This window comes from Aptenodytes patagonicus, chromosome 2 (assembly GCF_965638725.1).
Source record: "Aptenodytes patagonicus chromosome 2, bAptPat1.pri.cur, whole genome shotgun sequence".
Classification (NCBI taxonomy): Eukaryota; Metazoa; Chordata; class Aves; order Sphenisciformes; family Spheniscidae; genus Aptenodytes; species Aptenodytes patagonicus.
The window spans coordinates 170,751,955-171,040,312 of record NC_134950.1 but is presented as its reverse complement, the minus strand read 5'-3'; the positions used below and the strand labels follow the sequence as shown (position 1 = coordinate 171,040,312).

The 288,358-nt window shown below is 47.1% G+C and overlaps 1 protein-coding gene and 1 long non-coding RNA gene across 2 annotated transcripts; one reads left to right on the top strand and one right to left on the bottom strand.

Annotated features, from left to right (window-relative positions):
• Positions 1–133,575: 133,575 nt before the first annotated feature.
• PTH1R (parathyroid hormone 1 receptor) lies at positions 133,576–268,742 on the bottom strand. The gene is made up of 13 exons (XM_076332093.1): positions 268,599–268,742; positions 201,196–201,301; positions 180,577–180,687; positions 178,914–179,032; positions 167,855–167,949; positions 164,679–164,865; positions 161,496–161,649; positions 155,142–155,202; positions 153,244–153,310; positions 149,576–149,670; positions 146,692–146,833; positions 145,375–145,416; positions 133,576–144,348 (listed from the first exon to the last, which is right to left on the bottom strand). Exons 1-13 carry the CDS (start codon positions 268,671–268,673, stop codon positions 143,986–143,988), a joined length of 1,617 nt encoding a protein of 538 aa, XP_076188208.1. The 5' UTR covers positions 268,674–268,742; the 3' UTR covers positions 133,576–143,985.
• Positions 268,743–278,149: 9,407 nt separating this feature from the next.
• On the top strand, positions 278,150–282,974 carry LOC143157555 (uncharacterized). The gene is made up of 3 exons (XR_012994823.1): positions 278,150–278,724; positions 280,144–280,330; positions 281,226–282,974. It is a non-coding gene; the product is annotated as an uncharacterized LOC143157555 (long non-coding RNA).
• Positions 282,975–288,358: the final 5,384 nt, after the last annotated feature.

The following is a 288,358-nucleotide window of genomic DNA, read 5'->3' as shown; positions in this document are numbered from 1 at the left end:
GGTTGGTGGAGGTTCTGAGGGGAGGGGGGGGAATGCCCACAAAAGTTTTATGGCTGAAATATAAATCCCCGTCAATCTGCCGTGAGTGCGGCGATGCTGCGCGTCCCGAGAAGCAGCGGGTTGTGCCGGGGCTGTGCCGGTGGATCCGGGGCCGGCTGAGCTCGTGGATATATTGCAACCCATCAGCCCTGCGCTGGACTGATAAAAAGACCCTTGAGGGGTCAGGAGAGGAGCTGCCAAGTGCCCGTAATTGTATTTCTGTAACATGCAGAAACCTGGAGGGAGAGGGAAGGGCTGTTCTGCCAGGCGCTGTGCGTGCCGATGGTGAGACACCTCGCCGGGGACACACAGTCTGTCCAAACAGGGCTGGTAAGGCGCAGGAAAGGGAGAATAAAACCATGCAGTAGGATCAGTAGGATCAGGTCTTCATCCCACATGAAGACATCCCAGAAAAAAACCCAATAAAATAGTCCTGCTTCCAGACGCTTTTCAGTGCACTGAGGTCCCACCAGCCTTGATCGTCACTTGAGCATCCCCTGCATTAGGGCGCAACTGGATCTGTGGGGATAGCGGACCCTGATAAACCACCGAGGGATGAAAAGGCTGAATCTTGGTTTTTTCCAGGCTCAGAGCCCACTGTGGGCGCTTTGCCGCTTGAATCCTTCTGCTGTGCCCATGGGGTTAAGGAAACTTGTCCAACCTCATGCCTCCGTCCCAAGGGAAAGGCAATGTTTGGGTATATTTTTATGAAATTTGATCTCAGTGGTGGGTTACGAAACTCCTGGAGTCCTGGGGTAGGGCAAACTTTGGGGCACAACAGACATTTCCCTTGATTCTTAAAAGCAGAGACCAGGCAAGCAATAAATATACCTGGTGCTTCGCACTTTCTCTTGCCCTCCGATTCACTCGCTTGCTGTACTTTGACTTTCAGTCTCTGAAGCACACCAGCTCCTCTTGGATTTCTCTTCTTCCTAATGTCTTGATAACATGTATACATATATACGTACCTACATATATATAAATACAGTGCATTCAGTAATAATCCAAATGCCTTTGGCTCCTGATAGTGCGCTGGCTCTAGTTGAAAGGAGGTGTTTGACATGGAAATGAAGCCTCCTGTCCTGTCCCTGTGAAATATCCCATTGATATTTCCTTGCAGGTGTCGAAAGGAGCTGACAAAGGACTGAGATAGAGGGCTCCTAAGCGAGGAGCCTTAGAGGATGCATTTTTTTCTGACGCTGTGCCTTCTTAGAATCATAGACTCACAGAATGGTTTGGGTTAGAAGGGACCTTTAAACATCATCTAGTCCAACTCCCCTTCCGTGAGCAGGGACATCTTCAATAGACCAGGTTGCTCAGAGCCCCGTCCAACCTGACTTTGAATGTTTCCAGGGATGGGGCATCTACAACCTCTCTCCTAGGAGCCTCACATGCTTTTGATGGCCTCCTCTTTGGCTGAGCTGGCTCTTTCATCTTGCATGCCCCGTGGTTCCCTTAGCCCTCCTCTTCCTCCAGACCTGGGTCGGTTCTTGCTCTTGCTTGAATAGCTGCCTCCTCCACCTGGTCTCCACCAGATCTCGCCCCCTTGCCCTTGCCATTGAATCTCCACTCTGTTCTCCTCCTCCGCTCTGTGACCTGCGGTCTGATGCAGAGCCTGTCTGCGCAGGGATGCTCGGGAAAGCTGCTGCAAATTCACGGGAGGCATGGAAGTAAAGCGAATTATTTAAGTTACATCAGATCAGCCTGGATGGTCCTGTTTAGAGTCAAAGCCCCTTTAATCCGGTTTAGCTTAATTTTGCATTAGAAGTTAATTGGATTCAAATTGCTTTTGATTCTCAGCAAATGCTCTTTCAAAGGCTGAGTGCCCCATAGCCAATCTGCTGTAGGAACTCACTTGCTTGGGTATCTCTGGGCAATGAGACCCACATCCAACATCTTTCCTACCAAACTACACAGTCGTCCCTGCCATGAGTCCGTGGGGTTTCTGCAGTGATGGAGAAGACCCAAGAGTGCTCCTGTGGCCCACCTGTGAGGCCACAGGCCAGTGGCCCCAGAAGAAACAAGAAGGTCTCTGTCCTAGCCACTTCTTTCCTGGATTTTCCAAATGAATAAAACTATTAGTGGTTGGGTTCAATTCAGGAGGCTTTCTGAGCTCCCAAAAGCTTCCAAAGGATGACTGACACCACTCCATGAGACAGAGATGAAGACGAGGTGATTTCTGCTCACTGCTTACCAGAACAAGCCCTGAACATGATTTTTGGTTGCCTCAGTCTTTATGAGAAGGACGCTTCTAAAGGACGTACAAGACTTTCAAAGGACACCATCCTAGGATGATTTTTCTATGCCAGGAGTAGCAGATATCAATGAACCTCTAAGATACCTTTATATTTGGGACAACTTGTTATAATCCCAGGAGTAGAAAAATCTGTGTTGTCCCAGATTTCTGCTTGGAAAGATGACTGAAACCAGAAAATGAAATTGTGATGTCCATAAAACAGGGGACGGTGAAAGAGTCCCCCAATGACCACTTGTGAATTTTAAATTCCTCAGCTCGGTGCTGTTTGGGTACCTCTCAGGTTGGGTTTTCAGCACTCACCACATAGCTGGGAGATGGGCAAATGGGGGCTTGGGGAGCAGATCATCAGGGTTTGTCTCCTGAGAGCTGAACACCTGCATTTAACCAAGGGCTGCAGCTGGCTGACTGTAACCAGACACATTCATGAGAATCATAATTACTGTTGTTTCAAAGATGGAAAGATTAAAGCTTTCAGCCAAGATGATAACGCTCAGGAGTCAAGGGGTATTTATACCCAGTGATGGGAGAGGCCATAAAAATTATGGTCCATACCTCTAGCTCTTTCCATGCGGATACGCAGGGCACTTGGAAAACATTAGCTGGCCAACATTAAAACCAGAAGACTCACAAATGCAAAGTGAAGTATCTGTGCTCCTTTATAGTCAGTGGAGTCAAGGACAGGCGGATTGAGAGAGACGTGGAACTTTTCATCTGGGATTCAGTATTGCGCTGTTTTACCAAGCCCATAAGACAACCAACCCGCAAAATGTTTAATTTCAGATCAACTTGAAACATCTCACTCAACCTGAAAAAAAAGCAACCCCAAAACATTTTGTTCTGTTTCAGGATTAGTTCATTGTTTATAAACTACAGCTCTCTTAAAAAAAGTCTAAATAAATACCATTTCAGAAATAGAAAGTAGAAAATGCTGTTTCAAAATTCTTTAAGCAAAAATTTGCCTTTTAGAAATAAGATATTTTGACATTTTCAGGGTTCTGCACAGTTTTTTAAGCTAAATCACTCAACAAATTCAAGCCAGTCCGCCAGAGTTTCCCCATTTTGGACAAATTTAGGACCCTCTGGAAAATATCACCCAGGTCTTTTTGAAAGGAGCCTGGGAAGGCTGCAAAAGGGCCTGGGAAGGCTACTTCATTGTAGACTGGTCTTGCCATCCGTGGGGTAATGGTTCCCACAGCCATGCCAAGGGAGACTCCCACCCATGCTTTCTGTTGTAGCCCAGCAGAAGAAACTAGGTAGCCCAGCAGAAGAATCTAGATAGCCCAACGCAGCGAACCAGCTCTCTTTGGGGTCAAGCATCAGTTCCCTGTGTCTGGTTTAGAGGAAAAACCTCCTGTACCCATGCAAGCGTGGCCAGCTCCTCCTCAGGCATGCTCTACTCATGTCCTGCATCAGAAATCAAGCCTGGTCCTGGGATCTGCAGAAGGTGTGGGAGAAAGCCAGATGCTTTTCTGAGTCCTTATGGTCCCATTGCCCTGTTACACCTTCTCTGGAAAGGCTCGCACAGATATAAGGCTGAGATTTTCTGCGGGATACATGAAAGCCACCTGAAACCAAGAGAGGGCAGCAAGCAACCTCTCCCTGCCAGCAAAGGAGAGAAGCCTCCTGGTACTTATCGGGCTGGCTCTGTGCTCCTTGCAATCAGGTATCCTCCCTCGGGAGAGGGATTTGCGTGCAGTGAGTGGTTTCATGTTTGGAGAGAGTGACGTTTGCTATTAGGGAGAAGGAGACCGTCTGAAAGGTGCATCATGTTCATTTGTACAGCCAGGAGCTGGCACCCAGGAGATAATGCTGTTTTGTTTCTGGCTGGGTTTTTTTTTTTTCCGATCTCCCTCGTCACGTTGGAGAGCAGCTGATGGAGAGAAGGGTCCCAGCAAACGGAGCTGCTGGAGGAGCTGGTTTCTTGTGTTACTCCCAGTTTCAGGGCCAGGATGGGCTGTGGGGTGACAGCAGCCAGAACCCAGCGCCGCTCTCTGATGGTGCGAGCCATGCAGAGTGAGGCAGGTGGGGATGGTGGGGAAAAACCCAAGAGAAAGTGGTTAAAGCCTTTGTTGGTTTTGCAGCCAGCTCTTGGGTACGTATAGGCAGCTCATCAAGGCTGTGGGTGATCGGGTCAAGCTGTGTCCAGGTCAGTGATGGACCTGTTGATCATAGGATGCTGCAGGTATTTATTCATACCCTCTGCAGCGCACCCCAAATATGTTTTTACCAAGTCTTTTCATTATCTGGGCTATTCCTTTACCCTAGAAAATGATGAGTGGGTTGCAAATGCAATTTCTGAATGGTGCCGTATCGTCCACAGATTTGGAGGCTGATGTTGTCTGGGCAGTAGGGAGGTGTCATTGGTTCACACTTAATACCAGAAACAGGATTTTCTCAAAGCCACTCGGCTGTACTCCACTGTGCAAAGCTTCTGCGAACGCTCCTACGTGCCCCAAACCTCAGCAGCAAGAGCACGGGGATCTGAGCCAGAGGGATGGGGAGGACAAACATGGTCTGGACATGTGCTGGGGATGGAATGGCAGGGTGGAGAGCAGGAATCTGGTCGGGTGGTTACGTGCACCAGTTCTTCCCTTTTTCGGATGCTTCCCACATAGAATCATAGAATCATTGAGGTTGGAAAAGACCTCTAAGATCATCGAGTCCAACCATCAACCCAACACCACCATGCCCACTAAACCATGTCCCTAAGTGCCTCATCTACACGTCTTTTAAATACCTCCAGGGATGGGGACTCCACCACTTCCCTGGGCAGCCTGTTCCAATGTTTCACCACTCTTTCAGTAAAGACATTTTTCCTCACGTCCAATCTAAACCTCCCCTGGCACAACTTGAGGCCGTTTCCTCTCGTCCCATCGCTTGTTCCTTGGGAGAAGAGACCGACCCCCACCTCGCTACAACCTCCTTTCAGGTGGTTGTAGAGAGCGATGAGGTCTCCCCTCAGCCTCCTCTTCTCCAGGCTAAACAGTCCCAGTTCCCTCAGCCGCTCCTCATCAGACTTGTTCTCCAGACCCCTCACCAGCCTCGTTGCCCTTCTCTGGACACGCTCCAGCACCTCGACGTCCTTCTTGTCGTGAGGGGCCCAAAACTGAACACAGTGTTCGAGGTGCGGCCTCACCAGGGCCGAGTACAGGGGCACGATCACTTCCCTGCTCCTGCTGGCCACACTATTGCTGATACAGGCCAGGATGCCATTGGCCTTCTTGGCCGCCTGGGCACACTGCCGGCTCATCTTCAGCCGGCTGTCGACCAACACCCCCAAAACACCCCACGCGGCGTGGGAATGGGAACGCACGACCGAATGCACTCTGGGTGGTTTGTCTGAATCATGTGGCTGACTCTGGGCCATCACTTTTGGGTGGCTTGTCTGGCGCCATGAGGCTAATCAATACGGGGCCGGCATGCATTGGCAGGGGGAGAAGGGGGTTTCTGGCCACCATGAGAAAATGACCCCATTCAGCACCCATCGGTGATGCAGTGGTCTGCTCCCCTCCCTCCCCTCCTCTTTGCGCTTGTATCTCAGTTCAAGTATGGGAAAAATGTTCTCCAGATGCAAGTGATGCAAAGGAGGAGGAAAGGGGATTAAATTGCATTCAAACCAGAGTTTCAAAGTGCAGTGAAACAGGACTGCAGCCGGGACTCGGGATGAAAGAGAAGGTAAGGGGTGAGTGTGTCTCTGTGTTGTCAATGCTACGGTAGAGGGATTTCCCAGGAAAACCTTGTTATTGGCTAAAATATGCAGGCTGAAAATGCCTGCAGAGGCGGAGGAGGAATGGTCTGAGCACAGATGGTGTGAGACAGCGTGGCTGGGGGGGCTGGATGCTGCCATAGGCACCAGCACTGTGCCCAGCATGGTGACCTCCCCCTCCCACCTGAGCTCCTCGGGCGCAAATGTAACGAGAGCGACAGGTCAGAGCTGCTCGGGCGGGTGCATTGGCTGGGAGCTGAGGTTTCCAGAAGTGACTGATAATTGGATGTCCCACTCCCGCAGGTGACCGCAGTCGGAGGCATTAAGCGGACATTAGGAGCGTCACGGTGAGAGACAGCCTAATAATGACTTTGCAGACAGCAGCGGCACGGCCTCCGGCCGCACGCTGCCTCGCTGTACGGATCTGCCATCTCCAAGGTGTGGGTGAAAAACAGCAGCAGCAAATGTCCATCCTTATTATCTTAACGTGCTGGAAAGGAGTAGCTTGCGCGTGAGGATGTCGCTGCGTGCAGGACAGAAGAGAAGCATCGTTGCTGCTCAGGCTGACCCTGCGTCAAACAGAACTGGAAAACAGGTTTTAAGGATGTATATTCCTGACTCTAATAATCCCCTCAGTAGAGCTCCGGTCTCCAAAATGCCTCACTTTTTATCGTCCCACGTTACAAGATTATCACAATCGAAAGGAGCATTACTAAAGGCTGGATTTCTTCTTTCGCTTTGCTCTGCTGCTCAAACTACCACAACATCTTGTTAGACTGAAATGTTGTGGGCAATAGTTCAACGCTGAATTCTACCTTTGGGCATTTGGCAAATAAATCCCTTATTCCTCTTGGAGTAGAAATATATTTTCCAGGAATGCAGAAGAGCTTGATTAAAACAGAAACCTGAGAACCCTTCACACAGAGTCTAGGTCTGGTGCTGCCACTTAAAAAGTGTGAGGTCTTGTGTCTGGAGACCTCCGAAGTTTCAGATACTGTCTTCCGTGGCAAGTGGTCCCGCGGAGGGGGAAAACCAGAAGGAACCAGACCCATCGCATGCACAAACCGGCTACAGCTCTGGGCATTGCCAGGGTTTTTCCATTCTCCAGATCGGCTCAGGGCTTTCAACATGAAGCACTTTGATTTACCTGGGATGAGAGAGGAAAAAACATCGTGGATCTGACCCGTGTTTTCAGGCTTCTGTCTCTGACAGGGTGTGAAGCACTGGAAGAAAAAGCAGCAAAATAATTTGCATCTTGGATTAAATCTCATCGTGGCTTCCAAAAGTCAAAGGCTGATGCAAGCTCTGAAGCACAAAGTGTTATATCTCTTCCAGCATGCTCGCCATTAATTGGTGTGCCTCTCAGTCTAGTACGGAAAAAATAAATAAATATGGTTCTTCTGAAGGAAATGGCTTGTGTAAATCTTGTGTGACAGTCTGGGTGCAACCCACATCACCTCTCTGGAGATGTCCACAGGCAGATACCTCCAGCTGAGCTGTCACCCTGCGCTCTGTTTATACTCCACAAAGAAAAACAAGCAATTTGAGGGTGTGATTCATCCGACCTATTTTAGACATCAGTTTAAAGAGGGATGAGTTATTTCAGGAATCCTGCTGACTCTACTCTCTTTGTCTCTGTTGGCTGCAGAGAAGGCCCAGAGTACTGACAGGTGTTGGAGATGTCTACCAATGCTAAATCCCATCTTATTCATCAAAATGAGCCTAGGTTGGGCCAGAACAGCAGCTAGCGTGAAGCAAAGTGAGGGCAGATGACCTGTGTGGACGATCTCCTTCTCTTTCAGCAGCAGAGGACTGTAAAGGAGGACGCTGATATGAAACCCATGACAGCCTTAAGGGCGTCCCTCCACTCACAGGGCAAAACTGTTGCCAGACCAGATTTGGCTTGTCTGTGCCTACCTGTTTCCAGTCCTGACGTTGCTTGAACGTCCCTACAGTCCAATGCTTGCAGCTGAGTCCAGCTGTGCAGAACTGGTCACTGCAGTGCTCCAGGTCTTTGTCCGTTTTCTGTCCCTCTGGTACGTGTTGCAGCCCTATGGGGTCATGTCACAGTGAGAATTTTGCTGCAGGAAATGGGAGGAAGATCTTCTTTTTGCCGGTGTGTTGCAATCATCCCGCCATAACAGGACCCTGACAGCAAGTGAGTCTTGGCAAAACTGCTGAAAACACAAGGGATGAAGGCATTGGCATGACCTTTTTATTAAATGGAGTTCCAAATATAGCTTTTCGTTTTATGAGACAGCCACTCAACATTTCTGCAAAGGCTCTGATCTACCCGCCCTGAACTTCAGTGCTACTATACCAATATCATTTGGTATGAGAATATGGGAAAAGTTAGACAAGAAATCATGGATTGAATTGCAGCCAGGCAATTTAAGCCACACTTCAGAGATGGGGTTCAGTTGCCGCAGCACGTATGTCCAGAGACATGCTGGAGCATCTCCCCCAGCCTCCAGCTCCCTGTTCAGAAAGCAGTAGGTCTCCTGTGTCATATCAGCTATCTTTGTCGTGATGCTTGGGTACCAGAGGGTCTCAAGGGGCACAAGAAACCTATGTTACAGCAACTGGTTTGCACCTTTATTGACAATTAGCTGAAGAGCTCTTCAGATGCCAGAAGAATCCTTCCTGAAGAACTTCAGAGGAGTGAATGGCCTGGTCCAGTCAGGTGCCCAAATATCCCTGGAGGGCATGAGTGCAACCCTGTGATGGATGAGAACGAAGCAGAACACCACTGAGGGACACAGCACAACACTTCAGTGGCCTCAGCGGTTCAGGCTGGGGTGCCCCACGAATCAGTAACCCACCACTGGCAGTGGGAACAAAAGTAAGAAGCTGGAGGAGTACAGGGTTCCCAGACTACCCCACCAGCAGTGAGGTGAGATAGGGGTCTCAGGGCTGTGAGATGCATCAGACCACCATGTTCAACAGCCATGGATGGATCCGTCCTTTGTCTGCACCGTGGAGAACTACCGCATGAAACGACAACGTTTCTGGAGACCATCAGTCCATGAGCGAAGAGAAAGGTTTAGGTTTGCTAACGCTGTAGTCTGCAGTATGAACATGCTCAGTGTAATCTTGCAGCTCCCAAAGGTATTTGCTTGCACATTTTATTTAGCCAGAGAGTGGGACAAATACCAGTTTAGTCCATCTTTTCCCTCATTGTATACATCACGTTCTTGTGGAAATCCTCTCAGGTTTTTAGAGCACTAAGAAATGTGTTAGGAGGTGCAACTAAACCCCTGAAACACCTCAGCGATGTTTTGACATCAATTTAATTTTAATGACCCTTTTGCAAGGGACTAGAGGCTTAGATTACTTATTTCGTTCTACTCCTTTGTCAGTGAGGAGTCCGTGCAAACCTGCTGTATATTTAAATGGCTGAATCCCATTTCTGCCTGTGTCAGGATAAGTCCAGGTGGAACTATTTTGTATTTTATGTTGGGATAAGCAAGGGCAAAATAGATGTGGTTAAGCACTCATCTCCAAAGTCAGAACTTCACTGTCATTCACGTTGAAGCTGGCAGGTTGGCAGGACCTCCATTGTGCTACAAGGCACCAAAAATTGGTCCCAGATGTCACAACTGCCAGCGTGTCTCTGACACGTAACTGAGATATCTGCAAATTGAAGAATGCACGTGCTGGTATGTGACTACTGAGGCAGGGATGGGACCAAAATAATCTGACCTTCCCTTGTGCTTGCAATGGACTGTTGACTCCAAGATAGAGCTGGCGGCTCCTCTTTCTATTTGGAGTGGGTCTTTATGACAGATGAGTTTGGAGTTGGAAAATGCAAGAAAATACTCCCTCTATCCTGTCACGTGGTGGTTTTAAATAGCTCCTGTAAGGTATTTTGCTCTCTCTAATCTAGTCAGTGGGAATGAAAGACTGTGGCTACTCTTGGTAGATGGGAAGTTGCAGCAACACCCAGAGAGGTTTTCCTTTTCAATCCACGGGCTCGCTCCAAGCTTGCTAAAGTTGTTCATAGGAGTTTTTATGTGGCTTTTACTGCCTTTTGGATCAGGTCCTAAATCATGCACTGAACTATACATTGGAAACCACATCCACCAAATAATATCCTTCAAGTAGCAGAGAAGATTGTAGATTAAGTTTCACTTGGAAAAGCAGAAAAGGCAAAGCAAAGCTCGAGCACAAACCCTTGCCAGGACTGGCTCCCTGTGCTAAAACCCAGTTATGCTTCAGGACAAAAGGATGTTGAGCTCAGAGCATTGTGACAGCTCTACTTAGCAAGTGAGAAGACGACAAAGTGCACTAATAGTGCAACTGGTAAAATAAGCCCGCTGGCTTGAGCTGAAACACCAGTGTGACTCAGTGTGTCATTAAAGTACTGTGGGAAACCCAAAAGCCAGCATTTTGGCACGGTGCTGCATGCCTTGCACAGTATGTTATTATTTTTAGAATAATGGTATAATATCTAATGATGTATTATGTTATATGATATTATTGTAAGGAGATACATATACCTCATTAGAATTACAGCTGGCAGTAGGGGTCTCCAAACAAGATGGGGGCTGTTGTTACTATAACACAACAGCCTAAAGTGAGATACAATCTGAGCAGGAAAAGGGGAGTAAAGGCTGGGAACGAAACGGAAGCAGGGAGAGGTGACCTGAGCTTTTGTGAGCATGCAACAGGCAAGTCTTAGAAGCCCTGGATCTCTCAGAGCATTACCCTGGCTTCTGGACCAGATTTCTTGCTTGGTTTATATTATTATCCTTAAATCCACAAGTGGCCAAATTGTCTATGCTCTGGGGTCATTCCCCCCCCCCCCAATTCCTTCTTAAACCCAGGACCCAGGACCAGTAGGACATGCTGGTTTCAGCACAGAGGTGCTCACCACACCAAGCCAGGGTCCTCTCAGCCTGCCCCGTCTGCTGCCTCGACAATGTACATGTTACAGACATTGAAAATTAGATGAGCTCAGACCCATAACTTTTAACCATCTCTGGCAGTAACTGCTCCCTCCTTCCCAGCAGTAACTCGCCCAAATCCATGTGTTTCAGAGAAAAGTTGGCTCTGCAGGATTGACAGATAGGAAAGCTTGGTAGTGCTGAGACATGTTTAGGCACCTGGACACGTACAGCAGAGCAGTCCTCCCATGCGCTGTGTCTTCGTGCTCTTGCTCAGTCTGGGGGCTGAGGCAGCTCCAAGTTGTTGGGGCTGGCGGTAATTCATGCAAATTCCTAGAGGGCTAACTAACTCTGGATGTCACTTCTTAGGCTTCCTGGGGACAACTGCATGTATCTTAGCTAGGATCCTGCCCTGATCATCATCAATACCAACTAGCCATCATCAATACCAGCTATTCAGAAAGCATAGCAGCATGGGCACTGGTTTTCTGCTGCTGTTTATCTCACCATGTTCAGCTTTGGCAGGAAAGGAAGGCAAAAATGTCTCTTTTCAGCCTTATCAGCAGCTGTACTACCATTATTTAGATCTATGGCCTGTGATACCGTCACTCAGATATTTAATTTACTTGTAGAGCAACAGCAGTGCTCCTGGACTGAGCTGCAGTGGCCCGTTATGGTCTGTTAGGTGGGAGCCCTCTTCCTGTTCATCGCCACGGATCGCTACATGGGCTGGGATCCTCCACTGCTCACCGGCAGGTCTGATCACTGTGCAGAGGAGGGAGCTGAGAGTGAAGAAGCTGGTGGGCTCTTCACGGCTGGTGGGGAAGGAGGTCTTTGCAGAAGACATCCAGAGGACAAGTGGCAGCTGGGTGGATGGAGTTCTTCTTTCTTAGGCCATTCTTTAACATGGCTCAGTTTATTGACTCTGAAAAGTTTGTGTACAAGCAGCGAGTTTCATCAAATACTCATTTTAAGTCAGTGATTACCAATAATTAAAAAATTTAATCTTTTAAATCAGCCCTACTTAAGTCTCTGAATACACAGCTGGTTTTGCAAGTGATCTAACCACTGTCAAGAGGTCTGGGAGAGGAGGCAACGATGCTTCACACCTCCGCTGTCCTGGCTTCAAACGTCTGTGTGTGGGTGATGTGTGGAGCAGTCCTGTGCTCTGCAATTGGAGCTGGGCTTATTTCACAGGTCATCTTCTTTTCAAGCATAAATAGGACACGTTTTTTTCAGTTCTGTGACATTTGTTGTTGTCTGTAACACATGGGACCACTTGTGAGTATTATCAGGAGGGTTTCAGTTGCTGGAGTCAATCCATCAAATTATTGTCAAGTTAACTTCTCTGCTTGGTTCTTATGAAATTTTGTTTGATCACTCCGTTTTGATGCCTCCAGATAAGTCTGTTTCAGGTCTGAACTGCTTTAGGAACTGCGGAGAGTTGCCTGCACAAGTGTTCTCCTTTACACCAATCGAGACGTCTTCACAGGCAATGTGGAGGGAGCGTTGTTTCACACTAAGGCAGGCGTTTAAAATAAGTCATGTGAAACATACCATAGCAGAATCTGTCTTTTTTTCCAGTGACTATATAAAGGGAGTCACAAAACAGTGCAGACCCAGAGGTCTGCCCTATAGAAGTCTAAATTTGGACAGGAATATCCCGTTCGGTATGTGTGGAAGAATAACTCTCCCATCGCAGATCACTACAGATGCTGCACAGACTAAAATGCATACTGCAAACAATAGGTGAATAGAGATACACTAAATATTTGGAAGCTTGTAAGAGAATATATTTCACACCTCTCTCCTAACGTTACTCATGCCAAGCTTTGAGAGCTCTGTATTGAGAAACCACAGAAAAATTGGAGAGTGTTGAACAGTTGTGTCAATAAACATGAATCCTCTACAGTACCTACCCCAAATCCTATTAGCGTGACTTAAAATGTTTTGAATTTTACCGACTGCAAAGTCAAGTTTCCTTCCTTGTCTTCAGATGAGACTTTGTCTGCACGCAGGATTGGGCAAGGCATGGCAACCTGCACTCACCAGGGCAGGCTTGAGACAAATCTGGCGATGCAGCAGACCAGAGGACTAATTGTCCTGTTTTGAGTCCCACTCCTAATTTTAACCAAGAACAGTCTTGGGGTCTCTCTGTAATCCATGGAGAGGTTCCCCTTGTAAGAATTTCATACCTTCATTGGGCTGGATCATCTTTTGAACGTGTCTGTCTCTATTGACTAGATGGCGAGACACCTGGCTATAGCTGGTTCTTCACTTTGCCCCAGCCATTTTAGGTGGTCAGGCAGTAATAATAAGCAAGACCCCAGACCATTCCAGTCATGTAGGATACATGAATTTATTTCCACATTAAATAAAACCAAGTAATGAAATAATATATGTCACACAGGGAATGAGCAGTTTCTTGTTCACGACCTCACTGGCCAGGCTCCAGCTGCAAGACAAGGAGGACCATTGTAACTGACTTAAAGGTTATTCAGTCTCCAGTTCCCACCTTGCTTGTTCTCAGCTTCTCTTTTTATTGCTTTTTTTGCTTCCAGATCGCAATATTAACATCCAATTGACTCTATTTAAAATGTCCTCATTGCTGGAGAAGCCAATAGAAAGTGTTTTTTGTTCATTTCTTCTTTCCTGAGAGATTCTGCACAGGCGATGCCTGTCTCTTGGTCACTGTGGTGTCACCCGTGGCTTTGTTTTACACTGATGTAAAATCACAGACTAACTGGGGTTGGAAGGCACCTCTGGATGTCATTGGATCCATCTCCCTACTTGTTGTCTCACACTTCTTTGCTTACAGTATCCCCTCCACAGTAATTAGGGGGCTGACTGAATTTGCATCTCTTTGTAGGGTTATGTGAGGGCTAAGAAAGAGGGAGACAGTGCAGAATATGACTTGCCCATTGAAGCAAAACAAACTCCGTATACACAAGATGATATGACCTTGGCTATACCCAGGCTCAAAGAAATTATGTCTTTATATTAGCAACATAAGGTATGAATGAAAAGGGAAGTTGAAACACCGAGTAGCCAAGTCTGGTCTATGTGTTCTCTGCTCTCCAACCTGTTAGCAAAGCCAACACGTCAAGGAGGTTTGCCTGAAATTTCTGGAGAGCTGGCTGCACCTGGGGGTCTCTGGCATTAGCAAAATTGCTGCTCCATCCTCCTTGTGAAGCGGCTTTCTGTGCAGATTCCCCACTAGCCCTGGCACATGGTGGGAAAGGACCTGCATACATACATGCATGTTTATGTGTGCATGTGCACACACACACACACAAACACAGACTGATGGATGACGTTAAGTGCATAAGCTTCCTGAAAGCAGAGGACCTGCTTCGGATCTCATTTATATTGCTGTAAATCAGGAATAATTCCCCTGAAATCGGTAGCGCTGCGCCACTCTCAGAAAAACCAAAATCAGGGCTCCTTGCCTGCATTTGTGTGGAGGGTTTCTCCAGCCAGCCTCCTTCAATGCCCTCTTGTCCACTTATCATTTCAATTTATCCCCCAAATCCTCATTTCCTTATACTCCTTTCCCTTCGGGCAACCCGTCACTCCCATAGGCAGGGTCTGCTACAAGCTCTGCAGCAAGAGCTGAAGGATTAACCCACTCCGGGTTGGACACCGGACAAAGAGTCCACACAAGCTCCAGGAGAGCCTGGGACAGAGATAGAGGATTAAAAGCATTCCCCAGCTCTCTTTGACACCAGGAGGGTCTTCTCTGTCGAAGAGACTTTCCCTGTGGCTTCTAGCACACATATAATTTTTGACGAACGAGGCCCCAGGGCACAGGCTGCAGACGGAGGGCTGTTTTGATTGTAACAGGCTTTGATTCAGAGGAGCCAGAAATTATTTATTTTCGTTCCGCTTCCCTCCTCCCCTTCATTCCAAGTTGGGATTGAGAAACTCTGTTTGCAAGGCTCGGGGGCTCCAGCCGCCTCGCTACCTGCATCGCTGATGGCCTCGGACGAGCAGCGAGGTCCTGGTGGAGCCGGGCACCAAACGCTTGGACTGCAAATGCTCTGAAATTTGCCCCCTCTCCCGTTCCCCTGCAATTTGTGCAGGCAGGCAGGAAAGGGCAGCCCTGGTGAGCTGGTGTTTTTGCAAGAAATTTCCTTTCCAGGAGTGATTCCCTTTGCATTCCTTGCAGGAAGGACATACAAAAGGAGTTGCACACGGTCCCTCTCTCCTTGCCATAAGTCGGTGGAAGATGAGCAAAGCTCTTGCCCCTTTCTCAGCATCCAGAGATTTTTGGCCAAATCAGGCAGGGGAAATTCCCCAGTGGTTTCATGGCTGGAGGGACTGTCTGCAGCATCCCAGCTCTTGGGCTTGGATGGCGTTCATTTGAGTCACAGCGCTGTGACCTCTCTCTTGCTGGAGGACCCCTGGCTTTGCTCCAGGTTGGCTGGCTAATGGGATCCTTCCATGAGGTTCTGTATAATTAGGTCCAATTTAAATTTGGTCTCTGTCTGCTATTGGGAACTACTGAAGACAAGACACTCGGCTCGACAGGCTTTTGGAGCTATGCAGTATGACTGCTCGTCATTTTAATACTCTGAAAAGTTTGTGGGTGGATCCAAAGGTTATTGAAAGCACTTTTAGGTCAATGGTTAGAAACCACTACCCAATTAAACCGTTAAATCATCTGATTACCTCAGGCCGTACTTCTAATGGCAGTTAGACAAGAAACTTGGCCCTGGGTTTGTGCTATGGTATTAACAGTAATATTTCTCGCCTGCTCAGAGATGCACAGATGACATATGGTGCAGCTAGGTCAGTCCTTTGCTTCTCAGGTGCAACAGATATACATCTGTACTGGAAAAGTCACTCGGCAGCCGCTGCTTAGCTATAGTAAGTGGTTTATGTGTGTGACCATCATCTGAGCTTCTGCTGTTTATGGCTGTTGATCGCTCAAGCTGCTCGATGAGCTTTTGTCTCTGCTTCTTCCAGTTCTGTGCCTGGACCTGAAAGGCTAATCCAATAACTGGTTTGACTCCATTTTGGCTTAGCAAAACTCTGTCTCGTAATTCTGTCTTTCATTACAGTTGATAGCTGACGACAGACCTTTGGGATCTCACAGAGGGGATTTCAGGCAGGCTCAAAAGCTGTGGGGTTTGTTGGTGCAGGAGATGGCTCCTGTAGTGAGATTCTTTACCCAGAAAACTCCATCAAAAAGGACATTCCTGCTCCTGTGACTCATTGCATCAAACTCATCCCTCCTTGAGTGAAGACACAGTGACATGCAATTGGCCTGAGATCAGCCAGGAAACCTCTGGGAGAGCTGGGATCTGGGCTAGCACCCTGGACTATCTCTCCCTTGTAATCCAAATTGCCAGTGCTCCAGACTTGTACACAGAGAAAGACAAGACGGGGAGGAATGGGCACCTTCCATCCAACCCAGTGCAAACCAGTTTACAGGTTGCCCAGAGGGGTGGTGGCTGCCCCATCCCTGGAAACATTCCAGGTCAGGTTGGACGGGGCTCTGAGCAACCTGGTCTAGTGGAAGATGTCCCTGCCCACGGCAGGGGGGTTGGACTAGATGGCCTTTAGAGGTCCCTTCCAACCCAAACTATTCTATGATTCTATGAAACCAGTTTCCTTCCCAGGTGAGATTTGCTGCACAAGGGCCAAAGCCCAGTCTCTTCTCGCATGGAGATGACATTTTTCATACGTGGGTCGCGGCAGAGTTATTGAGGAAGTTACTTTGCAGTGCCCTTACTGCAGAGGTATCTAAATTTTCCTTTTCTGTGCTGGAATATGAAAGAATAGGGACAAGCTTTCAGGGTGGTCAACAAGAAGAGAACTACTGGGTTTACACCAGATAAGTCAGAGGAAATTGCTGGAGTGGGCCAGTTACACTGAGGAAAAGGTGGGCTCTGTCTCCTGAACAGGTCAACAGTCTGGGATGATGATCTCCAGATTTAAACCATAATGCAATGAATTTTTTGTCAGTCGTTGGTCCTGATTTGGCCCTGGAAAGTGCTGTCATTTGGGGAGATGTGTGGGAATCTCCCCTATGTGTAGAGATCTGTTTAGTTATCTGTTTGTGTTTCTGTGAAGCTAGTCTCCGCCTCCCCTCACGCTCCCTTTATTTTTATTCAGTGAAGAGGAACAGGGTCTTTAAAGAGCTATTCACTTGACCTTACTTGGGCCTTAGTTTAGGTAAGATGAGGTGCGCTGGGGACTTCCTAATCAGTGAACAACCTGCTCAGGTAAGACATCTACCTTTTACCTGAGGAACCCCATCCCCTCTCCAGGCTCATCCAGGCTCTTATGCCTGGTGTTCTCCTGCAAAATCCAGAGAGCAGAAAGCAGGGAGGGCTGGATGCACGCAGCGTCACTGCTCCTCCATGTTACTTGCCTTCACTGCTGCCCAGGGCTTTGCTGTCCTCCAGGGCTGCAGCTGGGACCCCGCCACCTCCTTGACTTGACGCTCCCGGCTAGGTGGAGCTCTGGAAAACTTCTGGATGTGAACCTGGGGGTTCAGATCACTCAAAAGGTTGGACAGAAGAAGGAAGGGGGTGTCTGGGCATAACATGGTTTGTTTGCCCAAGTCTGATTTCCTGGATTGATTTTCTCATCCAAAAAAACAAACACATGAGAAAAAGCTGTTCCTGCTCGCTACTAAATTTCTGGCTACTTTTTACGTGACCGCAGCATAATGAGGGTGACCAGGGCTGTTTTTGACTGCTGGCCCATATTTTTGGAACATCAGAACTGAAGCTCTGGACCTCCATTTTAATTGGCCTTCAGCAGGCAGCGACGAGCATTTCATCCCAACACTGGGACAAGTGTCTGCATGGATATTGCCAATTATACACAAACACTGGATATTTTCTATCAAAACATATTTTGATGAAACACTGTTTTCACCAAATCCCCTTGCCTTTCCAAATCACCTCTGGGAAGCAAAGTGATACATTTTTGGGTCAATCTGCATTGATGCTTCTTGGAGCTGTCACTTCCATGGCTCATCCCCTGTTCTCTTGGATGGTCCCTGACTAGACTATGTCATCCATGATGCACTGCGGTCTCTTCTCTGGCTGAGACACCATAATTCATGACTGGAATGACAATGACAAAAAGCCAAGCCAACCCAATCTGAACTCCCTTGTCCTTGAGGAAGAAGACAGCCCCCAGGATTTGTGAAGTACAAGACCTGTCCTTTACACCAGGAATTCAGGCTGATCCAGATAATTACGGTTTTCCCCTTAAAACAACACTGCTCAGATGTCTCAGCAGAGGTTTTTGACCTCTTCAGGAATGGAAAACTCCAACATTTCAACTCTTCCTCCTGCTGAGACAGGAACGAACAGCGTAAGAACTGAATTTGGCCATTCTGATTTCCACGGCCGTCACTCAACAGCTCAGAGAGATCAGTCTGGGAGGCACCATGCAACCGTCCCAAGCCCCAGTTTGCCAGCTGGGTAAGGACTTGGAGGGGATCCTGGGAAAGCAGCTTTGGATCTGCATCCTTCAGGGTCTGTGCTGAGACAGCGCGCACTGAAACCTCTCAGCAACTCATCACCACGTCACCCTCATCCTCGGTATTAAGGGACTGAGGCGTAGGTGATGATGCGCAGCGTTACTACCTCCCACACCTCCCATCAGCTATACACTCATAAAAACAGTAAAATCTCATTGGCGAGTGCTTTTTTCACTTTGCAGTGGGCTTCATTCCGGCACATTGTAAATGTCTCTAATTTTGAGATCCTTTCAAATTTGGTCAGTATTCAGACTTTGTATGATGTTTTCATGATTGGCAGTGATTTTTAATGGTAACTTAACAAGGTTACAAAGGAAAACAAAACCCCATCTGAATTTTGATGACTGGAAAAGGAAGAATATATTTATTTAGCTGTCAGGACAGTGGTTTTTTTGCTACCCCTCACCTCACCGGATCTCAGAACTCATCGATGAAAAAATATTGTGGATTCATTTCTCTTTCCATTGAGACTGTGGCTGGCGTTCTTGAATGATTTATCTGCCCAGTTTTATAGATCATGTGTTGTGAGTTAATTTGGGATTGTGACAGCTACTTAAAAATCATCCATTTGGAAAAAATTACTTGCTGTCAGATGAATAAAAATAAGATGATCTCTGTTTCTTGTATACATTCAGGATGACAAGGACTCTTGTAAGTGTCAGATGTTTTTTTCTGGTTCTGATCCAGCTGTTGGGTCATTTTTCTTATATTTCATTGGTGGAGACTCAAATGCCATAAAGAAGAAGTGTTTAACTGATGGTGTTGAGTTGGATGCCTTGCATTTACGTGAGTGACAGTGGGATGGTCCATGTAGGGAGGCGTGGGTTGCCGTCACTGCTTGTCTGCAGGATCACTGCTAGTCCAGCCCAGCTCTGCAGGTGTCTCTTGGCCATATGAGGATTTTGATATGGAGCTGAGGAGGTGGCCACTCATGGTACAAGCTCTGAGCTCTTCCACAGGGCTACTGTGCTGAGAGCAGACCTACTGATAGTAAAACAGTATGAGCTGCCTTTGCACCCTGGCTTGCGTGATGTAGCCTGTGCTCAGCTGTGGACCATGGTTTTGCCTTTGTCATCTCTCAGAGCCTCTTCCCCATCATAGCGAGAGCTGCAGCCAGTGCCACCACTGGAGGACCAGTCCACTCAGACATCTCTCCATGGGCCTTCTGAGACAGAGCACACCCTGGTCTGCTAATGAAAACACTGAGATATTACAGTTCCGGTGACTTTGTGAGGTTTCTCTTTGTTTCTCCCAGTCTGTCGGTTTCCTCTTTGTGATACGCACCATTTTTTGCTGGTTGCTTTCATGCCTTGGCTGTTCTTTAAATTTCCCCTGCAGCCTGTTTTCATGTGATACCTTGTCTGCTTTCTGTTGACGTTGCTTGGCTAACATGGACGCTCCAGAATAGTCCTTTGGCTTGAATGAATACTCTGGATATGCCATTTAAATATTCTGCTTATGTATTTATTTGTCTGTTAGCTTTCTTTTCGTTCAGGGCTCTGCAAATCTTCAACGACAGTAGGTTTGGCTGTACTTTAACAACCTCCACCCAGGGGCTAAAGGAATGCTTTTTGTTACTATTATTTTTTATTGCTAACTTCTTTCCAACTTTCTTTTTTCCTTTGGGACTCTCTGAGGATGAGGATCATCTTGGATTCCTCTGCTCCTCTTGCTCAGACTTTGCTCCTTTCAATCAGTGACTTTGGGTGCTGCAAATCTGGAGGACCAACCATGAAGCTGACGCGGTCTGAGTCCCGGCTGCCTCACAGCCCCATGGGGAGTACCATGAAGGCCGGAGGGTGTGCGTGGCTCACATCTGGGCAGGACATCACTGTGTGATCACCTCTGGCTTTGAGCAGGACACCAAGGCAGGAATCATCAGTTTTGGGGCAATATGTTGAATGCTACTGCATACAACATGTCTGCATCAAAACGTGGTCTGTGGACAGGAGACCTCTGATTACGGCTATAGTAATGCTTATGGGCCATGCCCAATATTCACACCTTGCCTCTGAACACGAGGTGGGAGCTATGTCTCTCACCTTTTGGTTTTGAGCTCTTTAGGTCCTTGTTAATGCAACAACTGTGTGTTCTCAGCCTACGTCTGTGCTGTGGGAAGGACGGTCCAGATGCACATTCCTGCTGTATCTCGTCTCTGTCAGGACAGGAGATTCCCCAGACACCTTGTTCTCCATGAGCTTGTTTGGACAATTTGGGAACTACCTCTGTGGGGCTCAGGCTCTGAGTCGTCCCGTCAGCATCTTTTCAGATCCTGCTGAGCCATCATTCTTGGTCCCCTGAGTTGTGAAGCACTAGAAAGCAGAAATGCCAGATGAGGTGATGCGTGATTTATTAGATACAACACTACAATACCATGTAAGCCATAAAGTTCAGGGGAATTTTGGAGTTCATATACATATCAACACCGTGGAGCAAGGAGTCTCACCAGGCAGATTCATGGTAGGAAAAAAAGATGTGTGGACATCTTGATACCAGCAAAGTGTCAGCAATTTGGAAGGAAACCATGGAAAAAGCACTGGAGAAATTGCCGAAAGGACTCCCTCGGTCCTCAGGAAAAATGAAAATAACAAAGCCTGTTCAGTTTATTAAACAACACTGTGGATGCTTTCCTGCAATTTTTCATAGCCATATGAAATATATTAAGAGGAAAATATATGTCAAGAAATTTGGTAATCAGTATCAAGTAGCAGATGACATTTCAATTTCTGATCTCACTTTCATGAGCATGCGACTAATAAAAATAGCCCAGATATCTGGCATGGAACATGCCAGCACATGCAAATTAGTTCTCAAGTGATATTGGAAACATGTCTGCTTGTCTGAAACAGATCATTTAAGTTGCTCATAAACCTTAAGCAAGGTATGAGCAGTACCTGGATCTTATGAGAAGCCTCCGGTCCAGCATTGACAGAACAGACTTTAAACAACCAGACCTCATTCTGAATGTCATCATTTTATATGATATTATGTTCTGGAAATAGGAAAATTTTCCATGGTTAGATAATCTCTCTCCCTGCTCCAATGTGGGCTGGATCCCGAAAGCAAGGTCACTAAGGTTTGGTTGGAAATCTGTCTGAAATAGCCCAAGCGATCCAGCTTTTATCTCCTGCTCCTACGTTGGTCTTTGGGCAAGAGGGATAACATCTGGGCTCCGTGCTGGGTCAAATTCCCAGCGGGTGCTGACTGATGGGACTCGAGTAACTCTGCTGGAGCTAAAAATTACAGCACATGGCAGGCAATATGGCCCCGTGCTTTTACTGAGCTCCCCCCTTGGTTTTATTTCTGGTTATTTCTGGATGTTTTCAGAATCCCAGTGTATGGGTGGAGATCCAGTTTCTTTCTAGTTCACATTTTGAGCAATCTGAAAAAATTCATGGCACCATTCATGACAGTATGAAGTCGCAGCTTTCCTTGCAATGAGGGACTTCAAGTCTACCACTCAGAACTCCATCCTAAAGGAGTTTTCCTGTCCTAAAAATAGTGAAGCACTGTGATAGATGGCTTATTCTGGAAGAGACAAAGAGCAGTCACTCTTTCTGCACCACTGTGATTCTGTAGACATCTTTATGTCTCCCTCAAATCATCACTTTCATGGGCTGAAGAGTGCCAGCCTGTGCAACCGTTCCCCACCTGGGGTCTGCTTCACACCACTGACCATCCTTGTGGCCCTGCTCTGAACTTCAGAGCCTGGCTCTTCTAAAACCAGGATTTGGTACTTGCAGAATAGGTGAAAGCAGGACAAATTTTGCTGTTCTCACAACAAAATCTGGAGAATGTGATTTGATTTAGCTAGTGGCATGGTGATAATAGATAATTGCAGCTGACGAAGCATGTCTCAGACCAGTGAGAAGAAATGGAAGGGAAAACCATACTGCTGCCTGGTGTTATACGGGAGTATTTGCTGAAAACTTCCTCCATGCTTTCTTTTTGCTGTTACTCCTCTAAATCCATGCCTGGATTTCAAACCAAGGGGTCAGAGGATAGAAAACAATATCTTTTTGCATCACCAGTTTTGTTCCAACATTTCTAGAGTCTTCGAAGCTACTCCAGAAAGGACTGGATGTAGGATGTCTTCATGCCTATGGGTTTTGCAATCCAAGTTCCCTTGAATTTTTTCGGCAACATCCCTTATGGACACCACCTTGTTATGCCGGCTAATAGGGATTTTGCTGTGGGTGGCAGATGCTGCTGCTGCACTTGAAGGTGCAAATATTCTGTCTATATGAGAAGCACCTCCTAAGAAGGGAAGGCTGCTTTCAGACTTCATGTATGTCATGAAAAATGGCTTGAGCACCTCACTGACAGATAACTCATGTCTGCAAATGTGTTGCACAGGCTTTTAAGCTTGAGTGAGGAAACGGAGGGATGAGGTGGTGATGTGGTCCACAGGCTGGGAGGGGCACTGGGAAGAGGAGCCAGGTCTCTGAGGCCCCAGGCTCAGGCTTGCTGGGACAGGCTGTCTTTCTCAGCTTAAGGTTGTGCTGCCTCCTACGATTCCTGTAACTACTGGACTGAGACCACCAACGTTTTTCAGGATCAGTTCTCTGCTGTGAGCTGAATTTGAACCTTTGCTCATGACAGAAACCATCAGACACCCCAGCACTCAGACCATGAAGGCAGCAGAGTTGCAGAGTGATTATTACCACTCAGGTGGCTCTCAGAAACATTTTGGAAATAGGGACCGGCACCCAAAACTCTTCTCAGACAAGTGTTGTAACCAGGAGGTTTGTGTTCACACTCTTTGTTCCCTTGGGTTCTTTGTTGCATGAAGGCACCATTTCAGCACACAGGGGTAGAAACTTCTCCTAATTTGCTCCTCTGTGACCTCTTGCAAAGTGGGCTGGACTGAGGATAAAATTTAGATTATTTAGACCTTAACTTTAGGCAGCTTTAGTTGAGGGGTGACAGATTTTACCTCTCTCAAGCCTTGGATGTGTTGCCCAGCCCTGGGTCTCCAGGGTGCCCTTGTTGCTATACTTGTAGTGCTAATAATATTTGCATGTCTGAAAATGTAACTGAGACATTTAGGGGGATGCCTCGTGCATTCCTGCCCTGTGCCACAGAGGCGCTTTCAGCTATTCAAGCAGAAACATAAGCCTCACTATTGTGGACTACGGGGCGTGCACTGGCGTTTTTGCTCAGCTATGTTATTGGCCATTAAATTCTCCGCTCCCTTTCTAAATCTGGCCACAGGACTCGACTTTGCAGACTTTGGCAGGGGTGAATTCCACAGGATGTGGGTCCGTTTCCTCTAATTCTTTTAAATATGTCCACTAGTTAACTTTTACTGACTGTTTTCCTGTTCTTATTTCAGGGAGCGGGGGTGAAGCATGGGGGGATGGAGCAGCTCACACCGTGGCACTGTCGGTCCCTCCTGCTGCAGCTGGATGTTCACCTCCTGGTTTTCCTATGACTGGTAGCCACTTAACGGAGGTGCCCAAGTCAGAAACCTCCTTAACCCAGGCTCCTTCTGCCGTCGTGACCGAGGATCCAGCTCCTCCAAAAAGGGTGATTCCCCTTATCCTAAGGTCTGATTCACCCCCAGGTGTGTGCCTCTCTGCATAGACCATAGGGACGTACTGGAGTGGGCTGAGGCTTTGGTGTCCTTTGCTCTCCTCCTCCCTTGAGCCGGTCCCTGCCCAGCACTGGGTTTTATGCATTCCCAGTTCAGGACCATGTTTTTCTCTGCAACTCTTCGATTTCGTGCCCCAGGGTTGGGGACGCGGGGGGAAGATGCCACGATGGGCAGAGCTGGAGAACTGTCACTTCTTCCAGCCCTTTGCCTGGTGCTGGATCCGGGTCTGGGTCTGCCCTTCCCGTGGGGCTGACCCTGCTGTGGGGCGGGCAGGGGAAGAGGAGAGGAATCCCCCGGCACAGGGGCTCCTTTCCTATCCCTGCAGAGACCTGAAGCTGGCTATGTCCCAGCCTTAACGCTCCAAATAGGTATTTTGTTTTAGTGGGGGTGGATGGTTATAGGTCTTCCTGGGGTCCTTAAAAACACGCAGGTGGGATGGGGCTCAACTCTCACTGAGCGCAGCAGATCTAAACTATTTCTTGTATTTCAGATATTAATGAGAATTGAGGCCATTATGGTAGATTTCTTACTTCCTTTTTTCCCTCTCATCTACACTATTGCAACTTGCCCTATATTCCCCCAAATTGCCATTTGCCATCTCACTAGCCCTAAGTGAGAAAGAAAATTTTGTATTTATTGGGTATTTAAACATTTTTACCACTGGTTTGTATTCCAAAGTGGAACATTTCTTACGGGAAAGAAATTACAAAATGCTGATCTCCAAGAGTATCTAAGTATTTCATTTTGATAATGCTGACCTTGTCTGTTGTGATAATGTTGAATTGCTTCACTTTGGCAATACAGAATGGTTTTGTTTTGAAAATGCCGCAACGATATAATTTGTGATAAAGTGAAATATGAGAAATGTAGCGTGATTTTGAAAGAAGCAGCTTGTAAAATCCAAGCCAAAGCTGAGCGAATCACAATGATAAAGGGGATAGATGCATTTTCTTTATCAAAAGGAAGTATTTAAACATCATTGAAACATAATGGGAAAATAGAAGCAAACTGTTTCAGCATTTTCTCAGTGATATTTTCCAGCATTCCTGCAACATGTTGTGATTTCAATAAAACTGCTGCTCCAGCTGTAAAACTGTTATCTAAAACTTCCTTACTGCTCAGATCTAACATTTTTCTCGGGGAGGGTGGCCCACTGTAGGAATGTCCCATAATTCATTTAAGTCAGGATTTCATCTTCCTTTCGCTGTCTAAAACATAGATTTCTTTTCCAAAGGAATGGTCTGGGCACCTTCGAGCATCACGGGAAAGAGGCAGGGTCTTCCATTGATTCATCTCATCCTAAGATGGTGTTTGAATATCTGGGATGAATCACCTGATACAGGATCCTTCTTTTCTACAGCTGCCTCAGTTTGCTTGGGTGACCGTGTCTTACCGACGTTAGTGGATTAGGTCACCTGAAGATGATCATGTTTTTTGGACTGGACCAGAGTGATTCTTTCCTCTGACCTTTGAACAACAGCAGGACACAACAAGGCTGCAGCAGGACCAACACCTCCCAACTGAACTACAGCACAGCTAGGAAACGCACATCTGAACCCACCAACAGTCTCCCTGGGATGGATTATACATGATGTCCCACTGGGTACCGTCCCACAGATTGAATACTTTCACCAGTAGGATTTGGTGTTGAATGAAGGAGTCACTGGGTGGAAGCCTGTAACTTCCATGAGCTCAGACTGGACTATCTTGCCCCCTTCCAGTAATCCGTGAACTTCACTGAGGGATCTACTTCCATGAGCTTCAGAGGAACCTGAGCAAACTGGTTGGAGTAAGAAATACTCAGGGTTTCTTCGCCAAGCACAGGGCAGTCTTGGGATGTGACATAGGTATTGAGGTGTTACCATAATAGAAGAAGATAACAACAGTGGCCCATAAAGACTTTGGAAGAACATCAACATGATATGCTCCGTAGTTGAAACAGTAAAACTCTGTGATGTTTTCTTTTTTTCTTCTTCTTGCAAGAAAAAAATCCCTTGAACACCGGTTCCCCATCAGTGGAATATCTTTAGCAATGGCAGTACTACGAATTAACAGCCTTCATAAAATTCATAGGTTGGAAAGGGACTGAAGGAAAAACACTCTGCAAAGGTTACTGGGCCACAGCCCTGGGGCAACTGAAAGCTAAATTAAAAGGGGAAAAAAAATGAATATCCCATACTAAACCAAAAACCAAAACCCTAATGAAAACACTAAAAGCAATGATTAATATGACAACTGGGCAGCTTTCCCTGAAGACATGAATTCCCATCAAGGTAATCAAATTTGTCTTAAAAATGATAAATAGTGCTACCACTAACCTAAAAATGTACCTTGATCCTACCAAGCTCAATCTCTTCAAACACTAGCTGCTTCATTTGAAAAAAAAAAGTATTTAAATAAACAAATAATGTAAAACAAAACCCACAGTCCCAACACGGATTTTTTCAAAGTTACCTCAGTCTTTTTTGGCTGTTCAGTCCACTCCCTGGTGTCCAGGTGTAAACAATTCCCAAAAAGAGACGTCTGTATCCCTGAATTCCAGAAAAGGTAGCGCTTTGTCTTTCTTTCCCAAAAAGGCTGTCTTTATGCTGAGTTTCTCAACCAAACCGGGGATGTTTAGGCCTTTTGATTATTTTTCCCCTCCACTTTTTTTTTTTTCCTAAACATTCCCCTCTACTTCCATTGGTGGCCCTTTATTTCTTAATTATATTCTTCTTCCTCTTGCACAAGGCTATCTCATCTTCTTTTCCACTGCCTGCTCCCCACAGATCCCACACTCCTTGGCAAACCTTTGTGCTTCATACCAATGCTCGCTGCCCGCCCTGGCCCCTTGGAGATGGACGGAGTCTACCACGGCTTTCCAGGCCAGGATGAAAAGGGATATTTATGGGCACGGTCATGCAAGACGGGTCTAACACCACGTACGTCCTTGATGAGAAAGCCATGCTCTGAGCTTTCGGTCATCAGTCCTTTCTCTTGCTCTTCATTTTGAATCTTCTTCCCTGCAGCTCCCTCCTTGTAACAGCTTGTGGCTTTTGGAGGAGCAAGGTGGGGCTGGGTGAAGACTATGGAGAAAAAGAGCACTTACCTGGACCTCCTGGCTACCCAGGAAGTCAAGTGGATGGCTTCATCTTTGCTATGACTTTGCGCTGGTTGACCAGTTGAGAGCAAGGCCAGGCAACGCTACCTTGAATCGGAATCAGTTGTATTTTCAAGCCTTTAGTGGTGATTTTCAAGCCTTTTCTTTCTGTGTTTCTCCCTTTTCCTCTTTGTTTCTCTCTCAGCCGGGAGCCCTAATCCTGACACTACTGAGCTTCCTGTTTTTGTTGTTGTAAAGTGCTGCAAAGGAGACAGCTGGGCATAGAGGCTTTCAAGCATAGTTTCTCACCAGTCCTCTCTTTTAATTAGCTAGACAGCTACTTAAACCTTCCCTACGCTTGAGAAACACCTTTATAACGGAGATGACAGTAATTTACCCTTCCCGGGCAGGATACGGTGGCTTTGGCACTAAAGAAAATCGGTCCCAGATGAATCAGGCTGCAATCTGTCAATTCGAAATAGAAGTGGCTTTTGTGTTTTTTTTACTTCTGCATTTCATCACTGATTCTCAGAGGCAAAACTAAATGCGTTGTCCCTCATTATCCCAATGAGCTCCCGATCGTTTCAAAATTTGTATGTGGCATGTTTTCCCTTTTCTTGCTAAAAATGAATAATAGTTTGTCATTTAAAATCTGTCATGGTAGCAGCAGGGAACAAGTGAGTAGGTGCCATCCTTCAGCCTCAGCCCCGGGGCTCTTAATGAGGGTCTGATGCCAGCGAGAGAAATTTTCATGCATTTTAAGCAGAGTGCTGCTGGGATTAAACAACAGAGAAAGGCAGGTCTAGCTGACTGAGAATTGTCCTTGGGACACTGGATTCAGAAGAGACTGCCCAAGATTTTGGACCTCTTTGTGCCATTCTCTCATTTTCTTTGCTTTTGAGGCAAGCAGAAATGTTATGGCATTAGTTTTTCTTGTATTCATCCTCCCTGCAAGGATTTGCAGATCTGCTTTATTGCTCACCTTTGAAGCTTTTAAATATCTCCTCCAACTGCAAGGTCTACAAAGGGCTGAAAATTTGCTGGCTAGGCAGCTTAAACAGCCGTCATTTGGCTGCCATCTTCTCTCAAACTGGGACAAGGATAATATTTAAAGAGGTGGAGCTGCGGTCCATGGCTGGTGCTTCAGATTGCTATGATACTAGTATTCCTATGTATGGTAAAATCTTCATTACTGAGCTTTGCATACCAGTAAATCTTCCTACTGTGGCTTCGACATTAACAGGAAAAAATCATTTTGGTTGATATCGGTAGTGTCCTCCTGGAAAAGGAAAACATTTAGCTCTTCCTGTATTTGGTCTTTTCCTGCAGTGGCCACCTTCTAAAAGAAAGTACAATAGATATGGGCTTCTTGGAAGTAAGTAGGCACCTATAAACGCTGGCAGATGAGAGGCACATGAGATGCACCGGGGGAGCGCATCCACAGTTTGGTAGGATGAACTGGATTTCTACAGAGCCCCTGCCCCAACGGAGACAAAGGGCCATGAATAATGATAAAAAAGCGGCTGGCAGCAATGCCGTGCCACCTTCCTGAGAAGGCATAGACAGACACCAAAAGCTCTTTTTTTGCCAGTGTTGTTGGATTCCCAAGAGGAGTTTCGTCGATGGAGCTATTTGAGGTGTACTAGTCCTTCCACATCTTGCCAAACAAGGCAACTTGTGTCTCTGGGGCACAAGCCTGGCTGTAGTAACTCCCAGATGTCCTGCCAGTCTGCAAAGTGAGAGATGAGCATTGGTATGATTTTGAGAAGTTTCATGCAGAAAAAAAGTGTGTTTGAAACCTCGTGTTCACTGGAGTGTATCCTTAAGATTTAGGATTGGAGACTGATGAATTCCTGCCTCAAAAGTTTTTTTGATCCCTGGTTGATCTCAAGCTGGATTCAACTGACTAAACAGAGGTGTCTACATCATACACAGTAGCTTCTGAACCAGTTAACCTGGGCTGCCCTTGTCAATGAGTCCGGCTGACATCACCAGTGGAGCTTAGGCTACAACCCATCTCACCCTGAAGTGGATGTCCAAGACCAGCCAGCTGAATCACGCCCCGGCCTGTTTCTCACCTGTAAGGGGGTCTGGGATGACCATCTCAGCTTGAAGACTTTTCTAGATGTCAGGAGTAAAGAGCAATGAGTCACACCTCATCTCTGCAGCCAGAGACAACAATAAATGTTTTTTTCTCACTTGCAAAACTTGTATCTCTCTGAATCCTGTTGTCCGTGTCTGACATCTAGACTTCCATCATCTTTTCCAGTGTCCCACTTCTCCCCTGATGAGCGTAGCTCCAGCTGCACTGTGGCAGTGCATTACATTTCATTGAGCACAGGTGGTAGTACATCCCAGTGCAATCAGTAGAGCATTTTTATAGGTGCAATAACATTTAAAAGGTTTTACTTTGAACTATGTCCCATATTCAGGGAGAAGAGACATATGCAGGTAGTAATAATGTTGTCCGGAGCCACAAATGGTTTCAAAAGAAGCTCTGACCCGAATGATTGAGTGTCCTTGGCCACTTATTGCAGAAACGAGAGCAAATAAATAAGATTTTGGAGTGATGGGTGACTAAGGGTAAGGCTGTGAAGGATATGGTTTGTAATAAGCCCTGAATGTGATGGACTAGCAACCCCCCAAGGTGAATGAACTGCCAATTGCCTGCCTGTTAACACTCATTTCCACCCCGCACTGCTTGCTATCCTTTTTCCTCTTGTTTTCCAAGTGATTAAAATAATTAGGTCAAACATGGAGCTATTGTTTATCACCTGTTTTTCATTTAGACTCTGCCTTCTTTGTCAGACCTGATAAAGGGATTATGTGCTTGGAGGCTTTTTATATCATCAAGTCTAATAAAGAAATTACCTCTCCCAGTAAGTAGTAGATCTGTAAATATACGTGACCTTGTTAACCATGGTGGGATCTATTGGGATCTTCAAGTATTCACTGGAGGCATATGTGGATTTAGTTTTAAGATCAGGGAGGCACCATAGAGACAACAGATAAGCAACCTGTTGGCAAACACGGTAGGATTCATGAAGAGCCACAGCCCACCCTCCTGCGTAGAAAGCTGCTACTGCTAGGTGTCTACCAAACTTAGAGGACTTGTTTCAGCAAAGCTGGGATTCAGGGAGGTGGAAGGAAAAAATCCCTTTGTATTTCACCCTACACTTTTCTATATATCAGTCAAGCAGTGGAACAGGTTGCCAAGAGAAGTTCTGCAGTCTCCATCCCCGGAGGTTTTCAAGACCCAGCTGTACAAAGCTGTGAATAACCCAGTCTGATCTCAGAGCTGACCTTGCTTTGAGCAGGAGATTGGACTGGAGACCTCCTGAAGACCCTTCCAACCTGAGTTATTCTGTGATGCTATGATATCCAACTCCATAACTTGGAGGTAGGCCACAGCGTATCTCCAGAAAAAAAGCATCTGGTCCTGATTTAGAGAATGTAAGCAAGGCCATGTTTTGGGTAGCAGCTGAACGCATCCATAACTAATCTCCCATCATATGACAAGGACCATATGTCATGCCATGTGGCAGTAACTGAATGGGAGTGAGGGGGATTATTACATCCTCTTTCATCTCCAAGATAAATCTTCTCGGTGGAGAATCTGTATTTCCTTAGTGAAGTTGTTCCATTGATTGAATTATGCTTGCCATTAAAAGAATAATTCTGTGCATAATTACTACTTTGGAGCTTTCTGGTTTTCACGCCCGTTAGGGGTTTGTTCTGTCATTGCCTCTTACACGAAAGAGTCTCTGAAATATCAGATACGTTCTGTCATTGTATATCTGTCTCAGCGAGGACAGGATCATCTTTTAACCTTCTCTACCATGTTCGAACTCCTCAATGTGCTCAGCTTGGGTCTTGGCGGGTATCCAAAATGCAATAGGACAAGGAAGGCTGTCCCTTGTTGCAAAGCCCCAATAGGTCAAAGTGGTCTGTAATGATTCACAAATGATTCAAGCAAGCCAGCGCCCAGTGCTAAGTGTTCCTCGCATGATTCATAGGTTTACCTTCAAAAAAAGGAAAGAGAACGCAATATGATTGCAGCTTCTAGTTATGATTTCAGAGCAAAGACAGCTGACACAAGACCAAGGTGAGCTTCTCTCTTAGCCAGAGGGCACATAACTCAGAGAAAAACCTCGGTATTGTGGGAGTCATAGAGATGAGTTACCATGTTATAGAGCTGAGGAAGCAAAAGATGGAAGAAGTTTAATGAAGAACATATATTTGCCTGTGCTCCTCTGCAATAATCTCTTCTCTCTCAGATAGAACAGGCTGAAATTATAACACATGCTGAACCATTTCCACCACTGTCAGTCCCTCTGGTCGATGGAGAGACCAAGAGAGATGGGGACCTTGAATTACTACCTGGAGATGACTACACAGGGAGCGGAAAAAGACTCCAAAGTTAGGTCTTCATGTAGCTGGATGAAGTCATGCCCTAGGTCTACAAGTCCCTTTGCATACCATGGCCTTGAGAACAGGATTCAGCAAAATTCACAGGTCCATTTAGGCATTGATAGCTTTTTGACAGCTAAAGGTGAGCCAGAACTCATTACTCCCCTACAGGCTCTGGGCAGAAATGGGTACTTCCAGAAAGCAGTTCACTCCATAGTAGGATACGTATCTAAGATAGGTCAGACCAGTTTGTCTTCGGAGACATCAGTGGCTATAAAGAGTTCCCATCTTGCTCAGATGTCAATACCAAACTTCTAGACACACAGTGTTTGGAGCAGATGAACGCTACCTCAGACTTGCTTGAAATAAGTGGGAGGTGATGTCCCCAAGACTTCATTGACTCTGAGGTAGGTGACTAATTACTTACGTGAATCCAACTCCCCCCTTTACACTGTGTAATAACTAGTTGACTCTGTGTCATGATGCCAAGACATCTTCCCGGGGAGGGACTCTGATGCTTGCTCTTTCCCCAGAAAATCCCTTTTGAGAAGCTCACATGTTCCACCCTGCCTTGGCTGTGCACATGATGGACCATTGCCTGGCTTAAACAGATACCTGGGGTGGTGAAGGGTTTTGGGAAGACTGCTTCTAAACATCTACCTCTTTAAACTGCTCACTGGCTGCCTTTTTTTTTTTTTAAGTCCTGTGCTGTGCCCTGCCCTGCAGTTCCTGCCCTTGGGTGTGCTTGGACAATGTAGTAAGGAGCTAGGAGTGCCCCTGGTCTGGGAGACCATGAGACCAGGGCTGCTCAGTGTATGATGTGGTATCAATGTGCTCACAGCCTCTAGGGCTACCATGAGATGAGAAGGTGGCAAAATCCAGCTCCTGTTTGCAGAGGTGCAAACAACCGTACATGACAAGAGCATTGCAAGCTACGGCCTTTTTCGCACCAGGACTCCTCCTTCCATCTTTGGAGACCTCTGTCTATGGGCTTGCTCTGATCATCTTCCATCTGCAGTTTTTCTGTCTGGTAACAACAGGAACAATTTGCCTCTCCTTCCTCATTGTCAAAATCACCAAAATGATCTTCCCACTTACTGTCAGTCTCTTTGTATTTCACCCTACACTTTTCTATATATCAGTCAAGCAGTGGAACAGGTTGCCAAGAGAAGTTCTGCAGTCTCCATCCCCGGAGGTTTTCAAGACCCAGCTGTACAAAGCTGTGAATAACCCAGTCTGATCTCAGAGCTGACCTTGCTTTGAGCAGGAGATTGGACTGGAGACCTCCTGAAGACCCTTCCAACCTGAGTTATTCTGTGATGCTATGATATCCAACTCCATAACTTGGAGCTAGGCCACAGCGTATGATGTGGTATCAATGGGGGCTGCCCCCTACTCAACCACGCTCCACCGAAGCTCAGGGAAAGTTTCCTGTCCACCTCACCAGGTTCAGGATTGGGCCCTTCTGGCCAAGTCATGAGTGCTTTTTCCTGCTCCAGCACTCCCAAGGTGCTTCAACGGTTAAGCCAGCAGGACTGGGTTGCCACTGTACTGGGAAGAGGGCATCAATTTTCCTGCCTGTAAAGTGCTATGGCATGGCGTGAATGTGTTTGTAACATGAGCCAGAAAAACAGTCCGTGGATGCTATTGAAGATAGCCCCAACAGTGAACCCAGGGCTGCGCTCACCGCTGAATATGATCCTCTGCTAAGCACAAAATGCACACGTGTCCTTGTTATTCCTTCTCAAGCAACACCCCCACCACCTCCCCGAACCCCTCCAGGAGCCAAGGTCTTGTGATGCTCTGCGTATAAAGAAACCACAGTCCGAGGTTGCTGCGTACCCCCAAAAATCTTAAAAATGCAGAGATGGCTTTGACAGACCTCCTGCCTGAATACCTGACTGCTATTTAGAGTGCACGGCTTGTAAATAACTGCACCGGGAGAGGGGTTGTTTACTGCAGCCTTGTCTCTGTGACTGATGCTGACTTCCATGTCAAAAAAACCCCCAAGGAGATTTCAGCTTCCCCCCGCTTCGTAGTGATTTGGGTATATTTTGGGACAGACTGCTTTGACGACAGATGATGGTTGAGATGCGACAGGCACCCTAAGACCGCTTCGCCCTAATAGGAGATTTCAGCTTGTTTTCATCGGTCGCAAACGTCAGTGGTTTTATATCGCTCTCACTTTACCCAGGGGAGCTGGACCGAGTCAGAGCATCGTGTGAGGGTTTGCTTGGTTTCTCGAAGCACCCACCGTGCACAAACTCCAGCCCTGCCCAGGCTGACCGACTACAAAGGGTCACCCCCGTCTCCCCCCCAGCATCTTTCCTCTCCCATGAATGCCTGCAAGAAGCAATCAGATTTAAGGAGAACAGGGCCAACCCTGGGGATAACCATCCTTCATGAGCTGGCTTTGGTGTGACCAACCTGCCCGACGCTGACATTTTAATTAAAGTGTTTTTTGCTCTTTTACACATTTTTCTCTGATAAGCCTGGTACTCCCCGCTAAAACCTCTCACAGCCCCTCACGCGGTTTGTCCTAAATACTCTAATCTCTGGGGCTCCTTTCTATCTTCCACAGACCTGACTTCCCTCTCCACATTATTTCTGTGCAGCAATGACACTCTTATCTAACTAGGACATCTACTTAGCAATTTCCTCCCTTTGCTGTTCGCTTTTGGCTCTCCATGGCTTTTACGAGGTCGGTGGTTTATCTATCAAGTTGCATGCACAAACCTGTTTTACCCCAGATCCGAGGATGCTGGGTCCTACGGCTGCGTTTGCAAGCTCTGGGCAGCAAGAGGAGGGATTCACCCAGGGTAGCAAGGGAGCAACCATATATCAGGCAGGGAGCAGGCAGGCTGGGAGGGGACGAGGGCTGCGCTGGCTGGGCATCCCAGGCATGGCAGATGCGGGCTGTGGTGGTCCTAGGAAAGGGTTGGCAATGCTGACACCTCCTCTGGCGTGGGGATCCCTGTGGTGAAGCTGTCAGTCTCTAGACCTCCTCTTGTGGCAAGTTGCTCTATATGTTGGTACCCACCGGAGGCAGATTTTTTGGGTGGGCTGGGCATCCTGCCGCATGCAGGCATCCCTCTGTCTCCCCATCCCTCCCATGGCCGTGGATTTGGCCCTGCCACCCTGTCATGTGCCGTGGCTCCAGCAAAAGACCTACACGGTGGTGCTCTGGAAAGAGCGTGGGACCAGAAATACAGGTATCTGCTAGAGCAGGATGATGAAGGCATCCCCATGCAATCCTGCACGAGCTGTCCCAGACTTTTCTCTTCACTTACCCAACTCTGTGTTGGCATCCCAGACAAATTTGCTCCCTGCTGGCACTGGAAATCTCGCTTTATCTTACCTGCAGAGGTTTCTGTATGACATCTCCTGCACAGCCATTTGCTGCTGTCTTTTTGTTTTTCTTTTCAAAGAAAATAACTCCACCAACAGCAAACCCGAAACTGCCTGTATTGTTGTGGGCCTGAATTGCATGTTCAAAATCCCTGTTTTCTGATGTTTAATTGGAGCTGAACCCTACTGCAGACATCCCCCCTGGGGGGGGCTGCAATTTTCTTTCTGCTGACCACTTGTTTTCAGAAGTGTTGCAGGAACCCAATATCTTTGAGAGCTTCAGCCCTGTTCTTGAACGCAGCTGGAACTGGCCAGTGGGTAGCACAGACAGAAATACACATGATGAAATAAGGTTCTTTTTCTTAAAAGCCAGCCAAAAACATCCCTCTGAGGTGCACTGTTACAGCCTATATTGTTCCATCAGGCCCCATAACTTCAACATTTGGAGACGGGAAGCTAAATTTAGGCGTGTTACTATTTCTATTTTAATATCCTGGAATTGGCTCAGAGTCCGACACTGGCTTTTACATTCTTCTTCGCCAAGTTCCTCCCACTCAGGAGTCCTGCCTTGATGGTGGCTCCGCTTATCACACGCCTGCCAGCCCCCCCCCAGTCTGATACGGTTGGGAGGTTTGATCAAGTTTCATCATGGTGATGAAAATCAAAAGTGAAACTGGTGTATGATGTTCAGCAGGGGATGATTTTAATGTGTCAAGGCCCAGATTTGTGGCTTCAGATCCTCCAATTTAAGTTGTCAAAGTGGGGTTGTACTCACTGCAGGTGCCCTCCATGGGCAATGGAGAAGGTGGTTCACCTCCTGCTTTTGCTTGTGGCTCTGTCCTGACTCTCGCAGGCAGCGAGCATGAGTAGTGCCTTAGACTGGTGCCTTGGGAAGGTGCTTGAAGGGACTTGGAATAATTTTGACCCCACGTGGCAAAAAGAAGCACTGACCTGGCTGCTGTGACGGGGTTTGCAGCTGACATGGCAGGGGTGCAAGTGGAGCTGGGCTTCTGGACCATGCCTTGGAAACGTGCCTGCTTGCAGGCTGGGCTGAGCACTGCAACGGCCAGTGCTGCAGCCATCACCTCTTTCCTAGGCTGGTGCTCCTTCCTTGCATGGGACCAAAGTGGCTGGGGGACAGCAGATATGGCTCATCAGCCCCTGGGAGGAGGGGTTAGGGACTGGGAGCTGGGACACAGGGCTGTGCAGCATGTGTGTGTGCTGCGGCTGCAGTGGCATGGGCGTGAAATGAATTTCCCTTTGCCAGGACACGATGGACTTACTGCTTTGAGCTAATGCCACCTTCACCTCCAAGCCCTGCAAGACCTAACCTGGACAGATAAAGGACACACTGACTGAGGCTTGTGGCCCTGCTGCTTTAGAAACAGCCGTAATAACCATGGCCACAGCATTTCCTGACTTTTCAGTGCTTAGCCAAAGAAACTTGCTTTTCACACAGGGTATCTTTTTTAAAACCTCTATCTATAATATCCGAAGGAGACTGTCGGTATGTAGTGGCTCCTAATAAAACAAGAGTTAGCACACTGTGGCATGGAGGAATTACACCACAGACAACACCACCCTGCACTTAGAATAAGAAATGACTGGTGTTTCTCATTTTAAGAGTGTCATGGAAAGCAAACACATTTATTTTTATCCCCCCCTGCAGTTGGAGTAATATCCCTGTTGTTTTTCGGTGCACATCGCTATCAGGAGCGAGGACAGAACTGCCTTTTTCCAAGCCATCCCTGACTTCCCAGCTAACTCCATCCACCCCACGGTGGAATGTCGCTGTGTGTCTTTGATCAGTAGCTATGTCCTCCTGGTCGCTCCTACCCAGGCTCCTCTCTCATTGGTCTCCACCATTGCAGCCCTCCTGACCTTTGTTTGATGGTCCTGTTTGTTCCTGCTTTGGTCTCCAGGTGCCAGGGCTGCAGCAGAGCATTTGTTGGTGGTGGGATTTTTCCACTGAGAAAGGGAGCTGGGTGCTGATGCTGTCAGGACAGTTCAGAGTCCTGACTCATGCAGTTGCACTTAAAAAGTAATTGAAATGAACTGTTTTCTTGCTTTGTGGCCTATGAGATAAGTATTGATTCCCTTTTGTTCTTGGCCTTTTTCTTCCCAGATCAAGGTTGAAATTAGTTTCTGGAAAGGTTTGGCTTTATTGAAGATCGTTCTGTTTTAGGATGAAGGTATGTGTTGATTGAGTTGTAACAAGCCTATTTTATGCTTTCTTATGGCCCTTCCTGTTGAAGATCTCAAAACACTTCACATGAAACGAAAGGACCTTATCCTCTTCTTCAAAGCTGTCCAAGTTTGGCCTAAACTAGGGAAATGTCGCCCTGTCTGCAAAAGGCTTCTCCTCTTCTTGCTGGAGAGACAGAAGAGTCCACCTCAGGTACAGGACCTTGGCTTGCAGAGGCGGGGGCTGTATCTTGGGGTGTCTCAGGGACCACGAAATGAAGCTGGTGTGTCTATCTGGTACCGCTGGGCATGTGTCTCTGTGGTGGGCTGAGGAGCAGAGACATGAGCAGAGACAGTTGTAGTGTGGCAAAGCTCTGGAAGAAAAAAAAGCTCAAGCACCCTGGCAGGAGGAGGGACAAAGCCATCCCACGTCTCCTTGAGGTGGGTCCTAGCCCATCTGGAGGATCCATCCTGATCAGTCTGATATTGCCCCTGACCAGCCACCCCATTTGGAGGAGTACCTGAGCTCCAGGCAGCATCGCATGCCTGCCTGTGAGACAGCACAACCATCTAATTACTCATAATTACTAATTATTAACGGTGTCAGGTTGTGCCTCATGCATTGTTGACAACCTTCACTAGCTTCTGTGTAACTTCATTTTGTGGCAAGTCAAGAAGTTATTTCCATTACGTATCTCAGCTTATTTTCATAGGTGATTTTATAGAGTTCATTTAAAAATAGACTGAGTTTTAAAATACTTTTTTCTAAGAAATTCTGTTTCTTGGTTTTCCCTTTTCTCAGTTTCATCAGACATAAAGAATATCCCATGTCTAGCGGCAAGTAAAACAAAAAGAGAAACAGAGGAAAGCAAAAAGAGGGATGCAATTAAAAAAAAAAATCACTGTTTTGTCATTCCTTCACCTCATAAAGTCTTGAATCGCTACAGGAAATATAAACAGAGCAAAAATAAAGGAAAGTAGCAGTAAAAGCACAGTGAGCAAAGACAGCTTTTGGTGGACTGGCACGTGTTTTAAATGGACCATATATTGTTGCCAAAGAGTTTCATATGCAGAGGGACGGCTCATGCACTGGGAGGATTTTAATGGAGAAAACCAAAATCCCCCCCCTCCAAACTTTGAGAGAGTCACATTTTGCTATTCCTTAATTGAGATATAACGCTTGCTGTGAGTCCTACCAGCAAGGGAGTTGTTTTAGGCTGAATTCCGTTTTTCTTTAGGAAAAAAAAGAAAAAATGATGGGCGTCGGAACAGAGGCTGTTCTGCAAATACCTTGTAGCCTCAGAGAAAACAGGACCAGAAGAGACCTTCAGCAATTGTGTGAGCCAACTTCTGACCTCAAGGCAGGGCGAGAGCTCTGTGAACCACTCCTGAAAGATGTCTCTTTAGCATGTTCTTGAGACCTCCAGCAATGATGTCATTAACTCTATAGGCCACCGACAATTTCAGCTCTATTTTTATTAAATATAGAAACTTGGTAAGGCTGTTCAGGTCTTTATGGAAAGAACCAGATGTTACGGTTATTTGCATCCTTTGAAACGTTAGCTGTATGTTTACTTGCAATATTTTTAGTATTTGTCTCACCTATCAGAGAAAACCTTTCTGTTCAGATACATTTCACATTTGTAATCGGTGCCTCAGCTGAAATCAGCCATAAAAAATGACCCAAACCGCTGACATACAAATGAAGGAGGAAGGGATTAGGATGTGGGTTAGTGAGACACAGAAAGACTTTGTGTGTGGTTTAAAGACCTCAAAATGAATGAGTCCTGCTCTGTTAAGTCTTTGGGCCAGCCCCTGAGCCTCTTCTCCAGGCAAGGCAAGGAAATGGCTCCTCTGTAGGTTTTAGAGGGCCATTTGCTTGTCCTGGGCACCTTTCATTCATTTGGTCATTGACGGGAACATCCTGTGTGCTCAGAAATAGCTGAGATTGGGGTACTGGCTGAAACAACGTGTGTGCTTTGACTCTTCCCCTCCAGAGGCACCCAAAGATGTGCTTATGCAGAAACCCTGCTTGCGCAGAATTTAATTTTATAGCCAGCCCCCAAGGTCCCTCATGGAGACTCTGGCACAGCTGGGAACCGAGCACTGACATCCAGGTCTCAAATCTGCAATGCAGCAGAAGTTTCTCTGCAGAAGATCCTTCCAGCCTTCAAAAGTGTTTGGCACCTGGAGGTGGTGAGAGTGTAGCCTCTGGATTGCTGAGGAAGGCATCACTGCAGAGCACACCATCTTTCCCGCAGAGCCTGCCTCTCAGTCCTAATTATCTTTTGGACGGTGACATGAGCCAGTGGTGGGCCAGGGGACGTCTCTTCTTCGAAGAAAGTGTTCAAAACGAGCTCCCAACCATGTATGAGATCTCACAGAAGTCCGCAGCAATCCTAATCTAAGCATGCTTGTGTAATTTCCCAGTTCAATGCTTTTTTTTTCCACCTAAGATTCCTCCTTGGCCTGTTTAAAGGACGTTTTCCTCAACTTCAGAGGCTAAGCAAGCTGCAATACTTTCATTTACTTCTTAGAGGCTGTGAAAGGGAAAGTTTCAAGAAATATAAACAAAGGATTAACACCGCTAAAACTGAAGAAACACCTTGTTATTGTTGATGCCTGACCACCTTTGGCTTGCACCAGGTCTTTGGTGCCTTGGCACAAATTTTGCTGAAGTTTTATTCCTGCATCTTTCTTCCCAGCCCTTTTTTCCTATGTTGTTCAACATTCAGCTCCGATGACCTTCTTCAGTGTGGACTGTTCATCCTCTTGGCTTAGCGAGGGTCCAAGGTCTGACTCAATCCTTTTTCTTTCCCTGCTCAGCATGTTATAGCTGTGCATGCTCATCTTGTTTGCATTTTTTTTGGAAAAGGCCCCAGTGGGAAGCTTGAGTCTTGTGGCACATGGCAGGCATTTCACTCTGCAATTATCTATCGACGCTGCTAATCTGCTTCGAGTGGAGCTGGCCGTGCTCAAAACGTGCTTGTGGCTTTCCTCATCTTTGGCTCTTTGCTGTGGTTTCGGCCCTTTCTGAATCCCCCAGTGTTCAGGAAGAGCCAGAGCAGTTCTCACACTCTGTTTTCTCTCCTCCTTTACTTTTTCCCTGGCATTCTCCAGGTTTTCACTTGCAGCCCATGTTGTTTTTTAAATGCACGTTGAAAACCTTATGTTCCCCAGGTTTTTTCACATTGGAAGATGTGAAAGGAAGATTAGTCTCTATATTAAATCTGTTTTCCCTTCTTTCTCTCCTTCCCCTCTCCTTTACCTCTTCCCGCAGGTCCGTTGTTTCCAGACTTCTCTGCTCCTGTCAATGTCCCAACAGCTTTCAGCTATTCATGCGTGTCAGATATACGTCAGGGTGTTTGGGTCTCATCACCAGAAGGAACTTTCCAGTGGAGGCATAAACCCCTTTAGGAAACCTGCCTTTATGAAATACTGTATATAAAGCACCGCCTGAGGGAGAGCAGTTACAGAGCAGAGAGGCAGCACAGGCTTTGCTCTCTGTAATAATTTGCGTTTTTGCAAAGAGAGCATAAAACGCACCATGCTAGCGATGAGAAAAAATTCTCATCCTCTTTGCGCAAACAGAAAACAGCAGATAATCAAGACTTTGTATCTGTTGACTTTGGTTAGTAAGATCATAAATAACCCATAGGATGATCCGGACTGCTGCAGAATATGAGCTGGAGATGTCATCCAGTGAGTCCGACACCAGACTATATAATGCGGGGACCGTTGGTTTCAAGGACCTAATTCTCATTTCTTTCCCAGTAGCAATATTTAAAAAAGGACTCCGAGGAAATGAAAAGTGACACCCAAAGCCCATATTTCTAGGGATAACCTACCCCATTTCCAGAGGATTATTTGCCATCACTATGAAAAATCTGCACCGAGTACCTACTTTGAACGTGTCTAAACTCATCTTCCACTTTCACACACCGTTGGAGCTCGCTTCTGCCTTTTTATTGTAAGTCTTTCTCCTGTTGCAGATTTGTGTAAACTATGACTGAACTGCTTCTCCAGGAGTCTTGCCCATGTCAGGAGAAGTATGTGACCCGAGAGAGCTCTTTTATTTTCAGCATGGTGTGATCCTCCACAGCGTTTTGCATCATCTTTTGTCTCAACTTCCATCATGCCATGCATGATTGATTTGTCTGCTTTCTACTAGGCTTTGCTCAGTTATTTGTTATCTCTATTTGGGCACCATTGTGTTCAAATCAATGAAGTCATCTGCTCAATTTCAATGGCCATAAAAAATAAAGTAGGAGCTGGCAGAGGGTTATTTTGAGATCAAACACATTTGTGCTTGCTTGGCTGGTGGCCAGGAGACCATAAATGTAAAATGGGACAGTATAGTCTTCCCTTGACTATTGCACTCTGGTTTTATGTTCAAAACAACACAGCAGAAATAGAAAAGTCTAGACTTGAAGCTAAAGAAATGCTACAGCATTTCTGGAGCAAGGGACTTCAGAAATGATCCTAATCGGTCTCCAACAGCTTCCCATAGTTGAGTCTCTGTTGAACTTCCCTGGAATTATACTTGAATTACAGCAACAAGAGAGGATGATGAGGCCCAGTAACTGGACGTGAGACTGACGTGTTAACCAACAGCCCCAGCCCAGTGTAGCTACAGACTGAGTCTGCTCTGGGTTATGCTGTTTTGCAGAACTGCACCCTTGGCTGGTTGACAACAAAAGCAAAGGCAAGTGGCTCGTATCTGTAGTGCTTGGACCAAGTAGGATGTTCCTGCATCCCCATCTTCCTTCCATGGGTCCAGCTTCTTATAGAATCCTAGAAGGTTTGGGGTGGAAGGGACCTCTCAAGGTCATCTAGTCCAACCCCCCTGCCGTGGGCAGGGACATCTTCAACTAGATCAGGTTGCTCAGAGCCCCGTCCAGCCTGGCCTGGAACGTTTCCAGGGATGGGACATCCACCACCTCTCTGGGCAACCTGTGCCAGTGTCTCACCACCCTCAGCGTAAAAAATTTCTTCCTTATATCTAGTCTGATATCTCCTCTTATGTCCTGATTCATTAAAGGTTTCCCCAACTTTGATATTGGACTGGTGAAGGAGTTGGTAATCCTCACGTACTCAACCTCAGACACACAGCCTTTCAATGCAAAATTGGGGTCTTTGTGGATAGTGCTTTCCAAAACATGTCTGCTTTTCACTGTGAGAAGTCCAATTTGCGAGAAAAAAACCAAACGTCTTCCTTTTGATATGTTTCTCAGATGATTCACTGAATTGTTAGTGTGGTTTCTGTTGTTGCTACCCTTCCTTGTGGATAGGTTTCTCTGGTGAGGCTGCATCTCCCAGGGCTTTTCCTTGAGCTCAGAGAGCAGGAAACAGGTGTCTCTGCAAAAAGTTTTCTCTGGACATATTCTCCATATTCTCTGGACGTATTCTCGAGGGCTGTCTTGTGCCAATGAGATGAAAAGTGTAGTGTGCCAAAATTTATGTGCGGGCATATGTTTGTGTGAGTGTGTGCATATATGTGTACACGCACGTGCATGTGTCGATGCCTGGGGTGCTGCCTATGCCATGGCACAGGTCTTGCCCATGCTGGTAGACTCCCTCATAGGCTCCCCTCCCAAAACACACACCCAGCTAAGGTTGTCTAGTTCATACTGTCTACTGGGAACAGTTTCTGCTCCTGAACAGCGCGTTTCCTAGGAGGGCCCTTATTAGCATGACCATGGAGCTTGTTAGCAATTAAATGGTCTGGATGGCTATGTGATACAAGTCCTTTGCAGACCTCAATGTGACAGAGAGTGCTGTGTTTAAACCCGATTAGGAGGGGAGTGGACTTGCTCCTACCAAGGGAGCAGTTTCTGAGGAAGGGAACAGCAATTACAGGCAGCAAAGCTCGTCGAAAGTGGCTTTTAATGATCACTTCAGGACCTGCCTGTGATTTCAGACACAGCAGGTTCTGCTGAACCGGACAAAGCAAATCCAGTACAGCCCTGGTGTGGAGTTATATGCCACTCTAAAGAAAAGGTGAACAAAGTTAGCCCCAGGCTGACACCTTTAAAAAGAATTTTTTTTGCCTTTGGAGGGAGATTCTTGTTGCATTCATCTTTTTCCTCTTTTAACAGCCATAGATGAGAAGGAAACAGGATTTCTGATAATGACACTGAACAAAGTTTCAGGTGATGGGGATTCAATTTGTGATCATTACCCACCTGGGAAACAGCTTAATCCCTCTCTGGACTTTAATTCCAAAACCTGTATAGAGAGGACAAATATTCTTCCTTTGCTTTCCTTGCATCAGACCTCAAATGCCTGTGGGCTAATGCAATGTGCTCCCCTTTTCCTTCCATCTCCACATCTCGCTGTGGCACTCTGGGTGCTCCCACAGTATCAACTGTAATTTCAATAAGGCCAACCAGCTGTTCCTGAAGGAGAGGACACTCCTGAAACCCCCCAGAGCTCCCAGCCTTCGTCAAGTCCTATAGCTCCTGGGAACATCTTTCTGGGCCTCTTCTCTCCCCTGTCCTGTGCTAATTGCACACTCATGTTCACTGGCTTTCCAAAGGCGTGGGATGGTCAAGTGTTGCAGAAATTCTTGCCAGAAAAATGAAGCCTTTTCCTACAGAAGGACTTTGTCTGCCCCAAAATGACTGGCTCATTCTGTGGCTTGAGGAACCACGCTTCTCCTTGGATTTGACTTTACCTTGGAAATGTTCATCCCTGAAGATAGGGGAACAGAATGTGTTCCTGCTGCCAACAGAATCAGACCCCTGCTGCCAGGAGCAAAAGGTTGCAGGAATGGTTTGCGAAGAGCCTGTGTAATTGTCTGCAGTCCTGGGTAAGATGAGACAGGCACTGTTTCAAATGGGGCTTGTTGCTTCAATGCAGGTTAACCTTCCCACCTTCTTCAGCCCAGATTGGCATAAAGGCTCCTTGATGCGAGTAAAAGCAGATGTACATATAGCCCAAATATCATAAACATACTCCTCAGGGATATGTCATCCCAGAGGTTACAGAGGCGCCTTGTCAGGATGCCGACAGCTCAAGAACAGCTACGGCCAAGAACAGCACATGTTTAGTCCTAGGTGCAGACAGGATCATGCTTTCATTTAAGTCCTTCCCCCTCTCTCCTTGTCTTTCAGGACTTCTGAGAAGCAGTCCTCACCCAAAGGCTGCCATCCTGCCCTGGGAATCCCTTCCAGCTCCTCCCATGGGGCTTGGGCTGAGCTGCATGGGGTGATGGACCAGCCGCTGGGTTATTCCACCTTTCCCCTCCTGCCTTCAGACTCTGCAGGCTCAGCAAAGGGAGCGATGGAAAATGCTAGATTCAGATTTTGGATGGTTCAGACCATCCACGGCATAACCCCGCTTTGCCCTCTGGAGTGATCTCATGGCACTGCAGGCTTTGGCATCCACATGCCAACCCCCTGTGGCCTGCTCTTCCGTGGTTCTCCAGCAAGGAGCAGCCTCCAACTGAGATGTTGGGTTATGTCCGTGACTGAGATGCAACAGAGAGAGGACTCAACAGAAGTGGTGAGAGACCCCGGAGAAAGAACCAACTGGCTGTTCTCCACGGGTGGGATTTATCTCCATTAACTGCAGCTGCCTAAATATGAGGCAAGCAGTCAACAGCAGCCTTTAGGCTCCCTCTAAAGTCAATAGGGAGAGATCAGGGACTGCAGAGGGTGGCTTGTTCTGCCCTGGTTGGTGTGCAGTAAAGATGGCCTGGATTGCCTTCTGAAGGCGATTTCTCATTCTTGGAGAGGTGTTAGATAATAAGCTTAGACAAGATGCTACCTTTTGATGGCTAAAACTGCCCAGGATGAATCCTGTTCTTTCTAGATCCAGCCTCCATTTGTGGATGCCAACGTTAATTTTCTTCCTACTACCAGTTTTATCCTTGTTAGTAGCACTGACCTGGTACTGGGGACAGGACTGGAGATATCTCCCAAAATTCACCTCTTTGGTGGCAACATATCATAACCTTTCTCCCCCCTCTGCTTTTGCAAAACATGGTAATATTTCAAACTTTTAATTTTTTTTTTTTCTCTAACTGGAGGTTTCCCACTGCAAACAGCCTAGACAGAAAACTCAAAACACAGCACAATGCGCCATGAGCAAAGTCTTTCTTCGGCGTTTGTTGACTTCTTTGGCTCTAGACTCTGTAAGAAGCCCTGGGGAATTCACTAGGACTATTCACATAATGAAGTGTAAAACCTTTTGGGAGCAGCAGCTTCTAGCAAATACTTGTAAACTATACAAAACCGAGGCTCAAGAATTGGAACTTGCCCATCGATGCTGTTTAATAGTTAGCATGCTAATTTAATTTAATTTAACTATTAAATTTTAGGGACATGGTTTAGTGGGCATGGTGGTGTTGGGTTGACGGTTGGACTCGATGATCTTGGAGGTCTTTTCCAACCTCAATGATTCTATGATTCTATGCTCTGCAGCACAGCTTTGACCCATGCCAACTTGTGATCTCCTAGACATGTCCCATCAGTTGCCTGCATATGGAGAAGGATGTAGCACGTACCGAGAACATCCTCTCCTGTGCTATGTAGAGAAAGCCAAAGTTTTTTTTGGGAAAAGAGAGTTTGGCTGTACCGATGTCTGCCATACTGCATCACTTGCCGACACCCGTCTATATTGCTAAACTGCCACAGCAGCATCTGGTTTGGTTTTGGCTCAGGTCAGGTACAGTTTTCCCAGGCAACTCCCAGACATGGTTTGGAGGTTCATGTGGGTGAAGAACAACTTTCCAGTGGGCAGTCAGTATGCGGCCACCAGGCTCTGGGCATGAAAATAGAGTAATAATGGGGGTGCAGGATGTGTTGTACCAGCTGACGGCTGTGATGGAGGGCACACAGGACCAAAGATTGCCCCGGTACATCTCATTCACTAGTGCAGACATGGCCACGGGCAGCTTGACCTCCTAGTTCAGGCTGAGTAGAGCCAGAGGTTTCCAAACTGCTGGTGGTATGTGAAGCACTTCCAAGTGCAAGGAGGAAAATCCAGTGGTGAATGTAATTTTTGCTTTCCAAGCACATGGGTTCATGCCCAGTGCAGTGTGTCTGGTGGGCCTTCAGTTCAGAGCCCATACGTGACTTCTTTGACTAATTGGGTGCATCGATACAGTTCAGGAGCATCCAAAAGAGCAGCAACGCAGTGACAGTAAGCCTGGAAATAACTTTCCACTGCTGCTTTCCCAACCTCTTTGAATGGATATCCTTCACATTTGAGCAACTTTATAAGCTAAATATTCACACCTCATTGATTGCTGCCTGGATGTTTATAGGACCTGGGCGAAGCTGCCGTAATGGAGGGAAGGATAAGAGAGCAAAGGAATAACAGCAGATGCCTCAGTGAGGTTTCATGTGCAGACTTGGACTCAGTGAATTGTCTGCCTCTGTCTCAGCCAGGAAAGTGGTTGTTCAAAATGACATCATGGGATACCCTGTTAATTTTGTCTCTGTGCGTGCTTCTAGGTCAGATTTCACTTTGCAAATCTCTCAGCTGTTTTTTTTTAAACCTGCCCAAGAAACATGCACTTAGAGTGACACTAGCTTGTTTATCTCCTCCCGCCCTGTGCCACTGCACCTGTATCTCATGGGAAATTCCCTAGAAAGAGTCTGGTGTTGCTTCTTCCCCCCCTTCATGCCATCAGTCATGGTAGGATTATAATGTCCCCAATACCATACCCATGCACAGAGAGCAAGAGACTGCAGTGAAGAAAGGCCAGACATAGTTCAGCTCTCTCTCATTACCTCTGGATATACAGGTCTCCACTGGCACAGCTTGCCTGACCATGGGAAAATCCCCAGCGAGCTTCATCTCACTGAAATTGAAACATTTATAAGGCAGATGTCTGCACTGGGGCTTGTCAGCTTGCGTCCCCTCCACCGCCTGGACCGGGGCTTGTTTCACCCTAGAGCAGAAATGTAAAATGGGTTGGGCAGATTGCATCTCAGCAGTGCCAGTGCCTCTACAAGGAAATGCTGGGGTGTGTTGCTGCAATGTGGATGACTGCAGTGATGAGAGCTGAATCCTATTTGCTCCTCTTTTCCCCCTCCCACCCTTTATCTGCTCTGTTTATTCAAGACGTCCCAGAAAGGACAGGTTTTCTAGGGTATAATCCTCCTCCGAAGCATCTTTTTCCCATGGCTTGTCTTGCAGCAAACCAGTGGGTAGATAATGGTTGCTCCTAGAGAAGTGCATTGTGTCTCTTTACCCCCCCACTGGCTCTGGAGGGACCCCCTCAACTAACAACGATGGGGTTTGTCATAGAGAGGGCTCACAAAGGGTAAGGGGAACTCCACCCTCATGACGATTTGCTTTCCTAGCTTGAGAAAGGGTAGAATGAGCACACAATGCTTCTTTAGGGAAAGATCCTACAGCGATAAAGACCAATAAAAATAATAAAAATAAACAACCACCCCCCCGTAAAATTCCCCGGACCCAGCTTTCAGAGAGATGTAGAACAGACCCTACAAAAAAAATATCATCAAGGTTTCCAGAAGATGCTGTTGGCTTCTCTGTAGCTCCCAAGGCATAAATTGTCATTGAGCTCTATTAAATGGCTCATATCTGTAAACAAGGTTTGCTACATAAAGTCCCTGTGTAAGGACATGATTGCCTTCCAAGAGCAGGTGAACATGCCGACCACCTCTCCTCCCCGCAAAACAGGCTTTGTGTTATTTTGATTATTTTATTACTATCCATAGGATTTCCTCTCTGAAATTCAGTTAGAGAAGTAGGACTTGGGAATGCAGAAGGAACTGGAATACAACAGTGCTACGTCTGTATATGTATTTGGGGGAAAAGCCTCAGCTGTGGGACATTGCTGGGACCTCATTTAGTCCCCTTCTGCACATACAGCGATATCAATTTGCAGTAATGTAGGATGCTCCTCTATTGATCTATTAATTTTGGTGAGAAATGTTGCACGATGTACAAAAGCCACAGCTCTGATCTGGCTGTTGGAGGATTTCTGTGCAGCAACGGGAATGTTGCTAGGACTCGTAGGTGGTATTTTTGTTTCCTCTCGCCTGGCAGTGACTGCAGTTCTGCCCAGCCGACGAAGGCATGTTCCCTTCGACAACATTTGTCTGCTTAAGCAATTGCTTTTATCTGTACATCTCCTGTGGTCTTCACCCCATTTCAAAACTCTTCTGGAAATACATCTTTTCCCCTTTCCGGGATTCCCAAATTCCAATGTCCTGTTTCACTTAGTCATACACTTCCATGTCTGACGGAGTATCTGGGCAGCTCATCCTACCTAACAAAATGTGTAGTTTCAGTTGACAGCTACGCCTAAGTTAGTTGACAGATGAAGGGATGATTGCCTCCTTCTGTTTCCAGTTGTGTACTTCCCAGCCCACGTGCTGGAGCTAACATTAGCATGTCCATGGGCTGAATCGGTTCATCTGGTTGACTTGGTGGACAACTTTTCTTTCTCTTTTTTCTTCAATTTTCTTCCAAATCAGCTAGCTGAGCTGACTCATTTTTGATTGCATGATTGTTAGATCCAGCTTAAGGAATTGATGGGAGAAGGGGAAGGTGGAAAGAGGGACCATGCCTTTGGTTTCAGTGCATTGTTAGATTTGGCTGGGCTGTGTTGTGAAATCTCATCCTTTGCCACTTAGGCTGGAAAGACTTATCCTTGAGAAGTTCCTATTGTCTCTGGAGCTGCTTCTGGTTGTCTTCCACATGTAGGCTGATGAACATCTCTGCTGCTTATCAAGCAACTTTTGATGGCTGGGCGTATAGAGCACTTTTTCAGCCTGGTCAGCCACCTTTTTCAGCCTTAATAGTCGTTGCCTACTCAACTGTGCTTGGTAAATCTGATTGATGAGTGGTCTGGACATCCACAGAGGAGCAGAGAGCCAGCACCAGTCACCAATAATCTCCAGCTGGTCCCTCGCCACTCAGGACCCTATGGAGAGGTCCATCAACTTTTCATTTCTGAACTGGGTAGATCCAATTTAGGAGTGCAAGTGGAATGCCCGTGGGCATCTTCCTTTATGAGAAACTGCAGGTGCTCCTTGGAAGCCAATGGACTTGTACTGGGTTTTGGCAGATGATGAACTAGCTCCAGGTTTATGGGGATGCTCTTCAAAATATTTCCACAATTTGAAGAAGTGTCTTTTTGTGACAGGTAAATTTGGGTGCCGCTCCACAGCCCCAGAAAAGCTTTACAAAGATTATATAGAGTTTGCTGAGTTCTCCTGGGAAAGTTTCTAGAGCCAGTTTCAAATACCTGCTTTTTTGGGTTTGGACACATGTAACGAAGTTATTGCTGGTTGATAAATTAACGCACGTCTAGTGATCCATGACCACTGCTTGTATTAATTCTGCTAATCCATGGCTTTACCTTTATGAAAACTTGGTGCCAAACAGCAGAGCTGTTGGAATGGTGCAAAAGCAGAATTACAAATATATAATCCTGATGAACTGACTCAGACACATTATAAGGTGATTTGCTCTTTGTGGCTTGCAAATATTTACAGGATTGCTGATACTTGTGAAAATGTTTGTCAACCCTGTAAAGACAGTATTTAGTCATGGACATCTGTGTGTGTGTTTGCTTAATTTTGCATTTACATGAAGCTGTCTCTAGACACTTCACCAATACTCCTCAGTGGATTATTAGTTGTACACGCAGTAGTGTACTGAACCCAGTTTTAAATGGGGATTAAGTTAAAAGGAAACTAAAACTCTTAGCTGCATTTCTGACTGTGGTAAAGTGGTTTGGGATGAGCTCTGCCCACCATAAATTTGCACAAGATCTGCCTGTTATTATAACTGATGAGCAATTGGAGCCTGTAATTCTTAGCCTTCAAATAAACTGTCACGGTGAATTGAGATATGAAAGATTGCAACTTGCATTTCAGATTCCCTTAACAACACTGTGCCATTTTAGACTTTATTGATAATAACGTTATTGTTCCCATTACCTTTCCAAATGGCATTATTTGAACCCGCTCTTGTTCTCTATTACCTCCAGTCCCATTAAATGAGGAAGACGCATTAAACACACCAATCGATGTTTCCCTGACGTTAGCACAACTCCCGCTGGTGGAATTGCTCCCGTCCATTCCCCTCTTTCTCCCACTAGCATCGCAACAATTCAATTCTCCTTACTATAATCAGAAACAGGCTCATACTGAGGAGCACATGAAAATGATTCTGGGTATTAGATGCAATTTAGGAGATGCTGTGTAGCCTTGTTGTCAAGTCAAGGCAAAGGTACTTCTCTTCTGGCAGCCTCCAGGACTTCTGATGGAGTTTGCAGAGCAGCCGGTGTAAATCTGCCTCACCCTTCACCATGTGTTTGCACGTTCATTTTCTTTTCCTGTGTAAAACATTTCTTTTCTGCCCTTGTATCTCATCCTCTTTTCCACGCACACCCTGCAAAAGTCAGAAATAATTCAGAGTCAAAATACGTGGTTCATCCACCACTTGAACTGTCAAAGTCATACCCCGTAAATGCTGCTTAACAGCCCAACCTCTAAGTGGAGAGACTCAGAGGTGAATCATCATACACTCATCCCATGATTGCTACACTTTAATAACACTAATTCATGATCAATGGTAATAAGAAAAGCAATTGTAAACATATGAACATTACCTCCTAATAAGTGTCATTCATTTCTCTTAAAAGATCATCATAAACATCTGTCCTCAACTGGTTGAGTCACCATCTAGAGGTACCAACATCGCTTCACTGAGTCTGGAGGTCTGAACAAGATGCCTGCTCTCTAACTATCCGGGTCTCACAAGAGTTGTCTAACACACACAGGCAAATAGTGCTTTTATCTGTTGGTCTCCGTCCAGGACTAGAATCATAGAACCATAGAATCATTGAGGTTGGAAAAGACCTCTAAGATCATCGAGTCCAACTGTGAACCCAACACCACCATGCCCACTAAACCATGTCCCTCAGCGCCGCATCTACACGTCTTTTAAATACCTCCGGGGATGGGGACTCCACCACTTCCCTGGGCAGCCTGGTCCAATGTTTCACCACTCTTTCAGTAAAGAAGTTTTTCCTCACGTCCAATCTAAACCTCCCCTGGCACAACTTGAGGCCGTTTCCTCTCGTTCTGTCGCTTGTTACTTGGGAGAAGAGACCGACCCCCACCTCGCTACAACCTCCTTTCAGGTGGTTGTAGAGAGCGATGAGGTCTCCCCTCAGCCTCCTTTTCTCCAGGCTAAACAACCCCAGTTCCCTCAGCCGCTCCTCATCAGACTTGTTCTCCAGACCCCTCACCAGCCTCGTTGCCCTTCTCTGGACACGCTCCAGCACCTCGACGTCCTTCTTGGAGTGAGGGGCCCAAAACTGAACACAGTATTCGAGGTGCGGCCTCACCAGGGCTGAGTACAGGGGCACGATCACTTCCCTACTCCTGCTGGCCACACTATTGCTGATACAGGCCAGGATGCCCTTGGCCTTCTTGGCCGCCTGGGCACACTGCCGGCTCATGTTCAGCCGGCTGTCGACCAGCACCCCCAGGTCCTTTTCCGACAGGCAGCTTTCCAGCCACTCTTCCCCCAGCCTGTAGCGCTGCATGGGGTTGTTGTGGCCGAAGTGCAGGACCCGGCACTTGGCCTTGTTGAACCTCATACAGTTGGCCTCGGCCCATCGATCCAGCCTGTCCAGGTCCCTCTGCAGAGCCTTCCTACCCTACCCTACTACTGCGAGAGACTGAAGGACTGGCTGAGACTATATTCCCCACTGTTAGTTAATTACTTAAATAAATTAAAAATTAATCCAAAATTAGGGAAGAAGGATACAGGCTCAAATGTCCCATTTGCTTTCATGCTGGAGTCTGTTCATTTGCTCTACATGTTGTTTCCTTGGAGAAGTAATCACTGAAATGGGGCTGGAGGATCCTTGAGAAATTGGGTCATCCATCCATGGTCCCAAGGCAGGACCAGCTCCACCTAAATTATTTCTGACAGAAGTTAAACCAAGGCATTGTTAAAAACATTCAATAAATGAAACTGTGGAGGACTTAAGCACCAATACTGTGCTTGCCTGTGTTCTGATGCCTGATAGTACCATTGTCATCTTTGTCATATTTTTCAGAAGCTTCCAAAACTTCCTGAGATCTAACCAATGCAGCAGCATTGGACACTCTCTTGGGTTGTGTTGGTAGCCACTGCACATGGGTTTTGTGCATATGTGCACACACTTAGTTTCATCTCCTTTTTTCTCTTTCTCCCTTTTTGGAGTATTTTGAGATCTATCCATTGTTTACCACACTGTGATGCTGCCCAATTTACAGGAACGAGGAAGCCCGTGTGAAGATGTTTCTTGAAAGTTGTAATTACTTCAGCATCTAGTTCTTAGTTTTCCAGGAATCTCTCTCCAGGGCTTTCTCTCACATCTTTGCCTCCACGTTTTCTAGTGGACACTTATTTGTCTAAAACTTGTCATTTAAGTCCATATCAAATTCTTTTTTTAAATCAAAATGCAACTTGTCCTATGCAGTTCTCGTATGCTTTATTCCTTGAATTTCTGTCTAAGTTTCAAGTTAATCTCCTTTGCTTGGGTTCAGTAAAAGTGTCAAATGCTTCAATGTCATCTATTTCTGGAAATAAATATGGTTTTTTTATCACTCTCCTTGGCTACAAAATGGAGGCTTCTGCTCCAGAAGGAAGGCTGCACTCATGAACAATGTTCACAAAGTAAAATTAAATTCATAATTTGACACAGACATTTTCCCTAAAACCACTGCAGTGATGACAGAAATATTAGCCACTCAGCTGCTAACTAACAAAATCTGCTCTAAGAAAGATAAGCTTATTTCCTGAAGCAGTTTGAAAGGAATGACTTTTTTCATATAATTTAACATTTTTTTTCATGAAATCATTTGGGCTTTCTTAAAGCGTGCTCATGAATTTTAGAAGAGAATTTAACCCCAAGTCTCCCCTTCCTCCAAATGTGTTTGGAGAAAAATGTTTTCATTTTCTTACACTGGCAGAAGACAGGGAAAGTGTTTGTCCAGCAGAACAACAATTGCTGCTTTTGCTTTACAATCTTTTTGTTGGAAAACCTGGAATTTCCTTTAAAAGGGAAAATGTTTGTTAAAAAGTTCATTTTAATAATAATCATTAAAAAAATCAGCAGAAACAACTATGCAGCTCTTGAGAAGAAAAACCCTGGCAGCAGAGAGCCTATCTTTGAAGTCAGTGATATGAAATGTTGGCTTGAGGGATCCTCCATGAACCTGTATTCTTCTTCCAGGCTTTCATTCCTCCTGCTCTTTGCTCTGCCTTGCAAATCTCAGCCCTTTGGCTGTGCTGATGTGCTGGTGGGACCACATGGTTCGTTACCTCAGGGTGAAGTGACGGACCGGTCCCTGACCTGGTTTACAGCTTGGCTGTGTGAACACAGCTGAGGGGCGTGGTGCTCTCTGTCTTGGGTTTGCTCCCTTCATCTGCTGCTGCTCCTAAATTACTGCCAAATGACTGTCGTTTACTGCCATGGCATGATGGATGTATGGCCAGGATCTCCAGAGGCTGCTTTCCATCACCAGTATTGGCCACACATGGCCAATATCACGGCCACGGTCCTTCATACTGTGGCATGAAGAAGAAGTGCCTTGCCTGACATGGACTTCCATGGACTCCCATGCTCTGTGAAAGGCTTGTGGAAGGGAGGAATGGGCTAAAGCTTCTTGGACAGCTTCCTTTTCCCAGGCCATGGTTGGGGCAGAAGAGTGCAGGAACCTTTCTAATAAGTTTTTTCTGCTGGAGGATGCAAAATGTGGAATCCTAATATTTGAGCCCAGAGCTTCAACGAACAGTCGCACAAAGAGCTTCAACTCCTCCGTAACCCCTCCCTGTGCCATAAGCCTGTCTGGTCTCAGATATCACCAGTGTAGGCACCACCGAAGCTGCTCAGAGTAATTATTAGTGTCTTCATCAGGGAGAAGCTTCTTTGTAGCACCAGGCAACATGTCTGCATCACATTGACTTTAAAGTCTCAGAAAAAAACCCAGATAAATGAAATGTCACGTCAGTTTGGATATCAACAGCCCCGATTAGTCAAAGGGGGCACTGAAGCTGGGGGATGTCCACTCTTCAAACAAGCAGGGAGGAAAAAGAAAAACAATCTAGTGGTGAAGTCTTCAGGTGTTGTTTGCCAGGATAGTGAAAGGTGACTACGTTACAGAAGCTGAAGGCAGGTAGTGACACCGCCACACTGCTTTGGTGCCTCATTATTGTTATTAACGTAACTCTTTTTCCGGAGCATGCAGTTAGCTTAGGAGAAAGTAGCCAAATATCACTAAGAATGACGGCTTGATCAGATGCAGAAATGCTGCTGAAATGGAAATGATCAGTGCTTAGAATTATAGAATCATAGAATCGTTTAGGTTGGAAAAGACCCTTAAGATCATCGAGTCCAACCGTTAACCCAGCACTGCCAAGTCCACCACTAAACCATGTCCCTAAGCACCACGTCTACACGTCTTCTAAATACCTCCAGGGATGGGGACTCCACCACTTCCCTGGGCAGCCTGTTCCAAGGCTTGACAACCTTCTTGGTGAAGACATTTTTCCTCATGTCCAATCTAAACCTCCCCTGGCACAACTTGAGGCCATTTCCTCTCGTCCTATTGCTTGTTCCTTGGGAGAAGAGACCGACCCCCACCTCGCTACAACCTCCTTTCAGGTGGTTGTAGAGAGCGATGAGGTCTCCCCTCAGCCTCCTTTTCTCCAGGCTGAACAACCCCAGTTCCCTCAGCCGCTCCTCATCAGACTTGTGCTCCAGACCCTTCTCCCTTGACAAAGGAGACCAAGTTCAGTGGCCAGAAGGATAATTTCCTTTTTACAATTATTCAAGTTCCTGAACTCTTTAAAGCAGATGGGCTAATTATGGATGAGGGTGGGATTTGCATATCAGGGTTTGCTGGATGATCTTAGGGCAATCTCTTTCTCACTCAAAAAATGCACTCTGGTGGTGATTCATGGGTTTGAGTCAAATAGTGACCTGTTTCTGGGGAGGAAAAAAATACAAAATAAACCAGCAACAACAAAAATCAGGAAAGTCTTTCCTGGCAGGCAGTGTAAAGGTCTGTCTGTGGTTACTCATGACTTAATTCCTTGTCCTGTGGAGAGGGCTCAATCCTGTTAGGCTCTGAGCTGAGTAACTTCCTATTACTTTTGTGGTAATGTCGTAAAAAGCCTTACTTCTCTGGTCTGTGAGCTGGCAGGGGATGGGGGGGTGTCAGTGTGTGGTATGTCCATGTTCTTAAGGATGCTTTCCAGGGGGAAAGTTAGGGAGTTTATCAGATTAAAATCAGTTCATATAATCGAATTACCTTGAGTCTACGGTGTGCCAAGTGCATCGGGGGTCTGGCTGGTGGGTTGGTAGAGCAGGTCCATCTCCCCTCACATTAGCATGTTTTTTGAAGACGCTATAGCTTCGAGAATAGCAATCCTCAGGGACCCTGCTCAGATGCTGGATTATTATTATAGCTATGGGAAATTATAGAGTATTATAGTCTGGCAAAACCTGAAAGGACTTGGTCTGTGTCTTAACGGGAAGTGGGCTTGGACTGGTCTCCAGGTTATTTTGGACGCGTGGTGGTTTGATACAGGCAGTTGCAAAGATTACATCAATGCTGGGTTTTGAGAGCAAGCAGATTGAGGCAGATTTTGCCGCATTTAAACTTGGAATCCATTGGGCTGATTCACACAGGCCAGCCAATCTTTTTTTTTCTTTGTTCTTTGACTGCGTTTTCTTCTCCTATCAATCACTGAGTCAATTAATCTGTCACGGGGAGATTTCCCTGACTGTGTCAGACAAGCGATAGTCTTTGTCAAAGCTCTTCCATGGTTCAGCACGAAAATCTGTGGAAAATGTGTGGTGCTGCTAACAATGAGAAGAGCAAAACATGCATCCTCCTGAAAGCCAAACTCTAGTAGGGAGCTATGGGGTTTTAAAAGCCCCTCATACTTCCCAAATAGGTTTTGTTTCCTCCCTCTCTCTCCCTGCTGCTATTCTTTGAACAGTAGACTAAATGCAGTCCTGTTCTGGCCTGTGGATCTAAGGAGGTGGTGGAGGTTTTTCTTTTTTCTTTTTTTCTTTTTTCTTTTTTCTTTTTTCTTTTTTCTTTTTTCTTTTTTCTTTTTTCTTTTTTCTTTTTTCTTTTTTCTTTTTTCTTTTTTCTTTTTTCTTTTTTCTTTTTTCTTTTTTCTTTTTTCTTTTTTCTTTTTTCTTTTTTCTTTTTTCTTTTTTCGTCTTTTTTCTTTTGTCTTTTTTGTTTTTGTTTTTCTTTTTTCTTTTTTCTTCTTTCTTCTTTCTTCTTTCTTTTTTCTTCTTTCTTCTTTCTTTTTTCTATATTCCATGCAGAAATCTCAAATATCTCCCACAAATGGCAATGTTGAAAAAAGACGTAGCTGTGACACCCATCAGCTGTCTGTAACAGCTGAGCTCTTTCCCATTTCCCCAGCTAAAGCCTGGGTGTGCAGTCTGAGCAGGTTCACCCTCCAGCCAATGCCAGAAGAGGCACCTCTCTATTTCAGGGAGCTGAAAGGGTTTGCACCAAGTCAGGCCAAATGCTCCCTTGGCCCAAATCTCCTACGGCCTGGTCAGCAGCAGATGCCATGGGAAGATCAGAGATCAGAGCAGATGCTTGGGAAGCATCTCAGAGCCTCTCCTCCCAGCAGTCTGCAGCTCATGGCATCCCTGAGCTGTCATTTATCTTTGGGTTTGTCCCTGCTTGCACAAGGTGCCAGATGCCATTGAGATGACTTATCTCCTGGGAAGACCTCTCCTGACTGTGGAGGGGGCTGACATGGGTAGCTTAGCTGAGATGCCCAAGATGAGACCCTTCCCACCGAACGTTAGACTCCGCAGGCACTTGCTTTAGGTTTTAGCACGAGATGAACTGTCTGAAAAGTGCTTCTGCTATCTACTGACCAAAAAGAGAGGTTTAAACAAGGTCAGCTGGAAGCGTCTACATTTTGAAAATCTCCCCTTGACTGCAGTGGTTTCACCCTTAATATTTAGATAACTGAAGTTGCCTAGCCTCAGCCAAAGGAGAAAGAAAGGAATGAAACCACTTAAGCGTGTGGTGACCTCAGCAGACATGTATCTGACTCTTTAGGTACCTATAATTGAAAAATGAGTGCTCAAAGGCTTGTCTGAAGCCATGTGGGCAAGCTCTGGCAGAATAGGGAACCAGACCAATAGTTCAGGTGCGAATCTTTTGACTGAGCCAACTGAAGGCAGGGGAACATAAAAAAGCAAATGGAAGAAGAGGAACCATGATTAGTCTTTATGAGAGACGACCTGCCCGAAACATCCTATTAGTGCTTATTCAGGAGTTGCTAATCAGTGTCTGTAACTGTACTGAATTTAACGTAGCTTGTTTGGTTAATGCTTCCTGGTCGGATTTGGATAATTGCAAATGAGCAGGTGCAAGACCATACGTGACATAACTGGAAGGTCCATGCCAATGCCTGCGGTACTCGTTCATCCCTGTCCCTCTTTTTAAGGCGCAGTATTTTGAGTGGGACAACTCTGATACCATCTGTGTGAGTGACCCTGCCAATTGCCTTTGCCAAACACAAAGAAATTGGTGGAACAGGGAGAAACACAGTTCTGGGCCCTTTGCATTTGATCTCAGATGCTGCTTGCATCCAAAACCGACAATAAAGGCGAGGAATTTGAATCTGATAATAGATGCAGGCTGCAAGAGAGCAGCAGAGTCCTTCAACCACAGCAGATTTTCATTTCTGAAAAGACGTCTGTGTTGGATGTGATGTACCCTGGTTCTAACACAAAAAATTTGGAGGCAAGATGTGTTCCCTACTTGGTGTTCTACGACTTGCAAAGATGAGAAGTGGTGAGTGTGTGTGAGTGATAACTGAGGCTGGCGATTGCCTCCTGCGTGACAGACTCCACGTACTGTTGGAAGGGGACCTCATGGGTGGTGCCCGGGACTGCTCTGCTTTCCCCGTCTCGACACCCCCTCCTCCTCTCAAATGCCAGATGGGAGGAATGTCTGCACCACAAAGTAAATAGCAGGCTGGAGAGTGAGTATAGGCTTGCCGAGTCCGGCAGTCTATATGCTTTCTGCCTGCACTGCTGGCCCTGTGGATCACACACAATGAGTGGGATTCATCCTCACTAAAGCTGGATGTTGACAAGACAAATGCCTCTGCCTGAGCGAGCCACCCTGGAATCCCTTTACTGACATTTAATTGATATATTTAATGAAGCCAATGGTGTGATTTCTTTCAACCCAGCACAGGTGCTTCGAGTAGGACCTATGAATTAAACCCTAATATTTCCTGCTTTTCTCCATGGGAGCCATGCACTTAGCATCTACCCTGGAGACATCTGGAGCTGAATCCATCCTGGGGTGTCCATGATGGGCTCAGGTCATGGACTAGGATGTGGCAGGGTGAGTTTCTCTTGCAACTGACTCATCCTGGCTGCACTGAGCTTTTTCGGAGGACATTTGGCAAGGTGATGAGTGAGTTCTTGCTCCCTCCCTACCAGAGGGTTCAAGCTAACCCTGTGCCTGACAATGAGCACCTGTATAAACAACACGGATAATGGGTGAGCTCAAATCTGGACTCAATTTGTTATTTAGAGAGCTCCCGGAAGGACATACAGTTTACTGAATAGGCTTCCAAGTAGGCTGGTCTAAATGACCTTGAAGGACTAGTTTGATAGTGAAGGAAAGCTGGAATGCCTATCCTAGTTGTAGTATCTTTCAAGAATATGGTGTTGACAGAGAAGGAAGGTGCTGGGAAGGCTGGAGCATCATCCCCAGACAAATTAATCACCAGGAGAGCTCCAATGAGTCAACGATACTTGACCTGAGCTTGTTCTCCTGCTCCACTTGGACCTTCACAAGTTGCAATCAACTCTCACAACGCTTCAGAGAAAGGCTGTATGGATCACCAGAGCTTCCTCCTCTCTGTCCTGTGTCTCTGCCACCGGTCCCTGCCTCCCAGCTGGCATAAGTCACAGCCAGGAAAAAGCATGCTGTAGGATGGGTTTCCGAAAAGACGAGCCTCACAGCTTCTTGACGCAGCTGGGCCATTGCGAGCAGATGTTGTGAGAAGAGGAGCACTGGCATAACAATTAGTTCTGCGGGGCACACTACAGGCTGTATATATTAAGAGCAGACCTGCTTGGAAGGCTTTTAAACAGAAATGAAACATTCCTCCTTGGCAAGATGCTCAGCGGAAAATTTCAACTTGTCAGTTAGACCCTCTCCTTTCCCCCCTCCCCTGGTCTCTTTTTTCCTCTGCTTTTGGCTAAAAAATTTTTTTGGTTTCCAGCTGCACCGATGAGAAGATTTCACTTGTGAAGTTTTTGGTGGAAAAGAAACAAAAGCCAATTTTGACTGAAATGGGTATGTTCCATGGGATTTTTCACCAAAGTGGAGAGAAGCACTCACAGGCAGGAAAGCTTTTCAGACTTTTGTCTAATAAAAGAAATCAGCTTGCTGCTTAAAGCTTGCCACGCACTGTATTTCTGGATCATCACGGCTGGAACAACACAGCTAATAAAAATATCAACAGCAAATTTGTGCCTGCTTTTAATTAAAAATGGGATTTTCATAAGCAATCACTACTGATTGAATTCTGCTTCAGCAAAGTCAACCACTTGCCCTGGAGGGCAGAGGAGCGACTATTTCCAAACTGTGTGGTCTTGGGCAAACTGCTTTCCCACTCTGTGCCTCATTGCACGGTCTCTCACATGCTACATGTTTTCCTCCAGGCCACTCTGTGGACCAAACCTCTACAGAGCTAATGGTTATTATTAACATAAGGCTGCTCTGCTCGCCTGTGTCGTGAAACCCTCAGCGCTGTTCAACATGACAGCCACTGTCCCAAAATAAATGCAGTTGTTTTTAAACGTAGCTGTATTTTTACCCACATATTTCTGAGTCATTTGGGGTCAGAGTATTGATTCCATTTGTCACCCAGCTTTATCTTGGCCAGAAAATGTGTTTGCAAATAAATAATCAGCAAGAAGGAATTCATGGGATGTGATGTCATTACTCTGCTTTCCTGCGGGACCAAAGCATCTTGTGCGTTGTAATAATACAGTTCCTCCTCTCTTTTTCTTTCATCTGGCTCCCTGGTATTGCTTTTGAGTTAATATCTCAGTGTTTCACAATGGGTATGCTAATCTCTCCCCCTCTTTTCTCTTCACCTCCTTCCAGAAGAAAACAAAGCAGAGCACAGTCTAAATGCTTAAACCTGGGATGAGCAGAAGGGTTGCAGCGAGTGCAGGAAGCCCATACATACCCCTGGGCTGCCTGGAGAGTCCCAGCCCAGAGGGAAAACGTCCAGCAGAGAAGCCTGCGAGCTTTGCTGGAGATGGGGAGATGGTGCCCACAACCAGGATTGCAACCCAGATGTAGGTTCTTTTGTTAACTCCTGTGTCTTTATTTCTCTAGCTGGTGTTGACATTTATCTGTCCCGATGGGCGGCTTCACTACATGAATGGGTTCGTTACACTCTCCTTGAACCATGTGGTTAGTGTTTGCTTTACAAACACCATTGACTTTACAGACACAGGCTGGAATTGCATTGCTATATCCAGCTAGGAACCCATCTCCAGAGCTCCTCTGGACTTGCGTTTTTCTTTTTTTTTTTTGGGGTGGTGGTGCAATGTGCCTGGAAGGAGGCTGTCAAGGTCTTGCTTGGATCCAGAAAAGGGTATTCCCCCAAGCCTGAATAACTAGGGAGGTTTATTCCCTGTGATGAAGGATGTTTTATCATATCTTGAGCTGACACAACTTAGCAGTCAGTTGCCCTCTGAATGTACTCTCAACCACTGTGTGAACCGACTGCTCTGCTCTCCTAAGGGCTGCTCTGACCTCGGCTCGTCTGGTGGGTGTGTAATGGGTGGGCCACACCCAGAGCCAGGAGAGGTGAGGATGTCATGGCAGGACAGAAACCCGGCACCAGACCCCTTTGTGTAACCTCTTCCAGAATTAGCAGATTGCTGTGCGTACACATGGAGTGAAATGGAGATCAGCCAACATTACGGGCTTTATTTCTCTCCTCACCTACGCTCCTCTCCCTCATCACACACCTCCGGGGAGAAGACCTTTCTGCTGCCCTCTGATAAAGAAGGATGCCAGACTGTGGTGCTTGACACAATTTTTCTCATGAGCTCAGCTCATGGGCTTCATTACATCATGTGGATGTACTGGATGAAGGGCAGCTTGGTGCACTTGAATCCCAGCGGTGGGAAGAAAGGAGGCAGCTGTAGCTCCTGAAATCTGGTTCAGCCAAGCCATATCTTCCTTGCTAGTGGAGTGGGGGAACATCAAAGGTGTCACTGTCATCGCTGGCAGCAGCTGCCTTTGCGGGGACACTGGACATGCCGCTAGCTGTGTGTTTCCAAGATAATACCAGGTCATAATGCTCTCCCTGCTGAAGGCATTGCAAAAGGAAACAGGTACATGATTGAGGCATTGCACCGTCTGCTGAAGTGTGAAGCATGTGAGAGGCGAGCAATCCAAGCCAGGGCCATGCTGATAAATACAGCATTCCTATCCCCACCCTTCCTTGTAAAGCAAAAAATAAAAGTTTAATAGCAAACAGACAATCAAGCTGTCCTCAGCTTTCTGGTTACGAGGTGTCTCTTGTTCCAGATGGCTCACATGATTGCCAGGAAATGTATTGTTAAACTTGCTAAAAATGGGGGAATCGTTGCAAGGTGTAGCATTTTGCTTGGTTTTAGGTTTTATTTCCAAGACTCTTGGGGAAGGGAGAAATCTTCTGCTAGAAGGTGGGGACCTAGAATTCCCAGGACTAGACAAGGGGGTGTGGAGAGCTGGAGTGTGACAGGAGGTTTAAGACTTTCTTGACCAAAGGCTGGATCCTGGTTGCTGCTGGAGCATCCCTTTCAGGTATGCAATGTGGGTAGCTGTGTGTTCATTGCAAGATGCTCTCAGCAGCAGAGAAACACGCAAAAAACCAAAGACCCCCGGAGCATTCATACGTTGAACCCATGGAGAGTGAGAAAAATCCAGTTCCCATGAACTGAAACAGATGCCTTCACTGAGCTATTGTTTCCATGTGATAGAGAACATCGCTTTTCGTGTCAGAAAGGCTCGTTCCCTCCCAACACGTGTGACGTCTTAGTGCGCGCTGCCCCGACTCTTTCATGATGAAGGGTCTGTTTTTCCAGGCTGAGATCTCACAGCCCTGCCTTCCTTTGACCTTTTGTTCTCCAAAAAGATGACTATTCGCTTGTTTGGGTCTGCTTAGAAGACCACATGGTCTCTTCCGGTTGGAGTCATTCAATGTATTGTAGCTGTAAAAATATTTATCACCCTTGCAGCCCATGGCTGGAAGGAAATCCCCCCGCCAAGAGGCTGAATTTCTTTCAAGTAGTGATCTAAGCTTTCTGATGACCTCCATCACGTCCTGTTGTAGGGAAGACACCTCCCTAAAGGTCACCAGCTCCCACCGATGTCAAAAAAGGAGTGGAACCACCTGAATCTTCCTGCCTTGGCCATCTGGAGAAATGGTGCTGTGAAGTGTATGGGGCCAAACCCCAAATCCTAATGACATGGCACAAGGCCGTGGTCTGAAGAGAGGCAGAACGGCCATTTGAAGGCAGAACGCCTTTGGAGCATGTGTGGTGACAGGCAGGAAAATGAGTCAACTCCACCAAGAGGGGACAGAAACAACCTATGACCTTTGAGAGAACATTTCTCGCTCAAGAATGTGTGGACTCTGACCTCTGTCCTGAGCCTTGATGTAAAACATCTTCTCATGAAGAATCTGGACACAAAGCTTTGCAATCTGCCATGTAATCTCCTTCCTCCTCCATCGAATGCTCTTTGCTCCATGCGCGATGAATTCCTTGTGTCTTCCTTCCTCAAGGAAGACAGTCAGCTGCCACCTCTCCCCATCACGATCCCTGCCCTTCTTCTTAGCAGGTACTATCTTTTCTGTCAGATGGTCTAAAGGATCCATAGCTCATTAAGCCGATGTGTCAACTTGAATTTAGCTGTGACATTTGCTACTTTTCCAGATCTAAAAAAGGCTTCTTGTATCTGTAAATTCACCTTTTTTTCCCCAGCTATGTCATTAGGTCTAATAAGATATATAATATTTACCTACTAAGCTGTCCTTGCCTATGTAATGAAAGGCAGGCAGTCCGGCTTGTGTTCCAGCCTTGTATCTCCTGCACAATAAAGGGAGAATTTTATAACTAAGATGATGCGTTGGCATTGCCCTTCCAGATGGACAGGTCACAACGTTCACCCATGTTTCTGCTCTGTGTATAGGGGAGGATACTCCCTTTCCCTCTTGTCTTCACTGCATAGACTCTTTTGAGCAAGAACTGCTGCCTGAGGTATCTTTGATAGCATGTCCAGCTCTGGGCAAGGGGTTGGATTAGATGACCTCCACGGCTCCTTTCAAATTTAAGTTATTCTGCGATTCTAGGCTGCATATTGACATCTCTTAATGCAATGAGGCTCTGGTCTTACTATGGGCTGAGGCAATATAAAACAAGGATATGATGAAACCATGCCCTAAACTAATATTAATGTGTGTGTACATTTATGTATGTGTATATGCTTGTTATACTTAATCGGCTTATGAATTTAAGCTCCGAGGTTCATTTTAAGGAAGTCTTTATAGGTCTCTGTTGGGGATCAGAACAGGGAGGTGGGAGATGGAAGGACTTACTGTGCATACCCAAAGGTCAGGAAAGCCATGGATTCAGGTACTACTTGCCCTGTAGACACCTGGAACACATTGCACACTAGGCATTTGGGCAGGGAAGGGGCTGTTACCCCATCACCTCTGCCTTGTTTGTTGCAGGAGATGGAAGGGGTGGATGGACAAGGCAAAAGCTTGCTGAAAGAGGAGAGATGATCCTGCGTTATGCTGAATATTCCCACATCTGTGCCCTCTAACCATAGACAGTTTTTAAATGCACACTGAGTTCTGCCTGATCCTTTCACCTGATTTTAAGCACTTCGCCGTTGGCAGCTAAGAAATCCAAACGCCTGATCTGAAATAACAGGGGCTGGTTTGCAAAAGTGCCGAGGGCTCACAGCTGCAGCTGGTGGGTGCTGTGCCTTGAACGACAAAAAGCACTACACAGAGCTAAGCGCTCTAAAATAAAAGACCCTGGAGGAGGATATTCGTCTTCCCTAAGCTGGACATCTGAGTCTGAGCTGGGCCCGCTCTGACCATGTTGTTGGAGAAAATAGGCATGTCCTGAGGTCTTTCTTGTCATCATAGGAAATATTTCTCATGGAAATGGTATGATGGTCCTCTGGAATAGCTGACTGATTGCAGAGGGAGTCTGTAAGCACTGATTTGACAGCTAATTTTAAGGCATTTAGATTTCAGAGAGAGAAATCCCTACTGAAGCACCTGTAGATTTCCCTTTCTCATCTGCTGCAAGCTAGCAGATACTCTCAGGTTTACCGTATTGACATTGGTTTTGCAGGATGCTGCAGTGGCATCCTTTCTGCTCCTGAGCGTTGCGATGTCAGATTCCTGTTTTGAAAGTGCCCAGGCATCAGTGTAACAAGTGCTGCGGGCATGCCAGGAAAAACAAACTATTCAATCTTCAGGGTAGGGATGGGTCAGTGACAAAAATATGGGTCACGACAGCCAACGAGGAGAAGAAAGCACACTTTTGACAGTTTCTTCTCTAGCAAGCCCCTCCATCCTATGCAAAAAATACGTGATGAGCCCCAAATGTTGGGCCAGAGGAGCATACAATCGTCTTATTCAGTTAAGCTGTGATGCATACTCGTGCAGAAGATAGATGTTGGCAATTAAAACCACATGTCTTCGGGTTGTAAATAGCAAATTGGTTGGAAAACTGCAGTCTGTGTGGGTGTGTGTGAGTGAATGGAAGATGGGACATGGGACTCACGCTGGATAAATAAAAATTCTGAAAATTTTTCAGCCATTTCAAACAGAAAATGTCAGGAAGAAGCAATGCTTCTGTTTCAAAGCCGAATCTAGACATCATTCTGAGAGGATTTGATAACTCTGCAATATGTTCATTTTTGTTCCAAGCTGATCCCAAATGAAGTTGTTAAGACTTTTATTTTTAATCTCATTAATCAATTCCATTTCAAGGGACTGATTCCAGTCCCTTCCCCCAGTCGAACAAATAATCTGTTTTCATTTGAAGCTAATCTTTTTTTTAGCTTTGGCAAGCAAACCAAAAAAATAATAATCCCTATTTGACCAGCATTATTGCGCAGCGACCTTAGTTCTGGCATTTCTTAAATTTTAAGTGTTTGATCCTGCAGCCCTGATGTTTTTTTTTGAAGGGAGGTGTTTTAATGCAATTAGAATGGCTTATGGGTTTCCACAACAAGCCTTTGTCCCACAAGACCAACCTGTGACTCTGCCCAGCCCTGTTTCATAAAACGAAACCAGGAAGCCTCCCAAACATGGTGTTTATCCTAAGATTTATGTAACAAATTAATTTCCCTTTGAGCTCTGGCAAAAGATTTGTGAGCCTGCGAAAGTGTTTATGAAATCCAGCCGGTTTAACTTCCCCTGCTTGGAGCTGCGCTCGCTCTTGTGACAGAATTAATCAAGGAGGTATGGCAATTCAAAGAGCAGAAGGGCAGAGCCCAGAGCAGTGCCAATGGAAAGCATGTGAGGCTTTGTGAAAATAATTAACTTCTTGTAAAGGAGTATGTCATCGTTTTGCCATGTGGGGATTGAAACCGACTCCCTTCCCTATATCCTCCATAAAAAAAAGAAAGAAAAAGCCTCTCTGTTACCCACTTGGATGAAAACAAAACTGGATGGGGCTCATTATTTTGGCTAGCAGCAGGTGAACCTGATGCCTCCTCTCTGAGCTGCCCCTTCCCCAGTAGCCTCCCCCAGGTCCTCGGAGATCGGAGTTGCTTTCAAGTGGAACCTGGGCCAAAACCCGAGCGGTCCAGGGCCAATTTGTTCAGTTCCACATTAATCTGGTCAAGTCCTGGGCAGGACTGGGTTGCACTTCAAAAAAACCTGGGCTGGCTCTAGAGTGAATCCAGGATGAATTTCTGAGCAGGCATGACATGGAGGCAGGCCAAGTTTCACATTAACCTGGGCTGATTTTTATCACTCTGGTCAATCACGGGCATTTTTCTCTCCCCTTTTCCTTTTTTTTCACCTTTTAATTTTGCTTTTATTCTGAATTTAGATACTCAGAGCAACACCCTGTCTGCCAATAGCAATGAGGGTCAGAGCTCTCTCACCTCTGCTTCCCCCTCAGAGAAGGAAGTAAAATGATAATTTCTAGCTTTGGCTACAGGCTTGTTTCTCATGCTGGAATATACCTGGTTTTACAGAGGGCATGCAGACAGTGAACACAGAGCAATGCCATGGACAAGGAAAACCTTCTGACTGAACCCTGCAGAGACTGGTGTTCACACTAGAACAACTAAAGAGCCAGGCTATATTTGAATCTTCTATCATAGCATCCTTATTCATGGGTTTTAGCTATTTTCTGAAATGGTGTGGAGAGTCAGGACCCAGCAGATGTGGATAGGAGGTGACCAGAATTGTCCCTGGCTCCCCTCACCTCAGACACAGTCCATGTTGTCAGACAAAGTTGGGTGGCTATAGGTGGTCTCTTTGTGGTCCCCAGAGCTACTGCTGGCTGTGAGATACTCTGTACAGTGCTGCCCATGGACCATGAAAGGTCTCTCCGCTGGAGTCTTCTGGCTCACCTATATTTCCTTTGCCCTCCTCATTCTCAGGGTTTTCAGTACCAGGACTCTTCACGAGGAAGGAAGGGGAGTGCCTTTTGTGACACTTGGGATTTGGAACTCCAAAGTGAAGGTACATGTGCGGTGTCACCTGTGTGTGTCACTAACAGGCCAAGCTCCAGAGGCAAGGCTTGCTTTCAGCAGAAGCACTGCCTTATGTTTTTAAAGCTCCATATGCACTTATCATACCCCCGCTCTTATTTCTAGTAAAATGACTGACCTTTTTTCTTCCACGTGCCCAAACCACTGAACCGTATCACGTGGTGAGACTGCTTTGTGTTGATGCTATTAGCATATGCAATGTTACTTCCCTATGCTGAGACCTGCAGTTGCCCCTCTTGGAGTCACAGAGGAATTCAGAATAAAGTGATTATTGCTGGAGTTTCAAATAACCCTTTTCGAGACGGTTGTTCCTCTCTGGGCTAATTAGTTCCACAAGTGCAATAAATTGGACAAGGGCTGCATAGAGAGAGCTGAAGGAAAGCCAAGGCTTGCAAGCTAAAAGTCAGCCTCTAGCTCCAATTTCTACTCCAGGTTGGAGCTTTCAGAGGAAATTTTAATTGATCATGTTTCACCTTCCTTCTCTGAGTCCCCCTTTCCTTCCTGTTCCAACTTTCTCTCCTTTCTTTTCCCATTATCAATTTTTTTTTCCAGAACTATTTTCCTTGCTTCCTGAGAAACCAAGTTCATGACCATCTTTCTGCACCTAACTTCACACTTTATGTGAATTAAGGTCCAGCATACAAAGATCAGCATGATTTCCTCTGCAGGCTGGATTTGATTTTTACTGTTGCAGTAGCTGAGAAAGGTGATAGCGTAAGGGTGGGGGAACACTAGCCCTCTCTGAAACACATGTTGAAATTGTCTTCCCCTGATTCTAAATTGTTAAAACCCTAAATTCAGGCTTGAGTGCCTGCTCAGCCTGACTCTAAAACCTTTCAGCTCCATTAGAGCCAGCCTAGAGAGGTAAAGACTATTTTGGGTCTACCTGTAATGCAGATTTTTTTTTCCCCTGGAGGCTGGAGGAGTCAGGCAGAAGTTTCCCGGCAGTTGTATGGTTTTACTGTTGTTACCAGCCCAGACACCCACCTGAGTAGGAACCCACAGCAGTGGGTCCGTACGCTCCCCACGTCAAAATCAAGACTAGTCTTAACAGGCAAAGTAAACACAGATTTCATCTCCCTTTTCCTGTATTCTTAATGTATAAAATGGAAGGGATGTTACTGCCTTTCCACCAGTTGGATGGAGATTGTCTCTCCCTATTAGACCTGTGGGGGGAAATTCCAGACAGAATTTTACATCAGAAGCTGCAAGGTGGTTGAAATGTGTCTAAGGAAAGGGTCAGGATGTGGAGGAATTTGCCCAAAGGCAAAGCTTCATTGAAACATCTCTTTAATTTGTCAGCATCTCTTCTCTTTCCAGGACTGAAAACAAATTTGGTTGGCCTGACTCAGGCTATGTTTTGGTTTTTGTTAAAGCTTTCAGTGTATTGACCATTTCGTCTGACACGGGGAGCCCAGGACCCCACTGCTGGTGCTCCTGTCCCTACCGGATTTTAGGAATATTGGCAGTCTCATTGTACTGGGCAGTTTAAGCCTTACTATAACATATAAATAAACAAGGTGTTAATGTAAAGGTGCAAGATGGAAAGGGCCATTTAACTCACTAAGTGGGGATGTACTGAACTCTGTGCACATTTGCTGTGAGCCGAGATCTTTTAAACACTTCCCTCGAACAGGCTGTGCTGATGAATCAACCTTGGAAGGACGTTGTCCATCTGTACATCCTCTCCAGGTTTTTATCCTCCCACAATGGGAGAGAATAGATACTTGAGTCCCTTTTCCAAAGCCACCACTTGCTTAGAGAGAAGGACGTGAATAAACCCAGGCTGTTAGTCTTGACGTTTAATAGTAGTATATGATGTGGGAACATCAGTTTTTCTAACTGCATAACTCACACCGTCACTCCCCGCGTGCTTGTCAGCCCTTCAAGCACCTGAGATGAGATGGACAAGGCGAGAAATGAAGCGTGACAGGAACCTGAATACTCCTAATTTTAGTCTTGAACTTCAGACACGAGATCAGCTGAAATAAAACACCATCATGCAGGACTTAGGGGAAACACCTTTCTGCAGCAGGAGATGGAAAAAAGGCAGGACGCCCCAGGTCATCTAAAATAGTACTAGACCTTTCCTATAGCCACCCCAAGAGACCCTTGCCTACAGCCACCCAGGTTATCATGCTTTCTGCTTTGCTCCATACAGTAACACTCGCCCCCTCTCCCCAGGGAGAGGAGGAACCCCTTGGAGGTTGCACTGTGTGACTCAGGGAGTATGGGGAAGAGATTGCCCAGGGAAGCTGAGTAGGGAAAAGAGGTGTTGGGGGCGCAGAGATGTGCATTGACTACGGAGGAGAAGTGCCTGGGAAGTGCCAGTAGGAACTAGAAGAGAGTAGGCTGAAATGCCTTAACGAACTGGGAAAAAAGTGAATAAGGAAAAGGAAAGGAGAGGAGAGAAAGCAGGGAAACCTGGAAAAGCAATTAGAATAAGGAGAAATCTTGTAGAACGGGCGGAAGGGACTGAGAGAGCAGAAAGGAGGGAGGGAAGAGCCAAAACACATGGCATTGATACCGTCTCTCTGTGATTGCATTACCCTATCTGTAACAGGACAAGTTCCTCTAGCTTCAGGGAGGAAGGGCAGATAGCTGCCTTGACATGCTAGATTAAAAATGTTGCTGCTCTGGATGCCATAGATAGCTGTTTAATTAATTAGAGGGGAAGAAAACAATTTGAGAGCTCATCAGAATGCCCCAAGGGCGTCTCCAGCAGCAGGAGTGCCGGGATCTCCACTATCAGCTACCAGCAGACAGGGACAGGCTGATGGCAGCCCTCCAGACGTCTTCCTTGGCCACAGCAGTCAGTCTGGGTTTGCTAGTCTCGACGCTCATCCCCACCCCTTCAGCACCTTCAGCACTGGCACCGGACGGGAGCTGGGACAGAGCCAAACACTTCTTTTTTTGTCATTTTGGTGCATTAAATGAGAGCACAGGTCTGCCGATGACCCCCAAGTTGTCTAAAAACAGGACTTAGAGACAGTGGGCAGAATTGTACTACCGTTTAGTTCTTTGCTATGGATTTAATGCACTGGAAAGGACACTCTGGGATATTTTTCCTTATGTTCTTTTTCCCTAGTAGAAACCTCTCACTTTGAGCTCTGGATGAGCGCGTCATCACCTCCTTGCCAGGAACCTGCTAGATAATTAAACTAAATCTTTCTAAGAGGTGCTGACTCAGCAGCCCCATGCTCTAACAGAGCAGTGCTTCACACTTTTCCTAAATGTCTCTGGCACGAGGAGTCGCGGTGGTTGAATTCAGTTCTGCGTCAGTGAGGGAAAGATCACTTTGCTTTTCAAACCTCAGCGTCTCCACCTATAAATGAAGACATAAGAAAGGCAGGTGAAGAGTTAATTGCATTCAGAGCTAATGGTGCAAAATTCATTACTCTTAATTCTAACCTTTTGCTTGCACAGTGGATCATGCAAAAAACCATCAAACCCCGCAGCTGAAGTTTGACTACTAGCTGCAGAAGGTATTTGTGTCAGCTTACAATATTCTTTAATACATCATTGTACTAATGAGTAAATATTTTTTACCTATCTATTTTTTCTCTAGGCAGTGATTCTGCCATGGGATATAAATTCACAGTCCAAACAGCTAATATGGGGGATATCTTAAGTGACAAATCCAATACAGAGTCAAGTTATTTTTAATAAAGGAGGCAATAAAAGCCAAATAACGCCAGAAATAAAGGTGCATTATTTATCCTGGTCCGTTTAGAGAGTGGGCAGCAGCTGTTTTCATGGATTATTTCTCTCCAATGACCTGTTGAACACGGGTGATGGAGAGGGACAATGGGATAGTCAGGAGATTTCCATAAAGTGCCTCCCCGGTCTGCATCACCGAGTGGGGAAGCTGCAAAACGCGTCCTCGCTGCTGTGATTGCTGACCGTGGGCAGAGCGAGAGCGGGGACGTTCAGGGTGGAAATTAGATTGAAATGGCTCTGCAGCTCTTTACTCTGCTGCCTCTATTGCAAACGTGGGTCCTTGTTTCCCATCTCCTGGGGCTTCTTCCCTGCTGTTTTTGAAGGGCATGTTGAAGGGGGAAGCTCCGGTGCAGCCTAAGTTGCTGTTTGTCTCTCCAAAGCTGTGCCTGTGGTGGTAAAAACCCATGGGCTCCACTCCTGACCTGTGATTATCCATACTACTAAACTGTTAATATTCTTCTTACCAAAAAACCCCTGGTATGGTTTTATTGGTATGGTTTTATTGTTTTATTTAGCTATCATTTTAACAGACAATTCCAGGCATAATTTGGGGTCTCAGGGTGGCCAGTTAAGCAGTACAGAGGTGTGTGAGAGAGCATTCAAGCCTGTGCCTTGCTTTGCTATTACAGACACAGCCAGAGTGCATGTAACTCTGAGGAACCGGGCTGTAGCTGCATTTTCTGCTCTGGCCCTTCCTCTGTCTATGTGAAGGGCATTAAGAGCCCGATCCAGCAACCATGTGAGAGGTGTGGGGTGACCAAGATCAACTTGGAGAAACATTCAGACACTGAGGTCTCATGGAAGTTGTGTTCTTCCAGTTTTATGTCTGTTTTGGTTTGGAAAATGTGTCGAAAAAGCTAATACTGGGAGGGAGAATGGACCTGTCATGTACAATCCTTGAGCTTGCTCCTTCACGGTCACGCCTGGGAGCAACTTATCCCCTGCTTTCTCCTCTGTCCAGAATAGCATCTCTGTTGTGGTCTCAGCCCGTTGAGAGGCTGAGCACTGAATCCAGCCCGTTTCTGCCTTGACAACTTCATCATTTTACAGCCCCATGAAGTTGTGACTGCCTGGATGGCATAAATTCCTCCATCCTGTTGACCATGGAAAAGAGCAAACCCAAAGCACAAACTCGCATGGAGAGAGGATGAGGGGATTCCCTGGTCCTCTGTATGTCAAAAATGAAGAATCGATAGGCCTCCTTGTGCCAGTTCTGTATGTCATGATCCCTCCCAAGGAGTCTCCTTGCCCACGGATGCAGGCAACCTGTGGGTTGGAGAAGTTATTTTGGCAGCAGGGTTAGCTCCTGAGAGTGCTGCTGGTGCGCAGGGGAAAGATGAGGAGTGTGCTCCTGATCCCATGCAAGATCTCACCCAATGCTTTGTGCAACAGCATTAACCCTTCATGGTCACCCCGTGAGGGCCCAGCTCCCCGAGCAGGGCTTTTGTCTGCTCAGCTCCCAGTTCACTACAATGGGAAATCAGGCCCTTCTCTTCCTGACATTAACGGGTGCAAGGATGCTGGATAGGGAAAAAGTGCACAGAATGGTAAGTGTGTAGGAGAAGGGGTGTTATGTAGCAAGATATTAAAACTGTGTTGCTTCCCGTGGGTATTTTTAAAATGAGCTTTTTTTCATTTGCTTTTTAAGTTCCATTTTGTCTGAGTGGACACGGAGAATGTGCCCTAGAGATACGTACCTATCCATTATCAACCTTTATTGTCTCCTGTGATTGCAATGACATTGGGACCAAAGAATTACAGGAAAAAGTGCTGATTTCTGGGTCTATCCGGAACAGCCTGGATGTGTACTGTAGGGGGACTAACGTACTTTTATTCAAACTTGATTGATCTCTATTTTTTTTGACTGCCGTATTACTATAATTGCCTGTAGAGAATGAAGTCAGTGCTTGGAACGGGAGAAGCCATTTCTCAGAGGGTCCCAAGCCCGAAAGAAATTTGTTCATTTTATGAATGAGTGAAAATGTTCAGTGGTTTCCCCATCAAGACTGATTTTGAAAGATTTTTGGCTCTGCGTGGATGAATGCAGCAACTTCAAGTCAGGCTCTGCTCAATGCATTCACTCTTTGCCCCGTCACTTTCTTTCAAGCAAAACATTTTTTTAGAACAGCTGTTCCATATTACAGATGTTGCCTGGCCAGGTCTTCATCTATATGCAGAGCCCAGGCTGTTCTCTGAGAACTCATGTATCTCTGAAGTAACGTTACTGACTTTCATCCGGGTTGAATATGGTTCAGTGTGAATATAACTGATTTGTCCTGGTTTCGGCAGGGATAGAGTTAATTTCCTTTCTAGTAGCTGGTACAGTGTTTTGGATTTAGGATGAGAACAAAGTTGATAACACACCGGTGTTTTAGTTGTTGCTAGGTAATGCTTACACTAGCCAAGGACTTTTCAGCTTCCCATGCTCTACTGACTGAGGAGGCTGGAGGTGCACAAGAAGCTGGGAGGGGGCACAGCCAAACTGGCCAAAGGGACATTCCATACCATGTGACGTCATGCTCAGTACATAAACTGGGAAAAGCTGGCCGGGGGGGCCGCTGCTCGGGGACTGGCTGGGCATCGGTCAGCGGGTGGTGAGCAATTGTGCTGTGCATCACTTGTTTTGTGTATTATTATTATTATTATTATCATATTATTATTATCATTTTATTTCAATTATTAAACTGTTTTTATCTCAACCCACGAGTCTTTCTAACTTGTGCTCTTCCAATTCTCTCCCCCATCCCACCGGGTGGGGGGGAGTGAGCGAGCGGCTGCGTGGTGCTTAATTGCTGACTGAGATTAAACCACGACAGTCCTTTTTGGCGCCCAACGTGGGGCCACCATGGAGAAGGGTATCCAGTTTCTGAGAGAATTAGCTGTGCTGGAGGTGATTTATGATGACCTGAACAATGAACAACTATCCAAAGATCCAGACGAAGTCAAGTGCACACGACCCATGTGGCGGAAGTTTATAAGGAGCGCACCATCGTCATACGCCAATTCATTGGCAGTGATAACCTGGAAAGATGGAGAGGAACAAACAGTGGATGAATTGGCTGGTCAACTCCGGCAATACGAGGAAAGTCTTTCTTCCTCCATCGTCTCGGCTGTGGAGAAACTGTCCGAAAAACTGTCCCGGGAGATCCAGCAACTCAGAGAGGATAGGTCCTACTCCTCACCTGTACGGACCAGTATCTCGGCTATTAGAAGTAAGCGTTCTTTTGCTCAAGAGAGAGAATATAAAGGATACACACCACGGGGCACCCTATGGTTTTACCTGCGTGACCACGGAGAGGACATGAGGAAGTGGGATGGGAAACCTACTGCAGCCCTAGGGGCACGGGTACTGAATTACAAGGGAAAACAATCACAGAAAGAGGTTCTTCCAGGAAAATTGCTGCTCCAGTTTCCAGCGGGCAGTTCCCCAGAGAGAGTAGAAGGGCTGATCTTACTCTTGATCTTAATAAAGAAACTTCTGACTCATACGTACAAGAAATGAGAAACGAGTACTGTGATGAGGATTAGAGGGGCCCTGCCTCCAGCCAGGGGGAGGAAAGGGACAACCGGGTTTACTGGACTGTGTGGATTCGGTGGCCTGGCACATCAGACCCACAGAAGTATAAGGCTCTGGTAGACACCGGTGCACAGTGTACCCTAATGCCATCAAGATATATAGGAACAGAACCCATCTATATTTCTGGGGTGACGGGGGGATCCCAACAGCTATCTGTATTGGAAGCCGAAGTGAGTCTAACTGGGAATGGGTGGCAAAAGCACCCCATTGTGACTGGCCCAGATGCTCCGTGCATCCTTGGCATAGACTACCTCAGGAGAGGGTATTTCAAGGACCCAAAAGGGTACAGGTGGGCTTTTGGTATAGCTGCCTTGGAGACGGAAGAAATTAAGCAGCTGTCCACCTTGCCTGGTCTCTCGGAGGACCCTTCTGTTGTGGGGTTGCTGAAGGTCGAAGACCAACAAGTGCCAATCGCTACCACCACAGTGCACCGGCGGCAATATCGCACCAACCGAGACTCCCTGATTCCCATTCATGAGCTGATTCGTCGACTGGAGAGCCAAGGAGTGATCAGCAAGACCCACTCACCCTTTAACAGTCCCATATGGCCAGTGCGGAAGTCTAATGGAGAGTGGAGACTAACAGTAGACTATCGTGGCCTAAATGAAGTCACGCCACCGCTGAGTGCTGCTGTGCCAGACATGCTAGAACTTCAATATGAATTGGAATCAAAGGCAGCCAAGTGGTATGCCACAATTGATATTGCTAATGCATTTTTCTCAATCCCTTTGGCAGCAGAGTGCAGGCCACAGTTTGCTTTCACTTGGAGGGGCGTTCAGTACACCTGGAACCGACTGCCCCAGGGGTGGAAACACAGCCCTACCATTTGCCATGGACTGATCCAGACTGCATTAGAACAGGGTGGAGCTCCAGAACACCTGCAATACATTGATGATATCATCGTGTGGGGCAACACAGCAGAAGAAGTTTTTGAAAAAGGGAAGGAAATAGTCCAAATCCTGCTGAAGGCCGGTTTTGCCATAAAACAAAGTAAGGTCAAGGGACCTGCACAGGAGATCCAGTTTTTAGGAATAAAATGGCAAGATGGACGTCGTCAGATCCCAATAGATGTGATCAACAAAATAACAGCCATGTCTCCACCAACTAGCAAAAAAGAAACACAAGCTTTCTTAGGCGTGGTGGGTTTTTGGAGAATGCACATTCCAAATTACAGTCTGATTGTAAACCCTCTCTATCAAGTGACCCGGAAGAAGAACGATTTCAAATGGGGCCCTGAGCAACGACAAGCTTTTGAACAAATTAAACGGGAGATAGTTCATGCAGTAGCCCTGGGGCCAGTCCGGGCAGGGCAAGATGTAAAAAATGTGCTCTATACCGCAGCCGGGGAGAATGGCCCTACCTGGAGCCTCTGGCAGAAAGCACCAGGGGAGACTCGAGGTCGACCCCTAGGGTTTTGGAGTCGGGGATACAGAGGATCCGAGGCCCGCTATACTCCAACTGAAAAAGAGATATTAGCAGCATATGAAGGGGTTCGAGCTGCTTCAGAAGTGATCGGCACTGAAGCACAGCTCCTCCTGGCACCCCGACTGCCGGTGCTGGGCTGGATGTTCAGAGGGAGGGTCCCCTGTACACATCATGCAACTGATGCTACATGGAGTAAGTGGGTCGCACTAATCACACAACGGGCTCGAATAGGAAACCCCAGTCGCCCAGGAATTCTGGAAGTGATCATGGATTGGCCAGAGGGCAAAGATTTTGGAATATTGCCAGAGGAGGAGGTAACGCGTGCTGAAGAGGCCCCAATGTATAATGAACTACCAGAAAATGAGAAGCAATATGCCCTGTTCACTGATGGGTCCTGTCGTCTTGTGGGAAAACATCGGAGGTGGAAAGCTGCTGTATGGAGTCCTATGCGACAAGTTGTAGAAACGGCTGAAGGAGAAGGTGAATCAAGCCAATTTGCAGAAGTAAAGGCCATCCAGCTGGCTTTAGACATTGCTGATCGAGAAAAGTGGCCAGTGCTCTATCTCTATACTGACTCATGGATGGTGGCAAATGCCCTGTGGGGGTGGTTGCAGCAATGGAAGCAGAGCAACTGGCAGCGCAGAGGCAAACCCATCTGGGCTGCCGCATTGTGGCAAGATATTGCTGCCCGGGTGGAGAACCTGGTTGTAAAAGTCCGTCACGTAGATGCTCACGTACCCAAGAGTCGGGCCACTGAAGAACATCAAAACAACCAGCAGGTGGATCAGGCTGCTAAGATTGAAGTGGCTCAGGTGGATCTGGACTGGCAACATAAAGGTGAATTATTTCTAGCTCGGTGGGCCCATGACACCTCAGGTCACCAAGGAAGAGATGCAACATACAGATGGGCTCGTGATCGAGGGGTGGACTTGACCATGGACACTATTGCACAGGTTATCCATGAATGCGAAACATGTGCTGCAATCAAGCAAGCCAAACGGTTAAAGCCTTTTTGGTATGGAGGACGATGGTTGAAATATAAATATGGGGAGGCCTGGCAGATCGATTATATCACACTCCCACAAACCCGCCAAGGCAAGCGCCACGTGCTTACAATGGTGGAGGCAACCACCGGATGGCTGGAAGCATATCCCGTGCCCCATGCCACCGCCCGGAACACTATCCTGGGCCTTGAAAAGCAAGTCCTATGGCGACATGGCACCCCAGAAAGAATTGAGTCAGACAATGGGACTCATTTCCGAAACAACCTCATAGACACCTGGGCCAAAGAGCACGGCATTGAGTGGGTGTATCACATCCCCTATCATGCACCAGCTTCTGGGAAAATTGAACGATACAATGGACTGTTAAAGACTACGCTGAGAGCAATGGGTGGTGGGACGTTCAAACATTGGGATACACATTTAGCAAAGGCCACCTGGTTAGTCAACACTCGGGGATCTGCCAATCGAGCAGGCCCTGCCCAGTCAGAACTTTTACGTACTGTAGATGGGAATAAAGTCCCTGTAGTGCACATAAAAAATATGCTGGGGAAGACAGTCTGGGTTATTCCTGCCTCGGGCAGAGGCAGACCCATCCGTGGGATTGCTTTTGCTCAAGGACCTGGGTGCACTTGGTGGATAATGCGGAAGGATGGGGAAGTCCGATGTGTGCCTCAAGGGGATTTGATTTTGGGTGAGAATAGCCAATGATCTGAATTATGTGATGTTAAGTACTAATTATAGTTATAATAGTTATACTAATAATACACAGATATACTAATAATACTAATAATATTATATGCCATACTAATGTTATTATAATAAGAATCACCCAGATTAATGAAGAATAACTTCAGTGAAACCAAGCAAAGCACAGTGATGATGGTACCAGAACTGACTTCAACCTGAAACAATCCAACACCACATACCATCTCCATTTTTCCTGCCCTGAAAGATTATTATGACAGATGGAGCCTGAAGTCATGGACTAAATGAACTCACCGAACATTTTAGAGGGATGGCCCACAGATGAAGGGAATGATATCTGTGTATGTGTGTATATATATATATAAAAAGGGGTGGTGATTAATGAAAATGTACTGGAAAATGTGAGACTTGAGCATGATGCAAATGGTATAGAATAAGGGGTGGATATTGTCCTGGTTTCGGCAGGGATAGAGTTAATTTCCTTTCTAGTAGCTGGTACAGTGTTTTGGATTTAGGATGAGAACAAAGTTGATAACACACCGGTGTTTTAGTTGTTGCTAGGTAATGCTTACACTAGCCAAGGACTTTTCAGCTTCCCATGCTCTACTGACTGAGGAGGCTGGAGGTGCACAAGAAGCTGGGAGGGGGCACAGCCAAACTGGCCAAAGGGACATTCCATACCATGTGACGTCATGCTCAGTACATAAACTGGGAAAAGCTGGCCGGGGGGGCCGCTGCTCGGGGACTGGCTGGGCATCGGTCAGCGGGTGGTGAGCAATTGTGCTGTGCATCACTTGTTTTGTGTATTATTATTATTATTATTATCATATTATTATTATCATTTTATTTCAATTATTAAACTGTTTTTATCTCAACCCACGAGTCTTTCTAACTTGTGCTCTTCCAATTCTCTCCCCCATCCCACCGGGTGGGGGGGAGTGAGCGAGCGGCTGCGTGGTGCTTAATTGCTGACTGAGATTAAACCACGACATGATTGTATAACTATATCGCACCAGGTTCTGACATCCTTCCTCCAGAACCAGCTGCACTAACTTCAGTGGGCCATCACAGGGAAAAAGACACTATTCCCTATGAAGCAACGTGTTAAAGGCTGAATTTTTTCTTCTAAGTTTCTGATTAAATGGAGGTCACGACGTGGTAGGAGACACTCTCAAAATGCAGCAGTCTCAACTTGGGGCAATAAAAAGCTGAAATACAAATATTTTTCTGTAGTTTCTTTACAATACTGGCAGGGCAGAGCCTTAACTGGTTGCTAAGGCTTAATGGACCGCTATTACAATCTCATCAGAGTCTAAATATTAATGCTCGCTTATTGCAAGAGCAGGGTTGATGGGAGGGGGCCAATAACGCCAGTCAAAACAGGTCAAATGCTGAATAATTCTCATGAAGTGGCAATAAAAAAGCACTCTGTGGATGAGAGTCCTGTTCTCATAAATTATTTTATGAATAACAGATGAACTGGTAGAGATTTTGATGTGCTGTCTGACAGTTTGTCAATGGGGAAAGAGATTAAATCTTCCAAATAAATAGTCTGTCTTTGCTTGGTTGGGTATATATATCTATTTCAGATAAAGGATCATTTGTAATGGTTGATATTTATTACAGACACTGTGACCAGACCTTTATTTGCATGCAGAGCCTAGCACTTGTGTCATCTTTGAAGAGCTCTGGGAAGATGATGGGAGCTGATGACAGCAGCCATCAAGTAATTCAAGGATCCTACAAACTGTGATTAAACCAGTGATTATTGTAACAAATCTGTGGTCACCTTGGACCTTGCAGCTGTCATTGTGCTGCTCGTCTCGATGCACCAAAGTAACCACGGCGGGGAATGGAGAGCTGAACTCAGTGCTTAGAGAATTATAATTGACTATGGCTTGATATGGGGGATTTTCTCTGCTATCCCCAACGCCCAAAGACTTTGATGCAAAACTGAGTCCTTCTCCAGCCCTGCAGCAGAGGATGTGGCACAAGAGAGCACCCGAAAGCTATTGCAGAATTTAAGCCCACCGCCAAACCCCCTCACTTTCCCCAATATGTTCTTAGTGGCTTAGGTGTCCCTACTCTATTGGCTCCTTCACTATTAATTAATATATCTGTAATCATGGGAAAAGAGAAATTGCTATGAAAATGCAAAATAATAGGATGAGAAACTGGGGCAGAATAAAAAAAGAAATTTATATCACCGTCCCTTCCTTTGGAAGAACCTTTCCTATTTTCTTCTCTTAGTATTTCTATTTCTCTTAGTATTCCTATTTACTTCTCTTAGTATTTCTCATTCCTTCTTTCGTGGCCATCTAAAGGGCTAACCAAATGTTCTAGTCTCTCTTTAGAGGCGGTGAGAGAACACATCCCCATAGTTCCCGTGTCGGGCTCCAGGCCCATTGCATGTCCCAAGTGCTCTGCTTGCACAGGGGTAGTTTTCTTTAACATTTACAAAGGGTGCCCCTTAGTTTGGCTATCTGTAGAAGGGGACGAAGGACCAGGTGATGGGAGCCAGATGAGCCCATGCAGGCTTCAGGCTCAGAGCCAGGGGAGGCAGTTTCTCTATGTTGCTTTGGTTAAAATGCACTTTTTTTATTCTGCGCTAGAAAAACTAGCTGAGGGAAGAAGTTAGCCTCTGTGCCTGGTGCTTGTTTATTAGTAGCAAACCCACTCCCGGCTCACAAAGCAACAGCTTCCCTAACACAGTTGCTTGAATCTGCCTATTGCTCCCCTGAAAAGATAAAATACGAGGCTTTGCAACCAGCACTCCTTCTGCAGCACAGCGTGGAGGAGAAGCTGCATCGCAGTCGGGAGTGCGTGTGTGTGCGTGTGCATGTCTGGAAGTGGTTTTACCTAAAGGTGAAGACCTCTCTGAGCTCAGTTTCTGGTGAAGTGACTCCAGTCACAGCTGTCTAAGCCTTCTTCTGGATGCACCCAGGGACATAGAATCATAGAATCATTGAGGTTGGAAAAGACCTCTAAGATCATCGAGTCCAACCGTCGACCCAACACCACCATGCCCACTAAACCATGTCCCTCAGCGCCTCATCTACATGTCTTTTAAATACCTCCAGGGATGGGGACTCAACCACTTCCCTGGGCAAATCCTTCTGGATGCCTCTCCTAGAATGTCACCTGCTTTTGCCAATAGCAGGGGAACGATGGGAGGGAAACCTCCATCTCAGCAAAGCAAAAAGCAAGGACCTCTTCCTGCTCTTTCTCTTGCATCGCCTTAAATGTTGTGCGAGCTCATGTCCCCAACTGTCCCTTTGTCCGGCAGCCTCCTCCAGACAGCTGTCCTGCAAGCTCAGTCCCTGGTTTTGCTGGTGCATGCGTATAACTTCCCTGACCCAGCAGAACTTCTCCAGATTTACACCGGTCAGGCAGGAGGGGAAACAGCCCCCCTGAACCCAGCAAGGAACTGGCTCAGGAGAACAGATTTACTGCAAAAGCTGCTGCTTGTGATACTTCCAACCTGCTGAGAGAATTAGCACTTCGATCTCCCACAGGCAGACACCTGCGCTTGGAAGGACTTTTTAGGTTGACTTCACCCTGCAGTCATTATAATGGCCCACACTGACAAGGGTGGATCGCGGTCATCAGCTGCGTGAGGTTCAGAAGTGCTTTTGAGGCTGCCTTCACGTGGACCACAAAGTCTTCTGCCTTAACGCTCCTCTCCAGGGGTGACGCTGATCCGGGCTGAGTGCCGGTGCTGCCGTATGGAGGGACAGCCCCGATTTTGTGAGCCACATTGGCCAGCGGTGATGCAGAAAGGTCTAAAACATTCCACCCTTGTGTAAGATGTGCTGGTCTCACTTTGTTTTTAAATGGGCTGCTGCAGATCTTTTCTTGCTGCCAAGTGCCTTATTTACAAGATAAAAAATTAAATGCGTAAGAAAGCTCCTAGCCTTAAAACAGCTTGAAACAAAATAAATTATTACTGTTGTGGATTCCTCAGGAGAGGAGGGAGACTCAACAGGGAGGCGATGGGAAAACACTCCCAAAGTCCGATGATGAAAGGGAAGAAGTGGGTTATTTTCTTTCTGAAGTCAGCAGATGCTGAAATAAATAAATCATTGGCCTCTGCCATTTTCCTAGTCCTGTGGTCTAATCAGAAAAACTATTCTCTCTCAGCTGGGCTAATGTGTTTGGCTGTCTCTGTTCTTCAGGTGATGGGGTGAGGTGACATGGTGTTTTCTGCACACTGGGTCACTGAGGGGACTGGGACCATGGTTTTCTAGTGGAGGTATGGAGCCTGCAGCAATGAAAATCCCTGCCCTGAGCATGGCACCCAAGGCTGAAATAGCTGGTTAACAGAATTACTTTTCCTCCTGCCTGTTGGCCCCCCGTCTCTGGTTTCTCCAATGCCCTATATATCACTACCATTCTGGAAAATGTGGGGTAAGATTATTTATTTGGGTTACTGTAATTTTAGTCCATTTCCATCTTGGGGCAAGTGAACACTTAAAATGCAAAACTACCCAGAGGATACGGAATATATGGCAATTCATGGAATCCACAGTGCTGCAAAGTTGTGAAACATCCTGCTCCAGGAAAGATCCCAAAGAAGAGAAAACTTGAAGCAGGAGTAAAAGCTGAAGGGCTGGTTTGTATAGAAAGGATGACATGGGAATGAGACATGGAAATGGTCTTCAAACACCTAGGAGGCAGCTGCAGAGATGGAAGGAATTATTACTCATGTCTCCTGGTAAGTGATGGTCCAAGCTGCAGTGGAGAAGGGATCAGGCAGCCTCTAGGAAACACTTCACAGCAATAAATAGGTGAAACCTTAAACTGACTAGCTGGGGAAAGAGAGAAACATCCATCACTGGAGGGTTTCATGACCATGTTAGACAGATGAGAGAGGAATATAAGGTAGAAGGTGGATTATATGTCCTCAATTACCGCTATGAGATGTCCTGCCACTGCTACTGTGCACGGTTCTGGTCTCTACAGGTGGACCAGAGTATACATACATACAGTGGAGCAAGAAGAAGAACAAAGAAGAGAGCTACAGTGATCAAGAGGACGGTTGCATTTTTCCATGAAGAGAGACTAAAATACTCAATCTGGAGAGGAGAAGAGTTTCCAGCATCATGAAGGCAGTGGCTAAGGTGAAAGCAGAACAGTTCAGGAGCACTTAAGTCTTATCATCCCACTTCTTCTCTTTCTTTTTTTTCCTCCCCTGTGCAACAGTTTGCCACATTAAATCTGTTGTAGCCTGAGATTATTTTCCTTTGGCAGGAGAGAGTAATATGTACTTCTGCTTTTAATTGTTTTCTGCCTCCTGAGAAGCCTGCTCTGTTTTATGGTGGTACAGCAGCCTCTACCGTGGAGCTGACATTTGAGAAGTTTCGGAGGTTTGGTTTTCTTTAAAATTTTTGTTACAAGGAACAAAAATCTCTTGCACATTCCTGGCAACAGGCTTTTCTGTCTTAGCACCAGGTATGCCAGCCATTGACTTGAGCCATGATAAAATGCCAGATGCACCAGGCTACACGACCTGCTTGCTCTGCTTGAGAACCCCTCAGGTTGCAAACGTTTTCATCTGGAAAAGGGGCTCATATTGTCCTAAATTCAGAATTTCTGGTGACAGAAACAAAAAAACCAAACAAGCATTTTAACCCTCCCCTTCTCCTATCCTTTCCCTATGACAATCCTGAAAAAACCATTTTCTTCATCCTAAAATGAATCATGACATTTGGGATCATTGTAAACCAAAAGTAGATTTCTGTGGAGGTTTGCAAAGAAGGTGCTGATTGGGGTGGAGAAAATCTGAATACCAATCCAGTCACCATCTACCCATCGCTTCTGGAAACTAAACCTGTCCTGAGCCAGTAGCTGTGTGCTGTGTAGGATGATACAGAAATTAACGGCAAAAGGGGTTCTCCTTAAGGACTTGGTTTGAGAAGTGGGAGTTGGTATTTGTTGGAGTAAAGGAAGACGTGCAATAGAGACCTTTCCATCAGTGATGATGAGCCCTGCTCCCTTTCTAATTACCAGAGTTTGAGTCTCTAGGATCACAGAGTGGAGAATATGATTTGTCTCATCCTAGTGTCAAAGTCTGGAAATAGGACTAATTAATCGCACTCTAAAAGTGCCTATTTCCCTCCCCTGACTTTAGGGTGAGGCCAGCTTGACTGTCAGAGAGAAAGATGTTACCCATAGACATGCAGGGCTTGATTCTGTCACCAAAACAAGGCATCTAGAGCCATTCGAGGTATCCAAGTACCTTCTCCCTCCTGACCTTCAGCTGTGGCTCCGAAAGGGCAATGGTCTCCTTTGGTCTTAAGCCGTATCTACAGTCCCATGTAGACGTTACAAACACCCCAACATGTCACAACTGGCACTATATGCCTATTTAGACAACTACGTCTTTCCTTAAAGGCAGACAAGGCAAGTCCCACTTTCTAAGTCTTTCAGGGTAAGGGGTGATGTTCTGGGTGAGTAGCAGCCCCTGCCTTCTGGATGGGTAGCATCCTCTGGGTGAGGGGAGTCTTGTGTGGCCACCCAGGACACACAGGCGTGATGCTCCACCAACAGCAAGTGTGGTCCTTACCAGATATTTGCTCACCCCTTTGGTCGTAGCAGAAACTCCTGCCTGGAGAATGGGTGCTGGGATTGCCACAAGCAGGGACAGGTAGAAGTAGGTTGTGTCTATTGTGGGAACTCCACAGAAGTCCACCTAGGGTTGAAGAAGTACTTCCAAGTCAGGCACAGATTGTTGGTCATTCAATGGAAATGGAGAGATGAAACAGAGCAGACTGCCTTGGGGGAAGATCGTACAGGGATGAGATATCCCAACATCACTGCTGTATCTGTGGGCTTGGCGGAAGATTAGAGAAGCTGCTAGCAGCCCGTCTATTTTCCTGGTGCATAGCATGTTATGTGTTTTCACTGGCAGTTAGCATATGCTGATGATTTAGCAGAATATATTAATGAACATCTGAGGTTGTGGCTGTGCAGTCTTTGATAGGGACTCTTTGAGCCTCCTACACTAGGCAACACAGAGCTTCCCACTTTTCTTGCTTTCCCTGGCTTAAAAACTGGTCGCTTCCCCAGGATCCTGTATCTTCTCCCTTCCCATGCCTCGGGATGCAGTCTGGGATCTCAGAACAAAGCTCACCAGCCCAAAAGTCACGGTGTCCCTCCTAGGGTGCTGCAAAAACCCAGGCCACTGTCCTGTTGGGTGGTAGGCTTCCAGTCCCTGCTCTCGTGTCTGGGATGGAGTCCAAGCCCTGGAGGGGGATGCCTGTTTTTGAGTGAATCCCTTTGAGACCATGTAGTTCTCCCTTCCATCTTCCCCTCCCCCCCCCCCCCCCGCCTCGGTTTCAATTATTTCTCTTTGACAGAGAGAACAATATTCATATGGGCATAGGCAACTGATAGCTTGCAGAGCTGAAGGGAAATTAGCAGAGTCTTAAAATCCACATGGGTGGCTTTCAGTCAGAGCGAAATGAAAGAGGAGGGTATTGAGTGATCTCCCCTCTCTCTCCGATGACAGGCTATACATTGTTCGTTGTCACATGTTGTGATGCTAAAGACAAATAAGTAAAATAAATGTCAAGGCAGAAGGAGGCTGCGAGGGCAAAGCTGGGTTCCTCTTGCTTCACAACCTTGTTTCGGAGGCAGCCTGGGAGTGACAGCTCACCGGAGGGAAGACATGAGGCACAGAGTGCAGGGTGAACAAATAGCTCCAGATAGTAGCGTGATGAGCATCACAGGGCACAGGATGGATGCAGCCGGATGGGTTGAAAGAGGCTTTAGTGACTGCTGATGCTGTTCCTCTTGCAAGTGTCTCATGAGCTCTGTGGCATGGGCTTAGCTGGCCTTTAGGCACGGGGTACGGGGCAGGTACATCAAGAGAGAGGTCCAGTTTGGACCAGCACGTAGCTGGCAGCGTGAACAGGCACATAACAGGCAAAATACAGAATAGGATGTGATGTTCCTAGTGTGGAGGGTTCCCAGGGCCACCCTACTGCAGAAAAAGAGCTGAGTCCCGGGAAACTGAACATCAGGCGAGTCCAAATTCCTCACTATTTCAGACAAGGAACGTCAGAGTGGAGAGGAACACACATCAAAACCCCGGTGTGACAGTACGCTGTGAGTGGTCTGGCTTGTGGTTAGCTCTGATGTGGCTGCAGCTTCTCCGATGTGGCTGCAGCTTCTCCGATGTGGCTGCAGCTTCTCCAATGTGGCTGCAGCTTACCCGTTGCCTGTGCAGAAGCCAGGTAGCGCGGCACAGCACTGGAGCAGGAGGGTATTCCAGCACCCTGGCTCTGCATGATCTGTTAACTTTGCCACCGGCAAGTCCCTGCAATAACCTCTTCATCTCTACAGGGAGATGGTTTATCACTCAGTGAGATGAGATGGTGACGCAGCTGGCTATGGAAGCCCCACCTCATGTGCAGACCTTGTGGGACGTTGCTGAGGTTTGAGACAGCTCCAGGGACAGACTGTGAAGGGGAGGGTGAAGAGCTGCAATCCAAGGTGTGCGTCACAGTTTTTCATTCACTTCAAGCTCCTTATCCCACTGCCCGTGAGAAACGTGCCTGCTTTCCCTGGGATGCTGGCTGCTGAGTGCGGCGTGTTGGTCCTTCCCCTCCTCCGTGAAGGAGGCGTGTGAGTTGCACCACTGTCTTTTTCTGAACCTAATCAGTACCACTGTTGTAATAAATCCCATCCACCCAGGACATAAATTCAGCTGGCATGTGTATTCACCACAGAGGCTTCAACAGCTCCCTGCAGGGTCTGTGCTTTCCCGAAGCTTGGCAGCTTTTCCTCCTATCGGTTACTGTGTCCTATAGGAGGGACCACCCAGAAACTCTCCTGCTATTGTTCCACTCAGGGGCAGAGCGACGGCGTGCGAGATGCTGATTCTGCAGGTAGATGCCACCCTGGCTGATCGATCTGACTATTAAAGATTTCACAGCCAGCCCCATAAACAGCTGATGAGCTGACCCAGTGGCTGCCGAGCAATTTCAGTCATTGGTCTCTTACTGATGCTGCAGTAGAAGCAAGGCATTAGGAAAATGTCCTTGCTTTGAAGCTCCCTATGTGCTTAGAATTAAGCCTGTGCTTGAGTGGAAGATAATCACTGGGACAGGAGGGACCTCAGGAGCGTGTCTACTTTCTCCTCCTGCAGGAGAGACCAGTGTGGTTGCACTTGCCCATTGCCTGCTTCAGAAAGGTCACGAATCCTGGCCATTTGGGACAGAAATGTCACCTCTAATGTTTGAACAAAAGGAGGAATTCTCCAGGGCAGGCACTAAGGCTCTGTCTCCTCATATACTAGCCCTTGTAAGGGAACGTGGCACTGGCCCTTCAGGTGTGCTACTCTTGCATGGGGGAGAGAAAGGGGAAAGGGAGGTCAGGAGATATTGGGAGAGGCGACTGGATGGAGGTTGCTCCAGGACAGCATTCACAAAACAAGGGCATAGGGACCACGGAATAATTCAGGTGGGAAAGGACTTCAGAAAGGAGGTCTCCAGTCCAACCTCCTGCTCAACACAGGGTCAGCTCTGAGGTCAGACCAGGTTGCTCAGGGCTTTGTCCAGCTGGGTCTTGAAAACCTTCAGGGATGGAGACTGCACGACCGCTCTGGGCACGCTTTTCCAACGCCTCACTGTCTTAATGGTCAAAACCACACCACTGAAAGGAAAGACATCACTGACAGGGGAGGGTAGTTGAGCTGGAATTCACAATTCTTAATATTTTAACTGAAGGGGAGAAAAGTACTCACATTACCCTAAGGAAGAATAGAGCTCCACGGGGTAAAGTGGACTTGCTCTTCTGAAGATGTGAGCCTGGTTGCACCATCTGACACTGTGTTACTATAAATATGTTTTCATTACCCCTCACAGAAGGAAATTCCCAAACTGAAAGGAACTGCAGTTAAAGCCAGCTAATGCGTTGTCTGCAGTGGCTGATAAAGCAGCCAGCTCAAGCCTGGAAAGGAATAATCCTGGGACAGTAAAGAGTGACAAATGCAATTCGACATAATAAAAATGCAGTCAGGAGACTGGCTATCCCAAATTTGCAACTCCAGCTGCAATTTTAAGATATCTGATTTGCCATCTGCAGCAGGCAGAGAGGTTTCCACAAGACTTCCACGCTGCCATCTCACAGAAGCATCACAGAGGAGCCAGCGGAAGAGAAAAATGATTCCCAGCTCCCTCTGTTGCTGATGACAGTGCTCGGAGATTTTGTCTCTGACTTGGAGCAGAACATGTGACTCTTTTTTCCCCATGACTATGACAGTTTAATTGGAGCTGCATGAAATTGTTTTCCTTTCACAGTAAATAACATCAAATTTGACTATGCCCTCCCCGGTTCTGTGTCGAAACTCTCAGTGACTGCTTTTATTAGGGGTATGCATCATCTGAGCAACAGTGGAAGCAGTAGACCAATTTCTGTGCTTAGTCACAGTGGCGTGAAAGTAGATAAATCTCTAACTGAGTGAACGTCGCCTATTCTAAAGAAATTAAAGTCAATGCAGAAGTCGGGGAGGACTCTGGGTGCAAACCATTGCAAGTCAGAAGTCACCAGGACTTATCTGACCTGTAGCACATTTAACAATAGGGAACAGGGGTAAACAGACTACAGAGATTAGCAGCCACGTAGGGTGGGTTTCAGCTCCTGCTTCAGACACCACATGGAGCCAACCTCCCATTGCTAGTAGACAAGAGGTGTCTTGCTAGCGGAGCTTCAGGGCTCACTTCTGTTGTCCACACAAGGGCAACAGGAGGCAATTTCAGCTGCCCTGAGGTATCTTAGACATCCATATGGGCCCAGCAAATACGGCACGGGACTTATGAGAGATCTGTGCCCTTTTATACAGGTGGCTGGAGGACAAAGAAGACACACTAAGGTATGTCAGATGGCACTAGATGTACATCTGGTAAACGCAGTCAGTTTGACATGCTGTAGAGCAACCGCAAGGCTGCCGTACATTTGATTTTGGAAAGCAATCATGTTTTACATCCTGTACGCCAGGCCCAGTACCCAGGGAGCTGGGCACCCCAGCACATCCTTTGCAAGGGCATCTGAGATATAGGTTTCAAAGAAAAGAAGAGGACAAGCATAAGTACATTTAGAGGAGCACAAACAGGTTGGCTCAGGTTTCTGGTTTACAATAGCCAGTTGGGAAGGTGAGGAGAGAGAGAAAATCTCCTTGTTAGATCAAGAGTCACACAGTATTTTTCCTGGGAGACACACAGATGTGACTGGTAGTAAGCAGGGCTTGTTTTGAGGTCTGGATCTCTGCATTCATCTTCTGGGTCTGTAAGAGCCCACCCACTGCGGTGCTGAGTCAGTACGCACATGTGTGTGAGTGTAGGTTGATGCAAAGAAAGGAGAGGCTGGCCCACACTCACACCAAAGCATTAGCAGCTCATCCAGTAAGATTTGGGAATCCCAACCTCTGAGCCAGATTTGCTGTAGGAGAAGGATGTTTTTTCTTTCTGGTAAAAATACTTTTTCTGTAATGATGAATTCTTGTTTGTGAGAGGAGAAAAATAGCTTGTTAAACACCAAAACCATTAGCTCAATTTTCTCATCTTGCTCGAGCAGTTGAGTTTTAGTGATTCCTTTAAGTTTAAAATGAGTCCTTTTTTCAATAATCAAGCTCTGGCAGAAGAGAAGTCCTCAGTCACAGACCCAGCTTGCCGATTGGGTTCTGGAAACCTCCCAACAGCTCCTCGGGGGCTGCTGAACATCTTTGTGCGTGGAGACATCCTAACCTTTGCATGTGTATAGAAATGCAGTGAAAAACATCTCTATCTCACTTCATAGAATCATAGAATCATAGAATCATTGAGGTTGGAAAAGACCTCTAAGATCATCGAGTCCAACCGTCGACCCAACACCACCATGCCCACTAAACCATGTCCCTAAGTGCCTCATCTACTTGTCTTTTAAATACCTCCAGGGATGGGGACTCCACCACTTCCCTGGGCAGCCTGGTCCAATGTTTCACCACTCTTTCAGTAAAGACATTTTTCCTCATGTCCAATCTAAACCTCCCCTGGCACAACTTGAGGCTGTTTCCTCTCGTCCTGTCGCTTGTTCCTTGGGAGAAGAGACCGACCCCCACCTCGCTACAACCTCCTTTCAGGTGGTTGTAGAGAGCGATGAGGTCTCCCCTCAGCCTCCTCTTCTCCAGGCTAAACAACCCCAGTTCCCTCAGCCGCTCCTCATCACACTTGTTCTCCAGACCCCTCACCAGCCTCGTTGCCCTTCTCTGGACACGCTCCAGCACCTCAACGTCCTTCTTGTCGTGAGGGGCCCAAAACTGAACACAGTATTTGAGGTGCGGCCTCACCAGGGCCGAGTACAGGGGCACGATCACTTCCCTACTCCTGCTGGCCACACTTTTTCTGATACAGGCCAGGATGCCATTGGCCTTCTTGGCCACCTGGGCACACTGCCGGCTCATGTTCAGCCGGCTGTCGACCAGCACCCCCAGGTCCTTTTCCACCGGGCAGCTTTCCAGCCACTCTTCCCCCAGCCTGTAGCGCTGCATGGGGTTGTTGTGGCCAAAGTGCAGGACCCGGCACTTGGCCTTGTTGAACCTCATACAGTTGGCCTCGGCCCATCGATCCAGCCTGTCCAGGTCCCTCTGCAGAGCCTTCCTACCCTCGAGCAGATCAATGCTCCCGCCCAACTTGGTGTCATCTGCAAACTGACTGAGGGTGCACTCGATCCCCTCATCCAGATCATCGATAAAGATATTGAACAAGACCGGCCCCAGTACTGAGCCCTGGGGAACACCGCTCGTGACCGGCCGCCAACTGGATGTAACTCCATTCACCACAACTCTCTGGGCCCGGCCGTCCAGCCAGTTTTTGACCCAGCGCAGAGTCCACCTGCCTAAGCCTGTCATGCCTCCATATTAGGGCAACGTAGAGTGAGAAGCAGAACCAGGAACATTGCAATTAGAGATAATTAGCTGAAGCAGCAGCGTGTTCCTGGGTGGCAGCAGATAATGAATTTTGACTGCAAAGATGTCTTTTTCTTTGAAGGGTTTTGGGGTGGCAAGTGTGGAGGCCGTGCCTAAAAGTTTGTCTCTGCTGAGGTTCACTGCGGAAGCTCTGTCCTGTCGCAAGCTGGTGTCTCGCTGTGCTGCCCTGGGGCGGACGTGCTGCTGACTTGCTCCTCCGAGGCTCCTCTGCTTTCAGAAAGGACTTTTCTGAACACCTTGTTGTCCCATGCATTTCAGTTGTGTCTGTGTACACATGGGCATGCCAGGCTCTTTCCCCACTGGCAGGCAGACCGAGAATAAATTCAGGAGTGACAATTTACTGCTTGCTGGCAGCATGGGGACCTCTGCAATGCATGGACAAACAGAATGGTGGGACCTGCTCCAGAAGCTTTCTGCTGAGTTGTGCAGTTTGGTGACCAGAGCCATGGGAATTTCCAAAGCCATGTGAATAACCAAGGTGGGAATGAAGCAATCAGACTTGAAAGGGATGGTAGGAGCTCCGCCCAAGGGAACATCGCCATAATGCAGCTCATATACCCAAAATCTCCTTAGCTGTGTTACTAATTACATCCTGGGTTATTAAATTATATCTCCACTCTGGGGAAAAGGGAGGGGGAAGAAAACAAACAAAAGAATTCAGTGAAGGCTTGGTACTTAAATCTAGATACTTTAAATCTGTGTCCCATCTGTTGTGGAGACTTAGAGTGCTGCCTCTTTCAACCACAAGCGTTTGGTGCAGCACTGGCTGAGAACAACCCTCCAGCGTGTGTTGCGTGAACGTGTAGGGACAAAGTCAGAAAGCAGGACAGCTCACGAAGTCAAAGGACATGTGTCACCCCCAAAGGGATACCACAAACATATGCACTTTCATAGCTGCTTTTATGGTTCTGTATGTTCTGCCATAATAAAGTGAAGATCTGAGAGACAGCTGGTTCTTCATCCAGTGCTGCAGATGAGGGATTGATGGATGTTGCTGAGAAGGCTGAAGTGCCCTTTTTTTGTGCAGTCTGTCCTAAAAATGTCAGCTGTGACCAGAGAGCAGTGTTAACGCCAGGGTTAAGGGGGTGAGATCTCGGTCTAGAATAGGGAAGGAGCCAGTTTCAACACTCAAACGCATGAGAGAATTTCAAATTGGCTGCCCTCACTTCATCCTTGAATATTTTAAGAGACAGACAGTGGAATTGCAGAGCTTGTAATGACTATTCTAGTGAGCACATGGAAGATGGATGAGGTACTTGAAGACAGGAAAAGGTGTAATGCAGTACTTTTCTTTAAAAAGGAGAGACAGATGAATGAAGGAATTATTGATGAGTCAATTTAACTAAAATTTCTGAGAAACAAACTGGAATAAGTAATTATATTATTTGTAATACCAAAATTCACAGACTGGGTGCCAGGTAAGCTGGAAAACAGATTTATTGAAAAGGACAAGGGGGTCAGCAGTGCCCTTGGGGCAAAGAAGTTTAACCCCATACTGTGCTGCACCAGCAAGACTGCATCCAGCAACTGCAGGGAAGTGATCTTTCCTCTGTTTGGCACTCGTGAGACCACATCTGGAGCACTGCCCAGTTTGGGGCTCCCCAGTACAAGAAAAGACATGGATGTACTGGAGGGAGCTCAGTGAAGGGCTACCAGGATGGTTGGAGGGCTGGTGCACTGCATATATGAGGAGAGGCTGAGGGACCTGGGTTTGTTCTGCGTGGAGAAGAGAAGACAGAGGATAGAGATGCTTGTGTCCTAACAATTACTTGACGGTGTGGAGATAGAGCCAGACTCTTCTGGGAAGGATATAGTAGATGGACAAGGAGCCACGGACTCAAGTTGCAAGAAAGAAAATTCACATTAGATATTGGGAAAATATTTTACACCACAATAGTAGTCAAATACTGGAGCAGGCACCTGGAGAGTATTCTGGGATCTCCTTCCTTGAAGGTATTCAACACTCAGCTTCGAAGTCCTGAGCAACCTGCTCTATTCTGGGCAGAGGTTGGACCAGAGGCATCCACAGATCCAGCCTGCATTACTCTACGAATCTAAGAAGTTCATGTCCCCACAGCACTGGATAGTTAGGCTTTGTTAAGCAACAATAAGCTATTAAGTCACTGCATTTGGAGAAGCTAGTCGACTCTGCTGAGAGCAGTGGAGTTTTCACAGCAAATCTCAAAGTATAGCACAGATGCAAAATAAGGTGCAGCAGACATTTCAGCTGACCTGTTTCAAGCTTCTCACAGCAACTGCTGGACTGCAGATAAATGGCTTATAAGTGCCACAGTCCTGATTTTGTTCGGTGGAAATTGCAGCTCAAGGCTAGAGACATGTAGCAACCTAGGATTAGCAAGGAATACGTGTTCTGGCTATAGACAGTTAATAAGGCAGTTGACCATAAGGCTCTGGGCTTCCATGCTGAAAAGAAGGAGTTTGATTCTTCATGTTTCTATTTGCATCTATCTTAGTTTATTTTATTATTGAGCTAGCTCCACTGGGTGCCAATTTTCTTACAAAAAGACTTGGGGGTACTGGTGGATGAAAAGCTGACACGAGCCGGCAATGGGCGCTCGCAGCCCAGAAAACCAACCGTATCGTAGGCTGCATCCAAAGCAGCGTGGCCAGCAGGTCGAGGGAGGGGATTCTGCCCCTCTGCTCTGCTCTGGTGAGACCCCCCCTGCAGTGCTGCGTCCAGCTCTGGGGCCCTCAGCATAAGAAAGACACGGACCTGCTGGAGCGGGTCCAGAGAGGGCCACGAAAATGATCAGGGGGATGGAACACCTCTGCTATGAGGACAGGCTGAGAGAGTTGGGGTTGTTCAGCCTGGAGAAGAGAAGGCTTCAGGGAGACCTTATTGTGGCCTTTCAGTACTTAAAGGGGGCTTATAAGAAAGATGGGGACAGACTTTTTAGTAGGGCCTGTTGTGATAGGACAAGGGGGAATGGTTTTAAACTAAAAGAGGGGAGATTCAGACTAGATATAAGGAAGAAATTTTTCACGCTGAGGGTGGTGAAGCACTGGCACAGGTTGCCCAGAGAGGTGGTGGATGCCCCATCCCTGGAAACATTCCAGGTCAGGTTGGACGGGGCTCTGAGCAACCTGATCTAGTGGAAGATGTCCCTGCCCACGGCAGGGGGGTTGGACTAGACGACCTTTAGAGGTCCCTTCCAACCCAAACCATTCTGTGATTCTATGATTCTATAATATCTTCCTTCCCATGAAACAAGACAGCCTCATCCCCACTCTCAGCTGGGGACAGTCTTTGGCCTGTGCAATCTTGTGCTCGATAACTTGGGCAAAAACTGTGCCAGGGTCTGTGATAAGACTTAAACAGGACAGTTGTAGGACAGTCCTTGAACCAGTGCTCTGCCCACTTTGGACGACTGATGTCCTTGAGCGAGTTGTGTCACTGCAAGACAGCTAGGTGGGAATTCCCGAGGCCCAGTTTCACATCTGCAAGTAGCCTATTTTTGTGTGGATTTGGTAAATTTAGTGAACTGACAGGCATCAGGAAAAACATTAAGAAGAGGTAAAGTAGGGCTCAGGAATAATTTACAGGCAAATTTCGCTGCCCTTCCTGCCTGTAAATAATTTTCTTGCAAGTCTTTGTTTTATTCAGCCAATTTGGCTGGTAATTGCTTGCGTGTAGATCTTTTTCACTGGAGCATGAAGAGAATTCAGTAGCAGCCACTCAGTTTGAGCTGTACTTGTAAGAAATACTGGTCAGCAAAATTTGGGCGACACAGCTCTTCCTCCAGCTTTGCTGATACATCAGTTTTGACTGATTTTCCTGCAAAGTAAGTTTGCTGATGAATGGGCTGGCTTTGCTGTTTGTCTTTGCACCCGCCATCCTCAGAGTCTGTAGGGCTGCTGACTATATAGAGTCCTCTGGAAGCGGGTTTTAATTTTGCAGAAAATTTCTAGATTTGGAGATTTTTATCCAAGAAAAGTGCTGGAATTCGGCAATACTGGAGTTTTCTGGAAAGCAGAATGATGGCTGGATTTTTTATCCCCACTTACATCTGTGTCCCTCTGCTTGTTTTCTGTCACACGGGGAAATCGGTTGAGTGTTGTGCTCTACGCCACCTCCCTTTGCAGAAGATGATGACTCCCAAATGAAAAAATGTGATCTTTCTCAGTGGCTGCAGTGGTGATGCCACTATCCTATACATCAAGATGCATCTAAGTGTTATACAGACAGGGTAAACCTCCCGGTGCTGGGCTTGCACATTTATGTATGGGGGCAGACAGCAGACCTTTGGAGCAAATCTTGATCATTGCAGGGGACCTCCCTCTCTCCAGACTTCAGCTCCCTGGAGGACTTATGTGGGGTTGAAAGTTTAATAGGAATTTTGCCGTTGCTGGGGAAAATGGCTTTTTCTGTCTCTTCCTGACATCACGGAGTACCTCTGAAGATCTCCTAGACTTGTTCTCCTTGGCAGAAGGGAAGAGGGAAGGGGAAGATACAAGACGGAGTCTTGCCCGTCAGTGTGTGGGAGTGGGCACCAGCTCAGCACCAGTGAAGGTATAGAAAGATTTTAATGACACCTTCCTCCCAGCTAAAAGGTTCCTAGATGACCCCCCTCATCCCATTACTCTCGACTGTCCTTTTGTAAATCCATTGCAGCACAGTTTTAGCACTGAGGAGGAAGATTTACCTAGAGTGAAAAACCCCTCTCTCCTGCAACTGATTAGAAAATTGATATCAAATCCAGGAGAAGGTCCCAGGCCAGGCTTTTATTTGATGTATTCCTGCCTGTTGCTTGTTGCGGAATGACTCTGTCACCCAGTGGGAATCCATGAGGGAAATGTTGGATACATGAGATATCTGGAGATGTTGGAGCCTTTCCCAGTTTTGGTCACTCCATAGAGCAATGAAAATAAGAATTTGCTTCATCTTCAAATGCATTGGAGGAATCTCATCTTAAAAGCACCCTATTGCTGCAAGACCGACTGGGATGACCTTGAATCTAGATGTTTCCTGTGGAAGATCTAGAAGGGTCTAGAGAGCAAGTCTGATGAGGAGCGGCTGAGGGAACTGGGGTTGTTTAGCCTGGAGAAAAGGAGGCTGAGGGGAGACCTCATCGCTCTCTACAACCACCTGAAAGGAGGTTGTAGCGAGGTGGGGGTCGGTCTCTTCTCCCAAGGAACAAGCGATAGGACGAGAGGAAACGGTCTCAAGTTGTGCCAGGGGAGGTTTAGATTGGACGTGAGGAAAAATGTCTTTACTGAAAGAGTGGTGAAACATTGGACCAGGCTGCCCAGGGAAGTGGTTGAGTCCCCATCCCTGGAGGTATTTAAGACGTGTAGATGAGGCACTTAGGGACATGGTTTAGTGGTGGACTTGGCAGTGCTGGGTTAATGGTTGGACTCGATGATCTTAAAGGTCTTTTCTAACCTAAACGATTCTATGATTCTATGATAAAGGTGAGACAAACCCTACTCTAACAAGCTTTCAGGCTGGAAGAGGCCATCCTGAACCCCCAGTGTGACTGCACGGGCTTGAGGTACTTGCTCAGAAAGATGGGTAGGAAAGAGGAGGCAACAGAGGCAGGGGTTTGAGGTAGTGTAAATGTAGGAGTGTGTGATAGATGGGAAGGATGATGGCGCTGGAAGGATCTGTGGGAGGAGGAACAAGTGAGCTAGCTGACTGAGAACAGCATCACTGGCCCTGCAGTGCCTGTCACAGGTCCCTACCACCAGCAAGATGGACCCACTGGTCCCAGGCTCCTCTCACCCAGGAATCTGTCCTCCAGCTCCATCCTGGTACAGCCACATCCTGAGAAAGCCTCATGTCACGGGCTCCCCTAATGGCTGCAGCAACCTTGCAGCCAGCTATGGATACAGCCAGAAAACAGCTGCTTTTCTTTATCTTTTGTCTCCGTACAGGTGAGACTGTGGAGCAGGTGGCCTTCTGTAATTATAACAGATCACAGATCACAGTGCAAGGACACACCTTGCACTGAGGTGTAATTGTTAGCATTGGCTGGACTCTAGGAAAGGAAATTGCATTCTGACCAGCTGATTTGCAAATTTGCCCTCCTTCTGTGCCGCTAATTTACAGATTTGTTTTCTTCATCAGAAGAACATGCATTAACCAGTAGTGTTTTGGGAGGACAGCAGAAAGTCCATGCCCCTCCAGTTTCTGAAAGTGTTTTGTTTCATCGTACAAGGTAACTGGACAAAAAATGAAACCCCATGCAATGGAAGGGTCCCAGGCTACTGCCTGATCCTCAGTACTGGGCTGGAAACATCATGATCTAAAGCTGTTGAACTGTAAATTTGACCATTGTTGCCTTTGAATGAAGATGGTTTTGCTCATTTTGGGAGATATGGGAGTCTGGTGTGGTTAGTTTTCCTTCTGAAAATGCTAGTTGCTTTCCCTGGCCAGCTGGACACAGCACCAAAGGCAACGTCCCAGGAGGGCACGTGATTCTTTCCAGACCACTGAAACTTTGGCCCTTCAGTGGTAAAGTTTCTTCCCCATGGGTAAAACTGGAAGCTGCACTTGCTGTAATGATATCTGTTATCCCAGTGCCCTTATTTCTCCCACTCTGGCAGTAAAACCCTCTTCATCATTTATCTTGCCCTTCATCCCCCTGGTCAGTGTCCCATCTTTTCTCCTCTTGTCCCAGTTTTTGTACCACTCAGGTCCCCTCTGGGCTACCAGCTCTTCTCTTGCAGAACATACCCGGGTGTGCGGCAGCCCCCAGAAATGTTTAGGGGTGGGACAGTGTTCACAAAGAGATTTTTATTAAAGAGAATGAAATTCAGGTCAATGCAAGGTGGAAGTGGACACTGGGTAGCATTTGCTGATGATGTGTTTGGCAAATAGCCAGGGCTCCTTGGCAAAGAGGGGGCTGTGGAGAGCTCTAGTCTAGGTGGCTCAAAGTGGTTGGTCTTTGGCATGGCAATGCCAAGCGCATGGGGCAGTGAGGAAATGTAGACCTGCTGCTTTAGAGACTGCTGAACTAGCCTTGTAGAGAGCTGTTGGCATGAGGTGACCCTCCAGACTGCTGACAAACCAGACAGCTAGAAATACGCTGTTTTAGGGGAACCAGTGGGATCTCAAGGCTAGGATGAGTTTTGCAGAGCTGGATGTCTTGGCTCGTGTGGGAGATAAGTATTTTATTTAACTGAACTCTTCCACACCTCAGTTTCCTTTTCTGTAAATGGTCCAAAGAAAAATAAGCCCTGGAGGTTGGGGTACAAACCAGGACTTGAAAGATGTCTACCACCCTGGCTTGACTCAGCAGTAATCCCACCTGCAGGAGCCTGTAACCATAAGCATAGGTGAGTCTAGGTTACTGTGGGACCACGGGCGTGCACAACAGGGAGGGGGCTTCTACTTTCAATCACACTTCAGGAACTGACCCCTCATTCACCTCATTTCCCTAAGCCCTTGGGCATGCAGAGAGCTGAAGCAAGCTCAGCACCTTCTCCTGGGTCCATGCAGGTGCACTCAGGCTTCTGCCAGATGGCATACGTGAAAGGGGGCTTGCGTGGTCTCAGCCCCAGGCCGGCTGCATGCATCTCAGGAAAAGCAAAACGTTTTCCTGCAGGATGGCCTGCCTACTCCAGAAGCAGCCTGCAACAGGGCCTTTGTCAACACAGCACAGAGGCAATGTCCTTTAATTGTGTGGGGTCTGCCACTGAGTGAAAGTGAGTAGGTTAGAAGCTCCCTGGCTTCCTTGGCTTGAGTGTAGGAGCTTACCATGGAGACACCTCTATCTGCGTCCATCATCCTAGGCTTCCCTATAGACCATGGTCACCAGGGTCAATCCAGTTTGTGGATGCAATTCATCTTACCATAAAGCTGATGACCATCATTTGTTGAAGAACTCCGACAGCACTTGCTTCTTTCCATCAGTTATAAAGGGAACCTACGTGATGAGTTCAGCTGGAGACTGCTGTGCTGGTTGCATTTAGGCAGCTGATAAATCCCAACATTTATGGCTCAATTTCCTGTCCCTGTAAGTGGGATAATGGCATTTCCTCATTTCATCTGAGTGTGCGCGCGCGCGCTTGTGCAGGGCAGGGGGGTGACAGGCACAGAAGCTGGTGGAAGATCACAAGGTCCTCCCCGGATTAGAAAGTCCAGATGAACAGCTGAAATAGAAGATCTGCCTCCAAATAGCATGAGAAATGTAATTGCTGTTTCTTATAAGCTTACAGTTCCTTGGCCTCGGGGTCCAAGGCCTTGTGCTATTGATGACAGTGAGTGCATTTAAGGACAATCAAAAAGGGTTTCTTTTTTTCCCCCTTGCCAGGCTTTTGAAGGCTTCAGCTTTCAAACAAAAGGAGAAAATTACAATTTTAACATGTGCCAGGGACCCTTGAGGGAGGTCATGTTCTCTTAATATTTCACATATCCCTCTTTTTTTTTTTTGCTATGAAAGAGTTGGGCACAATCCTGCCCATGTCTGCTGACTGGGAGGAGGAGACAGGGACCTTCAGCCTTGGTCCCATCAAGCATAGGCGGAAGGTGGCTCTGAACCATATATTGTGTCTCCAACCAACTGCCTAACACCAACATGACTGCCATCCTGAACTGCTTTAAAAAGTGATGCTGTCATCTGTTTTATTGCCTTTTCTCTCCTTTCCTCACTCAAGAAGCCATGGCAGTCCAGGCTGCAGACCTGCAAATCAGCATCTTTGAATAGTCCCAGGAAGGAGAATGACAAGCATTTTCTTTCACTGGCAAACTGGATTTCTAAGCAGAGACCACTCAGCATACCAGGCTGTAAATTAAGCATTTACCAGGGCACAAGCAAAAAGAAAATGAATAATAAAATATGAAAAGTGCCAGCATTTATTTTTCTTCATTTCAACAACCTGCTCTGATATTCTCCCCAGGAACAGTTTGGCTTTGTCCCCCGAGGCCGGCACAGGGCTGGTATGGGGAGGGGAGAGGAAATGCCGTGGTTGTGAACCCCAAGGGGGTCATAAAGAAAGTTACGGTATTTGCTTGTGGAGCAGACGCCGGTTTTCTTCTTCAGCCCTCACCTCACCGAAGGATGGAGCTGCCTCAAAGAATAGGAAATCTGTCAGGGAGGTGCACCGGGTTGGGGTGACCTTCACGTGTGTGTGGCCCAGCATGAATGAGTTATGTGGCCCATCACTGAAGGTGGGGTTTTGCCACCACAAAAGGGTTTCTTGTGCTCGGGGATGATGTGTTGGCAATGCATGGAAAGTTTCAGTCTGCTAAAGTTGAAAATCTTCCGCTTCCACCTTGTTTCGGGTGTTTTGTCCTGTAAAAGCTATATCCGCTTTGAAACAGCAGTTAAAACAAACGTGCACATTAATGCAGTGGAATACTTCCAGCGTATTCCCCTTCTCGCAGTGAATTGTTGACTTTTTCTTCCCTCTTTGAGCCAACAACAGAAAATAAAATCTTGCAATTTTTCTCCAGGATAAGGGTGAGGGATATCATGCAGCTCTTCTCTGTTAGGACATGGTCAGATGTCCTTTTGTCAGTCTAGCTAGAACAGCTCAATGCCTGGCTGCATCTCCTCACGGTTACTGCCCTGGAGCTGAGCAGCATTTGTGGGCCAAGTGATCGCTCTTCACACCTTCGGTGCAGTCAGCCAGCTTAGCTTAAATGCCCACAAAGGTGGTTTCAGCCAACATGTCTGACTTGGAACCTTAAGCGGTGCACAAAACACCTCCTGGAAGTACCTCTCCATCGTTGCTGGCTCTGCAGGAAGCCTAAAGGTCTGGCTTTGACCTGGGTGAGATTCATCTCCAGTTGCAGAGAGCTGATTTTAGATGTCAGCAGCAAAAGCGCCTACTTGTGCATGGGATAGAAGCAACAATTAGTGACAATATCAGTGATATTAGTGCCAGTTAATGATTCAGCTCCTAAGCACTGATGGCTAATGTCATCTGAGACGCTTTAGGGTCCTGTGTCACCCCCTGGCAGACAGAGAGGACCAAGGCACGAGACACTTCTGCCTAGATAAACTGGCCTTTGCTTTTCATTGACTGGAAAAGGAATTTAGATTATCAGGGTGTAATTCAGCTGCCAAAACACAGTTTCTCAGTGCCATTTGAAACTCTCTCAGGTAATGTAACACCTGTGGGCACCTCCATGTAGTCTCTAAGCTGAGAGATTTGAAATGGTGAACTGAATGTCAGCCCGTGAGCCTCTCTTTTAGAAAGTTTGAATTAGTTAAAATAAATCCAATGCTCAGTGTCTAGCCCCCAGTTACAGAAGAGACCTATGGCCAACTTTGCAAAATTTAGGTAACACAGCATCAATGGGTGCCACAGAGCAACCGCGTGTGAGGACAGCTCTCCGAGTGGTGAGTTATCTACAGCCCTGAGAGGACACTGCATCCCCATGAAATGGATGGGGGGTTTTAACAGGATGAATGAAGTTGCTCAAATGGGAACTTGGCCAGGAGAGTGGGGTGAACACCTCTTCTCCTACAAAAAAAGTGGCAGGGGATTTCCATTGTGGTCAGGCCCTCCGTTTTTCACATGGCATTTGAAAAATGTGGGAGAAGAAAAAAAAAAGGATACCTTCTGTAGAAATGCATGCAAGCAAACATCTTGGCTTGGTTCATCTGTGAGCTGGAAAGTGCCAAGCTGGTAGATAGCTGGTTTTCCAGTATGATTTTTCTCTCATGCTCCGTTAACGCTATCTTGTTGATCCTTGGCTTTATACCATATCTTCGTGATTCTTGGCTTTATGCTCACCCTCTGATTTTTGATCTGAGGGTCTTCCACACAACATTAACAGTCAGAAGGGAATTCCCAGGAGACTGGATGGTATCTGAGAACATTGCTCCTGATGTGATAGAAAACTACGTGTATGGGCGTTGCTCCAGACACGCTTTACCTTGGGCTTAAAAAGTTTCCACACATCTGCTGCTTTGAAATGACCTCCACCATGGATGCCCCCTTCTCCTGGCATGTATGGAGAAGACAGGGTAATTTCTCACTCTTTCTGCGAGAGAGGACCTGCATTGAATTGCTTTGCATCTGCTAAAGGGGGAGATCACTGCTGAGGCAGATACTGTGGAACAGCTTGCATTTGGTAACCAAAGATATTTGGTAACTGTAGATTTCTTTGATTCTCTCTGCGAGTTTGCCCTGTGCCTGAATTCCTTGTCCTGCAAGTGTTTTGCACCCATTTCATCAAATTAATCTTCAAAATTCTCCTTTTCTTTGATCCAGTAGACAGGCAGCAGCTGGGTTGCTGGCATATGAGACTAAACACTGCCTTTGATGCTGACTGATAACTTCTTGTAGTTTCTTTAATGCATCTGCCTTTTGCAAAGCCCGTCCTTCTGATCTGTGTTTGCACCCTGCCAAGCTCAGTGGAAGTTCAGTTCACTAAAAGTCTATTAAAAACTTCCTTGGCCTGTGTCCTTCACGCTTTCACACAGCTATTTTTCGGTCCGTTCACTGGGCGTTTGATTTCCGTTAGTCCCTTCACAGATGTGGAGCACCTCGTGTGTACACAGGCTCACCAGCCCTTGCATGGAAAGGTTTTCAGGATCCAAGCTGAAGTGTTAATGATGCTATAGGAGACGATCAGCACTTTTCTGGAGTGTGCTGGAAGGGGAGAGACCGTTGCTTCCCAGCGAGCAAATGTGCTAGCTCACTTGCTAGACCTGGAAAGGGGAAAACTGGAGTTGCTGGGACTCTAACTAGCACGCTGGACTTCCATTTACATCCCCAGCAGCAAGATGAGGTGTGAAGTTGGATTCTATGGATAATTTAGTGGTTGGCAAAGGCTGGAGGTCGTAATTGGTACCATTTGTGCTAATTTTGTCAGCATTTTTCCCCCTGCCCGATTGGATTGTGTCAGCTTTTTAAATTTTTTGTTTTGTTTTGTTTTTTCAGTTTAGGGGAAGAGTGCGGTTTCACATTCTTGTTAAAGACCAGGGCTGTGATTTATTCTGGGTGGAGGCTGGGGGGGGAGAGCACAGGGAAGGAGGTTATAATTGGACTTGGGTTTCATATTAGGTTTAAAAAAATAAATAAACTGGCCGGAACAGCAGTAGAGCCAAGTAATTCTATTTCATTTCCATGAAATTTAGTAAGATGAGGGGAAAAAAAAGCTCAATTTCACAGAACTGTGGCAATTCCTTCTTTCCACCTCAGGTTTTCCTCTCTTCTCTTCAGTTTGTGTCTACTGAGAAGAGGCACACGTAGCCTTCAGCTTCCCTGGGTTCCAGCTTTAAAAACTATAAACTTTATATAGCATTGAAGGGTATGTGGGAGTAGTAATGGGTCTTTTTCTGCTAGGTCAGGGTTCAAATCCTCCCTTCCAACACCACTAGCAAAAATCCTCCAGGCCTACAAAGGCTCTTGCTTGCAGGAACAACCTCCAGAGGTCAGGAGGTGATCATCTCACCAGGTTTACTTGATGTGTCTTGGAACAATAAAGAAAGGGTCCTTTTATCCGCTGGATACCTTGGCATTTGGTAGGAAAAGGACTGGATGCTGGCAGTTTGCTTTTTCTTCAAAAGCTGCCCCAAGGGAATGAGTTTTGATCAGCGTGAACTGACTTGCAAACCTGGAGTGGAAGGTGGATGGTTCTTCAGCTGGCACAACACGAAGGCTTTCAAAGGCGTGAGGTTGCAAAGACCTTAGCAGATCTGCTGTGCCCTCCAGCTGCCTCAGGGACACAGCCCACGTAAGCCAAGGTGTTGGTGGAACTTGATCACTGGGGATCAGTTTGATCTCATCTCAGTCTAGACATTTCCACCTGAGCTTGTCAACCTGGACTCCTTCTATAGGCAACAAAGAAATAGAGAAACTCTTAGGACACCATACATTTGACCTGTTTTCAGTATCTTCTTTGGGTGAGATGAATCACACCCATGGCTGAGTAAACATCCCTTCAGTGGAAAGGGGAGCCCAAGGCAACCAGGTCTCATAGAGATGTCTACATTTGATCAGGTGAGCCCTGCCTTCCCCATTGGGACAGTGCTTTTCTTGGCAAAAGGGTAGGAAGAAAACCCCTCCAAAACAAGTGGTAGAGCAGTTTTCTGCCTAGAAAGCAATTTGTACTCTTCTAATGGTGCTCCCAAGCTGCAGAAGAGGTAAGATTACCTTGCATTTTGATTTTCTTCACTGTGCCCTCTTTTTCTCTTCAGATATCTTCTCTTCTTTGGAGAAGCATTGGCTTAACGAAGCAGGCATTCACTGGGAACTTGCTCAGAGCATGCACAGAACGTCCTGCAGGTCTCCAAAGTGATGCACTTACTGTGCACACAGATATTTCCATCTGGGGACCTTCAAAAGGGAACGCAGCAGCCTTTAGGACTAAGCTGTTCTTCATGCTGGACCAGTCTGGAAGTACCGCCAGCCAGTGAACGCTGGTGTGAGTGAAGACCTAAATTCAGTTGATATTGCAGTTCACTGACTCTGGGGGCAAAGATTCATCTTCAAGCTTCCATTCTGGGGGGACTGGAGGGCTAACGATATGAGATACACACGCTCTGCAGTACTTCCCATCAGTACACATCTTACTTCGGACTGTCAACTCTTTGATCCAACAGCTTCCTTGAGTATGTTACTCCTTATGTCATCGCTTGCATGATTTCATTGCAGTAAAATGATTTATCAGTCTCTGGTTTCCATAGCTCCACCTTGCAGATAGACTTTAAAGGCTAACTGCTGTTGTCACTTGGTCATTTTTCTTCTCTTTCCTCCTCAATGCTTAAATCATGAGCTGCTACAGGTAAACACAATGAATAGTCCTAGGGAGGTGGTGCAGCATGAGACTCCCAGGTTAGAAATGACTTGCAGAGGATCCAGCTCAGATTTCCCTCTGAAATGGGGCCTGAGGCACCAACCTGAGTCTGCAGAGAAGCTGAAACAAAAGGTCCAAGAGGAGACAGCTGACCTGTTTGTATTCCTGGAATTCTTCTTCATTGGGAAAATTGGGGCATGTGACCGTGAATATCTGTGTATGACATCCTTGGTCTGGGGTGGGGGCATCCTCCCTTGGCTGTGGCAGACCCCAGGTTGTCTCAAGGGTGGATGGAGCTCCAGGTTACCGCACCAAGGAGAGGTGTGCTGCCAGCCCTAAGGCAGAAGCAGATCTGAGGTGGCAACTGAGATGGGCTGAAAGCCCTGAATGGCTCCACTCTGCTGCAGGCCAGGCTGTCTGGACGGAGCTGGGGACACAGCGAGGCCATTGCAATTAGATCCTGGACAGCACTGAAGGTCACTTCATTTAATTTTATTTTTTGGAGAGAAAAACACTACACTTCTTTCGACAGATTTTACATAGATATAGTTACCAATCCACAAACATACCTATAAAATTGGGCCTTTTAGGTGAAATCACTGCATAAACAGAAGTGTTTATAGAGAAATTAACCTGGCTGAACTGCTGCCTGTCTGGGTCAGGAGCCCACATCTACCTCCCCCACCAGTGCACGTCACCTCGTGAGCACCGAGTACTGGCTGCTCTGGCTTTCCCCATCAGCTCGCGCTGCTCAGCACAGGGCAGTTAACATGGGACAAGGGGCGTTTTCGGAGGGGATGGATGGTGGAAGAGAGTAGAGATGCAGGTAAATCTTCATCCATCTTCCTCAGTTACTGGATACTCAGGATCCTGGGGCAGAAGGCAGTTAAAAAGGGAATGGATAGAAAACCATCACGAATGGGGGCTACCCTGTCTAAAAGGAGATGGTCTAGGTGTTTTGTTTCTTTCCCAGGGACTCATGGATGATCTTGAATTTGAGGGTCATAAGGAAATGTGAGCAAAGAGCTGCGAACTCACAGGATTCACACCATTCGCAGTCATGAAGTGTGATGATTAATTAATCATTATTTCCTGGCACTCCTTGGTGGGCAGAGAATGCTGCCCAGAAGGGAGCTTTCTGGGATGGTGGTCAAGAAAGTAAAGATCTCTAAGGATGGGAAGAAGCCGTCTTCCCCTCTGCCTTCCAGGGGCAGAAGGAGACCATGCCTTCTCTTGTGTCCCTCCTGTAGGAGGGAGCATGGTAGAGGGAGGCTGCGGTCTTTGCCATGCCACCTGCCCAGAGCAGCTGGAGCTCTTCTCAAGCCTTGAGCTTTGGGCTCCTTCTCAGGTGGACATGCTTTGAACCTGACCTGCAGCGGGGCTGGCATAGTCACAGGGCTTGGTGGATGCTTGAATCCCCTTTTTCCTTGCAGAGTAGACAGAGCCTTATTTTGGTTCTTGAATACACTTTCTGAAGGCTCAATATCTCACTAGCTGAAATGTAGACCGCAGGTGGGCTTTGTCCTCAGAGTAACCGCCAGTTTAGGGACCAGGGCCAGTGTGGGTATGGCCTGGGAAGAGCCACCTCCTTCTTAACTAAGAAGGGAAGAGGAGAGTATGTCCTGGTCCCAGCCTGGGCAGGACCAGCTTTTGAGGATCCTCTGTAGGTGCCTTTGAGCAGTCAGGACTTCTGCCTCACACTGCAGCTGCTGCCCCAAGATGTTCATTGCTCTTTTGGACAGAAGACACTTACCCACTTAACAACCACCACACGATTGGGTCCCATCCCTTCTTCTCCCTCCACTCCTCTGGTCACTAATGATAAATCACATTGCTTCAAACTGGCTGTGCACAGAAGATGCTGCCCTATTGTCCGAGGACAAAGATCCAGCTGTAATTTGAATGATGCAGTCTGAAGCTGACCCACTTCCAGGCTTATACCAAAAGACCTGGACTTGTCCTCCCCAGGCACTGTTCTTGCCCCTGTGTCTGGAAGATTTGGGTGAATCAGTGGGTGAATCACTTCAGCAACTAGCTCTGCTGAGAAAGGGAGGTTTCACACCCCCCCACTTAGTTTTCTGTCAGACCAGCAACTGATGCGATGCAACCTAAAGCTACCGCAAATGCCAGAGCTGAAGCAACCGAGAGGCTGGGAGAATATGGCAGTGGCTGGAGAAAGGGCAGAGGTACCAGGACTGTGGTTTTGGCAGCAGAAGGGTCTCTGATGGACTGGAGCACACCATGACACCCCATCCTCACCCTAGGGGACAAACAGCATCTGTCAGACTGCACCACCGTGCCTTGGTTTTCCTTGGCAGCCTCTCTTCTACGGATTGAGGAAATGTGAAGTTAGATGTTGAGATTTACTGCTTGTTTCCAGACGGCACAACTCCATGGTGCTAGGTGTTTTGGGAGAACAGTCGTGCCTGTGGGAATTGATTTGTTATGCAGATAAGAAAGAAATTCACAGCGATTCATCCAAACCCTCGCAGAATTTTTTTCATTCTTGACTTTTCCAGTACTGCTCAGCCCCTTTTCCAACAGGAATGTGAATGCCCATGCTTCACTTCCCCAGGAATGTGAACTCCGATGCTTCACTTCCCAAAGAAGATTTAAACTGACATTTGAACAATTCTCAAAGCTGAAGGAGGGAGGGTGTTTTCTCTCTTGGAGGGAACAGAAAATGTACCGAGGGGGTGCAGGTTATGAGAAAGTCCCTTGGAGAGAGGGTTAGCAGTGGAAGAGGAGATGTCCTGCACCTGCAAGACATTTTCTTGTGCTCATCTCAGGACATGGCCATGTTCCAGTCCCCACTTGGCCAAGCTGTAGGTGGGTGACCACCGAGGATGGGCATGGGTGAGGATGCAGGTAGGGAGGACGTGGGTTGGGGGTTAAGACAGAGGAGACAGGGTCTGTGTGTATCGACATCCAGGCATGTTTAGTGTGACCAGGGAAGGGCTGAGCCCAGAGGCAATGCTCTGTGGGCATTAAGGTATGACATGTAAGCAAGGGCTAACGCTTCAAGCTGGTGATTTTGGGTTTTTGTGTTTTTTCCTTACCCCCTCTTTTTTTAGTTCCTGAAAGCTGTTTCCCACTTTTCCTGGCCTGTGGACCCATGTCCTGAGAGTTTGCTTGGAGTTCGCCGAAATCAAAGGGTGACTTTTGCTTTGCTGGCAGCAAGGACCGGATCAGACCTTCGGGGGCTTCTCTCTGCTGCCCACACCAAGCCTCTAAAAAGGGATTTTCTGACTGTTTGCCTCAGCCTTTTTATTGTGCTTGGCCAGTACCACAGGTGAACATGGGTTATTTTTGTGCTCTCTCCTTCACCCACAAGCCCCACGTACACACCCCTTTGCCCCCTTATTCTTCATGTGCATGCATCGGAGCCCACATATGACATCACGGTGACTGCAAGAGAAAAACCCCCGAGACGAGTGTGTGCGCAGCGTTAGCCAGGCTGCTGTTTGCGCTGTGCGTGAAGAATTTAACAGATCTCTCGAGTTTAAATCAGAAAAACAAGCATGTTTGTTTATATTTTTTATTTATTTATATATTTATATTCTGCTGGGGAGGGCAGGGGGTGGGGAGTTGGGAGGGAACTAACGGCCTTTTGAAATCCCACCCCCTGAAAAAACAGCCTCAAAATGCACTCAAAATAGTAAAACGGACAAACAAACAAAGGGTTCACCGTAAACAGCTCGAAAGTGGAGGGAGATGAAGTTACATCCCCACTCCTGGTTTGTTATCGTAGGGTTTTTTATAAGAACGGGACACCCAGACCCTGAAATGACCAGATAAGCTTTCAGAGGGAGACCTGACAGGGGCGTGTCTGTGTGAGACATATATGCGGACCTATATGTGTACATGTACACACTATTTACAGGTATGTGTTTGCAAGCAGATGTGTGTGCACATACGTCTGCGTGCCTGCTAGACCTAGCAGTATGTCTTAAAAAGGGTATGATTGAAAAATGGTCTAATTTGCTCCTGCAAAATTCCCACCCTTAAAAGCTAAGCGGCAGGACTTGTTTTGCTTGCACAAGCTGTATGCAGAAGCACTTGTCCAGAGTGCCGGTGGGGGAGTAGGAGGTGTCTAACCCTGCCGAGTTTGTCACCGCTGGGCGTATGGCCAAGGACTGCATGGGGCTGCCCAAACCTGGCCTTCAACCCGAGGATGGGTGCACCCAGCCCGGAGTCCCCTGAACTGGGAATAACCCAGAAGGGTCTATCCTGACACGGTGTGTCGGTGCGCGGGGCTGGAGGAGCAGCAGGAGCAGGAAGCATAGAGCAATCTGGATGAGAGGAGGCCACCTTAACCCAAGTCTGGGAGTCGTGGCCCCAAGCTCTGACACCTACTTCTCCCAGGAGAAGGGCCTCTTTGGGATCTGCTACGGCATGGGAGGTGGGAGTCAGGGACCTTGCCTTTGATACATGGGACTCAGTTTCTCCCTCTGCAGATCCCTTTCTTGGCAGGTGGATAGGAAGCAACGGTGCTTGGCACCCAGACTGCCACCGAGAGCCACCAGCATGGAGAAGGACTCGTTTCACTGCTACGAGACATCACTCCCGACCAGAGAGGAGTGGAAACTGGGAAGGATATGGGCTGAGGGGAGGCAATTCCTGCGTGGAAAAGTGCAAAAAGGGAGTAACAGCAAGATGAGGCAGGTCAGTGAGTGAGGACTTTGCAGGTGGGACAGCTGAAGAACACAGGGATCAGGTAGCCTGTCTTAGATCACTTAAACCACCTGGCGAGACTGGGGAAGGACTGAGAACAGCCCCTCAGTGCGACTGCCAACACAGGGACCTTTGTTTCTTCCCTTTGCTGGAAGACAGTCCTGGCCAGGAAGAAGGAGCAGATTTCAACACAAGTGCATTTAACTATTCAGTTAGTTTACCGAGGCTTGTGACACAACCTCTGTCCCTAAACACTTTTTTTTTTTAAACAAGATGATAGGTTTTGCAAACGTGTTTTGGAAAAAAACACGTTCCTGTGTGAACAGGAGTGAATTTAGGACTGTAGCAGACAGCGTTAGGCAGGAGGTAAGACCAGACATCTTCTGGCTCTGTAATCTATACAGCTACATCCTACGTCTCGGGCCAGTGCTTTGACCACAAACCCATCCTTTCTCTTTTACACTGGAGCAGCACTTTGTGTTTGAACGTCCATAGAAAACTGGACTTTCAGATTATGCTCAGCATGGGTTTAGAGAAAGACCCAATAAGCCCCATCCTAGTTACACCGTCCAACTGCCTTCTCCCATCGATTTGATTTCCGAATGGAGGTTTTGCACTGCAGTGCCCTTACAAAATATTTGTGGAGGGTCTTTGGGCCAGCAGGATCTGCTTTACTGTGCTTGCTCACAGTGGTGCCTATGTCCAATAAAAAGGCAGTGGATGGGCGGCAGGAAGGAAGGCTGCCTGGAAGTCTTCCTGGGACCCTGGTCACTGATTTCTTGAGAAGGGTTCTCTGGGACAGCTGTACACAGGGAGTGGTTTTACAATGTGGACACAAACTAAAAGTTTGTGAAACTTGGAAGGCATTTAATGGCCAAGACATAACTCAGCCCCAGGAGAGTCTGCAATGTACTAAAGATGCTCTTGTAAAAGAACCCCAACTGAACCAGAAGGATTTTGACAACTGCTGGGGCCCCTTCGGCTTGTGTGTAGTGGTGAGGATGAGTATGGATGTTAGTCTACCGAGTGACCCCTCTGTAGCTGCTCATTCACAAATTCAAATTCCTGTGGGAATCAAGGCACATCCCACTGCATTCCCAACACAGTATTATTAAGGTATAAAAAGTGATCGAATAACAAGATGTAACTAGGACCAAACTAAGGAACCAAGGCTGTTAAACTCGGCACAGGGGCTGGTTAATTCAGCTGCAGCCGATGCCAAGTTAGATGCCAAGGTCAGAGATGTGATCCCCGTTATGAACGGTGGTGAAAGATCGCTGAACATTGTCCTTATCTTCCAAGGCCTGAAAGCTGCTGAAAGTAGCAGCTGGAACATTAAATTAATGACAGGGATAGCCTTAGGCCAAGTTCTTTGGATTTCACCCCTTTCTTTCTCTTGGATGTCTCCCTTTTTGTAACCAGGAGCACAGCCCTCTACTTTGCCCATGTAAAACTCGTTGTTTCCATCTTGTGGTTGCCCAATGCACGGACCAAATTTGGCGAATCTGAACTGCACCTCCCTTTCACAGAGCTGCCAAGTCCTCAGCACTACAGAAACAACATTTGAGGCTCCAGAAGCCCAAACAAATTTGGGAAGTGGAGGAGTCTGTTTCACAGTCATTTACAAGGATTACCAAAGAGATTAGTTATGTCAAATACTAGGAAAAAGAGAGAAGGTCTCCCAGGAAGCATTAAACAGTGCCTCTCTGACAAGAAACAGATAGGAGGGAGCCAACTGATTGCTGAAGGAAAGCCCTGTATTGTGACACTGTGTTATATGGGAAATCAATCTCAAATGATCTAATGGTCCCTTGTTGCCTTAGAACAAAAAAGGTCTGTTAATTTGTTCCAGTTAGTTGTTCATGCAGGAGACATTGTGGAGGAAAATGATCCAGGAGAAAGGAAGGACTGCTAAAAAGTGTTTGCTTCCTGCAGGGTAAGCAGTTTTAAAAGAGGGGCTTGGAGGAAGTCCTAGCACGGACAAACCCCTGCACCCTCACAAACGAGGACTTTTTACTACTGCAAGTTCTCCTGTTGGATCTCACCTAAACAGGCATGCCCCCTCAAATCTAGAGGGAGCTCAAGGTAAGTTGCTGAGGCCCTTTGGATATCCATGGGTGGGCACTTCAACGTAGCTGAGGGAAGATGGTTTGTACATCTGGACTCTGATCAGGACCTATGAGTAATATCTGCCAGTGGATGTTGCGGAAAAAGCTTCAGGGCACATCCTTGGTTTGGCAGTTCAATGGAGATGGTCTTTTGGTACCAGCAGGTCTAGGCAGCACCTGAAACAAGATGTGAAAATGCTCCCTGAGCGCTATGGGCTTGATCAAGGACTCTTCCTGATGCTTTAGACCATGGTGTCGCTGTGCAGATCTGCTCCTCTCTACCACAGCTCTGACTCAGTGACAGCTCCTCACCATGACTTGGACCCCTTGCTGCTGGCATGAGGGCTTGGTGATCCCATACCGAGCAGCCAGCTGCGTTGTAGACTAAAGAGAGGACGTAGAGCTTGTTGCCTATATCTGAAGCAATGGTCTGGCTGTGAAATGGGAGAGAGACAAAAGACAGGTCTGGGACTGTCATACACAAAGTGTCAGAGACGGCATGTCTGCAAAGTGCTTGCAGAAATCATGATACGCTAAGTTAAATGTCCCAAACTCCTCTGCTTTGCAGCAAAGCACGTGCTGATCACAGCATGTGCTGAGTTGAATTGGGGCCCAGTGCCTAAAACCACAAGACCTCTGTGGGAAAGTTTATTAGCTCTTCCTGCCTCTGCTGCCTTTTAATTCCTCACAGCTGACTTCCAACTCGTGCTAACATCTCCCCAGCCACAGCGCCCATCCCCGGTGAATTCGAAGACAATGCTGCTCTTAAGGAGCAGAAGGGGTAATTATGGGATTAACAACTGACCTTCTCTCATGTGTTTTTATGTGCTTGTGTGCCTCCAAGGACAGGATTTGTACTTTTTGTCCTGTTCAGAAAAACACGCTTGACCGTATTTTATTTTTTTTTATTGAGTGGTATAGGTTTGGCCAAGAGAAAAACATGAAGCAGAGTGTCACTGAAGCTGTAAACAGGGGAGGAGCAGATGTTTCTTCCCTTCTGCGGAGAATGTGAGGCAAAGGAGAGAGAATGAAAAGGGGAGAGAGCCAGAGCTGCCCGGGAGGGAGGAATGAAGTGTGGTGTGATCCAGTTTGGAAGGAGCTGAGAAGATCTTGCCTGCTTAAATTAAAATACAGCTTGATAGATCTTGAGTGTGCCTGTTTTCTGTGTGAGGCCCCTGGAAACCCTGCGGGCAGGATAGAGACCTGGCAAATCTAGTTAGGCAGAAAAAGGGAAAGAAAGCCAGGAAAGAATACTTTCCCCAAAATGAAGATTCCTGGGCACTGGGTGACTTGACCTTCACAACCCAACCAGTGCACCCACCGTCAGTGGTCCATGCTTGGCTCTGTAAAGGTAGGTGTGGGATGAGATGCCTGTGAATGGCAGGGCTGAGGGAGTAGCTGAGGCACTACTGGGAAGCCCTGTTTGGATGTGCTTGTTGGCATTTTCCACCCAATTCTAGGTGGTGAGCCATGAAGAAATATCACCTGGTCTGAGCTGCCCGACAGCCATTTAAGTGTGGTTGGAGTCCTTCTGCTGGGCCATAGCTCAGGCTTGGCATGGTGAGACTACCTCTGTGTTTTGTGTGATGATGGTGGGACATAAAAGACTGAGGTGAACGTAGTTCTGTCTGATCCTCAGAGGCAATCCACATAATTTAGTAATTGGTGGACTGCATCCGTCTGTTGAAGACATGTCTTGTATGAGAAAGAAGTGTTTGGGACTCCTGTGTCTTGTCCTCGCTGTCTTCTGTGGTCAAGGAAGATGCCTTTGAAGTGGGAATGGTGCACAGAGATGACAATATAAGATCTGGTAAAAGAGGAGAGGTCAAAACTGAGGAAGACATCAGTTTTGAGTAGCAAAACCAGTGCAGAGTGGGGATATAACTGCTGTGGTTTTTAATACAAAGGTCAGTGAGAAAGAAGAGTTATTTAAGCTCAAGGACAATGTCAAAACAAGGGCAAATGAAGATAAACTGAGCACAGATCAATTCAGAGGGGAAATCAGAAAGTCTCTAAAAGGTAGAAAATGGATGTTTTGGAACAGGTTCAGTGAGAAGCAACCAAGGACGGATTGTGGCCACTTTTCACGTGGAGCTCAATCGTTTTTGGAAAGGATGGTGGGTACTTTTGCTTGTGACAGGAGGGACTGGACCTTGTAGGCTGGTTGGTCCTTCCTTTCCTTACTGTTGGGAAAACAATGTGTAGGAGATTGAAAAGTCCCTTTGACTAAGACAGGCATAAATATAATCCTCACCATAAACACTAGCAAAGAGCTAAAGAACTCAGGAACCCCAAGGTAAAAGGCCTCTAGAAACTGACTGAATTCAAAAAAGACACCCCTTAAACACGAACAGAAGGAGTTTGAATACGTCATTAGTATAAACAAGGTGCAGAGAAGGCTAAAGTTTCCCAGCTCATTTATTCCAGCAAGTCCATCTGAAAGCAAGAGTTGTATTTCCCCGAGTACAATTTCCTTTTACATTATTGGTCAGTATTTCACAGCCTGTCACTTCATTTTGCTCCCCCACCCAAAGCCTTTCAGTAGCAGGTGAGATGACAATGACATGGCTGTAGAAATGCCTTTTTATTCCTCCAGTCCAGGCTGGACTCCTCTCTCAGCGGAACGGCACCCGGACAGACAGGTAGAACTTTCCTGGAGACAAACCAGACCAGGAATGCCAGGTTCCCACCCTGAATTACTCTCTGAAGATGTTTGGACAGCAAGTGCAGGGGAATTCATGGGGTAAATTAGACACCACTTTGTGTGGGTGCCACCACACCAAACTGGTGTGGGTGCCACCACAACCTGGAGTGTCTCCAGCAACGGATGGGTGAGGTTTAGTCATGGAAATGTGCTGCTTATACGCCCATCACCTGGACTTCTTTCTGTGGCCTCAAGGAGGACCTTTTTTGTCTTACGAGTGCCATGACTAAAGAACAACAAATCTTAAATCAGTGGAAAGGTTAAAGGAGATCTTGTAATGTCTTTGTAATGGTCTGGATGCTCAGATGCAGATATATGACTCAGCACACTCATTTAATATTAACAGACAGATGCTTTAGCTGTTACAGCTCATTGCAAGAGGGGACTTTATCTGGTAATCCAATAATCTTAGTTATATTATTCTCATAATAAACAATGAGGCAAACTCAAGGGAGGCAAAGGCTAAACACAGAAGTCCATAGAGCCTCTGATCTGTTATGTATCAGATGATTTTAAATCATGCTATCATACTGGTACTGGATTCTCAGCCCAGTATAAACCAGTGCAGCTTTACTAAAGTCAAGGTAACCTGGTCAATTTTTCCTGCTCTGAGTATCTAGTCTGAAGTGATTAATGCTGTTTAACTTGCAATACTCATTTTAACCGTGTGAATCATGAAAGCTGTGATTCCAGTAAAAGGCTAGGTCCGCCTCGCATCTAATCAAGTAATTGTATGTAATTGCAGATAATCAGAAGTCTTAGATCTAGAATGCATAGCAGCAAATCAGCTTGCATTTAAAAAAGGCTCCCAGTTAAATGAGTGGTGAATGCAAGTGTGTTTTTCTTTTTCTTTTTTAAAATCTTTTTGTGGGGCTAATTGCAAGAAAGGAGCTCATTCTTACATGAGACTGTTTTGTATATTAAGGATTGCTTTTAACTAATCTGAAAGCCTCCATTCTCCATCACAAAAACTTCTGCATGTGCATTCTTTTCTAGAGCAGATATGGCGTGCCACAGTTGTGAATTTTCTTAGTCCACATTCACACGCAAACATAAACAAACTGAATTAGAAAGAGGGACTTTCATTTCAAAGCAGTGCTACGAATACACAAAATACGGCAATCACAATAACGGCAGTGCTGGAAACTAGTGGTTATTGTGGAAATGGCAACATATTTTGAACAAAGTTTTCTCTCTTACTCTGAAGCCCTGAAGGAGAGAAGACACAGGTTGCTTTTCACTTTACGGCATCTGAGATGAAGTTGCCTGAGGCTGGACACAGCACCCTCAGGGAAAAGCTACAATAACTTGCCTCCACTAGATTTTTACATCAAATAGGTTCCCTTCAATTTCACAAGGTACATTTGTACCCTGAAGATACAACAGGAATCTAAGAAAACAAGGTGGTAATTTTTTTTTTTTTCTTTTGTACAGGAGCAACGTTTCCACCATGTAGCTGTACTGCTATAGCCGAAAGCTTCTTGCACAGAGAGGCTCCGTCAAATCTGAAGTGACATCACTGATGTAACTTGTGGCAGAAACACAGAGTTTCTGGGGGATGAAGGTTCAGGTGACTACTGACCTATAAAGCCCTCTCCTGGATTCCTATGCCTGCAGGAGTTTAGCCAGGATGTCACTTGAACCTGCAGCCAAAGCATCTCAGGTCACAGCAGTATCTTTGTTTTAGCCATCAGAGAAGCTTATATTAAGGCGTCAGACTGGAAATGGAGCGGTGGGGCACAGACCCATTGATCTCTTGCAAAGACATGGCAACAGAGACTTTGTTCAAAATCAGAGCAAGTGATACCTTTTAACGTTGGTTTCCCGCTAAAAAATTGATTTCTGCACCTCCCTTTCTTCCAAGTGCTCCCTTGCACTTTATGAATGCAAACATTTCACTTTTTTTTTCAAATTTCCCTTCAAAATCATATTTTCTAGGTTAATTCTCGTGGTCCTCAGCTGGGCGTCTCACTCCACCCCAAAAGCTGATGCTCTCCTGCTCCCTTCTGGCAGGATGAATAAAGTCACCTAGTCCCAACGAGCAAGAGGATTTAATGGTCATTGTCTCTCAGTCCCTTGAAGCTCCCTCCCTCTGATCATGGTGCTGTCTTCCAAGGCGCTTTGCTGTGCTGAGGATGGTCTCCACAGCCCCATCGACCACCTCTGTCTTCCTTTGTTCCCTTGACAAAACCTCACTTGCTTTCTTCAACTCTCCAAGAATCAACTCAGTCTGTCCCATTCCAGATAACTAAATTATTCCTGTTACGGTTAAGGAACTGGTGGGACAGCAGTATTTTCGCTAACCAGGTATGCTGGGACACTGTGGGATGCCCCTTCCTCTCTCCCTGCTTCTCACCACTTCCCACCACCCCAGCTAGCGCTCCAAGTCCAAGAGCTGGAGATCCTGAAAGCAGGGACATTCACCCACAGTTGTCCTGGATGCTCTGCACGGCACAAAACACACGTCTGGAGTTTTTCAGCTGAGCCCGGCTCTACTGGGCAAGGCTGGACACGCTGCTTCTTGAAGCTAGTGGAAAGGCTCTCCCCAAAGGCAACTTACGGACTGTTCCCAGATGAGAGGGAAACCCACCAGATGAACACCCTGGAGCTCAGCAGGGATTCCAGCACCAGCTCTGCATGATGTCATTTTCTAGCCATTGATCAGGTAATGATGTGCCCTGGTACACATGGACATGCTCCAGTACCACAGCTTCCTCCTGAGATGAAGTCAGCTAGCTTGTTTTCCATACAAGCAGAACACCTTATCCTGAGTGAATTTCACTTCGGCTGCAGAAGTTTTCTTGAAATGTTAAATTGATTTGAAATAAAGGCTGACACTTCTCTTGAATGATCTGAGATGCAGGATAACCGTCAAAAAAAAAAAACCCAAACCAACGCCTGATTGCCTTGAGCTGGTAGGACGCTCAGGTAATGGAGGCTCTTTTAGAGACATAGCAGCTTTTTGAAAACTGGCAGCAATTTTGGGTGTGAAATACGGTGTTTCACAGTGCATAGCAACATAACACAATAGTGTCAAACAGGAACTGAGAGCAACTAATATAACTTCTTCACCTTTGAGGTTATTTTAGGCTGTCATTAACAAAGTTAGAATAAAGACAGGACAGTGAATTTTGCAACAAAAGAAAAAAGAAGTAGCAGTAGAACTTTTAATAGCCAGAAACTCTGTTTTATAACTACACCAAAAGAAAGATCCATTCACTTTCATATCTTTTGTTCCATTCCATGATTATTAATCCAGGGGGGATTTAAAGGAAAGGGATTATACTCACTGGATTAGTAACACTATGCTTCCCAAATTGGAACCCATAAATCCAGGTGGATGCTTACAGCATCATCAAAGCAGAGGAAAATCATCCGTGAAGGTGAGATTTGCAAGTGAAAATGGCAATCTGAGTGAGGCGATGAATCTGGAGGTGAAATTACAAACGGTTGCCGCACAGTTCCCTCCGTCTACGTGCCCTCGTACCCTGCTGTGGGTGAACATTGGGTTGGAGGTAGACTACGGAATGCAACCAGCCAGCCCATATTTTGGGGGTTTGAATGGCTTCTGGAGAAATGCAAGAGACTTGTCTGTATGTGGTTTCTTCTTATGTGGGAAGTTCTGGGCAGGTTACATTCCCTGGATGGAAATGGAGCAGAATCAAGTTCTGCAGCAAACAGGCATGAAATCTGCTTTCCTCGGTATTCAGCTTTTTCTTTCACTGAGGGTCTCAGCTTGGTGCATGCTTTTGTCGCTATAATTAACTCGGTGAGTACATTAGATCCCTGCTTTTCATTTTTATTCATTCTCTTTTGTTTCGATGCGCTTTTTCACTGAGAAAGAGGCATTAATTCCTGGCTGCTGGTCTTACATCTAATGACTCACACTTGTCACTTTGGGGTTCTTCTTGCTGGGGGTGTAACAGATGTTTTCAGGAAGCACTGCTGCTTTACCAAACTTCGGCAACGTGTCAAGAAGGGAGAGCTGACTGTCAGGAAAGAAGCACATCAACTGCTGACGGGCATTATACTTGAGTTCAGGCCGAGCGTCTGAGTCCACTTAGTCTTCTGATTAAACAAGAGAACGTGCCTGTGGGGCTTCAGGCAATTTCTCACCATGGAAGGGGCCTGGGAAAGCATAATTTACTAGGAGAGGAAATGCATATATTTGCAAAGAGCCAAGAGTCGTTATTGTAGGGGCTTATCAATAGGGTGGAAAATGGAAGGCTGGTGGTTATAATACCCACATTCCTATCGTTGTGTTGTCACCAGTGCGTTAGGCTGTTGGAGCTCAGCATCTCTGGGCAAAGTGGCGTCTTTCTTCTCTGGGCTCGTACAGTGTCTAGTACAGCATGTGTGGGAGAACGTGAAGGATCCAGGCTATGCCTGGGGCTCCAGGACAAAAAGAAGAACAATTGTTCAATTAAAAAGATAGCACTTTCATGCCTTGAAGAACAAACAGTATGTAGAGAGCAGATGGGCTCAGGCAGAAGGGCTATCTTGGAGCTGATCGATATAAGAACATTGATATATATGATATACTAATGGAGATACGATGGAGAGGGGTGGAGACGACAGATGTGCCTGGGACCTACCCCCTGGCTGTAAGGAAGGTAGGATGACTTCCTCCTGTCTGGCTCCGTGTCCTGGTTTCAGCAGGGATAGAGTTAATTTCCTTCCTAGCAGCTGGTACAGTGCTGTGTTTTGGATTTAGGGTGAGAACAATGTTGATAACACACCGATGTTTTAGTTGTTGCTGGGTAGTGTTTACACTAGTCAAGGGCTTTTCAGCTTCCCATGCTCTACCAACTGAGAAGGCTGGAGGTGCACAAGAAGCTGGGAGGGGGCACAGCCAGGACAGCTGACCCCAACTGACCAAAGGGACATTCCATACCATGGGACGTCATGCTCAGTATATAAAGCTGGGGGAAGAAGAAGGAAGGGGGGGACGTTTGGAGTGATGGCGTTTGTCTTCCCAAGTCACCGTTACACGTGATGGAGCCCTGCTTTCCTGGGGATGGCTGAACACCTGCCTGCCCATGGGAAGGAGTGAAGGAATTCCTTGTTTTGCTTTGCTTGCGTGTGTGGCTTTTGCTTTACCTATTAAACTGCCTTTATCTCAACCCATGAGTTTTCTCACTTTTACCCTTCCAATTCTCTCCCCCATCCCACCGGGGGGGAGTGAGCGAGCGGCTGCGTGGTGCTTAGTTGCCGGCTGAGGTTAAACCACGACACTCCATGTGCAGGGGAGAATTCAACCCCAGGGTAAATCCCAGGGTCTCAGTGGGAGACTGACCGTACTTAACAACCAGACCTCTTTTCCTTTGCCTCCTGAAGGATGAAGAAGTTCTGTCAGGCAAGGTGAAGTTAGGGACACGAACCTGTGATCTCTCCTCCTGCAGAGTAATGCAAAATGCATGAGGTTTAGACAAAGGAAAGTTAATCTGCTTACATCTATGAGAGCTAGTCCCTGGTTTCCCTTGCAATAGCATCCCCCCGGTGTTCAGCAGGGCTTGCTAAATGATACAAACAAATTGGCCATTAATTGGCTCTTCATTTGCTCTGAATGTTTTTCTCTATTCTTTATCTGAAAACTCCCCAACTACAGAGTCATGTAATTAATGCTGCTTCTTTTTTTTGGCCAAGATATGTTTTATAATGAAAGAGCATTAGAATTTCCCCCTTTGGGGAAAAAGAAGAGTGTTATTCCTGGCTGTGATAAGCTGAGATATTCTTAAGCTTCCTGCATGAGTCCTTAAGCTATTCTGCTCTTCCGTAGCACTTTCCATTACCTGTTTGCAGGGTGCTTTGCGGCAGACATCAGACTTACCGCCTTAAAGAGTGGCTGCAAGTTACACAAGGGAAGATGTCGTGAGTCCTAACCTGCTGCTTTGGTCAGCACAGACAGAATTGCACTCCTGGCTGATTTGGCTGCATTTAATGCTCATTAAACCCCTCAGAACAGGGTCCTGAGCACTGTCCCACCATCATCTATATTATGCAAATATTGGCATGATCTGGCATGGTTTTGGCCCAGGCCAGCTAGCACTGTCCTGGACCACGCAAAGACGCTGCTCTGGGCATAGTTCTTCCAGGGCAATCTGGCCAGGTCTGCATTGGTTTGACTCCACAGTCCTCCAACACTACCCCAGAAGTCTCTGGAGTCTCCGATGCTTGTGCACCACAGGGCACAGGTTGCTCCATGTGCAGCCGTGGTGTCCACCAAACTTTCCTTGCAGGGCTTTGAATCTGAGCTTCTTTAGAAAACGAGTGTTGTGTGTTTGTTTTACAGCTCAAGGCTGGAGGCTATGCGAGGATTACCTACCTCCCCAGTTTGCATCTAGAAAGACAAGGCAGAAGTGGGACATCTGCAAGAAAAGGCCTTTCCTTCTAGTGATGGTTGCAGCCAGGAGAGAGGAAGGCATTTGTAAATGAATGTGGAGCTATGACAGACGTAGAGCTTGGGGCTGGGTAGCCCCAGGGTGATAGTAAAGGCTTTGCAGGCAGGGTATAAACCATGCTGGGCATTGCTAATGTATGGGCAACTGCTCACTCAGGTGCCAGCAGAATGCTGGGCTTGATCCAATCCTCAGGAGTGCTCCTCTGACCTTGGTGTGCTTTTCCCCACCACAGGGGAGAAACAGAGTCATGCCTCTGGCAAGACTGGTGACCTCCTTCAGAGAAAATCCACTGAGAGCTCAGCTGAGGGACACCTGGATGTCCTGCTGGGGTTCATCCGTCCTGGACAAATCCACACCAACAGCACACACTTGGGTCCTGGTCTCTCAGCTTTGGTTGTTTGCTTGGTGATGGCACCTAGGCAGCTTCCAGACTTAGAGGGAGGTTGAGTCGAAATAAGACAGGGGAACAAAGACTCTTTAACCTCTGTCACATAGAGATTAGACCCAGGACATTTTCCAGGGTTCAGTTCCCGGCTGAGAAGAGATAATAAACTAAACTTGGATTCAGTCAGATTCACCTGTTTAAGCTAGCCTGGCGTGTCCTGATGGAAACAAGAGTAGTTGGTGCTCATGCAAGCAGCTTGGCAGGTTGACGTATGTGAGAAGAAAGAGGACTTGGGGGAATGTCATCAGTAAAAACTTTTTCTGGGGAAATTTCAACAGTGCAAAGTAAGCAATAATTTCTATAGGCTTTCATACGTATTTAGGTCTTTAACTGCTTTCAGGTTTTTGGAAATCTCCCCTATGGAACGGGCTTGATATAAACATGGCAAGGACAGAGAAATGCACTCATTAGCAAAAGCACAAAGAAAGGTATACAGAGGGAGCTGTTTAGAAAGATATTTGGCTATACAAAGCATTGAGAATGATGACAAAACCATTTCACTTTGCTGCAGAGAGCAATCTCTCGGCATCTGCTTAAATCTGGATGGTGGACAAGTGTCTTTTGGCCTGTGAAAGGCTAATGAGGCTGAAGATGTATGTAAATATATACTATTTACCAAGGAGGCGGACGTTAGTTGAGGAAATGAATAATTTCAGAGGGTATAAACTAATCAGAGATGTTTGGAGAACATATAATTGGATTTGATCCAAAGGGTAATGCAATCAAATGATAATGAAGGCCGGTTGTTTATCACCTGTTGTAAAAGAGTTGTCTGGGCAGAGAATAAACAAAGAAATAGTGTTATGTCTCCATAATAAGAACCTCCAAATAGCCTCTTATAGATTTGTAGGGTTTAAAGCAAGATGGGATAATGAGATCTTCAAATCTGACCTCATGTATGCCATTGTCCTTCCAGTTTCACAGTCATCTCTGCGCTGACTCTATTACATTGGGTTTGATGACAATAAATCTTCTGGAAGAGTATCGAGTCTTATTAAAATCTGTGAGTCAATTCTGTAGCTGAAGTTCCCAGAACTGATTCTGATTTAGAGTCATGCAGAGTTTGATGCCATACTTAAAGTAATAATAATGATAATAATAAATTTTTTTTCTCTTTTTTTTATAGTACTTTTTGAGATCATTAAAAATGAACCTCTGCTAGGAATCATCCTGGCTTTTAACTAAGTGCACTCTCTGCGGTCAGTTTAGAGACTGGAAGAAACACAAGCCTTATTTTCTAATCAAATTGTTTTTGCAACCCAGTGGGGCTTGCTGTTGCTTGCAGCTTTTTGCATCTTGCAAAAACCCCCTCTTTTGTGACACTCCCTAGGATTTTGGTTGAGAAGCCACCTCCCAGCCAGCAGCACATGAAAGGGCTGGCATATTCATCTGACTTTCATTAACCCCTGAACCCAAGCTGGATGCATTCGGTAAAGCTGCTATTTTTTTTTACCATCGCACTGAGACCTGTTGAATTCTCTCTGTTGCTTGGACCTGGCATCTTTAGTAGGTGAGTGGTATCATAAAATATGCTATTAGTCCGCAACGCCGCACACCTCGGTGTCATTCAGAGTCTTCACATAGACTTAGCTCACAGGCAGGCTGTGGAGGGAATTACTGAATTACCCATGCATGCAGTTGCCTTGGCAGTAATCCCCGTGGTTGTAGCTTTGAATCACACTAGAAACAGCTCATCCTTCTGAGGTAAATTAAGTTCATTACTCTGTAAAGGTCATTTTGACGGAACTTCAAAAAAATGGAGGCCTGTTTTCTTGCTTTCTGTAAGAGATTAAGACTCGTTTCTCTTCCACTTTCCGGCATCTATCAGAGTTGGGATTCACCGGTGCTAAGTACCTGATAAACAATTTGGAGACGGTTCTTGCACCCTTAGCCTCTTGCCTCTCCTGAGCCTGGCTGCTCAGGAGCCTCATTCACTGCTGAGGAGCCAAGGTGCAGGAGATGGGGGGGGTCATCCACAGAGGCCGTGGGTGATTCAGATCCTACAAACTTGCATCCAGGCCTCTCAACTTTATTTTTTCTTGACAATCTTGCACAACGAGTGACACACTGTTTAGCACAGCCCACGTGGCTGTGTGTCTGTGTTGGAAGAATATGGCTTGTAAAGCACATTCGGATCATTCAGGCAAGTTTCCTCAGAAGTACTTTTACTTCCAATTATATAAAAGTGCTGAGGACTGTGGGCTGAGCAATCCCAGTTCCCCAGAGTTCACCTTCCCACCCAGCAGCATCATATGCTCCAAAGCTGCGTAGTTCTCCTGAACTGATACAAGAAAGAAATGCATTTCCTCATACGGATCTTAATTCTCTTTACAGAGACTGTAAAATAAAAGCAGTTAAGGGACGAAAGAGGAAAAAGCACTCCATGGAATATTTTGATTTATCTGAAGTAGTTTAACCATCAGTATTGAAAGAGACTTTTTTTGGGTGCTAAACTGTTTAAGAAATGCTTTTGAGATCTCCTGAAAAATGAACAAAAAGGCTGTGCTCTCTCAAAGGGATGCTGAAATGTGTGAGGGCATAGAACTTCATTTTTCAGTGGCCAGACATTTCTCTTCCTAGAAGGCAATAATCTTGGGGTAGCTTTTTTGTTGGGGATCTGGGATTTACCTAGAAGCTAAAGAAATGGGATATGAATGTAGAAAAGGAGGAAGCTTGAGGGACAAACAGAGAGGGGAAGGAATTCACGTAGAAAGTATGAAAGTATTCAAGAACCCAGGGCACTGCAGTATGTGCCCATGCAATGTGCATGGCTGCTGGAAGAAACCCCCTCCCAAATCTTCCTGTCCTCTGCAGACAACATTTTGGAAGCTTCCTGGCATTTCCCACTTACTCTGGTCTATGAACCAGCAAATCCGTGTGAAATTCACGACTACCATCTCCAGACTCTACACTGCTCACCAAAGTTTGTGAACAGCATCCAGGCAAGCGAACTTTTATTAAAGGAATGTTCACCTGACCAGAAAAAGGTTCATGGACAAGGAAAAGAATAGATTTGGCTTTTCTTTCATTTTATTTTATTTTATTTTATTTTATTTTATTTTATTTTATTTTATTTTATTTTATTTTATTTTATTTTATTTTATTTTATTTTATTTTTATTTTATTTATTTTATTTTATTTTATTTTATTTTATTTTATTTTATTTTATTTTTATTGCCTCTTTGGGATTGTACAATAAGGTTGTCACATAGGGATATGGGACACTAGATAACTGGAGTCATGTGGATGAAGAACAGAGGCTATGTTGGGATCAGTCACAGGGAAGTGCAGAACTGTATTTCAGTGTGGTTTTCTGCATCCCTACTACCTCCTGGGCTGGGACTACGACAGGAATGGGGTAATTAATGGCTGTTTGAGCTGAACCCAAAACAGGACTGCAAGTCTGAGTTCCTGAGCTCCCCATGAGACCCATAGGGTTGAGTTGAATGCCCATGGATCCACCAGAGGCCAGTTTCAGCACTGGTCCAAACAGGAATGGCCTTGATGACGCATCACGGGCTACCATCTACTTGTGCACATCTGAGTCTGGTCTGTACAGGCAATGAAGTGCACCACCTACATCTTAAGCTGCCGTGGACCGCTTTCTGGGAGACAATTTGCATGTGTAGGAGACATGGAACATGTTACCGTGTCTCAGCTCTGTACACGTGGTGTGTCTTGCAAAGTGCCAGCTGAGTGCACAGGGTTTGACACAGTCCTGCAGTGCTGTCTCAGCAGGAATTGTGTGCCCACACAAGCTCATGCTGTATTTGCAAGTCATGAAACACTCACCCACAAGTTCACACTATAAACATATCACTCTGGCAGGTGGTGGGACAGCCTTCCCACTGTATCAGGCACCCTGAACAGAAAAAACCCATGCACACGTGAATAAAAATGTCTTAGACCCACAGGGACACCACATGGGGTTGAGGAGAAACTGCTGTGTAGCTTTGACATTCAAAAATAAAACTTTTCAGCTTTTGCCTTATAGAAGTGAAATGCTCCATTATAAAGTGACTTAAAATTCAAAGTTGAAGCATCAAGAGCAGGGCTGGAGTTATTTAACTCCAGGATTAAATTAAATATTGAGTTTTGTGTCAAATAAAATTTCTCAGATTGACCCAAAATGGAAAGTTCAGAATTAAGTAATTGTCAAAAAGCATTTTTATCTTGTCTGCTGATTTCGTTCCTCCCTCCTCCTTCCCCTTTTTCCTTAGTTTTCAACTCAACCACTGAACCAAAACTGCCATTGTTCATCCAGCTCCATGCCAGCATTTGCAGAGGGCTTGCAAGAGAAGTGTGGAGAGGGGCAGCTCACCCCATTCATCTTAGCAATGCATTAACATAAATCTGGGGTGATAATGCATGTGTCAGCACAGCAAACTCTTTCTTCGGCTTCTCAAAGGCAATGTGGAGATGGGGGGATTATGTTTTTGAGGTCTGCGCTGTGTATCTGTAGTGACAACACTCTTTGTTTCAATATCATGAGAGGCATTTTTGGAAACAGAATTGTGGGCGAAAGCAGAGACAGTACGAAGAGCAAAACAATAGCGTTAAGTCAAAGGAAGCTGAAAACCAGACTCAGCAGTGGTGAGGAAACCAACAACAACATAATTTAGATAAGAGCATGTAGCTGCAGAGATAGTACAGATATGGGCATGAGCTGTAAGATCCTGTACAAGGCAATTTGGCCAGCCAGGAGCAACCACAAGAGAGGGTTAGTGTGGTTTGAGTCAAAAGAAGTGACGGATACTGTCTGAAAAACTTGCCTATGAAAAGAAATGGCCTTACTCGAGGGACAACACTCAGAAAAGCTGGCTGACCTAAAATTGTTAACCCTGTGAGGTTGGCTGGTTCTCACGTTTGTGTTTGCATGACAGGCACTGGAGACAGGATGGTCTATGCTGAGTGAAGCTGGCATTTGCAATCACACTGTGCTTCAGGTGCAAAAGTAAGCAATGAATTGAGTCACCAGGACTCTCTTCTGTTCCTGATACCCTCAGGACACTGAGGCACCAGTTGTCCTGAGATCTGACTCCCCCCATGAAGAAAAAATCTGTAGATGTCTAGCAAGATCCTTCAAGGCACCTCAGGTCGCAGAGGGAAAGCCCTGGAGTAGAGACAAACCCAAGGAGGGTCCCTGAGGAACTCATTTTGGGTGGCATCTCTTTCTGATGGCTAAAAGCAGGGATCTTGATTGTAAAGCAGAGGTACCTTCTCTGTCCCCTTTGTCTCCCATCTAAAGCTTTCCCTAAATAATTCCTCCCTGAGCTTGCTTTCCTCTCTTTCTCTGTGTCAGACTGTTCCTCTTGCATCTTCACTGTGACACAGAGGAAGGAGATGATTATACAATAATAATTGTCATTCTACCAATCAGACTTAATAAGCATTATGATAAGAGCATTTTAAGCACTCATGTATGAGAGCCCTCTAATCATTTGAACTGGATATTGATGCCATGGTGTGCTGAAAACCTCTCATGTAGACTCCTCTCAACAGACTGCCTATTCTTAACAGATCCTTGTCAAAATGAATGAGAAAGACTGAAAACTGAAGGGGAGCAGGAGGATGACGTACAATCGATTTAAGTTGCAAGAAATTTCTGATTAGATAACAGAAAAAAAAAAAAAAAATTACAGTGACAGTGGTCAGAAAATGAAACAGGGGCCCAGAGGTTGTGGAATCTCCATTCCAGGAGATACTCAAAACTCAAGAGAATGTGGCCCTGAACACACTCTGAGGTTGGTTCTGATGTTAAAGTTGGCCCTGCTTAGAGCAGGTTGTTGGACCAGATGACCTCCAGAGGTCCTTTCCAACTTAAATTATCCTACAGGAATGTAACAAACCTATAATAGGTTTCTTCCAGACTTGCCACCACGCACCCTGCTATCGTGCCCTCTTGGCTGTCTGGGCCTGGGTCTTCTTGGAGAGGACTGTTGTTTCCACTTTGAGATGGAGTAGTGGGGACTGCTGCACACCCAAATATCTCTGTATTGGGAAGTAATGCCAAATCCAACAACACGGACATACGTGGAATGCAAAGCCTAAGAAGATATATGGAGGGATCTGTATATAGATGTTTTCCTATACATATAGGAACACACACACAAACGCACAAATGTATTTATATATATGCATGTAGAGAGAGGAAGACATATGGAGGGAACATGTACAGAGTGGGCCTGGTGTTTGTCAGATGGCTTAGTGTTACCAGACAAAGCCTTGGCCAAGAATTCGGCCATTCTGACACTTTTAAAGAACCCTAGCTTATACCTAGGGGCTTCTTTTTATGTCAGAATGCCTTTCCAGATATTCCCAGTCCTGCTGCTCCGTGCAAGTCCCATTGCAGATCTTTTGAACGTGGGATTGAGCGTGACACTTTGAGGGGAGAGGAATGGGGAAAGAAAAAGAAAATTCCGAGCTGAAGCCATCTCGCCCCAGCCTCATGTCCCTATAAAACAACCAATTTATTTTCCCAGTGAATGAGACCCTCCAATCTCATTACCCATGTGTAAATCACTCTTTTCCTCATGTTGGCTGGTTATCGTTATCTGTGGCTTATGAGTCCAAGGGAACTGCCTACTTGGCATAATAGCCAGCCATGAGTGTCACACTGAAATTTCCAGAGGCGCTCCTTTCCCTCTGAAAAGGTATTCCGTGTGTAAAGCACCAGGGCTAAAAATAAGCATAGTGGGGATGTGATGGCCTCTGGCTGCCCAGGACAAATTGATGGGGCAGCTTGCTTAAAGTCAACCCAGCCTTGTCCTCTGGAGAGAGGATGTGGTGTTTCTCCATCCTACTTAAAATTTCCAATAGTGTCAAGGGACGATTTAGTCGCAAAGTGTGGACCCCCTGAACACCTCCATTGCTACCTAATCCCCCCTAACCAGGGTTTACCCCTGGCCCAGACAATGAATTCTGGGGAAGTGCTCAAGATAAAGTAAATCTTTCTGCCACTGAGGCCCGGTGGGTATTTTTCAGCGTGGAATGAATTTTGGGTCGATTTCTACTTTTAGGCAGAATGCAAGGAAGATCTCAGATGCACGTGAAGATTTATGAAATTGCCTTTACCCCAAACCCATAACAAGATCAGGGAAGATATTGGTGGGAGGGTGAATGAACAAGGCAGGACTGAGCTAAATCCAAGAGAAAGCAAAACCTCCGACCATCGCTGTAATTAGCTGGGGGACTGAGGGAAAGATATATTTTCAGCATGCCTTTTGCAGCATTCCAGATGTTTAACTTTTGATTTCTTTGCAGAAACTTAAGACCCCGTTCCCAAAAACCCCCAGATACTTTTGTCTAGGGAAATGATTCAGAATGCAACAAAGATGTGTTTTCCTCACTGTGCAGATTAGGACTCAGTGGCATCACGCCGGCAGATAGGAGCTGACCAGAAAAATGTGCACAATAATAAACAAGAATAATTGTGTTGGATTGGATGGATCCCTCCGGATTAGACTCGTGTCTTCTTTTCCTTCAGCTTTTTCTTGCCAGACACTCCCCCAAATAACTCTCGCTCCCCTTCAAATGGCATTGCTGGTTCTTGTGAGTTTATTGCAGGTTTCCCAAGAGCTGGCATTTTCCTCTCAGGACTCCACTCCTAAAGTCCTGTGGTTACCAGAGAAGCCAGCTTTCTTTCAAAACCAAAATTAAATTTCCAGTCCTCATGGCTGCGGAGAAAAACTAAACATGGCTCAAGTCTAACCTGCAGTCAAATATAATATGATCTTTTTCTTCCCAAAAGCAAAATAGGAGATCATGTTTTATAGACTTGACTCTGGATTGTTGATCCAAAGCAATTATCAAGAGCACAGGCAAGCTGGCTAATTTTTAAACAGCGTTTGATGAGTTTGTGAGTGAATTTACACACCAGGGTCGCCTACAGGAACCCCGAAGATCCTCTGTATGCTGTGGTCGGGTGTTCCCTTTCCCAGATTTCCCTTCTGCACTTCCAGGGCATGATTCATGGCAGTCACTACTGTTTCTCTGTAAGTAACCAGAAACAGCAGCACCCCCCATTTGGGAAAGCAAGATTTTACGATGGAGATACAGATCAGGGAAGTACAGACGGCATCAGTATCCAGGTATGGCACTATGTAATGTTGGAAGAAGAAGAAAAAAATCATTTAATAATGAAATACCAGCTGCTGTTTTATTAATATAAAATGTAACGTGCTGCCAATTTCTCCAAACACTCCCCCATGTAGAGCAGGCAGCTGTACAACCACCTTTGCCTGGTTCATTCAGGAGAGGGAGGATAAGGTCTGGGATTTTGTTAGGGAAGGGAACAAAGTGGAGCATGTGGCAAAGGCCATCGGCGTGGAGGAGCACATGGGAGGCCTGCACCTGCCTCTCCTAGTCCTAAAGCTGCAGGAGCTCAAGCATCATTATGAAGGTGCAGGTTGAAAACAAAAGGTGGTGGAATTTCAGACCGTGCCTAGTCCAGCTGCACCTCTAGGAAGTAGGTCTAGAAAAATGAGGAGGGACAAACATAAATGATTCTATGATTCTATGATAAAGGAAAACCCTTCCAAAGGCTATGAAACTCACTGGTACCCTTGAGCTCCAACTACCGGGTGTACCTCCTTCGCTTGCTTAGCCTCCAGGTATGTCTGTCCCATTGCAACCTTCCTTTGTGGGCAGCAGAAGAGCTTTGGGGCAGGGAGGCACCTCCTCCACGTTGCAAAATGGGAGAAAGATCCCCAGAGTGCATTCAGGAGCTGATGATGTGCTGACCATAGCAAAAGCAGGAGGGAAGTGTTTCAGCAAGACTTCACTTTACCTTCTTTTACCATGATCACACTCACCAGCAAGGACCTTGCTTCATGCCACAGACCTTTTCCACTTTAAATCTTCTCCCTCTTTTCCTACACCATATCCTGGCTGGTAGCCTAAGTATCTCCCTACCAACTGAGGTTGCGATATGCCTGTGTAAATCAACATCATCCTTTGGAGCTCAGTGACATTATGCTGATTTACTTGCGTGCAGGGTCTGGCCATGCCGTTGTGTGTGTTTTAAACAAGATGTTCCTCAGGCTTAGACATAAGTGAATAAATGATGCCTGACATTTTGGAGAAGCTCATGTTCGCTAAAAACATTTCTTGTTCCAGCAGACTCACCCTGGTCGTTTATTCAATTAGTTCCTCTGCATGCTTTCTCCTGCTCCCTTCATCTCACCTCGGTACTATAATGCTTCCAGGACACTCATGTTCAGAGATTTTACTTCACATGTGAGCTAAATCTTTCTTGGTCCCATCTCAGGTTCCTTCAGCACTTTCTCTGCAGATATTGTCTTCTAACTGAACACTCAGTGTATCTGCAGTTATCTACTGTTAGGTAGGAACCAAGCCATGAGGAAGAGTTGGGTTTGCATCTGGTCAGTGATATCTCTCCCATCCAGACATGGCTCCCTCTCTTCTATTTGGAAGACCAGTATCTCGTGTGTTTTCAGTATCAGGGTTTCTTTCCTGTTCTGTCACCCCAGCGCCTGATGGAAATTGTTGATATTCACTGCTGATCACTCAGATTTAGACTACAAGGTCATGGTATGGGAGAGAGGCCAGAGGATTGGCTTGGGCTTGTCTTATCTGGAGCTGTCATGGGTAAAAAGTAATTCCTACAGTTGGGTAGGAATGATTTCCCAACGACAGCCTAACTCCTGGGCTCTCTCACAGTGAGGGATCTCATGTGCCAGATAAGCCTTTCAGCTCATGACCCCCAAAAGGGGGCAATTCAGCCCATTGGAGATTTCATTGCTTAAGAGACTGGCTTTGTATCCAGAATGATGCCATGGTTCCTCCAAAAAGGTTAATGAGAGCTGGTCTGTTCAACTTCTGGTGAGCTAAGATGTCCTACAGAATTGCTTATTCCTTCAGGAGAGAGGAAGGACTGCGGCAATGTTGGGGGAGACTTGAATAGAAACCTTGCAAAAGCAAGCTTGAAATTTAAGGTTGGAAGGGACCCTCCATTTAATTCCTTCTCAAACTAGTAGGAACTGTGCATCAAGTAGGAACGAGAAGCCTTTAAAAATCAGTTACAGGTTCCTGCTTTATAATGGTGATTTCGCTCCTTTGCTATCTCCCAAGCAGGCCATAAAGCACATTCAACAAATATTACATGAGCTATTTTGATGCTGGAACTGATAGATGTACTCCAGACAGACTCCCGGAGTAGCCCAGCTGACTCACATCCTACTGCATAGGTGGCTGCAACATACCACTTGATGAAGCCCTCCTCCCTCACTGCACACACGCGCAAACCAGCTTGAAACGTGGTTTGCAATACACCTGCTGCTTCAGATAAATCATTCATCATTGTTGCATCCAGTGTTCCTCCTACAGAAAATTTATACAGTACTGCATATAAAAAACAGCTGTTAGCACTTTGGCAGATATCAATCCTTCTTTTCTCCAAAGGGGTATTGCTTCCAAACAGACAAACTTTGGATTTAATTTCTTTTTCTTGCTCAAAGTTTGGCTGCTTATGTGTCCTCTATTTTCCATGGGCAGATGAAGGTACTTCAGCGGAGCTAATATTACTTGTTAATCTTTGTGGCATTCAGTGGAGCACGGAGAAATGGAAAATTCTTTGCAAAGTTTTTGTTCTTCGAGAGAGAACTGAAGAGATTTGGAACTGCCAATTGCTCAGCCAGCAGCAAACTGAGACTTCTGTTTCTCATGGGGGAAAAATATGCATGTTTTTATATCAATCTAGATCTGGCTTGTTTATCTGTCTTTGATTCAGTATCGCTACCTCCTTTTCCAGGTTCACCTAGGTTGCATCTAAGGGCATTTAGCTCTCATCTGCCCCTTGGGTTGAACTGTTGGCTCAAAGTGCAGAAAAGAGTTGGAGCGAAACCGTCTTAACAGTGAGATTTCTGGCAACATGGGTGGGAGTAGAATGGCTAAGTATCTAGGGATATGCTTAGGTGCTCGCTGGGCGAGGGTTACATTTGTGGTTCAGCCCAACTCCAGGCAGAATGCACCCAGCCCACCTTTGCTCTGCCAGCTCGTTGTACCACAAGTCCACTGCAGGAAAACATCATACCGTGCTGGTCGTCTTCCTTTCTTCTTCACAGGCAAAATGATTCTGCCTAATTAGACAGCCCGCATACGATCAGCATAGGAGCTGCCAACATCCCATGCTGCTCTTGCTTCACCTGTGCCCCTAAATGGCCCAGCATAGTGAACCTGCTACCCAAGCTACCCCAGAATGGGATGATGCATAAAGTCACATTTTCTCTGCTTGGTGATGCCTGGGAAGAAAGCAGCTGGGTGCTGCGGAACCAGCAATGCAGGATGCGTGCAGTTGGCATCAGCTGGTTTAATCAACCATTTGTTTGTAGAGCATAGAAGGGCCCCAGTCTCACGTAGGACTGCGTGAAGCAAGAGTCGCCACTAATTTGGGCCCCGTACATAACAAAAATTGAGTGCTTAGTTGTGGACTCTGAAACCATTTAGTTTTGGAATGGCTAAATGAGAGGGGAAAGTTTACAGGAGGAATGAGTTCCAAAGAGTGCTTGAAAGCACTGAGCGGTCTAGCCAGTGGGGATGACATTCTGTAAAGGTCTCCACCAGTTAGATTTTACTGTGGTTTTATTTCGTATTCACGACGAGCAGTGACTGCTCATGCCCAGTTACAGCCTTGTCTCTCTGCGAGGGCAGTGCTCCAGGGAACCACCCTGCACTGTTTGTGCCATGCTGGATGAAGGCATCGCATAGCTGTGAATGGAACGAGGCGCCCCTCCTGACACTGATCCTGTGAGTGTATCAGGTGGCATGAGAGCATCCTTCAAAATAGCCACTGCAACCACATTAGAACAATAGAGCTAGAGGGCACCGTGCTTTGGGACTAGGGAGAGAGAAAAGGGCGGTTTGTCCAATTTGTCCTTTGCCACTGCTTTATTTTTGTTCTGCAATTTTCTACTGCATTCTCCAGCTGATGTTTAGGGCCATGGCCAGAGAGATGCCATGTGCCCTTTTACTCCAGTGAAAGTTAATGCAAATGATGTGGGAAACATTCAGTCTTAATGTGAGATGAGGGGAAGGCTCAGACTTACTGAACTGTATCACCCAAACAACTGTGATCCACACGGCTGGTCATTTACCAGCTTGTATCGGGTCTGAAGTCATCCATGCTGTGCTTGGGAAGAATTGAGGCCAGGACACCTAAAGGTGGATGGGCTGCCGTGTGCTCTGTCCCGTTCCTCTCCATTCGGGTGAAAAAAAGCCTGGCTGAGAGCAAAGATTTGGACTATACCCAGCCTATCTCTAGCAAGAGAGTTCAGGTTAGAACCTGTGAGCGAAGCTGGCTTGTGTGTAAACAATGGGAATGGGATGGGAGTGAGACCTACTCCTGCATCACACCAAAGTGGCATTGTAGACACCCCCCTGGGCTAAGTGTGAGGAGCTCTGTAAGGGTGAACACCTTCTGCAATGTGGTTGTTCTCTCTCCTGGTTGTTACCCGATGTTGATATTGAATTGAGTGAATGGGATCAAGACACCATCTCTACAGTAGCCCACCTCATTCTCAGCCAAGACCCGCAGAGCTCCATCCGGAGCAAGCGTTTGTGCAACTGCCTTTGGTCAGCAGTGTTCCCGCTCCTTGCTGCTGGGACCCGAGCGTTTTTTGAAATCAGGCCAATCCTTCCAAGTTTATCCATTTAAAAAAGCAGAAAATTTTTACTCCCTCTTTCACCTGTAGTCATTGGCTGGCTTTCCTGAAAATATTGCTGGAATGTGACTGCTGCTGGGGTACCCGGCCCACAGAGTGTATGCGATGGGCTAAATGCTGGGGCAAGGAACGCTTTTGCCCAATTCTTCCTCCTGTGCAAAGCTCACACTCGCATCAAAAGAAATGCCATGACTAAACTCTGGGAGGAAAAGCCTTAAATTTCAGCTTCAGTAAATCAGCTTTCTTATTGAGAAGCTGTTAGAGCTAAACCGTGCATAAGGAGAAGGTTGTCAGCAGCTGAATTAGCGTGTCTCCAGAAGCTGCTGCCCAGCGGGAAGCATTGATGGGAGCTGACCAGATTTGTTCCTAGTGCTCCTGAAAACCACAAGTTTAAGCGGGTATTTAAGCCACCTAGTGTGAGGTCTTCCCAAAGGGTTTCCAGAGGCATAGCTCACTCCCATCTTTCTGTATCCTTAATGAACTGGAGGAGCTCATGGAGCTCCTTCTTCAAGAACCCAGAGGAATACCTAACCCGTGTCCATCTAAAGGTGCCCCTGAAGGATTTTTGAGGTTCTGAGTCCTCTAAGCAGGAAAAGACACAGAAGAAATAATTCATGAGAATCAATAAATCAATTTTTATTTTAATTCCCTTTTACATACACCTGTGGTTTGTCATTTTCCGCTTGTTACTTTGGTCCATACAGAAAGCAGAAGTGGAGGAATGTAAACCAAATGCCTGCCTGACGACACACACAAGGCAATGTCCCTGTAACACATAGAAAGAAATCACAGTTTTGTCCTTTAGTTTTTCAGTTTTGTCCCTCTTCTGAAGTGAAACAAGGTCTTAAAGAACACTTCAGTGAAAGCGCTCATGTTGGAGGGGGAAGAACACACCCCAGCTCCTTTCCCTCCTGCTCAGACTAGAAAAAAGGAGCCAACATCTTGAAAACAGACTCCCCGGGCAGAGCCTGGCAGACCGCTGGGAATGGCTGAGTCCTTTTTCTAATGCCCAGATCCCATCACTTCTGGTGACCACCATGGCTGGGTCACCCTGAAGTTGCTGAGACGAAGCAATAAGTTTTAGCAGCAGGTCTCTCTCTTCTTCCATGCCCCAGCTCATGGAGATGGCAAGAGATCGGCATAGTGTCTCTGAACACGGGGATGGGCCGAGGGGATGGGTTTGGGTGATGGTGCTTGGCTATGCCTGTCCTTCCTCTTCTGCCACCAACTGACTTTACTCTCCCACCAGCTCTACCTCATACAACCTGTCCTTTAAAACGTTCCACCTCTAACAACAAGTGGCTTCTTGTTCATCCTTCCCTGCAGCTCTCCAGGAAGAATGATTGATTTAAAGAAACATAAAAAGGTAAAAGCTTGGCCTGGCAAGAAGCAACCAGCTCTGTATTTAGAAGGGCTCATGCCTGTCGTAATGCTGTGGTTTAAATAGATGCTGCTTCTCTGGTGAAGTCATTGTTTTGTCTTCTGTTTTAGGTACCTGAGGTCTGCCTGTTTGGAGAACACCCTTCATTTAAGCTTGTTTTAAGCAGTCTTTCAAGTGGATATTGAATCTCTATTTCAGAGGACGTAGGCCCAGGCATTTTGGAAACCCAGTGCACACTAATCCCATCTATCTCAAACATTTTAATCCCATGCCTTTTTTCTAGCCAAATATCTACCACATCCTAAATCCCCACACGTAGAAGCTGATACCGACACAAAAGCCTAATGTTGTCACTCGTGAAGCATTTCGGGAGAGAAGACTGCCACTCAGACCATCTTTTACCTCTTGATGTCTGCTTTCTGGTCTTGTACTGTTATTGATCTAAAGCAAAAAGACAGCCTGAAATATGGGTGGCAAGTAAGGTTTTGGGAACAGGGGAGGTAATTTATTTGAATCATTACCCTTTTCCTCTTCAGAATTTATGGGTGAAACCCATTCCATGGAAATCAACAGACATTTTGGTGTCGATTTTCATGGGGTCAGGATTTCATCCCAAATTGACGCCAGCACATCGGTGTCGTTGCACACCGCATCACTAGCCCAGAATCATTAACCCTCAGTCTGAGGAAGATAATCAAATACCATCAAATTCCTTAGTTCATGTGCCAGGAAAATTGCTACAGTCACAGGGAGAAGTTACTCTGTGGGACGCAGGAGAAATGGGTCTGAATTCCAGGTTATGTTGAGGTTGTTCTAATGTGCCCCTTTTTTCAGGTGAAAAAAGAAGGGAAAAGTGCCAGTGAGGATGAAGAAGAAGAGAAAGTTGTACTGACTTTGTTACACACCCCCCATTTGCTCTCTCAAGACATCCCCTGTTTAGGAGAGAGCGTAATTGTGCAATAGAGTCTACCTCTGTCAGATCTGTACTGGATAGGGAGGTCTGCCTGAAAAGAAGCCAGATTTATAAGACTTCCTAATTACTTATGATCATCTGGGTCAGTTCTTCCATAACTTTTTCCTTTGTTCCTGGCTCCTGCCAGACTCTGAGCTGGTTTCCAGCCCTGCCCTGCCTCGCTGGAGTCTTGCAAATCCATTCTGAATTAGGACAAAGCTTGTTGCACTCTGTTCTTGCAAACGCTGCCTTTGGCTCCCTTACAAAGCAGCGTCGCTGCCCGTCAGTACTGAATGCCATCAAGAGACGCGGTCAGAGAGGAGACGGCCCCAGGCGGGTGCAGTAATTACCACCTGCCACAGGTGCAAAGGCAGTTCAAGGGACAGTTCTGCAAGCGTGCCCCGAAGCAGCACTCATGTACCAACCTAGAGAAGGATGCAGAAACCACATGAGCAGATCAGAATATTAAACTTAAATTAAACAAGAATATTTAATAGCAGTGTACCAGCTCTAACGCCAAGCCCTCTGAAGACAGTGGAAAGACATTGCGTGAGCTTTGCAGGCCATACTGAACGGCTCAAGATCTTCTATGAGCAAAACATGAGCGAGTTCAGTTGGAAGATGAAATGCTGTGCCAAGGTTTGCAAACCTTTCCCTGGTCCGTGGGAAAGGTTTCAGAGGAACCTTATTTAATATTTCTTTTAATGCTCCCCTGTGACATTCTTTTCCCCGCTTGCCTCCCAAGTCCTGGCAAAATGTTGATATTATCTTGAACTTTGTATACTGCGGGGCTAGCTTAAACCTGGAAGACAGCATGAAAACTTGGAGGATCTGAGTTCACATGCAAGTAGGATAGAAAAGAAAAGAAAGAAGGAACTAAGAAAAATCCCTACCAATTGAAAGAGCTAAGTGTGGCTAAGTGACCACAGTGTATGGCAGTGGGGAGAACAGGCTAATCTGGACAGGAACAGATGAAATGGGATTGTTTTACGTGACAGCTGATGCCTTGGGTGTCCTTTTTTTTTAATCCCAAAGAGCAAGCCTGGTCTCTAATTCTCAGCGGAGTATTTCTGTAGCTAGAGTTGGAAGCTTTATTTTAATTCCATTATGTAAATTGTACATAAGTCCTGAACTGTGGTCTAGATTCAGATCTGTTTTGCCTTGGCATTAGACCGAGTTAACTCGATTAACTTCAGTGGAGTAGCTCCTGCCTTCTGCCAACGAATATAAAATCAGCTTCAGGTCTGTTTCTAACTGTCCTGCCCTAGAGACCGGCTTTGAATGACTCTGTCCGCCCGTTATAGCTATTCTGTACACCACAGAGAACTCTGTCCTCTTGGGAGAAGCCAGAAAGCCAGACACTGCACAGACCCCATCAGAGCACTCAACAGAACCTGATGAAATAAACAAAGGATAACTTATAATCACTATTTTATTGTTCATAATCCTTCTTAAGTGTGGCGTAAAGACAGTGAGTCTTCTCGCTCTCTCTGCCCTTTTCTTATAAATTCACCAAGAACAAAAGACTATTTTGACGGAGCGACCTTCCACCTCTGCCAGGGTACCTGTGCTCTGAACCCCGTGTGATGGGTACGATGAGACTGGGGCACTGTGCAGCTGATCTGAGCAAATCATGTTCCCATCCCGATGCTCTGGATTGGTTTTGAAACTGAGAGTTGAGATTGGCTTCTAGCCATAAAAAACCCCTGAATTTGCATCCAGCTAAAATGGAAAATGAAATGCTTAACCAAGTTCTTTAAATAAATTTTTGGGAGTTGTTTTGTAGGGCCAGTTTGCAAAAAAGAAGTTAAGTGTAGAGAAGGACTCCAACCAATCTGAATTTGGGATTCATATAGAGGGTAGGGGTGTCCACCCTGCTGGTTTCCTTTTTGTGGCTTTCTTTACCCGCTAGGAACAAGCAGCCTCAAAGATCTAAAACGGTTGATGGTCCACCATCAGCCTAATGCTGCAGGTGAAGCAGGTACTTGGGAGTCTGCTAGCACTGCCAAAAGATCACGTCTCAGTCCCAGCTTCAACTGCTGGACTCTCAGTAGAAGATACCTGCTCTAAAATCTCCAAAACCTCCTACAGACCAAAGAGCAGCCCGTGAAGATGTCTACTAGCACTGAGTAAAGAAGCACCCTGATTAGGAGACCTTTTGCCTATTACAAGGCTTGATACATAGCCAGCAAATTAATTTGGGCTTAACCACTAAATGAAGCACATTAGCAATATTTCTGTTTCAGCACAAGATTGCTTGATGTCTCTCAGCTTTAAATGACCAGTAGCTGGTCATAGGCAAAGGTGGGTTCTGAATCGCACATCCATGCGTCTCTCTCCATCCCAACCCATTCACAACGGCCTGTGGAAGATTTCCTACAGAGAGGCCAAGAAGGACATGGAAACACCAAGGAGACCAGATTTCTGGCTCAAACTTTCTGGCCAACTGAGCATTATTGGGGAAAAAAAAAAAAAAGGAATGCCAACCTGCATTTTTTGTTCTTCTTATCCCTTTTGTCTTTTTCCTGAATGAAAGCAAATCCAATCTGCATTTCCCAGGCTATTTTTTTTTTTTTTTTAATCAAAGTGGTGGAGTTATGTTTTAGTATTGTTCAGTTAATTATGTGCCTTTACAACAACTCACCTCCGCTTTGTTTTGCTCTCCCGCCTTTAGCTAAGAACTATGCTTGAGTTTTGATTTTATGAGAGGCCACAAAAACAGTTTGGGTGGAACAGAATAAGCCCAATAATTTTTATATAGACGGCAGGATTTGCTGCCTCAAAACAAAACGTTCCTTTGGGCCAACAGTATTTGCTGTCCAGCAGGTTCAACCTTTCACTTCCATGGGCAAAACCAGGAGAACTGCCTTCCAATGGATGTCCGCAGAGATGGACATGCTCTTCATTTTACTTATACAATTTATGAAGTATTATGTTTTCCAGGCAAATCCAGACAGCCATGGCCAATCATGATGGAAATTTATTTACAGGGTCTTTCACAAACTCATTTCCTTTACAATCTAGTATTTTTGTCACTTCAAGACACCCTAGAGGAATGGGATATAAAATCTACTCTGTCTGGAGAATCATACTGGATGCTTGAAAAGCTCTGGAGCTGGCCAGGGATATCATATAAGTCCTCTGTTTACTCTGCAGAATGTGGCAGCTCATCAGCAATAGCAGTAAAAATAATAATAACAAAAAAAAAATCACACAGAAAACCCGTTCCAGCATGAAGCTCGTTGAAAAAAAGCCAATTTTCCTAGACCTGCCTGAGGGTGCAACATGATCTCTTCCCCAGCAGGTGCTGTCAGCAGGGAGGTGGCATGGTGAAGGCCTACGTTAACCTGCCCACGGCCTTGAAACAAAGCTTCCTCACCTGCTGAGCAGTTTACAACTTGCAGCCATCAGTGCAATGCCGATTTGTGACATAGGATATACAGCTGAGGAGCCGTTACCCTCCAAGTTTGGAAAATACTGTCCCAGATTTTTTTTTTTTTTCCTTTTTCTTCCTGTTACAGCTAAAATGTCATAAAATTCAGACGAGGCCAGAAAGAGAGGATGTGAACCACGTTACTGTTGCATAACTTTCCGTGACAAGGCACAGATTGGTTTTCAGCAAACTCATGGGCACCAACAGGTGGAAAAAAGCACGTACACCAATAAGAAGCAACGCTGCACATTAAAAGACTTCACAGGTTCACACAACCTCTCCCTTAAAGGTCAACTCTTAAAGTGCTTTCTCTCATTTCATGCAGTCCTATCTCAGGTGAAAGAGTCATCGACCACAGTGAGAGATTCAGATGAGTTAAGGGATATACTGATCACTCTCCTCACCGCCAGTAATTCTGCTTGAAGCTTTCTAGGTGAAAGGCGTGCAGAAAAATCAGCCAGTGAAAAAGCCAGAGAACCCAACCTATAAATAAGAAACCTTATTACGAGGTTTCTTAACTTTTTGAAACATCAGAACCTGACATTTAAAAACTTTTAAGCCAGCCATTGAGTTTGTCAAAGCAATAAACAGGAATAGAAATTGGAGATCTTCCCTCTTAATGTATTTTCACAGTTTAAAAAATGGAAAATTCTTACCAGCACTGTGGATGTTCTACGATTTTCAGCCAATTGCCCATAAACAGATAAATGAAGCCAATCCCTGGCTGAAGAGTCTAATTTTGGGAGATCTTTGTGAACTGATTTGGCTCTAATATGTATCAGACAAGAAGAAGCAGAGCTGAGGAATGGTGAGGAATAGGACAAGACGTGATCTCATCTGAACCAAGACCAAGCAGTATACAGAAGGTGTAAAAACACTCATCTGCACATACCCAGGCAGAGCAGAAATGACAAGGCTGCTGCCAAAAGTCATCCTTAAGAAACACAAGACTGAGGAAGACTTAACAGCTCTGTGTCCTTCCAGAAAAGAGGTAGATCGAGTAGGAACGACTCACGAGGAAAAGTAGACTGCGTTGCTGTGGATGGGAATAGAAGAGGTGCTGGGCTCGTACCGTGCGATGAACCTGGCAGGGGGTGAGATTCCCTGCCCAAGCCCAGCATCTCTGTTGCGCTGGAGAAAAGCACACCCATCCAAAAGGTGGGCAAGGAGATCCCTCCCCATGTGAACCAGTCAGCTGGGATATTGCAGCGCACAGCTTGGCCTGTGTCAGCCCAGCAGGCTTAGAGAAGTGAGAGGGTCTGTGGGACTCCTGAGTGTTGCCAGCTGCTTTACAGGATGGGAAGACAAGAGGCACAAAGCTGACACCATGGAGGAGGGAAACCTAGAAAAATACAGGCAACCAGCTCCTTTGGACCTTTGCCTCCTGCTAGAAGTGAACTTGAGAAAGTCTCTTTGCCCGTGTGTTTGCTGCACACCGACTCCAAAGTAATCTGCTCTCTCTGCTCCACCGTCCCATGTTGGACCTGAAGCAGGATGGGCACAAACCCTCTCCTGCCTGCAGGGTTCGCAGTGGTCACTAGATGAATCACAGACAAATGCATCCTCACCTCACCACTTTTCTGTTTTCTGTGGCCTTCGGAGCTATGTCTGCACTAGTAAATCAGACAGGAGAGGAACTGTCAGCCCAGGTCGACTCAGACCTTTGGATGGGGATAAAGTGTCCTTGAGAAATGCCCGCATCTCCTGGTGATGGAGAAAGCAAAGGTGACCCCATCCTGAAGCTAGAGGCTTTGGCTAAGCACCAGCAGGATCACTCTCCTTGCCCTTCCAGGGCAAAGTGCAACTGCAAATTGTGGTTCCTTCTCTGTTTCTAGACATCACAGGTTTGATCTCTTCCTTACTAAAATCGGTGGAGGATGTCTTTGGATCTCTCCCTTCCTTACTAAAATCAGTGGAGGATGTCTTTGGCTCTCTAGCTAATAGATCGTGGCCCATACACTCAATCAAGAGTTTGTGATCAGCCCAGGAAAGATAGGAACAGGCTTTGACAAACATACAGTCTGCTGCGTCTTAATGGCAGAGTTATTCCCCTGTTTTGGTATCAGCGTTTTCCCAATTTTTGCATGAATATTGTTCATGCACATGAACACCCAGAAAAAAAAATCTATTATGTATGATTTGTAATTGAAAGGACTAAGAAAAGATTTCTTCCCCTGTACCTCCCTTGTGCTTGTAATTTTTATCTATGCTTAACAACAGTTTTTAGACATTTATTCTAAATAATCCAGTGATGAATGCATTTCAGTGAGGGCTGCATTTTATGAGGGGTGTTGTATTTGTTTATAAATCATTTTATGGCTTTTGCTAATTCCTTGAACTTTGCTAAGTGATTGCCAAATATGTTATTAATCTTGAGTTCTCAGCAACAAACACAAGCAAATAGTGAGTCACTGGTGGGTTTTCTGTCTTTTTTTTTCCTTTGTTCCAGCAGTGAAATGATACTAAGAAATTTCTTTGAGCGAGAAAATCAGGAGGGTCATTGCATCTACTTGGCAGGATTTAAGCACAATGCACTTCTGGAAGGGTGGAAAGCCAGAGCCAGCATATTCAGTGTTCTTTCTCATCGGCGGTTCAGCCACATGGGATGCTAAATATCGCAGCTGTACACACTCTGACAGCTGACTGTTAATAACTTCTGCCCCCTTTGATTGCCTCCAGAAGCCATACTAGCATCTGCGAGGAGAAGGCGAGCAGTGAGTGTAGCTGGGCTGACCCAGATTTCTGCAGAGCTGGTTAGCTCTCCATGCCAAACTTTCACTAGAGTTGACTTCTCTTGCAAGATTACTTAACTTCTCTGTAATACTATTGTTAGTACTGTTATATGAATAACAACAATAACAAAAGAGCATGAAAAATGATTATTCTTTGAAAACCTGACATTTCAATAGCTGCCATTTGGTGGTAAATGGTTATGATGAGTTTTGACTTATTCTAATGACACAAACCAAAAAAAGACCACCACAAATAAATACTGGCTTTTAAAGACCTGCTCATTTGTGTCTGCAACTGGTGGAGAGGTGCTTCAGTGCCTGACAGAGGACTGCCTCTCAGCCACCACACCCTCTACCAGGTCTGAATCCAAAACTCAGGGATGTGGAGGGGAGGAGGTTTTTCACTGGGCTTTGGATCAGGTCCTAACCTGAGAGGTTGTTTAAAGAAGCTGTGGGACACAGAGTCGAGATCCCAACTGCTCCTCCTGGCCTCCTTCAGAGTTTTGGGGAAGTTAGTCCTTAATCTGCCCTCACAAGACCAGCTGATTGCAGTGACTGGATGCATCTCAGAAGTGCTGGTTGATGTGACCCAGCAGCTGTACCTAAAGGATCAGGATAGAGGGTAGATTATCCCAGTGGCCCCACCTGCATCCTAAAGGACTTCTGCAAACTTGCCCAATACTTCTTTCCTATTTCATTTGAGTAAAACAGCCAGGTGAGGTCAAAATGCTTCATGTACTAGAAACTTGCCAAGAAGGAAGAAAAGAAGAAAAAAAAGCACCATGAGGAGATGACTCCTAGACTGCAGCAAGGGAATAGTGATGTTATGACAGGGGCTGAAGAGAGAGTCCAGGCTGGCTCAGCCGGAGTCCTTCCTCTGGGGAAGCACGTGCTGCAATAGGACGTTTGGTCACTGTTCCTAATTTCCCACTTCTGGGCAATTCCGAATCATGCTTGGAAACTGGCAGAGACCCTTCGCTGGATGCTCAGCTGGTGTGACAAGACCCCAGCGCAGTGCACTGTTGGCCCACAAGGATGGTACCTCTTCTTCGCTGCTGAAGACAGGAGGTGTGTCAGAAAATGACCTTTTGGCACACCTTGCAAAAACCACCAGCAAGGGAAATTCTGCACAGTGACAAAATCTCCCTGGTCTCTCTCTCTGGTAGGAAAGAGGCATTTCCTTGTGCTCTTCCCTTCGGAGACAATGCAATAACATTTCCTCATCTGAGCATCTCTAGGCAAACTCAATGACTTTGGTTGGAGTTACGCTTCTTTACACCAGCTAAGAGTCTGACCTGGTGTGCATATGTGTGTGTGTGACCAAACCACGAAGAATAGGAAAGTTCAGAAGATGTTCAGAGGGAGACCATCCACGAGCAATCCCTGTGCTTTTATGCAGCAAATTTTGCCTTCGGATCCCATGAAGGTGGGTTTGTCTGGCTGTATCCAGCAGCTTGTGCTTCTGGGTAATACAGGCAGACTGTTGATGGAGTCTTTCTCCTCATGAGGGTTTGGATGAGTGAAAAGCAGGAAATTCAGCGAGGAGAATGAGAAGCAATTTAAAGGTTTAAAAAATAACTGAAGCCTGTTTCCATGAGCTTCCACAAAAAGGGAGGGCTGAGTTAGCTACCCTCTGAACTGATTTTAGCCACACACATGCACAGGCACACATACCCAAGATCTGCAAATCCCCCGCCCTGCCTCAACCCACTTGGTGGGCCCCTCTCCACTGCTGCATCTGGAAGAACAAAAATGTCGCACATTCTGATAACCACATTTTCCATCCTAAAATTGCACTGGTTTCTGGCTTGCTACTGGGACTCAGGTCAGGGAAAGGACAATAGAGTTTTCTGCCTGCATCCAGCAACCATGAACTGTTAACCCTGCCCACCCCAGAGGAGCATTTTGCCAAGGAGTGAGATTGCCCAAGGGAAGACGTGACCGGTTGTACTGAGCTGTCCGCGTTGAGCGCTTGTCTGCAAGACCGGGCAGCTATGACCCCCGAGGGGTCTTGATCAGTGTTGTGTGTGTTACCAGGCAGACTTGACAGGTAAAGAGCAAACCAAACTGAAGACGTTGATGCCCAGGGTGGCCTGTACCCTCGCAAGAAGGTGGCGCCGTACACTCCCTGCAAGACTCTTGCTTTACTGGGTGAGACTCCCGTCCTCCTTGGCTGCCCACACTCTCCAAGAGGTCCAAGGACCACGTGCTGCTTTGTAACACTCCCTCACGAACTCTCAGTATCTCTGTTGTTCAGCAGGTAGCAAGGCCCGCGGGTCTGGATAGCCCTGCCTCCATTAATACCAGGGAGACGTAGATCACTGAGTATATGTATGTGATCGACAGCTGGCCACATTGGTGGCTCACTTTTTTTCCCCATATAACTTAACCTCTCGTTCCACGGAACAGAGAAACTGTATGGAAACCCTTGGCATCCAATGCGTGGCCTGATATTCTTTTGCCCATTAAATGCTCTCCAGGAACCTTTTTCATCCTTTTGCTTCTTTTTTTCTGCTCCTCTCTTTACATCACTGTCTCTCTTTCTTCTTCAACAAGTACTGTGGGTCTGTCTCCATCGTAAAGCCCAGAGCCATTCAGGTACTCCTCATCTTTGTTGTACTGCTCTGGTCCAGAAGAAGGCATGGAGTTTTCAGAAATGGAGCCATTTTTTACATAACCTGGCAAATTCCGGTGTCCATTGAGGGTCCCTGGTATAAGTCTCGTATTGAGATGGAGGGCAAGTGCCCCTCTTGTGGCTACATTTGTGATACTGGTGTGGGAAACCATTGGTCCATAACTGTAGGTTGTGCTCCCACTTCGTGCTTTCCTTTTAAAGTCAAGTGCTAATGTCCACCTGCTCCATGACTTCTTTATTTCTGCTTGGACCTGAGAGACAAGGGGGGAAAAAAGCATGAGTGGGAGGAGAGAGGGGCAGAAAGTCATCAGAAGGGGGTAGTATCCACAGACAGACTGGGTGAGGAACTCTCTGGAGCGTGAAATTGGAAGGAACAGTAAATTCACATTAAATCTGCCCTTTCCAAATGAAATATTTGACACTGGGAAGCTTGAACGCTTGAAAACATCTAACTGAAAATATGGGTTAACTCTCTCCCGGGGTTAAGGGAGACTGAGCAGCACACTCAGGAGTCAGTCATCTCAATGTACCATAAGAATCAAGTATGAACCACCTTCAGAGGTGCCTGAGTCTCTAGTAATTTCCTCTAGAAAGGAGTTAGCTGACTACTTTAGACTGAGTGTCCCACTTTTAGATGGCTAAATTTAGGATGAGATCAAATCCCCTTATGGTATGGATTTCATCTTGGTTTTATGCTGTAGAACATAAACACATTTGTAGTTGCATTTCCCCTTAAAGTCCATAAACTTAGGCCAAACCAGCCTTATGCTGGGCCATGAAAATAGCTCTGTTCTTTCCCGGTGCACATCCACTGACCATCTAGTTTCTTAGTTTGCAGCCATAGAGGGAATTAATGGAAACAAAAACATTAAAGCATATCACTCTGGAAATAGAAGGAAAGGTCAAAAAGGTCTGGGCAATCAAAAGAGCTTGCTGGCGAGGCAGCTACTCTGTCAATCCACTTTTCTTCCTGCCACAGATCTGAAATTAAGCAGCACTAAACAGCACTTGTGCTGGGAAAAGAAAAAACACATTTATTTTCTCGATTAGCTGCTTCCAGTAGTTCATTTATTGGTGACACGTAAGACCTGGATGTCTTACATGACCAAAACCGAGGGTATGAACTTTCTATGTGGACTGACAGATCTTCCACTGAGTGCAAAACAGGGTTGCGTCTCAAGAATAAGTGGGGATATGCTGATGTGCACGCACTTTACCATCTGTGTGTGGAACTAACCTAACAAAGGAGGGAAATAATTAAGAAGCTGGTGACTTACCTCTCCGTTGCAAAAACAGTATATGATGGCAACAAAAAATCCCTAGAGGGAAGAAGAAACAACATATTAATGTTAATCTTGCTACATTGCTTGAAATGCTAAGGTTAACATATTAATGTTAATCTTTTCTGACGGTGCTGCCCAGTGTCCCTGTGTTCCTCTGAAATCAATGACGTTCATAATATGCCGTACATAACATGCGTAAGAAACCTTGCATTGTTCAGTAGTGTATGAGAGACAGATAAACACAGCCATTTCCCTGCAGACTATTGACAAAGTAGGTAGACTATATAAGCCCTCTGGGTCATGGTTTAGCTAAAAAAGGTCTATTTTCACCCCCGGATCTTTTGCAAAGTTTCTGAGATGGTGATGGGTGCCTGGGAAGGTGCTGGGGTCTCCCTCACTGGAGGTGTTTATGTACATGTTGGATAAACGTTTCCAGTGTTTCACATGTACCTGATCCTGCTGCAGGACGGGAGGGTGGAAGTTAATCCTGATGGGACTTTTCCAGCTCTGGCTGCAAGAGGAGCAGCCCATGCGTGGGGCAGAACTGACTGAGTGGGGCCAGCAAAGGAATTCAGATGTGAGAAAACCATCTACATCTTTTTGTTGGCCAATAGTTTACCCAGGTCTTGCTGAGGTCACCCACTATTTTATCCCATCTGCACCCAACAGGAATTGTGGAAGCACGTGAATGCAGGCTTGGTCCCCAGCTCCCTTACAGCTTCTCTAAACTGTCATCTGGCCAGACCCACTGTCCACCTTTCATAATCCACGCTGGTCAACCATGACGATAGGTAGTAGCATGTGAGCCAAAAGTTAATCTCTCAGGGAAGAGTGTGCAGTGACTATCAAACACTGCTCTGCGTGTAGAGTTGCGTATTCTTGCTGCTGTGTCTTATATAGGACCAGTCCTGTAACTGAACCTGCCTTTTCCCCAAACCTAGAACTGAGGAATCCATTCACAGGACTGACAGACAACTTGAGACAAGCAAGTTGGAAGCTAATGTGAAACAACATGTCTCTGTGGATCTCTACCAGCTTACGTCTAACTTGGATCTAAAGGGATTTATTTTGTGGGGCAAGTTATCTTTCAACAGGAGTATTTTTTTTGTTGGACACACTGAGCCTTTATATGTTGTGTTTTGCAAATATAAAACATACTTGATGCTAAAATACTGTCAAATCACCTTGTGAATGAAATCTGGTGTATTGTAAAAACAGCCCTGCTTCCAAAGACAACCTTGCGCGCTCATTTCCCTCCTCTCCCCGTTGAAATTCTCACTGTTTGCCCCCATAGTTTAACAGTTACAATACCTGGAAAGAGTTGAATAGCATTTCATAGTGCATTTGAACTTGCCAAAGAATCCCTGACACGTCTGTGTATGGCATAGCCATGAAAACAATATAGTGAACGCCAAACAGAGGCATAAGGACGAGGGTAGATTTCAGCAGCTTCCTGTAGCAACAAGGAAAGAGAAAGACACAGAGGAAATTAGTGGATGGACTGAACCTCCCAGCCAAGCTTGTCCACCTCATACCTTGGGCACAAGTCGTGTGTAATTTCATTCTTGCTCACATGTCCCCTTGGCTAGGCTTGGATATCTTACATTTCCACAGGCACCGTGTCCCCCTGCAATTTTAAACTGTTGCTTCTCTTATGGCATGTGACACAACCCAGCCCATCCTCCAGCATGTCTTGATGTGCTAGTCTAACCTTCTCCACATGCATGTGCCCACGTGATGCTGCTGTGGGTACTGGAGATGAAGACACTAAGACAACTTTTTCAGCCTCAGACCATCCCCAGCTTTGGGTCAGGATCATGGGAAGAGGGTGGAAGGGCGACTGGAAAGAAACGTGCAGTGCTGCTTCCAGCCCCCAGCCTCCCACTGGCACTAAATCCCCTTGTCCCTAAAGGATGGTTCTGCTTCAGATGACAATGACTGGACACAGTCCTGTACAACCTACAGTAGCTGACACTGCTTGAGCAGGGGGGGGTTGGACTAGATGACCTCCAGAGGTCCCTTCCAACCTCAACCACTCTGTGATTCTGTGATTCTGTCTGCTTATTGAGGCAAGACACGAAGGTCCACCCTGGGTTAGTGCCTCCTGTGCAATGAGCAGGGCTGGTGGAGGGGGAAGTGCATCTAGGAGCAGAATTACTCTAGATACCAAGGGGAAGAGGACAGTACACTATGGGGTAAGCAGGAGGTGAACACTCTTAGGAGGTGCTTTGGACTGCAGTATCACTTGGAAAGCCCCTTTTTAAAGAAGCAGCTCCATCTCAGCATAGGACCTATGCTGGGGGCTGGGGGGAGGTACAATACAACCCTGAGTACTTGGCTAGGTTTGTTCCTGAGGGAACCAGCCTTGCCTGGAAGTGATGCTAACTGAAGGATTAAACCTTCTGCCAAGAGTTACAGCAAGTCACCAAGTTCAGGCAATTATTGAGAAAGGCAGAGATCACTACCAGAAAGACCTGGTACCTCCTCTGTCCAGCAACTGGAAACCACTGAGGGAATTTAACACATTAAAAGGAGAAGGCCCCATCCAAACCATAATTAATAGCAAGCTTCAGCCAGGGAGAAATAAACCAATAGATAAATCAGAGCCCTGACAGGACAGCAAAGAAAAATGGAGAGGTGTTTTCCTGCCAAATCTCATTCAAATGAAATGTCTTGTGTTTGGAGAGTGAGATGGTAGCAATGAGCTCATGGTTTGCAGCCCAAATCATAGAATCACAGAATCACAGAATCACAGAATCACAGAATCATAGAATACCAGGTTGGAAGGGACCTCAAGGATCATCTGGTCCAACCTTTCTTGGCAAAAGCACGGTCTAGACAAGATGGCCCAGCACCCTGTCCAGTTGAACCTTAAAAGTGTCCAATGCTGGGGAATCCACAGCTTCCCTGGGGAGATTATTCCAATGGCTGATTGTTCTCACTGTGAAAAATTTTCCTCTTGTGTCCAATCGGAATCTCCCCAGGAGTAACTTGTACCCATTACCCCTCCTCTTTTCCATGTGACTCCTTGCAAAAAGGGAGTCTCCATCTTCTTTGTAGCCACCCTTTAAATACTGGAACATGGTGATAAGGTCTCCCCTAAGCCTTCTTTTCTCAAGGCTGAACAAACCCAGTTCTCTCAGCCTTTCCTCATATGGCCGGCTTCCCAGTCCTTTCATCATCTTTGTGGCCCTTCTCTGGACCCTCTCCAGCCTGTCCACATCTTTTTTGCATAGCAGGGACCAAAACTGAACACAATATTCCAGGCGTGGCCCGACAAGCGCTAAGTAGAGTGGGATAATGACTTCTTTATCTCTGCCGGTGATGCCCTTGCTGATGCAACCCAGCATCCTGTTGGCTTTCTTTGCCGCAGCAGCACGCTGTTCACTCATAGAGCTGCTTGTCCACCATGATCCCCAGGTCCCTTTCCACAGAGCTGCTCCCCAGCCGGGTACATCCCAGCCTGTGCTGCACTCCTGGATTATGTTTTCCCAGGTGCAAGACCTTACAGTTGTCCATTCTGCTCTCCCCCCTCTGCATGTGTCATGCTGGTCAGTCCAGCTCAGGAGATTATGAGAAGCCTCGGGACATCTCAAGCAGCTGAGGTGTCTCAGCAATCTGCTTTTTCTGTCCAGTTTGACCATGCTACAAATATACTAAATTATCAAGAGAGAAGAGCTGGCAGAACAAAGGAAAACAAAATAAACAAGGAAACGTCAGATTTCCAGCAAAGAGTCAGGAATCCTTTTTCATTTCAGCAAAAGCACTGAAACACCCGCTGAAGGGCAGATTTAACAAATAAACCAAGTTTTACAAAGCACAGGAGGGAAATAAATAGAAATAAATGAATTGGTACAAGTTTTAGGGGCTTCAACAGCATAAGCAATGCTTTTATTTTTGCACTCTTGGTTCAAGGACAGCACAGTCACTTCCAAACTGGCTGAAGAGACTGAATTCCTCTCTTTAACCTATGAGGCAGGTCTCCCAGGTTGGATTTGAAAGGTTTAGGAGATGTTTAAACTGCTGTTGATTCATTCTGCATTACCAGACTTGGAAGACAGCATTCTTCTCACCTTATTTTAGGTGTCTAGAGTGTAGGTACCATGAACTAGTCACCCTGGGCTCCCTCTGTAGTCAAGGGGGTGAAACAAGGACTTTGACATCTCCCAAAAAGTGGAGAGAGTATGTGACTCACCTGTACTGTTGTCTTGAGTCACACCTCCCTGCATTCGTCTCTCGTAACTTGGTTGCTAGGACTCTGATAATATTGATAAAAAGAATAAAATTTACCTGGAAGAGGTGGGAAAAAAAACCAACAAAGAAAGGATAACTGTTAAAAAAGATCCAGATGATGATAGTGTTGTTTAGTCAATGCTTTCCCCAAGATGAGTCAAGGGGCTGTAGCAGTGACCTGAGCATGCTGGGTGTGAAGCCCCTCCTAGGAGAGAACTTGTCCTGTAGAAGGGATGAGCTCCCCAGGAAAGACCCAGTGTTTGGTGGGATCTGGTCAGCTGTGTTTAACCTGAATGGTCGAGAGAGAGAAGGGAATGGCTTTCGCTGACAAAGTGTGGGCGTCTCACATGGAAACACCTACATCTGAGCTAGTCGGCCCAGCAGACACCTGATAACTGGGTATGTTATCGATATATAAGGCAGTGCTTACCAGGCTTTTTGAGGTATGGACTACAGACAACTCTCAGTATTTTTCACATCTTTTTTTAAAACTCCATACAGTGATATGGGTCATTTTCATGGCCTCATAAACCTCTCAAACTTAGTTCGAGGTCTAGGGAGCAAAGTGAAATTAGGTTATATTTGTCTCTTGCAGCCCACCCAAGATTAAGATCTCCTCAGGCTAAGAGAAGCATTAGTAGGATGCCTTTCCATATTTCCATGTGCAAAAGGAAAGAAGAGCAAGCAAACTGCACCATGATTAAGACACAGAGTAGATCTAACTAGAGATGACAGATCAAGAATGCAGAAGGGCAATATAACTGTAAAACTTCTGTTGTATGTCTACTGCTAACTCTCCCTCTGGAGGAGTGTTTAGGATGGACCAGGTAAGGACAGTAAGGGTGTGGCAGGGAGCCACATCTATGAACCCATCTTGTGGCCAGCTGCTCAACCAAGCTAATCTGGTCCTACAGGAACATGCTCATGGTGACCCATGCAGCAAAAGGTAACGGCAACACCTCATGGCTACACTGCCACTTAACAGAGATGAAAAATGGGGAGACGTTTGAGGGATTCTCAGCTTTTTGGAACTCTTCAGAGACTGGTTTCACTGGGGCTGGGATTACTCCTGCTGCTGCCCCAGACAAACCCATTGTTGGGACTATGGCAAGGCCACAAGCAGAACCATTGTGTTACTGTCTGCACTGGGCAGATCGATGTTGCTGGGCTAACGCCGATGCCTATGGGTTTCTCTGGAGGCTTGCAGCAGTCATTTGACTTCTCAGATGCCAGTATAGCAGCTTTTCAAGGAAACAAGTTACCATGCCACACACAATCTCATAATTTTACGCCAGAAGGGACCATTGTGAACATCTAGTTTGATCTCCTGCAAAACACAGTCCGTAAGACCTTCTTGTATTCATTTTTGTTTGAGCTATAGCAGATCTGGGTTTCAGTGTTTCCATGACGGAGATCCTACCACAACCATTGGTAAGTCATTCCAACAGTTAATTATCCTCACTGTTAAAACAAGTAGTTCCCTGAGCCATTGAATGAACAGAGCCTGTTTTGCTATGGCTTTGTCTTCTGTGGTTGGATTCCTTCTCCTTTAATGAGGTGCAAGTTCATTTTGAACAGCTCTCCTCTGTGTTAAAAAGGGGGTAAGGTCGTACTACACCCTCTCCCTTGAAGGGGCATTAGTAGAATTTCTCTCCCGTATCTATCTGACTGTTTTCATGAGGTTTGTGGGAATTTAACATCCATGCAACCCCATTCCCTTAGTTACATTTGGTTGGAATTTACTGACTGGCACAAAAGTTATAAGGGAGGGATGGATAGACCGACAGGCAGAGAAGCACACAGCCTGGGGGCATATAATTCATTTTCATTGGAAACCAATCTGAAAGGGAAAAAAAAAGGCAGGCTTTGTTTCTCATATGAGTTTTTCTAGCTTCAAAGGCTCAAAAGTGGGATCTCGTTCTGCATTTGTCGGCTAAATGGAAGATGGCCAACCTTATCACAGTCAGGAGGGAAACTCCTCTGACTTCCTGAAACATGTGCTAAGTTTTAAAAGAAATCCAGACAACTGAATAACATCAAAGCTAGCTGCAGAGTGGCGGGATTTTAAGCCCCTCAGCCTCCAAATTCTCTGCAAGTACATCCAGAAAATGCTTAACTTAGTCCAGCAACATATGACCAGCCAGTGTGGGAATTGAAAAGGCAGCCAAGTGAACAATATGAACCCACAGAAATTAAACAGAAACAACCCACAGAATATTTTTGCATGATAAATAGCTGCATTTGCAAATAGCCAGGATACAAGCACAGCAGAGCCTCATGGAGAAACATTATTTTTACAAGGACGAGCCTCAATTGAGCTCTTTCTCCTCTGCTAATTGGGCTTTAAATTAAATGCAATGGGGTTGCTGGCATTCATCTAGTTGAACTATCTGAACTTTCTTCTCCGTCCTACTATTTCGTTTCCAATGACCATGATGTGGGCTTGGTGATTCGTTTCTTCCAAGGTGCAGAACTCATTGCTAGAGCCAGGTGGAGAATTTCCACCGAAAGGAAATTCTGATGAAGAAAAAAGCCCCCCCAAGTCCAAAGCAGCTCACCTAGTTGCACATATGAGCATATTCACCTCAGAAACTTTCCTGCTGTTTATATGCAGATGGTCTGATTTTCTTCTCACCCACACTGATCATCTTCCAAGGCCTCCTGATTTGTGAGTCAGAAGGAAGTATATAGAGCTTGATGCAAAACCCTCTGAAGACTACAGAGAGATTCTTACTGACTCCACTCAGCTACTCGTGGATGAATGTAAAGGGGGACTAGGATGCGTGGGAGTGGACAAGCTCTTTTGCATGCACTCATCTAACCATCAGAAGATGGAGTAATGGAGAACCATAGAGAAAGACAGAGGGAGGAAAGAGGGTAATTCATGAAAACTGTGAAAGCAGGTTCTCTAGCTAATTAGGACCCTGCTCAAGCAAACACATAACTACCCACCAAATTCCCCTTGTGCAGATAATCACTTCTTATAATGACCTCTCCAGCTTGTGAGAGCTCAGTCCTGTGTTTGGATAATGTCACTTGTATCCTTTCTGTCCCCTCTGACTCCTGGGTGAGGGCTGAAGTGATCCTCCATCAGTGATTAACATCATGTCCGATCATAGCTGGGGTGGTTTAACTTTTGTCCCCACCTTTGAGGTATCCCAAGCTTTTATCAGTTCAGAAAGATGAGTCTGAAACAGTCTGATGACACTGAAGCACGCCTGGGGAAAAGGTTTGGTCCAGCTACAGAACCCAAATTGCAGTTCTTCCCACTGGAGATGCCTGGTGAGAACGTGTTATGACCCCTGAGGGTTTCCAGTATCACATGGGGTGGAAATACTGGCTTGAATGTTTGTTTCATTAACGATTTTAGGGTCTTACCCTTGTGTCTTTTTTCTCTCCTAAGCAAAACTTGAAGTTGCTCATAAACCCCTCTGCCACATGCAGCTATCAAACTTACAGGCAGGTCAAATATAAGGCCCTTAAACTGGATATATAGAGACTCCACACTATTAAGGCAGGAGCTGTGTTAACAGGGTGATTAGAGTAGAGCAGCCTGGCTCAACTCTTCCCACTGAGCCTGCATCGACCAAAGGCACTGCCTCCCACCCCTCGCAGTCAGCCAGTACTCACCACGATAGCTGCCAGGATGGGCACCTGAATAATCCATTTTAAATTGCCAGCACTCAAGTCCCAACACCTGAGAAGAGATGGACATCCCATCAGGTAATCATTGGGTACAACGAGCAACAGACTCAAGTGTCGTGTTGGATAAATCCACCTTGGAAGGATGGGTTCCTCCAAAGCCCGGTGTGGTGGAAGGACCTAGCTCCAACCTGCCTTCAGTCAGCATGGCTTCGAAATAGCCCTTCTCCTGCTGTTATACTATTCAATACTGAAACCACTACTAAACGCGTTTAAAGTTATGCTCTCCAGATGGTGGAACAGCTCTTTCCACAGTCATCAAGACTTGTCCTTCTGGGCAGGAACCCACCCTCTTCCACTTCTTCTTCACCTCCTTACCAGAAAAAAACTACACTAAGAGCAATCCAGCTTTCATGAAAACAAGAGAGGCTGAAATGGCCTAATATTACCCCTTGGAATAAACCCGCATAACTTTGCATGGGGACAGGTCCTGTCTGAAGACACGGTGATGGGGACGATGCTGTGGTTCTACATTCAGTTCCTGTGCTTCCTTCAGCCCTGCTCTTGCAGTGAGACCCAGCCATGCCCCACAAAAGTCTTTATCTCCTTTTCATCTTCAGCCCTTATCCAAGTGAGGACTGGAAGGGCAAACTGTTGGTGGCGTGGATCTTGGGCTACGGTCCTCTGTCTGCCAAGAAGGGGCTGAACACTATTTCCTCCCAGGCGTTTCCAGCAGCCATTGAATAAGGTCACTCAGTGTTAATTACTCTGTTTGAATTCTCTCCAACCACGGAGAGAGGAGTGCCACAGGCTTTTCTTTATCTGAGCCAGACAGCCCCCACATGGCAGCTGCAGTTTTCATTTCACGGGCCAAATGCTGCCCAGGCAGCTATTCAAGGAAAGCGAGAGGCAGGGGCAGAGAAACCACTGGTGCTGACTGAAAGGCTCTACGAGGATGAGCCTGTGCCAATGCAGATGCATCACACTCCAGTAGCTGTGCTACTCTCTCCTTCCAAGCCTGGAGCTGAAATCCCATTTGGAAAGCAGTCTCCTCCCAGGCAAAGCCATGTGAAATGTTGCCTGGGGACCCCCACGCTTTTGCTGGCAGATCGTGGGCAGATGAAACCCATCGTGTGGTCAAGCCTGTGCGTTATTGGGGGAAAATGTGATTGTTTTGGGGTTTGAAGATTGGATGCTACGGATCCTTCATTCAGCATACTGTAAAAATATGAAGCCATGAGGGTGCATGTGTAGGACCAAAGAAGCAACTGATCCAGTATCTTATTTCTGACAGTAGCCAGAAGCTGATATTTAATGTGGAACAGGCAAGCAGGTAGTGATATTTTTCTAGAATATTCTTCCAACAACCTGCAGTTCAGGACAGCTTCCTGAGCCAGAACATTACTGAGTATTTAATGCTTCTGGAGGAATTTATCTTCCATGAATTTGTACAAATGCTTTTTAAACCTAAGGACATGCTGGCATCCACACCTCCTGCAGTGAGGAGTTGCAGCTTCACCACCTCACCAGCTCCGAACCGCCTCCTTTGACTGCGCTGAACCTGCTATCTCCCAACTTTATTCCCATTCATTCAGGATTTTAAAGATCCCTGTCCTGTCCCTGCCTAGCTCTGAGCAGTCCCCGTTAGCCCCAGGCGTTCACATTTATCAAATTCTGTAAAATGAAAAGAAAGCTCGGAAAGTTGCACCCACCTTTATCCTTCCCTGCCCCCCCCCCCCAAAGTTTGCTAACTTCATAGTAGAAATCACTTCTGGCTTTGCCTTGTTCCTTTTTTCCTTTTGATTTACCCACTAAGTCACTGTTGCCAAAAGCCCCACAAAAGCATCACACGTAAAAGGGAGAAGAGAAAATCTGATGAGACTTACTCTGTGTCAGCTAGAGTGGCTCTCACGCTGGCCCACGCTGTAACAAATACAGCAGGGAGTCCTGCAAAAAAACACAGGTCAAATGGGGTGAGTAGGGGGACTAGAGGGCTCCGTTACCGTAAGCCTAGGTGGAGTGGGCTAGAGGAAAGTGGAAGAAGCAGTTTTTAAATATTCAAGCATAATTTAGACTAGGAAAGCCTGATCTTGGTCTCACATCTCTTCTGTAGTCCAAATGGTAAACCAAACAGTAGCAGGGAGCATTTTCTGGAAGACAAATGTTATGGTCTGGACACGTCCAACCTACTAAACTCTCCTGGCTTCCAAAATGGAGCAGCTTGCTTTCCCAAGTTGCTGGCCAGGAGTGGTCCAGGCTTAAGCTGCCTCCTGGTTCGTGCTTGGGAGATGCTCAGGTCTGGGCCTGAGATGGGCCATGGACTTCGCAGGATAAATCATCAAGTTCCCGTGCCTGTCCTCTAGCACTACCTTAGAGAGACATAGCCTGCAGTGCTTGAACCTGGGTGACTGACACCGGCTCTAGCCAACTGGTTCGGTTTGAAGCAGGGAAGGGTTTCCTGCAGCACACCTTTCTCAAGACATTTGTTCCCTTCCCCTGGTGTCAAGGAAAGGTGGATCTGGAGTCAGGCTCAGACCGTATCTCCAAGCACAGGGCTGGATGGATTAGAAGCTCTTTAAGCGTGACAGACTTGCTGCATGAAGCAGATAAATGCTAGAATTTAGGGTAATGCTTGCAAAATACTCTAGCCAAAGGTTCACTCCCAAATGAACCATCCTCATTTCAGCACAGTAACACTGGGCATCATCTTTTCCCTGTGAAACGTAAAAGAATCACCAATATCCAACCGCAATCTTCTATTTATTTTTTTAGGGTCCAGTTCTGCTCTATTTGTACAACTGAGTCCCCTACTGGCTTCCCTTAAAAGGCAGGATCAAATCCACAGTAGCTTCTACAAATTCAAGAAGAATAGCCCCTTTCAGGTGAAAAAAAAAATAAAAAATAAATAAAGGCGACATTTATCACCGATGACTGTAAATATGCTGTTCACAGTCTAAGCTTATTGGGGCTCGGCATGCATAAGCACACGCTTAACTTTCAGCATGCACTTAAGTCTCATTAGAGTGCTTAAAGGCTTTCCTGACCACGGGTGCTTTCCTGAGCTGGGGTGTGGAGCAGGGACGCCTGTCTCATACACATATGGACAACAGGGCCGTTATCTTGGTTGGAACCTTTAAATGCCATGGTAATATAAGAAAGCATAAATAATTAAACACAGAGCCTCACTCAGGACCAGCGCAGCAGCGCTGCCTACAAAGATACATTTATAAGGAATGCACCCTGCTTTACAATCCCCTGCGATGGCTGGCATTGGAAAGAAAATACTTAACCTATTGCACTGGGAACCCGTGAGCGTGCTGAAGCTGAGGGCTTGGGGAAGGTGATGATTTATCGTAACAAGCACCGTCTATTCCTCCTCACTGTTAATCACCTATCTAAGAAAAAAACGTGCATGCTCCGAACTACTGGCTGAGCTATCAAAGGCTTAAATGCATGTAACTTTGTTGATATCGTTGGTAATATTCAAGTTTATATTAACCGAGAAACTGGCCATGTTGAGAGGCCGACATGCCTGCTGCCTGCTTGCGAGATGGTGGATGTTCACCCGCGATTGTGAAGCTCTAAGTTTGAAAGATGGATTGTTTCGGAGGTTTAGATGCATTTGACACGTACTTGTTCCCCACTAGCCTGTTGTGCACTTCAGAAGAGACACTGTTCCCTTTCATACTAATCCTGTGCTGTGTTCAAGGTTTCTAGCAACAATAAAATATACAGGAGAAAATAATTATACCTAAAAAATCCCTGTGTGTGGATTTATTGTGCCCTGTGCACTGCTGCCTCACTCTGTTTAGGCAAGCTTAGGAAAAGGATCTTTGACATTTTCTGCAAAACATACAGAGCAAATTCCTGGCACCAGTTTTATTGCTACATTTGTCTTTCTGCATCTCTTACATTGTTCTTTTTTTGCAATGTGAACAATCGTAAATGTTCTTAAAATGTTCTTAAATTTTCAAAAAGTGGTATGAATCCTCCCCCTCCCTTTCCTCTGCCTCATTTTTGGATTCTCTCTACATCCATGTAACATGGACTGTTTGGGCCATTAGGTAATTTCTAGAGTTCGATCTTTTCCTCCCACTCTGGTAAGCTAGTCTTTCAACTTGGAGAGTCAGAAGGCTTAGCTTTGCCTCCAGCATCTCTTTTACTTTCAGAGGGTGACTTTTTGGTGCCTCCACTTGAAAGTCCTGGTCTTTGATGTCCCAAGACTGACAATCCCTCCTGCTGAGCACTCACAGTGCCCATTGATGGGAGAGCCACTAACCAGAAAATCAGGACTGATGTCCTCAAAGTTAGACATCTAAAGATATCCACAAACAGCAAGATACCCAAAAGGATGCAGCTCTGTGAGCAGCAAAGTCACATGTGATTAGATGCGTCATAGAATCATAGAATCATGGAATGGCTTGGGTTGGAAGAGACCTTAAAGATCATCTAGTTCCCACCACCCGCCATGGGCAGGGACACCTTCCACTAGATCAGGTTGCTCAAAGCCCCATCCAACCTGAACCCTTTCAGGGAGGGGGCATCTACCACCTCTCTGGGCAACTTGTTCCAGTGTCTCACCACCCTCTCAGTAAAGAATTTCTTCCTAATATCTAACCTAAATCTACTCTCTTTCAGTTTAAAACTGCTACCCCGCATCCTGTCACTACACTCCCTGATAAAGAGCCCCTCCCCATCTTCCCTGTAGACCCCCTTTAAGTACTGGAAGGCCACTATAAGGTCTCCCCAAAGCCTTCTCTCCTCTAGGCTAAACAACCCCAACTCTCTCAGCCTGTCCTCACAGGGGAGGTGCTCCAGCCCCCGATCATCTTCGTGGTCCTCCTCTGAACCTGCTCGAGCAGGTCCATGTCTTTCTGGCATCACCAGAAACCCACCAAGGAAAGGAAAGTGAGTCTCCAAGAAGCCTGTGATCTCCTGGATGGCTGTAAGCACAGACAGATGCAGGAGTGGATGCATGCATGCACGTCCTCCCCCTTGCACGTATGTACCCCACATGCACGACCGGTGTGACGCAGGATGAACCCCACCGGGCGGCGATGCCGTGAGCGACTTCTACAGAATCCACATTGTATGCGCTGTGCATTTCCAGTCAATACACACAGTGTGTACAATGCAGGTGCTATAAAGTCAGGTATCTCCCCATCAGCTGGAAAAAGTGCAAACCTCAAGCTGGGCAAAGTTTGGTGGCCACCCCAACCCCTTTCCTCCCCTCTGCCGCTTTTCTTGTGTACGTCTCCTAGCAGTTGGAAAAATGGCTTTCATGCATGTGTCAAAGCTGTAAGAGAGGCGATTGCAAAGCGACTGCTAGAAGAAAGCTTATGAATAAAGACCTTATGTAGGTCTGGAGAAATCTGGTCTCGGTTCCCTGCTATTTGAAAACCTCTCTGAGGAACAATGCTTGTGTTTTTTCAGTCCCTCTGTGTCACAGTTTCCTAATATTAAATAGGGCTAATAATACCCTCTTAGGCCTTTTGTCCTATTAGGTACGAATACTTTCAGGCAAGGATGATTTCTGCTTAGATAAACATGCAGGGCTCACCAGCACGGGTTTTTGGACCTGAGCACCTTTAACAGTAACACATCGATCTATTTGTCTTTTCCAGGTCTCCTTGTAACCCTCTTTTGCACCGTAGCTGAAAGCCAGCGCAGTCCAGCCGGCCGGGGGGGAATTAACATGGTGTGAAGGAAAAATACCAGTGGAATCAGCTTGGGTTTTCTAGCTATTGGTCATGCTTTTTAGACTTCCTTCATAAAACAGCTGCAGGGAACTTGAAGTCTGCTGGGGAATTTACTGTTGCCCATAATATCATTATTTATTTATTTTTGTTGGGTGCTGGCAAGGAACAAGTTCCTTTCTGTCATCAGTGTCTCCCTTGCAAGAAGGGCGCTGCGGACTTTCACGGAGCCATGCTCCCTTGTGCCAGTGAGGATGTGGATTGAAAAGACTCAACAGAAATCTTTGGGTCTGACATCAAAGAGTAACTATATGATCTGGTTTCTTCAGTAGCCTGGAAATAAGATGCTGTAGGGTGATTTTTGGTCCCCATCCCCACCTTGGAAATTTCCAGGCAGGATAAATGCACCGCTGTTTATTGTTACACAAGCAAGAAAAAAAATCCCAGCTTTTGGGGCAAACTTGTCTTTTCTGTACCTATGTGGAATGTCGTAATTATTTATCGCTGATTCCCTGTCATTCATTGCTGTGGTATGGGCAGGATCCAGTGCCCACTGCAGGGAACTGGAGTTTTTCCACTGACTCCAGTGGGTCTTGGATTGGGTTGCCCTTTCCAGTGCCCAAAAGCTATCAAAGCAGTACGTCTGTGCGGGGGTGTGTGTGTACATTATCATGCTAATCAAAACAAAGCAAAAACAAATGCAACTGGAGGGATCCTATGTTCTCATTCCAGAGGAATTTAAATTGAGCGGCCTCAAACTTTTGGAAGCACATAGATGATTGGTGTTGTGACAGGTGTGACTTCAGCTTTGTGGTCGCTCTGATAAAATGATTATACTCTGGCAGTGGTTGGAAGAATTAATGAGAGGAACCCATGCCTGTTAGACTGTTTTCCTTTGGCTGTATTACGAGCAGCATCAAGTTGGTTTTTCTTGTTAAACATATGGCATTATTTTTCAACTGTTTCCTTCTCTTCCAGAATTTGCTCTGGGGAATTGCTTCTTTAAGTCTGCTCTGTGCAGCTGAGTGCCATTTTCTGAGAAGCAAATTTTAGATAGCTTGAAGGTTTGGAAGAGGGTGGGGGTTTAGGTTTTTTTTTGTTTGGTTTTGGTTTTTGTTCGTTTGTTTTAAAAAAGAGATGACATCGAAAGTCCTCTCTGTCTCACGGCAGCTGAGGTAAGAAATACCCTGTCCCCAAAATACCTATTTATTTATTTATTTTCCCTCAAACCTACCAGCTGGCTGGGACTAGACTTTGCCTGAGAGATGGATGCCTACTTTGGGACTCATGTTTCCACCTCCCATCTTTATCATATGGCAGTACCGGCAGTTTCTGATCTACGCACGAGCTGAACGTGAGGTTAGCAAGGAGCTTGTGGTCCCCTTCTCCCCCATATCACACTTGGGAAGGAGGAAGGCTGGAGAGAGTCCTGCGGGCTGGACTGCCCTCGGTTACTGAATCCCTTGCTTGCTCTCACAAAGCGAAAACCTGCAGTCCTCCAGAAACTCGGTCCTGCACTATCTGACTTGCTCAGAGCTCCACGGTTAGAGACAGCGATTTTCTTCCAGAAGAAATCATGTGCTGGAATGGGGATGGTGTGGTACACACATTAATCTTGTCCTAAAACGCAGTCAGGATGTGGCCAGGTGCATTTTAGACCTGGAACCTGGTAACCATAGACACCTCTGAACAGGTTTTTCCTGCTGTAAGTTCTCGTAGACCTACACCCCATTATTCTTAGTTACGTCCTCAAGGATCATCTAATACATTTCCTGTTCTCCCTTACAGTCCACACGCTTCAGACAACTGTGGGCAGTTGTTTTATTGTCCTCAGCCTACCAGCACCTCATAACTCCTTGCAAGCCAAAGCTAATGCCAGAAATGAACAGAAAGCACATTCTCGTCTGAAATGTGTGTGCCCACAACGCCTTCCACTAATGAGCACCCTCCCTGCACCCACATCCCGCCCCTTTCTCCTTACTCCAGGAAAAGACGCCCAAGTTAAAAGAAAAGGAAAAAAAAAAAGGCTTCCCCACAAATTGCAGGTTTCTACTGGTGCTCCAACACTCATGAATCCTCCAGAGCTTTTTAAAGCAACTGAGATCTGAGGTAGGAAATCAGAGCTTAGGTCTGCCATTGGGAGCAGATGCTCACAGCCTCATGCAACTTTCCGCCCCTCCAGCCCAACTCCTGTTTCTCAGCAGGAGGCATTTGGCAGAGATGGGGATAACTCAGAGGGTGCACTAAAATCAGTTGTCACATGCACACATCTGCTGCCCTGGAAGGATGGCGAGATGTGCTGTCTCTCCATGCCTGGGCCGATCCTTCCAGAGAACCTAGAAGCGCCACAGTGTAAATACCACAACTTAGAAATTACAAAGGCTTCACAAGAGAGCTAACCTGTCCTTGCAAGGGTCACTGTGTCTCTGATGCTCACCCTGCCTCTGTCCCCTCTCCTGTATTTATGTATATACTCTATCTGCTTCAAAGACTACCTCCAGCAGGCTTCTTACAGGTCAGCCGTAAGGAGCAGCCATGACTTACCCCAGCCAAATAATGTGAATCCCCAAAGATACTTCTTCTCTGAGAAAAATGCCATGAAGATGAGGCTGTGGAGATAGAGCCCTTCCACCAGAATCCAGTAGTAATTGGTTGCCAGGAAGTAGAGGAAGAAGGTTACCGCTACTTTACAGCCCACCTGCAACGACCACAGAAAGACAGGGTTATGTGAGGAACATGGTGTGAAATTCTTGTTCGACAGAAAGCCATAATTTACCAAGATGGGCTGGAAAACAAGATGGAGAAAGGAAAATAATAAATCAGAAAATCCTGTTGCAGGGCTTTTACAAGGGGGAAAAATCAGTGCAAGAACAGAAGAGATGAACAACTGAGAAGAAAGCTTCCCCTCAGCCTGACTTCGTGTCTCCAATAGCGGGTGAGTTGGGAGGTGTAGGAGGACAGGGCACATGTGGAGAGATGCTGACCTGACCCTACTCTCCCCCAACCAACTGATGAGGGGCTCCCGTGCTTTCTAGGACAGCCGTGTTTCATCTTTTCCCTGTGATTCTTGTCCAGGTTAGAGGACGAAGGGCTGTGGACAAATCACCTCGGTCTGGGTGACCCGGTGCAAATCATATCACTTGGAAGTACAACTCCCTCCTCAGCTCGTGGAGAGATACGGGCACTGTGCTGAGGGTGAGTCACCCCATCCTGTCATGGATGTCCAAGACAGGGTCCTCCAGGGCTGCCTGTCTTTCCTCAATGGGTGTGAAGACACCCTAGATGGCTGCTGTAGGCTTTGGCGACTGGTCCTCCAAGAGCAAACCGAAGATGGAGGATTTCACCCACAACGTCAAGGCGTTTTCTGAACAGACCTGAGGTGCAAGGTGGGAGACCTGGTAGAGACTTCCAGGACACGCTGATTTTAAATGGGTGCATTAGCTGAACTCTCACTCCACACTGACCTGCAATCCTTTGCTTTCTTGAAAGGAAAACCCTGACTGTGACTCAACGCTCCCCTGCCCTTCTGGCAGAGTGGGACAAAGCTGTCCTTGTTCCAACGTTTCTCAGCCCTAGTAGAGAAAGGCTGCAAAGTAAGGATGCCGCACAGGGTTAATTGGTAAAAATAATGCCATCTCTTGTCAATGTGGAAGTGCTAGGACTCTGGGTAGTCCGATTTCACAGGCAACTTCTAACTACCAAACACATCCCGCAGCAGCAGCACATCTCCGTGCTGCCCCTTACTTTGAGAGGGATACAAGCGACTTGCAGAAAATGTCAATAATAAGTACCTTGTAAATAAAAAGAGAATTTTTTATTCTGGCCCAGCTCTTACGCTAATCCTTTGCCAATCAAAATGAATATGCACAGATTATAGACGTATATATGTATATATATAAAATATGGACATATTTACACCCATTTTCTTTTACAGGTGAAGTGAGTTAAAATAGAAGGAAGATTAATTAAAAAATCCCCACCCAGGTTTAATAATAATTTTTATGTTTACAAAAAATCACCATCTACTCACACAGAGGGAGCATCAGGCAATAATTACGAAGCTCCCACTTCACTTGGAAACAAAAGAAATACATTAATTCTCGCCTTCATCACTTGTTTGCCTCTCAATTCGGCAGAATGGGAAATGCCATTAAATTGCTAATATTCAAAGAATGCAATATATTACCCCAATTATTCCTTATAACGAGTCCAGCCCAAGGAGAAACAGGAAACAATGCAGTAAAACATTTTGTGTTCTTTCCAAAAAGGGAGTGTTTTGAAGTGTGCTGAGTGCTCCAGCCAGAGACTCACCAAATTAAGGAAATGGATCTCTGAAATGGGAAGGAAACACGGTAACTTATTTCCATCTGGGGGGACTTGGATGCACAGTGGGACTCGTCATACATGCTGATTTTATGCAGGGGTGTTGGTGGCCAGGTCCCTGGTAGTAGCACAAGCTGTGAGAGACTTGAGAAGCCGAATGAATACACAGGCGGAAAGTTTGGTGCTGCATTGCGAGAGCCACTCGCCACTCCACTAGGATGTTTGAGGTAGCTGAGATTTTTTGTGTGCATTGAAGGTAACCTTGATCTTAGATACTAAAATCTACCTCGTCTGTTTCTGCAGCATCCAACAATTCATGGGTGATGAGCTGTCATACCTAGGATCCACCATGGGAAATCTGTGATGAGACCAATGGCAAGAAGAGCAGACAGCTTCAGTGAGCGGGGACAACTTTGAAACCTGAGGATGGGCTTCATCTCCCCCAAGCACATGGACAATGCAGATGTCTCCATCTGAGCTTTCTATACAGTGAAAAGAAACATATACATCTGGAGACAAGTTCACCTGACCTCACTTCAATTTTTATTTTAGGATGTGGTGTATCATACCCTTGACTTGACTGGCTGTATTGACCATACTGACTCAGCTGATCATAGATGGAACCTGAGGTGACTGGATTGAATGAAGGTGTCTCCCTTGTAGACATCTGGTTTTTGCAGATGAACCCTACCCTTTCTTATCATACCTCATAATCCCTCCATTGTCCCTTCTAAAATGTCTTTTTTCAGAGATGGGAGTGATAAATCATAACGGGAGCAACCAGCTATGGTTTGCTGCAAAATTACAGTGAGGTGAGATGTCTACCACTGACCTTCTTCCTCACAAGCTGCCTCTGCTCTGGCAGAGGCTGAGAGCCTCCCAAGACACGTTGAACCATGGCTTTGCCACATCTGGGTTGTCAGTCGGCTGGTACAGATGTTACAGCACAGTGATGCCTCCATGGGTCATTCAGGGAGGATCTCCAGGTGGAAAATCAGCCAATTGCACCTCGTGGTGGGAAAAGTACGTGCTGTGAAATGCAAGCACTGATGTGCCTTGTGCTGGGATAGCCAGGGGAGTTTCCAGAGCCATACACTTTGGGTGGCATCGGGGAGCTGTTCAAGATAGTAGTGGTAGAAGGGATCCAAAACCTCAACCCTGGCTTTACCTTTGAACGCTGGGGGAACAGCTCTTCCTTAGCTCTGGGGCTTGGCAGTCCCTCTGGGCCAGTGGATTGAGAGGGAGTGGGAAGGGATGGGAAGAGGCTGTGGAGGGTGAAGAAAGCCGGGGGGGGGGAGCTGGTGTCCCTCAGTAGGGTGGAAAATCCACCTGAAAGAGGCGAGGTGTTAAACAGAGGACAGAGGCATGAAGCCTGGAGGGGCCGGGTGCTCTGGCGATACTCACAAACTGTGATTTATCCGCTGGAGGTGCTTCAGTAATGGATTTCAAGTCTTCCTCCGAGATCCGTTCCATCTCTTCCAAAGCTGACCCGGAGTACAAGACTGCGTCCTTCACGAAGATGCTCACGGCTCTCAGCATGAAGGAGACAAACAGGTGCATGTGGATGTAGTTTCTAGTGCAGTGCAAACGCCTGGAGGGGGAGACAGGGAAGGATTGGAGTAGTTTAGCCCATCTGTTGGACAGACTCAGGGTCGCTTCTGCTTCTGAAGACCCCCAGCTCCTCCGATCGGCACTGTGCCACCACGGGGAAGCAGTGCTAGTGCCACTGCTGCCCTGCACTCGCGGTTCACCCGTGGGGTTGGTAAATGAATTAATACCTACTCCAGGGGTTTGGTTGCAGCACACTGCTGCATTAGACTTTGCATTAGGACAATGCTGTGCCTGTACTCATTAAGCTCCTTTAGTTCTGACTGGGAAATCTTGGAAAGAAATAGGGATGCATTTTGCCGGTACTGGGCATGGGTAGTGAGCACGCATGCAAGTGGGCAGTGTGGGCAGCGAGTCTAGATCTGGAGGATGGTGTGCGTGCAGCGCACATGCAGCCGGAGGAGGGTATGTGATACGCAGTCCGTGCTCAGTGTGTGCAAATCTGGAGTGCAGCGTGCGTGCAGTGTGTGTGCAGTACCCGCGTGATGAGTTTGCACGTGCAGGACACTGTGTGTGCAGTGCACATGCATCTGGAGGCAGTAGGAGGTGCATTCAGTATGAAGCATGCGTGGAGTGTGTGCACATCTGAAATACAGGCTGAATGCAGCTGGTGTGCAGCCAGTGCGCAGGGTGTGTGCCATGAGCATGGCGTCCAGCGTGCAGTGTACATTCGGAGAATCTGGTGTGCAGTGCGTGGGCAGTGAGAGGCGTGTGCATTCGTGTGCGCATGACGAGCGTGTCCCTGGTGTTCAGTGCACATGCAATGAGTGTGCATCAGACGTGCAGTCATTTTCCAAGATGTACAGACAGAAGGCAGCACACATGCACAGTGCTCACTGATACTGAAGCGTGTATCCTGTGTGTGTCCCTTTCCCTGTTAAATCCATCCCTCCAACAAATCTACCCCTCTCAGAGCCAAACCCTGCATTAAAGACTTCACATTTATCTGCACTTTGTGCAGAGGAAATGGACTACAAAGGCTACAGAACTTGTGGCCACTAAAAACCTTGCAGAGGTTCTTGTAAACTGCTAGTCTTTGTGCCCACTCCAAATTTAGCAGTAACTATAGTAGTAACTATAGTGTGCTGGGCTGTTTTCTCCATTTGGCGTTAGAGACACTATCCATGTCGAGCAGTTTCTGGGCTCCACCCCAGCAATGGCAGCAATGACCCCACAAATGCTGATTGTAAAGCGCTTTAAGATCCTTTTGGGGGGAAAGCTGGATGGTAAGATGTGAATGGGCTAGACCCGTATCTGTGAGGTGTGTTTTAGAAACAGTGATCCTGCCTTTGGGGAGAAGATGGAACTAACCGACCCGCTGGGGTCTCCTTCTGTCCTCTATAGCTCTGTTGTCTGGCTAGCCATGCGGGAATCTATTAATGGGTTTATACTCTCTTAAATCCCCAGATCCAATAATGGAAATAAAAAACAATAGCCGTGGGTTTTTCTTCTCCTTTGGGGGAGATTGTCACAGTAATAACGGTTGTTTCCTGTGCTCTTACAATACAAATTACACCAAATGAAACTGCTGAGGTATAAATGAAGATGGGCTTTGCTCCCTGCATTTGAAACGTAGTCAGTGAATCTCTGGATTATGTGTTATCTGGAATAAAATCCGGCTTGGTCCCTGTTGCTGCTTTGATCCTTGGGACAAAGATGCTCTAGCATAGTCGTCCATGTAGCCTGGGCTGTAAGTGAGGTGCTCCGACTACGTGATGAAAGAGAGAGCATGTCTCCTGAAACTAGGAGTGCATTTGCATATGTGGACATTAAATACTTTAACAACCTTGCCAGTGTCCAGCAGGAAATAAAACAGTGGGGGTAAGGGTTGAGAAGACAGGAGGGTGGTGGCAGGGATGGGTTCTGGGACTAAATCATGTGAAGTGCCTCCAGGAGGGGTCTGCAGTCCCCTTTGTCTTGTGTGTGTCACAGGTTCGGGTGCTGGGACGCTCTGCTATCCAAGCAAATCCCCCTGACCTCCTTTTGCTCACTGCAGAGTGGTCTGAGCACTTTTAGAACCAAAGGCCCCACGTTTTATTCCCCAGCGGTATGTGTCAGGGGCTCGGCTCGAGCTTGCACGGTGGGAGCTGCTGAGTTTATCTGCAGACACCACGTGGCTGTTTGCTGCGTGGAGAATTTCCTTCCGCAGCTGTTGTCTGGGTCCTGCTGTCTGCTAGGAGAAGACAGTGCCAGCCACCGAAGGGAGGCAAATCTGGGGCTCAGGGGATCGGGACTCAGCACCCAGCTCTGCCTGCAGCTCACCAGGTATGGTTTCCCAAAGGACAAACTTCTAACTGTGAGCGAGACCTTTCATCCCTTCCCTCCCCTGGTCTCTACAGCAGCAAGGAGATGCAACAGCCAGGTCTGAGGGCTGGATGTGGCGGGTTCAAAATGCTATTTAGGGGTCTACATCCCTTGGCAGGGGTGGTGGAAAGGGAGGGCAGAAAACCAGAGTTAGGAGAGTGAGTGGTCATTTTTGGCTCCCTAGGTACAGCAGCAGCATGGGGAGATTGGAGGAGTCAGTCTGGCACTTTCACATGGCTGAGGTCCCCTTCAACTGGTCTGTCCTTCATGAATATTTGGGTTTAGAGTGGAATTTCCATTATGAAACCTTAGCTATCTAGAAAGTAGCCATCTAAATCTAAGCCAGTCATCTGCGGGGGTGATAGGGACAGAAAACCTTAGACAGTCTTCCAAGGGAGACAAACCTCTTCCTGGAGATGCCTCTCTTCCCGTTTGCTACAAAGAGGGTCTAGAAAACTCCATTGCAGGCGAGCGGAAGAAGTTCAAACATCCCACCCACCATCCCCCGAGAAGTTTGACCTAAGTGACACTAACACAGCCCAAAGCACAGATGCAACCTCTTGTGGCTTGCTGAAGAAGCACATGCCACCCCAGTTTTATCCTTTAGGAAAGCCTGAGGCTTTTCCAGTCTAGTGACAACTTGCTTAGGTAGAAACAGAGCCGCCTACCTGAAGTATCCCAGGATAAGGACAGCAACTGTGAGGGATCCCAGAGAGATGGAGTATCCAACAGTATAAATCAAATAGAGGCGATCAAAGACCTCCTGCAGTACAAACGATGGAAAAAATAGCGTCACATTAGAACGCGTCCTACTGCATCGTAACACAACCGTGGTAGCAGCACAGAGATTCAGGCTATCATACCTGCTGGGGGTGTACAGCTGTGGGTCTGGGAAACCTTTAGCAATCACACCTGATGTCGTCTTTTTGACATAAGAGCAGCTTGGAAAGCGGTATTCATCTTTCCTAATGACTGGGGGGAGCCGGGATTTTTGCAAAGGACTAGTGATGGAGTTGGGTTAATCCCATGCCTGGGAGTTTTGCAGCATTTTCATCCCAAAGGAACCCAAAGCGCTTTACAAACTCTCAGCCAAATCCAGAGATCACTTGGCAACTTTTGCTTGAACAAAATGCCCACTGACCTGGGATTTTTGCTGGAACTGTAAAATTTAGCCATAAGGCTATGCCATACCATTGCTGAATGACTGGTGTCCAGGCTGGTGGAGTGTCAACCCACCACAGAAAACATGGGGAGGATACACTTCGGCTGCGGGATATGAGAAGAAATCACCTGCATTTATTCTTTTTTAAAATCAAAAGCAGCCTATGCCTGTGGTTATCTAATCCAGACACAACTTTAGCTTGCCAAAGTCCCATTGGAGAAGGCCCTGTCGCAGGAGAGCTCATAGTAATTAATCCTGTAGTAAGTTTTAGTTCTCTTGGCCCTCTATATTTTAGAGTTGGGCTTAGAAACCCTGAGGTTTCCGTTAAATATTGAGATGCTTTTCTTTATCGTGTGCTGGAGCATGCAGCTTAACTCAGGAATTACTGAATATCTGCCTGAAAAGGGTTAAAATGCCTGCTACCATCCTAGCGTGTACCGCCTTTCATCGTCTGAAATTAGAAATAAACCCCAAAGAAACCAACCAATTCAGCATCTTTCTCCTCGATCCCTCCTCCCCTGCCTCCCGCCTTTCCCTCACCCCACCCGCTGGGTTGCAATAACATTAGTAACGCTGGGTTCTGAATGACAGCTCTGATTTTGATTTGAGGCTAGAAACGCTGTCCTGGAATGCGAAACCTCAGCCCTGTTACATCAGAATCCCCAGATATGTGAATGTTTCTTTGCGGTTTCCATTGGTAGAGTGGTGCGCTTGCCAATATTAATCTGGTGTATGTGTATGCGTGTATTTTTATATATATATATATATTTATATATCTGTGGAGGCAACAGGCACTAAAAAGCCAATGTGATCAGATTCAAGAGCTTTAGGGGAAAAAAAAAAACAACTCCTTCCCTTTGAAGCCTGGTGCACTTTTCCCACTGCCAAGCTGGAATCCTCTTTGAACTGGACAACATTTGCCTCCATGGTGAAAATTTAAAAAAAAAAAAATAAAATAAAAAAAATCCTACTCCAAGTTTAGGATTCTTGGTAATTCGGCAGTTGTGAGGCGTTACTATGCCCAGCTGAACAAAAGCCTCCCTGAGCCCCATTCAGAAATTTAACCGGAAAGACCCACGTTCCTATAGGACAACGCCACCGTTGTTGTAGCAGCAATGGCCTTGGGAAGGGCCTGCTGATTGGCTGGCAGGACGCTTTCGGAGGCTGTGGTTAATTCCTCTGATTAACCACAGGGCCTCTTTTTGAAAGGATGTTGAGTCAGAACTGCCAAGACATACACATGCATGCATGCATGCACGCTGGTGTGCCTGCTTGCAGACATAGGTCCCACAAATCTTACTCGGTGTCGTGATGGGGAGCCTTCAGGGAAGGTGATTTTTTGGATGGGGTGCTTAGGTCCTTGCGGAAAGCCTCAGGAGCAAAAGGTTGAGGTTCTCCAAAAGGCCGCACAGGGCAGCCCTTAGGAGGGCGGCTCGTGCTTGCTAGTTCCCAGGGGTGTTTGTTCTTGGGAATGGTGAGGCCTGGATTTACCCAGGAGGGAAAAAAAAAAAAGCTCTAAAGGCAATTCCAGGTCTCACTCATCTGCTAGCACAAGGGAGGTCCCAACTTGGTGGAAACCACAATGCTGAATCAGGAAAGGTCCTCCAGGTAACAAAATATTGAGTCATCTGCCAGCTGAAACAACCACCTCCATGGTCTGAGAACTCTCTTTTTGGAGCTGAGATGGATGGGAGTTTAAATAATTCACAGAAGACCACAAAGGTCGTGCGTGGCCAAGCCATGGACACAACCTGGACCTCCATAGTCTCAAGGCAGTGCACCACCTACTAGACCATCCTGTTACAGCAGGAGCTCTACCTGATGTCTCTTATAAATCCACCCTGAAGACAGACTGACCGTCACTGGTCATCCACTGAACTGTTGGAAGAGGCAACCCGCCCTTCAAAAATCTGGCCTTGCCACACCATGAGACCCTGGTTTAAAAGGTGCGATACTTTAACCGGTGTCATTTAATTTGACTCCTGCAGTAATCCTTCACTGTTTCAACTGTTGACACATGTGCACTGAAAAAAAGCAAAGCTGAAAAAAAGCTAAAGGAAAACCAGAAGGACAAAACCTCAATATCTGTGATTCCAGGGGCTGGGATTATCAGCAAAATATTGTAAAACTCACAATACAGTACCGAGATTAGGGAACATCAGTTTCAAAACTGCTGTCCTTGAATGTTGCCCTCTGCCCACTCCATCCCATGCCCTGCTGGGATGAGATAATCATGGGGAAGGTGTGGGATGGATCTGATTCCCCCTTTCTTCCCATCTCTTACAGCTTTCCTGTGCATCTTGCATCTGCCGTCTCCATAAGGGGTACCCAACTTGTCCCCTTCCCCTGCCAACAGGGCCTGCAGAAGAATGCTCTGGAGGCCTTCCCTTCACATGGCTGAGCCAGTCATGGTTACTCCTGGAGGGTGCTGGGCAGCATGAGGCCCCCCTGATGTGGCTGATCTGGTTTTGGGGTTGGTGAAATGACTTCCCATCAAGTCGTGCACCATGCATCCTCCCTAGGTCATGCTCTGTGGTGCTCCCAGGCAACGCACGGCCTCAGGGCACTTCCTTTCCCCCATCCTTTCTGGCCACACATTGCAAAGCTCCACCAAACCACAGCCATCTATCTTGTACAGCCAGGTGAAATGATGTGTCCGCAGCGAGCTAGCCCACCTGATCCTGCCTTCCGGACCTCACTCCAGCCGTCACTCAGAGACTGACAATAGACTGAACCACAAAAAACGTAAGTACCATTTCAGATGTATTGCGTGCTGGACGCGTAACAAGATCTCCCTTTCCCCCTCCCTCCTGGTTTGACGGGAGACTTCCTCTCTGCTCCCCTTTGCATCTCAGCTTTCCACCAGCCTGACCTCAGGGTAGAAACTTCACAGCAGCCTGGTGGCTTTGGGAGAACAGGAAACCAAAACAGAGCTGGAGATAGCTTCTGCTTGAACTCAGAGGGTGCATGGAAAAAACAAAATAAACAAAACCTAGCCACCACGGGCATCCATGGGCTGGATGTTCCCCCTTCCCACAAGGGTCCCTGCATTCCCCCCTCCCTGTGGTTTGGACGCCTTCCAGGTGTGTGACCCTCAGAGCAGTTGGCTGTTACATTTTCATACTGTGCTCAGGGCTTAACCTGACTCCTATTTTGTCCACTTCCACCAATGAGGAGATAATTTGCATTGATCTGAATCCAGAGGAAAACTGCTTTCCTCTGCAGGACAGCTCAGCGCTACATCAGAGCACCAGGCGTGGGGTTTCGAGGCCCCATCCATTGCAAAACCACGGCTACGCTTTCACTCTTCCATTGCAGGCAGCTGTAGGACAGTCTGTGTGAAGGGCATTTCTGCTCCCTCAAACTCTACTATGGGTACATGGAGTTTGTCATAGTGGATATGGTCCTCTAATTTAGATGTCTCTGGTGTGGATGGCTCCATCAGAGCTGGCTACCTGAGGTCCCAGCAGCAAGAAGGGGTGCTTTAGGCTGCAATTCACCTATTTTAATCACAGGATGGTGACCTCAGCCACCAGCTTCATTGATTGGGTTGTCACAAGAGGAGTCCAGGGTGACTAGCTCAAATAGAGGAGTTTGCATTTATACAGTGATTCCCATCCATGTGAGACTCAGGTAAGAGGTCTTGTAGGACTCAATACAGTTGTCCTGATATGTGTCTCATAATTTTAGACACCCAAGTGTTCTGTCTGGCTTCAAGGTGCTTTTACAGAAGGGAATGAGTTTCCTGTAGGTCCCATGTTGCATCTGCAGTTCCCATGCAGTTGTGTCATGTAACCTAGGACATCTCATTTGGCTCTGGGCATAAACATAACCCATGTTTCAGCATCTGGATGAAACCTTCAGGGCTTTGGTGTTCGTGTGTCCTGTTTCCTTCCAGTGTCACAGGGAGGGACGTGGGTGACTGAGACACGTATTTTCTAGGTGACTGGTGGCAAACCCCATTCTGAGTATCGTTGCACTGTGACCTGTATCCAGCTTTCTCCTTTCACCCTTTTTCTTTCCCCTTTCGTGGGACAATGGCAAGACTCTGCAACATTTAGGTCGTGAAGCTGAAATGGATCCAGTGGTCTTTTGAGGGGTTGGCAGGCTACGATGAAGGGTGGGATTAGCAAGTATATGAGGATGGAAGCATAAGTAAGGGCTTTCCAGATCAAGTATCTGCAAAGTTTCTCAAAGCTGCTGATTCAGATGTTGCTGATGACATGTTTGAAATTAGCAGGGGAAGCATTTTACTGCTCTGAATGATAAGCAATGCCAGAAAGCCTCTGCCGCTAGCTCTGCTCACTGCTTTCCTTGTCTTTTCTTAAAATAAAAGATGTGACTAAAAGAAGCTTAATGGCAGGGAGAAGGGATATTTGCAAAAGGCGCAAAACAGTCACTGATTTCCAAAGCCTAAGGGAAATCATTGAGTGTTGAACATGAGTTTTTGCTACAGAATTCTGTTCCCCTCATCTATAGAGGTGACAGGCACCAGATCCCCACCATCTGGATAGTGACTGGGGTCAGCTCTCAGACTAAGACACCCCAATTTAGATGTGTAAATGTGCATCTCCGCGTGTGTTGAGTGTCTATGTTCGCATGATAGTCGACAAGGAGAGATCTTCAGATTCAGTTGCCTACACCTAAGCACTAAGTGCTGTGTGCGATGCCTGTAAGTATCCGTGTGGACCCCAGATGCTGTTCCAGAAGAGCATGGGTCTCATAGACATCTGCCAGTCTTGTGCTAATACTGTAGGTTGTAATATATCTCCAGTAGTGCCAGGTGTCCAAGCGCAGGCAAAAAAATGGGACCCTTTAACTGCAGTCAGCAGAGCTCTATAGAAAAGTCCACCAAAAAAAATAAAAAGGAAAAAGGAAAAGGGTGGGAGTAGACCCATGTCTCAGAAGCCAGCTGAGCTCTTTGGGTGCCTCATAGATATATTCATGAAAGACACCGCTTCTCCATGTCACGCGCAGTTTATCTACAGTGTTCATAGCCGCAGGACATCCAGGAGGCCACAGCCAAAATGTGCCCCAAACCTGCTGTTCACATTAACAGAAAAAAAGTTCCCCACATCCTATGCTACAGCCACATGCTGAGAATGTGCCACAGCTGCAGGCTCTTGGGGGGCTATAGGTGGGGACGAGAACGCTCTTTGCTTGCAGCTTTCATAAACTGTCCTTAAGCATCTACTATGGAGCAGCAACGGTTAAATATGGGGTACGAGGGGACTACATCTGACCCTGTGTGTTGTGAGAACCTTTGTGTTTTCATGTGAAGTATTATTATGTTGCTGTTATAAACCATCAGACTTTCCCAGCAGACTCTAGGCATAAACTATTATCAGCAGCACTACACCAAAAGGTGCTACAGCATTTACAGGAATCCACTAGACCTACCTATAGGCATGAAACGAGGACTGCGTGACAGGGTTGCTTGCAAGAATGAAGAACACATCTCAATGATGCATTTTTTTTATTCTTATGCATATTTTAAAACATCTGCCCATCTTTCATGATGCAAATGTATGACACTTCGATGGCATTTCATCTGTATAACTCAGTATACACTGTGTAAACATGTTTTATGCCATCAGTTTGAGGCTACGCGAAGTTATTGGCTTTTAAAAAGATCCCAGAGTTCCAAGAACAAAGGCCAGGCATAGAAGATTTTTGGTCTGAACACTGGAATTTAGATAAAGCAGCCCTGCAACATTCTGTGCCTTTCCCGTTGTGTTTGGTATGTGATGGATTCTCGAAGCCTCTCTGATTTCTCTAGAAGCAGTAAAACCACCATGACATAAACAAGCAGTAGCAGATGAAGACAGGATTGGTGGGCTGAGGTTAGATCTTAGGACGGTCCATCTTGCTAGGCTGGTGGTTTCCAAGCTGAGCTAACCTCCCAAGTTGCCGGCTCATATTCCCCTTCCCCATGATTTCAGTAGATGTAGGTCACATTTACCCTTAAACTCATCCTTGAAAACAGGATGGGTTTGACCTGCTTTAAAAAAAGATATGTTTGGCAATAGTGTTGTTTTTTGGGGAGACGGGAATGAAGGAAATTTCTGCTTATTGAGCAAAATATGTAATTGCTCCTGCCAGTGTCTGAAAAGGTGACCAGAAAAATGACCATGCTGAAGGTGCTGCTATTGGCTGGCTGCGTGAAAGGGAAGGGGTCCATGATCAAAGGGCTACTATGGTTTTTGGAGAGAAATTGCCTAAAAAGCTGCCTACTAATGCCAGGGGCACATCAGGACTTCACATCTGTGCCACGTTTTATCCAAAGATTGAGGAGCTCCAAGAAGACAGGTCACCCAGACTCCTAATTTTAAGAGAACCTTAAGAAAGCTGCAAGGACAATGGCTAATCTGGGCCAGACCAAAGGTCCTTTTCGCCCTGCTCCCTGTCTCCTACGTGCCCAGGAACAGATGGTTAGGGAAGAGTATAAGAACAGAACAAATATAGAATAAATATATATATACACACACACCTATGTGTCTATCATCTAGTGGTTATGTAGCAGTGCTGTATACCCTCTCCCAACATTCAGCAGCTTGTGGTTCAGTGATGTGAAACACGCAGCAGACAGATAAACAGCTGGTGTTTAACCACACTGCCTTCCTCAAAGAGTGAACACCGGCCAATCCATTCCCCTGCCTTCCCTTGTCCTACTGTCTCTCTTTAAACACCAGATGGAAAATAAACAAAGCAGAGCTGCCTGGTCGGGGTGCTGGGGTGGGAAGCCACAGATCTCTCAGCTTATCTTTTCAGTGGCAGGGAGACTTTCTGAAGATCCAGGGTAGGGTTGGGATGGGGGATGCCCATGCGCGTCTCCTGGGGAAGGAGTGGGAGAACAAGATTTTCCACCATCTATGCTGCACTGGTGAAGGGTTACCTTAAAAGCAGAATATGAGAGAATATATTCGGACTGCGGTGTAGTGGTGGCTTTCAGCACTGCCCGAAGGCACAAAGAAAACTGTCTTATCTTCCCATGATGTGCTGCTAAGACACCTTTCCACAAAACTTCTTCCTGCCCCTTGCTAAACAGTCATCTTCTACAGGCCGTGTCCGAGACACGGTTGTTCATGGCAAGATTAATGCTATCTGCAAGGTATTTGAGGAAACACACTTCAATAGCTAGCTGCAGCCTACCTGCTCTCCTGGCTAAAGAGAGGACATCAATCTTCAGGGCTGTCAATCCAGCATCCTTCAGCCGTGTTAATTTTCCCTTAGAAAACAGCCCAAGAGCAATTGCTCACTGGGCAGTTACGAGCTGTTAATTCTCCTGGATGTGATGGCTTTAGCATACTTTGCTAATTTCAGAAAGCGGTTTCCGTTCCGCTCTATGTGAAATAATCCTATTTATATGGTTCAGGAAAAGGTAGCGAAAGACACAAACTTTCTCTGGGGCCCTCTCTTTGCTGCTTTGGTCAATCTTATAATTATCCCACAGCGGCTAAAATGAGAAAACTACACACCTAAACAAACATACATGGACATATATATATATACGTGTGTGCGCGCATGGACGTGGGTGTTTATTTAGGTGTGTGTATCTGTACATATAGCTATCTATAGATACAGGGTTATTTCTAGACATAGCAATGCAGAGAGAGAGATATATATATATATATAGTCACAGACAGATTTTTTTTTTCCTAATGCTTTCTAATGCATAGTTTCTTAAAAGTTCTTCTGGTTTCATCTGCTCGGATGCTGTCCTCCTCAGAGTCAGCCCACGATCTCCTTTCAAAATGTTGGTTAAGTGCAGCTGTTACTGGTGACGCAAAGATGCTCTTCCCCAGGGGGGGAAATAATAATAGAAAACAATCTCTTTCTAAAGACGACTAGTCTATCTTGCCAAATTCCCTGATTCTGCCATCTCTTGACATATTTACTTCAAGAAAAAAATCAAAGGAAGGTTTATTAATACCAGTGCTTCAGAGCCATGCTTGGGTGTGAAAGACAAGAGGCTTTCCTTGCTCTCTGAAAGTCATCACCCAACTGAGAAAAAAAAGGTGGCCATTCCTTTTCTCTTTTATTTCCAGAGTGCTTTTCGTACCAGAAGGCCCAAGAGACCCGCGGTGGATGTATATGCATTGCTTCACTTGTCACTAAAATGCAGCCACCTCTACGGTAAAACAAGGCAACTGCATGACAGCATGCAGCATCGCTATGAGGCGAGTGCAGGGCTGGAGTGAGGAAAGCAACCTCTTGCAAATACAAGGTTAATAATAATAACAATAATAACGAGTAAGAGATGCTGCTGAAAAGCATTTGTCAATCAAGATACAATTCCAAAGCCGGGGGAAACTTCCATTTTTCCTAATGTTCTTTGCACTGGGCAGGCATCACTTACGCAGGACAATGTTGTCCATTTAATCTGAACAATGATGATGGTCTAATTTGTCTCACCATTAAATATCATTAAATTCACCTCTGTGTAGCTAGAACAGAAAACTCATGGCAAAAGATGACTGAGCCTAGTGTACAGAATAATGAGGATGATAATATTGGGGCGGTTTATTAAAACAGCTCATAAAGGGAGAGGTCACGAGGAGCAGTAATTTTCCAAGTAAGAGCAGAGGTTGAGAATAAAAACGAAGTCTTCTGCATTGTGACACCTCACCTAATGTCTCTCTGTTAGGAAGCACAGTCCAAGTCCCCTGTCTGTGCAGTGGCCACCTCTACACTTGGGGGACAGAGACAAAGACAGATACATGAAACCCAGGAGAACAGACTTCGCTTTCAGCCTTTTTTACCAGCCTAGGGGTGGAAGGTCTCTATCTCTTCCTTGTGCTGGTAACAAATGGACAACTCTCTTCTTCTTTGTACCCTTCCCCTACTGATTTACCTTGACCAAGTCCTAGCTGCCAGCATGGAAGGTTTAAAAGAAAGGACCTCCTTTCCCTAGGGGAAATTTAGGAGACTTGCTCAGATGCAGAGGTCTGCAGCAGATGACTCCCACCTCAGGACATGGCTGTGAGAGGTGGGACAGGGGAGACAATGACATCAGAGAGGTCAAGAAGCTGTGAAACTTAGTAAAGCTCTCAGTGTGAGCAAGACGCTCAGTGATTCCAACACCTACTCCAGAAACTTCCCAGAAACCTCTGGGGATAAAATAGTTCTTTCCACTATATGGACTGGGAAAAGATGAGTCCCACCAAACTTGTTCTAAAAGTGAACATCGTCCAGCACTGAGACAACACGCTTTGCTATTACGTAGCTGGAGCAGTACCCGGTGTATACAACCTTGTCCGTTCCTTGGCTGCGTGATATAACGCATGCAGATGTTCAAATAACATCTTTCCTCACTAAACAACTTCATTCATATGTTGCTTCACCGTTGAGAAAAAAAAAAATACAAAAAAATTATGTTGTGGTTGGATGTAAAATTAAGAACATTCTCCCCAAAGGACTGTGTATCTTCAACCCTGCTCCCCACTGCGAGGCTTGTGGTTAGATCTTTATCTCCAACTGTCTGAAAATAACCCTTGCTGCAAATGATCAGTCGCTAATGCCATACCCCTTATCCAAGGAGGACATCTTCCAAGGACCACTGAGAAGCCAGAGGTTTCTGCTAAATTCTTTGCAAATTACAGAAATAATAGAGCAGCAACCGCGTGTGGGTGGAAATGTCTCTGCGAAACAAGAAGGTCACATCCTCTCAGGTGACTCCACTGACAGCTTTGCTGTCACGTTAGCACAGAATTGCTTCTGTGATGGACTCAGCTTGGGAGACATTCAGAAGCACTACAGAGCCCCAGCTGGGCTCAGACCCAGACAGAGAGGTAGGAAATTTCTGCCAGCTGCTATTTGGCCAATCACCTGAATTTGTGTAAAAATAAGGCCCATAGATCTGATGTATAGATAGACTTCTTTTTTTCCCAGGAGCATAGCAAACCCTCTCCATGTGCTATGAATCCCTTTTCTAACTTTGGACTGGTGTCCCTGTTTGAAAATTGTGACTACACCAGAATTAGTTCAAGGTCTGTTCTTACATGTTAAGTCGCTTTAGCAAAGGACTTTGTCCCCACCCATATCCAATGAACAGACCGCGTAAAACCTCCGATCCTTAATTTGTACCTCTCAACCCAGAGGTTCTCTGTTAATCACCTACAGAAGCAGGGTTGCTACTGGTTTGATTGACACATCGTTTAGCTCTGTGCTTGTACAACCCCTAGCACAGACAAGCACATAAACTTTGGAATTATTGGTAACAACCTGGTAGCAAAATTATCGCCTGGTGGGGAAGAGGGAGTCTCAATGGCATGGAACAACCTCCAACCACTTCTTAGTGTCCCTGAGTCCGCTTCAAGTTTCCCCAAGATCTCTATACAAACGGGATCATGGCAGCTGGAGGAACCCTTTCTGGCTTCGAGGACAATTTCAAATTCAACTAATTCCCCATCAAAACAAAGATGTGGCTTTGGCAAGCTCTGACATAGTTTCCAAGAGCAGGCAGCAAACTAGCTCATCAAGGGTTTTGAATGAGGCAGTGCTCCTTAGGTGAGCCCTGGATGAGGCCAACACTTCATGCTCCATGCACAAATGCAATTGCCTACCCTTTCCCTCGTCTCGTTGGTGAGGAACTTGGCACATTCACTGTAGTTTGCCCAGGTGCGGTTGTTGCCTGGGACCAACTCCCAGCTCCCGTTCAGGTCACACCGGCGATAAGCATGGCCTGTGGGAGAGAAACGAGAGACAGAGTAAACGGGACCAGACCTGGTAGAACAGGAGAAACTTCTTCCAAGGGTGGATCCCACCAACCCTGATGCCTCCTGCCTGCTTTGAAGCTCAGCTGCAAGAACACAATTCCCATCTCCTTAGCGACTTTATCAATTTTCTAGCTGAGAAACACCAGAGAGCTAATAACAAGTTGCACTTAGTTTAGGTTAAGATATTGGGTCTACAAACCAAGGAGAGAAGCTTTGAAAAGTCCCAAAGCACAGAATCACCCTCAGAGTTGCAGCTCTCCCTACGAAAATAAACAGTGATCTATATTGTGCTGCTCATTGTTTACAGATTCAGTGCATCTCAAGATAGATTTTTCTATGGCTACCCTCCTCATGATGATGGAGAAAGGAGAGAAGGCAAGGTTTCATCTCGGGATTCAGCTGGCAGATGAAAACATCCATGTTCAGATGTCTGTGTGGGGGTATCATTACATGAACTGTGTGTAAACCGCCCCATTACAGCTAACAGGGATGAAACCAGTCAACAGATCTATCTGTCCTGTGACTACAGAGGGAGAGCTTATAGACACCTCTGCATCTAAGGGTCTTAATCTGACTCCCACCCTAGCTGATTTGACCAGTGGACATCAGTGAGGTGGGGAATCTGTGCCATGTTGGGTTATGGAGAAAAAAGGGATGGATTGCCTGTTCCTCCTGGCCTCTAATGTGAAGTGCATGTGCAGGGGTCTCTGCGAGAAGTCATCAGCCAGGGGTTAAGCTGCCTCAGCTCACAATCCCTTATAGAAAAGGCAGGACAGACTGTGTGCAACCAGGGTGCACTGGAATATCATTACTTGTTTTCTGAAAACAGCATCAGCGCTCTGCTGGGAACATATAGTCTTAATTCTCTAATTTTTCCGTCTTTGGGTGCACAGCTTTGCCTGAGAGAAGAGAATGCTTTAGCTTTGAAAATACACTGAGGAGCGAGTGTACTTCAATTGCTTCTAAAAACGTGCACAGACTTTGCGGCACCACAAGCAAGCCAAGAAACGTGCTGCCCGAGGGAAAGTGAGATAGGGAGGAATTCACATGTTCTGGTTACCAGTGCTGTTCTCGGGTACCCACCGTAGGGGTCTGGGCCGAGATCAGGGGCTAGAAATAACAAACCCGTGAAGTGAAGAATATAAATTGGAAGAATATCTTGTGGGTTTCTATTGCTATGCAAAGTTTGTGGCGTCAAACAAATACAGGTTTGTAACGCTGCAAGGCTACCCAGTTGTAAGCAAGTAACTGGTGCTTATAATGCCCCATTACAGTCTGGGTGGGGCGGGTGGGAAATTTGTCATTGTTTAGGTTAAAACAGAGCTTTTCTTTCAGCATAAAAAAATAATAGCTCTTTCTTTACTTCCTTTTCCCTGGCTTTACTCCTGTTTGGAAGGCAGTCACCATGTGATAAAAAAGGGATGCTAAAGAGGATTTCTAATTTTCTGACTCCCAGGCCTCCCCTTGGTGCAGCTTACCAGGCTCTGCTGCCACTGAGGACACCACCTACCTTTGTGATTGAAGTCATAGATGTACTCGGGACACGGCATAGCCACCACTTTGCCTGGCACACCTTCAGGCCAGCAGACAATACCATCCCACTCAGGAAGACAAAAGCCATCTGTGGAAGAGACACAAAGATAAAGAGGAGTCACTGGACAGGCAGAGGCGGCACTAATGTCCCACCTTTTGGAGAGGGCTCTCCGTGAGAAAGCCAACGCCACTGTCACTCAATTCAAGAAAGCCGCTTTTAGGCATCATTGCAATTTTCTTCTTAGTGTTCAGCTCCAGAAGGTGCAGCTTCTCCCAAGTTTTATTTCAGAAGGGCACGGTCAGACGTGGGATAACAGCTGAGCACTCTCTGAGAGGGTCAAGGATTCTGGAAAATTGCTTTTCCTTGTGTGCTGGAAGAAATGAAAATGGCGCAGGAGAACAGAGTGGAGAACAGGAGGACTTGAGCATTCAGGACTCTGCAGACTGACGGGCAACCTGGAGGTGCCCAAGGGAGCTTGGCTGGGTATAGCCTTGATACGGCAGCACAGATTTGAGCCTAGGCTACCAAGGAGCTAGACTATGCTGTGGCTACATTACTGTGAGGCTCAAAGCTAACAGTTCAGGCTTCCCTGAAAGGTACTCACGCCCATAGAGTAGACTGGCTGATTTAATGCCTACAGACCGTTAATCCAAATTCAGCTGTAATTTTAAGTTATTATTTACACCAGCCAGTGCTACGCTATACCGCAATGCTTTGCTGCTTTCTCAGATGCGCTTCTGTGCCTGAATTTGGGTGCGCTTTTAAGTAACACTAAGACTAGCAAGAATCTGTAGAGAGGTGTCTGTGGCAATATTTCTCACCGTAAATAGAGAATATTTCATTACCTTGCTTCATAAGGAGTGAAACAATGGAATTTCCGTTTCCTAAAGATTTGCATCCTTTTCCATCTGACATCCTTTTCGCCTATGACCTCACTAGTCCCAGCTTCCCTCTCCCTCCATTTCCCTGTGATGTCACGGTGGGGCAAGATGCAGGTCATGCACCGATTGGTTCGGAGCCGTGCCTACGCTAATTGGCTGGCAGTGCAGACACGCTGATTGACCAGTCGCCTCCTGCCAAGCACAGCGTACAATTGTGGAGTTTTCCCAGCTTTCGCCCCTGCTTACTCACTGTTTTGGATTTCTGCCCTTTGCTCAGTCACAGGTTTTCAGAAAAGGAGCAGAAGGAGAATGGGCAGGTGGAGAAATCACATGAGCCCCGTTGCCTTAGGAATGCAAATACTCTGGGAACGGTTTCTCTCTGTTGTACCACTTTGCTAGGCTCGCTGCTACTTCCTAACCTTTTGAGAGGGGAGTGGTGGGGTGGTTGTTACAGGCTTTTTCTTTAAATCATCCTTGTTCTCGCTTTTTGTTCATTGAAGAAAGCTAAAATAGCCCTGAAGGAGAAATCCTGCCTCCCGCCATACACAGATCTCCCTCTTCCCTCTGTGTATGTTAGTTTATTTGCAGACATCTGTGATTTATGTGCTTAGCGCAAGGAAAAGCAGAGATACAAACCAAGAAAACAGTCCTTTCCCACATTTTATGTCTGCCTTTTTTCCCAAAACCTTTTTTTGAAAATTGGCAAGTATACAAGTATATATTTAAACTTCTTTAATTGTCATTTTGCAATTCTCCAGAACTTGAGAAGTAATTAAGCAGGTCTTCTATTGACCCGTAATTATGAGAAGCTTCGCTTCTCTCTTCACAAACGGAGGTACCAGCCAATCATTTAGGGGCTCCAGCATCATGTCTTACATGAGCACGTAGGCTAAGAGGGTCATGAAGGAGCTCTGCAGCCCTCGGGGTTTGCCACCAGCCTCTGAAGCAGCTGAGATACCAGCGATGGAGGCAGACTGCCCTGGGAGATGGGCTGCCCACCCTCCCGGCAGTTTCATCTTCCTCATTGTCTCTTCATTCAGCCTGCAAGGGACAAAGCCAGAACTTATCCATATTTAGAGGGGCTGAGAAATCCTCCAGGCTTCTTGAAAGCTGTGGGAATTGACCTCATTTCCATACTGCTTTAAAAAGAGGGAAGTCAAAACCCGTTCCCCACCTCTTACATCCTTCCAGCTTGCCAACCACCCATTTCTGCAGCTTTTGATCCATAAGCTCCCAGTCCTACAAGGGAGCAAGTTCCCATTCAGACGTGGATGTTCGACGTGGGCTGCATTTCCAGTCCCTGAGGAAGGACGACGCACCCAAATCTAACCCGGTGCTTACATACGCCTTTGCGTTGGGCTGTATTAACCGCACCCATCCGTTAAACTCCAGCTGCAGTAGAGTATTTGAAGCGAAAAGCAAAAACCGGTGAATCTGCCCCAGCTCTGCTTTCAGAGCAGCATCTGCCCTCCGTACCAATGGCAGCCTGTGAAGGAGTTTATCAACAGCGTATAAAGTGTCTGACAGAGAGGAGTTACATGCAAATCAAAATAAAAGAGAACAGCCTGCTCTTATCTGCGAAAGAGCTCCACTAGTAAAGAAATGATAAGCACGGCCAAGATCTCAGCATGTTTCATTAATATCAAAGCTAGTGCCTCAACAATCTTTCAACCAAACAGTAATTTTTCCTTTATAATGAATGTGCTTTCACAAGATTAAATAAGAATCCAGGATTGCTTTAAAGACCTTTGGCTGGTGCGGTGCCCTCCAGGGTCGGAGCTGACAGTGGTCAATTCAGTTTGCTGGTATTTTAGGACATGAAAAACAGCAGAAAAACTCATAGCTTAACAGCTGATTTCTAATCTTTAATTTAGTGCTGATGAAAAGGACCAGACTAATCACTGCCTATCTTCTAAAGCATTAACTGGGAGGGAGGGTAGAGGAGCTAAAACTCCTCAGCTGATAAAAAGGAGGAAGTTTATTGCATCTTTTCTGCTTCCAGTCACATTAGAGGAAGAATAATACTACATTTCCTATTCATGAAAACTGGGAAAGCCCTTCCCTTTGGCTCATTATGTTGCAGGATTACTTACACTGTGAAAAACAGTTTATTTATTTTTCAGTTCTCTGGAAGGATCAAAAGAAAAAGGAAAATAAGTGCCCCACAAAATTTGGATTAGGACAAAATGTTATTGTCTCTGAGGTTTTTTGCAGACAAGAAAGTAAATAAAGATTTCATTTAGCCCTCAAAGTGGTCTTACTTAAAATAAAACCAATTCTTTTTACAAAATAAATAAGTTTGGGTAAACTTTAAAATGAATGCTGTGGAGAAACAACATTGAGGAGAAAAAAATTCATCTGAATGTCATGCTCTGAAACGCTGAGAGAAAAACCTTCCACTTTTTTAAGATCTTCAGAACAACCTGCAAAGGTCAGCCTTCACTTGTAAGTAGGTTCATTGAGTATCACACTGCAATATTTGTCCAGAAATTCTTAATGCGGAAAAATATCTGGTGGGTGCGCCCTAGTTATGCTGTAAACATACACACGCACACATTTGCAATGGACTCATTCAGAAGAAAACTGATGTTTTCTGGATAACAGAGTATGCAATTGTTTCTTTTTGGGCACTTTGATCCCCACACTCGCCCCCAAAAGCAGAGGGTTGAAGGCTCTGTGCAGGAAACACAGTGCAAACTGGTGTTGGGACACCTCTGGACTGCTGCTTTGTCATGTGGACAATTTGGGGAGCCATCAGCTGCCCCAGAAATTTGAAAAAAAAGATCATCTTTGCTGCCTCTCACTGCGTCTGCAATCTTTCCGCGCCTCTGTGTATTGACCCGTGGAATTGATTTATTAAAGCCGATAAGGATCTGGTTGGAATTGACCCTCAGAAAGCATCTGAATCACTCGAGAAAAGATGCAAATGACTCTGTCGTCGTTATCATGAACTGTCACAACACAAAGAAACCTCTTTAACGTCCTCTCCATCTCTCCATCATCCCCTGTCTCTCTCTCCCAGCTCCATGCTTGGAAAACCCATTTCAGCCAAATTTGAAGGAGGGGTAAGACATCTCAGTCATCATTTCCTTCCTGCAAATTTCACGGTGATTGATGATTAGTAGAGGGAAGGGCAGGTGAACATTTGGCAGCTGCCACCTGGCCAACCAGCCTTTGCTGACTGACCAGCCAACTGGCACGTGCATAGCTTAAAATTAGGCACAGCATGGCTGTTTCTTGCCAATCCAGGGCTCCCTGGGGGCAAGGGGAGAGGAATTGGGTCGGGGAGAGGGACTGCAGTTATTAGTCTGTGGTAGGGGGAAGCTTGGGGGGGGACATCCACAGGTCAAGCCAGGTGCCTCTGGACCTCCTGGTTGAGAAGTTCCTACATTGACTGAAACTCTCGGAAAACATTTTTCAAAAGGAAATATTGACTGACGTCAGGACCAGCCAGACTTTGTGACTTCTGGATCCACATTCCTGGGTTTTAATGCAGCCAAAAGCTGTTTCTCCCCTCTATGTCACACCTGTTGTCCCAGACAGGAGCCCCACCGTCCTTCTCTCACTCCTATCTCTAATACCTCCCTTCCTCCCATCTAAGGAGACAAACCATCGACCTTCTGATAGGACAAGGGGTAATGGTTTTAAACTAAAAGAGGAGAGATTCAGACTAGATATAAGGAAGACATTTTTTACGCTGAGGGTGGTGAAGCACTGGCACAGGTTGCCCAGAGAGGTGGTGGATGCCCCATCCCTGGAAACATTCCAGGTCAGGTTGGACGGGGCTCTGAGCAACCTGATCTAGTGGAAGGTGTCCCTGCCCACGGCAGGGGGGTTGGACTAGATGACCTTGAAAGGTCCCTTCCCACCCAAACCATTCCATGATTCCGTGATTCCCCACATCTCTTCCTTCCTCCCTCACTCCACCCCATCTCCTCCGTGGCACCTTTACCATTAATTTCACCAGCTTGAGACCACCGATGTGATAACTAGGACCAAATTCTGCACCTTCTGCCGCCAACTTTCTCCTATTTTACTCACTCTAGAGGTCACTTAACAACTGAGCTGATGATGAAATGGGGAGGGAAAATACCATATATTCCATTGGTATTGTGCTGGAATCCAAACAAAACTGTTCTTTTTGTTTGTTTTCCCAAATATTTCCTTCAAACATTTTTTTCTTGGTTTATAAAAATATTAACAGTACTAACAACTTGGCTTCTCTCTGTTGTTTTCCTTTTCTCTCGGTGATTTCTCAAAAGAGATCCACACTGAATTACAAGAAGAAATCTGAAAAATGGTGAGGAGTTTCAGGAAAACAATAAAAAATCCACAAGCCGACAATTTTTCCTGATGGCTATACTTTAAAATAAAAAAAAAAAAAAAATCAATTTTTACAACCTTTTTTATAAGCTGTCATTGGAAAAAAAAAATCCACCACCTGCAAGTAGTGTGCTTTTGGCATGCTAAAAATAAGTCAGTCTCTCCTGAGATACTGTTAACAATATTTAGAGGCTTAGATAATCAGAAGGGAGCCAGTTCGTTCTAAATGCTGATTGAAAAGCTCTTGAAAATTTCTTTTTTTTGATGAAAAATAGTTTGAGGGTTCAAATATGCTGTTTGGATTGATACAGGTGGGTAGGTTTGGGACACGAAGTCGCATGTTCCAAGTGAACTGGGAATGCAAAACATTTCTTTTCTTGGAAGAAATAGGATTCACTGAAGATGTAAGTCAAAAGGAATTCATAAACTTTTAAGAAAACAAGTAAATCTCATACATATCCCACATCCTAAGTCTCTTGGATGTGTATCAGTCATTCAGGCAACGCTGAATGGAGGATATTGCTTCTCTCTCAGGCATATATGTATGTGGGTGAAGCTCCTCCAAATTCAGAGCCATAAATCTGATGGATGGAGACAGGGAAGGTAGGAATTGCACTGGAGTTTCTCATGTCTACAGACCACCATCGACCACTCTAGTGCTGACGAAATTAGTCTCGCAGGACAACATGAGGAGCTGGAAGTGAGGCAAGACCTTTTTCTTCCGCAGAGACTTCGCAGACGCCTCATTCTGGTGTCTTCCTGTCTGTCTCTGTAGTTTGATATGAGTTCAGGGAGACAGGGCGATTGTACTTGTGGAGAAAGTGAGGATCAGTGACCACCACGCTCCCTGACTACAAACCTAACACAGGCAGGTAAGTGAGGTTGGTAAAAGTCAACTGCTGAGGCAGGGACTGAAGCTTTGTCTTCTAAGACTTATTTTGCTTCTTCATCCCATAGTAGTTTGCTAGAAGAGGCTTCACAGGTCCTGAGACATCCTTGCTACTGGTCAGACAAAATAACCTCTCTGGGGAAAAGCTCATAAGTTCCTTTGTTGAAAAGGAAGAGAAAGAAAAATCTTCCAGCAATAGGGAAGGACTGGCAGGGTGGGAAGATTTCGCTGGTGGCCCTGGAGGAGAATAAAAGGCTTGGTCTGCTTAATCCAACAAGACAGAACGAGAAAGAAGGTTTTTCTCATCCTATTGGTAAGCAGTATGAATGGAGACGAGCTACAAAAGTGGAAAATGATGCAAAAATAAACAGGTGTAAACTGGCAGTGAACAAAGCTTGTACTGGAAATTAAGAGAGAGCTTCTATCCTTCAGATGAGTCATGTTTGGGATGAGGTCAGTAAGTTTCATGTCCCCGGGTGATTTTAAGACGGTATCATTAGAGCAAATGGAGGCTGCGGCACTAATGGGGCTAGGAGGAGAACACCATGTCACTCACAGCTTCCTCTTGAGCTCTGCTGCCATCCTCGCGCTGGGACAGGTCAGTGCATCTTCATCCTACTTCAATATCCTGCATGCTGCTGTCTCATGATCAACAGAGTCACTTGTGCTTCCCAAAGACACTTCAGTTTTCCAGCTGGCTACCTATCTCCACTCCAGATCTCAGAAATAACCTTACTTATGCTGGGGGCAATCACTTCCAAGGACAAGAGAAATTCCCAAACAGTCCAGATTACTCCTTCCTTCCTTCTCAGGTACAAAGATGCCAACACAGCTCCCGTATGTAATTATGCTCTCATCTCTTGGTCTCGAGACACCCAGCTCATCACTCCCTCAAGACAAGCTAAGCCACAGCAGAGCTCAGCCTCTCTTTCCACCACTACATCCCTGCACCAGTGTCCTGGTTTCGGCAGGGATAGAGTTAATTTCCTTTCTAGTAGCTGGTACAGTGTTTTGGATTTAGGATGAGAACAAAGTTGATAACGCACGGATGTTTTAGTTGTTGCTAGGTAATGCTTACACAGGCCAAGGACTTTTCAGCTTCCCATGCTCTACTGACTGAGAAGGCTGGAGGTGCACAAGAAGCTGGGAGGGGGCACAGCCAAACTGGCCAAAGGGACATTCCATACCATGGGACGTCATGCTCAGTACATAAACTGGGGAAAGCTGGCCGGGGGGGCCGCTGCTCGGGGACTGGCTGGGCATCGGTCGGCGGGTGGTGAGCAATTGCACTGTGCATCACTTGTTTTGTGTATTATTGTTATTATTATCATATTATTATTATCATTTTATTTCAATTATTAAACTGTTTTTATCTCAACCCACGAGTTTTTCTAACTTGTGCTCTTCCAATTCTCTCCCCCATCCCACCGGGTGGGGGGGAGTGAGCGAGCGGCTGCGTGGTGCTTAGTTGCCGACTGAAATTAAACCACGACAACCAGTAAGGGTCACCTCCTCTCGTTTCCTGATGCATTTCCTATAAGGCGTTTTTTTTTACTTCTCAGCCTGTCAATCCAGCTCACTCAAGTCCTCAGCTTCAGCTGAAGGCAGCCCCAAGGGTTCAGGCAACAAAGCCCCCACTGAAATACAGACTTCAGTCTGAGGGACGTGTTGGGAGAGATGGTGTTAAATGCTACTTTCACCTACTGCCTTCCCAGGGCTGTTCTGGGGCAGGGACTCAGGTCACCAGCAGACAGCTCCTCCTCGTCCAGCTCTGCAGAGGACATACCACCACCACGAAATAAGCACTTTGAGAAGACAAGGCATGTGGAAACGCGTCAGTTCACCATCTAACTAGAAGTTACCAGCACCTCATCAAAATGCACTGAATGACATGTTCCTCTAATATCAATCACAATAGGGCAGGTATATGCCTGCCAGGTATAAGTCAGAAAATCTGATTTACTTCTCTGCATCTGCGTGCCGTTTTATCACAGACCATCTCTGCCCATCTTCTAAGGCTAGACTGTAAAATCCTCCAGGCAAGGCATGTGTCTCAGTGCCTAGAAGTGTCTGAAGGTTACTATTATAGTGTACCCATTCATCTCATCATTGCTTGGACTGTCATGAATACTCCCTTACAGCAGTACCGTACTACAGAGTAGTTACAGAAGCACAGATTACCGTAGTTTTAGAACAGATGTGCCTTGCAGCTCTCCTTAGCCCTTGAGGGTTGAAATCTCAGGGCATGGAAATTGTAGTCGTTATCACAAGCCAATATGGTATTCAGGATGGAGCAAGCAAATGCTCTGTTTGATGTCATTGCTGCGGGACTTGCCTTTTGAAGGCAGAAAGGCCAGTCCCAGAGTGCTTTGTGAAAGGGCTGCACCACATACATCTCTCATTTTGCTCTTTCTTCGTCTCTGCTTGCCCACCTGAGCCTAGTCAGAAAGCCCAGCATGACGCAGGTTGCTTTGGTGGAAGAGAGAGGAAAGGAGAGGCATATTTGGGCCATGCCTGCTCACTGCTCAGACTGTATCCCCAGGGTGCAATGAGGGCAATTCTCTCCTGCCTGTTACTTTTCCCTCGCCTCCTCCCTCCTTTCCTTCCCCCCCAGTCTCAATTCCAATTTCTGTGCAAGTGGTACATGCATGTGGAGAACACATTAAAACCATCTGCGAGGCTGCTTGGCAGCTGGATAAATGCAAACACGGTCTTGAGGTGTTTATCTAGGGGTATGAAATATAAATCAGCCCGACTTATTCTGGCACCATGCAAGGCACCAGGGAGACCACATTTGGAATACGGTGTGTAATTGTGGTCACTCTTTTACGGGAAGGACATTTGGTGGATTGGAAACAGGCAGGGAGGAGCAACCAAAAAAATGACCCGGCATTTTGGGACAGGAGGGGGAGAAAGGGAGGCTTGGAGGGCCACTGCCTCTGTGTGGGGGTGTCTGGTGTTGCAGATGCATTTCAAACCTGGCTGTCAGAGCACAGGTGGATGAGTGCCTGCATATGTGTATGTATAGATCTGTAGGTGGGTATGTCTGTAGGAAGGGGTGTGTATTGTTGTCGACCTGTGTTGTGCAATGCAGGGGGAGCATGTGTCTGTTTTGGGGAAAGATGCTCTGCATGCATCCGAGGGCATTTGCATGGGTAGCTGGGAACACGGTGCTGCCGTGTCTCTCAGTGGAGTTGTGCGCAGCGTGTCCTGTGCCAGTGCATGCATCTCTGAACATCTCTGCGTGCGTATGGGTACTGTGTGCTGGCCAGCATGAGGGGAGGGTGAGGAGAGGGGATGGATGGATGTAGGTTCTGCCTGTTACTATTCAGAGACCTTTTCTGGTCTACACACGGGTGTTTAGTGGGCAAAACACCCCTTGCATGCTCAGCCCTGGAGGAACTGGATTTTGGAGGGGAAGGACGCATGGGCCAGGGGCTGTTCCAAGTCACAATCTGTCTTTACTCCCCCCAAGGTAGAATGGGAAAGTCACAAGGTTAAAAGTGCTACCAGACAGTTGCTAGCATGACACAGCTCCAGAGAGCTGGCTACACTGACATCACTAGCCCATTTCACATGCTGCCTGTCCACTCACTGCACTCACAACCTGAAAGAAGAAATATCACCTTCAACGTCCCATCCGATAACACCCGACCTGCTGCTACTGGCCTGGCTCAGCCCAGGCATCCTTCTTTCCTCATTCCAGTACATCTAGTCCTTCCAAAACCCTCCAGGTCTCCCTCTGAGAGGGGATAGTGTTGGTCATATCAATCATTAAAGTAAGCGTAGAAATAAGGTTGATAATTACTATTGCAGTTTAGCCACCCTATGTACTGTTTTTCACCCTTTCTCCATGTTACTTTACATATCTAACACATGGACCATTCATGCCTATCACAACTCCTGAGACCTATTCCTCCTGTGCATTGCAAGACCTATACAGCTGCTCAGCAGACATTTCTCAATGGGATTGGAAGCTCTTGGCCCATAAACCTTTGCAGGTAGAGGCCAGCTGTTGGTATTTCCTATCTCTTGCTAGCTCTAATTCAGGCATGACTGGCAAGTAGCCACCGGTGAAGAGCTGCAAGCCCTAGCTAGTCGTCACAGCTTGCTGACTTGAATGGTAGCTTTGGTAGATGGGTTGGGTGGGAGATGACATCTCTCTGTGGGGTTTCAGTGCTCTTTTGACCCATCCCAGAACCACAGATGCAATGAGAAAACCCAGGCTTGACCAAGACTCACTGATTGCATCTATACTAGTGTCCTGGTTTCGGCAGGGATAGAGTTAATTTCCTTTCTAGTAGCTGGTACAGTGTTTTGGATTTAGGGTGAGAACAATGTTGATAACACACCGATGTTTTAGTTGTTGCTGAGCAGTGTTTACACTAGTCAAGGACTTTTCAGCTTCCCATGCTCTGCCGACTGAGCAGGCTGGAGGTGCACAAGAAGCTGGGAGGGGGCACGGCCCTGTCGTGGGGACAGCTGACCCCAACTGGCCAAAGGGACATTCCATACCATGTGACATCATGCTCAGTATATAAAGTTGGGGGAAGAAGAAGGAAGGGGGGGGACGTTCGGAGTGATGGCGTTTGCCTTCCCAAGTCACCGTTACGCGTGATGGAGCCCTGCTTTCCTGGAGATGGCTGAACACCTGCCTGCCCATGGGAAGGAGTGAATGAATTCCTTGTTTTGCTTTGCTTGCGTGCGCAGCTTTTGCTTTACCTATTAAACTGTCTTTATCTCAACCCATGAGTTTTCTCACTTTTACCCTTCCGATTCTCTCCCCCATCCCACCGGGGGGGAGTGAGCGAGCGGCTGCGTGGTGCTTAGTTGCCGACTGAGATTAAACCACGACAGCTAGTCAATACAACAGACCATAGCCCATTTTCAGGCCCTTCAAGTCCAGCATGGCTTATATCCACGATCCACGAATCTGAACCCCCCCCTCATGCACACCCCAGAAGAACGGTCTTGTCTGTGCTGCCATCTTGAAAGGTCTCCTTGTCCATGCTGGCCCCCAGATGGTGTCCACTGGGGCAGTGACAGCCGTCCCAGGCCAAAACTGTGCTGGGAGCATGCTAACAAGGGACAGTTTGGTTGTTTACAGCACAGTATGTGGGCCAGTGTTCTGGCCCTGCGTCACTGAGCCACAAGGACTGAGAATAGAAACAGAAGGAAGATAGAAAGCAGGAGAAGATATGGGTTTATAGCGGTCTGGGGTGTTTAGGGCAAATCCTGAGTGCCCTGGATGCCTTTTGTCTCCCCTAACTTCTAAGGCACCTGAGGCTACTCATAACCTCTGAGGAGACCCTGGCAGGCTGGATATCAGGGGCTGGTGCTTGAGGCTCTGGAGAGAAAACCAGGAACAGATCCCGGGCTTCTGCAAGCCCAGAGAGAGCCTGGGCTTGGGTATAGGTCCTTTAGGGACAATGGAGCCATAAACTCAGATGCGCAACCCACACACTTTAGGTAAATACACATGGCTTCTCAACTAAAAATAACCCCTTTCCCTAGCAAATAGGTTTATTTATTAAAAAAACAAGCCATTTTGAGGCAAGCTGCAACACCTAGCACTCTGAGAAAGGATTGCCGATGGCCTTTGCTAATAACAGGTTTGTATAAAAATCTCATTTTCCCCCACAAAATGTCCCATCTCCTTTTCCAAACCAGGGAAAGACAGGCTTTTAATTCATGGGTGAAAAAAAAAAAAAAAAATCAGGTCTGATGGCTTATGGCTGGGAATTTCACTTCATCCCCTTCCAGGTTTAACTTTGGGGTGGCATCAGGCTGCCCACCATGGCTGAAATGTAATATTTGTGTATGTAGAAGAGAAATTTTAGGGTTTCCTGTTCTTTCCGAAAGGCTTTCATCTAGAGACTAAATTTAAAGAAAAAAAAAGGGGGGGGGGAGAGAGAGAAAAGAAGAAAGGAAGCCAAATGCTTGTGGGGACAGGTTTTTGGTTTTTTTTGTTTTAATATTTTGGGTCTCCGTCCCTCAGTGCCTTGGCCAAAAGTGGCAGATGACGCACATATCCCGAGGCAGGCCTGTGTGGAAGCACACTGAACTGGCTCAGCCCTGTCTCCCCATGGCACAGGTCCATGTGGGGCTGTGCCCATGTCACCCCATGGCTCAGAGTCCATGGCAGGTCCTCAGGCTCAGAGATACACCTGGGAGGTGGCCAGGGGACAGAAGACATTGTACGTCATCTGTCCTAGGAGGACAGGAGGAGGCTCAGCCTCCACTAGCTAGCATAAAACTAAAAGTTAACATTTTTACAGGGGAAAAAGGGAATTTGGAGTTTTTACACATAAACAGTGGTTCATTATTGCTGAAGAAAGTTTAGAATTTTATCATTGTTTTACATTTTCATTTGCTAGGACTTTTCTTTGGACTATCAACCCTGCTAGCCATCGCACATGTAACAGCCGCATGTTCCCACTGTCCAGAAACACTTGGCACGTCTACTGTTCACCCTGATGCTCCTTAGTCCCTAATTCAACTATTGAAATGTGGCTTAGACACACATCTAAATAAACTGCATCTGGTTTATTTCAACTGAACAAGATATTGCTGAACCATGGTAGCAGATAACATATTTGAACACTCCACTTGACAGCTAATTGCCTGACAACGTATTTGAATACTCCACTTGACAGTTAATTGCCTGATCTTTCAGGGCATGGGCCAGGAATCAGATGAAAGTTAAAACCAAGAAAGACAGTGAACATCCCTTCCAGCCTCTGGAAGTCTCCTTCTAATGAACATCTCCTTTCGGTCTCTACAAGATGGGTGGACACTACTACTCTCCATACTCCTATCAACTCTTTCCTTTTTTCACAACATGCAGTTCAAGTTTTAGGCCCACTGTACTGTTTTTTATGGCCATTTTTAGTAGCTGGAGCTACATTAGGATCAGCCCTTTGGCACAAAGACAAAGCTAATGTTGGCCGTGCTTGTGAGGGTGCAGGTTGGTTGGGAGAACAACGTAACCACTCACTGGCCATTTTGATAGGAGCTGCACTGGAAACTGCTGCCTTTCGGCACTGCACCGTGAGGCACATGGCACTCGCTAATAATCGTGCAGGCTGAAGAAAAGAAAACTGTGGATTTAATAAAACTGAGACAGTAAAAACCAGCAAAGGGAAAAGGACAATGCTAAGTGGAACGGATGGGAGACCAAGGTCTTCCTGCTTCCAGAGTACGGTGGAGCGTGATCCAAGGTACTTATCTCTTCTGGGCTGGCTGCTTCCTGGGGAAGAGCTCATGAAGTCCATGCACAGGCAGGATCACATTTTCCACTCGAAGAGCCAGTTCTGGTGTGTGTCTCCATGCCAAATCCAAGCCTGTGCTGGAACAATGATGCACGGAAACCTGCTCCTCAAAATCTCATTTCCCCTCTTGGGGGCAAGCAGTGGTGCTGGACTCACACGTCCCTCCCATAGTGTGTCTTCTTCACTTGTGTTAATCCACGTAGCCATTTCTAGCCTGCGATTGCCAAGTAAATGCATTAGGAGTGGGTAGCTGCAAGGTTAGAGAGGGAACAGCAGATATCAGCCCAAAATCAAGGTTCGGAGCTGATCCAGAATACCTCTCATCTCTTAAGACCCATGGATATCTCTGAAATTCAGATTTTTCCCTTTTTAAAATGTTGGTTGAATGAATATCGGAGGGGGAAAAAAGTAAGTTGCAGTGCTGAACTGTGGGAGAAATCGATGTATCTGCGATAAATCAATGCCCTCACTGAACTGAACGGGAATCTGCCAGTTTATACCAGGAAAAGAACTGGCCCATGAAATGCACTCAGCAATGAGATGGGTAAAAGAGGAGGAGAACCCAGGTAGCCGTTGCACTGCAGGAAATTTCAAATGTGTTTTCCTCATTTCAAAACAAAACTGGAGGCTTTAAAGCCAGAGTGATGACGAGAGTTTTGAGTTTCAGTCAAGTGGGATTTGTCCAAAGATTTTCATCAGTTTCTGTCGACCCGAATTTGAATCTTTGTAGCCTCACCTTGAATTCCAGGACAAAAGGAAATGTGGTTTGTGGCTTGTGCCCTGGCTGAAGAGTAAGGAGATGAGAATCCAAATCTTGGCTCTGCCACAGACTCTCCTTTGAGATCGGAGGTGAGGCGTTGAATATCCCTGTGCGTCAGCTCCCAAGAATGAGGACAGCAGCCCTACCAAACTTTCATGCCAGCTTACGTGATATTTCTTTCTATCTAAAAAATAAAAAAAAAACCCAACAAGGTGTCCCAAATTCCCTCACTGCTTCCAAAAACACAGATCATTGACTGTTATGGACTGGAGTAAATCACAACACTGGGCTGCAGTCACACCCAGGCAGAGGCAGGATCCAAGCAGCCCTCTGCCAGGTGGTATCTGGCAACTTCTGATGAACTGGGATACGCATGAGTCAAGGGTGATCGCAGGACAGGATTTGACAGCACTTAGTAGATCCATACACCCCTTGATGTGAAGTGGGGCTGCATGGGAGCAATGAGAGAAGGCAATGGGGGATAAGTCAGCTTGGGTTTTCAAAACCTCAGATGTTTAGCAGGTAATGCTCAATGCAGTGCTGCTCACACCAACACCTTTCTTTCCTGGCACCGCTCCTTTCCCTGCAATGGCTTTCTTGTTTATGTGGCTGTGTGATGAACCAGATCAGGAAGCTGATCCAGCTGAAAAAGAAACCTCCTCCAAAAAGGCTCTTTCTCAGGTCAATCAGTTGCGCCATTGGCCCTGCCCATACTTGCATGCTAAAGGGAATCTGAAATAGCAAATGAAGTCATGCTTTTTGGTGATAAGAAAACTGGCCTCTGTGTACACAGAGGTCCTTAGCACCTCTGTCACCATAACTGAGTTCTGCTCGGCCCTTGTTAGCCACGCTGTCTCATCAAGGATGTAGGCTTATGCTGAAGTCATTCCTTCCCTTTGTCACAGAGATGCCCTGTAGGACCAGTTCAAGACATGACATGCAGTTAGGAGTCCATGGGACTCCATCTTGTCCTTGTCTGAGAGAAGAGTCATTACTGCCGCCTCTTCACACCTTCCATCTGGCTGCCTCTGAGCTGGCGGAAAAACAGTGCTTCATTCAGTCTGGTTCAAATCCAGGTATGAACTCGAAGTGTTGATGAGACCAGCTTTGCAGGAAGAGGTCCTCAGAAGGCTCCTTGGAGAAGTAGAGGCTGTCTGCAGAAGTGCACACCCCCATTTCTCATGGCTTAGAGAGCCATGAGAGGGAAGTAGCCCTGCGTGCCCATAGCAATGGATGCGTCTCTCAAAGTCCTCTTCTGACTCCATCCACAAGCTATAACATTGAATGTTGAGGGGTGCAGGACAAAACCCCGGAGCAGAGATGTGAAAGCCAGAGCTCAGGCTGCACAGCAGTCTTCACTTGTTGCAGAACTTGCGTAAGTATCCAGTAGAAAGCAGCTCTAAAACAGCCATGGGGCCAAAGGGCTCTTTTCCTATGACCTCTGTGGTTAAGAGTTTCCCTGGAGAGATGGGACTCTCAAGTCCAAAGCCACTCCTTGTTGACTTGGGCCAGGGATTTTAAGGAGGAACTTTTTCCTTTCCCAAACATTCTACACCACTAGGCTTTCTGCAGGGTTGTCCCACAGTTAGAGTTGCTCCATGCTGAAGGCTGCTACAATGGTCCCAGAAGGATACTGGCTCTACAAGCAGATCATGAGGTTGGGCAGCTGAGATCCAGCTCTTGCACCAGTGCTTTTTGGTACTTTCAGACATAGTGAAGCAGAACTAATGGAAAAGATTTCAATCTCCTTTTTCACCTTTGACACGCTAGGCAGGAAAGCATTGTTTCTGGGAAGTAATAACATAGATTTAGATTCCTTCAAGCAGAGCTGAATGTGAATCTTTTCCCTCACCGCAAACAACTATGTAAGAAAGGCTGAAGAAGTCTCATCCTTTGATGGCTGTATGATGTGCTTTCCTTATGATCTCCCCAAAACTGCTGCCTCATGTGGGCTTGTCCTTTTTCCTTCTTTAGAATGACAAACCAAGCACAGATTTGAACGTGCAAGATAACTGGAAACACCACGCCAAAAAAAAAAAAAAAGAAGAAAAAGAGAGAGACAACATGCAAAGCTCCTCTCCTTTTCCAATGTAAAAGACAGATGAATTACCCAGACCTCCCCTTCTCTCCTTGTCCAGCTCTGTACCTGCTGCATTGTAGTTAGGCCCTCACCAATCTTTGATAATTGAGCCTTGAAGTTTACAGGGAGGAAACAATCCCCCCAGCGAGCCTTAATGCTGTTGGCTTGTGATCCTAGATCCCCTGGGCAGGACTAATCGTAGAAATGTTTGTTGGAAGGGACCTCCGAACATCTCTTGTCCAACCTTCAGCCTTCAAAACCAGCATGAGGTCAGGTCAGTCATGCCTTTGTCTAGCCAACTCTCGAAAACCTCTGAAGATGGACATCCCACCACATGTTCAGGTAAGATATCTTAATGCTAGGCTACCCTCCTAGGGATCAGACCATCATCATCAGTAACCATATCATACTGCAGCGTAAGTGTTAAGTGGTCCATCTAAATCAGCAATCCTAGGTTTAGCCTGTGATCAACATCTGGAGACAGGTGAGAGGCAGATGCTACCCCAAAAGATGCTCTTCTCTGTCCACCAACTCTAGAAGGAGCTCAGATGTTCAAGGTCATCAGTAATCCACCTTTGCTGCACACGACTGTCACCAACACTGTGACAACTTTGGCTCAAATTCGTAATGGCCCCAATGACCACGATTTTTGCTTTATGGGTGACTTCTTCAGCTGAAGTTCACTGTGCCACTGTCATTTACATCAGGTGAAACCGTACTCCCTTACCCCCTTTTGCAAGGCAGATCGTTTGGCCTTGAAGTCCTCCAGGATGCCATGGAGTAGCTCTGCTTTATTACAGACAGAGAGGGCACATTATGCAAACTTTCCAGGGTCTCATGTACGATTCTTATGGCCGTTTATCGACCACATGGGGCAGTTTCTCCCATTTAGAAGACTTCCAGAAACTAGATGTAACACAGGTAGCTTGAACCAGGAGTATATGCTGCCTCCTGCATTGCATACCTTGAGCCTGGGATGATTTGTTTCTTTTTGTGGTCACTTTCATGGTTGTTGTTTTTTTTTTTTGTTGTTTTATTTTCTTGTTGGGTTTTTTTATATATATTTTAAAGGGGCTAAACTGTGCATGTTCCCTTTTGCCCTTTGAATACTAGCCAGATCAATAAATCATTTCAGGCCAAGGGGTGCACTGCTCCCTGTGATCTGTAAACATACTTCTCAGTGGGGCTTGCCCCACCTCTGAAAAGAAAAACAAAATACAGGGGCAGGGGTTGAGTCTCCAGCCTTGCCTTCAGGAGGCACTGGGAGCCGTCAAGACAGGAAGGAGCACGCCTGGCTGCCGTGGGGGAGAACTTGCAAAGGGACGAGGTCCTTTCTGCATCTGATGTGGGGACCATCAGTCTGCATTGCCAGCGGGTAGACTCTGGTATACCTGCTGGCAAGGTATGTACAGCAGGTATACATACAGTGGCATATCAACATCATGGGCTGCCATTATTATCAAACAGAGGGTCAAATGGACCTGGGCACAGCTCTCTGCAGAGTCACTTGTTTTCCTTCCAGGAAAGGCTAGGTCTCGCAGTGCCAAAATAGAATCATAGAATCATAGAATCATTAAGGTTGGAAAAGACCTCTAAGATCATCGAGTCCAACCGTCGACCCAACACCACCATGCCCACTAAACCATGTCCCTCAGCGCCTCATCTACTCGTCTTTTAAATACCTCCAGGGATGGGGACTCCACCACTTCCCTGGGCAGCCTGTTCCAATGTTTCACCACTCAATACAAATGCATCATGAGGGACAACTTTGTCCTACAGCTCTAAAAATCCAGAGACAAGACAAATAGGGGACCTGGCAGGGTGGTAACACAACCCAAGTCCTCCATGGCTGTTAGAAGAGTCCTCCTGCCACCCAAGTGGGTGCTTCTCAGAAATACTCTGTGTGGTATCACAGGAGACTGCCTGAAGGCTTGGGGTGACCACCCAGGATTTATATTGCTCCAAGTCACAACCACTTTGCCCCCATAAATATTGTCTGCAAGTGGGGGCTGGTGCATCTTAATTGTGAAGACCATGTTGCCCTTCCCAGGGTTTTTCTTTTGAATCTGTACTGAGGGAAGAGGCAATGGGATGAGGTCCTCCATCTGGCTGAGAAGGGCACAGACCCATACGTCCTTGGGTGATTAGCACAAATAGAAACCAGGCCCCAGTTTCTGTATCATCAAAGGAGGAAAGGACTGGACCTAACCACTTTTCACCCCGGGCTCTGAAGCCTTTATGCAAAAACTACGCTTCTGAGCCTTAGCCAAGCAATTAATTGCATTAAAGCTAACACAGTGCAGATTACAGCCTTCTGTTCTGTCACCCCTCACCCCACAAGAGGATCGAAAACTATCCACCTCCTTCGACTCCTGCAGCATGAAGGAGCAGACACACTGCAAAATGGAGATTGAGTTAGTCTGTTCGCAAATACCCCGTAACGTTATCATTTAATGTGTCCAAGGGCATCTGTAGTCTAAAAATCTGTGGATGGGACCTCGTCTGCAAAGTGGGAAGATCTTTTCCAAATTGCAAAATCCTCTGCCTGCAACCACCGACTCTTTAGGCCATCTCAGAGATGGTCTGGCAACTCGCTGCCTTGTTTGTGAAGTGCTAGAGTGATTTTCTGGGGTGTTACAGATGCGCTGCCACTGGAGGTTCTTCCACAGCATCTTAAGAAAATGTTTCTTGGGAAAGGTTAAATAAGAATTCATTCTGTCTTTGGATTAGTGGACTTCTTGCGATTAATTTGATCTAACTACCTATTGCTAATGATTGCCTTGAGTCTTTAAAGCCTTGAATATATTGCTGTGAGTATTGACATCAAGATGATTCCTCCTCCTGGCTGTACTCTTTGGGATTGGACAGAGATTTGCTATAGAGGATGGAGCAGTGAGCCTGAGTTTTATTGCCCGAGCAGCTCAGAATAGCTTTTTCCAAAGCCAGGACTTGGTTCCATGAGATATCTAAATGACAATGTATTAGATTTCTTTCTGTTCCAGTCAATGGCAGAGCTAATGCTGGCCTCAGTCGCAGAACCAGGTCTCAAAACAGGACCAAGGGCATGTTTGCAGAGCCCTGTGATTTTATTCCTTTGCTCCACCAAACTGACCATGGTAAAGAGCCCAAAGTCTGCTTATCAGTCATACGCATCTCCCCAACCCTACCAACACTGCTGGTGACAATTAAGGAGAGAGATGGATACTAAATGCTGACAGTCTCATAGAGAAGTGTTAGAAAATAGGGTGTGAGAGCAAGACCAGCTGGTTGATATCACCAGATCCCAAGGTAGGCAGATAGTCTATAGTGCAACAGAAGGAAATGCCTCTGCACATGTGTTTTTTAATGAGGTGTTAATTGGGCATTGGGTGAACAGGACAAAGAAGCAACAGAGGATGTGGCTTGAGGTTTTGGCTGATGTAAAGCCAGAGGCCTGGAATAAAATGAAAGCTGGGCTTTTATGGCCCCTTGCTGTCATTTCCAACAGGAGAGGGACACCAGGTAGGGAGGCAACTCTGCTTTAAAATCACAGCTGGCTTTGGGTACCATTCCCTCTGCTGATGATGTCTCCAGGTACTCCCACAGTGCTGGCTGTGGGAATCGAGATCTCTGAGATGCAATGGTGAAGGTGGGAAACATTCTGGCTTGTCCCCTTCTCGCAGCAATAGAGGAAGATGGGACAGGACGCCCACCCAGGACTAGCTGGGTGGATGCAGGGTGCCTCAGCATACAGCCCCAGTGCCAATAATTAACACATGAGAAACTGATGAAAGAAACCAATGGGGGATGATTACTTTGCTACCCACATGAGAAAGCTTTCTCCCTTCCTTCTTCCTCCAGCCCTACATCTGGTAGTGATTTTGCAGCCCAAAACACAAAGGAAGTGGAAGAAAGAGGCTTAGCTGAGCTTGGGCCCATTTCAGGAGAATATATAGAGAGAGTATGTCAGAGGGAAACAGAGAAGGGGTCTTGGAAGGATGCTTTGTTTCCCAAACCACTGGTGTCTTGCTGCAAAGGATCTTGGGAGAATGGATGGTTGATGCTATCTCCCATGCTTTGCCTGGCGATGTTATCTCCCGTGCATTGCCTGGGCTTTGGGTATAGTGATAAGGGCTGTAAGCCCAGGACCGTGACTTTTGCATCCTCCTGACCCCTCGGCACCTGGAGTTCTGGAGCAGGAGGAAGAGGCTGTGACAACTTTGCTTTCTAACACCTTGTGCTGAAAGATCTTCCCCATAGCCTAACCTGAAAAAACAATATGTTGGGCCTTCTTCAGCTGCCTCCCTCACATGCTCTGAGCTCTGCGTATGGGACTGAGGGGGAGGGCTGGGGTTGAGCAGAGAGGGGCCCAGCCCCAGCCATGCAGTCTGGGTTGCTGTGGGAACACTCACCATGCACCTTGGGCACCTTGGCTTTCAGGTGTCGTTCGCACTTAGCTTTGGCTTTTAGCAGTAGGAAGATCTGCTCTTCTTTGGTGATGACATCATCAGCATCCACCTGCAGCGATGGGGAGAAATGAGGTTAAACCTCAGCATGCGAAGAGCAGCAGGACACAAACTTCCTAGATAATGCAGGTGATCTGAATGCAAAATCTCCTTTGCCTCAGCAGTTTCCTCCACCAGCCTTGCTCTGTGTATCTCAGTTGGCTCAGCTATTAGTGTCCCAAGCAACACCTCTTACAAGATGCCACGTGGAATCACCTGCATACATGGCAAAGGAAGCGCACACTGCAATTGCTCACATCATACACATGCACACACAGGAAGGTAGCAATTTCTGGAGTGGCGTGCCCCAGCTCGCAGGGATGAGGCTACTATCCAAGAGGAAAAAAAAATCCTAGTGAATAATATTGTACCAAGGACTCCTCTCCTCTTAAGAATTGCAACCTGCCATCATCAATGCAGTGCTATTTCCATCTCTGCATGCAGGCCTTTAGCCACATAGCGTCAGGCTCTATAAACGTCCTACCTAAGTCCAAGAACATGGGCAGAGGGGGCTGCCTTAGGCAGGGCTGTGAGCTGACAGCATCTGCCCCCCAAAGACTGAAGGCTCAGGGAAAAGAGTCTGTGAGCATCATCCTGGGAAGATTAGATTTCTCCTCCTGTAAGGTCTCCAGAGGTCAAGGGACAAGAAGAGGGGGGACAGGGAGGGTGCTTTACCCAGGGCCTGTTTTACCCTCCTCTGTTTGCTGCTTACTGATACATGGTGATACTCAGCCCTCAAAGGCACTTGCTGGTCATAACAAAAAAATAATCTTGCTTCATGAAGCTGGCACGTTCCCGTCAGGCATGGCTGGCCTTGGGAAGCCGGGGGTACAACCGTGGGGAATGCTTGTTCTACGAATGCTTTGGTTGTTATAGCGTATAGAGCTTTGATCTAATGCAATGCGGCTGCTTTAATTTTCTGCCGTGCCTCTTGGGTACTTAGCTCGTGTGTCCTGCTCAGACATCCAGGACCAGTCCCACTGCCAGATAAAGTCTGAGATTAGGAGGAACTTTCTCCCAGGTCAGTTTGGCAGGAATGGATGGAAATTTCACTGTACCCATGCCAGCTGCACTGCGGTGATACCGTCTTTGTTCTTTCCGGCTTTTTTCCCCTAAAAGAACAGTATACTTAACCTTCTCCTACATTCATTTTCTGCCCTAGATTTGAATGGGTGATGCAGATCGTACCCTGTAGGTGCTTTGTGATTTGCAGCATAGAAGGGGGTGAGGAAAGTTGTGGACTATGTCCATCTACTGGCGAGCCTCCCTTGCAGGCTCTGGCCTGCAGGATCTGACCACCCTTGTGAAACCTTTGAGGTTTGGGTCCATCCTTGGTACTCTGCCAGTCATGGCAGAAAAGTCTCTGGGAGGTCGGGACTGGGAGGGATCCTCATCCACAAGATCACCCCAAAGCTGGTTCAAAGCGCAGAAGAGCCACGTGTAAGACCTTATCGGGCTCCTGAATTAAGGACGTTGGTAAGGCACTAGCCTGAGAGAATTAAGTGATGTAGTAAGTTGGGATAAATCACTGCTCTTCTCATTGCCTCTGTTTCCCTAATATTTGTCTGTCTTGATTAATCAGACTATAAATGCAATGAGAACAGATGTCGCCTCTCTCTGGATTTGTACAGAACTTAGCACGCCCTCACTCGTAAAAGCATAACGTAAGCAAGAAGGGCTGCGGTACTGTTTTATACAAAGCAACGTCTTTTTTTTTTTTTTAACTTATATTGACTGTGCTGGTGAGACAGGCCACTGTAAACCTGTAATGCAAAACCTAGGGTAGCGCTCCACATCCTGATGGATGGAGCAGACCTAAACCTCAGTGCATAGCACAGGCAGGCAAATGGAAGGATACAAAACCTTGTGAAGCCAGTAGTGATCTGCAGATGAGAAGGAAACCTGTCGGAAGGTTGCAGAGCCTGCCCATGGAGGTGGCTGCTCATACCAATCCCTCTGAAGCACAGACTGGAGGGGGATTATGACATTTCGTTGTACTCCCCAAAACCACTGCTATTCAGAATTAACATTCTGTCACTATTTTAAGTTAATTCATTTTGGAAAGCAAGTAAGATAAACCAGCTGACGGCCAATCAGTTCTCGAGCAAGACTTACTACAAATGACATAATGAGCGTTAATGAGATCTAGCTTAGAAGTAAACTCAGATTCAATTTCCCAGTGTGCTCCTATGGAGAGGAACGGTGGATGTTTGACAGCTGGTGTGGTAATGGACATGCAGATGGGTAGCTAGATCTGATAAGGGGATTCCGAGTAAAACAGAAGTTAATTTTTCATGTCCTTGGAAAAAATCCACGCTAAAAATCCTTCAGAAGTGGGAGTTGGTTTCAAAACCATGTTAACGTTAATGCAAATCTAAGCCACCCCTTTCCAGATGTTTGGCCTGTCCACATTTAAGGCAACATCCCGCATTTCAACTCTTTCATTGGAAACATAAAACCTCTGGGTCAAATCCTGCTGTCATTTATATCTGCACAAACCCTGAGTGATTCCATCAAAGCTGGAGGAGTTAGTCTGGATTTATAGTGGCCAGAGTAGAATCTGATCTCAGGCATTTCAAATGATTCATCCCTTGCACGCTTAGTCCTCAGGCTCCTTTAGCGTGCTCTGAGAGTAGGGCAGCTCCCAGCCAGAGGGACCTATGCTCCCCAGGCCAGGCACAGAAAATAAATTTTACTTCCCAGAAAGGGAAATAAATCACCGAGCACCGTGCCCAGAGCTGGGCAGAATGGCTGGGGCAGAGCTCTGAACTCAACCCAGGTTTTCAGCTTTCCTGAGCCCTGGTTACCGGTCTTAAATTTCCAAAACCTGCCAGACCATTAAAAAAACCCCCACAACTCCCCATTCTCTCCCCTCCCCCAAAACTGGTTTAAATGCTAAGAGATATGTTTAGGACATGTCTTTCTGTGTTTCTCCTTGGTCAAGGAGGCTGAAACGTGTATGTAAACTCATATATGAGTAAGAATAGAGATTTTCATTAAATTCTGTGACTTGAAAGAGACGCCTATTCTCAAGAGACTTGTAGGAAAACTACGCAGTCTGGCAGTGCTGCTCCTTTGTGGCTGAATAACTCCCATTAAACACCTAAGTAAAACTGGGCTGATAGCTGGTGGTTCTGAACTTGTCGTTCCCCCCTGTCCCAACCCCACTTTCCATCCCTTGCCTCCATCCCTTGCCAAACCCCTTGCTGAGACATTTCGATGTGTCAGCCAGGCTGAAAACTCTCCAGGGACAAAGGATTGAGCAGTATGCTGGCAGATCAGACACTGAAATGGCTCAGCTTTGGGTTCAAGGGACAGTAGGTAGGACAGGGCGGACACCCACAGCTGGAAACCGTAGAGCAGCTTTGGACCTGTCAGCTGCTGGAGCACTTTTAACTGTTCAATACCACTTTTTCTTATGCATCCGATTTTCTTGCTCTGGGTCTTCTGATCTTAAGACAATGCTGCCCTACTCATCTTTCCATCCTGGCTGTCAAAGGTTAAAAGAAATCCACAGGAACATTTTATTTGCAACACAGATGCACTCACGGTATTAGACACGTTTGGATCTGGCTTGGCAAAACTTTCTCTTAGACAAACAATCTCCACACCTGATCCAAAAACACTGTGGGACGGCCTTGCTAAAATCATTAGCAGTTGCGTATGCCAACTTCGTGGGATCTGAATATCCTCAGGCAGCGAAATAAGTGGCTTCATTTTCGGAAGTGCTGAGGTATGGGCTGCAGGAGTTCATAGCAGGTGGGAGCTACTGCTGGTGAAGCAGCCACTGCTTTGGAGTGGATTTGGATCCCTTGGGTTGGGAGACAGATGGGGCTGGAGATACTGGTGTGAGAGGTGTCTGTAAGATACTGGGTGGTGCAGAGAAAGGGGGCTAATTAGTGACAACTTTGCAGAATTTGAGACCTGGGAGGCGCAAGATGAAGGGAACAAGGTCTAAAAGAAACAGGACAATGCACGTAAGCAAATCACATCAGTGGATTCAAAATAGGATTAGACAAATTAATAAAGAACAAATCCATCAGTAGCTGTTGAACACCGTAGCCTATTTCTGATGCAGGAAGGTCTGCACTCAGCACGTTTCTGATGCAGGAAGGTCTTAAACTGCTGATCACCAAAAGCTGGAAGGTGACAACCATAAGAGCTGTCTCTTTCTCTAAACATCCTCAACTGGCAGCTCCTGGGGATGGTCTGTTAGGACAGAAGATTGATTGTTCATGAATAAGCCTATTTTCGTATATATCTATAGGCTCTCTATTTTTCTGCTGAGCATCCAGGAACATATGTGTACATTCAGGGTATGGTCCAGTTTGACATGCTCAACACAATCTACTCTGTGTATTCCCTGAACCTGCTTTTCAGGATTATGAAGAAGTAGGTAAGAGGTGCTAGAAGTGCTTCATCCAAGTGAGCACCGCAGCCACAACTCACCAGGATGTGCATATTCAACATTTCACTCATCTTTTACCAAGAACCTCTGCTATGAGCCCACCCATTTGCAGCCCAACACGTCTCATCCTGCAGACGCTCATTAGCCAACGGAAAGGAACAAACATCATACGTGCTTGCCAGCATAATACCTGCCTTGCTGGCCAACTGGGGACAGCCAGGATGAGATTTACCAATCTGAGGTATTCATCCAGAGTTCCACTTATAGTCACTGAGTATTTAGATACACAGATCAGCTGAAATTCATTCCATCCTCAAACCACCACCTAAAATAAATCAGATCAGCTGTGGGGATTTTTTTTTTCCCTTTTTTTTTTTCCTTTGGGCAGCTGGCGACTGCAGTAATTGCTCATGTTAGCAGCACTGAGAAGATCTGTGGAGTTTAGGAGCAGAGCTTTTGCTGGCATGAGCTCTGGCGGCAAGAGAAGCATCTGAGGGAAGTCAGAAATAGTGTCACAGACAGGTACATCTCCCAGTCCAACTATTTGGAAGTATGAGGTCATCGTGCCCCTGCAGAAGTTAATCACTCTAAAAGAGCTGACAGCAAATCCCTTTTCATGAGCCCTCCCTAACTTGCTTCAGCGTAAATTCCTGCACTGAGCTTACTTGGCATCAAATTTATACAAGCTCAAGGGATGCAGACAGGCTGGGCACTACACAGGTAGGTGCAGAAGAACAGATTTGCCCTTCACTGCTGTTACAGACTAGGTGCAGCTGGAAGGGATGGGGGCTTCATCCTGGCCTCCCCAGTTTTGCAATCAAAACCCATCTGCTGCTCTTTCTCAATGTTTATCACCTCTCGGCTTCCCAGCACTGTTTTTTGCCAGGGGGAAAAAAAAAAAAAAAGTTCCTTGTGGGGAAAAGATCTAGGAATGTTTTTTTTTTTTCTCCCCCTTGTTCAGAGAAAGCAGAAATACAGAGCAGGAGGCAGGCCAAGCAGGGAAGGGTGAAATGACAATGCTATCCAGAGGCTGTTAAATCAGTTTTGGTTCAGCTTTTTTCCCCCCTTTCCCTTGCCCCCAGAGGAGGCCGTGGGGCAATTATGATCATGTTTTCTGGTATTTCCATTTCATTGGCTGATCTCCCAGCCACTAAAGTAAACCCCAAACCTCAACGGGGAGGTCATATTCATCCTTGTTTATGGGACTCATTTTCAGAAATAACACTATCCTTTTTGTGAAACTTCCCTGGCAGCGGCTCAAAAAATAGCTAAAGGCAAACAGATTCCTTGGTCAGGGTCGAGAGCATCACAGCCACTCAATGGGTCCAAGGCAAGGGACTGCTGGTGGTCACCATCTTGGACAGCAGTAGACCAGGTAATCGCTGGTGTGAGGCAGAAAGGGGGTGCAGGGCAGGAGGGGGCTCAGGAGAAAGAAGGGAAGAAGGGAAATGTGAAAATGAAAGCATCGGTGCTGGTGATATGGAGGGAAAAGTGAGGTGGGTCCCAAGGGTGTGGGAACGGGGTGGGACATAGGTGGAGCCGGCCGTGCAGGTCGCACCCCAAACCGGCACTGCTGATTTTGGTGATCGCCTCTGGAAGGGTGGTCATAGTGCTGCCTTTTTGTGAGGAGTGAACCTGGTGGACTGGGGTGGGGTGGGGACACAGAGACCAACAGTTAGTCAGCTTTGGGGAGCGTGACAAAACTTTTCTAAGGTTTTCCTTTAACAGTGCCTTAGGCGAGCTGGGTGAAGGGTCTAACTGAAACACCAAACCAAGCGATATAAGGTCATAAACCAAGTCCTTTTCCTGCAACAGAGACTGCAGTTGAGCTGAGGGCATGAGCAGGAAGGAAATGAAATTAGAGCTTCGTTCCAGCCTTGCTGATGGAGCAACCTCTCTCCTAAACTCTGGAAGGCTCAAGATAGCTGTTAGAATTAGGAGATTAATCTAACAAAGTCTAATCTAACATCAGACCTGCAACTGCCATAGGTGAGCATACCTCTACTGATATCAGAGCATCAGGCTGGGCTGAAGACAACGCGGTATTGACGCTAGGCATGCAGACAAGGTGGCACAACTAAATAATGCCACAGAGTAGGGATTCAGCTGCCTTTGGCAAGGAGATGAGGTAGTCTTCACCATGGGCTGAGACAAAACTGGGTCAGTCAGGAGCTCGTGGTGATGGGGAATTGCTCAGAAGCGGGAAAAGGTGGCAGGGTGGAGGTGGTTGGGAACACGAGGCATTGCATGAGGTTGGTCAGTAATGGGGTGGCAACATGGGATGGTGTAGAATTGAGATCCTGACCCCTGTTTTTTATAAATGGAATTGGCTTCCTTTAGATGAGAGAGGATGGATTCTTTCGATTATTTTGTGATTGGGTTTAGATATCTAGTTCGTCTTCTCTGTTTTCCTGCACTTCTGCAAGCGAGTGTTTGTACAAACCCGGCATCTCCTGGCCACTGGGCCCTGCTGGTTCACTCAGGTCCATATGAACCCTGGCAAGTATGGAAGGCCCAGGGATTTGTATGTGCTGTCTTGGACAAAATGTACCCTGTGCAATCTCCATTACTAGGTCTGCTGCCAGTCCTACAGCAAAGTAGGATCTGCCAGGCTGCAACTCAAATGGTGATTAACTGTGCCCCGTGTCTGGCTGTATTTCACAGAAGAAATACAAGTATGCTTGCGATTTGCTGGATTTGCATGCCGGCTTTTGCAGTCACTCAGGACACCTGCTCCCTGGCAAGCAAAACTCCTTGCTGGGTTCAGAAGGAGATCGTGCCGCCACCACTTGACTCTGGAAGCTGGCAAAACACATCCCTCACCCCCTAAAAGCTGCTCTCGACTTGTGCTTGGGCTGTGAGGGTCTGGCACCTCGTATTTCGGTGACGGCTTACAGCATCTCCCTCGTGGAGAGACAGAGCAGAGTAAATACAGATAAACGGTGTTTATTCTCTTCTAATTTGGGCAATGCCGGATTTGCCCACTGCCCAAATAATCTAATTCCCTTTCTTAATTTCCTGCTGCCTCTGTGCTTCTTACTCTCTGCCTGCCTGCACGTTATCAGTGCCCTGGCATAAAAAACATACAAAACCACCACCAACAAAAAAAATCCATTGGGGGCAATTTGTTGCAAAGAGGAGTTAAGCGGTGGGGGGGGGCGGGGAGAGAGCAGGGAATGGTGCCTGTTCATCCCTGAGGGATTTGGTTTAACTGAATAGGCATTATTTCCAACATTAAAGGAAAAAAAAAAATGTGGTTTGAAATCTATTTCCTTTCAGGTTAATGCTGGAAAGATTTAAAAATAAATAAAGCCAAAGTGCCAGTTGGCCCCGCCAGAGATACAGTAGCAAAGGCAGCAGAGGCACGATCCACTGCCAGCAGCTAATCGCAAAAGCTATGGAGCTGCGGTTTGCTCAGGACACTGGAGTGGCAAAGAGGGTAGGGGGAGGAAGGTCGTTTCATAGCAGGAGACCCTGGACTCATGGAGAGGCCAGGTCCAGGCACGAGAAAGCAGATTTGAAGCCCCCTCTGCTGCTGGGTCTGTAGCTCTCACGTGGGCTGCTGCAGCCGGACTGATGTCTCTTCCCCTCGGCCGGCTGCAGATGCTTTGCTCAGTGCATGCAAACTTGGGGGTGGGGGGGTACGACAGCACCAAAGCGTAAGTCTCGGTGGGGCTAAGCATCAGATATACCTGCTTGTCGTGGGACCAGACGGGAGCCTCGCAAGAGCTCCTGTTCTTATCCCTGAGCTCTGCTGTGCCCCATGATGGACAAGCACCCATCTCTCTCTCCCCTTGCCAAATATCACCCATAGTGATGTTGCAACGATAGCAGGAATTCAGAATTGAGAGCTCAGGCAGGTGGGTGCTGAGCTCAGCACTCTGCATTGCTGTCCTGCCACGTGAACCTACGTGTGTGTCTGTCCCTCATCCCATCCCACTTACAGAGGATGGGAATCAACCTCATGAGATGTCTTACTCCTTTTAAAGTCTGAGCTTATAAACACCAGAATGGGACAATCAAACCAAGAGGGTGTGAAGACAGAAGGGTGAAAGGAAGAGGAGACCCAAGAGGCACCCAGATGGTGGGGTGGGGTGGGGTGGGGGAGAAGGAGTTGATGTGAAGGGGAAGGAAGAGCTGGTTGGATCCTGATGAAATAGGACTCTGGCCACAAGCTGTGGAAGCACCGAGAGATTAGCGCACAAGCTGCTCTGCCCTCTACCTGCTTTTCCCAGCCTCCCAGAGGGTAAATGAAGTTGGTGGTTTTGCCTTAATCCCTTGACCACATCACCCAAACCACCGCCTGCTCCAGAACAGCAGGATGTCTCTGCTCCGGCTAGCCAGGCTCGGGGACCTGCGCTGCAGCTACAGAAAGCTGAATAACCTCACGCTGTGTTCAGGGCTGTCTCAGCGCTTCCCATGGCTGCCCTCACCAGGCTGGCTGGTCCCTGCTCTTCATCCTACCCTCAGACCCCAATCTCCCATGTCTAGGAGATGTCTACACACTTTTTGAGGAGCTTGCCTTCCTGTTTCTCAGTGCCTCATTGCCCTGTAAGGAGAAGGACACACGCCTACCCTCAATCAGAAATCCATCCTCTCTGCCCACGTATAAGAGTCCATGTCTCAGCACGGTTCTCCCATGACAGCTGTAATAAGAAAAACACCAGGGGATGGAAAGAGGGAATGTCGGCCTGGAAAGATGCTGGGCAGGATTTGGGCTGTCGCATCCTGTCACTGTTTCTTGGGGAACAGTACAGGCTGAGCTGGTCTCCTTGATGCCCTTCCAACCCCATTTGCTCTCACTTTGCCTTGGGGAAGCCTCATGCTTCCAGCAGCACAAGAAGCGTGGGCAGAAAATCTGCCTGGACAAAGCACAACTTGCAGACTCATGACAACTCCTGCCAAAGGAAATTAACTGATTCGAACACAGATGTCCACTGCATTTATGACCATATGGCAAAAAATTTCTTTGGGATGGAGTGATACCATGACAGCAGTAGAAGAGGACCTTTATCACCCTTGTCACTTCCAAACTCTTCAAGCTGATTACCTGTATGGATCTCCTTCCTTAGCCATCCTGGCATGCTAATGCCTCTATTACTAAGTGATCTCACGATTTACAGTCAGCACATATCATTTATCAAGGAGAACTGACATTTATGGTGCATTTCCCAGACCTGGAGTTTTAGAATTTCTGCCTCGCCAAAACAATTGCCTGCTTTCCTGCTTTACACCCCTGGAGCAAATGAGGTGTAACTCAAGAGGCTGAGCTATGAAAAAAGATCCTTCCAAGCAAGGAGAAAAATTGCCACAACTGCTTATCAGCGCTGCCCGAGCAGAGGTGGTCTTCCCAGTGATTAGAAGATGGAGCTGGTGTAGAGAGGTCAGCAGTGATCAGTACTGATTTGAGTTATAGTCTTGGATCATAAATAACACACATCACACTCCGCACTTGTGCAACAGGTTTACTGTAGTCAGGAATGATTAATCCCAACCTAAAACTAATGTCTAAAATATTCGGATGAATCATACCCTGAAACTGCCAGTTCTCCCCTCTGACTACAGTGGTTCCAGAGAAGGACTTGCTCAGCTGGAGGCATCCACATGTCTCCAGATCTCTCACGTGAGATGAGACAAACCCTAGCCTGAACGTCTCAACTGGGTGTCCAAGCTTGAGATCAACGCAATCCAAGGACTGTCCTCTTTGTCTAGACCAAGGCAGGGGCTGCAGTCTTAAACCCCAGCTAGAAAAGCAGTTCTGTACTCTCTGAGCTGCCAGAGGGATGCAAGATTGCTCCTTGGTGCCTACTTGGCAGCTGAACATGATGCTTGACCCTCCTGTGACTTGGGGTCCCCTCGTTTGCTGCTGATGGAGCCCTGTATCTGTGCCCCACTGGTTGAAATATCGGGAGGACCATAAAAGAAAGCAGAGGTCACTCTGACATTAGGTTTTGATTTGTCTTGGCTCACACCCGTACCTTTCTCTCATCTTCAAGGGATGATACAAAGAAGTGTGCTGTAAGACCCCCCCATTTCTCAGCGTGTGAGCCTACCTACAATGCTGGCTTCTCTCTTTCTCTTTTCCCCTCATTCTTTGAAAGCAGGTGGTTTGTTTTGGTTTCACACCTTGCTGTCTGCAATGATTGTTTCACAACTATCAGGGCTATGAGGTTTGATTTCTGCCATTTCTTTTTCCTTTTACATTTGCAAAACAAGAGTCCAAAAGGCCACGGAAGGGGTTCTCTTGTGAAAATGGACACCTCTTTTCTCCTTCCCATGCTCCTACCACAGATGCAAGGAGGATCATCTGAGTACAGACCCTGCGGTCCTCAAATTGTCTAAGGAAAGTCTGTTGCAGTTATGTGACAGATAATGTCACTTGGACAGAGCAACAGAAGGGATGCATTTTTCTTGATTCTTCATGGGAAAGTCCAACTCCTTCCCCTTTGTCTCCCCAGTTCTCTTGCACCTCTCAAAAGCAACTCCCTCTTTTAGTTTTCTCTCCTGGTTCTCGAAGCTTTAGGCACTGATTCTTTTTTAAAGCCTTTCTAGGAATACCCTCCCTGGACGAGGGAGTTGGAGTTCAGTCTTTTACTCAAGTACTCAGAGTTGTCCTCAGACAAGACAGATGGTTGCAGTCAGCTGGGCCAAGGATGCAAACAGAGCTGTCTTAACGCACTCTGACACATATTCCCTTGTTATCCTCCCACGGTGGAAAGTACTTATAAGAAGTGCAGGAGAAAGATCTATATCAAATCATGAGATTAAAGCTCTAGAAAAAGAGTACTTTTTACTTTTATTTCTCAAACCTGCAGCAAAAGAGCTGGGGGTTATGAAGCACAATATGCCCTGTGGGAGCGTGCTTGGGAGGAGGATCCCAACAGCCTTTACTCAGCTCTCCAAACTGCACAGAAATGGGATTCTCTCCATTTCACAACTGACTACCGTTGCTTGTCTGAAACCACGTCAATACCATTAATGCTGAAGAACGAAAGACTCCCACTGGAGTCTCTAACTGAAAGCCATTTAAGACAACAATTAAAAGAAAGGTCTACGAGTAAACACCTGCTATTAAGTAGTAAGAATTAGTTACCTGTCATTAAATAGTAATACGAGCAAAAAGCATTCTGGTGACTTTGGTCCATGAGTACTAATAATTGGTGTGCCACTGTTACACCTCAGCAGTCTTTAGATGCTAAAAATTAGACAAAATTAGACAAAATACAGATTCATATATAGAAATAACAAATACTGTATATACCTGTCCAACCCCACACATACAAATATCTTTGTTTTTCTTTCAAATCAAGCCAAAACAAGCTTTTCCTATATTGCTTGTGGAATAGTAATTAAAATGTTGACTATAACATCATTAAATTCCCCCCAGCTGCAGCTGTAGAGGGAAAATCTTATTCTTCCTATTATTTGCCACAAAAGTGACAAGAATCCCAATTTTTCTGAGCAGCGCAGAGGTAAGAAAATCAGATATCCCCAGCAAGCCACGCTTTGTTTCCCCAGCAAGATGCATGGACAGTCAGATGTCAGGCTGCTCTGGCTTTCCAGCCATGCCCAAAGGCACAGCCACTCTCCCTTGCCAAGAGCGTGCCAGAATTTGTATTTCAGGATAAAGGTTTTGGATCCAGTGACTGATGGAAAGGTCTTGATAAGAACATCTCTGAGCTGCTCCGCATTCGTTTACGGTAGAGCAGTGCCCCTACTACCCCCAACTGCTGGGAACTGAGGCATGGAGTGATAAGGGTTGGTGACATCTCACCTAACCTGAAGCATCTAAAATGCAGATGTGTCACTGGAACTTGACACTCAGGGCCTCTTTAGAAGAAGAGGAGAGAAATAAGCACTTTCAGGGAGCTGCTGTTCTGCTCTGCATTAGGACTTTGACACCAGGATGAGAAGAATCATGCTCTGGACTCTGCTAGTTGTATTGGTTACGTTTCTACTGACTGTACAAGAAGCCTGGGGTGAATTTGGCCTAAAAAAGCTGATCTATGTCCCCTGTAAGTCACATCAGTCCCCGCTTTACTGTCTGCCACCAATCATCATGCAAGTACCATGCAGCATGCGAGGGTTTGAGCCTGGACCTTTAACAGTGCAGACACCTCTCCTCTCCTGACCCCCTCCCTGCCAGGGCTGGATGAAGCTCACCAAGCAGCCCTGAGTTCTCTTCCGTAATGCCCAGGTTAGTGGGCTAAATCAACCTGACCAGTATGGTGTTACTGGCAACGGCAGGTGGCACACGGCCCTCTGCACTGTACCCATCCTACAGGACCGATGGCATCCAGACTGGATCCGGAGACCAGTTAATAACCTCATGGAGTAGTGTGGTGGGTCAGGTCTCATCCTCTGTACAACCTCCCTGCTCGTTTCCGCTGCTGATGATGCTCTGGAGCTGACAGCGTGGCCAGCTCCGCAGTGTCATTTCGCGAAGGTAAAATTATTCTGCTTTCAGTAACAATGGTTGTCACAGGACAGTCTGGAGGAGGGATTTGGGTTCACCTGTCTCACCTGCTTCAACCATCAATTTTCCTTGTATATGTACAGCAGCTACCATCATGGGTTGCCATCTACAAGAGATCCTTTAAGGGCAATTTCTGTACTACTGTCAGTAGGTGATGGTAGCATTGCACTCATCTTTCCAAGGCTCCCAAGCTTGCAGAAGAATAAAGAGAGGACAGAGCATCCCAAGCAATCAGATCCCTCTCCTGATGCCATATGCTTTGAGATTCAAGGAGTGAGTTGATGCCACAGTTCATCTGAGGTGACTATGCTGAAAGGCACTTATTCGGTCCCTCATCCCCTGCATTGTACCTAGCGACTGCATGCCATGGGGTGAGTTAGATCAGCAGTCTACTCTGATGGAAAGATCTTATTTTTGGGGAAGGGATTGGTTATTTTCTTGTCAGAGCATAAGTTCTAACAATTCAGGTTGGAAGGGACCTCAGGACCTCAACTAGTCCAAACTACTGCTGAAAGCAGGGTAAACAATGAGATTGGATAACCAGACTTCATGCAGTCAGGTCTTCAAATGAATTACACTGCACGCACACAATGCAGAAGAGGGGGTAGGAAGGGGGAGGGCAGGGAGATAACCCCTTCAGCATCAGCCTGTGGTCATGTCCAGTTAGATGTGCTGAACCCTTCAGATGACTGACCTGGAAGAGATGGTGTTACTGTCTAGGAAAACCAGACCCTTCTGCTACTGGGGTCCAGTTAGGGAATTCCCTTCTTCCTGCCTCAGTTTCCCCCCGTAGGTTTGTGAGGATGATATTGGTCAGCCATATGGGGCCTAGTGGAGTTCACATGGCTGAGAAATACAATATCACAAGTATGCTTGACTAATGCGATCTCCTGGAAGCAGTGTGCAGGGCTGCTGTCCCTGTTACTCGAGTAGCATCGACAAAGCTGTCACACGGAGTTGAAAAAGAAGTGAAGAGCCAACACGTACTCCAGTTTCTGAGCCTCCCCCTTGCTCCTCCTCTCACTTGATTTTTGCCATATTTATCTCTAATTGCTTAACCATTTTCTTCTAGCTTCTCTGCACTCATGACCCGCCATGGTATCAGGAGGCATAAATTGTCAACATCTCTCTTTTTTCTTAGCCCACAGCCACGAGAAGTGATATCTTTTTGTTATGATCAGAGGTTTTATTGCTTTCCTCTGAGGTCAGCAAGCGGCAGCCTCAGATTTCAGGGAGGACACCACGCTGCCTAGACCTGGGCAAAACAGACGAGAGCTCCGTGGTTGGCTGAGTCCCCTGGAGGTGTTATCTGGCAAAGAAGGGTTTCTGTGTGCACGTGTGTGTGGGGGACTTGCAAAAAATCTCTCAAGAGCTGGAGGCTGTGATACCCTCCTTCGCACCTGAGTCAGATCTGTCCTGAATCTGAAATCAGAGAGTGGGAATTTGTTACCTACAGATCAATCGGGTGCTTAAAAACCTTTGCTGGCTAAATAATGCTGGATGGTTTTAGGGTGTGGGGGTAGGGAGGAGAACACTGCTCTTACAATGGGGCTGGTCCTCCTGGCTTGAAGCGAGAAATGCAGCCCAAAGCCAAAATAGCCCCTTGTCCCCAGTTTCAGCAGGTCCTAGCTGACTGACATCAGCCATGGGACCGATCAAGCTGGATTTCAGTGGTGAGGGATATAACGTTATGGGGGACAGAGAGTGCAACGAGCAGTGTGTGGGGCTGGGAGCTGCATTCCCCTGGGCTCAAAGTGCTGATGGTCAGGGACATACTGCTGTTACAGGTCCTTCAGAGGTGTCTGTACTGCAGTGAAAGGAGCCAAGCAGATGCAATAGCCTGTTTTCTTGGTGAGTCTTAGACCCCATGGATAAATCCTAGAGGTAGAAAAGCCCTTCATGCTCTCTGAGGGTGCCTATCAAAGCAATAGCTCAGGCACTAAAGCATTTTGCTGCAATCTTGACAAAACCCCAATGGTTACAGCTACCCAAGATGTAGGATTTGCAGGCAGGTCGTGGAAAAAAACATTGTATAAAGCCAACGTGGTGTCTAAGCCCTCTACAGCTGACCAGGGCTCTCACTGCTGGTTCCCCCCTTCTCCTCCCATGATGGCCCAGCTACATGACCCAAGACCCCAGCAAGGGAGGCCCCAGTGCTGCATGTACAGGAAAATAATACCAAAGGATTTGTCTCTTCAGGACAAGCAATTCCAGTTTCCAAAATAAATGTCCTTGTCCTTGTCACAGAAAACACTGGGACTTTGGACCAGTCCCAGAGGGAAACGAGGTGGACAGTAGCCCACTGGCGATGGCCAGCAGTAACCCCAAACTGCTATGCTTTTTGCTAAGCTATGAACAGGGTCCAAGGAAATACTTGTGAAGCACTGGGGAGAGATTGGAGGCTGCTATCACCCCCAACACCCTGTCCACAGTGCCAGTCCTGACTTGCAGCAATCCTGCTAACAACAGCCGCTGAATCCCCAAGGCCAGCTGAGCAGTCAGATGCCAACCGGAGCATGCTCTTTCACATGCATGATCCAAGCCATGGCACTATTTTAGCAGTGAGGTCAGGTCCCGCTTGGAAGACAGCCCTGACAACACAAAATCCTCTCTTTTTTGAATACATTCATCAAACAAACTCACGGTCAGGCATTTCAAGGCCCAGCTGTTGCTGGCTGCTGGGCTTGGCTTTCAGGTGGCGGTCAGACAGTGGTGTACCAGCTGCCTCCATCTTTTATGGATTCCCAGAGGTGGGAAGCAACCCTATTGGGATGCCACTTCAGCATCTCCTTAGCTGTAGATACAAGATCAGATTGCCTTTCTTGGTGCAACCACATGCATGTAAAGCAGCTAGGAAGCAACCTCTGTCAGCAAAGGACCTGAAACTCTGGATGTGAGGTGAATGGCCCCGTATGTGTTATAGGTTTACCAGCCCTGAGGTTGTCAGTCAATCCCAGCTGGAAAAGACTTTTCCAGCTCTGCTGTACAGGATCCTGACTCCCACGCTTTGGACTTGCCACTGTTTTTTACGCTCTGAGATTTCAATTCGCTGATGAGATTGAACGATTATTCCAGAGACCTATGAGGGTTTCTCAAGAGGCAATTTTGAATAGGCTGGTGCTCAACTCAAGGGAAAGGCCCAGATGGAGATGCTTTTGTGTAGCATCATCCTTGGCATGCCTCAACCAGAGCATCACCCTTGGACCACTGAAAAACTCAAGACAGAGCTGAGGAGAGGGAAAGGAGGGAGGTTGATCTGGACAAAAGAAGTAGAGTGATGGAGAGAGCAATGCCAGGCTGTAAACTGAAGTACATCATGCTCTAGGGTCCACTGACTTCATGGACTAGATCTCCATATGAAGGTACTACACTGAGGACATCCTCCCTTCATCTGAATCCCCTTATATCCCACCTGCCCTTGCAGTCACGGCACATTCCTCATACTTCTCAAGCCTAGAATGGGCTGATATTGCCAGCCTGAAGGGAGATAAGATGTGGAGGTGACTCCAAGTTCAGGCAGCCCATAAGGGCACTTAAAGAAGTAGGGCCAGGAGTTGGGAGCACATGCAGTGTCAGGCAGCTCCTGGCACTGACTGGCATAAGCATGACCCTGCAGCGGCAGCTTCAGCTCCCTGGTTCGGCTGAGGAGTCACAGCTCAGCACCCGCAGGGCAGAGCGTTTGCCAAGAGGCAAAACAGCCTCAGCTGGGAGTTCAGAGTGTTCTTGCCTTACTAATTTGGTATTGAACTCGGAAGACGTTCAGGTACCTACATACCTTTGCAAATCTAAGCTTTCTAGGTAACCACATCTGTATCGCTGGGAGTTTGAAAAGTGAGCGTAGGTGACAGCCTTTCTGCCTCAGTTTCCCCCATGCACAGCAAACCTTCTCACCTTTCCTGGCTTTATCTGTTTTGACTACCTCTAACTTTTTTGTGTGCATATTTCTCACCGGGAGAGGGAGCGGTGGGAGGAAAGGAAAAGACAGATTTCAGAGCAGACAGCTACAATGAGCAGTAAGAAGCTGCAGAAGCATTAAGCTCTCTTCCATTGGTGTCAGGGGGAGCTCTGCTTGCAACGGGAATGAGGAAACAGCTCCTGCAGCCCGAATTGCTGATCCGCAGCCTTCGCACTGGCAAATCATCAGCCTTTTTGCTCAAAGGCTTGACTGAATTTCCAATGCAGCTGCTCCAGGCCATACTGTGACTGATTTCTTTTTTGCCCTTTTTTTTTCTTTTTCTTTTTTTTTTTTCCCCCTCTTTCCAAAACATCAACTCTTCATCTTACAGCAGGCTGCTGAGCCCTCATCAGTGATCAAGCACAAGATCACACTGTGGCCCCATGCAGCCCATGAATTTTGTGAGGGAGGCAAAGTCTTGGCACATCTTCCCTGCTGCAGCTTGGAGACCTGGGACACCACACAGCCTTTAGGTCAGGCCAGCCTGCCCCTTCCAGAGCCCTGTGTGCATTTTGCTCTCTCAGTGTCAGACATCCAGATGTGTCCAGCCTCCAGTCCCAGCAATTCCCCAGCCAGAGACACACACAGATGTAAGAGACACAACATCGAGCTGGCTTGGTGCAGCCCTCTGTTCTTCTCTCCTATCTGGGGAAGAAGACAGCTGGAAGCTAAATTCATTCTTCTGATCTTTGATGTCCATAAAGGGGCTTGGTGGATGCTCCTGAGATGTTTCTGCTGCAAATGGTCCATCCCACATCCCTCAGACTGCTGCCCCAGTACTAGGATTTGGGATTTACTCATGCCAGGTCACGTCTGCTGGTGGGATGCTACCGCATACGGACTGCAGGGAGACGAGGAATTCATGCCCTGTACACGCTGTGTCAAGGCTGTGGGCCAGGCAGGTATGGGCTGAATGCCATCTCCCCCTCTGCACTGAGTGTGCCAGCAGCCACAGCTGAAGGCAGAGAAAACTCGGTGGCTCAGATAGCTCACAGCACAGCGGCAATATCTGTTTGCTCTGCGATGCACCTCCATGTACTCTCCTGTGTGGGACATGCTGAGCAGCATGTCCAGAAGCTGAGGTTGGGTACAAGTGACAGACGACATCATGGGTTTAGGGCACATCAAGGACAGATGCCAGCATGGGTTTGGTCAGGAAAACAGTCCCTCAGCGGAGGTAGCTGCCTCAGTGGGGGTCAGGCTGCTGTGACTATCCTGTGTCCAGAAATGCACGTAAGTGGGATTCATATCACCTAAGTTTAGAGGTGATAAGCATTTCCCTGGTGCGAGGGATCACCTCCTGAAATAGATATCATCCAAATAATGCCTGTTTGTCTGCACTGGCTGTTGGCTATCCAGCTGTGTCTGAGCATCTCTGCAACCACGGGAAGGATATTGGTTATGGACATTGCCCAGGGCAGAAGGTGTTCTTCCAGCCGAGTGGCAAAGACTCATGCTTAGGAAAGTTGCTATGGGTCTGCATGGGTGAATCAAACTGTTCTCTGTCCCTGAGGTGCATGGAACAATCCACATCCTCGCTGTCAAACTCTTGCACCCTTCTAAAAGAGGGTGGCTGCATCCAAACTGTCACATGGGAATGATGCCTGATGCACAATGACTCTGAGCTAGGGAGAGGCCTCTTTCACCCAGGTGAAAAGCATCCAAGGAACCATGCTCGGCAGGCAACTCGGAGGACTACAAGGATGTCATGAGGTTATGCAGGGAGAAAATTAGAAGGGCCAAAGCCCAACTAGAACTTAATCTGCCTACTGCCATAAAAGACAACAAAAAATGTTTCTATAAATACATTAACAACAAAAGGAGGGCTAAGGAGAATCTCCACCCTTTATTGGATGCAGGGGGAAACATAGGCTGCCCAGGGAAGTGGTTGAGTCCCCATCCCTGGAAGTATTTAAAAGACGTGTAGATGAGGCGCTGAGGGACATGGTTTAGTGGGCATGGTGGTGTTGGGTCTATGGTTGGACTCGATGATCTTAGAGGTCTTTTCCAACCTTAATGATTCTATGATTCTATAGTGACAAAGGATGAGGAAAAGTCTGAGGTACTTAATGCCTTCTTTGCCTCAGTCTTTAAGAGTAAGACCAGTTGTTCCGTGGGTACCCAGCCCCCTGAGCTAGAAGACAGAGACAGGGAGCAGAATGAAGCCCCCATAATCCAAGGGGAAATGGTTAGCGACCTGCTACACCACTCAGACACACACAGGTCTATGGGGCCGGGTGGGATCCACCCAAGGGTACTGAGGGAGCTGGCAGAAGTGCTCACCAAGCCACTTTCAATCCTTTATCAGCTGTCCTGGCTAACCAGGGCGGTCCCAGTTGACTGGAGGTTAGCAAATGTGACACCCAGCTACAAGAAGGGCAGGAGGGAGGATCCAGGGAACTACAGGTCTGTCAGTCTGACCTTGGTGCTGGGGAGGGTAATGGAGCAGATCATCTTGAGTGCCATCACGCGGCATGAACAGGGCAACCAGGTGATAAGGCCCAGTTAGCATGGGTTTATGAAAGGCATGTCCTGCGTGACTAACCTGATCTCCTTCTATGACCAGGTGACCCGCTTAGTGGATGAGGGAAAGGCTGTGGATGTGGTCTACCTGGACTTCAGTAAAGCCTTTGACACTGTTTCCCACAGCATTCTCCTGGAGAAACTGGCTGCTCATGGCTTAGACAGGTGTACTCTGCGCTGGGTCAAAAACTGGCTGGACGGCCGGGCCCAGAGAGTTGTGGTGAATGGAGTTACATCCAGTTGGCAGCCGGTCACGAGCGGTGTTCCCCAGGGCTCAGTTTTGGGGCCGGTCTTGTTCAATATCTTTATCAATGATCTGGATGAGGGGATCGAGTGCACCCTCAGTCAGTTTGCAGACGACACCAAGTTGGGTGGGAGTGTTGATCTGCTTGAGGGTAGGAAGGATCTGCAGAGGGACCTGGACAGGCTGGATCGATGGGCCCAGGCCAACTGTATGAGGTTCAACAAGGCCAAGTGCCGGGTCCTGCACTTTGGCCACAACAACCCCATGCAGCGCTACAGGCTGGGGGAAGAGTGGCTGGAAAGCTGCCTGTTGGAAAAGGACCTGGGGGTGCTGGTCGACAGCCGGCTGAACACGAGCCGGCAGTGTGCCCAGGCGGCCAAGAAGGCCGATGGCATCCTGGTCTGTATCAGCAATAGTGTGGCCAGCAGGAGTAGGGAAGTGATCGTGCCCCTGTACTCGGCCCTGGTGAGGCCGCACCTCGAACCCTGTGTTCAGTTTTGGGCCCCTCACTACAAGAAGGACGTCGAGGTGCTGGAGCGTGTCCAGAGAAGGGCAACGAGGCTGGTGAGGGGTCTGGAGAACAAGTCTGCTGAGGAGCGGCTGAGGGAACTGGGGCTGTTTAGCCTGGAGAAGAGGAGGCTGAGGGGAGACCTCATCGCTCTCTACAACCACCTGAAAGGAGGTTGTAGCAAGGTGGGGGTCGGTCTCCTCTCCCAAGGAACAAGCGATGGGACAAGAAGAAATAGCCTCAAGTTGCGCCAGAGGAGGTTTAGATTGGACATGAGGAAAAATTTCTTTACTGAAAGAGTGGTTAAACATTGGACCAGGCTGCCCAGGGAAGTGGTGGAGTCCCCATCCCTGGAGGTATTTAAAAGACGTGTAGACGTGGCACTTAGGGACCTATTTCAGTGTGGACTTGGCAGTGCTAGGTTAACAGTTGGACTCGATGATGTTAAAGGTCTTTTCCAACCTAAACGATTCTATGACCCTATGATTCTGCGATTTAATGTCTGAGACAGATAGTCATGAACCCAGAGCCAGGGACCTTTCCAGTTTATATATAACTTATAGTTACTGGGTCTCAGTCACTGTTTTTCCAGGGCTGAAATCAGAACTGGAGGGTCCAAAAGCAGGAAGCTGTGAAAGAGAGAGTCTGGGCTAGGCTCGTTTGGACTCTGTTGGAAATATCTTTGGTACATGGAGACTTACTCTTCACTTTGAGTTCTTACAGCAAGATACAGGTTCAGAGCCACAGTGGAACCGAGATCTGCAGGTACCTAGATGAGTGCTGAGAGACTAAATAGTGTTGTGGATCCAGGTCCTGTATGTAAATGGCTTTGGGGAGAGTCAGTACAAGGTACAGACTCCTGGCAGGAGAGGACATGTGAATTACTGTGGCTTGTGCAGGATGTTTGGGGTGGCCAGCCCTCCGAGACAGGCTGCACACAATCCCATTGCTTCGATGCTAGTCTGAACTTCTCCTCAGCTGCACGTAGGCAAGTGCAAATAAACCTTCAGAGCAAGAGAGGGAGGTGGATGGGGGGAGGTAGCAAGAATTGGGGAGGATCTGAATTTCTGGCCTGCCAGAACCTCTCCCAACCCCCGGACCAAAACCCGGAGCCCTGCCCTGGTGCGGCGGAGCTCTGCGGTGGGCGGCGTGGAAGAGCGTGGCCTGGTGGGATCTCCAGGGCGGCTGCAACACAGAGCACATATTCTCTGCAGCCCTGGAGCATGCAGGACCGCTAATAGCTCTGGAGGAGCCGGCGTGCCAGCATTCCTCGGCTGGTGCCAGGAAAGCCGTGCTGAGTACACAAGGAGTTGGCTCCCCTCCGGGATCACATTAGAGGCACTCTCAGGTCTTCCCAGCTTTTGCTGCAGTAATACATCATCCGCTTCATTGTCCACTGGAGGCTTTGCGGACAGCGCGGGACGTGGGAGGAGGCTCTTGGGGGTGTCAACCTGTACACCATCGCAGTGCGCTGGCCCCCTTTCCCTTCGTCGCTCCTACTGAGAGCATCAGAGCAGAGGTGCATAGGGTGCGTTAGGCCCATTGGTTGAGGACCATGCTACACTAGACCACCAGAAACGTAGTTTCTATTCCTTGCTACGCTGGGTGACCTTCCCCTCTTTTCCCCACTTGTACCCACTGATTTCAGTGGGTCTGAAATCCCTTCTCTGACACCGTCTTCTTTTATAGCCTTAGGCAAATCATTCAGTGCCTGTGCACTTGAAACACTTTATCTTAGTGGACTCCTGAAGGCTTTATGGTAATTAACAGGTCTGTATCTCATCTTCTGCCTAAGATGGGCCACAAAGACCATCTGCTGTAATGGAAAGGGAGATCTCATACTGAAATTACTGTGTATGCTAGAGTTTTACCCAGATGACTAACAGACTGCCTATCACAATACATGACAATATCTCCCGTTAGCATCCTTGGGAGCAAAGGTGCCAAGCAAAAAAGACACAACCAACACAGAAAGTCATCTCAGCATGTCTCTCAAATGTCTGGGACCTGAAAACAGAGAGCTGGAAACAGCTCTGTGACTGCAGGAGTATAGATTTCCTCAAGGAGGTCCTGGGAGCATGGATCTATTCTGGGTCTTAGTCCTGGGATGGTGGGAGGAAGGCCCTGCAAGAACAGAGGAAACATTCCAGCCCACATTCAGGTTTCTGCAGATGTGACCACTTTTTTTTCCTGAAGGAAATTTCTCCGCATTTGTCTGGAAGCCTAGATGCTTGCCCAGGACTTTTTGAATATCCAGCCGATCCATTAGACTAGGCTGATGCCTTTTGTATGTGGATAACCACCTGCTGGAGAAGACAGCGGTGGGCTGGTCCTGCTTGCTGTGAGTCAGTGCGACAAGCACAGGCAGCAAAATACAGACGCTCAGGCAGTCACAGCCCTACGGGTCCTGTAGCTGTTGTCTCTGAGGATGCTGACACCGGCAAGCTGCCGTTCCTGGAGAGCAGCCGCAGAGCACTCTCATGGTGCTAAGCTTTCCAGGAAAACCAGGTTTCTCTTAAATGTGACGTCTGTGTTCAATATATTAACTGAGACCACTGTGACAGTAAAAAACCTGCAAATCAAGGTGGTTTCTACTAGCAACGAGAAAAACAAACCAACCCAAACACCTGTTTTTATTTTGAAGGTGTGCTTTCTCCACAGGAGATTAGAAGTAATGTCAGCAAAAGCTTGTCACATCGACAGCAGTCCTTCAACCAGCAGTCAGACCAGGAACCTAACAAGCCTCTGCAGCAGCATCCAGGACAGCAGCTGCACTCAGTGTGTCGGTCTGGGCTCAGGTTAATGAATATGCCCCTGCTTAATCCCACATGTATCCGATGGGTGGGAACAAAACAAGGGCACTCAACAAATCCTGTGCTCTGAAGGCCACAGGGTCTTGTCCTATCTAAAGAATCACTCCATAACAATTGATTATTAGGAAAGAAAAAAACCCCAGCTTGTTCACCAACATCTGGTGAGCCTAGGTTGAGGCCAAAACCAATGCGGGTGGGATGGAAGTGCTTACGGTACCTCCTATGGCTCTTTCTACATCATGGAGTGAAGGTCAAGCCCGTAAATCATCATACGACCCTGGGCATTGTCTGGCTGTCAACCCCACTGCAGCTCCAGCTCAAAAGGTCCATGCTATGCCTATGTGGAGCCAACTTGGGACATCTCCCAGCAGAGCAGCCTACAGCATAACGGGTCCAACCTGTGGATAACATGAGAGATGGATGACGTTCTGGGATAGCCATTTTCAAGAGGTGGTTACCGACCCCTCATCATTAGAAACTTTCAGGCTGAGGTTACAGATTCCCTCCAGCGCTAATTCCCTTCCCTCCCCTTCAACTCACTTTTTGTAGTTGTAAGCCTGGAAATACTTGCTGTCTCTTTAAATGTCCAGTCCCCTGGATCTGACTGCAGCTCTTGGTTTCCATGCCTCTCTTGTAACAACAAATTCCTTAGTCTGGTAAACCTCTGAAAGTTTCTTGATGTCTTATTTTGTCTCCCTGTTGAATTTGCTCAGAAAATCCCCTTGATCTTTTGGTATGAGACACAAGACAGATGTCTCTGGGCACCTTTTCCTCATAGGTGTGTCCCTTCTCAGCCCTGGCTGCAGATTGTGTGATGGCTTTGCTCCATGAGTCAATGTTCATTTGACCCATCTATGACCCAAGTGACTGATTTCAGTGGACAGTGCTGTTCTAGATTAATCATAAACAGAGGCAAAATCAGGCTTAGGCAGATTTCCATGAAAAGCACAAGTGGTAGTGCTACCTTAGTGCTCTAAGGTAGATTATCAGAAGAAATAATACACCCTACTGTTTAAGCTCCAATGGGGCAAACATGGTGGATCTCCAGAGGCCAAATTCTCATATCAAGTAAAGTAATGTGTCGTGGTTTAACCCCAGCTGGCAACTAAGCACCACCCGGCCGCTCGCTCACTCCCCCCCACTGGGATGGGGGAGAGAATCAGAAGAGTAAAAGTGAGAAAACTTGTGGGTTGAGATAAAGGCAGTTTAATAAATAAAGCAAAAGCTGCGCACTCAAGCAAAGCAAAACAAGGAATTCATTCACTGCTTCCCATGGGCAGGCAGGTGTTCAGCCATCTCCAGGAAAGCAGGGCTCCATCACGCGTAACGGTGACTTGGGAAGACAAACGCCATCACTCCAAACGTCCCCCCCTTCCTCCTTCTTCCCCCAGCTTTATATGCTGAGCATGACGTCATGTGGTGCGGAATATCCCTGTGGTCAGTTGGGGTCAGCTGTCCCAGCGGTGTCCCTTCCCAACTTCTCGTGCCCCCCCAGCCTGCTCGCTGGTGGGGTGGGGTGAGGAGCATAAAAGGCCTTGACTCTGTGTCAGCACTGCTCAGCAACAACGAAAACATCCCTGTGTTATCAACACTGTTTCCAGCACAAATCCAAAACAGCCCCTTAGCAGCTACTGGGAAGAAAATTAACTCTATCCCAGCCAAAACCAGCACACAATGGGATAAATTACACAGCAGACATAAGCTGGAGGAATGCAAGTAGGCAAAGACAAGGGGTTGAGGTAGGGCTTCCAAAAAGGGTGTAAGGGACTTGGGAAACAAGCCAGTGATAGAAGTCTGGATCTGAGCAAAACCCTCTTCCTCCTCACACCAGAAGCACCTTTGCATGAAGTCGTATGAAGAAATTGAAGCTGCTCTAACAAGGGTACGCAACAGCACCTGGCGGGATGCAACACGAAAAGGAAGGCAGATATTCTGAACTATAGGTCTTTCTAGGGCATTACAGGGACTCACACCATGTAACTTTGAGCACCTACAGCTCAGATGTCTACATTTGAGCTCTGCACTCCCTTTGTAGCCAATGAGGAGAAACAGGCTCTTTATAGCTACGGTTGATCAACTTTATTTTAAATGTCTACTTTTAGGTGAACCTAAATAACGCCTCACGTATATTGACAGCATGAACAAGATCTCCATTATCTATAAGGATACAGAAAGATTCCTACACTGCAGTCACATGAATCCTGTGCTGAGTGTTTCTCATATTCTTTGCATCCTCAGCCTCTTTTCTTCACAAAAACGTCAATAACAATATTAACATTGGCACGTTCTTTCGCATTCAGCAGCAATTCTGAGCACTACAAGACAACAACTTTAGAAATAGATTCCCAAGAGAAAACCCAGTCAAAAGGATGCCAAAGTATTATGTCACTCCTAGGAGCTGCAAGGCCAGTTCATAGGGAATCACTGGTTTGGACCTAGGTAAAATGCTTTAACATACAGAGGACTTGCTGCCAGGACTCTGGGGTCCTCCTTTCTTTTCCCTTGCTGGTGTGGCTGTGGTTTTTGGCCGTAAGGAAAAAGGCACAGAGCTAGTTGAAGAGCAATTAGTTCTGCAACAAAAGAAATTGGCACCATTAGGAATGTTGCTGTTTCTTTGTACTCTTGTAGGTTTTCATTACAAAACCCAAATATACACATACAAGTATTAGACAAATCTGTATGCCCTGAATAGCTGTTTTTTTTTCTAGGCTTAGATTTTTGCTCTCTGTGAAGGGAGAAGACAGATTTTATGCTTTTTCAGAAAAAAAGAGGGTTTTTTCCCTATGAAAAAAGCTTTTCAATGAACATTCCCATTTCATTAGGAAGCCATTTTCCATTGGGAAAAAAAATGCTGAGGGAAACATTCTGACCAGCTGCTACAATGCATCTTGTCACCTCAGTGGGGTGCTTGCAATTCTAATTAGTGGTTAGGACAGTAATGTGCTGCGTGATTCTCTGATGTGAAATGCTGGTAAATGATTATTCCAAACGCCTGTTGGATCCTAGTTTCTTTTGTTCCTTCTGTGTCTCACTGGGGTTTAGCAGTCTCTTGAGATCTGCAAACCCTTTTAATCACGGTGACCAAAGGTGGTCTTTTGATCAACAGCACAGCAGTGCTGAGTGTGAAGAAGAATTCAATTAGTGAAGAAGAGGCAGATTGCTTTTCCATCTCCTCTTCTACCTGGCAGAGCTTCTGAAATGGGGGCAGAGTGGTGTTTCCATGGCATGATGTGGTAGGGAGAAGGACCATTATTGCTGTAACTTCACTGCTGGACATGGCCATTCCCAAGCATCAAGGCCACAGTGACTGACAGTTGGCCAACTGGTTGCATCTCACAGCCCAGAGCAGAAAGGTGGCTGAACTGAGTTTGGTATGATTCAATGCATTAATTCTTTAGATACTTTAGATGGGGAAGTGACTTATTACCAAGATAAGCAACACCTGGGCAAAAGGGGCTGAACAACATTGGAGAGAAAAATTCAAATTAATAGAATCATAGAATCATAGAATCATTGAGGCTGGAAAAGACCTCTAAGATCATTGAGTCCAACCATCGACCCAACACCACCATGCCCACTAAACCATGTCCCTGAGTGCCTCATCTACACGTCTTTTAAATACCTCCAGGGATGGGGACTCCACCACTTCCCTGGGCAGCCTGGTCCAATGTTTAACCACTCTTTCAGTAAAAAAATTTTTCCTCATGTTCAATCTAAACCTCCCCTGGCGCAACTTGAGGCCGTTCCCTCTCGTCCTGTCGCTTGTTCCTTGGGAGAAGAGACCGACCCCCACCTCGCTACAACCTCCTTTCAGGTAGTTGTAGAGAGCGATGAGGTCTCCCCTCAGCCTCCTTTTCTCCAGGCTAAACAACCCCAGTTCCCTCAGCTGCTCCTCATCAGACTTGTTCTCCAGACCCCTCACCAGCCTCGTTGCCCTTCTCTGGACACGCTCCAGCACCTCGACGTCCTTCTTGTCGTGAGGGGCCCAAAGCTGAACACAGTGTTCGAGGTGCGGCCTCACCAGTGATCAGCACGAGAAGCAATACATAATTGTCCCAGGGTAAAACCCTAAATGCAAATAAATTCAGCTAAAAGGCCCACTCCCCACCTCAGCCTGACCCACATCACATATCCCAAGACATTGGGAGTTTCAAGAGGTGCTTGTTCAAATACAGCAAAGAATCGCAGCATCCCTCGTGGCCTTAAAGAAATGACTGGTGTATTTTTTTTTCACAGTGATAGGCCAATGGTCCAATGGTCCAAGGTGATGGGTGGTCCAACCCTGCCCTTGAAATCAAGATTAAGCCTTAAATTATTCTGCGTCAGTCTAGGTGCATACAAATACTCAGGTTTTCTTGAAAGTAGCATGGGAAAGCATCTCTAGCCCTCCCTTCATCAGTACCAGAGCTATTTAAAAATATTTCATCCATGTCTGTCTGTGTTGGTGCTTAACAGAAATGTGCACAGTGAAATCCTGGATTTCATCAGCAATCAATCAAGCAGTTCAAAAGGGGTTTAGTTTCCAGCTTCGGCTACAATAAAATAAAAATACCGAGCAAAAATTCTCAACAAAAACTAAACCATTCTCTTCTGGCCTAAAATGTTAATGGGGGAGATGCAGTCTATAATTTCCCGAGCAGAAAATTATAGAAGTGCTCCAGCTTTAGCTCACTGTCAGGTCAACTAAATTCTAGCTGGAGTCCCCTGCTGTCGCTGGTTGCCCTTGTTTTGCAAGGCAGCAATAATAATTGTGGGGACTCGCCATACCCAGGGTCACCTGGAGCTCTCCAACCATCTCTCTCACAAAAAGGAGATGCGTTACGAGTTTTTTACTGACGCATCTGAAGGAGCAGCTAGAGCCACGGCAATTTCCAGGTTGTGGGATCACAGCGTCGGCCGTATCCTGGCTCCCGCCCTTAGCTCAGTACGGAGCCTGAGAGCTGGTCCTCGTGCCCTGGGGTGCATGCGGTGCCAATTGTCTGTGTGTTTGTCTGCGTTGAGCAGTCACACTCTATTTCAGGCTACTTCATCCCTGCGACTCTTGAATGGAAGGCTGTTCAGGAACTTTGCCCCTTTCTTAGGACCCCCCCCTTCTAATTTCCAGCCTAAAGTTATTCCTGCTCATTACACTTGTTTGTCCTGGTATCAACAACATGTAGTATATTGATGTCTGGGGACCAGCAGGCCAGACTTTTGGGGGCACTGTCTGCATCCCTCTTGCCTGGGAAGGGCATTGCGGGTCTCAGAGGGGTTTGTGAAGGGGCTCTTGGCTCTCCCGGGCATGTTTATGATGCGGAACGAGAAGGGATGCCAGTGCCCCTGGTGTGGCATAGGCAGGGTCAAGCTAACCCTAAGGTGGGCTTACCATCCTGGGCTGTGGAATAGCATAGTTGTGCAGTGCTGGGACAGGCTGCTCAGCCTCCTTGCACCAAGCTAGCTTGAGCATCTGCAATTTAAAACAAGCTTAGCCCGCTGTATGCCGTGCTCTTGGGAAAATCCAGCCAGGGATCCTGCATCGGGGCTCATTGCATGTTACCGGCTTTTTCAAAGGCAAAGCTCTTCTGAAAGCTGGGTCTTAAAGGTCCCTTGAAAAATCAGAATAAAATTCTCTGGATAACCTGGTCTGATGCTTTTAAAAGTAATCTATCTAAAAGTGCCTTTGGGGGTGCAAAACACCCAGACCACAGGGGAATGTGCGTATCTCTGTGTGTGTGCGCATGCATTATTTTCCTCTATTTGCTTTCACACTTGTCTTCACAGTTGTTACTGTGCTTTGGAAAAATAAAAGAAGAAAAATCAGACAAGTATAAATTGCCAGCAGCCTTTTAAAATAACATTTAGAAAGGATTCGGCTGACTAAATGCAGATGTCTCCACTGGAACTAGTCACCTTGGGCTCTCTTCAGCGCCAGCAGAGGTCTGCTTAAAATAGACGGTATTTGTGTTCGTTAGTGAATGAGTTATTGCCGGGGAACCCCTCTGGCCCTGGAGCAAGCACCGGAGCGACGGTCTGCCCTGTCCCTGGCACACCTTTGGCTCAGACTCTTCCTGGGCATGGGTCAGCAGTAGGATAAGCACCACCCCTGATACGCTGCTGGGATGGGGCCACCCTATGCTGGAGGTGAGAAGAGTTTAATACTAAGGAAAAGTCCTAATTGGTGTCCAGGCACTGGCAGTGTTTAGATTACTAGAGCCGTCGTTGCGTTGACTGGAGTGTCAGGCATGATTTATCTCCTCCTAAAGTAGACACGTAAACAGGGCACATGAATCATGCCTTAAAAGTGCCTGTTTTTCCTCAGTGACTATAAAGGGAGCCTGGGATATGAGCTCAGACGGAGTGGTTTCCACCCCTGTCACCGAAAGTGAGGTGAATTGCTCTCCTTCCTCCTGCACCTCTGCATCCTCTCCATGTGTCTGTCTCGGAATAGCTGTTTAAAATACCAATCCCTTTCTTTTTTTTTTTGTTAACCACCGCTCTTGGAGTTTATAAAGTCAACAGACATGGTTTACGCAGGGACAGATGTTCCAGATAAGCCATAGCCTCCTTAACAAGTGTTTCAACAAAGTTTTCCTTCTAGTACTCTTTCTGCTGGAGCCAGAGCTCTGCCGTGGGGAATAGCAGATCACCTGGCTGGATCTGAGATTTTTTTTCTGCTGCTGCTTGCTCTGTGCAAAATCCACTTTGCTAATCACCAGGCTCTCCTGCAAGTGTTGGTGACCCCAGCACTTGACACCCCAGGACAAATGACTTGTTGATCTCTCCATCACAGCCAAGCCTCCCTGCTACACTTGGTCTTTTCAGCATGTACAAAGGCAGATTATCATTATTTATGAGAAGAAAGAAAAACCCTAAAAATATCTCGCTGTATTTAACCGCCCCAGTTCTCTACAGTTGAAAGCTTTTCCAGAAATTCACTTCGGATTCAGAAACAAGTCAGCCATCAATGTGCATCAACAAGCCTGTAAAACAGCTAATGAGGTTTTGTCTGTTCGAAAACAGATTCTTTGTGGGGTGAGGTTGGTGGAGGGATTATGACAAACAGTGCCTGCTCACATCCTGATTTGGAGGCTAAACTTGCGTGTCAACAAGAAGCAGAGGGGAAAGAATGTCACTGGAATCGGGAAGACGTTGGAGAGCTGTGAGTTGGAGCGGGAAGGTGAGAATGAAGCAAGACTCTGGGGTCATGATTATATGCAAATGGCAAACAAAACTGTGAAAGGAAACCTGAAGGCAGGCAGGTTCAGCCTGCATTTATGCTCTGCAGGTGAACTGGCATTATTGGTGGGAAGATGAAGGAAGGGAAACTTAGCTATTAGAGGCAAAAGGAGTCAGTTTTTCTGGCTCTGGAAATCCTCCATCTCTGCCATCAGGGAATATTCTTGATTGTGACTTTTGGACATTTCTTTAAAGATGCTGCCAGGAGCTCTGGGTTCAGTATTGCACTGAAAAAGGCCATTGCTCTTTTTTTGGAAACAGGATGCATGCAACTTGTCATCACTAGCCTAAGACCGTATTCTCTCCGTTTTTGGCTTTACTGACTAAATGCCCTGCGTTCAGCTGCTTTCCCAGCAATCACTAGGTGACCCACTCAACCTATGTTTGGGGTGATGTTGTTTGCTAGCAACCCTGCTCTGCAGTGGCCATACGCAATCTTCTGTCATCCCAACCTTCAACTTCTGTCCATGTTGTTTGGCACTTTAGGCCTGACTCTGTCAGCGCTGACACCAAAGCTGTGGCCCCATGATCCTGCTGACCCTTCATGGTCATTACTCAGCTTGGGTTCATCACATCTATCTCCAGACACATAAGGCACCATGACAATCAGCTTGTCTCCCCAGGCTGATTCCATCACTGGGTGGGGGAGAGTCCTTCCAGCCAGCTACCACTCTGCTCAAGATCTGGAGGTGCCCCTCAATCCATTGGTCACACACAGAGCAAGCTGACCCCTGATATAGTCATCTCAGGCACACCTAAAGTTGGACTGCCTGTCACACATCAGGGAAAAAAGGATATTTATACATCACATTTCCAGGGCTGATCTAGAGCTACGCAAACCCAAGCAAGTCTAGGGCTCCTGTAAAAGCACAACATCATCCATTTACATCTTCTCTTTGCTGCTTCTCAACTTGAAGCTGGGAAAACCAGTGCTGCATTTCCTTTGAGTCCTTCATGCTATTTTTCAATGCCTACCGCAGCTGAATGACGCAAATTCTCCCATCATCGGCAGCCCCAATGAACCGACCGAGACACAGCAAATGGACCCAGAATTTCAGCCGATGTAAATCGAGCCACCCCGCTGACGTCAGCTGGACTATGCTGGGGTAGGATCTCTTACTGAGAGGCTGGTTCAGAATACCAGTGCTCTCACAATCACAATACATGATTTGTATCCACTAACATCTAGACAGATATGGCTATCAGCACGTGCAAATATCAAATTACTGTTTCCCCAGTTAGAAATACTCAGAGGAGCAGTGGGCATTTTGGTGCACACCCAGTCCTGTGACTTTTTGCTGATGCATATAAATGCGTCTGCACCTTAAATTTAGCACAGGGCGCAGACTGTTCTCCATCTGAAAAAGCAGATTGGATGCCTCCTGAAAAAGAGACACCCCATCTCGACTGCGAGAAATGGGCTTTGTGCTAGAATAACGGAGTGAAATTCTGTCTTGAGTTATACAGAAAAGGCTTTTGGCTTTTGTATCTAGGAATAGCCCAAGCTAAGAGATCATCAAATAAATAGTGGATGTAGTGAATGCCAGTTTTCTACAATCTAGCGTTTCGGGGACTCTGGATGACCTGTTGGCTAATAAGGCTGAATGCAAGTTTCGGCTTTAATTTTGCAAGGTCACCAACTGGTTCAATTGCTTTCCTCTAACCGATGGCTGATTTTTACAGAGCTTGCAGGCACTGGCTGGCTTTAAAACCTCAACCAAAAATCAGATTTGTGTAAAGTTTTCCTAAAGATTCAAAACTCCTTGAAAGCTATAGGTGCAAAGGTAAATACATGCAAGCGCACACACATGTAGACACATAACCAAATAAATCTTATTTCTTTAGAGGACCAAATTAAAAAAAAAAAACATTTGGACAGCTTAGACACTCTTCAGGATTCAGAGATTAGAAAATAAACCTGGATGGAGGAGAGGGAGGGATATTACACCACATATATTTACAATGGTGTTTCTTCCATGTCTTCTGAAACATCTGGTTTTTGGCCACTTTGGAGACAGGAACTGGGGTAAAAAGACCCCAGCTGGGTTCAGCTGAGCAAGCCCTCTGTTCTCCTTGTGAGAACTGCACAGCAAGAGCAATGACATCCCACAATTACTGCCACAAGACACTCAGCCTTGCAGCCACGGGCTCCTAACTCCCAAAGCAGCTCTCCCCAGTGGGTAATGAGTCCTAATTGGCAGGTAACGAGAAGGGAAACAGGCCTCGGAAGGAGAGAAGGGGAAATGTAACCTCTGCCATCTGGAAAGCTGGTCACTCAGAAACAAAGACCTGCAACAGGAAACCACTTCTATCAACACGGTCGACAGCCCAAGACGGAAGCCAAATGTCTTTCGTTATAAGCAGGGCCAAACTTAGTAAAGCAGATGGAGGAGGGATGAAATCAAAACAGAACACCTTTCACTCCTCGTGCAGGAGAGGATGCATCTCAGGTTTCCAGAGACACAGGAGGCGCCTGGTGAACATTTGCTCAGGATCTCATTATGTTTGGACGGTACCTGAGTGGAGGATGGCCATGTTTCCTGTCCCGCTTATCTCCCCCCTCCCCTTCACCCACCCTCTGGTCCTAGCTTTCCCTTTCAGTGGGAACTGAGAAGGAAAATTGGTTGCAACACCATTCACTTTAGGCAGAGGTCTAAGGGCACTTTTTTCCCCCAAACCAAATGTGATGGTGATTCAATACACACTGAAGGATTTTGGCTTCTCTTGAAGCCCCAGAAGAGGATCATGGCCAGGAGATCATCGCTCCTGATGGTCTCAGCCCATCAGGTTGGCATGAACCATGCTAATGAGCTGGTTCCTGAGTGAGCTACTTTCAACTGAGGCACTTTGTAAGACTTTCTAAACAATCTGAACGGCAGAAGACTAATGTCATGTGGATGCTGTGGATGTGTGGGGGAAATCTGGGACCATGCTGTGCAGCACATAGCTCAGGAGGTGAGAAAGAGTGATCCAATGCCTTGAGGAACCAGGAAGGATTTACTACTGGGGAACATAATTCTGACTAAATTGGGTCTTTTGGCTTGCATGTAACTTCAATGACAAGCCATCGAGATGTAGGGTTTATGTTTCTCTCTAAAAACACCATTGCCACAACTCGGACGCCTCTCATCTAACTTTACCTACTACAGCACCTAAATTAGGAGCAGAGTTTTGTGGCAGCCCCCATCCACCACAAAAGGCAAGGAACGGGCTCTGGAGGATGATTCAGCCCATCCTAAATCATGACTCCTGTTGGAGGAGCCTACACTGACTACTGGGAAAAGCTCAGCTGACTACATCTTAGCTTAGGCCTCTTGGTACCTCTCCACATTGTGGGGGAGAATGGCTTCATGTCTACAAATAGCCTTCAAGCTTTGGCTTAGATGGAAAAGCCTTCCTTAGTAAAACACCACTGGCATTCTTTGGTGTATCCCAATGTGTCCCAGTTTAGAAGGCTGGCCAGCTGGAGGGCAAAATGATGCAGTCCCTTGTCAAGAAAGACAGCAATTCAATGGCCAAGGGTGACATCTGGTCATAAACCGCCCTCAAGAAAACATACTCTTGAGAATGTCTCCCACTAATGGGTGTCCTTGCTAACCAACAACTTGTTCAGCCTTTTCGCAGTGAAGAAAGTGCTCTGAGGACTGCAATGCCTGAGTGTGGGTTTATATGTATGCCATAATATATGCTAGCAAAACCCAGAACCCATGCAATTTTCATTCCAGAAATTCTCAGCTGAAAATAAACCGATGATCCCTTACCCTCCTCTCTGCCTCCAGAATGGACGGCAGTTATCTATGGATCATTATTCATGTGTTCCTGACTAGTGCTGTGGCAAAACGATCCCAACTATTCCTGGTAACGGGGCAACTGAGATAGTGCTATTCGAATCTCGATGGTTTTCTCCCCAAGGGCAGGTATGAACTTTCCTCTCCATCTTTGGGCTTTCTGCTGGTATTTGGGTTCAAAGTCAATAGCTTCTAGAAAAACACAGACAAAAGCATCCCCAGCCAGACCTTCTGGGCATGCAGTTCAATCCGTCACTGCTGGAGTGAGGGGAACCAGCCTGGAGATCATGAGCTCATGTCTTGCCTGGATTAGGGAGGAATCCTCAAGGAGACACCGAATGGCATCCACCCATTTTGTTTTTTGCTTTTCCCGTGACAGAAATAACATGAAGCAACTGCACAGGCTCATCTGGGTCCCAAATAGACTTGCCTGCTCCCTTTGCACCAACCTGCCAGTCCCAGACATGCACGCTGCTTTTCCACACCGTTCTCCAGGGCCTTCTAAAAGAGAGGATGGTAAGTGCCATGGCTACGAGCTATTTAAGAAGATGCTACCCATTCCCCATCCTCCCACACGTTGTCTCCTGGTGAGCACAAAAGGTTAAGTGAAGTTGGCACGTGTGAACTTGGACCTGGTGGGAGTTTGGAGTTTGCAACAAAACCTAAAGACGAGTGAGCTGCCTGGGTGGGATTTTATTCCAAAAGGCTGCGTATGGTTCCCCGGTGCCGGGACAGGACACCGAGTGTCTCGCCTGCTTCTGGGAAGATGTCCTGCTGAGCTGGAGGCATTTCAGTGCAAAGCTGATTCCAGTACTTTAAAGGGGAACATCTTACTTGAACTACACAACCTCAGAGCCTTGCCTTTGGCCCTGGCATGCGTGAGTCTTAGTCAGCACAGGGGTCTGAGGTCTGCCCAGAAGCAAAAATCAAGGCTGAGACAATCACAGTGTTGTTTTCTAGGGAAAGGGGGGGAATCTAATTTTGGAACCCACAGTTTTCAGCCCCACCCGCCCTGAGCCATGCACTAGTGGCAGAGACAGCCACCCTTATCCCATCACAGGACACGAATGGCGCAGCACCCTCAGGCGGTGTAAGAGACTGTCCAGCCCCTGATGTAGCTGGGGACAGAAAAAGGGTGGAAAGGAAAAGCTTGGTGGGAAAGGAGAGAGGAGAGTGACGATAAGGAGCACTGGGAGAAGGGAGAAAAGCCATAAAGCTGGGAAAGAAGTGAATTAAAAGAAGACAGATCAATGGATTAGGGGAAGACGAATACTGTGTAGACCTGCAGCTCAGGAGAACAGCTAGGAACCAGAATCTCTTCTCTCCTCTGACACACTCATGGGGTGACCATAGGCACCTTCCTTCACTGTTCAGACTGTAAACTCTCTGGAGTAAAAAGAGCATGCAAAATTGGCCAGCACAGAAGAGCTCAACCTCCTTTGGAAATGCTAATCAGGAGGAGATGTGGAGCAGGAAAATAAGTAAATAAACAAAGAGCATAGCCAAATAAACAAGGGGTGCGGCAAAGAAAGTTTTGTTTTGGGTTTTGACACTACGCCCTGAATCCTTGGTATCTCTGTGTCCTGAGAAGGCAAAGGATTTGTCACAGCTGTATATTCGCTGCTCCCTTCTGGTTTCATTTAGCCACGTGTGAGCGCGTGCGTGTGCGCAAGAGGTGGAGCTGTGGCCCAACCTTAACCCTGCACTTTTCTCAATTGGAAACAAATGGACGCTCTCCGTTTTCCATTCACTGGTTTTATAACAGTTTGAAATTAGCCTGATGAGGTGTTTCCTTGCCAGCACCATCTATCTTGGTCTAATTACACAGGCTGTGCTAATTGCAGGAGCCAACCTATTGAACCACAGCATTCCTCTTCTGCGCTTCTAGGGGGAAACGTATGGGGGAACTCATGCTCCTGCTCGCTCCATCTCTCCCTCCTGCTCTCTCTCTCTCTCCCCCGGGTGATTATGCTCCTGAAATGATAATTAAAGGATTGCAAAGAGAAGGGCAGAGAAACAGTGTTCCAGGCTCCGGAGAAAAGCCATGGATCTGGAGCCTGACTAACAAAATGCAGAACAAAGAGCTGGAGGGAGATAATCCAGTAATCCAGCAAACTCAAGGCGAAGTGAGAAACAGCAGGTCTTGCAACACTTTCTCCTTGGTGGTGAAGTGACTGGGAAGGTGTTCGCTACTCTGCTTAGATAATATAGCTTGAAACACTAGGGGCAGAGACGCACAGATACATCTAACCCCTGCAAAGCTGCCGCTGGAGGTAAAGCAGGATTAGGACCCCCTCTCTTACAGTGAAGGAACCGAGATGCAGAGGCAGGCTAAGCGACACCACCAAGGCTATCCAGCAAGCCTGGCCAAGGCAGGAGCCTTAACCCGTATTCAAACGTGAAGCTAGTGCTGTGACAGGGGACCCAGCCTGCCTCCCCCAGCAATTCCAGCACCCGCATGGGATGCAGGGAGACAGACAGATGGACTTCAGGTCTATCGTTAGTTCCCTCCTGGAGACTGCAGAGGAGAATAGGGGTCTTCACCAGGCTGGGATGTGTGGGACTTGATGGAAAAGGATGGCTCCACTCTGAAAACAGGACACACGAAACTCCTGCTAAGACAAATAATAACTGAATGGAGGAACGGCTGTGAAACACCATGAGGCTTCATGCAACCTCCAGAGCTGGGGGCCTTAAAATGGCAGCTGGGGCAGGAGAAGGGGAAGGGTCGCTCCCAACAACTCCATCCTTTATTCCTTTTCCCGAGCGTCTGCGACTATCCTCTATGGGAAACAGGGCCTAGGGCTGGATGTACTTTTGCCCTGATCCTGTCTGGCTCTTCCTCATTTCCTGTAGAGCAGGAACGATTGTGGTCTTGCTGGAAAATGGGGTTGGTAAAGTCAAAGTTGCCTTGATATAAAGGTGGATATGTAGATCTACAGATGGAAAGCCTTCAGTTTTGTCTTCTTTTTCTATACCTGGACACAATGGCTGCATTTACACTGGCAAAATGAACCAAACCAGGGCCCTTTCTCTGCTGCTGTCCCTCCTGCCCTGTTGCAGGACCTTCCCCATCCTGGGGCTGTGATTGTCCACACCCCTGCCATAGGCAGGGACACGTTTCACTAGATCAGGTTGCTCAAAGACCCATCCAACCTGACTTTGAGCACTTCTAATGATGGGGCATCCACAACTTCTCCGGGCAACCTGTTCTGATGTCTTGCCATCCTCATCATAAAAAATTTCTTCCTTATGTCCAATCTAAACCTACTCTATTTCAGTTTAAAACCGTTGCCCCTTGGCCTGTCACTACAGGCCCTGGCCATCTCCAGGGCCATTCCTGGTGAGCAGTACTGAGGGTCTCACCAGGTATGGCTCCCTCCACAGTCCCCCAGTTCATCCCAGCACCCTGGAGTATGGGGGCCTGGAAGAGATCCAGAGCTTGTTTGCTAGTGGCCACTAGACCTGCTCTGCTGGAGATCCCTGGACGGGAGCCAGCTGGTGACCTGCACATCTGCTCCTCTCTCCCTTTGGAGAAGGGACCATGCCCGTACAGCAAAAGGATGGAGGAATTTCCCTGGCTTGTGCCTCTGTTCCCGCAGCTCCCAGCTGCAGCCAGCCAACACAGCGGGATGCTTCGAGACGTCTGCTGCCATCTATGGCCAATAATAAATAATGCAAAAGCAGGTAGAGAGCTGGGGTCTGGCTGCAGCCTGGACTTTCCTCAGCACTGTGTCTCCACAGGGGTGCTTCTCTCCCATGGAGGCCAGGGCTGGCCATGGGGATGGGTACGGGGAGGCAGGGAGGTGCTGTCTGAACAGGACTTTATAGCAATCCTTTCCCAGCAGGGCTATGCCATGAAAAGCTTCTGTCCCAGGATCCACAGGAGACCAGGGTTCTGCCAGTCATTTGACTCAGAGCCCACCAATGATAGCTATAAAGTGCAGAGGCAAGAGAGACAGGAACTATCTGTGATGGTCTGGGGGCTGCGAATGACGCTGCACAGCTGCCCCGCAGCCAGGCATTTCCTTCAGCCTATAGGAGCAACACAGACACCCCACACACACGCTCACACTTGCCCTTTCCAGTGCAGAAGGCCTTGGGTAGACATTTCTGCCCCTTCCTCTTGGTGTCGTTTCTCTCTCTTTTCCCTTTTACACCCTGGTGTCTCCAGAGCAGATGCCTGGAGAATATCCAACTCTCATTTTGGGACTGCCATTGCATCAGCATCCCCCAAACCTCAGAGAGCTATTTCAAACGTACATGAAAGGTTTGAAGGTGGTGATTTTGTCCTGGCAGGCTTGGCACCAGATCGTATATCATCTCTACACCCTCTTTGGTTTCCTACCAGATCAGCTGCAGCCACTGCTGTAGCACAACCCTGTTTTCTGTGTTGTGGCTATAGCTGCAGAAATGCAGGTGCTTGATCTGTCCTGGCTTTTTTGGGACGTCACAGGTCACAGACACAGTTTTAATGACCCTGGGATAACTGGGAGAGGGCTGGTTGTTCAGAACAGCTTGCACCTTTGCAGCAGCCCTTTAGCAAGTTCTTCCTTCTCCTTTGACCTGTGCAACAAAAAGGGGGACAAAAAGTAGGTCCTCAGGGGTTTTCTCCGTCAGCACGGTGGACACAGCCAGGCACTGGGGAATGGGTTGTGCATCTGGGTTATAGACTGGGACCACTGGGTATCTAGATCTTCTAGTGAGGCCCCTCTGAACACTAGGCTGTATAGCCCAAATCAAAGCACAGAGTTGAAACTCGTCTTCCTCCCCACGACCCCACATGCCAGATGCAGCTTGCTGAAGGTTTGATGTCTGCTGAAACTCAGAGAAGCAAGTGATCCTGGTAATGCTGTGGATCTGCCCAAGATCTCACGGGCGGCTTATGATAAAACAATAACATGAAGCGAATAAGAGCCTCACCATTGCCCCAGTGACTAGGGAAACCCCCCTTTCTGAACTGCAAGATGAAGCAGGGGTTCTGTTGTGTCGTAGCCCACCATCCACGTCCTCTCCTGCTAGGAAAGCCTTTGTGTAGTCTGTGTTTCCCAATACATGGGATATAAAACCCGTCAGGTCTCGTGCATTTCTCACCAATTCTTGGCCTGTGTCTCTCCCGACTGCATGGGGCCTGATAGTCACCATGCCACATTTCAGCCAGCACAGGGGCTTGACGGCAGGTAGGACCTTGTTCCCTGGACAATACTTTCCCTAGACAACCCCATTGCATTAATTCCTGCCCCCCCCCCCCCCCTGACAACATGATCTCACACGCCAGAGACCTGCTTCCTGCTCCATGACTGGGCATGGGAGCTGAGGGATGCATGAATATATCTGCTCCGGGGACTGAGAGCCCATGGGGGATCACTGCTGGTGGCTGAGACGCCACGAAGCCATGCCCTTTCACTGTTGCACAAAGTGTGGAAACTTTAATCCACCCCGCTTAATGCAAAACCCATAGAGGAACAGAGTCTGTGTTGCATCACGTGGCTGATACAAAGGGTATTTTGGTGAGCACACACCGTGCAGGGAGCCCTTCACCCTCCGGGCTGGAATAGGGGAGCCCCAAGGGTGACTCATGGCATCAGCACAGGAGAGACACTCGCTGGGTGGGATATTCACCAGACTAACTGGAGACATTCAGGTGGGGAAAACAGACACTTTTAGGACAGGATTCCTTTGATCTACTTTACGCACAGTGAGCGCTGTGCATAGATAACGTGTCCATATACGTGTATGTGGGTGTAAACAGCGTGTTCGAGAACATGATGTGGGTTTGTTTGTAGGGTTGCTAGAAACGCACCTGAGCTGCTCTACCAGCAAAAGCACTTTGCATGCAGCACAACCGGAATCACTGCGGGCTTTCTAGCTTCCTCCCGAGATACCATCACTCTGTGCACCTGGGCTCACTGCACGCACGGTTAGCTGGGAGGCAATGGGACAATGGGTGACCAGAGACACAGGTCTTCCATGCTGTGAGTGAGGGCTCTTCTTCAGTCGCTGTGAGAGCCCAGGCAATGCATCTGACTTTCCAAGGAACGGTCTTCTCCTTGACTACACTCCTCTAACAAAAACACAACTGCGAGTTGCATCAAAGTACCCTACAGAAAACAGAAACTCAACTGACAGACTACAGCATCTTTCTTAACACTGTACAAGTATCACCATCACTCAACAGATCAAATTAGTTTTCTTCTTTCAGTGAGCCATTTCATCCCCATGAAGATTTCTGCTTGCTCTCTGCCTCTCCAGGCCACCGCTACCCACCTGTCCTTTGCAGAGGACATGCCACCCATCCCCAGCTCCTCTTGGGCTGGGCCATGCTTGGAGTGTGAACGCTCTCTCCCGTTCACTGCAAGGCAGAAACCTGAAGCACTGGGTGCCTTATGCTCTTGGCCCTCATCCTCTTTCCTTCCTTCTTGCCCAAGAGCCATCGGAGGAAGCTAATAACAGCCTAACTTAACAGGAAGATATTTATGCTCTCAGGGCTGGTTGCCCCTCCTCTCTCTCAGAGCTGTCACCTCTCAGTTTTGCATCTTGTTCCCAAGCAGTGGGAACTAACTAAGTGTGCAGCTAAGTCAGAGCATCCCTGGGACGGACAGGGTTCAACTCATGGACTCGTGGATTGGGACACAGGGACTGAGGCATGGCGGGAGGTCCCTCCAGAAGACACCCCCATTGCAGTTATATTGTACAGCTCTTCCCAACAGGTGGAAAGCCTTCTCCATCACGTACCTGCTTTTCACACACTGGGGACTTTGCAGAGCAGTGTGCCCAGACCGCTGGGTGCAGGTGCTCGTCCGAGAGGGTTTCAATGTCCTGCTCAGTCTGTGCCTTAGTGTCCGGGCATGTGTTAGCCTGCCTGCATCCATGCATCACTCAGGGTGTTTGCATTCCCCCGTGCCTGAAACGGGTTCCTGGTGCAAGTGCCACTGTGCACGCACGTGCCGCGTGAGCATGGGGCTGCCTGCGAGCATCTGCGAGCTGCACAAGCGAGCGTGTGGTGCCTCCCTCCCTCCTTCCTGGCGAGGCAGGAGAAAGCATTCCCAGTGTGGATGGCCACTGCTAATGGCTCAGGAATCCTCAATGCAGCTGTTTGTTCTGGCACCAGCGCAGCGAGGTCCTGAAGTCAGTTGAACCGCATCGACTTCCCTGCCAGGGTCAGATTTCAGAGGTATGCGATTGGGGATGCCCCCACTGAATGTTTCCAGCACCTGGCCTCCGCCCCCTTTCCCGAGCTTGCCATCACTTCTGTGGGAGGGAAACCTAAGCCTTTTCAACACGGGCAGGAGAAGGCGGCCGCCAGGAAAGTGATTTACAGCCCTGCGAAATCCCATCACCCAGCCAGCCCACGAGGCAACAGTGCTGCTATTGTGACAGCCGGTTTGGCGATAGCAGAGGACCCCTGGGTCAGCCCCTCTTCCTCCGTTCCCTTCCTCCCCTTCCCCTCCCCAAACCCAGGTCCCATGGCCCTGTGACCCTCTGACATCTGGGGGACTTGTGTGGCAAAGCACGTAAATGAGCTCCATGGTCCATGGTCTGGCTGGGTCCTGTACAGTTAAACCATACTGTTTAACCTCAGAAATCACAGAAACTGAAACCAGGATGGAGTGGCAGGGTTACCGCCACAGCCCCAAGGAAACACCATGTCCTTCCAGCTCAGTTCAGCCCACCCCATGGGGAAGTCTGTATCAAGAACGCAGCTGGTGGGGAGAGATGGGCTCCTCCACAGGACCACTAAGCTCTCTTCAGAGCATCCTGTGGCAAGGAGTCCCACACATCATTACCTGCTGTGTGAACTTCTGCATGCCCAGCTTCAAACCATTGCTGTGGGGCAGGATAGTGATGTCTACCCGTGCCTCAGACCTCAGAGGAGCCGGAAGATGGTTTGTTGATGCCCTCTCTCTGCTCTGACTTCTGAGGCATCCAGGTGTACCCAGATTGCTAACTCAGCTCAGTCACATTTTCTACTCCAGGTGAAACGAATTTGGGCTGTTTAGTTCAGAAAGCCAAATGGAGCCCAGTGACAGATCTGGGCACAGCAGGGAACGTGGTGAGAAATGGCATGGCTCTGAAGGACCAGCTAGACTGTTGGCAGCCAGGATGTTTCCAGAGCTCACATGTGGCTTTGAACACAGAGATGCCCTGGCTGCCTAGGGAAAAGAAATGTGTGCCCAAAAGCCCCCAGTAGATCTGTGGCAAAGCCAGGTATAGAAATCAGCTTTCTGCTGATCAGCAAAGCCCTGCATGAGTTCTGGTAAAGCTGAAAAACTTCATGGTGCAAAACACAGTGGATGTTAAAAGTTTAAGGGAAGGCTGGACAGATTAAAAACCAAACAAACAAAAAAAGCCACTCAGGTCCGGTATGTCCATGGGAAAAAAGTCTTGCTCAGGAAGTCCCTGAACTTTATATGGTTTGCGTATTGAAAGGAAGCATTGCATTATGCTTGACCTGTTATATGTTTCCAAAGCCATCTGCTCTTGGCCACCTACAGAGAGGAGACTCAGGAACCTTTGCTGAGCTGTAGTGCTGCTCTTTGTAGAAAAGCTGTGCAGATTAGTCTTTCTGCATGCTGCTCTCTCGGGTATGAGTTTTCCCTCTCCAGAGACCTGGAGCAAATGTGCCTGGAATATTACACCGAGCAGGGCAAGTCTTCATGGTCTTGCATCTTTCCTGCCATGGCTACTGACTGGACCTGCTCTGGTGGGCTGGTGCTGGAGGTCCCCACACCGCTGTCTGGGGTGGTTACTGACATGTGTACCTCTTATTTAACCACATACAAGATGCCCAGCGAATCTGTCCTCTGAGCTGGGTTTGGTTTGAACCGTTAACTTTGTTCTAGTGTCTGGGCTGCCCACGTGTGTGTGGGAGCATTCCTGTTTAAAGAAAACATTTCATGGAGGGTTTGAAGGTGTATTTCAGCTAGAAATCATAGCAGCCTCTGCAATTGTAGTATTCTCCCTGCTTCCTTCTCCTCCTCTGCCCTCCCTGCCCTCAGGGGGCCCGCAGAGCAGATCAATCCTGCTTCATAAATATTTTACCGGCTACCTAAATATGCACAGAAGAGACTCTTCGCTACAGATCAGAATCCTGTTGCCAGACAATGATGTTGTCCCATCAGAGTGATACCCAGACTAAGCCCCTGGGATGCCACCAGGAGAGCAAGAGACAGCATCTCTGTGCTGGTGACTCCGTGTCTATTTGTTACAGCGCGGAGAGGGGGATTGCTGCCGAGGGGGCCAGGGGTTCCCCTTCTAACGTGGTCCCTTGGCCCTTCCGCAAGAGATTTATCCCAGCCCCTTTCTGTTGATAGGGGAAAACATGAAGAGCCTATGGGGAAGGGTGCAGGGAGGCTGTCCATCTAGTTGATGCTGTGTGTCCTCCCATCACTCGAGAGGGGTGTAAGAGCTTCAGAGCACCTCTCTATCCTTTCTCCAGTTGCTGCCTCCAGGGGAGCCTGGACGTTCCCCACATGGCAGGTGTAAATGGAGAAGGAAGGACCAGGCAGAGGCACAGCTTCAGGCTGGGGGGATCGCACTCATCCTGGGGCTTCCTGTTCGAGGGTTCAGCCTCCCAACAGCATCCTCCTCTGCAGAGGTGGCTGATGCGCTAGACCTGCCTTGGCCCTGCTCCGTTCATGTCCCTTCATGCGTGAGAGGGAGGGAACTTGCATGAGCTGCATCTCCCAAGTTGGAGTCCCATCACCACTGACCAAATTTCTTCTTCTACCTCTGGCCCACTGGGGGACACATCTGATCTCCCACTTAGAGCAGTTGTGTTTATTTCCATTGGCTCACAACCATAAGACTAAGAGCCCTCTCTTAGCCTTTACTCCAGCCTTCTCAATGACACAGGAGGGTCATTGCCTTTGTCTTTGGAGAAAGCTCTAGGATGAGGAGGAAAAGATACAGCTTGGAGCAGAGACCCTGTCAAACTAAGCCTTTCCTACTGAGCCCATCACAGGACGTTTTGAGTCCTGGGACTGCTGAAACTCTGCACGAGCTTGCGACTGAAATATTCTGTGTTTGCTGAGCACACTTATTTCCCCGATCCTTCCTGAATGCCAGTTACGCCACGTGGGCTGAGCACTGACGAAGGGCTGTTGGGGTGCATGCTGTATACAAGCAGGCAATACCTCTTGTAGCAGACCTGCTTTGCGTGATGGTAAATCGCTCCATAAGCGCTTCGTGAGTAAGAAAACCCAAGGGTGGTTGGGTGACCATCAGTTTTTGAAGGCTGCAGACTCACTGGGACAGCATTTGCCCCACTTCTTCCCGCAGCTGCCAGAGGCCATGCGCAGAGCTGGCGTGGGTCTGAATTTCAAAGAGCGCAGCACAAAAATATCACCGCTGCAAGGCCAATTTCATTTACAACCTGATGACTTTTACAAGAAAATAATACGCTCTTTTCCTGCAAGGCAGACAGAAATATATGGTATCAGGCCTGCCTTTATTTCCCACCCTTCTGGGTATTAGCAAATGAGTCTGTCTCTTTCCAGTCTTCTGCCTCTTTTAGGTGCTTTACACTATTAGATAAACCCACAGTAGAAGGAAAGGAAATTGAATTAAAAATTGATCTGCTCTACCTCCTGGGAGCTCTATAAAAGGCAACATCCCAACATTTCCTGGGTAGAACTGGAGGAAGGAGAAATAATAACCCTTAAAAAGGAGGAAAAAAGGGGTGGGAGCATTAATTAGCCTGAAAAGATACACAGGTTGCACTGCCTATGTACTTATTTACTAGGTGGTCAGACAGATGATGCATAGGACTACCCAGATGCATGACAGGTGATATTTCCAAAAAGCACTGGTGACCGAGGCAGCAGAACTGGCAGCAGTTCAAGTCCAGTGGCCCAGTCGTGTAGATTCATACACAAGCGATAATGGCCCAGAGTCTTTAGAAAGGATCTGATGTTTTGGGGGTCTGAACTTGCAGCACTCTTAGAGGGCTCGAATCTGCAGATCCATGTGTATGTCTGGAGAACGCGGATCAGCAAGACCTGGAAAACAGGTCCAGATGCAGAGGATACAGATTTCCTCATGGATCACCTGCCTTGACTGCAAATGGAGGCTGGTCCAGGTCCCCTGTGTTCATGCACCAGACTCCCACGCACCTGTGCTCTGCAGTGACTTTATGTGCCTACCCAGAAAGTCAGAACATGAAGCATATACAAACAAGCCGTAAAACACAACCGATAGAGTAAACACAGTGAAGATTACAGGGAGTGATTCGGCTGGCCGGCATTAGCTGTTTTGCAGGGCTCCGGTGATGCAAAGCAGCTGTCAGCTTGGTCATTCCCGTGAACAACCATCTCGTATTAGCCCAGCCTTGCACTTGGGTCTGGGTATGCTTGGGAATCTGCTCCACGGGTTGCACCCTCGATGCACATATACGTACTCAAGACACTGAAGGATGTCTTCAAGATAGCGGCATGCTGTGCAAGTGCCTGGCAGCTACGGGCTGTGAATAAGAAACCCATTGAACCGAAGCCAGCTGTGGAGAATGTAATTACACAGTTAAACTCGGAGACCATTGACAGTTACATAACAAAGGAAACCCATCCTCGCTGGAGGCAAATTGCTTTTGTTCTGCTTGAGAAAGGAAGGTTTTGTTGGCAGCCCAGATATCTGCTTTCAGACAGGAAGACTTAGAAAGAGTCACACAACTACGTCTTACTCCAATCATCAGATAGCTCTACCCAGGCTGATGGGCTTCCCTGTCCTAGAGGGCTGCCATTCTGGGCTGGGGCCATTAAAATAGCAAGTCAGCTGATCTTGTCTTCCAGTCATCACCATAGCCTGCGAAAAAACTTCCAGGAGCACATTAAAAATGTAGTGATTCATTTAGGACATGCCGCTTGCTTCCTCCTCTCCTTCCCTGAAAGACAACTGCATGCAGAGGGGATTGCCTCCGGGTTTTCAAAGATCCTGATTGGGTTTGTTTAATCTATCCACTGCTGGGAAGTTGCCTTAGAGAAGGAAGGTAAAACTGAACAGGTCTTGGGTACGGAGAGGTGGTGGGCTGGGTGGTCTTCGGGAAAATCAGTCACTGCTGAACTGTTAAAAAGACAGGTCTGGTGGGAAGGACCAGGTCCATTTTCTTAATCAAATGCAGAATAAGCTCTGTTGTGATTGCTTTGGCGAGGTGCTGGAGCTGTTTTAGAAACTCTCAGTGACAGACGGTCTCTCTCCCTTCACGAGGCAGTCTCCTCCCCTGCCCTACTATCCTCTCTTAGAAAGCTTCTCCTGACATTTAATGGGATTTCCTTTGCTGTAATCTAAGGTCATTACATCCTATCCCTGAGGGACATGAAGAACATTTTTTTTTCTCTTCCTTCCTCTGTGCAGAAGTCTTTTATGTGTTGGAAGGCTGTGGTCATGTGTCCCCTTGATATTCTCTAGACTAGATGTCTTCTCAGCCTCACAGTTCATGAGTTCTCTGTCCCTCTTGGACCACGTCAGGACACAGTCGGGTGTCTGCACAGATGACCTTTCCACTTACCATAAGGAGTTTTATGCTAACCAAAGAATGCTGTTATTATTAATGTCTGCAGCCAAAGTTAAAGATTTCTCCCATATCCTGGACGTACGACATGGAGCCTCTAGAAGGAAGGGATCAAGGTCTCAAACTTGAATCCAGGCAGGCAGCGTAAAAAGCAGAGAACCTATGATTTGCCAGCTTTTGATGCTAAGGACATGCCTTGCCATGTTCCGAGTGAGACTGTGGGGTCTCATGCAGGTACTGGAGGGGTTTCTCCAACATACAGACATACTGTATATAGGCTGGCAGCTATGGACTGCGAACAAGAAACCCACTGACCTGAGGGCTGCTGCAGTAGCTTCATGGGCCTGTGGAAACCCAACCAAGAGGTGGCAATGAGTCATTGCCTGCCAGAGTGGGACAAAGTCACGTCCTCCACTGGATGTATGAGAAAGCATTATTCCTGGACTCCATTATCTAAGAGGGACAAGATTGCTCAGAAACAATGAACCAAAGGGATGCTTATGACAGATGCATAACCTTTCAGACAAAAATCTTCTAATGTGTCCTAAACAACTTGATAGAGGCTGTGCTGACAGGTCCTTGGTAAGTGGATATAGGCTCAGCACATCTTTGTGGTCTGAGGAGCCCTGTCAGATCCGCTGGGTCAGCATTGGCAGTGCTTGGCTGCAAGAACTGTGGAGTGACAATGCAGTTGTGGGACACCAGCTAAAGTCAGGAGGTGGCAGATTTGAGACCCTCCTCATGCAACATGTTGTTAATTCATGGGATTCAATGCTGCAAGATATTGTGGCACAAAAGACTTGCAGGGATTGAAGGCATGACCGAACCCGAGTTTCTTATGGAAGAACAATCCACTGGGGGTTATTCAAAGCAGAGGCCCCAACACTAGCTCACAAGTTCAGTGCAGTGTGTCAGTGGAGTGGACTAGTCTCTGACCTTCTCCTGTGGGCAAAGCATTTTTCTCCTTTAAAGAGTTCTGGAATTTTCTGGAGTCTTTGAACCCTCATGACTACATCACATTAAACGCTCTGCTTTGTTGCCTGGGAGTTGGCAGGTCTCTGACCTCTGCTTGAAGGAGCTGCAAAACCATGCCTGGTTGTGATACCCTTGACCTTGATCATCCTGCCTTTGATTCTGGCCAGCACCACCTGCTTCAGATGAAGGCGAAAGAAATTTTGTGATACACAGCTATTAAATAGTCTTCCATTGGAAGAGATGTCTTCTTGGCCTTTATTTAGAGCAGACCGGCTTATGTCCTGAAACATCGCAGTATAGATCACTTCCCAAAAATATTATTAATGTCGTATATTAATGGTACTTCTCTCCATTTTTATGCCCATACTTGAAACCTTCTCTACCTCTGGTCATAATGCAGACTTATGGCAATGAGTTCCACAGGTGAAATGTGCATTGGCATAGAAAAAAAAAGCTTGAGGGATGGATATTTTAGACTAGACTAGACTAGACTAGACTAGTTCAGCTGGAAGCCTTTTTATCCAAAGGCTACCAGAGGCTTCTAAACACTCAAAAGTTTCATAGACTTTTTCCATGAGAAATAAGAAGAGACAGGAGACAGTTTTGGAGAAAACAAACTGATACCCTGCACAAACTCAGCTTATCCTGCTCAGCTGACCAGGAGTCTGAAACAATATCCATGAGCACTCAGATGCAGGGGGAGAGGGAAGATAGTTATTTCGGAGTGGCTGCTGAAACCACAAGGCCGTTGTGTACCGTTCCCATTGTAATGATCTCTCAAATCCATTAACTGCGATTCTTTTACACGCCCCCCCCCTCCCATCCCGGGTTGATTTGCAGCAGAGGCAATGAGAAAGCAGAAAGCTGCTCTGGCCAGACTCCATCCTCTACAGGGGCAAGCAGACACTGGGGAACACCAGCCCCCATCCTCATTTTGCCCCCAGATCATCCACTATTGCTCTGCTGGTGACAAACACCTTTGAACAGGAGCTGGCATAGCCAGAGTGTCCGTGAGATGCACATCACTCTATATGATCTCCCCTCCATGCTGAGGATCCTTTACAACTGAAAATAAAGAAGCCTCATCTGAAATGAGACATTAGATTCACACAATAGATTTTGGAGGGGGAGGACAGGAAGATGTTATTTTTGGCTGCTTGCCTACAGCAAAAGCAGCCACCACTCTAAAGCTAATAGATCTGTATTAGTGACTCCTGTGGGAGGTGCAGGCTAGAGATTTACATCAGTATTTGTAGGGCAAACACATTTTGAGGCCACAGATAAGAGTCTGTTGCTGTTATGCTTATCTTTATGCAGGCTTGCAGCAAAACACATCTCTCCTCTGAGGAACTTCTGGCTCAGGGCCCAGAAAACAGGGTGTAAAGTTGTGTTGGTGATAACTCCCTCAGATTTCAGTTAGTACCTAGATGCTTCAAAAGCTAAACCTAAAGAAGCAAGTTGGACAAAGGATAGAAGAACCAAAAAAGGAAGGGGCTTCTCAAAGTCACCCCAGGGTGATTGGCAGAGCCAGAAATAGCACACAGGTTATTTTGGTGCAGAGCGATCTCCATCCTCAGCCATATAAAGGTTAAGCATCTAACCTAGCGTGTTGTTTCTATAGACCACGAAGAAAAGCAGGAACAACCAGCAGGCGATACAAACCACCTTACATGGGATGAGAGGAGAGGTCTGACTGACATACTGACTGTAGAAGAAGCCTCAAGAAGTCATTTTTAAAAGGCTAGATAAGGTGAGGTTAATCCCACCTGCTGGTCTGTGGTTCAACAGGGGCCAGCAGCACGCTCCGTCTCCGTCTAGGCTGGTGTTCCCATGCCACGGTCCACAACAACCAGTGGCTGACAAGGTCTTGACAAGTGATCCCCAGTTCCTCTACAGAACCGGAGTAAACACTAGCATTTTTAACTAAAGGTCAGAGGATTCAAATCATGGTGGTCTGAAGGAAATATTGGCGGCTAACAGTTTCCTTGGCCACAGAAATGTGGAAACTATTGACTGAGCAGCGGCTTTCAACTTTTCTCTGTCATCTGTAAGCCCTTCACCATTTCTTGGTGGAGGTGTGGACCTTGTATCTAAACTGCATGTCTATTAATGATAGACTTTGGGATTTTTATCCACCTTGCACAAACCCTTGAGGAGTGTCCATCGCTGCCAATGAAGCTGGAGACTGCAGACTCAAAACCAGGGAGGTACAGCCTGAAACAGCAGGTACTGCTTGTGGTTCCAGGTGCAAACCTGGATGCAAAGAGATGGCAGGGACAGGGACTTGACGTGGTTTCCTCAGAAGTCCCTGCTCAAGTGGATGTTTTCCTTCTGGTCTTTGAAATTAGTAGGTTTATTTACAACCAGATAAATGGCTGTTTTCTGGCTTTTTTTTCCCCAACAAAAGGATTTAGAAATTTTATTAAAAACACACCATTGGATTTGAAGCCCAATACTCTGGACAGAAAGGAAGGATGAACATTATCAGCCTTGCTGCAGTCTTGGAGGGATTTTAATTGGTAACAACCGCTTGCATTACTACAGCAGCTGCAGGTTTTGACTGGGAATTGGAACTGTCCAGAAATTACTACAGCATAATCGCTTAGGCCAAAATCCACCACATGTGCCTGAGCTGTCCTAGGGTGAGTCCCTCCAGCTTAGTCAATAGAGAAAGACAGGCCCTGCTTGTGAGGGGTGATGCACCCGTTCCAGGTCTCTGTCTTGCTCCACCGACCACAGAGAGGAAAATCCCAAATCTTGCTTTGCCAGAGGCTGTTCAGTGGCAAGAAACAAGGTGTTGAGTGCAACTTGATGGCCTGCAGTAGCTCACTTGGCCTCCAGCTCCTGCTCCATGGCTTCCTGCTGGGCCTGTGCCATGTCTACCTGCCCTTGGTTCTTGGACACCCTGAGTGCCTCTAGATGACTACGTGGAGGCAAATGAATTGAGCCTTCATTGCCTATGTAGAGTGAACTGAATCCCTCCCCAGGCTCATTGTTGTGCTGGCTGGAGCTCCATGGACAAGCTCAGACCACAAAGCCCAGGCAGACACCTAGACATCGCAGAGCAGGCAAGAGGAGTCTCCTGCTCAGGATGCCCAGGGGAAGGGGGGGATGAACCTGCACCAGAGCACAAGGCAGTCTCTGCTTCTAAAAGCTTCCAGCTCCAACACAGCCAAGAGGAAACAGGAGCACTTGGAGGAGAAAGGGGCTTCCTAAGTATCCCCCTGTGAGATGCTCACACAGCTAATTGCAATACCTGTGCTCACTTACTCCAACACAGTCTCTGCATTCCCCAGAGACCACTTTTAGCTCTGGGGTTCTTACTGTGGCTGTCCTCTTTTAGTCATGTTCAGGACTTTTTTTTTTTTTTTTTAATTTGTAATTCATGCACAAAATGCAGGGTTTTGCTCTTTCCAAAGGTGCATTTCCCAAACCTAAACATGAAAACTTCAGCACCAAGATCTCCTAACTCAGAACATCACAAACGCAACATAAGACCAAATTATCCCTGAAACACTGAACAAATGAAACCAATTTTCTTTTGAGGTATTTGCAGAAGAACACCTATTCATATACAAACAAAACAAACAGCAGTAATCCCCGGAGGAGTAAAAATGCAGTTTTCTTTTAATTTGCCCTGACACTTTCCTCTACCACACAGTGACTGGCTAGACGATGAACGTGAAAAACAGCAAAAGAGCTTTTACTTTCAGTAACTCTCCCAAACTCTTTAGACATCTACTTTGTCAACTCCTTCCAGAGGATGACTTGCTGAAGGACACGCAGGAAGAAGAGAATAGTATTTTCTTACTTATTTCCCCCTATCCTTTAAGGACGTGGATAGCCAGCCATGCATCAGGACTGCGAGTTCTCACTGCTTTATCTGGTGTTTTTTAAGTCTGGTTTTCTTTCAGCCTTAGCTTCTGGGAGTCATGTGTTGGGGGACACACAGCTCGCATTTAAAATAAAAGCAAGCATGTACCTGCCCTGGTAGCAGAAAGAAGCTGGAGACGATTAACTCCAGAGTGCCAGAATAAGGGGAGAAAAAGGAAGAGAAATAAAAACTTCCCCTTTTTGAAAAGCTCATGGTATTTTAAGCAACTGTCATAATTTTGGGAATATTTTCCACCCGTAGTCATTCAAATGGGTTGCTAAGGCAGCGTCTCTTTCACTGCAGCACTGGGTGCTACCTGTAACCCTCTTTCATTAGGAGGAGAAAGAGTTGTCCATTGTACTGCAGAGGCTGAAGAGGCTTTTTTTCTACATGGCAGAGGGAAAAAGACTTACACGGTCAATTGTTGGCATCAACTGGCAAAATAAATTCAGAGCAGACTGTTCACGGAAACCGGGAAGCCTTTGAGAACATCCTGCTGATGCCGCTAACCACGATTCCATAAACGCAACACTATTGTCTTAAAAACAGGGAGGATGGCCTAAAGCCCACTCTGGTTAAAAGATGCAATAATAAAACTACAAAACCAGAAACAGGTAAAGAACAGGAAAAAAGAGGAGGAAGATGCAACGCTAAGCCAACAGGCCTGGGCTTTGCCTTGTAGGGTAGCCTACCACCTCCTCTTTGGAGGTGGCTGATGGCTGCCTAGACCACAGGCAGAAGCAGCTTGTGTCAGTCTGCACTGATGGGACCTGGTAGACAGACATGGAGTCTCCTGAGGGCTGCTCTGCCTCTGTCCGACCCAGTGATTCAGCTTGCCTCACTGCAGATATCCATGGTATCATGAGCTCACCACCTGGGCTCTCCTGAGAGTAGGGCAGAAATCAGTGACGTCATGGTGTCTTATCTGCTTCCCTTTAGGTGCCTGCTGTAGCATCTCTCTCCTTGCTGGATCTCTGCTGCCTATGGAGGAAAACTGGGTTACCTCCCTCCCTTGGAGATGGAGAGGCTGTGGCCTCCAAAAGCAGGTGAGATCCATCTCATCTGATGTCCAAGCAAGTCTGACAGTGTCATGGTCAACCCCACGCTTGCTATGGGGACTCCTGCCTCCCTCTAGGCAGCAGAGATAGAAGGGAAAACACAACTTCACATAGCCAAGGTGTCCCCACGAATCCCTCACAGCACGCTCAGGTCTTGATCGCAAACACAGACCCCTCTCCCTCCTCACACTCTCCACTCCCCTCCCAGCCTTGTGCATTTGCAGCGTGGTGTTACGGTCCCTTTCCCACCCTGGGATGCTCTGTGCTGGACATGGGTGGGCCAGCTCTGCTGCTTGTGTTGTCAGGGACTGGGAGGACAGAGGGGTGGATGGGAGCTCTGATGCTGGGGACCACAACAGGTTTCTCCGAGGGCAGTCCCCAGATGTGGCTGCACCCTGGCTGGTACCCCTCTGTCTTCATATGACTTGCCATAGCAGATCCCCCGATCTTCTCCCATCCTGTGAGGTCACCTATGGTGTCCTGTGATGTGCGGGGAGAAACCAGCATGGAAAGCTCTGCAAGCTTCCCAAAACCCAAACCAGAACTCCTGACAGCTTTCCTTAGACTTTGTAACACCTAGTATCATCTAAAAGCCAGACGCAGCTGAGAGCCTGTTTCATGCTGCCTTGGAAAGCAAAGCAGCCTCAAAGACAGGGACAATGAAGGGGCCCTGTCTCCCCTAGTCCCCGCTTCCCAGGAACAGGAATCCCATTTATTTCATTTCTCTCCCAAGCTCCTGGCCCAGCCTTTAGGGCCCTGCCTTCCCACCCTCCTCTGCCACTTCTCCTGCCTGGTTGGTGTAATTAATTTTCATGCTCTCATACCCTCGCTTTCTTGCCAGCGCTTGTAGGAAGGGATGTGCAGCGAACTCCCTGCACAGAGGATGCAAGAGGCAAGGCAAAAGCTCAGCAGGCAGGTTATAAAGCAGGCAGCCCTCTCGTCTCGTGCTCCTGTAGGCAGAGCAGCCAGGAAATCCACGGAGAGGGTCTCTCCCCCCCGGCCCTTTTCCTCTCTCTCTCTTTCTTTCCTTTCTTTCTTTCTTTCTATTTTTTTCCCTCTTCCCTTCACCTTTCCTTTCCCGCCCCCATCAGCAGCCGCCTCCCCAGCCCGTCCCCCGTCCCTCCCGGCACCATGCCTCCTGGAACGTCGCAGCTCCGCTCTTTCATGAGCAGTGTGTGGTATTATGACTCCGGTGATGCTGAGCCCTGCCAGCATGCCTCAAACCACAGGTATCTGACCCCGTCCCAAGCCCCAGAACACTGATTAATGTCCTGATTCACAACCCGATAGGGTCGGCACCATCGGTGGCCGAGACGGGACACCACCCCACTCCCCGCTCTCTCCTCTCCTCCCTGCAGACCCCTTCTCCCTTTGCTCAGGGAGTGTGTGGGGGGGTTCAGTTCCAAAAAAACCAGGCGGCAGCAACCGCGGGCAGGGAGCGCGGGAGCTGCCAGCGGCGGCCGGGAGCTGTACATGGTCAGGGTGCCGTTACAACAAGGCCAGCTCTGTGATTACGGCACATTAAGCTCTCAGTGCGATGCAGGCAGCTCTGGGGCATGACGTTCTTCCCTGCTCCAGCTAGTCAGCTCCGGCATCCCCACCCCATCTCCCCCTTTTTCTGGGCATGGAGGGGAGGCACTGGAGGGCTTGACGTGCTTCTTATCTGGAGCTGAGGGCAGCCATGGCCTCAGAGCCGTTGGGGAAGGTGCAGCGGGGAGAAAAGCTGCAGTGGCTGTGCATGCCCCGGCGGGAGATGGAGGGGAGGGAGGAGGAACGGTCCCCGGAGCAAAAAATACAGGCTGCGACCCATTGCAAGAGGCCAAATCAACCCTGGAGCACGTTGCAATGGGGCATCCAAGCATCTTGCTGTCAGGATAGAGGCATCCCCACACTCCAGGGCTACTGGGTGGTGGCTGGTGGTGGGAGTCCCAACAGAGCCCTGTTTTGGGGCTGTTGATGGCTCAGATGTGACAGTAGCAGGGATCGAGCCAGGCACCCATGGAGTGGGACCTGCTGCAGTGTGGGATCCCTCCCATGGGACCACAAGCATCAGCTAATCCTGTGTGAGAAAATAAATCGGCTGGGTCCTGTTCTCTGTCCCCTTTGACCGTGCCCACGTCCATATGTCTGCAATATCTTTTTCCCAAAGCAGTGTGGCCTCATCCAAACCACCTCCCACAACCCACTGTACACCTGAAATGTGTCTAAGCATTATTTGGGGTGGTGCAAGCTGGTAAGAGCTAAAGACAGGCCAAGGAGCGTGCTGGCAGTAAAACAGCATGGAGGATCGCAGGACAGCGCTTCAGACCTGGCCTGCCTGTTTTTACTTATTAGTGAAGGTAAAGCCCTGTCAGCTGGGAGTTTCTTCAGGCAGCGCCAAAATCTCGTCTGTCCTCTCTTGTCCATCCTTCTCCCTGGGCTGGAGGAACATCCCTGGTCCTCAATACCTCCTCTTCCTTGGCCAGCTCAAAAGGAGCCCCTTGCCCCATCAAAGCACTGCCAGCCCTTGGGATGGGACCTACCCCCTCCCTGTACGCTTGCACATCCCCCTGCCCTGTTCCAGGGTTCAAATACCAACCCAAGGCTTTAAGCTAAGGCCTTGGACCCTCCCCAAAAGGGTCTTATCTCCTGCCGTCTCATGACCTGTCTTCACTAGAAATATCCTCTTTATACCCCAGCAAGCCAGAGATAACCAGCTTTGCCTTCTTGGGCACCATCTGTTTCCAGCCAGGAGCGGGTGATTTCTAGGAGGCGTGGGACCTGTTCTAGTGTCTGTCACACTCCTTTTCCCCATCCGTACAGCAACAAGACTGGAAGAGGAGACACAAAATGCTGGGATATTATGGGTCAAACAGCCTTCTCTTCCCAACTCATTCTGCTTTGCATTCTTCTGCAGGCTTTCCGGGAAACACAGGACTCCCAACCTGATGCTTTTGGAGGCATGAACTACAGATCTTTGCCTGGTCCACTTTCTACAGGGTGTTAACTCTGAACCCTAAGGAGGTACTTCCCAATGGAGTATTCTTCCCTTCCATTACATTTTAGATGTCCATTTTGAAAGCTGGGGGCTTAGGGCCAGCAGTAGGTTAAGAAACAATGGTGTTACCAAGAGGCAAAGGGGAAAGTGATGAATAAGGAATTTCAGAAGAGAAGCAAAGGCTACCGCCACAGCAGTGAGACAACGCATAATTGGTTCTCCTGGAGGACTAACAGTGCTGATAACGAAGGCTGGCACTGTCAGCAGAGTAGACACCAGGCTGGAAAAGGACTTGCACGCCTAGGTCTACTAGGTCTCTGTGCACACCCTATGGACTCCCACCCACGCATGCGCCCAGCAACAGTGCTGATGGCTATTATGCAACAGATTTGGCTGCGTTGCAATTACAGGAGGGATGGGTGATTCGCCTCCGCGTCAGCAGAAACAGGAAAAGTGGGAAATGGAAGGACGCAAGCATCCACCGAGGCAGGCTGCAAGGGCTGGGCTGTCTGCTCCTACTCCACCTCAGGCGTCTCCTCCACCCAGCTGGGTTCAAGGGATGGCAGTCTGTTCACCTTTTGGCTTGGCCATTGTTCTGCTTATCTGGGTAACTCAGAGCCCTTATTGCCCCAGGAAGTGCTGAGTCAGGTCAGCCAAACAGGTGCCCACATTGACCTCTATGGAGATCCTCTTTGTGGTCAGGCTTGTTGGCACAGAAGCAGGGCCGGATCCTTACCTGGGTGCAAAACAAGAGCTGTCTCTGTTCCATTTTCACCAGCTGAAGCACACTTCCCCCCCCCCGCTCCTCCATAAACCTGAGTCATCTTTTGCTGATGACAGAGTAAATTAGGAGCATACAGTAGCTGTGACTTTGAATGGCATGATTTCCCATTTCCAGTCCTACAAAATATGTGCAAAAGGCACTTAAAGTTCAATTTGTTGATCACACCGACGTTGTCAATGACACCAAGGGATGCAAGGGCAAAATCAGTATAAAAATTTGGGAAGGAGAGAAGACAAAGCGATCATCTACTGCACAGTCTGCTTTAAACACTGATGCTAAATTTGCTCAAATCTCATAGATTCAGATATCATGATTTGGCATCTTTTAAGAATGGACCCAAATCCACAGCTGAATCCAGCCCTGTCCTGTGGTTTGAAAAATCCAGCCTGCCAGCACGCTTATCATCCTTCCCCACCACCACCATAGCCAGAAACAAGAGCGACACTCCCCCCTTTCAGATCCCCCCCACAAATTGCTCTCGTTTAAATGCTTTCAAGAAGGCATTCATTGCACAAGGCAGCCAGCCACAAAAGAAGCTACTGAAGCATGGCCGAACATGGTTTGGAGAAGCATCTGGAAACTGCGGGCTTGTCATCCAACCCAGATCTCTCAATTTGCAGAATCTTTTCCCTTCCCGTCCAGATGCAACCCAGGGCCAGGAGACCAGGACCAGCATGTGCCAGTTGGGCTTCTCCAATTTACCTTCCATCTCTCTCCTTATTTCCCTGCAGTGACACTGATTGACATCAGATGAGACTCTCTTGGCCCTTCTGCACTCCACAGGAACACCGCTGATTTACGCCAGCAGAAGGCTCTGGCCCCTTGAGCTTTGTGGTTTCTATGATGAGGTTAAGGCAAATCACGGAGAAAATCTGATCCCAGGAATGAAACAAAAAAAACCCAACAAACATGCTTCATTGTGGTGGTGAAAGGCTGACGGAGAAACACCAGTCATGGTGGGAAATGAATTGGAAATGAAGCTGGTACTCTGCAGTGGGATCATATGGTGGGATGCTCTGAGACTGTTTAACAATGCTACGGCATGAGTCAGAGCCGCACAGTTATACCCGCACGCTCGCTTGTATATACACGCATACATAACAGTTTTGTACCAAATCCTGTGTCTTTGTCAGCTGAGGAAATAAGACCTTGAGGCCCACCCAGGTTCTGTGGGGTGCAGTCACAGACGATCTGTGGCAGGAGGCTCCGCAGCTGAGCGGGTCCCCTGAGGCTATGGGGCAGCTCTGAGATGCACGCGCACCCATTGCTGACATCTAACGCCAAGCGAGGGAAATCAGCCCTATCCTGCTTTGTCCCCATCCAGCGGCTGGCCTGGGTAAACAGTCCTGGTAATTTAGCACAAGTGAAAACAAGCCATGTCTGCATTAGATACAGTGCATCAGACCCTCTGACCACCTACTGGTGTGTGTTTTAGCAACCACAGCTATTTAGACTGGGAAAACGTTTCCACCTCAGTGCCTATAGAGCCATCTCTCTCTCTCTTTTATCCTTTTCTGGGAAGAACAATAAAAATAAACCATGTTTCCAAATGCACAGAGTCCACCTTCACTCCGCACAAGTCCTCTGTGCCTTTGCTGCACATACAGAGCAAGAAATACCTGAAGGCACACAGAAAGTCAATGGGAGAGCTAAATCTCAACTCCTGGTCCCCTCTCCTTACTGAAGAGGCCATTTTAGAGGAAGCAATTCAGTGAGTGTAACCTCGAGGGCACTGGAAGAAAACACAAGCTCAGAGAAAATGTCAACTCTGAGAGGTTAAAAGGCTTCATAAACTGATGGCTCTTGATAAAGCCAGCAATTCTAGCTTTTGAAGCTCTATATGTTAGTCGACTCGTAGCAGTCCCACCTCTTACCAGCTCCCTCCCACTTCTATTTTAAATTTGTTTTGCTGTATTTTTACTAAGCTGAGTGAAATTGCTAACCACGAAATAGATACGCTACGTAATGTTGCTTTATTGATCTTACTCTTCGAGTGCGGCCAGGAGAAACAGGTCATTTCCTTGCAACCACTCGCCATAGCCGGTGTCTCAAAGCTACTTTAACTCTGATTGCTCAATGTCTGAAAGGAGAAGCGGTTTGGGATGTAGGAGTCGAGAAGAAAGTCAAGGTAACACTGAGGCGAGGCAGGGGTTTAGGCAATAAAAGTGGGATAGATGGAAATAGCATGTGAAGTTCATGGAAATCAGTCCAGTGGTTTCACTGAATTTTGGAATCTGATTTGTATCTTTGCAAAACAAAAGAGGCTACTGGCTATTTGCTCCTGGAAGAGATCAGGCATCGCCTAATGTGTTTTAATTCACAAGATCAATGAGCTAATTACTCTGTGAGTCAGCCCATGGTTTCCTACAGCTGAGCCATCTCAGGAGCCCTTGGCCTCACTGTGTCACTAAATAAAGTGGGTTAGAGACTATTCTCAGGTCTTGCAGGCAAGGGAAGCTGTCGTGACATGGTCTGGGTGTATGAGTCAATCAGCCTTGTCTTTTGGTGGGCTTCAATGTGCCTACAGGGAGTGGTCTGAATGCAGCCCCATGTGCCTTCCAGGGTGGTCAGAAATGGTGATTTCTTTCTCCCTAGCCTTGTGAAAGAAAGGCCAAAGACAGGGACAGAAATGACAGAGCAGGCTGTCATCACGACGGGGAAACAGAGCAGGGGAACAGCACGGGGCAGGAAAGTGTGAACAAAATCAGGTTCAAACAACGCTCCCGGGTCCAGCAGTCCCAGCCTTCCTGGGCAAAGCGGGGCCAGGGTGCCTCCAGCTTCTGAAACCCTCCTTTTCCTCCTGAGTTAAGAAATGCCCCACTGCGTGTCTGCTACCGGCACCGTTCCTGTGCTTAGTGTACGGGATGGGCTCAGAGCTCTCCCGGGATGCTGCACTCCCTCGAGTGCCCAAGGAGTGTAAACCAGCTGAATAAATCAAGGCAACGAGATGATGATTAAATAACTTGCTAGTGGTCCTAAACACTGGCAGAGTCCCCCAAAGCGCCACTGAGTCTCGGTTAATTGATCATTTGTCCTCTGCTATGTGTCCAAGAGATGGTAGTTCCCTACCATCTGCTGCTCCTTACAAAGTGCCTCATCCCTTAACCCACGGCAAGCATGCGCTAGGTTTTGCATACCACTTACTTCTCTGTTAAAATACACAGAAGAAAAAAACCATTTAGGTCCCAAGCTGAAGTTCAGTAAAGGGAAGAGAAGGTTTCTAAGGACACCCAGTGACTTTCAAACCTGCGTTTACAGATGCAATAGAGGCTGCTTCTTGCTCTCAGTGTGGCAAGACCAAGCAGATAAATACACTGAAATGCTTGGAGAGAGGGGAAGGGAGGCAGAAGTAAAGATAACATCGAGAAACCCTGATTAGCAACAGGGCAGCCATGTGAAAAACGAGATAACCAGCCTGCCGTGGGTGCTGAGACAGCAACTCCTGTCTCCAGCCCTTGCCCCAGACACTGATCTAGGAGGAGGTCTTTTCCGAGAGGCCAAGTCTCCTTTTGATGAGCTACCCTTATCTGACAGACGGCTGGTACTCGAGGTCATTACGGTAGAAAGACTCAAAGACACCAAACACCTTTGGACTTTGAAGGCTCATTTGTTCTGCGCTTTGATAGCGTCAGAGAGGTAGGCGAGCGCAGGATGGCTGTGCTGCCTACTCCTGCCTGGCTCAACACCTTCCTCGACTTGGACGTAGGGGGAATGGTTTGGCCTGACCATTTCACTGTCCCTGCAAGCAACAGACCAGAAAGCAGGTAAGTAGGTACGAACTGTGTGGTATCTCAGCTTGTCTGGGCCACTTCTGAGTCTTGGAAGTCCCTGTTTATGTCTGTATTGCTAAGTACAAGGGCTGGGTTCTGTCCTCCGGCCCTGACACCAAGCAGCACAACACACCTCGTGTCTACAAGCCTAAACTCAATTTTTTTCCCTAAAAAAAGAGTATGGTCACATCCAATACCCCTGACCTGTGTTATCCTGAACCATCACTTGGCACCATCTGCAGGGCTCGTCTGCTCAGACAAAAACTCTGCCAAGAAGTGTGCTAATGATCAGATGGTGTGGCTGATGGAGGGGAGGTTCAGAGGTAGCACGGAGCCTACGATGAACTTGGCTGCTGGCCCTATGGCTCACGTTGCTCTACGCGTGTTCATTGCCAAGGAGCAGAAGGTACAACAGGGCGCACGGCAGGCCTGGGACGGGGTGTGCATCTCAAAAAGAGGATTTGGGGGGGCTTTATGCCAGAGTAACATGACTGTACAACCATGGCGTCAGGGTGAACCTGCACACATTGCTGGCCGCTCATCCCTTCTTGTCCCCACTTCTGTGACCCAATCTCTACCTCACGTGTCTCGGGGACTCATCTGAGCCTTTGCTGTGCAGATGCAATTCACTGACCCAGCAACAAACCTTCTCCTACGTTTATTTTCTTTTTTCCATCTTTGGTAGAATTTAGTTGGTTAGTTTGGTGCCAGCTCAGTGAGCTGAATCAGCTCATGGAGGGGTGCACACGGTCAGGAGGGAAGGAGGGAGACAGGAGCACAATCCCTGTGCTGCTGAAATGCCTTGAACCAGGGATGCTGGAGGGGTGAGAGGGAAAAGGGGCAGAGAAGTCCACCTTCTGCTTTGCTGGATAAAGGGAAAAACATGTGACAAGAAAGACAGGCCAGCCTTGCAGAAGATTTCAACAACCGAAACATCACCTGAATGCTGTCAGAGGAATTTGTGTTACAGGAGGATCGAAGTGTGACCTGATAAGAGGGAGCCATCAGTCCAAAATTTTCCATTCTTGAAAACAGCATTTCTGGAAGTCAATCCAAGCTAAGCCTCCGAAGGGAGAGGAAAACCCTAAAACACAGAGCCCCTCTAATCACTGCCAAGGGTCAGCCTGGCCTCAGTGGAAATAAAGGGGTTAATGCCAAGCCAGGTGCACCGAGCATGAGTTCGGGTGTTTTCTTCCCATGACACAAGACAGCAAAGCTCAGTCTGACCCAGCAGGTATTCTGCTGGCTGAGTTTCAGCCCCAAGTGTAATTCTTTTATTACCGTGTCATGAAAGGCGCAACACAAAGATCATCTTTAGTACACCAGCTCTTGCAAGAGCAGCTGAAGTTTGAGGTGTTATGGGTCAAGATAGCCAAATGAGACTATAACAGCCAAGTGGATGCAGAGGGAGAAAGCAAATTCACCATATCAGGGCAAAATATCTTTGATGTGGTCTAATCTAACACAGGCTGATGCTGTTCTTCCTTTCAGTCAGGGCTTGCCCTAAGAAACCCATTTTCTTTGGTTTTTTTTTGTTATAATGGTTACTAATTGAGAGACGCTGAAATTTCACTTACAGCAGGGGCTGATCAGACAGAGAAACCCCTCTACGCTTGACCTTTTGCAGAGAAACAGCCCATCCGAAAGGGTGGGGGATCCCTGCTGGCTTCTCCCTTTGATCCGGACAGTGTCAGAGGGCAAAGAGGTTTGGCGGGATCAGAGCTCAAAAGGCTGAGATGAGCCCAGCAAGAGCCGTGGGGATCGGAGAGCTGCACAGTCTACTGAGTACCTAAATACACGCCGGACTTCCATCGCCCCCTCCCAGCGGTGTGGGATGAGGATTGAGCCACTCGGCAGCAACGAGGACAAGTTCCCAGGAAGGGTTTAAGTCAGAGGCAGCCCTAGTCTGGCTCTGCTATTCCCTCCTTCTCGTCTTTAGGCACAAAGAAAATTCAGCGACTGGGGGGTTTAGCTGGAGCCATAGCTCTGCGACCGACTCCAGGGAGCAGGTTTTTCTCAGCCCTATATCTCAGTGCCAGGAGAGGTGCTTTACCACCTCACCCCACACTGCTCGGTCGGAGGCTGTATGGTAATAGATGTGATTTAGGGGTTTCAGTGTGATGAGTGTGGTGTCTGTGCCCCAAATAACTCTTTGAACCAGGGAGTGATTTCTACTGAATTTGATCAAGTGGCTGAGCAGTGAGTTTCCCAAGCAGAGGGAAATCCTCCAGCCGGCATCTTTACACCCTAGGAGAGTCCCCTTATCAATAAATCCAGCCCAGGAAAAGAGACGATACGAGACACACAGCTGTGGGACGACTCTCAGACTTTCAGCATCGTTTTTCAAAGGGACGTGGGAGCGCAGGGCGGCGGTGGCAGGGGCAGCAGCTGTCTCTGCTTGAGCTGTCTGGGCTGGGGGTACCCCTCGCAGGGACTGCAGACACACCGCCCTCGCCGGAATAATCCCACTGATCTCAAAGCACCGCTCCGGGGCTATTTCTAGGAGGCCAGAAACCAAACAACAACTGCCTGGACCCGAAAGACGCACCTCAGATTTCATTTCCTCCAGCCTTGACCCCCCCTGTGCGCACAGTTGCCCTCTTGTTTTTCCTCTTCCCGATGCAAGAGGCTCCCACCAAACCCAGGCTGCTCAGGTCAGACTTGCCACCGGGCAGCTGAACTTTTTTTGGCTTGCATGGGATGAAATCCCAGCCCATGCATTACCCTGACGCGCAGGCTTGTTTGCTTTATATTTTGCGGTTGAGTATTTTATAGTCCAGGGATATCTGCTAATCCCGAAGTACAATAACAAAAATCGTATCTTTCATAAATACATGGGGCAGGGATGGGCACGCTCCCAAGCGTGTGCGGAGAAAAGAACATTTCAGGCATTGTTGTGCTGCACTTGGAGCTTGTCTTTATTTAACGAAGTTAGACAGCTAGTTGGGATTTGCAGGATCTCTATATAGCATTATTTTATTATTATTGTTCTTTTTATTATGGGGCGTATTCTGAGGCAGAATATGATTATCTTTCCCTTCCAGCTATAAATTATTCACCTTCAAATCCTTCCCCTTTCCAGATCCATGAAGATGTGGGTCTGATCAGAGGAACAACAAGAGACAAGTCAAAGAGCAAAACACTGACCAACGCCTGCTTAATCCTGCTGCTTTGCTGCCTGAGCACCGGGATCTCGGCTGGTTGGTGACCTGAGAATCGCTTTGGTGCGAACGAGAGTTTTTCCGATTTATACCGGACCTTCCTGCCGGAGATTAACACCAATGCTGGTGTGGATGCAGCTCCCTTGGGAATAAGGGCTGGGACCCTTCTGCAGGTGACCTGGCCGAGCTTGTCCCTGTTTTGGGTTACGCCTGCAAGAAAGGGCTCCACACCCCCTCCTGGCACCCCTTGAATTTCTGGGGGATCGCACCAGCTTCTCTGCAAAATCAGAGGGAAACTTCAGCATTGCCCAAGCAGCCTGAGTGGGGCCAGGGCTGGGGAGCCGCAGGCTGCAGCAAACAGAAAAGGGCTGAGACCGTGCTGTTGCCAAAATGCATCCCCCTAACGTGCAGCACCTTCCGCAAGGCACCGAGCACTGCTAAAAGGCAAGACCCCCCACAGTAGAGTGGAGGTCCCTTTTGCTGCCCATTTCACACCCTACACGGACCTGCTTCCCTGGGTCATGTTGAGCTCAGCCGACTGCAGCCGGCTCAGGCTGATACCCGTTTCCCAAAACGGAGCCTTTGTGATCCAAAGCCCTGCAGAAGGCTGGTGGCTTATTATTATTATATCATTATCATTATTATTATTACTACTATTATTATTATTATTATTCAGAATGTCTCCTCCAGTGACAACTGGGTTGGGGGCTGCCAGGCTGAGACTGGCAAGAGAAGGAAACAGTGAAAACCGAAGGGGTCAGCAGAGGAAACCATGGGGCTTTCTGCTGGGAGGTGGGACATGGGGAGATTTTTTTGCAAGGAGCTCTGGCAGCGCCTTTCAGATAAAATCACAGTGCCTACATCTTAACTTCCATGCTCTGCTGATGTCAGACCCTACTTTTAAAGCTCCTTTCGCACACATCTTTTCAAGCCCATGTTTGCAGGGCTATCTGGCTCAGGCCAATCTTGCTTCCCTGGCCCTTGGACCAAATAGCAGAATTAACCCAAATTTACCCCCCTCACCCTGCCAGATTTCAGGCACAAAGCGCTCAATCGACAAGTCAAATTCCCTTTGCCGTTTAAGCAGGTGTTAATCAGGCATATTCCCAGGGAAATGCTGGGGGAGAGCTTCTCTGGATTGCCAGGGGAGCTGGAGGACAGCAGAGCTTCACCCAGTACTTTACCCCAAATCAAAGCCTGTCCCTCTCAGCTGCCCCCCTAAAGCGCAGGGCAGGGATGCTGATCTCGCTATGGGTTTCGCGTGGCTGCAGGCTCACAGGAGGTCCACGGTTTCTGCACGGGTACATTTAACTCTGAGAGGACCCACTCCCACAGCATTTTTCCATGTGCCGAATTTCCCACTGTGGTTTACAGTTAATGCAGGGACACGCAGCCCGCATGCTGCGGAGACATGATTCAGCTGCCAGCGTCCTGCCCCATGATGTACCAGTGACACAGACAATCAAAGAAACCGTTTCCCACCCCTACTTCAGCACTCTTGCTGCAAAAAGTGCCTTTATTATCATCTTTGCCCGCTGACAAAAGGAACAATGGGAGTGACAGCTTCAGATTTAGGAGGCATCGTGCTCTGCCCTATCTCAGCATCACCAACCCTCAGATGCAAAGCAACCGAGCTGCGAAGAGCCCAGCAATTAGAGCCATGGCTCTCAAGACTCAAGTCTTCCAGCCTCAGACAGATGAATTGTGCCCTGAAGCTCTGAGTTGTCGGCTGCCTCAGTCTGCGGGAATTCTCCTGACTCAAACCCCACAGGAGAATTTTGCTTTGCTGTGCTGGGGGAGTGAAAGATCGGGTACCACTTTTAGCTTAGCCCAAAGCTGCCATGGAGCCTGTCTCTAAATTAAGTACTTGCATCCCCACCCCTGCAGCTACCCTCATTGATTTTTGCTTGTTGCTTCTAGGAGAGAGGCACTTGGTGACTTCTATTGATGGCAGCACATAAAACACACTCAGACCCGCTAGCCAAATATCAAGTATATATATGACCCTTCTTATAGTGTAGCTACCAAGACATCACCGTCCTGAAACATGCAGTCAATGCCATTCCGTGTTTTCAAAGTTCATTTAAAAATCAAGTTACTTTGGGAAAGAAGCAAAAAAAATCAGGCTCTAGGCACCCTGCAAGTTGTTCCCTGCCTCGCAAGTTGTTGTACAGTGGGATGACACGGGGCTGACCTTCTTATTCTGCCTAAGTAGATGCCAGAAGGGACACACAACATCTCTGCAGCCCCTGAATTGTCAGGACAACTTTTCAAACCTTCTGGCAGCTCCTTCAGCTGTCAATAATGGGTTTGAAAAGCAAGGGAAGGGTCTGAAGCATGCATTTCAGCCTGGACCTAATTAAACCAAATGGGGTTTCTAGCGGCAGGACCCTAGATCAGTACAGGAGAGCAACAGGCTTTTGGAAACACAACAGAGCAAATACTCTTGTGCATTCCTCACCTAGCCCTTCCCAGCCAGTGTCCCTGCTTTCTTGCCCCTCTGTGATTCTGGCAGAGCTATTTGTGATTTACGCCCAGGTTTTACGCCCTGAGCTGGTGCACGGGGCACGCTCAGCTGCTGCAGCCATGAGCCCCTGTCGCCTACCAGCGCTGCTGAGCAAATCGCTTGTGATCTGAAAGTGTCTGTTGTGATGGGGGTATCAAAAATAAAATACCCACTGGGAACACGAGACAGCTGGAACTTGGTTCACTGGCTGGTCCTCTGCACCTTCTGCAGGTACCGGGATGTACTGGGAGAGGGGAGTAAACAGGGAATGGGACTGGAGACGCGCTCTGCAGCCTCGCCTGTCTTTTCTGAGTCCCGAAGTTTGCCGAGCGCCAGTCTGGCTGTTTCACAAACCTGATTTTCATCGGTACCAACAGAGACACCAAAGCTAGCAGGAATTTTGGTGCTGACTTCAGCGGCAGCAGGGCTGTGGAGGTGGGGGGTAGCAGGTGCTACAGGACCCACCCTGTCATGATACGGCCCCAAAGTCAGACGTGGTCACGGAGATGCTAATCCAACCCCAGAACAGGGGAGAAACCTCAACCGTCACTAAAACCTCAACAAATCTACAACTGGTCCTCCCAATTTCCCCAATTTTCTTTGGGTTTTGAAAGGTTTATTTGTGCTTAGAGATAGAGCAAGACAGGGATGGACTGCAACAATGATTGTTTTTCGAGGGGCTATTTCTTCTCATTTATTGATGAGATGTTTCCCTCTAGCACGATGCTGGACGTGTGGGGGAAATACCCCCCCTACCAGCCCTGCACAAGGTCCCAAGCAGTCCCTACCAAACCCAGAGGACAGGGCCCAGGGTGGTGGTTCCTGGAGGGTCGGGGAGGACCTGGATGGAGCCGGCGTCAGGGTGATTCCACTCCCTTTCAAACACATCTCCATCCCTTACGGAAAGCAGACACCGCTTTAGGTGGTGGCCGTGCCCCTTCCTACACCAGAAGGCACTGAGAAATGGCCAACAGCGGTGGTGATTCCAGGGATGGAGAAAGCAAGGAAAGCACATGTCAAAGCAGCGTGCCCATCAGTGGGTTAACATCTGGTGGCCGATTCCGTATGACATTTCCCTTCACTTCTGCAGAAGGGCTTCGGAGACCACTTGGGGTCTGCAGATCTTAGCCCGTTCCCCATCACCACCATCAAGGCAGTTTTGACAGACTTTAGCCCTTTTTGCTGCCTCTGTAAAGATATTCTGCCTCGGTGTGTGCAGGAACAGGTGAAAACAGTGCCAGGAAGCAACGGGTTAATACTACTTTCATGCTCCTGAGTGTAAACTGTCTGCAAACCCTGCACTCTAAGGTCCTCTCCAAATTTAATCCCAAAGAGGAAGGCACCGCTTCGCTGAGATTAAGCAGTTTTGCAGATTAAGAAGATAAAATTAAATTTGTCATCTTGGGGAGGGGGGGTGGAGTAAAAAAAGAAAAATAAAAAGAAAAGGAAGAGTTGCCTTTTACCCATAGATTCCTTTTAAATTATCCCCCAAACGCTTCCCCCAGTCCCCTGTCAAACTGCACGCGTTCCTGTCCGGAGGGGTTTAAAAGTGATTCAAACTCTTCGGGAAGCACAGACATTTTAATTTCATCTGGTGCAGCAACTCTTGAGACCAACTGCACACACTATCTGCCAGCGAAATAAACCACTGGGCTGAAAAAAAAACCCCAGCCCTCTGCCTTCTAAATCCTTGATACAGTAAATTACTCATCAAGGAAACAGCCGCGCAGATCGTTCAAGAATGCGAAGGGAAAAGATTGAGGGACTCACCAGAGCGTAGACTGAACTCAATACGGAGCAGCAGAGGATCAAACCCAGACTGTGATAAACCAGATATGATCCCATATCCAAGAGGCTTCTTCCAGCATCCAAGCTCGCTCAGGGAAGTAGGAGGACGAGAGGTCCTTCCAGCGCTCCGGTTGCAGATGATTTCTCTTTCTCCTTCCCTCCCGCCCCCCCCCCCCCCCCCTTTCCAGAATTTGTGTTTGTTTGTTTGTTTGTTTGTTTCCACAGTTTTAGCCAGAAAGGCACATGACAAGAAACCCCGGTCCTTTGCTTCGTTTTCTCATGGCTGGAGATCTGGGCAGCTCCCTAAATGCAGCCGAGGAGCCCATGTGAAGCGGAGCAACTTCGCTCCCTTCAGAGCTGCAGCCCCTGGTGCTGTTTGTTTTCCGTGTGCATCTGTCTCAGAGCAGAAAAAATCACATCCATATGTCAAAACTGCTCTTCTGTTTCCTTTTTATGAGGCAGTGGGAAGTTCAAATAATTTCTTTGTCAAACGCAAACACACAGAAAGAGGGAGAGAGAGGGAGGGAGGGAGGGAGGGAGGGAGAAGGCGAGAGAGGGGTGGAAGGGGTGGGAGATTGGAGAGGGTGGGGGAGGCTTTTAACCACTGCTTTATTTTTAGATCCAGTAATTTTATCTTTTAGGTTTCAGAGGGGTTTGGGGAAAAAAAAAAAAAGGCTTTTTTTTCCCCCGTCTTCTCTTTTCGGCGTGCAAACAAATCGCGAAGTCGAAAGTTAAAAAAAGTGAAAACTTGGAAATATTTTCACTTAGCAATTACCTTTTCGCAAACAGTGGTACTCTGGGGGATTTTTGCTTGTATATCCCGGCGCGTTTCAGCTCCACAATAGGTTTATTCTGCCAGCCTTCCAGGTTGCAGTGTGTTTTAGGTACAAACAGGGATTTTTGCTTCTCTCTCCCTCTCTGTCTCAAAGGATCTGCAGTTTCAAAAAGCCGATTGAGTACGGCATGAAAGCGTGGGGCTGAAAGAGCGCTCCCCGCCACCCTCTTCCAGCAGTTTCTTTTAGATTTTTTTTTTTACATTTTTTTTCCCCCCTCCCCGCGGTAAAAACCCTTTTCACTTACTCCGCGAAACGTGCTGAAATCCTCGGGTTTGGGGTTTTTTTGGGTTTTTATTTTTTTATTATTTTTTATTTTTTTTCACTCGCGCACCCGCGTGGGCACGGAGTCCGCCGTCCCGCGCCCGGGAGGAGCCTCCCCAAAGCCGGGGAGGGGAGCTTGCAGCCCCCCGGGGCTCGCTGAGGACCGGCCGGGGTCGGGGGGGGGGGGGTGAGCCCCCGCCGAGCGCCCCGGGGGGAGCCGCCGCCGCCGCCCGGAGCCCATCGCGCCGCCGCGTCCTTCCCCCCCCCCCCCCCCCGGCCCGCCCTCCCCGCCTGGATTTCACCAGCTTTTCGGAGTTTCAGGGCAGGGATGTTACTCCCAGCTCAGCCGGGCGGTTTCATTCATAAAACTACGAGGCAAAAAAAAAAAAAAAAAAAACAAAACCCAACCAAAAAAACCAAACCAACCCCTCAAAAACCCCCAAACCTAAAAAGCCCCCCCCGCTCCCCCCAAAGCCATGCTGTCGGGGGGTTTATTTAAGAGCCGAAAGCAGGCTCCAGCAACCATCCCCTTATCATTTTTTCGACGTGGGAGGAGAACCGAGGAGGGGAGGGGGCTAGAAATCACGACAAGGATGCAACACGCGGGCGAAGACACACGCAGGCAGACAGACGGACAGACACACGGCTCTGCGCTTAGGGCTGACTCATTGGGGGAACTTTGGAAATCAAGTCGCGGTGGTTTTATTTTCCTTTTTTTTTTTTTTCATTCTGTCCTTGCAGAAGCAGCGGCTATTTAGAAGGAGCTGAACGGCGGCAAGGAGGGGAAAAGGGGGAAAAAAAAAAAAAAGCCAACCTTCTCTCTAGATCTATCAGAGAGCAGACGGTAAAAACATCAAGTTTTCGCAGAGTGGAGCTGTGTGCATTTCTGTTTTATTTTTTGGAGCGAAGAAAAAAAAAAAAAAAGAAGAGAGAGAGAAAAAAAACACCACCCAAAACTCTACAGTCGGTTTGTTGCTTGCTTTTTTTTTTTTTTTTTTTTTTTTTTCACAGCCCCATGGCTGTGAATAGGTGCCTTCAGCTAATTTTATGAAAAGGGGCTCTTTCCAAGGCTAAGGTAGAGTAGGGCTTCCTGTAAGAGAGAGAGAGGGGAAAAAAAAAAGTTCTGCTCTTGATGCAATCTTTTCCTCCTCCTCCTCCTCCTCCTTACAAACCCGCTGCCTCTCCCTGCCGGCCTCCGCGGATCTCCCCGGCTGCGGGGGGAGCGAGGCAGGTATAAAAGCACCCCCCCGGCCGGGACCCCATTGGTTGGTCGTATCCAGCCTGTGACCGACGGGGCTGGGAAGCACGGGGGCAGTCCTGCATCCCTCCCACCCCATCCCACCCCGCTGTCCCAGCCCTGTCCCACCCCCTTCCCTCCGGCTCGCGGGCGACACATGCCTCCAGTTAGGCAGTGCATGCGGGGGGGGGGGGGGGGAGATGGGGAGGGTGGTGCTGAGGGTGGGGGATTTAAAAGCAGTGAAGCCATACCCACCCCACCCCATTTTCCCCCATCTGCAGGCTAATCCCCAAATCTGTTTTTTAAGCTCTTGCAGCAGGGATTAAAAAGATATTTATTGGGGAGAGGGGCTCAAGAAGGAGGAAGGGGGTTTGGTTTGAGCTGGATTCCTTGGGGAATCCCTGGGCAGGTATTTCCACCTCTGCTGGGGTTTGTTTCATGGGGTCTGGCCCACTCCACTCGACTGAGGGGGGCTGGGGGTGGGAGAGCCCCTGTCCCCAGGGGAGCTGAGCATCTGTGTGTGTTTAAGTGTGGGGCGGACTGAGCAAATATGTACTCAGGGCTCTATAGTCTTTCTGAGAAGGAGGGAAAAAAAAACCCCACTGCAAAGTTTCAGGGGCCCCATCGCAGGTCCCTTGCTGTTTTTTTTTCTAGGAGAGAGGGGAGAAGCAGGGGAAAGCCTCATATATTAAAATGCCCTCACCTCCTGCTGCTACCGGGAGGAGGAGGTGGTGTAAGTAAACCAGGATCCGATACGGTTTAGGGGACGGCCACGTCCAGGCTTTGGTCCCCCGTCTGTATCCAGTCCCCCATGTGCGGGGTGCGGGACTGGACCGGGGATGCTTCTGGGCTGGTATTTTTCCCCCGAATCATTTAATGATTAAAGGCAGATACCACTGAACTGCTGAAGCTGCACAAGAAGGAAATTGTTCCCTCCCTCCAGCCCCACTTTAAAGCTTGCCCAAGAAGCACAGCGGGGAAATCTGACTCTGGCCATGTCTCGCTCTCGTGGCCACCAAGACTATGAGGGTTGTTTTCCTGGAACCCCTTTATCCACAAGCAGAATAATCTGACGCCTCAGGACTCCCTAGATCCAAAGTCAGCCCCCTGCCATGTATAGCAGTCAGGGCATGATTCATTTCTCCCTGCCTGTTCCCTCTGGGAGGATGGGAAGTGCAAGGGCTAGAGCTATTCTTCAAAGGGATGAGCATCAGATGCACTGCAGCCAAGTCTAAAGGTGGGTTTCCCCAAGTGGTAGCTGTAACCCTCCTCCCAAACTACTCAATGCAAGACACAAGTGAGGACGGACAAGGTGCTGCCCCACAACCTCATCCCTCTCGCAGACGCAGCCCTAAGAATTAATCTGAAGTTCGGTCCACAACTCAGCATCACTCATGTAGATTTTTGCCACTGCTGTGGATGAGCTCAGGGCCACAGGAGAGGTCTCCTTGGATGCCACCCTGCTCATCTCATCACTTTCTTGTCTACCCTCTGGGCAGGGCAGGAATGCAGGACAGAGCTGAAGAGTAGGACTTGTGCGGGTGGTTGATACAGATGTCTGCTAAAGTCACAGTGAATCACATCCAGGGACTCCCGGTACCAGAGGTGTTCATGTGAACGTCTTCGCCATTCCTGTGACCCCAAAACAACCTGTCCAGTTCTTCCCCCACATAAAAAGGGTCCCTGTCTTGACTCGCGGGGTGCAGACAATCAGGCCCTGCAGTTTTAGGCCCTACCATCCTTGGAAATTGTGATTTATGCAAGGTCAGACAAGAAACAGCTCTACTGCTCTAGTTTACTTTTGAGCAGGTGCTCCAGAAAAAAGCTTTTGTCATCTCCCGTCATCCCCAAACGCTGTGTATGCTCTCTGCCCTGGTTACAAGAGGATCCTTTCTCCCTCTGCAAACTTTTGAGGGTGAGATGAATTATTCTGCATGTCCAGATGCCTGCTTTTGCTTGGGATGGCGTATGCGAGTGTGTGAGGTCCCTGCTTGGAAATCTTCCCACCGGAGGACTCCATTCTCCTCAGCAGATCTGTCCCAGGCTTATATTCCTATCAAGGCCAAGGTAATTTGGACATCTAAGTTTTGTTTTGTTTTTCTTTCAGATAGTATCCATGAACGTGTATATAATGAACCAAGAAGGAATGCGGCACAAAAAGAAGCCTTTGTAATGCTGCTATTTTAAGGAGACCCTTGGGGATGGCACGGATTGAAATGAGTTTCTCCAACATCTTACAACAAACCTCTCCAAAAGTTTAGATCCTTCTACTCATGTAAAACAGCACTTAAAAAAAAAAAAAAAAAGCATAATCAATTTAAAGTGGCTAAGGTTTTGCCCAGAAATGATCGCTATTGTGGATAGGCTCTGTACTGTAGCTAACTTTTACACAGTCAAATAGTAAAACTCTCCTCTCCCTGGGTTGTTTTCTTCTCAGCTGGGTGAACGCTTCCCTTCTGCAGGAGCTGAAATCCCATCCTGGATAAAAAAACTCCTGTCCTTTCTCTCCTGGGTCACTCAGGAGAGTGAAACGTCATGACTTATGTCAACTGAAGCCGTTGATCAGGGAGGGGAAGGTCTGACACAGATGGCGGTGGCAGCCACGCTGCAAAAATCTCTCGTTGTGTAAGAAGTTGGTCCAATGACCGAGTGTCAGAGAGATTGAGATGGCCTTTCCTGCCCTGTTTCCACTTGGCTGTCCCTCATGTTTTTTATGCAAAGTCAAGGCCAAAATACACAAGAAGGACCTTTGGCCAAGTCAGGTTTGTGCATTGGGCCAAATGGCCATCATGGATTTCTGGCCATATTCGCTCTATGTTTATATGTGTTGCAAAGAAGAGAGTTTTGATGTCACCACTTTCTTTTAATGTGAGCAGAGAAGAGGAGTAAAAAGAAGGCCTGATACTTCAGGCCCGATGCTGTTTGCACAAGGCTGAAGTCGTAACTGTTGGCTGAGATGACTGCGAAAGCGATGTGTGATGGCTTCTCTGTTGGCTCTTAAGGGAAACAGCTGCTCTGGGTCTTACGGACAAAACCCAAGGTGAAAATCTCTGTCAAAGCAAAAAGAAAATACAGATGAGGGTCCTGAGGGTAAGTCATGAGCCCCTCCGTAGTTTAGTTTTTGGTGCCTCAGTTTAGCTGTGGTGCAGTGTTACCGTAGCAAACAGCCCGTATTGTTCTTGCCAGTGGAGGTCAGGACCTCCACACCCTTGCCGTCAAACACCTCTGTGACCTGGATGAGACTGTCCTGCTTCAAAGCTCCTTATGCCTTGGATAGTTTTGCCTGAAGATCTGCTTTGTGGGAAAGGAAGGGCAAAGCTAAACATTCAGCCCAAAAATCAATGGCTCAGTTGAAGTCTCCTTGCAGGGGGACAGTGGCTTTCATGTCATCAGAAAGGAGGTGTGACGAAAGAGGTGGAATAGAGGAAGCTGTTAGAAATGGGTTTATGGAGACAGACTCAAGAGCAGCGATACCTACGAGGTGCCACAATGCATTGAAAACGCTATTATAGATGTTCTCACTCAGTGGCATCCAGACCAAACACAGACCCAATTTGCAGTTTCCACTGCAGATATGATATTTGGCCTTGCAACAGACCAGGTATGCATCTGCCTATCATTATCATAGTTGTGGTGACTGGAGTTCAATCCAGTTGGCAGCTGGTCACAAGCGGTGTTCCCCAGGGCTCAGTTTTGGGGCCAGTTCTGTTCAATATCTTTATCAATGATCTGGATGAGGGGATCAAGTGCTCCCTCAGTCAGTTTGCAGACGACACCAAGTTGGGCGGGAGCGTTGATCTGCTCGAGGGTAGGAAGGCTCTGCAGAGGGACCTGGACAGGCTGGATCGATGGGCCCAGGCCAACTGTATGAGGTTCAACAAGGCCAAGTGCCGGGTCCTGCACTTGGGCCACAACAACCCCATGCAGCGCTACAGGCTGGGGGAAGAGTGGCTGGAAAGCTGCCTGGCAGAAAAGGACCTGGGGGTGCTGGTCGACAGCCGGCTGAAGATGAGCCGGCAGTGTGCCCAGGCGGCCAAGAAGGCCAATGGCATCCTGGCCTGTATCAGCAATAGTGTGGCCAGCAGGAGGAGGGAAGTGATCGTGCCCCTGTACTCAGCCCTGGTGAGGCCGCACCTCGAACACTGTGTTCAGCTTTGGGCCCCTCACTACAAGAAGGACGTCGAGGTGCTGGAGCGTGTCCAGAGAAGGGCAACGAGGCTGGTGAGGGGTCTGGAGCACAAGTCTGATGAGGAGCGGCTGAGGGAACTGGGGTTGTTTAGCCTGGAGAAGAGGAGGCTGAGGGGAGACCTCATCGCTCTCTACAACCACCTGAAAGGAGGTTGTAGCGAGGTGGGGGTCGGTCTCTTCTCCCAAGGAACAAGCGACAGGACGAGAGGGAACGGCCTCAAGTTGTGCCAGGAGAGGTTTAGATTGGACGTGAGGAAAAATGTCTTTCCTGAAAGAGTGGTTAAACATTGGACCAGGCTGCCCAGGGAAGTGGTGGAGTCCCCATCCCTGGAGGTATTTAAAAGACGAGTAGACGTGGTGCTTAGGGACATGGTTTAGTGGTGGACTTGGCAGTGCTGGGTTAATGGTTGGACTTGATGATCTTAAAGGTCTTTTCCAATCTAAACAATTCTATGATTCTATGATTCTATCACCAATGTGAATGATGGCAGATGAAATGAGACAAATTTTGGACTTCTTTTGTCAAGCAGAAAGGAATCCATCTGAATATCAGGATGGGTAGGCAGTTAGACCTAAGTGGGTCTTTGTTGTGCTCTTTCCTACTGCTTCACTCACAACCTTTCAGACAGTCACCACTACTCTCAGCCTTCAAAGTAGGGTTTCCCTGGGAGATCTTCTCCAGAAAGCCAACCCATCTTCGCATCAAGGCTTCCAGGGATGGCAGATTACATCCTCACTCAAGGAAGAGGACTGCCCTGCAAGTGAGTGAGACAAAGAAAATACACTTTTTTTTCCTATACAGCCTGAGTGAACAACCAATGAATCCTCATGAAGAACTGAAGGTGAGAGTCTAAACTGTTAAAACACTTCCTAGAACAATAATTCGGTTTTCAGCAGTTTTCTTTTCTGTTTTGTTTTGATTCCTTCTAAACCCTGCTTCCCTGCCTCCATAGGGAAGGGAAGGATTGATAGGAAATCAATCTAAGCTAAAATATTAATTTTGGTCAAAAAAAGGTTTTTATACATAGGAGAAATCTAAAAAGGAATTTAAAAACTAGCTTTTTTTTTATCTGCAAAGGCTTTTTATCTCTCTAGGTAGGAGTACGCAGGACCGCTTGTGATCTGTAGTCAGGGGTGGGCTAAAGAGACTGTACACCTCTTCTAACACTTGGTGGTAATGGTTTACAAGGTGGTGTAGCCACCATGTATGTCTTCTTTCAGGCCTGTGTCCATTCCTGAGCTATTATCCAGGGACTACAAACATGCTAAAAGGTTTGTGTGCTGTATTCAGGAGGACAATGAGACAAAAGTCTGATGAACCTGAAATTCATGGGATGAGGCATCTATGTTGACTTCCACCTATCACCTTCATTCTATGTGGCAATGCCTTCCAGTAGGAAATGTGTGCCTGAGACCTTGAATGTCTCCAGTCAACAGGGTACCTCTGTCTGTGCATATGGAAATTGGGCAGACTTGGGAGGTGGTGCATACAGCCACTGGCAGCTGGAGTGGTGAAAGAGGAGGTTTCTGGGTCATGCCATGGGGTCCTGGTCTGGATAGCTGGGAGTGAGTCATCTGCATGGGGTTGGGTGCCCTGCCTGAGAAGATGCAGAAAGTGTAGCGGAAGGAGGATCACAGGGCTGCAACTCTGGTTTGGGAGATGAGGCATGTGGGGTTGAAGGCTTGGTTTAAGGCAGACAAGGGAGTGTTGGAGGTGAAGAAGTGATCCCCCTTGACAACAGTCAGATCCAGAGGCATTTTCTATTTTAAGCAGGCCAGGTGAATAACAGCTGGGCTAGCAAAGAAACCAGCAACAGAGACGGTAGCCAGTGGCTTCAGGCAGTGACCTTCAGCTGAAATGAAGCTGTACTCTTCAATTTTTCATTATGAAACCAGTTTGATTCAGTCCTTTTTGAGCTTTTGTGAGCAATTCTGTGAAACAAGACTGAAGGCGTACAGGTAGGTGACGGACCATCTTCCTAAGCAATGGGTCTTGGCCTCTGTTTAGTTGCATTTTTGTAATGATGAGGGGATATGGGTGCCTGTCTCCCAGCCTCTCCTCTTCTAGGCAGCCCTTGAAATGCCAGCCTTTGGTGAACTCCTGATGAGCGGGTGGGACAGATAGGCTCTGCAAAGCATCCTGGGCTCTTCTCTCACTCTCCTTCTGTTGTCTTCCTTGCTGTAGGCTTGACCTGACCTGATGCTATGAGCCTGGGTGGACGTGGGCAGGATGGAGATCAGAGCCTGGGCCTTGGAGCAGGGGTAGGACTGAGGAATGCAGCTCTAACTAGCACCGTCTTGTGTCAATCCCTCAGTCTTTGTGCTGGGCAGAAGTCATCAGCGTTCAGCACTGTCTGTTCTACTCCTTTACCCCTCTGCTGCGGGGAGAAACTGGTGGGTAGGTGAGCACAACAAGGAACAGGCTGAGCACTGAAACTCATCTCTTTACCAGATGAGGTTTCCCCCATGCTGGTGACTGATTTGTCTTTCAGGTCATTCACCACGGCTTTATCTTCCTTGCAGAGCAGCAACTAATGCCACTTCTGGCTTGTTCTCTTTTTCTTCCTTCCCAGGGAGAGTCTTTTGTGATTTACCAGCTCCATCTTTCAAAATAGCGACGTGAGTTGAGAGGTTTTACACTGGATTTCACATGTAGTTACCCTGCCTGCTGCTCATTGCAGTTTAGCGATTTCAGTGATTTCTGCACACCACTGAACCATCTCATTCCCACCCTGAGGGAGAAGCAAGTGTCTCGAGCCTGCATACTTTTCTCCATATGCACAAGGTCTTTTTTTACTCTTTTTAAAAATTATTTTTCCCTCTCCCCCTCCCCTGCCACGTGCATGACAGACTGGATGTCTCCGGGCTTGAATCAAATTGTCCTTTTTTCGTGTTGCCATCCAACGCACAGTCAGAACCAAGAGCAAACTCCAGTTCGGAGGTGAGCAATAAAAACCCCTCTGAAACTGCCAGGGGCTGAAACAATTTGGCAAGCTTTGCAGAAGAAAACTGCCAGCATGGAACGACGAGATGGAAGCATTGCTTCAACAGAAGAAGCTCTGATTAGCAGATTATCGCTTAAGTGATGTTGATCCCAGCCACGCTGCCTTCCAAATGAGCCCTTTCACAGCTGCCAGCTGCGCCACGGAGTCATGCATGTAAATAAGTGGGCCAGATCCTTTGCTGGCGTGGGTCAAGGCAGCTTTGATGGACCGTCGTGGAGTTACAACAGCTGGAGAAGTCTGGCTATAACGGGGAGTCTTACTCGCTTCTCAAACTTCTTCGAGAGCTTGTGGATGAAAGAGCCTGAAACAGAGCTGCCTGCGTATTGCGGGATGGGACAGCTTCTCCCGCTCCAACAGCATCAAAAACACAGCACGCTACAGCTGCAGGGACCCTCTAAACTTTGATTGTGTCCAATTGCTACTGGACAAGGCGTTCTTTGTAAGTAATACTTATTCTTTTTTATCGCAGATACGAGACTGAACTAGGAGACTGCAGTGGTGGCTGTAACGTGCTCAGAGCCAGCATGCAAAAAGCCTGTGCAAGTGCGATGAAAGAAGCTGGAATCACCTTATCACCAACTGTAAGAGACATCCTTGCTGAGTCAGATAGGGGAATGATGAGGGATATATATTTTTTTTACAGTTGCTGAGCTTGTAACCTGTTACCTGGGACCATAAACCAGCATATATAGTGTCTTGCCCTCATAAAGCTTTATTTATCTCTGCTGAGCCTGTTTGGCTAGGCGTGTGGGGAGCATGTGAGGGACTCTCATGAACAGCCTTGGGGTGAGCTTTCCGCAGAGTTCACAGTCCATTTCAGCTCTGATAAGCGTTCAAAGGTGATGGCCTGAAACCTGCGCTGGCGGCGGGGGGGGGGGCGGGAAACAAGCTCTCTTTGTGAGGCTGTTGGAGCTTGCTGCTGCACACTGGAGACAACGCAAAGCCGCAGCTTGCCGGGATGCCTGTGCTCGGTGCATTGAATGAAATCTTTCATTCGGTTCCCCAAACAGTCTAGGAAGATCCTCAACCTTTGTCCTGATCAGGGCTGCAGCTCTGTCCAGGAAAACTCTGACCACAAATGTCAGTGACTTCAAGCCCTGGTAATTTTTAAGTTATTGGGTTGAATCCTTGTTTGTCAGCGTAACCTTGCTGTAGACTTGGACTTTTCAACCTAGAAAAGAGGGCGTTGAAGAAAAGGAGGGCGATAGGTAGGAGACAGATCTGTGAAAATCATGCAGAGGGCCACTGGGAAATGGCGATTTGGTATCTCTCCTAATAAAGAGATTAGGAACACAGGACTGAAAATTTCGGGGTAGGTGCAAAGCCAACAAAAGGAGATGTCTCTTCACAAGCAGGTGGTGAAGCTATGAAACTCCTTGCACAGGATCTTGTTTGCATGGATTCAAAATGTGATTAGATGAGTTAACAGAAGGAAAAAACATTCAAGACTTTTAAACACTAATGTAACATCTGTGTCCTAGGAGGTCTCTGAGTTAGGGGTTACTGAGGGCTGGGAAGGTATGTGGGAAACCATCAGTAGTTATTAGTAGTACTACTAGTAGTTATCAGTACAGCACCCTGTTCAATCATTATCCATCATGAGTGCTGTTGGAGATGGGACACTCTGGTAGGTGGATTTGTCATCTGAGTTGTTCTGAGGTAAAAAAAAAAAAGAACAAAAGGTGATTTTCCAGTCACACAGGTAGCAAACTTGGCCCCTGACCAAGTCCATCCATCTCTGAAAGACCGGTCTTTGGAGAACTGTGAGCAGGGGCATGCTCCCAGTCCCCCATGCCTCCTGTCCACCTGCACTGCCACTCCTCCAGCGGCTCATGGACCATGTGCCGTCAGTCCCTCTGGGTCTGCCCCAGCCCATGCGTGACACCTCACTGGCTGCTTAGCTGGAAAGTCAGGGCTTGGAGAGGTAGGATAGCCTGGCAACATCAAAAGATGTGGACTCAGGAGTCATCCCTTTCTTCCCTCTCTCTGTGTTTTGGCAGGACCAGTCTGAATCTGGCTCCTGTTCTCCGGGACAGGTAATCTCAGCATTATGTCTGCTCCCACAAAGCCTGGAGACGGTCTTGCCAGGTGTCCCGGGAGTCATGGAGCCTGTTTATGTTGCTTGCCTCTGCCATCAAAGCCTGAAGCATTGCCCCTGATTACCACAGCACTGAATCCTCTCTCAAGGTGTGAGAAAACAAAGCTTTACCTCTTGATTTGGAGGCTTGAATGTCTGAAAATCTGCTGCTTCTCATGGTTGGCTTGCTGCTAAAAAAGGAGCAGCTGCATTTTGGTGTTCAACTCATGCGGCTTTTGTTTCCAGCTCTTGAACTTCCTTATGCCTTTCTTTCATGCACAGAGAAAAGGCTTGGCTGGTCTTTCAGTCCTTACAAAGTTTCCTTTATCAAAGTGGATGGCTTTAAAAAAGTCATCTATGATTGAAGCTTCCAGCCTGCATCATGCAAAATTGGAAAAGAAAAAAGAAAAAATCCCCATATATTTTCAGTGTCAATCACTGCAGACTCAGTGAAGTATCCAATTATTTTAAGCAACACATGATTATGGCTATTTTCCTACTGTCCTGTAACATAAACTCTGAAAAAAAGCATCCTGGGGTACAGCAAAAAAATAAAATTACCAGCACTTACACACTAGAAGAAACACAGTAAAATTCAAGCTGGTCTTGCAGAAGTGGAGATAATATCCTTCTCTCATTGTGATTTGTTAACACTTCTTATAACTGTTTTATCTTAAATGGAAATAAGAAACTAAAGCATGGAAGAAGTGCCACCAGCTACTCAGGACAGATTTTTAAACAATTTACACAGTAAAATCTGTGTAAGTTCTAATGAAGAGCTCTTCTTTTCTTTGTGTGTGTGGTTTTGCTTTGTTTTGTTTTGTTTTGCTGTTGCTGTTGTCCTGGGGATCCAGGCAGAGTGAAATAGGGTCCCATTTCTCCTTTGACTCTAGGACTGACTTTGCCTTTTAAGTAGGACTTGCCATAGGACTTGGTGGCAGTCCAAGCTGGGGAGTGAGACATGATCAGAAATCACTGAATCCTTTGTATTCCCCATCTGCACAGTTCACCAGGAGCTCCTGGAAGTTGCTCTGAGTGTTGTCTGGACCAGGCTGACACAAGTCCAAGCTCCCTGTGCCACCATTGCCTGCAGAGAATGACTCTCAAATCTGGCTCAGGAAGGATACTCCAGTTGGGCAAGCTGTATAGCTCCTTGGGATCTCCGTGTCCCAGATCATGAGCTCTCCTTGTGGTGGTGTCTCCAGGGTGAGGAAAAGGAAGAGGCTCTTTTGGCTGGCATCCCTCCCTGAACACAGTTTCTGCTTTGTGGGCTCTTAGTCATGAGTTCTTCTTTAGCCTTTCGGTCAGTGAAACGGCAAATACCAGCTGGCTCTGGTACAACAGAAACTGCTTCCATGATGCTGCTTGTGAGTGTCCCATATCTCACCTTAGAAAACCCTCCTCACTTGCCTGGGTTGTACCTCATTCCCACCTGATTTCCAGACCTGAAGAAGTCACCACACTCCTAGTCCCAGCTCCGTCCTTATTCACACATCCAACTACTAACGGGAAACCAATTTTACCTGCCATGGAAAATCTTGCAACAGCCACAGGAGCTTTGTCTCAAAAATCAGTAGCAGGGCTGGTGCAAGAGGGATGGTCCACGATTATGAATAAAGCAGATTTTTAGATGGGCATGCTCTCTTCTCATAGACCATAGATGCGATTGGAAAAACATCCAAATATTTTAAGAGAGAAGCCTGGAAGGTGTTCGGAAAACAAGGCTGAAAGCAGTGCTTGTGGACTGAAAATCTTTATTTTTTCCATTCATATCATATAGTCTCATAAGAGAAATCCCCTTTTCCATGAGTCTCACCTTTATCAGAAAAGCTCTACGTTTTTAAGAGCATATGATGACAGCTTCTCTGAAGTAGTAAACATGAGACGATCTGTTCAGGGGCAGAGACTTCCTGCCCTTCCTTGGATGTTGCCAAGACACTGAGCCTTCTGCACAAAAATTTTATGGTTAGGTCATCATTCTGTGCCTTTTTTTCATCATAAAATAACTCTGGTTTTATTTTCTTAGCTAATGAAGCAAAATGATTCTTTCCCCCTGCAAGATCAATGCAACGGTCCTCTTGCATCTTTGTTAAAAGCTACCCCAAACTTCGCCGTTCTTCCTGTTTTCCTCCTAAATAAAAACGAAGAAACTTGGAAAATGACAGCGGCAAAAGAAGAAGAGCAACATTACCAATTCTCTCAGCTGGGGCTAGGTTCGTGAGGAAGCTGGCTTGCTGTCGTGCTGAAGGTGCACTTTGCAGGGAGGCACCAGACTAGCCCATCTCCTCCCCTCCCACCCCAATTCTAAGCTGAAAGCGTTCAGAAAGCCAGCACTTGGCAGTCTTGCTTCTACCAAGTGTCAGAAGACGACAGTCGGCCAAAGACTGTTCTGAAACATGTTGGTATGGAAGAAAATGGCCTGTATTTGGTCAATGTTAGGAAAGAAAAAGGAACCGATCCACACTTGCTTCTCTGGCAGGTAAAAGTAGATTCAGTCCAGAATGGAGATAAAGTTGTAGCTTTTGAGAAAAGGATGTACTTTGCTTAAGAAAGTGGGATGTCGTATCTGCCTATTACATCTGCCAACACCACTGATGTCCAAGGCGTCTCAGGTGTAACTAGGCACCTATGTTGAACCAACTGGCTTAAGACCCTGAGGTTAAATGAAATGACCTCTACCTCTCAAATCAGGAAAGATGAACCTGAACCCTACAGAATAAGGAAGGTCTGGAATTTATTCTCTCCCCAGTTCTGATTTTTATACCTAAAACGGGACTTTTAAATATAGAAATAAATATATAAATTATATTTAAATTTATAAATATATTAAAATATATTAAAATATATAAAGAAATATATAAAAATATATTTGAATTTTTAAATATATTAAAATATATTTAAATATATAAAGAATTACATATAAAGAAATAAATAAACTAAAATAGAAATAAATAAAATATACTAAAAAGAAATTAAAAACTATAAGAACACAGCAACCCTGATTTCTGCTCTGCTCCCCTGTTCTTCATTTGCTCATCTTTCTTGAGAGGTAGGTTTCAAAGTGAATTATGTCAACTGGTGAAGAAGCGTCATTTCTCCAGGCCAAGCGTAATGACCAGAATATGACATTGCTGCTGAAATGAAAAGCACCCGTCCCTCACTGAGAAATAATTGATGATGACCTAGCAGTGATCACTAAGACTGGTATCTTAAATTCCTCCTCTCCCACCGTATAAATGGGACGTGTAATTTGGAGGGGAAGGACACCATGTCACTGGGAAGAGCCACAGCGCTGCAGAGAGGGACGTGCCTTGTAGCAGCGTTGCTTTCAAACATGGTTCTGCTCATTTTCTTTCCCTCTGCCATTGCTCTTCACGGCATCAGCTCTCCTTCTCCACAACCCGGCCAGCAGCTCTCAGAAACGGCCAGCCCGTATCCTCAGGAATGTGGGGTCATGACATTGAAGAAAGATGTTCCAGCAGGTGAGATCCAGGATGGGCTGGAAGGGAACGGGATGGTGTAGAGTCAGGAACAAGAGGTGGGATCCACTCTTTACATGAAACACAGCAGGTCAGTCTTTGAAGTGTGGTTTCTTGTTCAAAACCAGTAGGTGATCCTTTTTCAACACAGTAGCATGGAAGTGGCACCACATTGAGAATGTCTCAAGGGGCACCTGGGTGCTCTGGGCTTCCCGTAGATGATTGCTGAGTGCTCTGAGTCCTGCTGTGTGCATACAAGACATGCCTGTTCCTTTTCATTGTCTGACATGAGCCCGGCACTCGGCTGGAAGGAAGTGCCGTGCTATCACTGCAGCATCTCACCTCATTCAACCACCTGTGGGGCAGACACCATGACTGGTGTGAGGCTGCACCTCGAACACTGTGTTCAGTTTTGGGCCCCTCACTACAAGAAGGACGTCGAGGTGCTGGAGCGTGTCCAGAGAAGGGCAACGAGGCTGGTGAGGGGTCTGGAGAACAAGTCTTCTGAGGAGCGGCTGAGGGAACTGGGGTTGTTTAGCCTGGAGAAAAGGAGGCTGAGGGGAGACCTCATCGCTCTCTACAACCACCTGAAAGGAGGCTGTAGCGAGGTGGGGGTCGGTCTCTTCTCCCAAGGAACAAGCGATAGGACGAGAGGAAACGGCCTCAAGTTGTGCCAGGGGAGGTTTAGATTGGACGTGAGGAAAAATGTCTTTCCTGAAAGAGTGGTTAAACATTGGACCAGGCTGCCCAGGGAAGTGGTGGAGTCCCCATCCCTGGAGGTATTTAAAAGACGAGTAGACGTGGCGCTTAGGGACATGGTTTAGTGGTGGACTTGGCAGTGCTAGGTTAATGGCTGGACGTGATGTTCTTAAAGGTCTTTTCCAACCTAAACGATTCTATGATTCTATGATTCTATGACTGTCTGAAGCATCCCTCAAGCTGTCATTAGCTAAGTGAGATACTAAAGCTGGTCCCAAAGGTCTTTGGCTGTCAATCTGAGTGGAGTACCTGCTGTTAGGGAAAGATTGCAGAATAACACCCAGGCAAATCAGAAAGTGCCTGGAAGAAAGCCGGCAGAAAAGAGAAGAGATTTCAAACATGGTCTGGGAGGAGAAAGTGAAAGAATTTTTTTTAAATTTTTTTTTTTTTTTTGCAAGACTGAGAGACAGTAGCAGCCTACTCTTCATTTATAGGGGAATAACAGCTGACTTCTCCAGGACGGCATGATGGACTCGGAGAAAGACATTCACAGCAGGAGAGATATACCTGCAGTTAGGCACTTTAATTTCCTGTACCTCAGCTCAAAATTGTTAAGCTGGGGAGAATGCTAGCTGATTTGATCTTGTGCAGTAGAAAAATAATTTAAAGTCAGAATTGTCTTTCTGCCTATCCCCACTATACCCAGTAATATGACTGCCCGGACCGTGAAATACCAATGTAATATAAATCTACTATTGCACTCTTTTGTTTCATTAAATCATCTGGATGTGGAATCGCGAGCAAAAAACCATCACGAGTCCAGTGCAAAATCTGCCACACTGTTTTTAGATTCTTTTACAGGTCTACAAATTTCTGGTGCCAGCTATCCTGTGAGGCAGTTTGAAGACAATGAAAAAAAGTTCCGAGAGACATTAGAAAGTTTGTGTCTCTAGCTGAAGTACTTTCTTCTCCTTCTTTTTTGAAACTTTTTAGTGCGGAAATTAGATTGTCTCCGGAGATGCTTGGAGTGGGAACAAAAGTACAAAATTGAACATAATTGAGTTATGCAAACATTTTAGGATACAAATGGGAATGCTAGAGCTGAAAAGTGAATTACTACTTATATGGTGTCTCCCCCCACCCCCCAAAAAAGAAAACTGCTAGAGGAGAATCTGTGAATATGAAAAAAAAAAAGAAAATACACAGTTAGGATAAGCTTATTACTCCATTGAAATGAGACTCCAGAAGACTGAAATATTCTGAGGCTTCTTTGCATTTTATTTGCATAAAAGCCCAGTATTTTTCTGATAAGATACTTAAACCCCCCAAATTTTATCTGGAAGAGTAGAAGAGAGTAAGGAGAGAGTTAGGTAAAGAATACCTTGATAGATTCGATTAGAGGGAAATCTCAGTTGACTGAGGGAAAGCTGAAACAGAATTGATCTTCATACAGAGGAAAAAAGGAGGATCGAGGAAGATGCAAATGATGTCGCTCGACTTCAGGTCTTGGGAAGATACTGGAATGAATTAATTATAAATTCATAAGCACCTGGAAGTACTAATACGGTGATGAATAGAATAGAACAGAACAGAACAGAACAGAATAGAATAGAATCATTAAGGTTGGAAAAGACCTCTAAGATCATCGAGTCCAACCGTCGACCCAACACCACCACCCACTAAACCATGTCCCTAAGTGCCTCATCTACACGTCTTTTAAATACTTCCAGGGATGGGGACTCCACCACTTCCCTGGGCAGCCTGGTCCAATGTTTAACCACTCTTTCAGTAAAGACATTTTTCCTCATGTCCAATCTAATCCTCCCCTGGCACAACTTGAGGCTGTTTCCTCTCGTTCTGTCGCTTGTTACTTGGGAGAAGAGACCGACCCCCACCTCGCTACAACCTCCTTTCAGGTGGTTGTAGAGAGCGATGAGGTCTCCCCTCAGCCTCCTCTTCTCCAGGCTAAACAACCCCAGTTCCCTCAGCCGCTCCTCATCAGACTTGTTCTCCAGACCCCTCACCAGCCTCGTTGCCCTTCTCTGGACACGCTCCAGCACCTCGACATCCTTCTTGTCATGAGCGGCCCAAAACTGAACACAGTATTCGAGGTGCGGCCTCACCAGTGCCGAGTACAGGGGCACGATCACTTCCCTGCTCCTGCTGGCCACACTCTTTCTGATACAGGCCAGGATGCCATTGGCCTTCTTGGCCGCCTGGGCACACTGCCGGCTCATCTTCAGTTCGTGTTTCATCACCTCGGTGATGAAAAACAACCACTATGGATCTGTCAAGAACGAATCATGTCAAACTAATATACTTTCAATTTTGACAAGATAATGGGATCGGGGAGGAATAGGAGACTGTATTATGTCTTGGTTCTGACAAAGCACTTGGCACCGCCTCATACGATACTGTCATAAGCAAACTCGGAAATATCAAGGTAGTATTCATCTTCCCTATATTAGATATGCATTGGATATCTGTTTCTGAGCCAGTCACCCTGAGGTAGATAGAGGCGTGTCCAGAAATAATTAATCTCACCCATCTTAGACACTGAACTTAAGATGGGAAAAATTGCACTGTGCAGGTGCCCATTTCTCTCCTCCGACTGTAAAGACAACCTAGGATTACTGGCTCAGCATTTTTCATCTGTCTTTTAGACACTCAACTTAGGGCAGATGAATCTTACACAGAGTCTAAATCAATGTTTTTTTTTTTTTTTTCTTGGCACTTGACTATTCCCACTGGAGTGAAGATAATTGACATGATGACTTAATACAGATTTGCTGCCAACCAGGACAGAAGATCAAGTAGTCTTCCTGCCGTGGAGACTTAATTAGCATTTTTCTGAGCAACCTAAATTTCTAAAATTTAGTGCAACACCAAGTTTGGAAGGGGACAACTCACAGGAGAATTCAGAGTAATATTCATCACCTGGAAGGATGCTGCCTAAGCAACAAGATCAAATTCAGTAATGGCAAAGGCAAAGACGAAGCACAGAGTAAGAGGGAAAGAGAGAGATCTAACATGTTTACTTTGAAATGAGACAATATGGGAAGAAAACCAGTAATGATCTCATTTAACAGCCTGGGAACCTGCTAAACATCACATAGATACACCAATGTAAAGGACTGAATCTAAGTCTCACAGGACTCTCTTCCTCCCTTCCCTTCCCTTCCCTTCCCTTCCCTTCCCTTCCCTTCCTTCCCTTCCCTTCCCTTCCCTTCCCTTCCCTTCCCTTCCCTTCCCTTCCCTTCCCTTCCCTTCCCTTCCCTTCCCTTCCCTTCCCTTCCCTTCCCTTCCTTCCCTTCCTTCCCTTCCCTTCCCTTCCCTTCCCTTCCCTTCCCTTCCCTTCCCTTCCCTTCCCTTCCCTTCCCTTCCCTTCCCTTCCCTTCCCTCCCCTCCCCTCCCCTCCCCTCCCCTCCCCTCCCCTCCCCTTCACCTTCCCTTCACCTTCCCTTCACCTTCCCTTCACCTTCAGCTTTTAGGAGGTGAGAAAAATGGGGTAATAGACTCCAGGTCTGTGGTGACTATGGAGGGAGCCCTGAATGACCACTTCAGGTGAAGACGCTTGCAGTGTAAATGTCTATATTTAGCCAGACAAATACCCCTCCCTTTCCAAAGTGGATATTTGGGTTCCCTTGTCAAAATAAAGGCAGCTCATCCTATGATGAGATGAATCTCCTTTCAGAGATATCCATATCTCTCCACTGAACCAAGAACGAAAATTACTCAGTTAAATAAGACCTCAAACTTTTAATCACTTTAATGTTGACGGAAAGGAGCCCTTTACTAAGTATCTCTAAAAGAAATTTAAGTGCTGCAGAGACGTTGTCCTTCAAGTTTCCCAGAGGGAGTTTTGAAGCTGAGGAGTGGGGAGAAAGGCAATTCTCTTCCATGAAGGAAAATGGAGTTGATGTTCGCTTTTTGGTTTCCAATTTGGAGAAAAGCTGCCTA

What these genes read in the sequence shown, in the direction of transcription:
- PTH1R (XM_076332093.1), bottom strand. Translation starts at nt 268,673, where the DNA reads ATGGGATCATATCTGGTTTATCACAGTCTGGGTTTGATCCTCTGCTGC. An exon ending in CAAGGTGCCCAAGGTGCATG is followed by an intron (nt 180,688 to 201,195) that starts GTGAGTGTTCCC and finishes TCTCTTCCACAG; the next exon opens with ATGGCTTTTGTCTTCCTGAG. An exon ending in CCAACGAGACGAGGGAAAGG is followed by an intron (nt 167,950 to 178,913) that starts GTAGGCAATTGC and finishes TTTGTACTGCAG; the next exon opens with GAGGTCTTTGATCGCCTCTA.